The 288,358-nt window shown below is 47.0% G+C and overlaps 1 protein-coding gene and 1 pseudogene across 2 annotated transcripts; both read right to left on the bottom strand.

The window, feature by feature from the left end:
* Positions 1 to 76,983: 76,983 nt before the first annotated feature.
* Positions 76,984 to 233,869, bottom strand: NECTIN1 (nectin cell adhesion molecule 1). 2 transcript variants are annotated; one of them, XM_061592785.1, is made up of 7 exons: positions 233,788 to 233,869; positions 118,279 to 118,629; positions 115,236 to 115,538; positions 114,551 to 114,668; positions 104,258 to 104,287; positions 101,211 to 101,362; positions 76,984 to 84,750 (listed from the first exon to the last, which is right to left on the bottom strand). In XM_061592785.1, exons 1-7 carry the CDS (start codon positions 233,867 to 233,869, stop codon positions 84,215 to 84,217), a joined length of 1,572 nt encoding a protein of 523 aa, XP_061448769.1. In that variant the 3' UTR covers positions 76,984 to 84,214. The 2 variants fall into 2 exon arrangements, with proteins under 2 accessions (XP_061448769.1, XP_061448770.1); XM_061592786.1 differs by lacking the exon at positions 104,258 to 104,287.
* Positions 233,870 to 267,512: 33,643 nt separating this feature from the next.
* On the bottom strand, positions 267,513 to 267,631 carry LOC133368904 (5S ribosomal RNA; annotated as a pseudogene).
* Between the last annotated feature and the right edge of the window lie 20,727 nt (positions 267,632 to 288,358).

The following is a 288,358-nucleotide window of genomic DNA, read 5'->3' as shown; positions in this document are numbered from 1 at the left end:
CTGATGGACAGCTCCCACACCAGCATTTGTATTTTATTCAGTTAATTCAGGCTGGTGCTGATGGACAGCTCTTCATAACCTACTGTTGTCCTGCTGGAAAGAGGCACCAATCCCACCAAACTGATACAAATCTGGCAAAGATTTTTTTCATTTGGTTCTATAGCTAGAGGATTCAATAAGGTGAGTCTTACTAGCTGGTCTAAAGGGTTGCTGTTATGGTACTTTTAGGACACTATGGGGTGATCTGGAGGCAAACTTGGAACAGGCTAGAGGTCAGGCCCAGGAAATCAACTAAGTCAGGAGTGACTCACCAGAGGGCCAGAGAGGGCCTCACCATTCTAGTTTATAACTAGGGGCCACAACCAGAGAGACAACCAAGGACATTAGCGGAGTAGGAAGGAGGCACAGAGACAGCCCAAAAAACAAAAGTTGGGCATGCTTATTGCAGAAAGTGTAGGTGGATGGAATATAGTTGGTTTGGATTGACAGGCACTAAATTGATAGATTAGAAACTTCTATGTAGAACTCAGAGGGATTCTAGTCACACAGACTAGACTGACGGGGCAGGCTGACATGCAGACAGAAATGGCTCAAACTCTCGTTGCACCTTTCTCCATCCTCCCACTTGCAATATGTATAATGAAGAAATGAGGCTAGGACAGAGGTATTAAGTGAAGAACATAGGAGTCCAGATGAACGCAATGGAAGCCAAAGCAATTTGGGCAGTAAACACTGACAAAGCATCTCAGGGTTCTATTGACAAAGTGGGAGAATACATGAGATACTATTAAGGCATCCCGGGCAGCAAGACATTTCTTTTTGCCTATGAAGCAAACAGTGGCAGCATTAGCAAAGTCTCAAATTGGATCTGTCTGGGTTTCTATAGCTCAAGACTCTCTTCTTCTTCTCTCTCATTGGTGACTAATGTATTCCTATTTAAATCAATACAATCTTTGTTCCCCTTGAAAATATATCAGTTAGTCATGTCAGTCAAGTAGCTTCCAGCTGTTAGAGCTCCTATCACTCTTAAAGTTCCCATGGACAAGGTGGGATACAAAAAGGGAGGGAAAATGTTCTTGGAGCCAAACTGTGGTCCTCCAAACCTTGTTCGATTATGACACCCAGCATCCCAGACCATTAGCCACTCTGGTTGGAACTGATGGGAGATGGCCATCCAGCAACATCTCCATCCCGGGTTTACCCAACCATTATGGATGGTTGCTGAGCTGGGTTTGGGAGCAGACACTGGTAGAGTGTTCTTCCAATGGGAAAATATGTTTTCCTAAGCTCTGTGTAGGTCCGTGTTCTGAAGTCGCATAATGCTTTTTCTCAGCCATCTAGGGATATGCAGAATGCCTAGGATGAAATCTACCCAGTGCTTGATTTATGGGAGACCCTTCACCACTATTTTTAGAAGGCTTTCTGGAAGGTGTGATTTGGCTTAATGTTTTAGACAGGATGGGGTTATGGGTTTCATTAAGGGCTCCACTACCCATCCCAAAGCACTGGATTGTCCAAGGGAAAATCCATCTCTTCTTTCAGATTTTCAGTTGCTTCCATTGGTGCGGTGATACTTCCTACAATGGTGTCCTAAGGAGATGGTGTCCTTGAGGTCTGGAGGTGCCCAGGAAGCATGTGAGGACCTCCCCTTCATTGCCCCTTTGGTTCTGCAGTGGTGAGGGTGGTTAACATTTTCTCCCTTGAAAAGTGCATAGAGCTGAAGGAGGAAGTCATAAAAGTGATGCCCTCTTTTCAACACTTAGATGAATTGTACTGGACCCAGCATTTATCCCAAGCCCTTGGAAGAGCAAAGTGTGTGTTTGTGTGTGGGCTTTCTCTCTTTCTGTGTCTCTAGGGTGCGGAGGCTGATCTACAGGGGTGGGGGAGGGAAGTTCTGGGGGAGGGTGCCCATGACACACTCAAAAATCCAAATGTGACCATAGGTCTAAAAAGGTTGTCAACCCCTGTCCTATATATTTCCTGTGTTAGCAGTTCCGCAGTTACAGATCATTAAAGGTTCCATGCATGGAAATCATGCCCACAGATGCATTGCAGGATGGTTTTTGTAGTTTTTAGCATCACCAGAATAGACCATCCTTGTTATCATCTTGCAAGCACTTTTTAAAACAACAGAGTATTTCCTGAGTAAAAGTACTGAAAAAAAATAGGGATTTTGGTAAGTTTCTGTAGTTCTGGAACCCAATTACATATGAATAAAAATCTGAATTCCACTGTGGCCCTAAATCTAGTGAAGTTGCAAGCAGAGAGAAATGTCTGAGCTGTTATTCCCCTTGGCATGGCACTTTTGATCAATCCAAGACTTTCAGTTCCTGGGACTGACAGTTTAGCACTAAGTTAACTCCGAATGAATGAATTGAATTAGCCAGTCCTTTTGTGAAAAGATGGAGGATTCTCAAGGCATTGCTTCCTGGGGCAGTGGGGGAAAAAAACAGCTCATAAACCAGTGAGAAGCTTCATGGTAGTGAACACAACAAAGCACAGAGAGCAGGCTTTTGCCAGTAGCTGCTTTGCAACAAAGACAAATATGTCAAGATTTTTAGCCTTCTGTCATTCCGCCAACAAATTAAAGCTAATTGAATGATCCCCACCATTCATGAAAGGTCCATGATTGTTCCTCCAAGTGCCAGTTCCCACAAAGATGCTTTTGTCATCATTAATATAAAACCACACTGCTTACGCTCTTCCTTGCAAAAATAAAGAGGAGAGAGAGAGAGACAGAGAGAGAGAGAAGACACCATTTGTTATCAGGTTTAGAGAAGATGCAATTGGAAAGATGATTATAATATCATCAGCTGGATTTCAGCTGTCCCTGCTCATTCAGACAGGCAGGCTGAAATATGAAGTGACAAAAAAACACAAAACCCCGCGTTCTTGTTTGCACACAAACACTTCCATAACTAGCAATTTTGTGGAAAGCGGCTCAGAGGAGGGGGTGGGGATAAATGGAAAGAGGGTGGAATAGATATTAGACTCAATAGGGCAGTTTAACTGTTACTTTAACAGCATGGTGGCTTTGCATGAAAACAGCAAATTTTAGAAGAGGCCCAAAGGGGTTAAAATGGTGCATTCTTTTGTTCTCATTGTCGTTCACAGGTGCTTTTTTTGGTATTTGTTCCCCCTAATACAGCCATAACATTACATTAATTCAGCTAACGCACGCAATGCCACCAAGTCACTCTCTCTTTTTTAATTATTGTGATCAAAATATGCCTTCAAATGGAAGGCAGCTGCATTTGTTTCCGTCGGATATCATAATTGCCACCGTAAATTGGGAAACGGAACATTTCCTGGTACTGCTGTGAGTAATGGGACCACAATCATTATGGATGGAGAGACATAAATAAACTGGGGCAGATCTATAAAACTAAGCAAAAGCAAGTTAAAATGATAATTACTGAAGCAAACAGGAGTAGCAGCAATGCAGAACAAGGTGATATGTCATCACACAGTCAAAATATGCTTTTAATTGGGGGAGTGGGGAATCTCAGGCCCAGAGGTTGAATGTTATTGTTTATTTCTACCCCGCCTTTTGGCCAAAAGGCCTTCAAGGCGGCTTACAAAAAAAATAAACACAAATATAAAAATACGTCAATAAAAACAATACAATTTACAAAAAGCAGCAGTTACAACATCCAATAAAATACATTAACAAACCACAAGGCAAAAATTTACTCCTCTCTCTTCTTGGCCCTTCAGTCCTCTCAGTCTGGCCCTCAGGACTCTTCTGAGGCCACACACCCTCTCCCAAGGCCACACACTTTATGAGACCTGCATGGAGTGCATTCTCGAACTGTGATCATTCGTTCATTCATAAAAGTACTTATATACCACCATCTCACAAAATGGTGCTCAGCAACATAAAAACTTCAAAAAGCAATACAAAAGAATTATTAAAATGACTAGCTATGATGCCCCTTCCTTACCTGAATGGACAATGGTAGAAATCTCTGGCTTTTGCATAGCTGGAAGGAACCCTATTGTCAATCCAGTATTGCTACTCTGATTGGCAGTGGCTATCTGGGATCTTAAAGAAAGGTCTCTCCCATCACCTCATACCTGTTCCTTTCAGCTGCAGATTCAGGGTCCTTCTGCATTCAAAGCAAGTGCTGATCTACCACTACTCTGTATTGGCATAGGTATTCAGGAGAAAGTCAAAAGCACTCTGCACATGTTCACAGGGTCTCAGACAGAGGTATTTCACATCACCTGCCACTTCACCCTTCTAACTGTAGATGCTGGGGACTGACCCTGAGGCCATCTGCATGCAAAGCAGATGTTCTGCTACTAAGCTGCTGATCCTCTTGCCTTTGAGGAACAATCATCCTGCAAGACCTGAAATGGAAATGGACTGCCTTTAAGTCGATCCCGACTTATGGCAACCCTATGAATAGGGATTTCATGGTAAGTGGTATTCAGAGGGGGTTTCCCATGGCCTCCCTCTGAGGCTAGTCCTCCCCAGCTGGCTAGGGCCTGATCAGCTTGCCACAGCTGCACAAGCCAGACCCTTCCTTGTCTGCCACTGCCAGCTGGGGGTCAACTGGGCTCCCTGGGACTATGCAGCTTGCCTACGGCTGCACAGATGGCAGGGCACGTAGCCCCCAAGCCACTCACTGTGGGGTGATCTTTAGCTGGCCCTTGACACCCAGGAGACACGAGCAGGGATTTGAACTCACAGACTCTGGACTCCCAGCCAGGCTCTCTTCCCCACTGTGCTATACCAGCTGCAAGACCTAGGAAAGACAAAAATGTAAGCTCTTTGGGATGTGAAAGGAATGAGCCAAGATCGCTGAAAATATTGATGGGAAAACAAGGAATGGAAATTAACAAAAGCTTGACAATGATTTCTTTCTGTAGTTTGTTTTGTTTTTCAGTCTCCAGAACTGGATAATAGCCAGTGCAGCAGCAGGAGTCATCGCTGGGCTTGGAAAGATAACAAGCAATTAGAGCACTGTCAGATTGAGAACATCAGTACGTTTGGGAGGAATATCAGACACCCTTTGGTAAGATTCAGTCAACAGGGTGTCCAAAAGGCAAAATGTGATTGTGTGGGCCAGGGAGGGGAGAGGCGCAGTATGAATGTCTTTGACTTAGCGACTGCATCACAGAACTGGGGGTGACATTTGAAAGGAAGCTGGAGGGAGGAAAGGCTGCAAAGTAGCTCTTAGGGGCACGCTCTGTTGGGCATTTGTAATCTCTTCAGAAAGACAGTGCAGAAAGCTTGTTTGCTCTCTCATCAGCTGTGGTTCCAGCTGTGGCTCCCCACCAGGGCCACCAATGGGATTCTGTCAGTGGGAGGAGACACTATTGCTCCTTTCCCCCTTGTAACGTTGCCTAAACGCAGGGCTTCAAAGCCTGCCTTCCAGTAGCATTGCATGTGTTTCCTTTTCCAGGCCAGATGGAAGCCTGCAGTGTGCCAAACAGGCCTGGAGGACAACTGACACTGAGCAGGAGGTGTCAAACAATGGAAGCAAGCTCCTGGTAGCAGGAGCAGAACGTTGTTTTCAGAAGGCCTTGGGACCCATGAAGCAAGGCTTCACATGGCCCAGGGATGCTGCTAGTTGTGCTTGGCTTTTCTTTGCATACAGGGCCGGCCCTCCCATTAGGCACAGTGAACTGGCCACCTCAGGCAGCAGATGATGAGAGGTGGCAGCTGTCCGCTTCCTGCCCCAGCCATTCTTCCTGAGTTCCCTCAAGATGGAAACATCAGACTGTGCAAGTCATTCATCATGGGTAAATGCAGCAAAAAAGGGGGGTGATGCATGCACAAATCCAGAGCTTGGAAAAGTTACTTTTTTGAACTACAACTCCCATCAGCCCAATCTAGTGGCAATACTGGCTGGGGCTGATGGGAGTTGTAGTTCAAAAAAGTAACTTTTCCAAGCTCTGCGACAAATCCACAGGCTACATTGTGCTTTGGGCTCACCTCAGTTCTTTGGGTTTGGAGGGAGGGGAATGTCTTTGGAATATGAGGCAGACAGCATAGCAGTGTAGACTATGAGTGGTATTCAGAGTTAGTCTTACTAGAGTAGACCCATTAAAGTTATAGATGTGACAAGCAGGTTCATTAATTTCAATGAGTCTGCTGTGATAGGACTTAGTTGGATAAGTCTGGTCTACTTACAGATCAGAAAGAAAATGACCCTTTAAAAGCAGGGATGGGGAACCCGTGGCCCTGTGGTTGAACTCTAGCTCTCATCAGCTCTCATCAGCCCCAGCCAGCATAGCTAATGGGCAGGGATGGTGGGAACTGTAGTGCAGCAACACCAGGAGGGGCACAGGTTCCGCACCCCTGCTTTAAAGCCAATTCTGTGCATGGTCAGGGATACTATGCACTCTGACTGTGGGCAGGCATCATTTGCTGCTCTGTCTCAGGCCGGAAAATGTTTTAGGCTGACCCTGCTTGTATGTGCACAAGACTTAAGACTACAAAGCCCATAATGCAGTGTAACCAAAAGCAAACCACAGATGTGTAAAAATATCCAGGGCCTTTTCTCAAACTGACAACAGGTTTATATTGAATGAATTGAGGTGGAGAACCACCACATTTGCAAACTGGCATATAGATATTCTGTGGAAACCCATTGTTCATGTTCAAGAATTTAAACTGCAAAATGGAATTGCTCCACTGCTTGTATGCATTCTGAATGAAATGCACCTTACATGTGGTAAAAGGACTACTTAGTATTTAGCCCCCTAATGAATGAGTCCTGTTCCCATTAGCTTTAGAATCACAAAGAGGCAGGCTCTCTAAGATGAGGAGATCAAAAGGGATGTGGAAACAGGCTGGGCGCCTGCCTACATTTTCAGACTCGCAGTACTTCAGACATGTCTACATGACAAGGTCTGGAGTGCAAAAGCCATGAGAGGTGATGCCACTCAATGCTAAAGAGACCTCTTGTCATCTCAGGTCTCCACAATTCATAGCTGGAGACCGCTTATGTGCAAGTGTTGCCATCCGCTCAATCTTACATGGGACTCTAATGGCTTCTGGCCTCCTGTTTATCATCATTCAGTTCAACCCCTTAATGACTGTAATTAGGAAGGCTGTCAAAGTCTGGGCGGTGCCAAGGTGGCTTCGTGAGCGGCAAATGGATTCTTCCCAATAGCAGAATACATCAGATGGTCACCAGCACAGCTATGGTCCCTGTCGGCACTGCATGTGAGATGCCTGAAACAACTTTACCACTTGATTCCATTGAGTGCAAATACTGGTCCTCAGAATCAGGATGGTCAGGCAAGATGGGTCTGTTTGGCATGTTCAGATGACGATCCAGGCTCCCACTGCCTAACTTTGAATTCCTGTCAATGAGTTGAAGATTAGGCTTCAGGTCTTCCCTTGGTGGAAGTGCTTCTCCAAAGCTCAGGATCAGAAGAATGCCTGTGCACCCTTAATGACCCTCTCCCATGGTAGAATTAATCCCTCCCTCTCCCAGTGTCCCAGTGAAGGAGCTAGCACCATTTTCGATTTGAGTTAATGAACTAAACATTCCACCTTAGTGTTCCACTGTGGAGAATAATTAATATAATTAGCACTGATATGAAAATTATATTCCTGGAGTCAACATTATGAGGAAGGGTGTATTTGTGCATGAGGCTGATTCACCGTAAGCTTAGGTTATGTATGGTCTATGTTTTGAAATATTTGAAATTCAGTTTTAGTAGACCATGGAAACTGTCCAGATATTGTTGGACTTCAGCTCACATGAACCCTGGTCAGCCAGGGATGATGAGGGATGATGAGAGGGATGATGAGAGTCGTAGTCCAACAATACGGGCACCAGGTTTTCCAACAATGTATCACCTCACATGTGAGGAATCTTTGGCCCTCTCGATGTTGTCCCATCAGCCCCAACAAGCATAGCACAGGTATGACGGGAGTTGTAGTCCAATAATATTTATTTATTTTATCTATTTATTTATTATTTGATTTATATCCTGCCCTTCCTCCCATCAGGAGCCCAGGGCGGCAATAATATTTGGAGGGCACCAGGCTCTCCACCAATGTAGCATATGATAATAAAGCAAATATGAAGGGAGGATTAGGCCAATGGACTCTTTGGTCCTGCATCTCATTTCAGATGGATGATATTGTCTAACTTCAGCCGGTGTGACTTTTGCATATTTTTGCCAATAGTTCTGTTTCAGTATTAATCTGCAAGCAGTGTGGTGATACAGTATGTTTAAATTGCTAGGAACTGTGTTGCAATATTCAGAGATGTGCAGAGCACATCAAGCATCACGAGTTCTGTTAGGTTAGGTTAAGCTCATTGAAATTATGAATCACTTCCTGAAGAAGTCCTGAAACGATTTACCAAAAAACAACAACAACACAGTAATGAAAATACATAAACATATTAAAAACATAGGGTAAAAACATTCAACTATGTTGGGTGCCAAATGTCCAGGAAAACAAAAATATCTCTGCCTGGTTTCCAAACGATGATGATGTTGGTACCAGGTGGACCCAACTGGGGAGAGCATTCCATAGATCAGGGAGCTCCTACAGAAAAGGGCTGTTCTCTGGGCAACACTTTTTGGACCTCCCTTGGAGGTGGCAGGCAGAGAAGGGCCTCAGATGACAATCTAATCCTGGTCCAGAATGTTTGGATCAAGATGTTTTAGATAGTAAGTCACAAAGGTGTAATTCCTCAAGCATCCCTAATTCTGTTTTCAACACTGATACTGTCCATCCAAAGATTTCCAGAAGACCCGCAAGCAGAACATGGAGGTGACAGCCCTTCCTTGTACTTTGGTTCCCGGTAACTGGTGTTTAGAGAAAAACTGCCTTTGAACATGAAGGTTCTGGACAGCTATCATGGCAAATAATAGAGCTGTCTTCCATAGACTAATTTAAAATCAGTGGTGTGGAACCTCCAGTCCATGGGCCTACTTAGGCTGCCAGGCCACCGCATTTGCCCTGTTTCAGCCATCCCCTGCCCACTTGCCCTACATCTGACATCATCTATGATTCCAGGTGTTTTGAGCAGGTAATGACATGGGTAGGCTGAAAAGGGTTTTGCAAGCCCTGACAATCAGCTGGTCAGTGGTGCAAGTTGCAAACCTTGTGACTTTGGCTGTGTGCTGTAATTTCAAACTGTGCAGAGAAAAAATAGCCCACCTGACATTGTTGTGATATCATGTGATTGACAGGTGGGTGGCATTACTCCCTGTCAAATTTAGCCTGCGGGGGTGGGGGTGGGATAAGCATCTGGCCCACTGGATGGATCCAGTTCCCCACTCCCAATTTAAATCTAAGACAGGTGTGGGGATTATTTGGCCCTCCAGAAGTTGTTGAACTCCAGCTCCCATCATCCATGGCCATTGGCCATGCATGCTGGGGCTGATGGGAGTTATAGTTCAGCAACATCTGGAGATGTTGATTTTTAAAAAAATATTAAGTGCTTTTAAATAAAAGCACATGCGCTACTGGAGATTCTGGGGACCAACTCTGGAAACTTCTGCATGCAAAGCATGAGCTTTTCTGATCAGCTGTGCCCCTCCTCAAGTTAGGCAAACATTGGGAACAATCTAGAAAATTAGGGCCATGCCAAAAAAAAGTTTTGGGAGCTCCACTTTAATCCAGCCATCTCCTTCCTCTCACATTCTTCCTTTTATTTGGGTCCTCTTTTCTTGCCTCATATGAGGAGATTAATTTTTTTATTTCCAGATCAAAAGATTCCTCCAAAGCCCGCTGGCAGCATCTACAAAAAATATCTCTAAAACAGATGACCTAGTAGGAGCTGGCATGAGCCATGACAGGGGTTAATCATCAAACTTGCCGAAAAGAGATGTGAAGGCATAGGCTTGGAAATGCACCTTACTGGCTGCTGACTCCAATTCCAGCTCTGATGGTTAAGGGGAAGGGGGAGGAGAGAGGCAGAAACACACAAAGAAGAGGAACAATTGGGCCCCTTTGTTCAAGCAGTCATCTCCAAACCCAGGACCCTCCCACTGCTAGAAAGCACCAAGTCTGAAAGCCGGTGTGATAAAACCTCTTTTCACTGGGGTTTCATAACTCAGACAATCAAGATCTCGTAAAAGAATGGCAAGGGTCACCGCAAATGGCTCAGTTGCATCGTTTGTCTTCAGATGGGTTTTCTTTCTTTCTTTCTTTCTTTCTTTCTTTCTTTCTTTCTTTCTTTCTTTCTTCCTTCCTTCCTTCCTTCCTTCCTTCCTTCCTTCCTTCCTTCCTTCCTTCCTTCCTTCCTTCCTTTCTTTCTTTCTTTCTTTCTTTCTTTCTTTCTTTCTTTCTTTCTTTCTTTCTTTCTTTCTTTCTTTCTTTCTTTCCTTCCTTCCTTCCTTCCTTCCTTCCTTCCTTCGTTTGCAGGCAGATGCCAGACATCTGACTCCCAAGTATGTGCCCAAATGCAGGATTGTTGTTCATGCGGCCTGTTGATGTATAAGTAACTTAGGGGATTCACAGCCACAAGATGAGGAAAGGTCACCATCTCAGCCTTTTTTGTTTAGCGAAGTGTACAAAATTATGTATCATGTGGGGAAACTGGATAAAGTTTTTTCTTTTTCTCTTATAATGCGAGAACTCGGGGACATCCAGGTGTGTCTTCTGGCGGGATGTACTTTTTCTGCAGGAGGCCCCCCTCCCAGCCCTCTCTGATCCACCATCCCCCCACCATGGAGAAGGAGGAGGCAGGAGAAGAGACCCCCGCACGACTGAACAATACAGCAGTGGCCTCTGCAACAGCCTCCCTGGGCAGGGCCCAGACGGTGGCGGAGGAACACGAGATAGGCTGCAGGGTGGGGCAGCTAAAAAATCTGCTTAATTCTGACCATGGGAGGCAGAATTAAGCAGTCACCAGTCCCAGCCTGCAGCCTGTCTCTTGCTCTTTGGAGTGGCACCTGCTCTTTCTCCTCTGCAGTCTGGTGCTGCTGGGGGGGGGGGGCTGTTGCCGCTGCCTCCATTCTGCCCCCTTCTCCATAGGAGTGGGGGTGGTGGGGTGGCAGATCGGTGGCACCAATGAATCCGAGCTGTGTGTGTGGGGCTGTGATGGGTGTAGTTGCCCGAGGGGGTGTGGCATGAAGGGACCCCACACTTCTAAATTTGCCACTGCACCACTGGGGACCATCCACTGAAGCTGAATATTGTAAGAAAGAAAGTACTTCTTCAGGCAGCACTATAGGATTCCTTCCCACAGAAGGTTGCAATGGACACCAACTTGGATGGCTTTCAAAGAGGGTTAGACAAATTCAGGACGTTGGTGGCTACTAGCCATTTTGGCTATGTTCTCCTCCCACTGTCAGAGGCAGTTATGCCTTTGAATATCAGCCGCTGGGAATCGCAAGTGGGGAGAGTGCTTCTGCGCTCAGGTCCTGCTTGCAGGCTTCCTATAGGCATCTGGCTGGCCTCTGTGAGGACAGAGTGCTGGATTAGATGGGCCCCATTTGGCCTGATTGAACAGCCAGGCTCTTCTGATGTTCTGATGTGGGGGCGGCCACTAGTGTAGCTGGCTTTGAAGAAGGATCAGACAGATCCATGGAGAGCCTCGGGATGGCTCTCAGATCTATCATTCGCTACTAGCCATAATCGGTAATGGAGCCTCCATGTATAGATGGCAGTGTACCAGATGCTGAGCCCAAAAAGTGGGAGAGGGCTTGATCTTCCATGCCGTGATCTTCCACAATTCTTGGATACGTTGTTCCAAACTTGAGATGCCTTTTCTTCTTCAGGGCTTTCTCTATCACTGGGCAGCCATCCTCTTGCCATTTAACACCCCCTCCCTCCCTCTTGGAGATCTCTCATTCACAGAGTTAGTGGCACGAGCAGAAAATGTTCTAATTATGTATTGACTGAGGTTGGCTCAGTGGTGAATCTACGTTCGGAAACTGGGCTAATTTTGTTGCTACTACTGAGCTGAGATCTCAAGAAAATGTAAACTAACCTGAAATGTATGCTATGTGTCCTTTTCACTCTTCACAATGTCTGTGTTAAATTGCCTAGAGATCCCCATTCAGAGGTGGGGAACGTCAGGCCTGGGGGCCAATGCAGCCCTTGAAGCCTCTCATTCTGGCCCTTGGGACTCTCCCAGGCCACCCCCCCACCAGACCAGTTTGTACCCTCCCTTTTATGTTTTTGCCTGACCGGAAAAGGCCCTTGAACACTGACAGTGTCTCTTGCTTGCCCAGCTAGAGGACAGAGAGGGGTAGAAATTAGCCCACTGTAGAAAGGGGGGGATAAAATTACATGGGTTGCTCTGCCCACTTTTGCTTCTGGCTCTGCCCACCATTGGCATGTGCCCTCCAGATGGTTGCCCAGAACAGAATGTGGCCCTCAGGCTAAAATGATTCCCCAATTTTGTCCTAGTTCTTAAGACCTTACTGCGAGGCCTGGACAGCTCCACTGGGTGGTCTGATTCCCACCATTTCCTTCCACCCTTGTGGCTGAAGAACAGACACTTCGTTCGGCTTGGCTGTTTGGAGCTATCTCTGCATCACTACTACTACTTAGGGTTGCCAGGCTCAGGGTCTGAGGATGATTGTGTGTCTTTAAGAGAAGTCAAAATTCAGCCAAGGGCAGGTTTTCTTGCAACACTATAATGGGAAAAACCACAAGGTGAAATTCTCCCTTCCCCTGCACAACTTTTAAAGATACAGAAGACCCCTTGGTTGCCAGGCCTGGCCTCCTTTGCCTGAAAAGGTTCAATCCCCGCTATCTTCAAGTAGGCCTGGGAAAGCTTCCCTGCCTGAAACCCTGGAGAGCTGCTGCCAGTCAGTGTAGACAATACTGAGCTAGATGGGCCAGTGGTCTGACTCAGTATGAGGAGAGTGCTTTTGCACTCAGATCTTTCTTGCAGGCTTCCCCAAGGTCTCTGGTTAGCTATTGTGAAACCTGGATGCTAGACTAGGGCCTTTGGTGTCATCCAGCAGGGCTGGGCTCCTGATGTGAATGCCTTCTTTCATTACCCTCTTCTTTCTCTCCTCCTTTCTTTTCCTTCTGTCCTATGCTGCTGCTCCTTGCCATCACACCCTCTTTCTGTTTCCCATTTTAGCCCCTTCGGTGACATCAAAATGTCTTTCCCAGAAGCCCCTTTTAATGTTCATATACAGCTGCTGCTGTTCCTCTCTTGCCCTTGATTAATCGTGGGATGTTTTTGCATAAACTAGTTTTGGCCACAGCTCAGAGCGGTGCCAGGAGATGTTTGATCACCGCTGGTACCACCGGCAAGAGGAGTCAGTGGTCCGCCACAGTGATTCATGGGCATTAGTGGAGCATGTAATTAAATGGGAACTGTCTCTCTTCCCTGCACTATTGATGGAGGAAGCCAATGCTTTCACAACTCACCCCCCATCCCTCCTCGATGATTTCCACGCAGCATGTCAGCCCCAGACAAGGCCTGTCAAACATCACCTTGAAGCAAAGATGTGTGCAACACGCTCATCAATCCAAACATCTAACACTACAGGAAACCGGCTCTCTCTCTTGTTCTTGCTTTCTCGCTCCTGCTCACACATTAACTCCTTGCAGGATGTTAGTGTAAGCCAGGAGGCAGCAGGAGCTGCAATGGAGTGTCAAGAACTGGTTTACACATCCATGAACATCACTTGATTTCTTATCACTCAGTCGCTCCGCACATAAGCCGGATTCACACATGCATGGGCATCATTTGCATTCTGTAAACTTGATTGCTCTCTACACTAGTGACTGGTTCACACGTGATTCATAAATGCACGTTCACCACTTGATATCCTCCATGTCATGTGGATGGCTGATTGGAGAAATAAGAGTCCAGGAAGGGCTTTCATGGAATCTCCCTCCCCCATTTTTTCATGGGGCAAGTCCACACATTCATTTGCTACTCCATCAGCTGGATCATCTGTTGAGCAATCAAACACGCATGTGCTTTGATGATTGCCAGTGACGTGTGGAAACCAACTCCATCAAAATGTAACGTGGTTGAAGATGTGCAAGGTGATGGTGACAATTCTGTCTCTGGGGTTTAATGGCTGGTTCACAAGAGCATGTCACCACTTGATAGCGCATACATCTGAACCAGTCCTATGAGGCACTGTAGATCTTACATCATTTTTATTTCAGCATGGTAGGCAGTCCTTTTCTTTATAGCCGCCCTGTCATCACCATTGCCAATAACATTATGTACCTAGCAGGGGAGGGAAATGGCTTTGGCTCTCACATGAGGCAAGACACAAGAATAAAACAGTGGATTTACCAGCTTGTGTCAGAGTGTCTTCAAAACTTTCCCTATCTACTTGCCTCATTCTGCAGTAAGGCCAGGGAACCTGTGGTTTTCTAGATCATGTTCGGCTACGCCTGCAGTTCCCATAATCTCTGACCATTAGCTATGATGGCTGAGGCTGATGGCAGCTGGAATCTAGGAACATCTAGTGGGACACAGATCCGCTATCCCTTTTCACAGTCTGAGTCCCAGTATCTTCGCCAACATCTTCCCTCTCTCACATACACCCACACCTAATCCTGAGGTTGCTATTCCACCTACATTGCTTGTCCCTGGAGTTTGAGTTTGAAATCCACTTTAGAGAATTTCTGTTGGTGTTGCTATAATGCCTGGAAGTCCCATAATAGTTCTGTGATCCTACGGTAAGTATCAGAGGTCAAGATAGCCAGTGACGGAACACTGGCTAATTTTTGAAAAAGCAAAACTTTGCACAGAGTGGGGAACTTGATGTTGACCTGGTAATTGACTTTTACTTTTGCAAACTCAAAATACCACGACCAGCCAATTTTGTAGAAACTCTGTGTTTCAGAGCACTTGAGTTGTCAAAATGTCTTCTGTGCAAGAGGATATTGTCAGTACTGTTCACAAGCGTAGCCCTGCTGATGAATATTCTCCACAGAAAGGTCCTCAGGTTCATTCAAGTGGGCCTGCCTGGAATGGTGACAGTCCGTCACACCCTTGTTTGCACAGATTAAGCTCTAGTATGGAGACATGCCCCTGAGTCATTAAGGATCCTTAAGTCTGATGGGCTGTGAGTGTTGCCAAACTTGCCTCCTGAGAGTCTTTGAATTTACTCTGCAGCCATTGGCTGACCTGCTCTGACATCCCAGTTACAATGTGTTACTCTTGCAAGGGAGCCAGCAGCTGGCCATCAGGCTTGTACAGCCTCTGTGACATCAGTGGCTTCTCTGCCTGCCATTGGCCCAGCTGCCACATCCTCACAGGGGGCATGGCAAGCCTCATGCCAGACAACTAACTACGTTGGAGCAATGTGAAAAATCTCTCATCCTGAATGATGCTTTGGAAGCTTGCTGACGGAAGCTAATGGAGTCTTAGGGAGATCTTTCTGACCAACAGAGTTTAAGGGGTCAGTGGATCCAACTTGAGGAATCTGATAGCAAGGCCCAGGCATGTTACTCTGCACCACCAGAAAAGCTCATGGGTGGAGGAAATGGCTGGTCTCAGGGTTGCTGCACCACAGCGCCACCTTGTGGGTGGCAAGGAGAAAAACTGCAGCTGGTCAGCTGGTATCAGATGACTTGGGGAACCAATAGGGGTTCTGCTGGTCTTATGCAGGAGCTTAGCTTCCCCACAGAACCAACCTGTTGCTCAGAGTAACTACACAAACATCTGTTGCCTTGCCTCAGCTGTTTTGCCTTCTAGGACCTGGGCCTCTAGCTTTATTGGATCACAGTCATCTGTCTCTGGCACCTCTGATCTTTTCCTCCCTGCACCAGAATTATTAGTATTTCATTATTTATTAATTTACATACTGCTTAGTGCCAAAGAACCCAGTATGGTGTAGTTACACGTCTACATCTTGGAGCAAAGAAATGAATGAAGCCAGACACATATTACCAAACAAGATGTCTAGAATGACTTAATTCAGCTGGGATTTAATTTTGGACCACATATTTAAAGTGCTAACATTTTCATACCCCCCCAAAGGAATATTCCACACCATGGCCAGTGTAGGCCGTACTAATGACAATAAATATTACCACAACTTTGGATGAGGAAGTGCGTCACTCCCGTTTCTTTGCTCTCTAGAGGGTCTTGGGAGGCAGGGGGAAGCCAACAGCACAATTTGTCCTGATATTAACATTTCCTCAGACGGCTCATCCTCCTCTTGCTTCTGACAGGAAATGACATCACAGCTCCAGGCAACTGTGTTTTTAGGTGGAAGTAGGCAGAGGCTACATGTTGAGGAGTTGTGCCGCCATCTTGCTTTTGGTCTCATCACCGTTGGCTTCTCCTTTGTTTTTAAGCTTGTTTTGTTTTTAAGCTTGTAGGAAATGGCTGAGGTAGTGTGAACAAAGCTTAGCTCTTGTGTAAATGGAGGGGTGGTAAAGCTAAGCTTCAGGATGTGGGACGGAGACTTAGGGGAAAGGTAAAATCCAAAGTGAGGACCTAAAGTGCACGAAAACACACAACGACTCAAAGTGCATCTAGCAATGTTAGCCTTCTCCAACAAAAGGTACAAAAATAAACATTGGCCTAGCAAGGTTGTGACAGCCGGCATTGCATTGTCCCCCTCCCCTTGCAGATCTTCTCTATGTCATGAGACACTTTGAAGGTGAGAGCAGGAGTATGGCTTATAAGGGCAAATGATCACTTAGGGAGGAATGCCATTTAATCTGACATCCATGTAGGTCATTGGCAGAAGGGCAATGATGTAAAGCTCACCCCAGAAGCAGGATGCGAAGATCATCCCAACTATCGACACATCGGTTTGCATGGATTTCTATTTTCTTGGGTGATATCTCAGGTACATTGTAACTTATCTTCAAGACCTCCCCCTCTTCATCCTCCACTCTGCTTCCCCAACCCCCCTTGACTTCACACAGTCCTGTTGCCCATGGACAAAGAGGTGAGCTGGAGAGGGGTGTCCTGATCTAAAACATTTGGAGGATGTGGGGAATGGACACATCCTGTTTCAGGCCCATCCACACTCCAAATATGTGTGTGTATGTAGGAGAGAGAGAGAGAGAGAGAGATGTACAGCCCAAACCGTAGGTCATTATTAACAAAACTGAGAGAGGAGAAAAAGGAAAACAAAACAAAAAGCTTCAATGGCCTAATTCTGCATTGGCTTTTATCCTTCAATAAGAGCAAGGAGGTTACCTGAAATTATCATTCATCTCCACCTGCCTGAGTTGATTTGAGAATTCCAATCAAAAGTGTGCATAGCAAAACTGAGTTGTTGATCTTTTTTTTTCCTGAATGAAAATTAATTTTTTTAAACACATATATATGTATTTTTCCCCTTCCTAATTCAAGGCTTTTCCTTTTGGCCTCCGGTGAAAGGACTGGGTTGCTTTGAACCCATTTGCACAACTGCCAACATTTTCCTTCCACAGCCTCTGGATCGACTACCCTCTGGGTTAAAACAAAACAAAAATGCCACAGGAGGGCTATGGAACAGGAGTCCTTTCTTTAGCATGGAGATCTGATGGAGATTTCTTTGCAACGATCTTTGTCTGAAGCAGAACTCACATGTTGAGCCTTGTTGTGCTTCCCTGAACAAGACCCACCTTTCCAGGAATAAATGGGAAGGGTGCAGACAGGGGTTCTTAAGTTGGAAGTTTCTTTAAGGTGTGCAAGAGGTTGCATTTGGAAGGAAGAAGAGTCCCAGACTTCAAGTCATGTGTTAGCAAGGGTGTGGGTGAATTTGAAGTTTAACCATAGTGCAAATTGTGTAAATGCAAAACAGATGGTGGACATTTGAGGAAGTCTGGCACATTCTATCCAGCAGAGGGCAGCGGTGTAAACACACAGATGCACAAACACGCAAACAAAAGGCCCAAAATGAGATGGGGTGGGGAACAGGTGGGAGATACAGGTGGCTTGTCACAGGGGTCAAAAGAAGGGTGTTCCTTAAGAAACAAGGCAGAGGCTTAGAGATCAATCCAGTGCATTGCTGACTCAGAAGCACATCCCTCTCTTTCTGATGGGGCTTACTCCCTTTTAATTGTGTTTGAGACCACCACCTTAATCTAACGACGGAAAGTACAAATCCATCAACACTTTTCAACAAAATTAGTACAAATAAGAAACAGAGGGTGGTGGCGGTTATGGGGAGAAGCCTTCACACACACACACACGCATGCACGCACGCACGCACACACACTTCCAATGACTGGAGGGTGCAGGTGGATGGGTCAAAAGGCCGTAGCTGATGTGTGATAGCTGAAGATGGGTGAAGATCTCCCCCCCCTCATTTTCTTCTCCTTTGCTTGATATTCTGTGAGGCTTTTTTAAATGTAGTGTTCCTTGGGACAGATGTACGGGGCTCTGGAACTGGGAGGTGGGCAGCAAAAGGTAGCCTCAGAATGAGGGGATGAGTAGGCGTCTTCTGGGAGATATGACAAGGAACTATAGACATATGGACTATTTGCCAGATACTTGTTTTCAAGTGAGTAACAGCCGGTTAGGTAATCACCCGCATCTGGTATCTCTGTGTGACGCTTTCCAAAGTTCTGTGATGGGGGAGACAGAAAAGTGCAAGACTGAAAAAGCCACAGAGAGTAAAACCAAAAGTTTCAACATCATCACAATACTGTTCCCTTACATGGGAAGGGCACCCAAGCTGTTGCAAAACTCATTTTGCCCAGAGTAAGACAAGGATGGTCTAAAGCCATCGTTGGGAGTTGTCGTCCAAAACAGCTGAAGGGCACCGAGTTGGTGAAGGCTGGCATAAAGAGCAGCCTTATCATAGCCATGTTTGTTGAGCAGTTACAGCTTTTTCATTTATTTCATTTAAAAAAGAATTCATGAGTATTTGTATTTCCACCCTTCCACTGAAACAACAACAAGCCGATGCTCAGAGTGGCTCAGATCATGCTAAAAATAACCAAATGGGCATCTGAATGTGGAGATGTACATTCAGCATCTTCTGCTTTTGCAGAATGCATTAACAGTGGCATCTTAACATACTGAATCGAGCAGATGGCCATGCACAGAGGGAATAGCCAGATTGGTGGGTACAAGAGAGAGGGCATTCTCAGTGGCGGCCCCCACTCTTTGGAACTACCTCCCACAAGATCTCCGGCATGCCTCTTCCCTAAATGTATTTCGGAAAGCCTTAAAGACCTGGCTTTTTCAGCAGGCCTTCGGGGTATCCGGGGAGGGTTAATCGATATAATTGTAATGCCTCCTACCCAGTTTTAATATTGTTGTTGTAGATCTATTGTTTTTATTGTATTACTGTATTTTATTAATTGTATTTTAATAATTTTGTAAGTCACCTAGAGTGGCCATTGGCCAGATAGGCGACGAAGAAATTAAATTTATTATTATTATTATTATTAATAATAAAGACACAGAAAACAAATGAGTTTCAGTAATAAATTTGAGTGGAAAGTAGTAAAGCGGTAGATGACAGATCAGCTTTCAAGCTCATCAAATGCAGACTCTACGTCCGTCTTTCCCACCCCTTCCTCTATAAGCTGCCGTTAGGGATGGAGGAATCTGTCGATTTTGACAGACGGATATTGATGGATGAATCTGTCTATTTCAGTTTCTTTCTCTTTCTCATTTTTCCAGTCATAAACTCTGTTCACCAGCTTGACACATAAGTTTACTAATTTTCTAAGTCCCCATGAAAATTCATAAGCATTTTCATGCACTTTTCTCCTAATAAACACACTTTTACATGCGCTTTTCCCTGATGCATTTTTGTAAATTGCTTTCACTAATATATGCATTCTTGTGCACACGTTCCCCTAGTACATGTCTTTTGGTTGGAGAACTGCATTGCAACATTTGGAGAAGTGCATTTTGGTCCACTTTTGGTAAAAATATTGTTATTGTTATTATCCTGCCCTTCACCAATAGGTCCCAGGGTGGTTTGCAAAATCTAGAATACAATATTTAAAAGCATTAGAACACATTTTGATCACAAGAAGAAGGTGGGGCAATTGAATGATGAGGCCTCAGCTTTGATCTCCAGTACTTTGAAGTCCATCTGTCATTTTAGAGTTGCTGGATGGATCGAATGGACACAACCTGATTGAGACAACTCCATGTACAGTCTTTGTGTTACCTGATTTCTACCCAGATTGCAATCAAGAAGTCCAGCATTTCTGTGGTCAGGTAAACAACTAATGCCCACATAATGTGCAGCCACACAACTGAATGCTTATAATGTTTAAACCATTTCAAAGGCTTCAGTTTCCTGAATCAGACACCATGATCCAGAGAGTATAAAAAGAAGAAAAAGCTTTGTAGTACACAATGTTGCAAAACAATTCCCCACCAAAAAAAATTCTGCCAAAAAATTGGGTCACTCATCCCAAGCTATTTTGTAGCTTCTCAATGGCAGGCGAGTGTATTGAACTCACCCCCTTCCAAATGAGGGCATGCTCCAAATGTAGGTCCTGAAAAATGGATAATTTCATATAACATCTCATTTGCAGCAACCCTTCTGTTATCCACCTTTATAAATTGTTCCCAGACCTATCAAGTGATTTGGAGGCCAGGCAGTGAGAGAACTGTATAATTTAGCAGACAGTTCCATGTGTCACCTTTTATACTATGCAGAGGTTGGCTACAAAATTGAACATACTTCATGGCATCCATTGAAAGTGCTTTCACAAGAGATAGTGCTACTATCTAGGCCAAGCAGAAGACAATGACCAGGCACATCTGTACCAACAGAGCATGCATGCTTGACACATGCAAACATCATGCTCTCTCCCAACTCCTATTTTACTCCCCACAACTCAGGCTAATGAAATCAACAGAAACTGGGATAAGATAACAAGATGCATAGGAAAGGAACATTCTCTATGTGCTATCAGTCATGGAGGTTTCCCCCTTGTCTTTGGAAGCCAAGTTCAGGAGAAAATGCATCCCCCCCACAAGACAGAAGAAAGAAACATGCCTGCAGAGTCTTGCACTTCAGGGCTTTCAGGCTCCTTCTGCCATATGGAAAGTCCATTCAATGCATAATCCATGTAACTCATGCTGCTGCTTCCCCATTGATGCCGATCAGTCCCCAGCTAACAGGATCACATTAGGTAGACAGAGGTGCTAGGAGCAGCTCCACTTTGAAGGAGGCGCAGGAGCAGGGGAGTCTCATAGAGTTGACACTAAGCAGAGTCACATTGGCAGAGAGCCACTGAACAAGCTGGCAGTGGCAACTCCTCCTCTTCACCTCTGTTGGTGGGGTTTGAATGTCTGCCCTATCAGCTTTTCATTGTACTCTCTGTGCCTACCATGGTGACCACACGTAACAGGGAATCAGGGTTCAACTCTGGAGAGGGAGCCTGAGAAAAGACTATCACATCCAAGGAAGGTAGCAGGTGCAGAGATTATCCATTCCTGAGTCCTGACCCAGTGAGGTAGTGACAAAAAATAACAATACAGGACTCTTCTGAAGCCCTGTAAAGTCGCGATGTGCTTTGGCACAGAGGAAACTGAAGAGGGAAGGGATTCCTGACTCTAAAGATGATTCAAAATGTGCTGCTAAGTTTGGGTTTATTTATGGTTTTATTGCATTGAATTGCATTTTGTTTACTATGGCAATGCATTGTCTTACATTGTAGTTTCTTAGTTTCATTGTTTGTTATATATTTATATTGTTATTTGTTATTTTGCAAACCATTTAGAGGCTATCTTAAGCGGTACATAAATGGATGAAATCAATCATGAATAAATATTGTCTGGAGCAGTGTGAGAGACGGGTGAACAAGCAGGTTGCAATGGGGAAGAGGAGGAGGAGCAGGTTAAGGGAGTGAGGCCCCTGCTAGAGTATAGGGCATTGGCAGAAGCCCAGGCATGCCATCCCTTGGTGCTGGCCCTGCACAGTAGATTTGGGAGTTCCTGCTAGAACAAAACATCCAAGGCATTTTAAAAGAAGCTGTATATCTCCGTGGCGCAGAGTGGTAAGCAGCAGTAACGCACCCAAAGCTCTGCTTACGGCCGGAGTTCGATTCCAATGGAAGGAGGAAGTCGAATGTCCGGTAAAAGGGGTCGAGATCCACTCAGCCTTCCATCCATCTGTGGTCGGTAAAATGAGTACCTGGCATATGCTGAGTGGTTAAGAAAGGCTGGGGAAGGAACTGGCAATCCCATCCCATATATACGGTCTGCCTAGTAAACGTCACAAGACGTCACCCTAAGAGTCGGAAATGACTCGCACTATAAGTGCGGGGACACCTTTGCCTTTTTTTATATATCTACATCTACAGTTACTTGATAAAACTAGCAAAATGTCTCTGGAGGGCTGCTGTGTTAAAGTCAAGGTGTTAAAGTCAAGTTGTGGTGTTCGTGTCATATGTGACTCACCAGCTTTGGATGTCCTACCACAGGTGTGGGGAACTTTTGGCCTGCCAGATGTTGGCAAACTACAACTCCCAACAGCCCCAGCAAGCACGACCAATGGCCAGGGATGATGAGAGTTGTAGATCAGTAACATCTGGAAGGCCAAAGGTTCCCCACACCTGTCCTATCAGGTGTTGGGCAAAGTTAAGAAGGCTCTAAGGCTAGAGGAGTCCCAAGTGCATTTTTGTCTTAAGTGAAATGTCAAGGCTGATTTGGTGGTTCCTGCAAAATTCCCAGCAAAATGTCGAGGCTATTTTGGAGGTGGACACACCTGAGGGATTTTGCAGGGAGTCAAAAAGAAGAAGAAAGGATTCTGGGGAAGTCTTGATGAAATTTCTCACAGGGCTTGTTTGTGCTTCCTTAGGCAGATAACTGGGGAACAGAAGCAGAATCAAGGTGGACGACTTCTTGTGCAGAGAGGATGGTGGAGGGAGGCTCTTGGGTTGCTGGGAAAAAATAATGCTATGCTACTTGTTACATTAGGTGTGCAGGGGAAGAGAGAGGGATCAGACCAAATCCATGTTATAATAAATTGACTACTACTACTACTACTACTAAGTGTGTCATGGAGGAGAGACAGTCAGTGTGGTGTGGTTGTTAGAGTGTCAGGATAGGACCTGGGAGACCCATGTTCAAATCCCCACTCAACTGTGAAGTCCACTGGGAGATCATGGGCCAGTCATTATCTCAGTCTAGCCTACCACTCAGGGTTGTTGTGAGGATAAAAATGTAGAAGGGGGGGAGTATTTATGCTTCTTGGTGGAAGCTCTTTGGAGGAAAGGTGGGATAGAAATGTAATGTAATGAACAAACAAATAAAAACCTCTCCAAGTAGAACTGCACACACAACATTCTTTTCAATGCAAGAGATCTGACCCAGCAAAGTAGTCTTTTGGGAGAAGGTTGCTTCCATGTGTGGATCAGCCTTTGGCTTGGCTGGCTTGCTATCATCTTTCCTAACATGGTTCCCAAGATCCGCATCCCACTTTCTGCCTCTGTTCCTCTCACCTTCTCCCTAACCTCCTTTTCTGCTGGCAAAAGAGGAAAGAAAAAGAATTAATTTGTTTTCTTGTTTTCATATCTAAGATAGGGAGTATTTCCTGTATGTTTCTGAGCTCAATTCAATGTGCTGGTTTTAACCTGTAAAGCCTTACATGCCTTAGGACCACAATACCTGTTGGAACACCTCTCCTGACACAAACCCACCCGTACACTGTGCTCAACATCCAAGGCCCTCCTCCAGGTGCCTACTCCAAGGGAAGCTCAGAGGATGGCAACAAGGGAGAGGGCCTTCTCAGTGGTGGCCCCCAAATTATGGAATGATCTTCCTGACGAGGTAAACCTGGCGCCAACACTGTTGTCTTTTCAGCGCCAGGTCAAGACTTTCCTCTTCTCCCAGGCATTCTAGCATGTGCTTTTAGATAGCTTTTTAAAAATGTGTTTTTAAATTTGTATATTTGTTTTTAATGTTTTTAATTGTTGTAAACTGCCCAGAGAGCTTCGGCTATGGGGCGGCATACAAATGCAATAAATCAATGAATAATAAATATTCAAAAATGACATCACACACCTGCTATTCCCAGTCCTACCTGGAGACGCTGAGGACTGAACCTGGGGCCTTCAGTGCGCAAAGCAGGCAGGTGCTCTGCCACTGAGTTACAGCCCTTCCTGAAGGCAGAGATGCAAACAGACTCTGCTTGTTCAGAGGTCTGCCAGCCGGTGCCCCCTGCAGCTCCTGTCAGTCCCTCCATGAAACTCCCCGAGCCTCATTTACCTTTAGCAAAGTTTGAAATTAAATTAAGGGTAATGAGCTAATTATATTTAACAGGCACCAGTGTCTCTTCTCATCCCTGTTCCTTTTCCCTCCCCTCCCGTCCTTCCTCTCTAATGTTATTCCTATATAAGGCTCAATTATCTCTTTTTCTCTTATTACTTTAAATGGAACGTCAAAAGATTCGGGCATTTTCTAACAGCCTGGTGGATTCCAGTGTAAAAGGTCTTCATCTGACGGCTTGGAAAGGCTGCTTGGGTTGCTAAGATTTCTTCTCCGCCCCATGCTCCTATGCCTCAAACTGCTGTGTAAAAGGTAAAGGTGTCCTCGCGCTTATAGTGCGAGTTGTTTCCGACTCTTAGGGTGACATCTTGCGATGTTTGCTAGGCAGACTGTATATATGGGGTGGGATTGCCAGTTCCTTCCCCGGCCTTTCTTTACCCCCCAGCATATGCCGGGTCCTCATTTTACCGACCACAGATGGATGGAAGGCTGAGTGGACCTCGACCCCTTTTACTGGAGATTCCTCCTTCCATTGGAATCGAACTCCTGCCATGAGCAGAGCTTCGGCTGCGTTACCACCGCTTACCGCTCTGCGCCACGGAGGGTAAGAATTGTGTAGGAAGCCACAATTCATCAGGGGAAGCTTTTCCCAATGTATAGTGTTGGGAGGGAACTCACCTGTTGTATTTCTGCTTTCCATGGACTTATTAAAGGCACAAAAGCCATGCCAGGGGACCAAAAAACAAGGGTTGGCAACATGACTTTTCACTTACATTCATCTGAAGCAAAGCTTCAGGGTTAGTTTGGAGATTCTTGCTTGGGCTGTACATAAAACAACCCCCCCCATCTGCTCAGTGATCTCTAAAAATGCCCTTCCTTCTACTTCCACATTTCCTTCCACTTAGGAAATGTCTAAAATCCAGGGACTCCAACAAAATATATAACAGGCAATAGCTGTTGATTGGCTCTCTGGTGGTCACCTGATTCTCTGGCCCGGGAGGATTCTGGGCTATGGTTGTAAGTATCTTAGATAAAACTGCCTGCAGTTCCCACCTTTGACCAAAGGGCAGGAAGCAGGGAATTAGTACATGCTCTACAGACTCTTGCATAGAGTCTTGGTCGGGCAGTGGAGAAGGAAATGTCCCTTTCTCCTGATTTCATCTTCCCTGAATCCTTGACAAATTGAGCATTCATGTTCTGGTGTCTTAGAATTTTCTGACCTGCGAGGACAGGAAACTCTCAAAGGAAGCGATGGAACAAAAAGCCCTAAAATAAGCTTTGAAAGAAGAATAATTTGTCTTCCTCCCCTTTTTTTTGCAAAATGTGCCTCAGCTGGGAAATTTGCCTGCAAGGAGATTACATTTTCAAAGTGCCACATGACTAGCTTTAGTTCTGACTTCAGAGGAACTGGGAGGGCTCCCAAATGTGGATTTTGCAGGATTACTGTCCTTTTGCTGACAATAAAAACCATCCACCTCTAGAATTAAAAAAAAGGTGAAACCTCCCAAGATGGATTGGGAGGGGGGGAATGTTTGCCTCATCTGTTTCATGAGGAGCAAATTCCCAGCTCAGAGGGCCAAGAATGGGTGACAGGGCAAGGGAAGAGGAGAGCCACTTCCAGACCATTCTTGCAGTTCTTGATTGTAAATATAACAGTTGGGGGAAATGTTGGTCAGGAACCAAGAAATCAAGACTGTTTGGTGGGGGGGCTAGGTCTGGAACAGAATATCCAGATAGAGTTCTTTCCAACTAATAAACATGAGGCAACACCTAGGGGTAAAATTTCCTGCACAAGCCTCACTGAAATGTCCTCCAGAACTGGACCCCATGCAGTGGAAACTGGTGGCTCCAGTTTCAGTGGAGCAGTGAATCCACTTCAGGTTTTAGTCTGAACTTTCAAGGAGTTGTCCAAGGTGACTTCTTGGATCAGACCTATTGACCTCCTCCTGTGCCCACGCCAATGCTTAGGTGCCCCTCGGCAAGCAAGCAAACGCATCTGCACATACATACATAGGTGAGGATTTAGTACTGGTGGATGTGCTGTACACTTAAAAAAACAGAAGCCCACTGGTCTGTCACATTGCCAGGAAAGAATATTTGGAGGGGCACCCACAATGCCCCAGACATTATGTTAGACGAATGCATTGCTGGGGGGGGGATGGCAGCCACTAGTGGCCACCATTTTGTTTTTCCCACATAGGGGCAGGGCTGTAGATCTGTGGGAAAACCTTGCATGAAGAAAGTCCCAGGTTCCGTCTCTGCCCTCGCATCTCCTGTTAGGGCTTGGAGAGAACCCTGCCTGAAACCTTGGAGAGGCGCTGACAGTCAGTGTAGTCCATACTGAGCTAGATGGACCAATGGTCTGACTCCATATAAAGCCGCTTCCAATGTCTCTGTGTCCCAGAGTGACAGAGTCCAGGACATTGTGAGAGTAAGAAAATGACAGATGCCAAGAGCCTGCTGACCAGAGTTGCTTTACCACCCTCGACGGTTCAAAAGAAAAGAATCTTGCTGTTCCGCTGTGATGCCAGGTAAGACTACTGGGAGAGGGAACCCACATAGGAGGGGTGACACCGGATGAAATTTTGCAGAGGGACCCCCTCACCCTGTAGCCGGGCCCGCCTTCCCACCTTTGATCAACTTCTTAGTTGTTGCTCATTATACGTAAAACATTGTACGTGCCCCTGTAAAACTGCAATGTACATGCATGGCCAACCTACGCCTGCCCATCTTGTGTGCCATGCAGGTACAATCGTCTTCCAGCTTGTTATTCACAAGAGGTGTCAGTGAACCCTATGGCTGATGAGATGCATCAGTCCTAGGAGTGTGAAACAAATCAAGATTTTCAATGTTCTGGTCCAGTGAAAGGGAATTCAGGGCAGCTTTGGGGAGGGACAGGAAATGCCACTGTGGAGGCCTAAAGCCCTGCCTAAACCTCCATGGGGGAGAGGAAAATGTAAGTGCTGATGTCGCGTCGAGGGCAATAATCCTGAACGGTGGGCCGTGAAAGAGCAGCAAACATGCCAGGAGAAATGAGCTCATTCAGCAGTTAAAGGTGGTCCGGAGCCCAAAGCACCAAGCCAGAGAGGAGGGTGCTTGTTGTGCCTCTGGGCAATGTTATGCTCTGGGGCTGCCTACCTCCCAATCAACCTCTGCTGAGGGGGCAAACAATTCCATGAAACATATTACGATCAGATCATTAGCTGCTCCGGCTTCCCTGCTTTTGTGCTCTCTGCATCAGGCATGTGCCCTAGGCTTGCTTCAGAAATGGTCCCAAGAGGCCAAATTTCATCCTCCCCATCAAGCATGGCTACACATATCAGAAAGAAAGCTTGGGAAATCACTCTTTAGGTGATATGACCATGTACAACGATGCCACCAGCCTGCCTTGAAGTGGAGGCGTTGAGGCAGGCTCTTTCACAGGGCCAGCGACATAGAATGGTACTCACCTAAGCTCTACTCAGTGTAGACCCACTGGAATGAATGAACCTTAGTTAGTTATGTCCATTAACTTTAGTGGGTCAACTCTGAACAGGACTAGCATGGAGTGCAACCCAGAAAGGATACTATGTTCCACTTTCGATTGGGAAAAAGCAGGCCTGAGCCCAGCCTGGTTTGAGCCTGTCGGCAATGACTTTTGTTCTGGACGGGTCACAGGAAATATTTCCAAATGCATGATTAACGAGTGGAAGTCACTGCCACTAGATGTAGAATGGTCACTGGCCTAGGAGGCTCTAAAAGGGGATTAGTCATTTTCATGGGCGATGGACCTATTAGCATCTGTTTGCTTATTTATGGCACAGATATATACCACCACCCTTCTGCAAAGACACCTAAGCCATTGGCTGTGATAGCTAAACGGAACCTTCATCTTCAGAGGCAGTTTTTGCCACTGAACAAAATACTACCCTGTGGCCTTTGTTCTCTGCTTGCGGGCATTGCAGATGCATCTGTTGGACCATTATGAAGAAGGAGAATGCCAGGCTAGATGGGCCTTTGGTCTGATTCAGCAGGGCTCTACTCAGGATCAGCCAAGCCCTAGAATGGCAGACTTCTTCAACCTGGTACCCTCCAGATGTGGTTAGATTCCAACTCCAATCAGCCCTGTGGTTAAAGGTCAGGGATGATGCAAATTAAGTAGGTTTGCATTAAAGAGGGGGGAGTGGATCTGGCTGATGGGCTAGATCATTTCTCTCACCCACAGGCCAAATTTGGCAGGTGGGTGGGGCCACCCACTTAACAATCACCGGATGTCACCGTTATGCCAGGTGACCCTTTTTCGCTTACATGCTTTGAGCAAATGTACAGCCCTGCAAAGCACCTTTCAAAGTGCTCTGCAAGACCCGACAATATTCGTATTAGAAGAATTATTTTCTCCAAATCTCCTTTGGGGCAGCAGCTGCATATACATAATCGCCATTGAGCAAGGAGCTTACCCCTCGCTCCTCACAGATAAACTACTGGACCAGGTATCACAATGCCCATCATCCAGTGCTTTTAAATCCCACCTCACTTACACGTCGCTCACTTCAGTGTCTTGGTTCCCAGCCCCACTCAGTACTACTTGAAAGTTGCAGCTATCCTCTTTGGCAAATTGGTGCCTGGTGCCTGGCACAGTGGATGCAATTACAGCATGGATGCAAAGTGCACAGCTGCGGTGAGCCGATGCAAAGAGCTTTACAGCTCTGCAACGAAACCCTTCAGTGCCTGTTGTTGTATGGGCTGATTTCCTGAGTAATTGCTTCTGCTTGTCTCACAGTATTTCATTCTGGCCTTGGCTCGCTGTTGCACTGCAAAGCCGGACACCTTTGGGCCAAGCTTGAGGTATGTGGACTGCCTGTTTATTTACACTTGTGTTCAGGGCTGGCTGCAGGTTAGAGGGAGTCCTGGTTAAAGTACCTGATGGTGGCTCCTGCTTACTTGGCAGACCCAGATGTCTGGGTCTAGCCACCATTTTGATTTCCCAGAATGCCTGCAATGGGCTGCTCTTCTACGGTATAATAGGAAATTAAAATGGCAGCTAGACCCAGCCACAAACAGCTCCAGGCCAGAAAAAGAAATCTCTTAAGGGGGGTTATTATTTATTTATTAAATTTATATCCTGCCCTTCCTCCCAGAAGGAGCCCAGGGCAGCAAACAAAAACACTAAAGGCACTTTAAAAACATCCTAAAAACAAAAGACTTTAAAACATATGAAAACAAAACGTCCTAAAAACATCTTTAAAAAGCAACTTTAAAAGAGCAATTCAGTTCAAACATTGGTAGTGGGAGCCCCTGCTGAGGTGATGGAGCCCTGGCCGCTTCCCAAGGACGTCAGGGGCTGGTGCTAGCCTTGTATATTTCCAATTCAGATACAAGGGGCAGAATACTTTTTATAGTCCACAAAAGGGTGCAAGGGAAGGGAGCTGAATCCCCCTTTATTTGGCCTTCACTCCCCACATTCCATCACCATATTCCACTGGGTTTTCAACATAAGTGGTACCAGACTTTTCAACTCCTCTCACCCTTGACAGGGTTCCTGTGTCTGTAGGAGCTGCCTGACTGGCAGAAATGCAACAGGGGAAAGGTATTTTCTATGTGGACACTATGTCCTTATCTGTAGTCGCCATGAGGAGGCAACAGCCCAAATGAGATGGCAGAAACAGGTTAAAAACCACCCAAGCTGGCTTTGTGGTGTAGCAAATCCAGGATCCTGGATAGGACCCATGGTGTTGGCTCAGAGTTCAAGTGTAATTGCTTCAGAACCATGGACAACAACCCTGTAGCTGGCTGCAGGCAGGAATCAAATCAAATCAGTTTATTTTGCGGTCATTGACCCGTCTTGCTGCAGGCAGGAACAAGTTGCCTCAGCACTGGCCTGTTGCAACTGCCAGAGCTTTATAGCCTGGTCTGGAGGATTCAGACTGACCCTGTCTTCTGGTTGCAGCAGACTGCTTGTTAAAGGGCCAGTGTCTTTGGGACAACCATTGTCTCCTTCTAGGTGGCAGAACTTCGAGCAGTAGAGCCCTGGTCTGGTCTGTGAATATACTGCAGGGCTTTCTTGATCTTCAGAAGAATCAGCTCTCCATTCCTCAAAGTTGGCCTGTGGTCAGCGAACCTGTGGTCCTCCAAATGCTGTTCAACTGCAACTCCCATCCTTCCTGACAATTGGCCATGATGACCGGCACTGATGGAAGGTGGAGTCTAATAACATCTGGAGTGCCGCTAGTTAGCCACCCTTGCCTTAGGCAAAGGTATGTCCTTAGGGTTCATGGAGGGGGGCCAGTTTTGGAATCTGGTGTGGGTGGTTCACTCAGAATTGGCTGTGGAATGGGTCCATCTTCTCCTTGGAATGCAAGTCAAGGAATCTGAGCCCAAGGACTCAGGGTCCAGGGCCCTGAAACAGGCGACAGCTCACTTTTCAACACTGTGAGCCTCACCAGAAGCTGTTCCAGTGAACTCCTGGGCTGGACTATTAGGGCAGGTCCTGAAGTAGTGGTGACTTTTATCTACATGCACCTTTCCCCTTTTTGTTTGGTCTTGCAACTTTTTGGCTCTCCAGCTAACTTACGTAATTGTACAGCGTGAAACCCCAAACCTCAGAAGCTTCTCTTGCTTCCTTTGGTGTAGCTCTTTGCTCTCATGATCTGGATTCCCTCTGACCATTCTTTCTCAAGTATCCTCTTGCTCTGTTCAGATCCCAAAGCCAGCAGAGGGAGCCAAGGGCAGGAGGTGGGGAATGCTGTTGGATATGTTCTCTTGTGATCTCCCCGGCACCAAGTTCTCTTTTTCTCTTCATCTCACCATCAACTACACCCTGGGCTACCACCAGACTGGTTTTAAGTAGCAAGCCAACCTTCTTCTTCTTTGCCTCACCTGTCCCCTCAGAAGGCTTCAGAGCTCTTATCTCGCTTTCCTTGAAAGGGAGAGAAAGACCCTCTCTCCAAAGCAAGCCTCCTGCCCACCCTCCTCTCCTCTCCTCTGCTGTACAAAGCAAAAAAAAAAAAAAAAGGAGGCAGGTCATGCTGCTATGAGCCACATGCACCAAGCACAAGGCAAAGCTAGAGTCAGCTCCTGATCTCTTTGACCAGGCACCACTGAAGGAGAAACCATCCATTACAAGGACCAAGCGAACCCATGGCAGGAAGACCAAGGGAGAGGAACATCAATATGCAAAGGGAACGGCCATTCTGCAAAATGGGGAGGGGGGAGGGAAGAGGCAGACACGAAGCCGGACTTTCATCAAGAGAGGAAGGACTGAAAAAGGTGCTTTGCTTTTGTGTACCTTGAGGCCAGAATCTGAGGGGGGAAAGGCCTAGAGTGTCATGCGCTAGCAAAGGTTAGCCTGGATGGTTGCGTACTCGACAAGGTCTCCGCCAGCATGGATCGAGGTCCGGGGGCTGGGTGACGTCGCCAGAGCGGAGGTGTCCAACTCTGCATATTGGACATAGGAGTCCTTGCTGTTGCCAGAGTTCTGGAGACGAGAGAGCAGCGAGGCATGGAAAGGGGGGGTGGCAATGGCAGTGGCGGAGGGGAAGGGGACAAGGTGGTGAGATGGGAAGGTGTGTTGGGTCAGGGGACACAAAGGTGCAGAGGTGTGGCAGAGAGGGAGGCAGACACACAAGCACACACCGAGAGAACAGCCAACCAATGGGATTGTGCCAAGAAAGAAGAGAGAAACAGAGGTGGGGGGGTCATGAGGTGGGGGTGGGAGACAAAGTGAGGAAGAAAATAAAGGATGACAGTGGGGAAGAGAGAAAAAAGGTTTAAAATGAACAGTAAAAACAGGCATCGCATGTCACATTGAGGATCTGAATCTTTACCTGTTACACATGATCAATTATATAGCACCTTGCTAGTTTGGAAAGGGCTTTGCGTCTTTACTGGTTCCTCTCACAACAACAGCCCTGAAGCAAAACCACCATGAGGCAGATCATAAGGAAGATTCCATGTATCGGATTTCTAGTGGGGAGGGAAATCACATTTAAATGCTCCACCATATATCTGTGCCAATACGTGGTGGCCACAGCTATGTTTCCACCGTTGTCCCCTTGGGTGCCCACAAAAGGTCTTTCCCTGCCCTTTTAAGTGTGTGTTATGCCACACACCTCCTGGCAACCGTTTTGTGACTGGCCCCACCCACAGCACTTTTCCTCGAAAATCCAAATGGGCCTGCTGGCCCCAAAAGGTGGGCCTGTGCTCATTTTATATGCTTGAAGAGGTTTATCTGTCTGTCTATCAGGAATCATTCAAATATATGATCCACTACAACCAGGTGATTTTCCTGACTGTGTGTTTCAACTGTTATTTAATGCTTTCCAGGTGGGAATCACTGAGTCTTCTGTCTCCACCATGGCCATAGAGTGAGTCTGTGGCAGAGTTAAAGAGCAAATCTGCACTAAAAATATAGTGGTGTTTATATTTGTTACACTCCCCCCTCCCAAGAATCCTGAGATGGGTGGCCACTTATGCATCATTAATGAAGAAGAAATGCAAAAAAAGAGAGGGCAAACGAGGCCACCGATTTGCATTAAATTTGCAAAATTTGCAAAATTTGCAAAATGGTAATTTATGCCTCTCTATGCAAATTTAGAAATAATAACTATCACTTAAATTGTTCAAATCCCCGCTTGTGTCTCCTGGGTGTCAAGGGCCAGCTAAAGATCACCCCCACAGGGAGTGGCTCAGGGGTTACGTGCCCTTGTGGGCAAGCTGCATAGGAGCCCGGTTGCCCCCTAGCTGGCAGTTGCAGACAAGGAAGGGGCTGGCTTGTGCAGCTGTGGCAAGCTGAGCAGGCCCTCGCCAGCTGGGGAGGACTAGCCTCAGAGGGAGGCAATGGTAACCCCCCTCTGAATACTGCTTACCATGAAAACCCTATTCATAGGGTCGCCATAAGTCAGGATCAACTTGAAGGCAGTCCATTTCCATTTTTTCAAATAGAAATAGAACACATCTCATCAGAGAGGGGAGGACTGGGACAAGCTTAGTTTGCTGTCCAGGGCTGTAGCTCAGTGGTAGAGCATGTGGCGGTGCTGTCCAGGAGCTTCAGGCTCTTGGTGGGTAACTTCAAGACCCCTATTTGCCCTTCTTATGGGTCTTTAAACCAGATCTGGACGACATAGCCCTTCAAATAGAGGGCTCCTTCAAATAACGGTTTGTCTCTCCCAGCCCTTCAAACAGCAGACTGCCCTCTGCAGAGCAGGACACCATCCTCCCCACTCTGGTGAGACGGATGCCATTTCTATCTAAATTATAGTCATTCTTTCTAAATTTGCATACAGATGCATCTAATCCTTGAAATTGTGGGTGGGGTTTTTCTTCCCCTTGCAGAGAAGAGCCACAGCTCCCAGAATTCCCTGGGAGACTGCTGAGGACTATGAAACTGGCTGAAGCCTATGCTATAGAGCAGCCTTTCCCAACCTTTGGGTCCCCAGATGCTGTTGCACCACAACTCCCATCAGCCTCAGCCAGCACAGCCAGCGATCAGGAATTTTAAGGACTGTAGTCTAGTAACATGCTAAGCAGGGCTGAGTCTGGCCAGGGTCTGGATGGGAGATCTCTTTGGGACTGCATGCATACATACACCTTGGGTTCAAGTGCGGAGGCAGCAGGACCCCAGATATGACATCAGCTTTCTTTGTATGGAATGAGCTGCCTCTCTTAGAAAACCTCATGACTGCCAAGCTCTCCTCCCCAGGCCTCAAATTACTTCTGAACCCTTCTCCAACATTTGGGTCACTGAGTCTCTGCCTTGCTGCAGAGATTATGCAAAAGGTGCTCCATTCCAAAGCACACGCCCCTTCTCAAATGGTTCACAGCCATTTACCAGCTGTGGAGAAGCCACTCAGAGAGGTTTATGGCTCCATAACAAGCACTTTAGAGCCTGTTGTTACAAGGGCTGATTTCCTGAGTAATTGCCTCTGACGGCCTCAGAGTACCATATCCTGGACTTGGCTCTCTGTTAACATGGCAAAACCAAAAGCCTTTGCTGATGAGAGATTAAATGGCGTAGCAATGCCCAGGTTCCCATTGTTTGGTCACCATATATTTCTTGATGCCTGATGGGGAGAAATCCAACAGGGGACGATTTCCCCTGTGTAGATGTGCAGCAGGGGTGCAAAACTGTGCCTATTGCTTTTGGGCATGTCAGAAAGCTGTTTTTAAGGCACATGCGGGCTGAACAAGGGAAAAGGCATCAGGGTTTAATGAGGCCTCCTTTGACAGGTACTGAGCGAGGCAACCCATTTCTGCCAGGACTTCTGTGTAGGGCTGTAGTAAACTCTGAATATGAGGTGGTGGCAAATTCTCAGTCGCTGGATTGTGTTGCCTGGGCCCACTTTGGATTACACTGTTTCTCATCCAGGGTCCATCTCCATCTAAAAAGAGGCCTGTTTATGATCAGCCCTTGGAGTGGCATCCCCCAGAGACCCACTTCATGCAATTTACTAGAGATGAAAGGAGCAGTAACGAGGCTTGCAGAGGATGCTGAGGCAGGGTCTAGGGGCTTTAGCACTACTTAATACCTGACTAGATTTGAGTGGGTCAGCCCAGCCCTACTCCTGCCCCTTTGGGAGTAGAGATGCAGCAGGTCAAGTTCTAGGGCTATCTTTGGCCTGAGATGGGAGAACTGGAGTGCTTGGTCTTAGAGAAGAGCATTGATATAGTGAGCATAACCGAGACCTGGTGGAATGGAGAAAACCAGTGGGATACGGTTATCCCTGGATATAAACTATATCGGAAGGACAGGGAAGGACGTATTGGTGGCGGAGTCGCTCTATACGTGAAAGAAGGCATTGAATCCAGCAAGCTCGAAACCCCAAAAGAGGCAGACTCCTCCACAGAATCGTTGTGGGTGGTGATACCGTGCCCCAGGAGGGACTTAATACTGGGAACGATCTATCGTCCCCCTGATCAAAATGCTCAGGGAGACCTTGAGATGAGATATGAAATTGAGGAAGCATCCAAACTAGGAAATGTGGTAGTAATGGGTGACTTCAACTACCCGGACATAGACTGGCTGCATATGTGTTCCAGTCATGACAAGGAAGCAAAGTTTCTAGATATTCTAAATGACTATTCCCTAGACCAGTTGGTCATGGAACCGACCAGAGGGACGGCAACCCTGGACTTAATCCTCAGTGGGGACTGGGACCTGGTGCGAGATGTAAGTGTTGTTGAACCGATTGGGAGCAGTGACCACAGTGCTATTAAATTAAACATACATGTAACTGGCCAATTGCCAAGAAAATCCAACACGGTCACATTTGACTTCAAAAGAGGAAACTTCACAAAAATGAGGGGATTGGTAAAAAGAAAGCTGAAAAACAAAGTCCAGAGGGTCACATCACTCGAAAATGCTTGGAAGTTGTTTAAAAACACTATATTAGAAGCTCAACTGGAGTGCATACCGCAGATCAGAAAAGGTCTTCCTTCAGAAAATGGAAGTCTTGTCCGAATGAAGAAAATAAAAAAGAACACAAACTCTGGCAAAAGAAATGCAAGAAGACAATAAGGGATGCTAAAAAAGAATTTGAGGAGCACATTGCTAAGAACATAAAAACCAACAACAAAAAATTCTATAAATACATTCAAAGCAGGAGACCATCTAGGGAGACAATTGGACCCTTGGATGATAAGGGAGTCAAAGGTGTCCTAAAGAACGATAAGGAGATTGCAGAGAAGCTAAATGAATTCTTTGCATCTGTCTTCACAGTGGAAGATATAGGGCAGATCCCTGAACCTGAACTAACATTTGCAGGAAGGGATTCTGAGGAACTAAGACAAATAGTGGTAACGAGAGAGGAAGTTCTAAGCTTAATGGACAATATAAAAACTGACAAATCACCGGGCCCGGATGGCATCCACCCGAGAGTTCTCAAAGAACTCAAATGTGAAATTGCTGATCTGCTAACTAAAATATGTAACTTGTCCCTCGGGTCCTCCTCCGTGCCTGAGGACTGGAAAGTGGCCAATGTAACGCCAATCTTCAAAAAGGGATCCAGAGGGGATCCTGGAAATTACAGGCCAGTTAGCTTAACTTCTGTCCCTGGTAAACTGGTAGAAAGTATTATTAAAGCTAGATTAACTAAGCACATAGAAGAACAAGCCTTGCTGAAGCAGAGCCAGCATGGCTTCTGCAAGGGAAAGTCCTGTCTCAGTAACCTATTAGAATTCTTTGAGAGTGTCAACAAGCATATAGATAGAGGTGATCCAGTGGACATAGTGTACTTAGACTTTCAAAAAGCGTTTGACAAGGTACCTCACCAAAGGCTTCTGAGGAAGCTTAGCAGTCATGGAATAAGAGGAGAGGTCCTCTTGTGGATAAGGAATTGGTTAAGAAGCAGAAAGCAGAGAGTAGGAATAAACGGACAGTTCTCCCAATGGAGGGCTGTAGAAAGTGGAGTCCCTCAAGGATCGGTATTGGGACCTGTACTTTTCAACTTGTTCATTAATGACCTAGAGTTAGGAGTGAGCAGTGAAGTGGCCAAGTTTGCTGACGACACTAACTTGTTCAGGGTTGTTAAAACAAAAAGGGATTGCGAAGAGCTCCAAAAAGACCTCTCCAAACGAGTGAATGGGCGGAAAAATGGCAAATGCAATTCAATATAAAGAAGTGTAAAATTATGCATATTGGAGTAAAAAATCTGAATTTCACATATACGCTCATGGGGTCTGAACTGGCAGTGACCGACCAGGAGAGAGACCTCGGGGTTGTAGTGGACAGCACGATGAAAATGTCGACCCAGTGTGCGGCAGCTGTGAAAAAGGCAAATTCCATGCTAGCAATAATTAGGAAAGGTATTGAAAATAAAACAGCCGATATCATAATGCCGTTGTATAAATCTATGGTGCGGCCGCATTTGGAATACTGTGTACAGTTCTGGTCGCCTCATCTCAAAAAGGGTATGATAGAGTTGGAAAAGGTTCAGAAGAGGGCAACCAGAATGATCAAGGGGATGGAGCGACTCCCTTATGAGGAAAGGTTGCAGCATTTGGGGCTTTTTAGTTTAGAGAAAAGGCGGGTCAGAGGAGACATGACAGAAGTGTATAAAATTATGCATGGCATTGAGAAAGTGGATAGAGAAAAGTTTTTCTCCCTCTCTCATAATACTAGAACTCGTGGACATTCAAAGAAGCTGAATGTTGGAAGATTCAGGACAGACAAAAGGAAGTACTTCTTTACTCAGCACATAGTTAAACTATGGAATTTGCTCCCACAAGATGCAGTAATGGCCACCAGCTTGGATGGCTTTAAAAGAAGATTAGACAAATTCATGGAGGACAGGGCTATCAATGGCTACTAGCCATGATGGCTGTGCTGTGCCACCCTAGTCAGAGGCAGCATGCTTCTGAAAACCAGTTGCCGGAAGCCTCAGGAGGGGAGAGTGTTCTTGCACCCGGGTCGTGCTTGCGGGCTTCACCCAGGCACCTGGTTGGCCACTGTGAGAACAGGATGCTGGACTAGATGGGCCACTGGCCTGATCCAGCAGGCTTTTCTTATGTTCTTATGATTTGGAAGCTCCACCTGTTGCAGAATGTGGTGGCTAGATTGCTGATGGGGGCACATGGTTGACAACATGTGTCACCACTCTTAAAACATCTGCCCTGGCTGCCCATCCACTACCAAGCCAGGTTCAACGTCCTTGTATTAATTTACAAAGCCCTGAACAACTTAGGTCCAGGCAGAGTCTGGAAAAGTTACTTTTTTTGAACTACAACTCCCATCAGCCCCAGCCAGCATGGCCACTGGATGGGCTGATGGGAGTTGTAGTTCAAAAAAGAAACTTTTCCGAGCTCTGGCCAGGTACCTCAGAGACCGCCTGAACCCTTATATATCCCAGCTTCATCAATGAGATCATCTGCAGGAGCGGCTTTGGTCGTCCCCCAAGTTGGCAAAGCTCATTTAACATCGACACACAATCGAGCCTTCAGTGTCATCGGCCCAGCTCTCTGCAAAGCTCTGCCAGCAGAGATTCAGCAGGTGCCTTCTCTTTTAACTTTTAAGGCCTAGTGAAAACCTTTCTGTTCTGCCAGGCTTATGCAGACAATCAAGAAGATGCATTTTTCACAACATTTGTTCTTTGTTTTTATTGTATTTTTAACATTTTTATTCTATGGTGGTGGATGTTGTTTTTAACGTGTTGTAAGCCGCTTTGATGTTTTTACCGAAACAGCGGTATACAAATATATTTATAAATAAATAAATAAACAGGTGACTCGAAGAAGTAAGCCAAGCTGCATGGAACAAAGGAGTGAAAGAAGCTCAGGTTAAAGCCGGATATAATATGGCATAAACCAACTTAGATCATAGTGAATCCCTACAAAGTGTGTATGTGGAAGGGGGGGGGGAAGAAAGAAAATTAAAGTCCAGAAGTTGCAAGACTAATTCCTTGACCCCAGTTTTTTCACTTTTAAAAAAATAGTAATTCACCCCCTTCCAATCTCCCAGTAGGCATTACTTCCGATTTTGGAACAACACAGGGAGAAAAACAGCTTAAAAAAAAAAAGGTTTGGGGATAGCACAGGCAAGAAAAAGAAGTAGCAACTCCCCCCCCCCAATGAATACTGTCCTTTAAACCTCTGCTTTGTAGGGTTTCAACAGCAGTTCAGCCAGGACACACGTAAGTGCCATGGTTACATCTAGCTCGGCTCTGTGAGATTACAAAAAATCACACGTCTTCAGCTACATTTTCTTTGGGCTGCCTGCAGTTCTTAAGTATACAAGACAAAAAGACATCATACATTGATATCAGTCCACGAGGAGAAAAAAGGAACCTTGCCCAGGTATGAGGGAAACAAGCACAGCCCATAATAACCTGCCACCCTGAAGCAACTATCCAGCTCAGAAAGGAGCAAAAATATATAGCTGAGTATGCCCAGGGTCTGATGACTGACTTTCAAGGACCTGTGTCTCTGCAAGAGAAACCGATTCATCATCCACCTTCTTTCTCTAAACAGAATGAAAGAGTCTAGGGGGAGGGAAGTGGAAGGCTGGGGGCTCTGGAATGACACATAAGAATTGCAGCCACCCTGTCAATTTTGGTTTCTTTCAATTTCCCATTTCCCTGGTCTTAAATGTAGCTCTTCCCATTGCCACAGTAGTTTGTGAATGTATCTTTAACAGTTCTCATGGAAATTTGTATCCATTTCTGTGCTCATTTCACCCAATATATGCAGTTTTGAATGCGGATTTGCCTAATATATCCCTTTTTCTGCAAGCAGTTTCCCCAAATATACTAAAATACAGTATAATTTTCACTAATATAACCTGGTTGAACTACATCACAAAATTTGGAGAAGAGATAATAGCAAAGGGTAGCTGAGTTTCATACTGAGTTTGGAAGTGCAAATTAGGTCGATCCACATTAAAAGGCTAACCAAACACATTCCTCCCCCATCCCTACAGAATGTCATCTTATCCTCTTCCCAGCAGAATATATCAATTTCTCTGTTCATTATAATTTCCCTCCCCATAATCAGAGTTTTATGATCAGATTGTCATTTGATTCTACCACAGAGGCTCCTCTTGTTCCCTCCCTCCATTTCCCAAATTCTTCTCCCTCTGATATTTGTTTTCATTCTCCTGTCTCTACCTCTTTCCCTTCCTATATTGTTCCTCTCCCTCCAGACCCTGAAAGTTAACTAGTTTCCAGCTGTGTGAAACCATCAGCCTAAATAACAGGTGTGCATTCATACCTTCTTTGACTAAATCTCATTTCAGTGAGGAGTCACTGCGCAATTCATTTTGGAAAATAAAAGCGTGCCCTTTCCTTAGCATGTATATCACACAGTTTCCCCCCAGTGAAATTCATGTAGAAACAGCAATCTCCACAATAACCTTGCAAAGTAGGCCAACATTATCATCCTCCAAGACACTATGAATGTGCAGTCCTCTTTGATCCCTTCCCTTTTTTTCTTTCGCCCAGTCAATCTCACCCACACTCCCCAAGTGACATCATTTCCATAAACTTCTCCATCAGTTTGTTGCACTCTGAACATGTCTGTTCTGCTGACAGCTCTGGGGTGGAGCTTTAAATTGGCTGCATTGCAATATGATATAGCAAAGCAGTATCTAGGGTTGCATTGGATTATGGTGGGATTTCATTGGGCTGTTGTGTTCTTTTGAGGCTGCAAAAGAGCAGAATTCTCTTAGAAGGGGATGTGTCTTTCATGGCAAACTCATGATCTATCCCCCATTGCTAAGTCATTGTGGTGTGGCTCACTGCCTTTAAAGGGACAGATGCTACTTGAATCAAAATGTGTTCCTGGCCACATGTGTCTTTCCCTGCCCCAAGAACACTGAAATGATGGGCCTGTTTCATGGAGCAGGCATGGGGAACATTTGGCCCTCCAGACGTTGCTGAACTACAACTCCCATCTGCCCCAGCAGGCATGGACAATGACCAGGGATTATGGGAAATGTAGTTCATCAACATCTGGAGGGCCAGAGGTTCCCCCCCACTTGTCATGGAGGATAACTTGGCGTTAGTAATGTCTTGAAATGGCAAGGGGACGCTCTAGGCAGCCAAATGCCATCAGGGAAGGACAGTAGCTTTGTGAAGCATGTGCTTTGCATGCACAAGAACATAAGAACAGCCCTGCACAGTCATCCTATCTACTTCAGTGTCCTGCTCCCCACAATGGCCAGCCAGATAATGATAACAGGCAGGTGCCTTTATTGTACTGTTTTCAACATCTGCTAAAAAGATTTTTCTCTAGGCAAGCCTACCAGACATGCACATCTATTACGTCTTCTTTGTTTTTAAAACTTGCGTATTTCTATCCATATTTTGATAATTTTTTCATGAGCAGTGTTACAAAGGTCTGCTCTTATTGCTGAGTGTTAATAAACATTTTATGCCATTTGATGTCAACCGGTTAGAGATGTTTTTTATTATTATTATGTGGTATTTAAATCTTCCTAAATTAATAAAAATATATAAATCTCCAAAACAGGAAAGACTGTTGTTCAGTGGCTGACCGCATGCTTTGCATGCATAAGATCCCAGCTTCAATCTCACATGCTGCCACCTTGAGGATCTCTGGTGACAGGACTAGGAAATACCTTTTCCTGAGACCTGGAGTTACAGTTAGACAACAGAGGGTTAAGCAGACCAAGGGTCTGATCTGGTCAAAGACCGGCTTTCTGTGTTGGTGGAGGTGCCATGCACCTTCATTCAGTTTGGAAAGGGTGATCACAACCCTTTGTCCTAGGAGAAAAGGGAAGAGGTGCACGTTGCGTCTTCACATAATGCATGTGCACCTGTTCCCTCCATGCATTGCTCTGTGTTTGAAAGGCCACCCTCTCATTTCAGTCTGGCTTGTTAAGATGGTGTTCAGCACTTCATGATATTGCACATGGGGAGCACCCCATAGCTCAGTGCTGAAGCCCCTGCTCTGGATACAAAAGGCCCCAGCTTGGACACCCAGCATCTCCAGGTAAAAGGAATTGGTTAACAGGTCATGGCAAAGGCCTTTCATTCTTGTCCTGAGACCCTGGAGTGCTACTACCAGGTGGAGCAGACCAGCCTTTCCCAACCTGGTGCCCTCCAGATGTTTTGGAGTACAACTCCCATCAGCCCCCGGCCCGCAAAACATCTGGAGGGTGCCAATTTCAGGAATGGCTGGAGAAGACAATACTTCCCCCCCCACCCCCGTTGTGACTTTTAGATTGTAAGCACACAGGCAGGGAGTGTCTTGTTTGCTTGTTTTAATATTTTGTAAGCCACTCTGGGAGCCTTTTTGGCTGAAGAGTGGGGTAAAAAATGGCTTTAAATAAATACAAATAAACAAATAATGCTGCCAGCGTGCTTTACCTGCTTTTCTCAGGCTCTGCAACCGCCGCCACCCCAGCAAGGTGGGGAGCCATGTGACTGTACGATTGTCCTGCCACCTCAAAGGACCTGGTGACTCCTAAAAGTGGGAAAGGAGCCAGCTGGCAACTTGACTGTGCTAACAAAGAGCCAGTGGCATTAGTAGCCAGGCTCATCACCCAGCCCCGAGCAGGGCAGACAGAAGTTGCAGAAGTGAATCCAGTTTCAGAATCTGAGGGAAGGCGGCCTCAGAATCTCAGAAAGATGACGTACCTCTAGAAGAAGGGGTAGCCAATGTGGCACCCTTCAGTCACAGATTGTTGTTATTATTTATTAGACACTTGTTACCCGAAGGTCTCCAAGCGGCTTACCACAATGTTACAAACAAAACCAAAAATATACTATGAAATAAAACAACACCACACCCACAGGAAGCTTTGGCAGTGTACTAATAACAAAGAGCTTCATCGCAGTCTGTCATATGCCTGGGGAAAAAGGCAAGTCTTTGCCAGGTGCCAAAAAGATATCAATGAAGGTGCCAGGTGGACCTCACTGGGAAGCACCTTCCACAGATGGGGAGCCACAGCTAAAAATGCCCTCTCCCTTGTCACCACCCTCTGAGCCTCCCTCAGGATCCTTTGATGTATTACAACTTCCAACAGTCTCTGCTTACATTCCTGGGGGTGATGGGAGTTGAAATCCAGCAACATCGGAGGGCACCTCATTGTCTACCCCTGCATTTAGAGAATAATGTTGTTACACAAACTGCTAGATTTAGAGTAACACGTGCAGTTCTGGCCATCCTTTCTCAATACAGCAGGGGGTGGCAAACCTCAGACCTGGGGGCTGAACCTAACCCTTCTTCCTGGGCATGTCTATCTGATCTTCAGGACACTCCCCAGGCTGCACCGCTCCCCGGCCCTGCTCTGCACCCTCTTTTGCGTAGCCGCAATGTGATAAGAACATAAGAACATAAGAAGAGCCTGCTGGATCAGGCCAGTGGCCCATCTAGTCCAGCATCCTGTTCTCACAGTGGCCAACCAGGTGCCTGGGGGAAGCCCGCAAGCAGGACCCGAGTGCAAGAACACTCTCCCCTCCTGAGGCTTCCGGCAACTGGTTTTCAGAAGCATGCTGCCTCTGACTAGGGTGGCAGAGCACAGCCATCATGGCTAGTAGCCATTGATAGCCCTGTCCTCCATGAATTTGTCTAATCTTCTTTTAAAGCCATCCAAGCTGGTGGCCATTACTGCATCTTGTGGGAGCAAATTCCATAGTTTAACTACGCGCTGAGTAAAGAAGTACTTCCTTTTGTCTGTCCTGAATCTTCCAACATTCAGCTTCTTTGAATGTCCACGAGTTCTAGTATTATGAGAGAGGGAGAAAAACTTTTCTCTATCCACTTTCTCAATGCCATGCATAATTTTATACACTTCTGTCATGTCTCCTCTGACCCGCCTTTTCTCTAAACTAAAAAGCCCCAAATGCTGCAACCTTTCCTCATAAGGGAGTCGCTCCATCCCCTTGATCATTCTGGTTGCCCTCTTCTGAACCTTTTCCAACTCTATAATATCCTTTTTGAGATGAGGCGACCAGAACTGTACACAGTATTCCAAATGCGGCCGCACCATAGATTTATACAACGGCATTATGATATCGGCTGTTTTATTTTCAATACCTTTCCTAATTATCGCTAGCATGGAATTTGCCTTTTTCACAGCTGCCGCACACTGGGTTGACATTTTCATCGTGCTGTCCACTACAACCCCGAGGTCTCTCTCCTGGTTGGTCACCGCCAGTTCAGACCCCATGAGCGTATATTTGAAATGAAGATTTTTTGCTCCAATATGCATAATTTTACACTTGTTTATATTGAATTGCATTTGCCATTTTTCCGCCCATTCACTCGTTTGGAGAGGTCTTTTTGGAGCTCTTGCAATCCCTTTTTGTTTTAACAACCCTGAACAATTTAGTATCGTCAGCAAACTTGGCCACTTCACTGCTCACTCCTAACTCTAGGTCATTAATGAACAAGTTGAAAAGTACAGGTCCCAATACCAATCCTTGAGGGACTCCACTTTCTACAGCCCTCCATTGGGAGAACTGTCCGTTTATTCCTACTCTCTGCTTTCTGCTTCTTAACCAATTCCTTATCCACAAGAGGACCTCTCCTCTTATTCCATGATTGCTAAGCTTCCTCAGAAGCCTTTGGTGAGGTACCTTGTCAAACGCTTTTTGAAAGTCTAAGTACACTATGTCCACTGGATCACCTCTATCTATATGCTTGTTGACACTCTCAAATAATTCTAATAGGTTACTGAGACAATACCTCTTAGTTGCCAGGGTGGAGAGAGGCAGGTATGGGGGGTTGTATGTGTGTGTATCAGTGGCGGCTGGTGCTTCATGTCAATGGGGCATTGAAAGCCACTCTGGGTTTTAGTCAGCAGTTTTAAGGAGAGCCAGTGTGGCATAGTGGTTAAGGTGCTGCACTACAACCTGGGAGACCAGGTTTCGAATCCCCACACAGCCATGAAGCCCACTGGGTGACCTTGGGCCAGTCACTGCCTCTCAGCCTCAGAGGAAGGCAATGGTCAGGTCGATCCCGACTTATGGCGACCCTATGAATAGGGATTTCCTGGTAAGCGGTATTCAGAGGGGGTTTCCCATGGCCTCCCTCTGAGGCTAGTCCTCCCCAGTTGGCGAGGGTCTGCTCAGCTTGCCACAGCTGTGCAAGCCAGCCCCTTCCTTGTCTGCAACTGCCAGCTGGGGGGCAACTGGGCTCCTTGGGACTATGCAGCTTGCCCACAGCTGCACAGGTGGCAGAGCACGTAACCCCTGAGCCACTCACCATGGGGGTGATCTTTAGCTGGCCCTTGACGCCCAGGAGACACGAGTGGGGATTTGAACTCACAGACTCTGGACTCCCAGCCAGGCTCTCCTCCCCACTGTGCTATACCAGTTGGGTCACCATAAGTCGGGATCAACTTGAAGGCAGTCCATTTTCAAGGAGCTGTCCAAGGTGCTGGAGCTGTCATGGTGCCACCATCTGCCACTGGTGTGTGTGGAAACTTCTGACTTTTTCAGATGTTAGAGACACATCTATTGCCTGACCCTCTTTTGTCTCTGGTGCTTCCCACCACTGGCATGTGGTCTCCTGAAAGTTCCCCATATGGGAATTTGACCCTTTGACGGAAAATGGTTCCCAACTTCTGCAGTAAAGGAGATCATCATAGCAGAAAAGGTGCAGGAAAGGAGAGGTGGGCAAGGCAGATTGGAGCACTTTCCCTGCAAGAGTTACAGCACATGGCTTCCCCCAAAGAATCCTGGGAACTGTAGTTTGGTAAGGGAGGTGGGAACTGTAGCTCTGTGAAGGGCAAGCTATAGTTCCCAGGATTCTTTGGGGGAAACCATGTTCTACAAATGTGCTTGAAATGTATGGTGGGGCTGTGACTCTTGTAGGAAAAGCGCTCCCGTTAAAGTGGCATAAACTTGCTTTCAATGTATGGTGTCGATGTGACCTAGAAAAGGTGTTCAGGGCTTTTAAATTTAAAAAAGAGATGAGTTAAGGGAAGACATGATGGAGATTGATAAAACTGTGATCAGTATGAAGAGGGAGGATTGGGATAAAACTGGTCATAACACTAGAACTCAGGGTCATCTGATGAAGCTGACTGGCTGCAGGTTTGGGGTTGACAAAATGAAAGTTGGGTGTGAAAATCACACAGAATTGTGATAGAATGCTGGCTGTGAGCTTCACACAAGATCACAAAAATTTGTGGAGCAGCAGTGTATTGTCAAAAGCTAGTACCCATAATGGCTATATGGAACCTCCATGGTCCAAAGCAGTGTACCAGCAAATGAAACAGTTGGGGAGAAACAAGAAGGAACAATCATCAGCTTCATGCTCTGCTTCCTAGTGGTATCTGGTTGGCCACTGGACCAAACAGTTTGCTGGACTAGACGGACCTTTGCTCTGAATCAGCAGGGCTCTCCCTATGTTCTTTAACGTCCAGTGCTTTGCTATCCTCATATACCCAGTTGCATGACAATCTGTGCACTGTATGTTGTTCTTTAAGGTGGTGTGTGAATGGGTGCCCCCCTCGTGCACCATCTGATGCTAGAGCAGAGGTTGCCAATGTGGTGCCCTCCAGCTGTTTTGGACTACAGCTCCCATCAGCCCCAGCCAGCATGTCTAACGGTCAGGGATGATGGAAGTTGCAGGGCACCACATTGGCTACCCCCAGTCTAGGACATTTTGTTACCTGGGGAAATGCCCTGCTCTTTACAATCAGCCACAATGACACCGTTCTGAGTTTCTACAGTGCTTGTGGTGGACTTCACATCCACCGCCTGCTGCTCTCAGGGTCTGAACGTACAGATTTAGCATCGAGGTGCTCTCACCTGCAGATCAGTCTGCTGAACCCATCTTGGAGCAGGAAAAGCAGCCGCCTTCCCTCACCTGTTCTGTATTCATTTCCTTCCTCTCGCCTGCCCCTCTGCTCAACTCGCCTCTGCTTTTGCTGATCCCCCCCTCTAAATCTCCTGCTGTTGCTCCTGCCTTACATTACCATCTTCCTTTCGGGAGCTGAAAGAGATTCGTACAAAACAAGGGCTTTCAAAAGACGCTGTCCTCATTTAGCAGTCAAGCGCCAGCATGCTCCGCTTGGCAGATCACCCATCTGCCAAGGCGTCCTCTCCCTCCTTCCCTCCCTCCCCCCTTGACATTCTGCATGGATATCTTCCCAGCCTAGGGCATGCTCGCTGGCTGGCAGGCAACCCTCTGCTTTCTTGCCCCCACCCACAGCAAAACTCTCCCTTGGGGCCCTGCACAGAGGCTGCTCCCATCATTGTGGCTTTCAAGCTGGCCTCTCCAACTGCCCTAGGTTTCTCTTGCCCTCACAAAAAGCAGCGAGATGCAGCCAGAGCCAACAGGGCAGGGAGAAGCTGCCACCAGCTTTGAGCCAAGATCTGCCTTGAATCATAGAATCATAGAATAGTAGAGTTGGAAGGGGCCTATAAGGCCATCAAGTCCAACCCCCTGCTCAATGCAGGAATCCAAATCCCCTCCCCTTCTCACCTGCTCTGCCCCAGCATAGCCCGCCGTCCTGTGCCGCTGCTCTCCTTTACACTTGCATCACCATTACCATTGGGGAAGGGCCAGAGCATGGTGGAAGAACATCTGGTTTGCATACAGAAGGTCCCAGCTTCAGTCCCCGGCACCACCAGATAAGGCTGGGCAAAGATCCATGCCTGAGGCCCTGGAGAGCCACTGCCAGTCAGTGTAGTCAATACTGAGCAAGATGGACCAATGGCCTGACTCAGTATAAGGCAACTTCTTATGTTGCACCATTTCTTCCCAAGCGGAGGCTCCATCCACCCAGACCCTGAAATTCTTTGCAATTCCCATCTCACCTAGGTGGGGAAGGGCTCACAATGGTCATTGCTATCGGTGGTGGCTGGTGCCCCTTGGGACTGGTGGGGTGGACGGCACGGAGCCCATTGACAGGCAGAGCCAACTCCTCCTGGCTTTCTCCCCATCTTTCTCCCTGCTGAGTTCTTCCAGGGCAACCCTGAGACAAAAGGGGAGGAGGAAGCTGACAGCCAGGGCCACCCCCTACACTGGTCGTAAGTCAGGAGTGAAACAGGTGGGGGCTGGCTGAGGGCAGACTGAGCGTGGTGGGGCAGTGGCATGCTTGCCCTAATGGATCAGCCTCCACTGATTGCTATCAGCACTCAGAAGATGATGCAAAGCTGAGGTGTCTATAGCATTTTTCTCCTCAAGAAAGGATGGATCAGGTATTCAGATGCAGCAAATGGTTCTTGATGGGAAGTTTGGGGGCGGACCTAAACAGGTGATTGCCAAGGGGGTCAAACCCTGCTTAGTTTCCATGTCAGAAATAGGGCACTTGCAGCCCTCCAGATGTTGTTGGGCTCCAGCTCTGACCAGCCCCAGCCAGCATGGCCAACGGATCAGGTATGATGGAGTCCTGGACACCTGAGGGCCACTTAGAGCAGTCTCTGATTTAAGAAACAGCATTCCCCAGTGCATGGAAGAGATGGAAGAATGCCTCTATTGAGAAGAGGCATTACCTCCTGAGAGTAGGGGATGCCTCCTCTTACATCAGGGATGGGGGCTCCTGTGGCCCTTCAAATGTTGCTGGACTCCAACTCCCATCAGCCCCAGACAGTATGATCAAGGGACAGAGGGTGGCAGGAGGTGAAGTCCAGAGACATCTGGAGGGCCACAGGTTCCCCATCCCTGTAAAGGTCCTGGTTGAGGGCAGGAAATGGCCTCTGTCCTTACCATCTTGTCGGAGTGAGAGGTTGGCTCAGTGGCAGCCATGTCGTAGTAGGGAGGCTGCGGTGGCAACTTCTGGATCTCTTCCTCTTGCTCCTTCGTGTTGTCCAGGTGCACAACCTGTGGTTGGTGGGCCAGGTAAAGTTCAAGACGGCACATCAGCGAATCTTCATACAGACATGGGAAGCTGCCTTATATTTATTTAGACAGCTGGGCTGAAAAGGTTTCCTACCCCTGAACTAGTGAAACGGTGAAGCACTTTTGAACATCATGAAGTGCTCTACAAATGCTAAGCATTGCCCATACTTCAAATGTTGTACATTCCCAATTAGGGGAAGAGACACGGCACCGTAGTAGAGTCACTGCTTTGCATGCAGAAGATCCCAGGTTCCATCCCCAGCATCTCCAGGCAGGACTAGGATAGACCCTTGTCTGAAACCCAGGAGGTCCACTGCCAGCCAGGGAAGTACAATAACCCTGTCAAGAAGGTCCGATTACCATCTCCAGATTGGTGACTTAGGGAGAACTGAGGCTGAGAGGAATGTGGCTTGCCAAGATGGTAACAGGAGGAGTTGCAGCTAAGGTAAGATCTTCAGAGTGGGGTTCCCAGCTTATTCTCTAAGCTACTCCGCTGCCCTTAGGGGAGAATCTGAGAGCTGCCGTGCATCAAACAAAGATGGTTTAAGGGAGCTGGGTGATTGATGAGGGATAGGACAGGTGAGTCTAGACTGTTCTTGAGGGATAGACTTCACTGAAGACGAAGCTTTTGTGGAGGGGGAGTGTCTCTCTGGAGAAAAAGGGGAGGCAACTGTTGGCATTATTCCCCAGGTACAGAGGAGGGACTATACCTATCAGTAGCAGACCACATGCTTTGCATGCAGAAGATCCCAGGTCAGACCCCCAAATCTCCAGTGGGCCATAGCTCTACTCGGCAGCAGAGCACATGCACATTTTCAATCCTTGGCATCTCCAGCTACCAAGAGGTCAGGTAGCTGTCTGCCTGAGACCCTGAAGAGACACTGCCAGTCAGAGTTGACAGTCCTAGGACAGATGGACAAACAAAGTGACCTGCTCTAACAGGGATGAGGAATCTGTGGTCCTCCAGATGTTGGGCTCAAACTCCCATCAGCCCCAGCCAGTGTAGCCAGTGGTCAGGGATGATGGGAGCTGCAGTCTAGCAATATCTGTAGGGCCAGAGGTTCCCCATCCCTGTGCTTTAAGGTATCTCCCTTTGCTCCTGTAAAGAGTAATACTGGAGAAAGCGTTGAAATGGCTGTTGGAGATGATGCACATTATTTCCCCCAGATTCCATGCTAGTTTGGTCCCATTTCTTCATCCATGCTTCTACAAACTATGCAGCAAATGATGGGGTATGTTTGCAGCTTCCATAGTTTCTTCAGGGTTGCTCACTCTTTTGGGTCAGAATAATTGGTTAGGATAAATAGTCAGTTGCCTGCTTTGGATGGGGTCATACTCTCTCTGAAAGAGCAGGTCCGTAGTCTGGGGTGCTCCTGGATCCATCTTTGTCACTAGAGGCCCAGGTGACCTCAGTGGCTAGGAGTGCCTTTTACCAGCTTCGGCTGGTAAGAGAGCTGTGGCAATTTCTGGACTAGGAAAGCCCGACCACTGTTGTCCATGCACTGGTAACCTCAAGGCTAGATTACTGTAATGCACTCTATGTGGGGCTACCCTTGAGGTTGGTCTGGAAGCTGCAGCTGGTGCAAAATGCGGCCACAAGACTGCTCACTGGGGCAGGGTATCGCCAACATGTTACCCCACTGTTGAAAGAATTGCACTGGCTACCCATTAGCTATTGGGCTAAGTTCAAGGTTCTAGTTTTGTTGTACAAAGTCCTATATAGTTTGGGACCAGGATACCTGAAAGACCTTTTTATAGTTGATCATTGGGCTCTGCAGTGAGGGCCCCCTGCAGATGCTATCTTATCGGGAGATCTATTCCACACAACATAGGAAATGGACCTTTAGTGTAGTGGCACCTGCCCTTTGGAATCCCTCCCCTTAAATATTGGACAGGAGCCATGTTTTTTATCTTTTCGGTGCCTACTAAAGACCTTCCTCTTTCAACAAGGCATTTAAGTAGAGACCTTATACCAGTCTGCGTCTCTGTGGGAATTGCTTTTTAATATGTTTTTAAACCTTTTCTTTCTTTTTTTAAAGATGCTTTTAAAGCTTTAAAAAATGTTTTAAAAGATGTTTTGTTTTAATATCTTTTAAAGTCTGTTTTTATGATGTTTTAAAGTGTTTTTAGTGCTTTCGTTTGCCACCCTGAGCTCCTACTGGGAGGAAGGGTGGGATATAAACAAAGAAACCAACAAATAAAACTTTGGCCATGTTCTGAAAAAGAGCTACTGAGAATCTACAGCAGGGATAGCCAACACAGAGCCCTCTGGATGTTGTTCAACTACACCTCCCATTAGCTCCAGGCAGCATGCCCAAATGTCGGAGATGATGCGGGTTGCAGTCCAAACCATTATTTATTATTATTTAATAAATTTATATCCTGCCCTTCCTCCCAAAGGAGCCCAGGGTGGCAAACATGTCAACAAAGAAAAAGAAAATCATTCTGAAAGTAGTTAAAAACATGCTAAAGCACAGTTACAGTTAAAAACATCCTTTCATCAGTGATCTTTAGGTTGCCAGGAACAGTCCCCTTCAGCCATCAAATGCCTGGGTAAAAAGGAATGTTTTCAAAGTCCTCCTGAAAATCAATAGTGATAGTGACAGACATGCCTCGATGGGGAAGGCACCTGGTTTGGGGAGGGTGGTCTACACATAGATGCACTGGCATTCCACACCCTCCAGAAAACACTCATTGGATGTACTATATTGCTAAGAGTGCATTAGGCACTCTACACCTCTGTTGGCCCTGGGCACCCCTGAAGAAACTTCAGAAACTGCAAAAGTACCCCCCTCCTACCTCAATACATTCCTCCTATCACATCTTCCTCCCCCCCCCACCGAATCCACAAGCTTTCCCAAATAAGGCAGCCAGAGCAACCCTGGCAAACGGCTAGCAGAATCCATGGTTGTTTCTGCCTCAGGTGTGGATGCTCCGCGATAGGGTACCTGGATGTCCTCTGCTGTCAGGCGGCTCTTCATCTCTGGCTTCTGCTTGGGAGGCGGGGGAGCGGGTTTGTGGGAGGGGGGAAGGTCAATCCTGCAGGAAGAAAAATGGTCAGCTGGATAGACTGTAGGGCACAGGAACATCCGGATGATCCATCCCATGAGACCCCTTGGTCTTACAGCAGGGCAGAGCTCGGAAAAGTTACTTTTTTGAACTACAACTCCCATCAGCCCAATCCAGTGGCCATGGTGGCTGGGGCTGATGGGAGTTGTAGTTCAAAAAAGTAACTTTTCCAAGCTCTGCAGCAGGGGTTGCTAACCTGGTTCCCGTGAGTTCCAATGTGCCCACCAGTACCTGGTATGGCACAAGACCTCAGTAAATATCCCCTCAAAAATCCACAGTGTTTGCTCTTCTTGCCCACTTCCTGCTTGTGCTAGCTCAGCCTCTCCCACATTGAACATCTCCCCTTACAAATGGCCACATTTCATTTGATGCTCTGTTCTGAACAGAGGGAAGGTGTAAAGAGCTTCTCTCTGTGACGGACAGCAGTGCCGGCTGATGCAGGCACGCCCACACCTGTTACGTTCCTGACCATTTTGGCAGCCATTTTGTGTTATCCCGTGCTCGCACAGTAACCATGTTTTGGCTGGCTCTCACAGCACTCCCTAAAACTTCCAGATGTCCTCACTGGTCCCCAAAGGCTGGCAACTTCTGTCTTACAGTCTCCTTCCATTTACCAAAATTAAAACCATTGGGTTGAGAAATGCATCTCAGCTTTCTGTGGCTGGAGACGGTCGATAGCAAAGAGATGAAGAAGAACCTGGAGTTGTGATTCTTCCAGGGAGAGTGGTGGATGGCCAAGCCCTTGTAGGTGCCTGCAGGGTAGTCTCTCAGACACTTCCCTCCTCCACCTCCGTTTTACTTTCTCTATGCTAAGCTGGCTCAAGTTGATGGAAAAAAGAGAGAGGAAGGTGGGCATTTCATCCAAACACACGAACAACTCTCTCGTGTGGATACTTCTTTGCTTCTGCCTTTCCATTCCTCCAACCCTGCAGGAAAGAGTGGATGGACAAGAGAAAAAATATGGCAACTAGGGGGCTAGTAGTCCTCACCTTGCAGGAAGCTGGATTTGGCACAGGCAAATCAACTTGAAGGCACATAACAACAACTGCCAGTTGCCGACTGTTTTGGGGGGAACCTCCAGGGTTTACTGAAGAGCCTTTCACCAGGTTTGTCAAATGCTTTCATATTCTAAAAACACTGCACTGTGTTTGTTTCAGGAATGAGGCATGTTCACACAGAACATCTGGTTCACACAGTCCATGTGCTCCAGGGGCTTAGATTTCATCCATTAGTCCCCATACCTGCTGTCACTGTTGGCATTGTTACATTTATATCCCTTTTCCTCTAAGGAGCTCAAGGTAGCCTACGTGGTTCTCCCCTTCACTGTTTTATCTTCACAACAACCCTGCAAGGCAGGTTAGGCTGAGAGACTGGCTCAACATCACCCAAGGAGCTTCATGGCTGAGTGAGGATTTGAACCCAGATCTCCCAGGTCCTAGTCCAACACCTAACCACTAGTCCACACTAGTTCTTGGACTAAGGGCAGCAGGCAGGATTGTGGTGGCCAAACTGCCTGTCCATGGTGAATAATTGGTTTTGAACCAAATTCTTCTGAAGTTAATCCATGTCCAACAGGCAGATCCATGTTGCTGTCTAATGCAAGCAGGGACTGAGTCAAGGGCACAGGGGGCTTTGCAGATGGTCAGCTGTTTTCTTTTCCTATCCTGCTTTTTTTCAAAATAAACATAAGAACATAAGAAGAGCCTGCTGGATCAGGCCAGTGGCCCATCTAGTCCAGCATCCTGTTCTCACAGTGGCCAACCAGGATGACACCCCCCCCAGAGTATGATTAAGCATTCTCAGAGTTTCCACAATAAAACTGGCTCTGCGCATAGACAGTGAGTCGAGGCCCATGTGCCAGTGGTGTATGAATAGCAGATGGGAAGGGCTCAAGTGGGGAGTGAGATGCATTTGCAAAAAGCAGACAGGTCATGCAACCTCCTGGCACAGTGATTTTGCCCCTCCTCCCAAACCCGCTGCATCTCCAGGGATGCTTTGAGAAGCTGGGGGAAGGCAAAGGAGAGAGGGAGAGGTTCAAATTCCCTCTGGAGAAATAACTTTTTTTTTAGTGCTATTAATGGGCTGCATGGCCCGGTTAAAAGGAGGGGGGTTGAGAAATGAGATAAAGGCTTGCAAGCCTGGCACAGGAAGATGCAAAAACAATTGCCTGTTGGAGATGAAAACAGACAGGCAGAAAGGAAGGGGTAGAGAGGGCAAAGGTGAATCATCTACAGTCGATCTCCATTGGGTGTATTCAGTCTCAATGTATCGCACTGTAGGGGTGCCCAGGTTGCTCTTGAGCTGGGTCATGGGAGACCAGCACAACAAGGAGCTCTTTCTTAATCAGCACATATTAGGGGTGCTCAGCAGGGTTGCTCAATCCAGGGAACACCCACACAGTTGCAGTTTGCGCTATCAGTGCCCTTTGTCACCCCATGGAGCCTCACAACAGATCCTCCTCCCCTCCTTGGGAGACAGGCCCAGTGGAGGGTGCAGTACTCACAGATCATTGTCGGTGTCTGAGCGGCTCTTGTGCTGTCTCCTGTAGACGACGAAGACCGTAATAGCCACACCAATAATGAGGGCAGCAGCAATGACAACGCCCAGGATTCCAAAAATGCCCCCGGGGACCCCTTGGGGCAATGGCTTATCTGTAATGAACAGGAAGAAGGTTTCTTTCTTTCAAAAAAAAAAGTGTGAAGAAGTCTCAGGCGCATCCCTGCGCTAAGATGAGGTAAACATTCTGCTGCTTCTCGTTTGCAAAACTGGTTCAATCTCCAAAGCACAGTGCAAAAGCAAAATGCAAAGTATACAGTGTTTCTCTTTACAGCAACTCTGCATGGTAGGTCCTTATTGCCCCCATCCCACCTATCCCCTCCCCCCGGTATCTGAGGGAAGGGGTATAGCTCAGAGGCAGAACATTTGTTCTGAACGATCATGCCCCTCATCTCCAGGTAAGGCTGGAAATGTTCCGTACCTGAAACCCTGGAGACAACACTAAGGGGGAGGGTCTGACTCAGGATAAGGCAGCTTTCTATGTCTTAAAAGAAGGGCCCTGGCTCAGTGGCAGAGCATCTGCTTTGCATGCAGAAGGACCATAGTTCTGTCCTCGGCATCTCCAGGTAGGACTGCAAATGTCCCTTGCCTAAAACCCTGAAGAGCTCCTGCCAGTCAGTGCAGAGAATATTGAGCTAGATGGACCAATTGTCTAATCTGGTATAAGCAGCTTCCTATGACTCCTTTCTGAAATGAAGGCAGCAGTGGTAAAGGAGATTTGCAGGGGAGAAACAACATAACTCCCTCCCCACCTACCTCTTTACTCCTCTTAACCCTCCCCTGAATCATTCCCCCCCACCTCACATAGCAGGCACACATCTGGGAAGGACCCCAAAAGATCTTTCCAAGCCCTGTTGGGTGCTCCAAATATCTCCTCAATACTCAGAGGTGTTTACCCAGGCCTATCAGGATGGTTGAGAAGGTTATCCATCCTGTTCAGTTGTTGACTTGCTGTTCCAAAACGATAGATTTTAGATGTATTTATTGTATTGTATTCATTGTACCATGATTTTATATATTCTGTAAACCACAGGGATGATGATAGTGATGATTGTCAAAAAGGTAAAGCACTATGTAAAATTTCCAAATATCTATCTATCTATCTATCTATCTATCTATCTATCTATCTATCTATCTATCTATCTAATTTGTTTATTTATTTATTTATTTATTTATTACTTGATTTCTATCCCGCCCTTCCTCCCGGCAGAAGCCCAGGGTGGCAAACAAAAGTGCTAAAAACGCTTTGAATCATCATAAAAACAGACATTAAAATACATTAAAACAAAACATTTTTAAAAGCTTTGAAGACATTTTTTTAAAAAGGTTAAAAACATATTGTTTAAAAAGGTTTAATAATAATAACAATAATAATAAATAAATAAATAAATAAATAAATAAATAAGGGCAGAAAGTGGCTTGGAATGGGGAAAAACTGAAGCGCTGACTGAGGGCTTCACCTCCTGCAAAATACACCCCCCTCCCCATCTCTCTGCAGCAGAGCAGCTGTGCTGGTGGAGGGTCCCCGCTCTGTTTCTGCTGCACAATCTGCAACCTGGTCCACACAGTGAGCCCATTGATATCTGCTCAGGAAAGGCAGATGAGCTGGTGGGGCTTTGTCCCCAACAAGCATACACACACACACACACAGAGAGAGAGAGAGAGAGAGAGAGAGAGACTCTACCCTCCCGTAGCTAACCCAGCCAGCTGTACATCTTCATCTTGCCAGGCTGTCATCTTTGCTGTGTTTGCTTGTCTTTCTTGAGTTGTTTTATTCTCCTGGCCCTGATATACTCTCATGTCTTTCCAAAAAAATAATGCTGCCTGCCTGGTGATAAATGGATCCTTCCAGGCCTCCATCATACAACGACAGGTTCCTTCTGAGCTGCAGCAGTTGCTGGGTCCGTTGGGGAAATACCTTGATGGTGAGGACGAGTGGGTAGCTGTCTCTCTGTAGAAGGGAATGTGCTGATGGGTGGACAGAAAACCGAGGACCAGCTGGTTCTTTCAACACCCATGTACAGGTCAGTTTGCACAGAAGGGGTTTATCTCCTGATGATGGCAGCATCAAGTGTGGCCTTGCATGGATGAACGAGATTACAGGCTACTGACAGAATATTTGTGTCATTTTGCTTCACCCATTTGTTTCAGTAGAACCTGTTCACACATTCAGGCTACTGCTACACATGCAGAAGACTGCAGTAGTATTATTAATATTGCACAACTTCATGCTGAAAGTGGGAGTGATTATATTGCATAGGAGGGACGGAGGGAGGGACGGAGGGAGGGAGAGAGAGAGAGAGAGAGAAAGGAAGGAAGGAAGGAAGGAAGGAAGGAAGGAAGGAAGAAAAGGATAGAGAAGAATGGAAAGTAGAAAACTAGCAGTCCAGGAAAAAAGGTTGTAGCCCAGCCTTTCCCATTTTGTCCTCTTCTTCTTCCAGAGAGTCTATAGCTCTATCTGCACTATTTGTTTAAAGGCATATCATCCCACTTTCAACAGTCATGGCTTCCCCCAAAGAAGCCTGGGAGCTGCAGCTTGGGAAAGATGCTGTGAGGAGGCTCCTATTCCCCTCTCAGAGCTACAATTCCCAGAGTGGTTGAGCAACTAATCCCTCTTCCCTGGGAACTCTGGGAATTGTAGCTCTGGGAGGAGAACAGCGGTTTCCTAACAAATCTCACCACTGCCTTCTTACTTATTACCAGCCCAAGGAATCTTGGCTCTAGTTTTTTCTGGAAAAGCAGAAAGAACATAAGCCAATGGGTGGAAATGGCATGGACATGGATTTCAGCTGAACACTAGGAGAGACTTCCTAGCAGTGAGAACTATCTGACAGTGGGACAGACCAGCCTCAGGAGATGGTTATGGGCTGTCCTGCCCTGGAAGTATTTAATCAGCCACCTGTCAGGGATGCTGTAGTTGCATCTTGCATTGCAGAGCCATCTTGCATTGGGCAGAGGGTTGGAATAGATGACCACTAGCTGTCCCCTTGCCACTCAATGATTCTAAGATTTAAATCTTCTTATAAACAGAAATAAACCTGAAAGCAAAGGGTTGCATCCCATATGAAATGGAAATGGACTGCCTTCAAGTCGATCCCGACTTATGGCGACCCCATGAATAGGGTATCCAAGGTAAGCAGTATTCAGAGGGGGTTTCCCATTGCCTTCCTCTGAGGCTGAGAGGCAGTGACTGGCCCAAGGTCACTCAGGGAGCTTCATGGCTGTGTGGGGATTTGAACCCTGGTCTCCCAAGTCATAATCCAACACTCTAACCACTAGGCCACACTGGCTCTCATCCCATACAGTGCTATGTTAAAGTCACTTAGCTGTAGACTTGTTCCACTGGTGAAATGTTGTGCAAAAGCATGTATAAGCAGGTTGCTGGTCACTTTGTCTCCCCAAAGAGGTTCGTATGGCGCCGACATTGTTGTACATTCGGCGCCAGGTTAAGACCTTCCTCTTTGCTATGGCGTTTTAATATGTAACTTGTTTTAGTTTTAAATTTTGTTGTAATTGTTTCTGATTTCTTGTTTTTACATATGTTTATGCTGTATTTTATTATGAGATTTTGAGATGTTTTTGTATTTTTATATTTTGTTGTACACCGCCCAGAGAGCTAATGCTAGTCGGGCGGTATAAAAATCTAAATAAATAAATAAAATTTGTTGCAGAATAGACTGCACAATCTGTTGTGTAACAAGTTTCCACTAGCATAACTGTTGCGTTGGATTCCTCTGTTGTGCAACCTGCTGCGCTTTCCCAGCTGCTAGAGCAAAAGCCTTTGCGCCAGTGGACAAAGAACATTAGATACTTCCTGAAGGCTCAGAATCCAGTTTAAATTCTGGAGCAGCCCAAATTCTGGGAGTCTTTCCACTTAAACCACAATTCACATTTCCCCAACTATGGCAACAGCAGCAGCAGCCTTTTATTGCAGTCAACCAACCATTAAAAAGTACATAACTGGATAAATACGTCATCATAAAATCAGAAGAGCAAAGGTGAGGATTTAAGAGCTAACAAACTGAATGTGTAAGAGATATTACTACATTCAGAAATACTGCTGCCTATTCAGTAATGAACGCTCAAGAAAAATGCTCAGAAGAATCTCTAAGGATTGACCAGGAAACTGTCTCATAAAGAGGTAGATTATGTGTTCTCTGACCCCTTGATAAAATCTACATTGAAAAACATATGGGAAACTGTTTCAAGTTCCAGTCGATTACACACACAGCGCCTATCCTTAATAGGAACTTCAGCAAATCTGCCCTCTAACACCTTTGAGGGTAAAATGTTAAAACATGCCAGCAGAACAGGTCTTCTATACTGAGGTATTGTTTAAAAGTTTGAATATGGCATACATTGATTAGAGGCAGACCAAGTCAGGCCCAGTGAGCACGGTAAATAAAGCCCATTGGCTAAGGCATGTAGCTCTTGGCCATCCAATCCATGTCTTTTTTTATTCTCTGTTCAACAATGAATTTAGCTTGCATCGGGACCAAGGACAACTATTCACATTCAGATGATACAAAGATGGGCACAGCCCAAAGCCTTCGGTGTGCTATTGAGTGTCCCTCGTATCCTGTCTTGTCGGTAAGATTTTACACAATGCAGAATGTTTCTTGTCCTTTCAGACAATTTGAGAGAGCTCACCCATTTCATCCTGGCAGCAAGTGCTAACTCGGTCAGGAGGGACACAATGGAAGGGGTACCTGAGTATCAGTCAGCCTCTTCTTTTCCATGAAGCTGGAAAGTCCCAATCCTAGCTTAGTGGTGGGATAGAGAGGCAGAGGTTGACCCCAGAGTGTGAAGATGACCTTCTGTTCAAAGCCAAGCAATTCTGGGGATAAGGACTGGAGCAGGGCGGTGGCGGAGGGGGGGGGGGAGGCTCGATGGGAAAGGGCTTTGAAACATATGATAAAAGGATTTAATTTGCTCTACCTTCCAAGCTAATTAAAGTTGAAAACCAGCTAATTGGTACTTTATACTTCCAGCTCCAGTGGTGATGAAAGGGAAAGATAATTGGAGGAGAGGGGGAAAAATTAAAATGGGGGGGGAAGAAGGGGGAGGAGAGGGCAAAATGATCAGATCACCTGCAAATAATGGGAGGGGAGTCGAACATGTAGCTAGCAACAAAGCACATTCAACCCTGACGTCTTCAGGGGAGGGAAAAAGCTACAGAGATTATCCCGCTCCTAACATTTGCTGACATAATGGAGGCATGCAAGTGTTACATTATGTGAAGCAGAATTTTGTGTCACGGCAATGTGAGCAAGCCAAATAAGCTCACAATTTTCATGGGGTCTGGCAGTTCTTTCCTCCCGTCCTTGAAGGGAGCAAATTTTCACACCCATGTTAGAGGTCCTTACGCTAGATTTCGATTGCAAATGCAACAGTCTTGTTCCCACTTGCAACTGGTATGCAGACGAGGACATTTTGAGAAGTGCTGCATATACGGGTCTTTTCCACTCTGAAAGGTACAATGCTGTCCTCCCTGGCAGATGATCACTCTAACCTGGGGATGGGGATATTTGTGGCCCTCCAGGTATTGTTGGACTTCGACGCCCATGAGCCCCAGCCAGCATGGCCAATGGTCAGGGACGATGCAGCTGTAGTCCAGCAACATCTGGAGGACCACAGATGTGGCTAACACATCCGACCCAGGCAGCCTGTGGCCTCCCATCATCCCTAACTGTTGGCCATGCTGGCTGGGGCTGATGGGAGCTGGAATCTAATGACATCCGGAGGACCACATGTTCACCCTTCCCGATCTCTAACCTGTTGGTTTCCCCTGCACTAATAGCATTACTATAAACAGTATTAGGAAGTTACATACAAATGACAGAAGACAATGACAAATTTGCTGTTCAAACACACTGCTTCCACAAAATGTCACTTTCAACAAATCTGAGAAGCAGGGGTGTAGTCATCTGGGGTCTCGGGGGGTCTTAGACTCTTTTTTGGAAGCAGGGTCCTGGTGTCTCCAGCAATGTAAAAGCCAATCAGCTTGAAAGGGGAGTGTGTTAGCCACTGAGAAGAGTCTTCTCACATGCTCCTTGCCCTTTCCTGCTGGTTGGAGCCAATCAGAGCGAAATAAGGTGAGTCCGTTCTGGCTAATACTCCTCTTTCATACTTATTGGCTCCTAGGGACATCTGTTGTTGTGGAAGAAGGCATCTCATTATCAACACTGCAGCAAAAAGGGGGGGAGGGGTGTGGCTGTGACTAACATGAAGGGATCTTGCACTTCTGAGTTTGCCCTACACTACTGTTGAGAAGGGAGCCTTATTGAGTCTTGGTTCAACCTGCAATATCTGGGCACCTCCAGCAGACCATGAAGGCAATGGTCTTGTCCTGCTCTTTGGCCTCATTGTCTAGTAGTCAAAGATATACTGCAGCTGTACATAGCGGTTCCATTTAACTACAATGGCTACTAGCCACTGATTGACCAATAACCTCCCCCACCCCCAAATTTATGAAGTATTTTAAATGGCCGTCTAGGTCTGTGACCCTCTCCACATCTTGTGGCAATGAATTCTGTGCATTAATTATGCTTTGTGTGAAGACGTACTTCCTTTGTGTTAGGGATGAGTGAATCTGTCCATTTCAGTTTCTCACAGTTTCATTTTCGCAATCTTAAGTTCGCTGCTCCACAGCTCTGCATCAGTTTGCAATTAAAAAAAGAGTCCTCAAGAAAATTCATCAGCATTTTAGTGTGAATTGCTCCCAATATACACGCTTTTCTACGCAATGTTGCCCAACACATGCATTTTTGCAAAGCAATTTCCCCAATACAATGCATTTTTGCTTGTTATTTTCACTGAGGCATTCATTTCCATGCACACTTTCCCCTTGTATCTTCATTTTGATAGACACTACTTGGCTGGAGATCTGCAGTGCAAAATTCAGAGAAGTGCAAATTTCAAAATGGTTTGCAAAACTGTTTCGGAAACCGTGGATTAGGTAGGCTTGCCTTTGAATGTGATCTGCTCTAATCTCCCATCTCCATCCCTCCTTCATGCAGATCAAGAACGAGACATCAATCAATCAGTGCCTTGGGCATTGGGATCCTAGAAGTACGAGATAGGAAGATGCTCTCCTTTCCCCATCTTTTGCATACATCTTGTGCACACACCCACACACACCTTCCTCTTCTCTCACAAAGGCATTGCCCCCCCCCCCACTGAGGCCTCCCCCAGCCTGCGTCCCACACTGGCCTTCTTGAAGCCCCTTCATCACACCCGACGAGCTTGAGTGTCACCAAGATGAATTGGAGCTGCTGACAGTTATCACAATACAAGGCCAATCTTCTCCCTTCTGTTCCCCCCCCCACTCCCCTGGCTGTGTCACTCTCTTTCTCTCCCTAAACTACATTATCCCGTAAATAATATTTCTGCATCGAGACAGCTCACTTAACTGCCAGGCCTAAGCAGACAGCCAGAGTGATGCGATATGATCCCTTTGACTACATTAGAGATTGTGACAGGGAAGGAGCTGGCAACAAACTAAGGAGGGAGGTATTGCTTTAGCTGGGGGGGGGTCGGTAATGGATTGGCCCCTAATGGCCCTCCCGATAGCAGGTAGCAAGGGTGGGGTGGGGTGGAATGCCTTCAGCTCCTCTGCTAAGGCTGTAAATCTAATCAGGTACTTTGATTAGAAAGGTCTTGACGAGATGGGAACAAGATACCAAAATCAATGCGAACTTTTGCTACAAGTCAGGGCAAGGGGTGTATGTTGGCAAAGATGGAAGGGGACATATGAACTTGAGAAGGAAGATGGAGGGAAGAGGAGGAGAAGGAAGGGCTGTTGGGATGGCCATTGGCTTAGGTGGTGGTTCAAACAACAAGGACAAGACATGATCTTATTTAAATATCTCTATTCTGCCTTTCCAAGATTCTCCAGGTAATTTATAATACAGTTGTTTAAAAAAACATTTACATCTAGACAGGCAGTTCCCAAACTTTCTTCCCCACAGGGACTACTTGAAAATTGCTAAGGGTCTTGGAGGACCACTTCATGACGTTTCTGCCTTCTGTAGCAATTGCAATGCGCTGGGCTAGATGCGATGTGATTTTTAATTATATTTTTACAGACACACTGAATGAAGCCCACAGACCATGGGTGGTCCATGGATCACAGTTTGGGAACCTCTGATTTAGAGGCTGTACGTCAGGAACGGAGAACTTGTGGTCCTCCAGATGTTGTTGAAATACAACCCCCGTCACCCCTGACCATTGGTCATGCTGGTTGGGGCTGAGGGGAGCTCAACATCTGGAGGGCCATGGATTCCCCATCCCTTAGGTACATGTTTATTCAAAAAATGCAAATGCCTCTTTTCACTCCCTCAGTTCAATGTCCAAACCTGTCTTAGCTTCCATGGGGGGCAGACATCTCTGTGTCATCCTTAGCATGCTCTCTTTTTTTTTAGTGCATGCATGTTTCCAAACATACAGTTAAGGCAGATGGGAAGCAAGTCTACAGGCACATAGGAACACAGCACAAAGCCCTAAAGCAGCAGCATCCCTCCAAAAAGGCACCCCCAAACAGCCTGTTAGGTGAATCTCCACCCTGTAGCATTTCGAGATCCAGGAGGGAGGAATGTTGGAAGAATAACACTGTAAGAAAGCAAAGAAGTGTACAAACAAACAATGGGAGAACGATCCCCCCTCCATAACTGAAATGTTTCCAATAAATTCTAGCAGGATGGAATCTCCCCCAGTCAGATAAGGCGGGCTTAGGTGCCTGCCTCTCTCCCACGCATCCCTGGCTCCTTCTCTCAGTCACAATCCCCCCCCATATAAACATTAGTCATAGATAAAGACTTTCATTTGCCTATTTTGGGGTGTCCTGTTTTTGTGCCTTAGGGCAGCTTTCCCTTTAGATGTCAGCAGAGGAAGTATCTCACAGCATGGAGATAAAAACAGAATCCCTTGCTAAAGTCTGCAGGCCAATCCTCTGTTGAAAGCAGAGCTACAGTGGCTGGCAAAAAAGGTGCCTGGCAACCATACATGGGTAACAGTGCAGAAAGAAGTTGTAGTGCCATAAAACCAGGAGACCATTGTACTTTGGGGAGGCTTAGGTTGGCGCACCACACTTGCTCCTTTCATGCCTAGAGATCTTTTCTGGGCCAGAAGGCATACATTTGGCTAATGCCTACCTATAATACTTATTATTTTGTGGCATATTCTCTGACTGGTTGTATTGCCATGGAAGTGATATATATAATGTTCCCTATAGCATGAGTAGTTTATAGTGTATCCAGGAGCTTGAACCCATGCTTATTAGAAGCCATTACATGAGACCTATATTGCTAACCAAAGCTAGTAACTAGAATGCCTCTGTTAAGGAGCTAAATCAGGTTTCTTGGAGTTCCCAGCCCAGCACTGCTGGGCTGTGAACTGCAGGCTCACCACTCAGTGTCAGAATTTGTGCTGGGTAGCAGATGTTGTTATGACTATAGCAGTTTGAGAACTGGGAGAGTAACGTAAGCAACCAACCAACATCTCCTTTTGATGTAGATCACTTGACTGTTTCACAGAGGTGAGCTCATTGTCTCGTGCTCTGAAACATGAAATTACAATTAGGGAATTACAATTGGGGAAACTCAGTTAGTCAGCTACAGATATCAACCACTTCCCATGAGTTATCTGTCCCGGATGTCTATTAAGTGTTGTCTAATCCTTGCAGAAAACATAAACATGGTCACAATAATCTAAAAACAGCAGGCATGGCTCATTAGCATCTAAGAGTATACAAAGCCCTGCAAAACTGTCTGATATTGGGACTCATCATAGACCCAAGATCCTAAGATGGTGTGCTGTGTACTAAAGCTCTGACAGATCTGTTTGTTGTCATTCTGAAGGGTTCCCCAACAACAGAAGGAACATAAGATTGACTTCTTTGCTTTCTGTATCTCTATACCTTCCTTAACAGTTAATAAATCTGTTACTTTTTACAGCATCTGTGTTGTTGTTGTATCCAAATTTGCAAAGAACTTTGCCACTGGGCATTACAACTTTGCCTGGGCAATAGAGAGTTTAAGGCCATCAGAGGATCCCTGCTGGATCGGCGCAAAGGTCCATCTCATCCATAAGAACACCAAGACAATCCTGTTGGATCAGACCAAAGGCCCATTTATTCTAGCATCCTGTTTCTCACAGTGGCCAACCAGATGCCCATGGCAGCCTTTGTCAATCAGATGCCCTCTAGCTGTGCTGGTTGGGGTTGATGGGAGCTGTAGTCCAAAACATCTGGAGGACACCAGGCTGGCCAAGGCTGGCCTATGAGAAGCCCACAAGCTGGACATGAGCTCAATAGAACCCTCACACTCATGCCCCCAAGTGACTGGGATTCAGAGACATGCTCCTTCTGATCCTGGGGGTTGTGTACAAACATCAGGGCTAGTAGCCTGCAAATGCTTTAGCTTTTACTCAAAGGGGCTACCTTATGGGTTGTTTGTGAGTGCCTGGTGCATGGCAATCGCTCCCCCCCCGACAACACGCACACAGTTCCATGTATCTGTCTTCAGCAATCACCATGCTATATAATCTGTGGTTTATTTAACCCAGTGGCTTGCTGAGACTTTAACAGATCACGCAGTCATTACACAGAAGCCATCAAAATGGATGAGTTGTCATGTCAGGGCGGAGCACTCTCTCTCTCTCTCCCCCCCCCTCCACACTCTGCTGTAGTTTGCTAGCTATTAAATTCTCCTGTAGAAAGGCTGCTGCAGGGTTGATGTTTCCATTTACAGCTACAGAGATCTGGATCAGATTTACTGTCCTGTCCAATGAAACAGCACTGGCAGCATCATTTCTGGTGTGGTGGAAAACAGAGTTATTCAAGTGCCCAGTACCCAGGGAGTGAAAAGGAAAGAAAAAAAGATGGTGGAATCTAAGGTGGCCAGTTTCAAAGGAAGAAAAGATTAAAAAAGAAACAGTTGCAAAAATTACAGCAGGGAGAGTCAAACAAATGCAAAATCCTGCACATGCGTACTCAGAAATAGTTTTGCATTCTTTTTCGTCTGTGCACATTGCAGCATTGATTTGCATAGAGCCCTGCAGAGTTCTACATAGGTGACATAGACAAGTCTTTGCTCCCAAAAAGAGCATTCCATTCTGTGTGAGTAAGAAGAAGGACATCTCTCTCTCGTCACATATACACACACTAGGGGTGTGCAGTGGCTTCAGATGAATCCCAAATTCTGAACTGAAGTGGGGTGCTTTGGTGAGATTCTGGGCTTGATGAGGTGAAGTGAGATCTGTCCAAAGCCCTCTGAGTTGAAGCAGGGATCCTTCGAAGTGCCTCATGGAGCCTCAGCAACTCGGATGCCCCCCCCCCAGCACTGCAGACAAGCATCTGCTAAAAGCAAAACAAATGTCTCTAACCTTCCATATGAAGAAAATGTGATGGGGCTGAGGGGAAGATACAGCAAGTACCAGGGTGGGGAGAAGAAGGATTGCTCTGTTGTGACTGACAAGTCAAGTTTGTAATCGGAGAGAATGATTTCACCTGGACTCCCCAATCCCAGTGCTTGGGGCGGGGGTGGGGGAAGAGAGTGACTCTCTTTGAGTTGTCTCCTTCCAAGTCAACTTTAAAAGATACCCAGCACAGAAACTATTAGACTAATTCACCAGAACTTTCACAGGTTTATTGTGTAGGGGCACCTTTCTCATATCTGCTGTTTTCAGACCAATTGCCATGAAATATTAGCGGAGATTAAGTCATTCCTTTTTTAATCTACCCCCAAATTGTAAAGACTACCCTTGTGAGGAAACCTGTGCAGCTAATCTTCTGAAATTTGGCAGGATTCATCAGAAGAGGCTACCATGCATACATTTCTGCCAAAAAACAAAAACCACACAAACTAAAGACTTGTCCTTGTTGTTGTTGTTCATGATGATGTAAAGGTGCTCAGCACAAAACCCCTGGACCCATTTGACAAGCTTAACCTACCATAGAGAGACTACCATAACAGCAAATTTCATAAACTTTGTCAAAAGGAAACCAAGTTATAGCCCTTTTTAAATTTACCAGTAGTGAAGGGGGGGGCAAAGAGAAAGCCCCCCTTCTCTTCCATCCACAGCCTTACACAAGGAAAATATTGGATCTTCACTACTCTCAATTTTAAGTTGAAAGTTCTCTTAACAGAACTCTTCAGAGAACTTTCAACTTTGACCTTGCCTGGTCAACAGAGCAGGAAAAAGTTCCAGGTTCCAGCAACAGCTGATTTTAGGAACCCTGTGTTTATGACCCCTTATATTTATTTATTTATTTATTAGATTTATTAGTCGCCCATCTGGCTGGTTGTCCAGCCACTCTGGGAGACGTACAGAATAAAAACATACAAATACATTAAAACATTAAAATCTCAACAATATAAAAAACCTAACCCACCCCAAAAGCCTTATAGTCCAGATCAGGAGTGGGGAATATTTGGCCCTCCAGATGTTGCTAAATTACAACTCCCATCAGCCTCAGCAAACATGATCAATGGCCAGGGATGATGGAAGTTGTAGTTCAGTAACACCTGGAGGGCCATAGTTTCCCCAACCCTGCGGTAGATTACAGTATGTCCCCTTGGCTGGTTCTGAGATCTAAGACATCTTTCACACTCTCTCCTCCCTTTGGGATTGATGTCAAAGAAGCAGTTAAAGAATCCTTGGAAACTGTAGGCAGAGCAATTATTTCCTCTGTGCAAGTGAGGTGCTTCAAGGTGGGGAAGTACGGGAGGCATTGCCTATTCTGCCATTCAGGTAACACTTTCAAAGACAGACCCTTGCTGAAGTTTTTAGATCTGAGATAATTTGGAACCCATCACGTAATGCTATAAAATATCCACTAATGCACTGGAACTATCCGGTTAAATGCCAATTACAAAACCCCGTAAGCTTTCTGGCTACAGCATATTAATAACACAATTAAACATATATTGCTTAATGTAAATGCAAAAAAACCACCACCCAATAATGAAGCTAACCGGATGCCCGTGAAACCCCAGGAAGCTACCATTTAGCAAATGAATGTCTATTTAATTAACGCCCCGTCCTCAGTAAGAATCTAAAACATGCCATTCTTTTTCTTTTCTTTTCTTGGAACTCGACTGTAATGTTACTTTAAGGGATTCCATCTCAGTTTCCCCACCTTGGCAGTGGCTCAAGCTCTTGAACAGCTGTTGGGATTAAATTTCCTGAATGGTCCTTGGCATGCTCCCTTTTCTTTGCATTGTCCAGCTGAGAACAGCTGGATGGAACCCAGATTCCCACCACCAGCTTCTTCATTGGTATTTGATGTGGGTACCCTCTACCATAGCCCTTTCAGACTGGTGGATTCTGGTACACTACTATGGAATAATGCCTGCACTGATACATGATTGTCACCTCCCCACTGGTAGGACGCTGGTTTTCAGATGGATTCTGTGTAGAAACACACTCACTGTCCTGCTGGTTCCAGTTCATCTCCACCTCTCTTTTCTGAAAATGGGGCACATGACGCTAGTCAAACCCCCCTCTTTTTGCTGTCAAACCTGGTGGGAGCAGCTTGTGTTTTTTTCTTTTTTTCGGAAAAAAATGCTTCTAAGAGATTTCACAACTGATTGGCAGATCTACCCGTTCCCCCTCCAGGTGTGGCTAATGGAAACACTTTGGTTTAGTGACTAGTGTGCTTCAGCCTCTGAGTCAAAGTGCCAATTTAGAAGTATATGGTGAATCTCCCAGAACTGTTCCATTTCACTATGAAGATAATGGGGTTGCATTTTTAGTTTCTCTTTATATGAAAACCCTCTATTCATGGAATGGTAGCATGTCAGAACACAGGGTGTCTAGCTTTCTCCAGCAAGCACTAGTTTTATACGTGCAAGGATGAGCAGGGTGAACTGATGGGAGGCTCTGGATTCTTCACCTGCATTCTGAAGTGGGATCATCCTAGGAGAGGTAAAATACTTTAAAAACAAACAAAAAAACTATTTGATTCAAGAGTTGGTGCAGTGTACAGGATAGAATTTTGGCAGAACCAACCCTCCCATGATGCAGGCACCAAAAAGGTTTAGGACATGTCTAAAGGCTCAGTCTGGACTAAGGAGGTGTGGGTTTTTCAAATTCACCCCTGGCTATGAACTTCACTACTTGGCTATACCATCTCTCAGGGCTAAGGGGAAGTGTCAAAGTAATCCATGATTTGATGTCTTGACGTTCTCAAAAAGTTTGAATCGGCAGTCAAGGAGAGCCCTCCAGTTTTGATCGGACTGCTGGAACTGGGGAGAGGAGGTCTTTTCACCCCCCCAAAAAAACTGCTTTTAAGAACACAGGAATCTGCCTTACACTGAGTCAGACCAATGGTCCATCTAGCTCCGCTCTCCAGAGTTTCAGACAGGAGTATCTCAGCCTTACCTGCAAATGGCAGAAGTTAAATCTGAGACCTTCTGCATGCACAGCAGACGCTCTGCCATTGAGTTACAGGCCTGGGTGTTGCAGCTCTGATTGGAAGCTAGTCCCCTGAGGCTGCTTCAAGGTATTTTGTATGGTTTTTTTAAAAAAACAACCACCACCAAAATGTCAGGAGATCCAGTTATGGATCAGGTATGTTCTGGCCCTGATCCTGCAGGGTTGCTGTGAAAGTAAAATGGGATAATCACACAGATGGCATCTAAAGATCCATGAAAGAAGAACAGGGCACAAATGTGTTGCTGGGTAATATCTCTCAACAGCATGGTCCAAGGCATTTGGATGACTAGCAAGTATAATTATACATGACTAAATAATAGAAAACGTGTTGGTTTAAGAAGGATACTATCACCACTTGAATGACCCCCTCATCCTGCTTATTAGTTGCATCAGCCCCAGCAGTGGCTGGTACATGAGGTCAAAGGGTCTGCCCTCAGCCACACTCCATCTACCTGCCTTTTTACTTGCAACCGGTCCAGAGGATATCACCGGCTGTCAGCTTCCTCTTCCTTACAGTATTGCTGTCCTTGCAGAATTCAGCAGGGAGGAGGAGGATGGGAGCCAAACTGGGATTATTTGGCTCTGCCTGTCATTGGCTCTGGCTCCACCCACTGTTGGCCTCCTTGATTTCCACCCCACCAGTCCCAATGGGCATCAGCCACCACTGATCAGCCCCTTTTCTGATAGTGACAGCTCTGCATGATAGCTGGAGGAGCCCATATACTGTACCTGGGAATCAGCACGCCTGGCTTTAACAGAACCAACACTTTAAGAGCATTAAGAGGAGTCTTGCTGTATCAGACCAAAGGCCCATCTAGTCTAGCATCCTGTTCTCATAGTGGCCAACCAGATTCCCATCATGGGAAACCCATAAGCAGGACCAGAGTCCCAACTTGTGATTCCAGGTATGGTTTTTAGAGACATATTGCCCCCAACAGTGGAGGTGGTGCATAGTCATCATGCCTAGTAGCCACTGACAGCCTCTTCTCCATGAGGACTTTTCGGAATGAGGGATGACTTGTCCCCCCAAACAAAAAGAAAAAGAAAACCCTCCCCTCTGTATTGATGTAATACTGGCCTTTCTGCAGCTACCAGAGGCCATATTCAGACGTCACATCTGATCAAGGAATGTAAATGCAAGTAGGGGGTGAACACTACCACTGCTCCCAGCAACTCTGTGGGCACCAGCCCCAGCATGATGCATATGAAAAGGACTGAAGAGCACTTCTTCACACGCTCATCTGGATACACTGATTGTGTGACAACTTCTAAGCAAGTTCACCCAAATGTTCTTAGAAGCCCCTTGCAGACCCTCCCACTCACCATGGGAAAATTGGGGGTGGAGCGCACAGGGGCCAGCGCACCTTGGGGCCTGCATGTATGCCCTTATGTCACCTATCTCCCATTTGGACATAACACCTGAACAGGGCTACAAGCACCACCTAAGAATGATCATGTGAACTGAACCATATAAGATTACTAAGTATCCATGTTGCTGGTCAGCACTTAACACTCAAAATGTTTTGCGAAAACAGATCAGCTCATTGTGGGCCAGTTGATGATCGGAGCATGTGGTGAACCACTGAGACGAATGGTTTTAACATGCAGGAACGCCAGCTTAAGGCTGATTGAAGCCACATTCAGCCATGTCCAAATGGTCATGCACATCAATCCGCATAAATGGGGAACAGCACATGTTCCAGCTCCTCGGGGAGAGGCAGCAATCTTCCCTGCAGAAAGCACAAAGCCAGCGAGGTCAGGACCGGCTGGAGTCTCTCTGTGACGGGTGATCAGTTCAGCCTGACAGGTGTGAAGTTGGCAATTTTCTTTCCAAACAGGGCCAGATAAACAGGCTGGCAGCAGTCAGGAGAGATGGAGAGGGACGGGAAGATAAGGGGGGAATGGAAACATAAAAGATGAACAGCTGGAGATGATCACTCAGCCAGCATTGTCACAGACCAGAGGCAGAGAAAAGGATTAACCCTGTACTGACTGGCCCACCCACCACAAGCAGCAACTTTGAGGTGAGATGGAAAAGGAATAGATTGGCAGTACTGATAAGTTCTGAAAGGATTCACTAGGTTCTTAAAGCCACATGCCCATGACACAAATGGACATACACTAATTTATATGTATAGAAATACGCTATATAGAAATCTATGTACAGAAATCATATGTATAGAAATATACTGCGATAATTAAGATAGGAGAGAGCCGGCATCTGGCCAGTACTGTGTTACGCAGCGCACTCAGCCACAGTAGTGTTGGGTTGAGTGGCGGTGCTTACTTGACTCCTGTCACTAGTGTCATCTGGTGGCTCCATCTTAGTGGGCAGGGCAATCCACTCTGGATTTTAGTCTGAACTTTAGCATCAGGACCTTGGACAGCTCCTTGAGGAAGCGGAGGCAGGAGGAAAGTCTGCATGGTGCAAACGCTCCTGCAGGAGCACCTGATTGCCTCCACCAGTGCAACTGCACCTCACCAACTTCGTCATTAGAGATGTGAAGACCCGGACAAAAACTGAAAAAATGGGGGGGTGGCTTTTTCCCCCTAAAGCCTTTTTAATTTTTTTTCTGAAAAATTAGAAAAAATGGAATCCCGCATCCCCCCCCCAAAAAAAATGTCCAGTTTTTTCCAGGCCACCACTTTGCCCCTCTTCTTTCCGGGAAGCCACAGTCGCACCAGTGATGCGGGTCAAGTCACTGCCACTGCCCTACTGTCTGTTAGTGCTCAGACACCCTGTGAGCAGTTTTAAAAAACCAAAAATCTTTTAGTTTTTAAAAAAGGGAGGGGTAAGGGATGTGTGGGGCTTGGCACAAAAGACCTGGAGGGTGTGGGTCCCTGGGCCACCCCCGATTATGCCCCTGCATCCCATCAGTGCAAAGAGAAGCCTTGTGTTTTCGTGACACAGAGGAGGCCCAACAGACCTGATCTGAGCAGATGCAGGTCTGCTCCAAAGGGTCATGGCTTTCAGTTCCCATAGCAGAATGTTTATTATTCAAAGGGGTAAATCTCTTTTGCCGATAGATAAGGGGTGGGGAACCTTAGTCCAGGGACTGAATGTGGCCCTCTAGGCCTCTCTTTCTGCCCCTCAGAACTCTCCCAAAGCCACACGCTCTCCCTAGGCCAACCCCCTCACTGTCCCTGTTTTGCACCGCAAGTGGTTTTGCCTTGGACTCGGATAATGCTGAGTGAATGGACTGTAATTAAAGAAGTAGGGAATAAAATCATGTTCCAAATTTTTTATTTTTTTTAATTAATTAATTTATATCCCACCCTTCCTCCCAGCAGGAGTTAACACTGAACGTTTTACCTGGTTTTAGCTGATGCACTATAGTTCAGCCTTCCCCAGCCTGGTGACCTCTAGATGTTGTCAGACGACAACCCCAGCATCCCTGATGATTGGCCGTGCTGCCTGGGGTGATGGGAGCTGGAGTCCAAATCATCTGGAGGGCACCCGGTTGGCGGAGTCTTGTCCATACTGACTCCTCAGGCCTCCATGGCTTCATCCTGCGACAGGCGTAGACCAGGCCTGAAGCACTCTCTCAGACTTCACTTTTTACCAAGAAATACTAGCGACTGCATGGCTGTGAGGATAAACACTACGGCTGTGTTGTGTGTGCGTGTTTTAAAAAACCTAAAGATTAGCCCCACCCCTGAATAAATTTGGGACCAGATCCAGGGTAGACCGGTGGTCCCCAGGTTGGCCTGGGGGGGGGGGTTCAGCCTGATCTGGGGGCTCTGGATCGAGGCAGTTGTGCATAGCCCTAGCAAATTCAAGAAAGATGGTACAACTACCAGTGGCTAAATTACATTTGCAAGAAGAGAGCACATTTCAGAGGCCTTTGCTAAAAAACCACAAAGGGCACAAACAGATACAGAGCTCCCAGCTCCATTGTATTCAGGTCACACATCGCCTCTCCTTCCCAGCTGCTGTCTCGATACTGGACAGGCTCCCTGCCTGGCCAGCCATCGAGGGCAGTGGCTGCGGAGAGAAGCCTTCCTGGAAATTTCAAGTGGAGGGTGATGTGGAGGGGGCTTAACCTACCAAAACGAGAAAGTGAGAAGGCTGGTGGGGCCAGGGAGAGACTGCCTTTCAGAGCAGGGAGGGGCGCCTTGCAAATGGGGCGCCAAGGGGCAAGCAGTTGTTGCAAACAGAGTAGAGGTGCACAGCTGGAATCTGGGACCAGGCAAAGGGAACAGATGAGCTGTGAACGTCTCTCAGGGGCAGAGAGAGCATCCAGGAGACCATGAAAAATGCCGAGCAGCCTCCGTCCCTCTCTTGGAAGAGCCTCTAGCCTTGGGGTTGCCAACCTTTTGGGGCCAGTGGATGCATCTGGAATATAGAGAAAGAGCTGAGGGCACCAGTCACAAAATGGCTGCCACGGAGGAAGTGGCATACCGCAAACTGGCCGTCATATCTATAAAAACAGAAAGAGACAGGGTGACAAAATGGTAAAGGTGTGCCCCCATTATGACCCCCCTCCAGTGGAGGGGGGAAAAAGGCACCCACATCAGGGCACCCATGCTCACTCAGAGAGAAGCTTTTTGCTCCTCTTCTCTGTTTAGAATGGAAGGGAGGGTGTCTAATGCGGGCCATCAACGAAAGGTGGGCACGTTTGAGAGGATGTGGAGTCGCTGGAGTCCAACAAGTTCAGGAAGGCTGTGGATTCTCCCTGTCCCTGATCTAGCTGGTGCCCCAATTGGCCTAACACTTGAGGAAAAGAAAAGATCAGCCTCTTCATTCTGTTACTTTTCAGTTACCTATTTATATGATGATGACTACATTATTAGAATTCCTGGCTTGTATCCAATGTAGCATTAAGCAACTTCTTTAGCTAAGACAAGGATTTATGAGTGAGCAATGGAACTCCCTCCTCCTGGGCGCCCCCTAAATCTGTTCTGGGGGTTCCTTCAGGAGCAGATTTGGGGAGGACATGGTGTGCACATGGGTGGAGGAGTTCCGTCGCACGAGCACAAATCCTTTTAATAGCAGAGCACGGCCCTATGATTCTGTGCCTAAAGTTCAGTCTGCTGTGAGTCTCTGGCAATATTGTCCATGAGCTGTGGGGGAAATGGAGAAACACTCCCCCCACACACAAATGCTTTCCTCTGTGGGAATTCTGGACTCACACCTGTTTCTTGTTTGTTCCGAGAAAAAAATAGAACTTGGAGGGCAGCCGCTCCAGGCTCCCTGCAACTCTGATGGAGCAGGAGAGACCCCCGTGTTATGTTTTCATCCCTTCAGCGCTCAGCTGCATGAGGGACAGGCCTGGGAAAAGAAATGCAGAAATTCCCTCTGGGTTGTCATTGCCATGCCATGTGCCCAGTTGCAGCCAGGCTCTCCCTCCCCCTCCCTTTCGTTTCCAGTTCAGAGCCCAAACTGTGCGCCTTTGTTCTCTTCTCTGCACTTGGCTAGCTGCATTGAACCAGCTGTTAGGAATCAAGATTTCTACATACTAGGGATTTATGGTGCCTCTTCTGTAGCCTCAAGAAGTTGCACCAGGCTTATCAAAGCTCACTTTCCCCAAAATTCCTCAGGCGTTTCCCCAGAGCAGGAACCACAACTTTCCTCTTGAACTACTGTATAACATATGGAGAAAGCCAGTAGAAACACTAGTTCCAGGTCTTATACCTCAACGGGGAAACTGTAACCCTCCAGATGTTGTTGGACTCAAACTCCCATCATCCTTCACATTTGGCCATGCTGGCCAAGGCTGATAGGAGTTGGATTCCACAACATCTGGAGGACCACAGGTTTCCCAACCAAGTCCAATACCATCTTTGGCCACTGAATGAAGAGTTTCTTCACCATCTGCAGCCTCCCAACAGGACCTCCAGAACTGGTGAGATGCCCACAGAACAGCTTGATTAATAACCTCTGGCCGGGGTTACCAACATAGTGCCTTCTTACATCCAAAACCTTTGACCATGGGCCATGCTGGCTGAGGATGATGGTAAAGTCCAACATCTGGAAGGCACCATGTTGGCAATAACTGATCTGTGGCAAAGTTTTCTCTGGGCTTCCATTAAGGGTGTGTAAAGGCACTGCACCACTTCCTAAAATTATTGCCAGTCTTATCAAAACTCTGCAGTTTCTTACAAATTCCTTAGGTCATCTAACCAAGGAGCAACCTCAAATTTGCTTCAACTTTTTGTGGCAACTCTTATCAACATGAGCAGCTAATTTCTTCACCAATGCTTGGCTCTCAACAGGGCACTTGGATGCCAATGAGAGGCAAAGGATAATGTCCACAGCTTAGCCAACCATGTTCATCAATGTTTTCTAAAGTTCGTTCCCTAAGACGGCGATGGACGTGCAGAACCTTTATTAAAATTCCACTAAATTTACTGGGACTTTTTTTGTGTGCTTCCATATCAAATTCTGCAGACATGTCTCCAAATTTGTCCTGCAATTTCCCACTAGGCAAAAATCCAAGGGCAAGTTAAAAACACATTCCTAACACCCATCTGCTAACAGTGAAGGGAGTCTCTGCTGGAGCTCTAAGCCTGACAGATGGTAGCAGAAGCATTGGTCGTAGACCAAATGCTACTCTGATCAAGAAGGGCAATTGGACAATGGAAAGACAAGATGGCTACCAGCCCTAAGGATGTGTCATAGCCTTTCCCTTCTAGAGCAAATCCTGAAAGGAGACTTGAAGCGAAATCCATCTATCCAGACAGTTCCCCTTTGTTGCTATCCAACTACTCCCCTCCCCCCAAAAGCAATCAGAAATGAGAGGACCCCAGCTGGCATGTGGAAGGATGCAGCACAGCTTCTCCTGCATGCTGGGGACCTAGTGACATACCCCTGTGATCCATGGTGACTGCTGTGGCAGAGAGAAACCAAAGTCACATCCCAGTTGAAGATCATAGTCGAGCGATTTCTCATTCTTTAACCTTTTCTAAGCCAGCTGTAGTGAAAAGGATACCACCCACAGCTCTCTATTTCCACTCACACACCCACAATCCCTAGGGGTTACCTGAAGAAGAGATTTGGGGTGATGGTTGGTGCTCAGAAGCCAGGCATGTGGGAACTGGATGAATGTGAGTGGTTACTACAGGGGCAGGGAAGTGGTGGCCCACCAAATGCTGTTGGACTCCAACCTCCACCATCCCTGACCCTTGGTCATGCTGGCTGATGCGACCTGAAGCCCAACAATATCAGGAGGGCCACAAGTTCTCCACCCCTGGTTACTGAATTGGCCCTAAAATGAAATTTTAAGACAGGCTTAGAGGTTGCTGCTTGGGTAAAATTACTGTGTAATTCCAAGGGAAGGGGGAGGGGAGACTATACAACTAATTTATTGGGTGATGGAATTTTTGTGCATCCCTAAGATTCTGCTGAGACTTTATAATGAAAATTGGAGATTCCAAGTCAGGTAAAGAAAATATCTGATGAGTTTCAGCAGCAGAAAAAGACAACCACAAACAAATAACTTCAATAAAGTTAGCAAAAGTTCTCAAAAATGGTTTGCACATCCAAGAGGCGGCAGGGGAAGTTGAGAGGACCAGAACACACACACACACAGACACCCCCCCCAAATGGTGGCCGCCTATAACTTCAACCATGTGGCTACATCCATGTGGGGAACCAGACATCTGGGAAACTGGCCAAGTGGTGACCCCAGCCTCCTTGTTCCCCTCTTGGCTTTAGACAAATTCATGGAGGATAAGGCTATTAACAGCTCCTAGCCACAATGGCTGTATTCTATCTTTGCTTTTGGAGGGCATATCCCTCTGAATACCAGCTGCTGGGAATCACAAGTGGGGAAAGTTGCTGTTGCACTTGGGCTCTGCTCATGGGCTTTCTGATGAGGCATCTGGTTGTCCACTGTGAGAACAGGATGCTGGACTGAATGGCCCTTTTGGCCTGATCCAGAAGGGCTCTTTTATGCTATCTTCTACCTGTGTGTGTTTGTATATGGGGACTGTCCTTGCCCCAGTGGAGAAACCAGGAGAGGGGTGAGATGCTCATGGGAAGCTGACATCTCTGCCACTATCATGTGCACAGAGAAAGGGATGGGTGGGAGACAGCCTTGTTGCAAAGGTGATGGGGATGTCTGGAGGGATATGGGCAACGGACATAGGAAGCTGTCCACTCTGACTGGCAGAAGCTCTCCAGGGTTTCAGACAAGGGTCTCACTCAGTCCTACCTGGAGATTGAACCTGGGACCTTCTGCATGCAAAGCAGATTGTCCACTACTGAGCCATGGATGCAGCTGGGCAATGCTCTAAAAGGCAGAGGAAAGAGAGGCATAGGAAGATCCCCTTGCCATTCTATCATGAACCACTCAGACGTCAAGGAGAAAGGCAAAGGGTGTGTGAGTGCCAACCAGCTTCCCTCAAAGATGGCTTCCACGCACCACATTGACCAAGGACTGGTCCAGCTACTACAAGCAGACTGATTTCTGGGGTATCAGAAGGCAGAGGAAGCCTGAGAGCAATACACATTTCTGCCAGTTTCCCTCCACCCTGGCCCTCACATTCTCCGAGTTGTATATAACTTCTGATGATGGTCCAGAGGAATGTGCAGAGTAGGACCTGCTGTTGGGAGCTTATTGTAGGCTTCCAAACGAGAAAGAGATCCAGCCATTTCAGCTTCCTTATTTTAAAATTCTTTATTTATAAAAAGTACATTTCTTTCCACAGTTGAACCACTATTTCTCTCTGTTTTAAAATTTTATACAAGGAAAAGAGGGTGAAGCAATCGCTCCCTCCAAATGAAAACCCCCCAGTTCTCCCCAAACAAACACAAAAGAAAGTTATTACAATGAATGGGAAAAATAAAAATAAAAAATCATAAAAACAATTTCAGTCCATTATTCATTATATTCTTTTATCTCTCTCTCTTTACAAAAAGCACAACACAGATTACCAAAAAAAACGTAGATTTTTTGAATGTTGTATTTATTTATCTTATGTCACAATGATCATTATAGCAGGGTGGTGGGAGGGAGAAGGGAGACAGGGTGTGGATACAGTCACTGGAGTGGACGAAAACACTTTGAATAATTAAAAAAATAAAAAGGAAAATAAATCCAGGCTTTCATCTGGTGTGCAATCAATCCCCACTGATATCTATTTACACCGGTTTGAGTATCTTACCCTAGAGAGCCATTCCATTTGCTTTCAAGACAAGGACCCATGGAATGTTCTAGCAAACAGAATATCCCCCTCCCCATTTAGCACCATGTACACAAAATTCACACCCTTGTACTTTTGGCTAATGAATCCACCGTAAGTAACACATCTGGATTCCAGTAGGGGACACGGACAGCAGGGTTTAAACCAGGATCTGAAGCTGCAGCGTTTCCTACGGGGCTATCTTGGGATCGGGTACGCTCAGGCCTCAGAGCCCTCTTCAGATGGGCAAAGAAACCAGGGCACGCAACATGGCTCCCAGTGACTGGCAAGCAGTCTGAAGCATCAGGATGACGAGCCCTGGTTCAAATCAATACCAGGAGCTTAGCCTTTTCTGTTTTTGCAAGGTCAGCAGTGATATGTTTGGCTTGCTGTGCTCCACTGTTCAGTTAAAGCCACTGAGCTCAGCTGGAAGGTTCGATATTTGGGTACGGCTGCCCACCGGGCTAGCCTGGCTGTTCCAATTGCAATCACCAACGTGGATTTAGAATCCCAGCTGTTTTCCTGGCACAATTCACAGCACAGCCCCATTGCCTCCCCACATGTTCTAGCAGACAATCTTTTGCTCAATCATTCTTTTCTTTTTAATGATTTACAAAATCCCTTTGCTAAGTCTCCAGGCAATTCTACCCAAACAATGAACATCACCCCATCTCTCCCCCCTTAAAAACCTTAATGGCTTCCTCATTCCCGGTGTGCGTCTTGCTTTGCAATCAATCCTTCCCCAACATTTGTGTCTGTTTTCCTACAGGAAACCTTTTGTGTTTTTCTTTCTCTTAAACTGGTTGAATAAAAATGATTCAAAAGGAGGAAAGAAAATCGGTCCCATAATTAAATAAGGGAAATCAAATCACCACGATAAATTGTGATGGGTGATCCCAGACATAAATCCCGCCAGGAAAGCACCTGCCCCATTTTGTTTCAATTGGATTCCATTTGGTCTACAATATAGACCCTTTTCTGATTGCTGGGTGCCCAGAAAGAGAGGTGGTGGGGATGAACTTGTGCCCAGAAATTTCTCTCCCCCGCCCCCAATCTTTGAGACTGATTTCACATTCATCAAGTTGGGCAAGCACCATTTACCTTCTTGGAAAAGGAAAGGGGTCAAGAAAATGTGGAGGTTGGCTGTAGCAATAGCTGTTAGCCAAAAAAGGTATATGAACCCTTCATGTCAAGAGGCAGTCTACTCCTGAGAACCACAAGTTGGAGATAGACAACAGGAGAGGGCTCTTGCATTCATACAATGCCTGTGCACTTTCTGGTGCCATACGACTATTCTGTGTTGGAGACAGGATGTTGGTCTCCAGCAATCTGGTGCCCTCTGGATGTTTCAGGACTACAACTCCCATCTTCCCTGACCACTGGGCATGCTGGCAGTTGGAGTCCAACATAATCTAGAGGGCACTAGGTTGGGGAAGGCTGGTCAGGATGCACAGAGCCAGATGCTGCATCTCTGGTTAAAAAGGTTTTGGAGGTTGCTGAAGCACAAGAAAGCCCTGCAAAGCTATTTGATTGGCAGTTACTCTCGAAAAGTGGGTGCAAATTGTGAGCCATGGGGCCTCTACCGCATCACCTTCAAGTCTCTGGAAGAAACAGCAACTAGTCTGTCGTCATCCTAGAAGGTGTGTCCAAGTCGTGCCACAGTCTGTAGGTGCCCCCATCTCATCCCAAATGGCACCTCAACATCTAAAGTCTGGAGAGCCCGATACAGCATGCAGCACCCTGAGGAGTACAACAGGAGTGAGGAACTGCCAGCCTACGGGCCGGATGTGGCCCCTGGGGCCTCCCTACCTAGCCTGTAGGGTCGTCCCATCTGGTAAGCAGCCTCAGAACCAGCTGGTCGATGAAGTGGAAGCCAAAGGGGCAGGTGGGCAGAGAACAGAGAGTGGGAGAAGCACTAGACAGGGACATTGGGGGGAGGGTCAGAATGGGCTTGGAGAGACTTATAAACAAGGACAGAATCTGGCCCATGCCTGACATGGGAGCACTTATAGCGGAGCCACAGGCAACCAATACATTGGGTGGGTGGATGGATATATGCTGGAACCTAGAAGAAGAATCTAACTATAGCTGAACTGATGGGTTTGAATTAATGGGCAGGGGCAGGAACATTTTCCCAAATTGCCACAGCCCTTTCCTTTTGTCGCTGCCATTTATTTTGCTGTAGATACAGCACTGATTCCCATATGTATGTTAAGAGTGAGGTAAGGAAACATTGCCCTTACTTTGAACTGGCTTCAGAGCTATGATATATGGGCATCATTCCGAAGCCAGAGTGAGGGTAAACCTTCCTTCCTCACTCTAAAGGGGCTTCTGGGAGAGTAAAAATGATGACTGCCATGCTTTCATTTCCTTTTTGCCCACTTTCATGTCTCCACTGAGAATAGGCACTTTTGTGCCGCATGAATGGGTGGCCAAAACTAATAGGGCCTTTTTGGCTCAGTCCTACCATTTTTGGTAGCCTCACCAGAAAAAGCAGTGGCACCCAATCAGCCCATGTTCTAAGGGTGATTCCTGACAAAGGCAGAAAGAGGTGAGTCAAGAGCTGAAAAAGTATTTTCTTCTCTCTCATCCTCTTGCTTTTTTAATTTATATAATTATTCAAATTGCCACCAAACTTTGAAAAATGTGAAATTTGCACAGGTTTGGCGTGTGTATCCTGTTCAGATAAAACATCCACAGAAATGATCAAATGTAGCCTAAAGCGGTTTCAGAAGGATTGCTGAATATTTCTCAGATGGAGGTGCTAACGAATCTTGCCTAAAGCAAAATTCAAAGTCAGCAAGGAGGCCTGGACACATGCACAATGGCTGAGGGAATTTCAAAGGACACAAGCATTCCTAAGACTAGTCGTGGTTCTTTTTTGGGGGGGGGCAGGAAGCAGAAATCCTGTATCTCTACAAAACCATCTTGTATCCCTCTGCGGGTCTACTGCAGTCCTTCTCAACCTTTGTGTCCCTAGACGTCGTTGCACTACAACCCCCATAATCTCCAGCCAGCATAGCCAATGGTCTGGAGTGATGGGAAATGGAGTCCAAAGTTGGGGAAGGCCGTGGGTTCTGCGCATGAAGAACAGGAGTCTCCTGACACGGATCTGAAACCTACAGCAACAGCAAAGACGGATGCTTCTATCACATCAGAGGCCTGCACAGACAAAAGCCTTGATCCATATTTTTTTTGCAAGCATCTTATTTCACGCTATAGATTAACTGTGAACCATTTAGCCTTGCTAATTAGGGTCCCGCAAGGGTCTCACATCCAATTCAGGGCTGCTTAATTCAAGTTGAGTTTCCTACACAGATTATCAATGCTGTGTAAGTAGCTATGTTGCACATGCCCTGTTATGTGTGCTGAATGCACGTGCGTCTCTTCCGCCTTCCAAACACAGCAGGGAGGCTCCAGTTGGGTGTCACTGTATGTGGAGTTTTCTCTATGGAAGTGATATCTATTGCGACCTGGGAGACCTGCTCCTTTCAGCAGGCAGGGGTAGGAAAGGCAGTGTGTGTGAAAGGAATGGGGTGGGGGAGATCAGGCAGAAGAAGACTTCACTGCTTTGTCTCCCAGTTCCACGGCAGATTGAAAAGAACAAGGAAATCTCTGGGTTAAGACTTGCCAGCCCTGCAGAAGTCTATACAAGAAATTTGTCATGGGTTTTGTACTCCAAATTGACTTATTGCACTGGCAATTGCTCATATGGAGAGAGGCTACTCTTCCCTTGTCATAGGGAGGATGGATGCTCACATGGAGAGAGGCTACTCTTCCCTTGTCATAGGGAGGATAGAGCTATCAATGGTTTTAGTCATAATGGGTATATGGAACTTCCAGGTTCAGAAACAGTACATCTTAGTCCCGCTTAACTACCATAGCTTCATCCCAGAGTATCCTGGGAACTGTAGTTTCAACTGTGTTGAACATTCTCTAGTTTTCCTTGTTGAACTACATTTCCCAGGGTTCTCTGGGGAGAGGGGATGAGTGTTGAAGCCTGTGAAGTAGACACCTCCAAGAGAAATCCAGCAAATGCAGCCTTTCCCTTTGCTACAGCCTTTGGCAAACTGTTCCCAGAAGTTATATTTAGATCATGACTTGGGTTTTGTGCTTGAAACCTTTCTCATTTTCTCTTGCAAGATGCCAGCTGTTTAGGTGATCTTTCTGTGCATCCTACATGGCCACAGCAGAAAATCTGAACTGCGTGGAGGAACATTTAGGATCTTGGATGTATCACATGTCATTAAAAGAAAACACTGCAGAATGCACACCGAATGTGCAGACTGGGGTGTGTGCAAGCTTCACCTCTGATCTATGCATATTCAGTATCCATGGATATTGAATGCTGGAGAAAGGCTCATGTTCCCAGATCTCATTGTTGCCTGCAAAAATGTCTCCCTGTCTTGCCTCTATTCCTCACCCCATCCTTGCAAAAACAAATGATGCCCCCCCCCCAGCTCCAAATCCAAATTACTTGAAAGCTTGTCTCCCAGAAGTAGGAGAAAATGATGCAAATCCAGGCGTATCAATGCAAGCAGGTGTGTCATTTATTTGGGTTGCAGAACTTTGGCTTCCCAAACACAACTTTGGCATCCATTTTCCCTGCAGCACACATGTCCTGCTTCCGCTTTCCCTACTTCCTCCAGATGTGCTGGGGCAGGAGGGCATCTTTCGTCCCCATCCTGCCCTGAAAGATGTTGCATGCAAGAAGTCCCCTGCGTTTGGTCCGAGCTGCCTCCAAATATCAAAGGGAACATAGAGGGAGTGATGTGCAGAGAAATTCTTGCAAGGGCAGCTGCAAAATGTTACCTCCCCCTCAGCAAGGTCATTCGTGGCAAGGGCTGCTGGCTGTAGTCAACCTGGTCCCCCCAATTTAAAGGTATACCATCAGCACGGCCACTTCCATTTTCCCCTGGCGACGATGAGTATGCATGCAGGGCCATCCGGGGAAGTCATGGAATCATAGAATAGTAGAGTTGGAAGGGGCCTACAAGGCCATCTAGTCCAACCCCCTGCTCAATGCCGGAATCCAAATCAAAGTCAACGGATCTTGCCGAGGAGGTAACATCTTGTACCATCCGGCCCTTGGGACATTTTCTTGGTCTCTTGCAGAGCTGCCCTTGAGTAAGCCAGAACAGCACAGGACCTTAGAAAGCTGCCTTATACGGAAGCAGACCACCGGCAGAGAGTTTCAGGAAGGGGTCTCTCTCAGTCCCACCTGGAGATGCTGGAGGTTGGACTGGGGGTCTTCTATGTGCAAAGCACGTGCTCTGCCACTCTGCTACGGCCCATCGCCTGCAGTCTTCAAATAATGAACAGTGAGCATGTTGGAAACGAATCCCCCCCCAAAAACTTCTTCGCTGATATACAAACATTGGGAGGAGCCGGAGGTTGGCAGGAAGTAACAGACAGAGTCACGGGGTATGTTGGGGCCAGGAGGAAATTTGGCCCTGCAAGGGCGGCCTTGTTGAACCCTTCCTCATTTATACATGTGGAGGGGGTAAGCAAACTTTGACAACACGCAACTATTATTATTATTATTGTTTTGCATACGTACCGAAAGCTTCATGAGGCATGCTCACCATGGTGGAACATAAGGAAGCCAAGTCAGACCACAGGTGCATCTACCTCAGCACTGTTGACACTGACTGGCAGGGGCTCTCAGGGGTTTCAGGCAGGGCTCTCCCCCAGCATGACCTGGAGATGCCACTGGGGATTCAACCTGGGGCCTTCTGCATGCAGAACAGTTGCTCAGCCACTGAGCTATGGTCCTCTGATGTTACCCCCTCTGATTTAAAATCATAATGAATTTAAAAAAAATAACCCAAAGCACAACGCAGGAGGAAGATTGCTAAGTTTGCCCTCCCGGATAGCATGCATTTTCTTGGTTTTTTACTTTCATCGTTGTTCTTTTGATGATAAAGTCATTTATTATGTTGAAATAAAATAAAAAAAGGAAGGTGGACGTTGCCTTCCCACCACAAGTGCATCATGGGAAATGGCAAGAGAAGCTCAAAGGAATATACAGAGATGCAGGCCTGGTGGAGGGTGGCAATGCCTTCACCACCTAGCCGTGCTTTTGTGCTTTCTGTCTCTGTGCCCCCCCCACCTCCAAAGTTTGTTGGTGTGCGTTTTTGGTCCCCTCCCTGGCACAACGTTAAGACAACATACAAATTCTAGTGTGTGTGTGTGTGTTTGTTTTTTTGAGGGATGGGGCAAGTGAGCTTTGGGAAGGAAAACCCAAAGATTGACAAAGAGACATCTTAAGACTACAAACAGAGGGTTTTTTTTTTTTGCTATACTCTACGAGGGAGGGGGCAGTAGTCATTAAAAGGAAAGGAATATTAACACCAAAGCCACTTATCAATACAAACAACACTTGAGGGAACAGAAATCAGTTGGAGAACTTCAGGGAGGGGGGCGGGGAAGGAGAAACATTCCCCCTCCCTGCTCCTCCCGGCAACAAAAGCAAAAATTGGTAAGCCAAATCCCCCCCCCACTCGCCTGTCCTGGTTCCCTCTGGACCAGTAGCAGTTCTTCCATTCTTTTTTTTGAAACAAGAACAACAAAAAGTCTCTGTCACGCTGTGCCCCCCCTCCCAGGCCTATATGTGCGTGTGTTTGCATGGGCGCGTGTGTGGGAGAACACGCGGGGCTGTGCATGGCAGGCAGTCGCAGCCCTGGGGCTCGGAGGCAGCACGTGGCGAGTGCGAGGAGGCAAGTACAAGGGGGTGGGGTGGGTGCAGCAAGCTAAACATACCACTCTTTTTTGGAAATAAAAGACCCGTCATTCTGAGAGACCATGTTATCTGCTATGTCCAGTTGCTCGGGGTCGTATTGGAAGCCGAGTGTCCTTTCATCGTAGGCCTCAGTGTGGGCCTCGCCCTCGTCCACCGTGAAGTAAGGCCTCTTGGAGTCGTCTTCGTACTTGCCCCCTCCCAGCTTGCGCTCCCCTCCGGTGCCATCGTCCTCTTCGTCCTCGTAGCCGCGGCCCCCCATCGGGCTGGGCTTCTTCTCGTCGTCCGAGTCGTCCGGGTACTGGAGGTTCTGTGCCATGGGCGGGTGGTGCTGGGGGATGCCGGCCTTGCTGTACCCATTGCCGTAGACATGCTTCTTGGTGCTGTAGTCGCCCTTGAAGGTGTGGCGCCGATGACGGAGCACGACAAAAAGGACCACAGCCACCACCACGACCAACGAGACGCCGCCCACCACGCCCCCAATCACGGCAGTAGGGATGGTCGACTGCGCCACGGATGTGCCCGGTGGAGACGGGGTGTAGGGGAATTCTGGGTAGGAAAAGACAGATGGAAGGGGGAACAAGCGTCAGTCTGTGAGGAACTGCCACATCATGCTTTAAGAATTAAAAAATTGGGGAGGGGGAAATGAGGAGGAGGGAAAAGTCAGGGGAGGGGAAGTGACTATCTGCAGAAGCCTCGACACAGCGCGTCAGATAAGGCGCGCCATTGCGCACAGTCCGCTGCCATGAGCCCCCAACCAGCACAAGCAAACTGGCATCATGCATCAGCCCAGGACACCCCATTTCTGTGGTTCTCTCTCAGCACCACAGGCCTGGGATGCTGAGTGCATGCATCTCTCCCCCGACATCTCCAGGTACTGGGGACTAGCCCTGAAGCAAATTCACTCCTCAGACTTCCCTTCATTTCCCTCCTCTCCCTGCAAATGTTCCTACCCGATTTCCCCCCAGTCATTCCCTGACACATTTGCTGATCTGAAAGATCTGATGGGTGGGTGATATTCGGCTTCAACGGCGGTTGACATGTGACAGTGTTTGATAGGTGGTGCGGGGCTGGGGTTTCATTTTTGAGATTTTAAGATTCGATGCCTGCCAAAACCGAGGCAAGTGAAGAAAAGCCGAGGAGCCTTAAAGTGCTGGAAGGTTTGAGGAGGGGCGTCCCACTTGCAACGCAAACTGGCATTTTGAGTTTGACATTTTGCAGCCAATAGCAGCTATCGGCAAAACGGGAAATTCTGACAAACGTTGCAAATTTGGTTTGGGGGGCATTCCGGCCTGTGACTATTTGCTTCGGCTTTATTGACACCCATCTGGGAATCGGCTTTGGCCTCTATAATTTGCCTGGAAGAAATCCACATGGGCGATTTGTGAGTTTCCCCAGGAATACACAGCAAGCACACCTGGAAAGGTGAAACAGAGACCCCTCCACGCAACTTTTTCACAGGCAGATAACATTACATGGGGCTCGGCACACAGATGTTCAAATCATGCCACTCTTCCCCTTCACAAACGGAGGAGAGGGGGAATGGACGAGAAGTCGTGTGAATCAGCCTCTGCAAGGACTGCCTGCGTGGCATCACCTGTGCGATGGAGAGGAAGGCTGTTGGCCTTCTCCTCTCCTAAGACGCTCCGTCACCACCCCAAGAATGCACCCCGGTTGGTAATGACGTAATCCATTACATCAGTTCTAAGGTACTTAAAGGAAGTTCTGTCAAGGTGCCCACAGTATTTAGGAGGTCTGTGTGTGCTTAAAAAAATGAAACACAAAACAAAAACACAACCCTGCAACTCTGTTATCCAAACTAAACACATTTGCATGTAACGCCTTATTTTTTTTTTTGCAACAGCTGGCCCTTAGAGGTGGATTGCTTCTGTACATGGAAGCTCGATTCTTTGCTCTCATGGCTACTAGTTGTGGACCCCTCTTTCCCCTCCCACTCTTGGCAGGGAGTGTCTGGGGCCCCTTTTAAAGCCCTCAGAGCTGAGCCAGTAGTCAACCCCCCTACACACACACATCTGGGGGAAGCAAATCCCCCAAATTAATCAAAGGAATAAGGGTTTCCTTCTTTGCCTGTCCACAGTCTGCTGCCCACCAGTTTCACTGGGTTGACACCGAGTTCTAGTATTATGAGATCATGAGCACAACTTTGCAGACCTCCATGATAAGCCACGCCCCACACCTGTTTCATATAGAAGCAACCAATCCCATCCCATCCACAACAGAGGTCACAGCGAGTCTTGGGTTTGTTGACGTCCACATGAAAAAACGAGCCTCTCTCTCTCACCCCTCCCAAAGGCAATGGGTAGGTTGGCCAAGGTCATGCAGGAACTTGGGACTAGGAGGTGGGGGGTGTCCTGGCATTGGGCCAAAAGTATTACCCTTACCACAAATTAGCCAGAGAGAGAGGGCGCAAAGACAGGAAGAGCGTCTCTTTTTTTGGTGCATCCAAATTCAAGACACATCTCACATCTAACAGCTGCAAAGCACCCCCCCACGCACACACCTGCAACCAAAGAGGGCCCATCCAGTCCAGCATCCTGTTCTCACAGTGGCCAACCAGATGCCCATGGGAAGCCCGTAAGCAGGACCTGAGCGCAAGAGCACTCTCCCTTCTTCGGGGTTCCAGCGACTGGCATTCAGAAACATACTATCTCCAACCACGCATCTGGGGCTGTGATTGCTCGAGGGTGAGGGAAGGGCAAACTGCTCAGAGGCACCCTCTCCTCAACTGCATCACAGGGGAAGGGCCATAGTTCAATGGCAGCGCATGTGCCTTGTATGCGGAATGTCCTAAGTCCAATCCCAGCATCTCCATGCAGGGCTCGGATAGAGCCCTGACTGCAACCCTGGAGGGCTGATGCCAATTAATGTAGACAGTACTAAGGCAGCTTCCTATGTTCTGGGGTTTAGCCCTAGTGTCGAGGAAAGGGTTGGTGCCGCACTCCCAAGAGCCCTAGATAACAGGGATGGTGTTTCTGCACAGACACGTTTCTCCATAGACTAGGAAGATGTTCGCAAAGTAGGAGAGGGGGCAATGAGATCTATTCTCCCAAAGTCGGCACTCCCGGCTAAGGATGGAGCAAGCATTCAGCAACAGTTATAAGAAGGGTATTGGGTGGGGAAGGGTTTTCCTGAGCAAAGGTGCCCGTCTCCGACCAGGGCAGACCTGTGCAACTTGAAAAAGGGCCACAGCCTCACGGGAGAGTGCCTGCTTTGCATGCCGATGGTTCCAGCATCAATCCCCAATGGCATCTCCACGCAGGGTTGGGGGAAAGATCTCTGCTTGACATCCTGGGGAACCGCTGCCGGTCAGAGTAGTCAGTACCGAGCTAGATGGAACAAACGGTCTATTCGCTATAAGGTGACTTCTTATGTGCAGAACTTGTGACCTACGGGCTGAACAAAACCCGAGGGGGAGGGGAGATTTCAAAGTTGCGTGTCCCCCCTGGCCCCGTCTCTGTTCCAGCTCAGCAGTTCTGAGGGAGATTGCAAGTCTGCGCTCAGACTCTGGTTTCCCCCCCTCCCCGTACTTCCCATTATTAACAATTCAGTAGCAAAATAGCAAGATGCCGTTTGTTTTCACACAATCCCTCAACACTTGTGTACCCGCCCCTGTGACACCCGGTTGCCATGACACCTCCACAGATCTCTCCTTCCCCAACGCTGCCTGCAAGGGAGATGTGATTGGGGGGGGGCAGAGAATGATAGGTCCAGGCATTTGCATCCAGTCAGTCTCTTTCTCTCTCTCAAATACACACACACACACACACAGAGTCAACTGATCCTTTGACTCTATGTTTTTCTACTGGGTTTAAAATAGCAGAAATATAGCAGGTGAAACCTTTCCCTATTGCCACTCAGAAATGCTAATGGTTAAGTGGGATATAAGTGTCACAAACAAACAAACACACACAGGAAAAGCTTTGCCTGCTGATTTTCTGACCAAAACAGTGGCAACAGCAGCAGCAGCAACAGGCAGGCAGTTGTTGTTAGGGGCAGAGGAGCAGCAGCCAGTTAAGAAGTTTGGCAGCCTTGCACGGCTCACTGTTCATTGGTTCGAAAGTAGGATACTAGGAAAATGGGTTCCAACAGGGAATGCCTCCTGGTCAGACTGGGGAGAAGGAGGAAGAGCACGGAAAAGTGGAAGAGAGGGATTTTCAAGGGAAAGAAACAGAACAGCAGATGTTGGGAGGGGGTGTCAATAAAAGCGAACATTCTCAACACCACCACTTGGTGGCGGGAGAGACCAGCTCTGTATTCCTGATTCTTGATGGGGAGGAGACCTCACAGCATGCTGAGATTCCTTGCAGCCTGCTGGCCCTCTACGACATCCTTTGCAAACATAGCCTGCTTCCCCTTTTTATCAAAGATCCCCTACGAACAGCTTCCCAAACGGCTGGGTTTCCCTTTAAAGGTGTACTCAAACGCCACCCCTCCCTCTTCTGAGCCAGCCTCACTAGGAGGTTGCACAGAGATCTCCAGGAACCCCAATCAGATACCAGATGGCAACTGGCAAGGAAAGCATGTGGGACTGGCAATGATCTATGCTGGGGGTTTGGATGCGCTGCTCCACCCCCCACAAGGCAGGGGTGGGGAACCGTTTTTTCAGCCTGAGGCTTCCTTTATGGGCAAACGTCTGGAGGCTGCATGCTAGCGGTTGGTCGGTCGAGGGAGAGGCAAAAGTAGGCAGAGTAATGGGCATGACTCTTAACTTCAGGAGTAGGCTACACTTTCAGCCGTGCCAAACCCAGAAGTCTGTATCAGTTCCTGCCCGCACACACACAACGGACATCTGTCCATCCTCCGCTCAGGCAAGCAAAAGAGACTGTCACAATTCAAGGGCGCATTCCAGCCAGGCAAAAGCACTGGGGGGCGGGTGGGCATGGCTAGTGAGGGGGTGTGGTCTGGGGAGACTCTCAAGGGCCAGGCAAAGAGGCCTAGAGGGCCCCCTTCAGACCTCTGGCCCGAGGCTCCCCAGAGACGGGTACTTTCCCCTGAGAAGCACCCTCAGGCAAGCAGCAGGAAGTCTCCTACTTCCATCGCCCATCCTGTGGTGATCTTGAGGTCTCCCTCAGCAGGGGGGCAACAGTGAATGGCTCCTTCATTTGAACTCCAAAGCAATCGCCCTTGGATTTTCCACTAATTTGCTTATTCTCCACCACTGCTCTCACAGTGGCCAACCCGACGTCCTAATGGAGAAGCCCAAAAGGAGGACCTGAGTCCTGCAGCGCTCTCTGAACTTGTGACGTGTACATAGGGACCCGATAGTGTTGACTGACCAGTAGTCCACTGAGCCTGTCCTATGGAATAATTCACTTCCTGGTGGATTGGGCCCCATGTCAATAAATGGGTGTTTTGTGAATGAGAACCAGAGCTACTACAATGTCCCATCTCTGGCACCAAAGCGCCTTGTGCCGGACCCTGCAAAAGGCTCGTCGTAGCGCCGTTGGAAACGCTGGGGATCTGAAAAGCTGTGCTGGGGAAGGTGTGCATGAGAAACCCATTCGGAAGAAAACAATCTGGAGGGGGTTAACACACTGCTGTAACATGGAAAGGGACGGAGGAGCAGGGGAGATGGGGGGGGAGCGGTTTAAAGAGAACCCGTCACGCTTTTTTCCTTTGGCACATAAAAAAGCTCTTTTGTCCCCCATCCCAATACAAAAACAGGGAGCACAGGCATGGAAAGCAGCAACCTCGCATCCCCCCTCCCCAATTCTGCTCCAACAGCTGTCGCATTCAGGCCAAGATTCCTGTCCCGCTGCCAGTGGCTTGGGTCTCCTGGGAAGCAGCTGGAAGCTGGAAGAATAGAGGGGTCACTTTGGATTTCGCTCTGGAAGGCAGCCGAGGCGGCAGCGTTCCTTTGATCCCGCCAAAGGGAAAGACAACGGGGACTTATTAACAAGGAGTGATGAGTGCAAACTGGGGCATGCACAGGAGCTTAGAGGGAGGCGTGTCTCCTCTTCTGGGCAAGGAGGTTTCTAGGAACCTTTCCAGAAAACGTTGGCACGGAGCGGGTCCCACCTGTTGCTGACAGACAGCTGGAGAGGCCATGCCAGCGAGAGAATGTTTCCTCCTCTTCCCACATAGCTGGAAATGAGCATGCCACAGCGTCAAATGAGTAACTCTTGTGTCGATTACCTGGAGGGGCATGGCTTGCCATCGTCTCCAGCGCGCAACAGAGGTTTGGGGACACCTCCCATCCATCAGGTTTCTAGGTCTCAAGATTGCCATTCCTGCCACGGAATCCCAAGCATCCCGGAGGCTGCTTCTCATGTTAGAACTTCATAAAGTCATACTTGTGAAAAGCCACACATCTTTTGCCTCAGGAAGGAACGGCCACACCAGAATCTTTCTTGTAAACCAAATCCCTGCTCGTAAAGCCGATCTGCTTTCAGACACGTGGGCCAACCTCCCTCCACCTACAAAGATATTGTGCATGTTTATTCAGCAATATGCCTCATGGGCCTTACACCTATGCAAGCATGAATGAAATCAAAGCCTTGGACAAAGTGCAGGTGCCTTCATACACAACTGTGGATCCCCATGTGAACTATAAATGGGAGAGAATAGCTAATAATGAAGCTTCACTTTGTCCTTCAGTGTAAGTAGATTTCTAGTCCCCATTAGTTTTAGGCAAACATTTAAAGAAGTGAAAAGGCTAAAACCCAACAGAGGAAGGGGGCTGGGTGGGGATATTATGATTTGAGCGAGGTGACAGAGGAGGTGATTCATGCTTAGGCCCAATCAGTTGTCCTTGTGACTCTTAATCCTGACATTCCACAAGGCCAGGTGCAAAAGAGCGCAGGGCTTTTGCACCCTTACTAGTTACCTAGAAGAGGACATTTCACCACTTCTACCCAACCATTAAGGGTGCAGCAGCCCTGTGCCAAACTAAATTCCACATGGCACCATTCCTTTAAAAGGGAGGGATCGGGTCTCAAACCTAGCCAAAAGGCATCTGTCCTCACCTGCCCTTACAGTTCACAGGATGAGAGGGCTGTCAGCTGTGAAATAATGGAGCGTTGCACATGCTCCAGCAAAGTCATTATGAATTTAAGGCTGACCCCTGGCACCTAAAACAGATTCCCTTCATTGTGATAAGCAGCCAAATTGCCTTTATGATTACCCTGTGCAGCTCAAATCATGCCTTTATCTCAGTGATATTCTTAAACCTCCCTTTAAGTACTTGCGCCTGCTCTGCCTGGGCTTTCAAATGGTAAAAGATGGCCTCTCCCCCCCCCCATTCTTCCTCCCTCCCTTCTTTCTACTGTATCATGTGTGAATGCCCAGGTTCCTTTCTGGCTGTCTGCTACACCAGCCTTCCCCAACCTGGTGCCCTCCAGATGTTGTTGGCCTCCAATTCCCATCACCTTCAGCCAGCGTGGTCAATGGTCAGGGACGATGAGAACGGGAGTCCAGCAACATCTGGAGGGCGACAGGTTGAGGAAGGCTGCACTACCCAACCTCAGTGCTATCACTTCTTCCTGCAGCAGGTTGCAAAGCCTGGAGTGGAGTTTTGAGGGAATAATAGGCAAAGCGTGCCTTCTTTCTCCTCTTTGATGCTCATCAGGATATGGCAAGAGTCAGTGAAACCCTGGCCTGGGTTTGTGGTGACCCAGCCCAGAGGAACACAGGACACTGCCTTATACTGAGTCAGTATAGCTCACACTGACTGGCAGCGGCTCTCAAGGGTTTCAGCCCTACCTGGAAATGCCTGGGACTGAACCTGGAGCCCAGGTCAGATGCTTTAGCTGCAGCCCCTTCCCAAACCCTCCTTGGCCTACACCGGTGGACAGAAGGAAACTGCTTTCTCTGTGCTGGGGAGGGAAAGAGAGAAACGGGGGGGTTGTGTGCCTTGTCTTTGTCTGAAACCCCTGGAAACTCACCCAGAGGTTCAGCAGCTGCTGTCGGCATTTCAAGCCCCTGCAATGGGCTTTGGGACAGATGCCAAATGGGTCTTAGGCCTTAATCTCTTCTGCTGGGTCACCTATTGCTTGTCAATCAAGCACTTCCTGGAGGGGGTGGGGGGCCCTGCATTCTGCCCCTTGTCCTGCAGACCAGGAGACTAGGTTCACATGGGCTGGGCCGTCTGGGAAACAATCCGTTTCAAAGCTGTCAAGTTTTGCTCCTGAACTGGGGGGTGTCTGCACTGGGGCAAAAGTTGCTGCTCTGGTACTGTGTGATTTACTTCTCCGTTTATGTACTTGAGATGTGTTGCTTTGCTTCAAACTGAACCTGACGGGACAGGTAACAAGAGGTTTCAAAATGGCATCTCCTCCCAAATACTCATACCTCCCCCCCCTACTCCCATCTCCACCCTCCCAGCTATTGTCCCTGGATCAAGAAGACAGTCTCTTCATTGCCGGAAGGCTCTTTCTCAGTTTATTATTATTATTATTATTATTATTATTATTGGCTTGCTTGACTTGTCACCAACAAGCATTGTCTACCACACTTCCTACTTAAAGTTGTCAGCTGATTAAAGATTCATCTTTGGTTGATTTCATCAAGGGCCTTTTAACTAAAGAATCAATTTCATTCACTGATTACACTGAAAACAATTGTGAATGTCGCTGAAAGTGTGAATGTGACGGGTGGGAGTCTGAGAAAACCTTACAGCAGCCTCCCCTAACCTGACGCCCCCTCCAGATGCTTTGGACTACAACGCCCATCAGCCCCAGCGAACACAGCCATGCTGGCTGGGGCTGATGGGCGTTGTCATCTGGAAACATCTGGAAGAGGCACCAGGTTAGGGGAGGCCACTTTACGTTTTCAGAAGCAAAATCTACCACTAGAAGGAAACGGCATCATCTTCCACAGTTTTGTTCTAACTTCCTCCTCGCCCAATTAGCGAGAACCAAAAGCATCTCAAAGAAAACTGGATGGCCAAATTGGTGTGTGTGAGGCTTTAAATATCAGCTTCAATGATGAAAATTGGCTTCCCTTGATCACTCCCCCCTTAAGCTTTTGTCGTTCACAGTGCAATCTGATGCATGTTTGCTCAGAAGCAAGTCTCACTGAGTTCAGTGCTGTTTACCCCCAAGGAAGAGTCCGCAGGAGTGAAACCTCAACCTCCCAGCGAAACCAATTCATTACATAATATATATTATATATACACATAACCACATATACACACATTTAGGTATATATGTGCATATGTATAAATGTGTGCTTGTGTGTGTATACGCGTGTATTGAATGCATGACAAATGTTCGCATGCCTTTATTTAATGGTATTATGGGTGGTATTCAGCTAAATTCTACTCAGAGTACCCATTGACATTAATGGACCCAAGTTAGTCATGTTTAGTAATTTCAATGGTTTTACTCTTAGTTGAATACCACCCCATGATTTTAAATACATTGCAAGTCGATTGGAGACCTCTGAGTGACAAGGGACTAATAAGTCATCATCATCATCATCATACAAAAAGACTTGCAGCTGTAGAATATGCACCTGGGGGCAACTGTACAGGGTTGTGAGGAAACGTAACAACTGAGCATGGGTCTCTGCAGTTGCCAAAGATCCTGCCTTGCTCTAGACTGCAGAGCTCTGCCTGACTCTGTATCTCTGTGACCGTGGATGAAGCTGTCCTGTGCATGCATGAGCCTGTGGATGCTTGAAGGAGCATGTTCCCATGCAGGGCAACATGCGCATCCTTAGGAGGGCCCTCAAAAACACATGTGAGCACCAGTGAGCCTCTCAGAGTCTCCTTATTAAGTCCTCCTCCTCCACACGTAAGCCAGCCGTGACAAAGTTGCACGTCTTGCTGCATGGATTCACCTCAGCTGACAAATGTCCTGCAATGCCAGGAAAGCTATTACATGAACAGATTGTGGGAATAAAATATTAAAGTTCCACTTATCCATCTTTTTAATGTGCTGAAACTCTTAATGCCAGCTTTCACCTCTGCTGCAGCAAATCATCATAGGGGGAGACTGAGTCACCCAGGCATGTTCCCTCCTTGCAAAGCAGAGTGATCTTCTGTGGGGTGGAACAGTTCTGTGGAAAGCGTTTGTATACACAAAACTTCAAGGAGGGTAAGAGGGTCTTCTCAGAGTGCTCTCTGAACTAGGTCCACCTGTGGCTGTGTAAAAATGATCATTTGTGAGAAATGTAAGGCAGTATGCAACAACTACCGCCCGGTTGTAAATATCCCCTTCTTAGGGAAGGTGATTGAGAGGGTTGTGGCTCAGCAACTGCAAGTACTCCTGGATGAAACAGATTATCTTGACCCATTCCAGTCTGGGTTCAGGCCTGGTTATGTGACTGAATCGGCCTTGGTTGCCTTGATGGATGACCTTTATCAGGAGAAGGACAAGGGGAGTGCGACCCTGTTATTCTTACTTGATCTCTCAGTGGCCTTTGATACCATTGACCATGGTATCCTTCTGGGCCAACTTGGTGAGATGGGTATTGGAGGCACTGTTTTACAGTGGTTCCAATCCTATATCAAGAGTCATTTTCAGAGAATAGCATTGGGTGACTGTCTTTCGGCCCTCTGGCAGTTGTGCTGTGGGGAGCCACAGGGTACCATCTTGTCCCCCATGCTGTTTAACATCTATATGAAGCCCTTGGGAGCGGTCATCAGGAGATTTGGGATGAGGTGTCAGCAGTATGCTGACGATACCCAGCTCTATTTCTCTGTAACATCTGAATCAGGAGAGGCTTTGCAATCCCTGGACCACTGCTTGGACTCAGTGGTGAGCTGGATGAGGGCCAATAAACTGAGTCTGAATCCTAGCAGGACGGAGGTGCTGTGGTTTGGTGGTTCTTGGGTTCGGATAACTGGTCAGTTGCCTGCTTTGGATGGGGTTGTATTCCCTCTGAAAGAGCAGGTCCGTAGTCTGGGGTGCTCCTGGATCCATCTTTGTCACTAGAGGCCCAGGTGACCTCAGTGGCTAGGAGTGCCTTTTACCAGCTTCGGCTGGTAAGAGAGCTGCGGCCATTTCTGGACCAGGATAGCCTGACCTCTGTTGTCCATGCACTGGTAACCTCCAGGCTGGATTACTGTAATGTGCTCTATGTGGGGCTACCCTTGAGGTTGATCTGGAAGCTGCAGCTGGTGCAAAATGCGGTGGCAAGACTGCTCACTGGAGCAGGGTATCACCAGCATGTCACTCTGCTGCTGAAATAATAGCACTGGTTACCTATGAGCTACCGGGCTAAATTCAAGGTTCTAGTTTTGGTGTACAAAGCCTTATACAGCTCGGGACCAGGATACCTGAAAGACCGTCTTACCCCTTATATACCCAGTCGATCACTGCACTCTGCAGGTGAGGGTCTCCTGCAGATACCATCTTATCAGGAGGTCTGTTCTGCACAACACAGGAAACGGACCTTTAGTGTAGTGACACCTACCTTTTGGAATTCCCTCCCCTGAAATATTAGACAGGCGTCATTTCTGTTATCTATTCAGCGCCTACTGAAGACTTTCCTCTTTCAACAAGGCTTTTAAGTAGAGACTTTATCCCAGTGTGTGTCTGTGTTGGAATTGCTTTTTAATGTTTTTAAATCTTTTTTTTTTTAATGTTTTTAAAGCTTTTTAAAAAAAATGTTTTTAAAGATGTTTTGTTTTAATATATTTTAAAGTCTGTTTTTATGACTTTTTAAAGTGTTTTTAGTGCTTTTGTTTGCTGCCCCGGGCTCCTACTGGGAGGAAGGGTGGGAAATAAATCTAACAAATAAATAAATAAGGTAAGATAAATGCCATTGTTGTCTGTGGGGCGCATGTTAGAGATGTCTACAATTATCCATAGCTTTTAGTTCTCAATGTGAAAACCACGTATTTGCTGCTACTATCAGGTGTCCCAAAGAGGCAGCAGGTTTCAGAACATCACGACTGGGTCTGAGTTAATAAACAGCACAAAGACTTGATGTGCAAACTTTTGCACCATTGAGTCAATTGCCCCACAGCAAATTGCAACATTCTGGGAGCAGCCTTCTCCAACCTGACACCCTCTAGACAGTTTGGACAATTCCCATCAGCCTTGGCCCAACCCAGGTGTATGTTGCTGGGGCTGAAGGGAGCACAGCCATGCTGACTGGGGCAGAGGAGAGTGGCTATCCAAAACATTTGGTGGGCACGGGGTTGGGGAAGGCTGGCTTAAAGAGACAAAGGAAATAGTAGAAAATAATAAAAAATATCCTGTGGCACCATCATGAGCGAGCACAAGAGGCTGCACTTTCTCGGAGGTGACGCAGAAGGTTTGGGATTCCCCGCCCCCCAGACCAAAGATCCATTTGGCTCCCTTTTTGTGGGTTTTCAGACAGAAATTTCAAACAGGCTTTTAATATCAGGTAGAGCAATCCTAAGTGTGGTGGGGAGTGAAGTGGTGGGTGGTCTGACACTTCCAAAGCCCTGTCGGCTCATGCTGGCTAGGGCAGGAGATGGGGGGGGGGCGTGGATTGAACTATGCCAGTTCCAGGTTGACACAGATGATGGGCCAAATCTTGGAGCCTCTCAGGGGCTTTGGGTTGAGTGGATCCATGGCCACCTCCAACCCATCCTGGAAACGCCCTGTTTCAGGACTGCCTGCTATAAATATGTGCTTGGGCAGTTTTCTATGGGCATGCTAGGGTCCTCTGCACTGGGCATGGGAACCACCCACCCCCGAATTCAGAGCAGCACTGCTGTCCCACCCAAGCCCCCACCCGCCAGCGGATCTGCAGGCCAGGGTTGCACTGCAATTCTGCAAGTAATGATATTAGTTGCTGCCTTTTTAGGTCCTTCTTTTTGAACTCTGTGGTTTTAACTGTTGTAGGCTTATTCTTTAATAAATAAAGCCACTGTTTTTCTTTTCTTATAGAATCTGCTCTGGCTACTTTTTGGTAAAAAAACCAGGATGATGATGATGATGGTGAGTGACTCAGACCTGCCTTGCAAAAAATCAATGCTGGTAGACGAGTGTTTCAGAGGAAGGATACCAATGTGTGCCAAAATACCTGAGGGAATAAAAGAGCGGTACACATTCCTCGTGCACGCCTGCCCCCCTCCACCATTTACTCTTACAATCTCTGATCAAACAGCTTGCACAGGTTTTGGAGCGCTTCAAAAACCTATGTAACCTGTTTGACCGGAACACAACGAAAACGATTAGTGAAGTAGAACCACGAGCAACGACGTCTCCCTCCTATCGCTTTGTGAGTGTCTAAGAAACAATTTACCTGTACGTCGGGCCTGCCAGCTTGTCTGGCCGCTTGGTGGTTTAAGCTGAATTTGCTGCAAGTAGTTCTTAGGGGAGATGTTGTGCTCTGCCAACGATGCCTAAACTGTCTGCAAGCCTCAAACAAATCCACCTGTAATAGCTCAGAGAGGCCGTCTGAGCCTGCTCCAACGCTAGCCTAATCGGCCCTTGGGGAGTGCCAGATAAACATATTCCGAGGCCATGAATGATTAACAAGGATTTTACTTTATTTATGTATCCTGGTCTAATGAGGCAGTTGCTAATCCCCTCAAATGTAGCAGCCCCTGGTGGGGGGCACCTGACCAACAGCCTCCTCTTCCACCTGGGCTTCTCCCCCATGAGAGGCGTCAAAACCCATACTTGGGGGCGGGGTGTGTGTATTTATGTATTGCATGTTTCATTTCATTTTGCTCAGTTCCTTACCAACAATTATTCCGATTAAAACTGTCCACTGCTTAAGAGAGACGTTAATTGATTAATCATCGCATCTTTTCAACTGATGCATCCATTAACTAACCGATTAAACTGTAAAGCAGATTTGCACACAGCCCCAAACCTCGCCGTCACTAGATAGCTCTGCAATCGAAGAAGCAAAGCTGTTCCTGCCACTGCTTGCTGCAGTGCATAAAGGCCACACTTAAAAGATATGTTTTTCTCGTCCTCTGTAACGATGGAAGCATCAGTACTAAAACAGGCCTTTTTAAATCGATCAATCGATCGATCAATCAATCGATCGATAAATAAGGAGAGTCCATGAATTAAAACTTGCCATCACCAATTAGTTTACCAATTAAAGCAATTAAGTGCAGGGACGCACTCCTGGAAAAGGCCAAGTGGCCCACCTGGGTAATGACAGATTTCCCCAATGATAGGCCAATCCTCCTTGACTTTTGTCTAATTCTCTTTAGTGGCCTGGTCTGTGAGGCTAAGTGACTGAGGAGGGAATTGAGGAGTAAGATTCTTGAAGGGACTGTGCCACTTTGGACTGCAGACGTGATGCCACATTTAGGAATTCTCTCCTATATTAAAAACAAAAAAAACCCCAAACACCTTGCAGCTTGAAACTGAGCACTACAGGAAGAAGGCTGAGCCTGGAACGTCCTTTGGGACTTGCTACGTTTTTTGTTTTTTTGCAGAGAGAACTGGAGAATGGCACCCCCCCAACAAACCTAGCATCTGAAAAATGGTATAGTCTATGCTACCACCTCAGGATGCTACCCCCTAATTTGACTGCATGTCTGGAACAGACCTCAGGCAATGGCCTAACACTATTCCACGCATCAGCGCATTCTACACATTTAATGACACGGTGAGCAAAGTACTGTCTTTGGCTGTCTTGAAGTTCATTATTATGTTGCATCTTTCCTCCAAGAGCTCAGGACAGTGGACATGCTTCTCACACCCGTCCCCTTCCATCCTCACAACAACCCGGTGAGGTAGGTTAGGCTGAGAATGTGTGGCCGGCCCAGGGTCACCCAGTGAGCTTCATGGCCGAATGGGGATTTGAAACTGGGCCTCCCAGGCCCTACAGTAACACTCAAACCACTATAGGGGGCAGTGTGATGTAGTGGTCAGAGTGTCAGACTAGGGCCTGTGGGTTGTATTCAACTAAATCCTACTCAGAGCAGACCCAATTAAATGAATGAATCTGCTATTATTTATTTATTAGATTTATATCCCATCCTTCCTCCCAGTAGGAGCCCAAGGCGGCAAACAAAAGCACTAAAAACATTCTAAAACATCATAAAAACAGATTAGTCATGTCTATCAACTTCAGTGGGTCTACCCTCAGTAGTGCTAGCACTGAATTCCACCCTGGGAGACCAGGGTTCCAATCCCCACTGCGACCTGGGTGCCCTTCGGCCGCACATTCATTGGGAGGATAAAATGGGGAGGGGGAAAGCTGTGCATACTATCCTTGAGATCCTTGAAAGTGGGCTATAAATGTAATGCATAAATAATAATTAAAAAGTCACCACTGGCTCAGTGCGCTTTGAGTCAGCATTTTGAATTTAGAGTAGAGACCCAGTGAGCTTCATAGCTGAGCGGGGACTTGAACCTAAGCCTCCCAAGTCTGAGTCCGGCACTCGTGCAACCACACCACACAGACACACCTACTGCTCACCTCCTTCCCTGGATGACTGTAAATTCTGGTAATTATGAGCAAGGCAAAATAATTCCCTCTGCCCCAGCAAATTATTCCGCAAATTATAAACCTGCATCAAATCCTCCCTGGGCTGCCTTTTGTCCTCTACCAGCCTTCCCCATTTGTTGTTGGACTCCAACTTCCATCAGCCCTAGCCAGCATGGCCAATGGTCAGGGATGATGGGAATTGCAGTCCAACAGCTGGAGGGCGTCAGGATGGCAAAAGCAGGTCAAAGCGAAAAACAGCACCCCCAGAGTCTACTCAACCTCGGTGAGGTCACGTTGAAGGATTTGTCAAAGGATTTAGGAAGCAGACCTCAGATGCCCGGGAACCCAGTACAACTTGCATCCTCCCCCCATCCTGCATTTCCTTCCTCCTGATTTGTCCTTTCTTCCACACAAGCCCTGGAGGACTCATCAAGATGGCACAAAGCTTCATTAACTATCAGCGTGAGAGGTTCGCTTCACATTGTCAAGCTAGCTGTGCATCATTTGTACTGGGAAGAAAGCATCGTTCTCTCTCCACACCCACCTCACCCCCATCCCACGTAAGCCCCACGGGTCTGGCTCCCCCCATAAGCTATGCATCAAAGGAGAGCTCCCCACGGCGCATGAGAAACAGCCTCTGCAGAACGATCACATCTCACTTGAATGGATGTCAAACTGGGGGCTTTGCGTTGGATGGGGTTCTCTTTGCCCTTGTCGCAGAGCTTAGGCTCCAGCTGGACTACAGATTCAAAGCAGTATCATCCCACTTTAAACAGTCATGGCTTCCCCCAAAGAATCCTGGGAACTGTTAAGGGTGCCGAGATTTGTTATGAGACCTCTATTTCCCTCCCAGAACTACAATTTCCAGAGTGGTTTAACAATCAATCTCTCTCCCTAGGGAATTCTGGGAGTCGCAGGTCTGGGAGGGGAAATAGGGGTCTCCTAATAACTCTCAGCACCTTTAACAAACGACAGTTCCCAAGATTCTTTGGGAGAAGCCATGGCTGTTGAAAGTGGTATCCTAGTACAGTACAGTGTACAGTGCAGCTGGGACCTTAAAGGAAGTGGTTTGACCAATAGTCCTAAAAACCGTATAGGTAAGCAGTGAAGTAGGAAATGGGGGGGGGCACTTGCTCAGAACTAACCATTTTAAACACACGCACACCAGTAACCCCAAACCAACCCTACCAAGAAACAAAACCAAGGAATGTCCATAACCAGTGATCTCGGTGCCTTACTCCTTTGCAAACAATGGCAACTCTTTTTGCCTTACCCTTGTACCAAACCCTTTTGACATCTCTCGCGCTCTTGCAAGCACAACGGCTGGCTTTGAGACTCCTGTTGCTTACTTTGAGCCACACGTGGAAAGGAAAGCCAGGGGAACAAAGCATCGGGAATCAGAAGGCAGAAAAGCTCAAAGGGCGGAAATGAAAGAAGCAACTCCAGCAAGCCAGAGCTCTTTTGGGACCCCCCCCCCCGCTTTGAGTGAGGTGAGATGTGTTGGGGATTCCCCACTGGAGTGGTTCCGCCCTGAGAGGAAGGGGGAAGGCCTGGCAAGCAACAGCGGGGCGGCAAAAGGTGGTGTGCAACTTCATTAAAGTTCCCTCCAGCAATGCAGGCCCTGAACCACACAAGTTGCCTTCTTTTGGGGGGAGGGGGTGGAGTCCTACCTGTCACATTAACTTCCACCTGGCCGGATCGTGTGCCGATGGTGTTGGTGGCCTCGCAGACATACGTCCCCGCCAGGCTGTAGGTGACCGGCCCCTTGAAGAACAACGTGCTGTTTTGAACCTCTACGTTGTCAGGAAGTGATCCGTTCAGTCTGTCACGAGAGAAAGGCTCAGTGGTTAGCGTGAAGATTCTTTCCTGTAGCCAGTAAATCCTGCCTAATTCCTTTCAGCTACCTTGGCACATTTCTGTAGAGGAGATTCAAGCCCATCTGCTAGGGACCCCCTACGTCTTGTATAAACCTTCATCTCCTACATCCAATAGACTCTCTATGTTACGGCATCCAAAGCTGACCTTAAGAAAGGCCAATTGCAAAGGGCACCCCTTGCATGAGGGGAGAAAAGAGCTTTGATGTGATGGCAGCAGATTCATGTGGTATAGTACTTAGAGTATTGGACTAAAACCAGGGAAATCTGGTTTGAATCCTGACCCAGCCACAAAGCTCACAGAGTACCCTTGGGCTATGCATTATCTCTCAGCCTAACCTACCTACCAGGGTTGTTGCGAGGATAAAGTTAGTGAGAGTAATCCATATACACCACCACGAGCTCCTTGAAGGGTGGGATAAAAATGAAATGCTAATTTAAAATTGGAATCTGTACCCCCGCCCTTAGATTCATGCTGAAATTGAGGGACAGGTCTGATTTCAAGAACAAAAAGGGGCACAGGGATGAGGACCTGTGGCTTGCCTCCCTCCAGTTTCCCTTAAAACAGGGATAGGGCACCTCCCCAGATCTTATTGGCCTACAGCTCAAATCAGCCCTGACCATTGGCCATGCTGGCTGGGGCTGATGGGAGTCAGAGTCCAACAACACCCAGAGGCCCACAGGTTTCCAGAAAGTATTCTAGTATTTAGAATACCCCCACCTAGATATCTTGTAGGTTCATTAGACGGGACCCTCCTCTGCTTCCTCTTTTCTATGTAATGAAGCAGACCCACGTTTAGCACACACCTCTAACGCCATCAGTCTAGCTTGGGAGTGAAACCAGAGCTCCATCCTGCAGTGTGTGGTCTCCTCTGACGGGCAGAGCTTCTCCGAGTTCTGCAACGACTGTAGCTCAGGGGCAGAGCATCTGCTCTGCATACAGAAGGACCCAAGTTCTATACCCAGCATCTCCAGTTAAGGCTGGGAGAGGCCTGAAACCCTTAGAGAGCTCCTGTCAGTCAGTGTAGACCACACTCAGCTAAATGGACCAATGGTCTGACTTGGTATAAGCCAGCTTCCCATGTTTCCCCAGCAGAGAGAGAGAGAGAGGGAGAAAGAGAGAGAGAGGGGTCTCTGACAATTCTGCCACTCAGTTCTTTCAAGGGATGCTGTGCTTTGTTTCCAATATAATTGATGTCAAAGCACGGTGGATAATTTAATATGATAGATTTATGATCCGCCTGTTTTTTCTTCTATGTAATTTTGCAGTGATCTTTTCTTTTAAGCAAATAATTGCAATGAACCAAGTTCTTTAACTGGAAGTGCTGTGGGGATCAAACACAGGACATTCTTCATGAAAATAAAAAAATGTTTTGCCACCGGAGTATTCCTCCCACCCGCCACTTTTTCTCAAGCAATGGACCGTTACTGACATCTCAGAAGAGGATGGGCGGGTGAGATCTCAGTGAGAATTCTGCCCGTTGAAAGACCAAATTATGCAACATAAATAAATTATACAGACTATAACTGTGCCATTGCATAATTTATTCTGCTTTTGCCAGACTAGCCAAAGAGCTAAGTGGGGCATTAACACCCTGTCACTTGGAAACTGAAGCCTTGTCCCTTAATTACTGGAAATCCTGCCCATGCTCTTTTTATATCATAGTAGAGTTGGAAGGGGCCTATAAGGCCATTGAGTCCAACCCCTGGCTCAATGCAGAAAATATCTAACTTCAAAGTCTTTGGGTCTAGAAACTTGGAATTATCAAAAGAAATCTACAGGATTCTACAGCAATCTACAGGATGCTAAATTTGGCAACCAGTGGCAATTTCTTAGCCCAGGAATGAGACTTTTAAATCTGCCTTACTTCCGTAGAATGCATTTGCTAACAACAGCAGTTGCTAGCACCGACCTCATTGTTAATGGATCTTTTCCAACTTCCTAAGGACTAAAACTTTAGCCTCAAAATGTTACCCTGGTATGAGAGGGGAGTAACTCAGCGATGAATCAGTCCCTAAATACTTTGGAAAGTCATGGAGCAAGCAAACATAAACAGTCCTGTATACACACAGGAATATAATTATGCAGCTTGGTCATTTTTAATTACCAATACAAGGTAAAGTAATTACTTTAGCTAGAGCAACTGGATAGCCCAGAGCTCGCTGGCGGAATGCATGCTCTGCATGTCGAAGGACTCAGGCTCAGGCCTAGAAAGATCCTAAGTTGCAGATGATGGCAGGGACCTCTCTCTATGCAAGACCAGGGAGAACCACAACCAGTCAGAGTAGACTATCATGGCCTATATCAGGGACAGGAAACCTTTGGTCCTCCAGATGGCATTGGATTCCTGTTCCCATCAGCCCTAGCCAGCATGGCCAATGGTTAGGGGTGATGGGAGCTGATGTCCAGCATCATCTGGAGCACCACAGGTTCCCCAGCCCTCAGCTAGATGAACCAACACTGTGATTGAGAGGAAGACAGCTACCTAAGGACAAGACAGGGAATACTTCTACTTCCAAAAAGCACCAGCTGTAATCCACTAGCAGTAAATAAACAGAAAGAATTAGAATTCTTGCTGCAAGTATGTTAACATGCACAAAAATAAGAATCTATATAGGCAAAGACCCAGAGAGAACAGAGGTATTTATCACCCAAGCCAAGCCATGCCAATGTTATCTATCCAGGGAATGCACAACTCAGAAGGACAAGGGCACACTTCTGTGCAGAGTGCAAGGGAGGCTCATATTTTTTTTGAATGACTAAAGGGCAGAACATGACCAGCATCAGTTTGCAGATAAGCCCACAAGTTACTAGTCCACAAGAAACGTTATAGCCTGCTCACCTATTCATACCTACTTTAGTCTTTGGGACCCTGAAAGAAAAAAGGAACACTTTGGTGAAGCTTTTTTTAAAATTATTGTGTGCCGGACAAATTAGAAAAGAGGGACATAGTTCGTCCCTCCTCTCTTGACCACGAGAGCTCCCTTTCCCCCCACCGAATTTGACTTGTCCTTTCCGCCCTCCAACTGCCATTTTTAACATCTCTGCATTGGGATGGTACCTGCCCTGGATTATCTACAGCAGCCGTTTTTAACCAAGCATGCACTATCATCCATGAGCAGGATGCAATAGGAATTCTGCTCTTGGGATCACCCCTGCAGATACGACACAGCTAGTCACATCTGTGCCGTGTCCCATCCACCCCACATGGACCTGCAGCAAAGAGATAAGAGCTTCCTCCCATCCCACCTATATATTTTTTGCTATCCAGGCCTGTCTTGACCCTCTGTGCTGCTCACAGACCTTTAATCTCTCTTTCTCTTGCTTCTTTTCCTATGCCGGAGTCACCTCCCTCCCTCCCTTACCATTCAATAATGTCGTAAGGCAGCCTTCATCAATCTGGTCTCCTCCAGACATTTTGGACTACAAATCCCATCAGCCCTGACCATTAGCCATGCTGGCTGCGTGCCCTGGAGTTGTAGGGCCCCTCCAGACATCCTTGTTTTTGAGCATTCATCATGATTTGTGCTCATGATGTTGCTGGGATGGTTATACACACGATCACACTTTCAATACCATTGGCCCTGCAAAAACGTTGGGGCGGTCGTACTCCTTGGTTTGCAACAGGTGCACGTCCCATGATTTCTTGCTGAAATCCTGTCACTTTTAATACCACAAATGTTCTGGATTTGGTTTTGCTTTTGTTTGTCCCACTTTTATTCTGCTATAGTGCACAAGAGCCTCTCCAGACAGCAATAATGCGTTAACATTGGGGAAGTACAGCAGAACAACTAATAAAGCGGAATGGTGTGTGGATGGTCCAGTACAAATCCACCACTAACGCACTATTATTGCTCTAATGACATGTTGCAGAATACACCCGCAAAACATCTGGAGGGCATCTGGTTGGCAAAGGCCATTCCAAGCAACGACCTTAATTCACCTTCAAATCCTGCAGGGAGAGAAAGCCATGGGCAGGGGACCGCCCTTTGTGGTCCACGGCAGCAACCTTTTTTTCGGCTTCCAGAACCAGTGGTGTAGTGGCTAAAGAATCAGATTGGGACCTGGGAGACCAGGGTTCAAATCCTCCCTTGACCATGAAGCTCACTGGGCCAGTCACTGCCTCTCAGCCTACCCTACCTCACACGGTGGTTGTGAGGATAAAATTGGGAGGGTAATCATCATCATCATCATCATCATCATCCAGCCACAGTGCTTTCCTTCCCTTTCAATGACTTAGAGCTGCCTGACGGCCACTGAGTAGCTCAGAGAGTGAGATTCTGTAAGGAAGATATGTGTGTGTGGGAGGGGGAATGTAAATCTCACCACTTGAACTGAAAATAAATCTACAGTCCAGGCTAAAGCGCCAACAGAAGCCTGGCAGAAACAGGGTGCCATGCCTCACCCAGCCGCTCTACACCGCTATCCACTGTGGCTGAATTTGTTCTCAACTAAGCTCATCGCGCAGGACTGCAGGTCAAAGGCTGCGCTCAGAAACATGCAGTAAGCACGGCACACAAATTCATGGAGGATAAGGCTACCAATGGCTACTGACGGCTATGCTCTACCCCCACTGTCGGAGACAGTATGCTTCTGCATGCCAGTGGCTGGGAATTGCAAGGGAGGTGAGCGCTCTTGTGCCCAGTCTTGCTTAAGGCCTTTCAAGGCATCTGGATGCCCACTGTGAGAACAGGATGTTGAACTAGATGGGCCTTTGGCCTGATCCAGCAGGACTCTTATGAGATTCAGAGAGGCCATACGATGCCAACTATGCTCAAAAGTACAGATGGAACGATTTCTGGTCTATGAGATGCTGATCAGCAACCTGGTGGTGGAATGTAGGGTTTCCGTCTAAAAGAGGGGGACTCACTCTGCCCTTTCCCTCTGTTGACCACTTTTGCCCAAGCCCATGGGGCTCTTAGTAGCCACAGCATGTTAAAGGAGAATTTCCAGCACTTTGTGCATACTCAGAGATCCTTTTGTTGTGCTTTAAGGATGGGACCCAACACTAAAAATGAGCTTGTCAGCTCAGTGGAAACTTGGCCTTTCACAATGCAGCCAAATTAACAAGAGCCAGAGGAATCACCTTTCTCCATGCTTGGAGATCGCTTGCTGTGACCACCACCACCACCTCGCCCCACACACTCTTGGTACACTTACAAAGTCCTTCTGCACAGCTTGATTGCTAGGGGAAAGAAACCCTGAATGGTGGAGATTAATGCGTCTCATTGCCCAAGTGAGGGACTCAAAGTACTTCCACACAGAATGGAAAGCTGATGCTTAGTACCCATTTAGCCCTACATCCGGCTAACTCAAAAAGTTTGAAAAGTTTGAAACAGAGGGACCTTTGTACAATGACCACCATATTTCTCAGCGGAGCGAAGTGCCTACTTGAAAAAGAGAAGTTAAGGACAGGGAAACACCTAGATAATTACGCTCAGCATGGCTCTGTAGCTTCGTTGGCATAATGGTGCAATTTAGCCTGAAGTCTAAACTGGAACACATTCTGCCTGCTCAATAAAATGCACATCTCAAATCCATCTTGCACTTTCTTTCCTTTCAGCCAAGGTAGAAATGGAGCATTCTGAACTGTGTATGGCATTGTCAGCAGCAGAAAAAACACCAGGAGTGATGCAGGGTAGTGTCACCTTTTGTCTTGCAAACCAGAGAGCCAGGATGGGGAACCTCAGGCCCACGGGCTCATTACAACGCCCCCAGTTTCTCTGCCTGGCCCTCGGGATTCTTCCCACACCACACCTTCTCTCAGCCACACCCCTTTGCACCCTCCTTGAGTATTTTTGCCTGGCAAGAATATGCCCTTGAGCTCTGATCATGCCTCTTGCCTGCCTGGATGGACGACAGAGAAGGGGGTAAGAGTGTGTGTAGAAACTAGCCTAGGGTAAAAAGGAAGAACAGACATTTCTTGCTCTACCCACTTATTTATTTAATATTACTATTTAGTATTATATTCTGCTTTTCCTACCAAAGGGAGAACAGGGAGGCAAACAAAAAGTAATAAAACATTAAAAAAAAACTTTTTTTAAAAAAAATCCTAAAAACAAAACATCTTTAAAATGAAACATCATTAGGCCCGCCCACCACTGGAATGTGGCCCCTGGAAGGTTGCCTAGACAGGAAAGCGACCCTAAGAATGAAAAAGATTCCCCATCCCTGCCAAACAGATTTGATCAGGGGGATGGACACAAGATAGTCTTAAGAGCATAAGAACATAAAAACAGCTTGCTGGATCAGGCCAATGGGCCATCTAATCCAGTATCCTGTTCTCACAGTGGCCAAACAGTTGTCCATGGGAACCTCGCAAGCAGGACCTGATTAGGCCTACTTTCCCACTGGCAAAAGCATGGGTGAATAAAATGTTATCTGATTACGGTTTTCTTTTTTTTTATTAACCGTGTCAGTTTTTATCCATCCATCCATCCATCCATCCATCCATCCATCCATCCATCCATCCATCCATCCATCCATCCATCCATCCATCCATCCATCCATCCATCTGTGGCAGCCAGTAGCCTCATGTCAGCAGGGCAGTGGAAACCACTCCAGGTTTTAGTGTGAACTTTCAAGGACAGCTCCATGAAAGTTCAGATGAAACCCAGAGATCGATCTATCAAAATCTATAAATGAATGAGCCCTGGGTTCTCTCTGCTGTGGCTCTGGACTGTGCCTTGATCTTTTATGCTGAAACCCTGAAAGAGGGTGAATCCATTCCACTGAATAATGGAAACTGACAGGGAGAGTAGAAGCAGTAGCACCGTCTTCTAGTCAGGGGAGTGGTTCTTACACTGTCTGGGTATCAAACGGTTGCTGTCTCTCTCTCTCTCTTTTTGTAAAGGTAGTCCACGATACCAGGGTGAACACAGAATGATGAAGAATTCTTCCGGAGCAAAGAGTAACGTATGCTAACTGTGTGGCTGGGTAGGAATCAACATCTTCTGTACTCCAATCCACCTGTACTTAACACACAGGTGAAAAATATTTGTAGGTCTGGACCAAAGCTCTTGCCGTCAAAACAGCTGCAACGCAGGCATATGTGAAAACTGCAAAATAGGAAGCATTTCAGGGTGTGTTTTTTTCTTTTTGGAGAAGGGAGTGTTCTTTTGGAGGGTGGGGGAACTCACTGGAATCCCCTTGCAGCTCTAATTGGTCAGTGGTTACAATCTTTCCCCTTTGAATGTCCCTTGGGCATTATCAGGGTGGAGAAGGAGATGGCAACTGCTAGCCAATCTGGGCTATACAGATGTTCCAGTGAATTTCAGCTCCTGTGCAATAGAAGATGGTCAACCTGTGCGTAGGCCAGGCGTGAGCAGGCTTGTGGTATCCATTTTGGTTTTTTAATAAAACTCCAAGGTCCACCACTAGTGCCAAGTGCAAAACAGTGCTCAGGCAGGTGAGAAAAGGCTCAGAGAAGGACCAAGGTGCCTCTGGGCAGATGCTCAGTACCAGAACCAAGTTCACAAGTCCTTCCAAACACAAATCCACTCCTGGTTTTCTCCTGATCATTTTTTCCACCAGCTGGCTAATTGAACATGGCGGTGGAAATGGTTTTTAGTTACTGAACTTGTTAGACAACTGGGAAACAGTTGTAAGATAACTGGGAGTCAGAAACCCTTGCTGATCTATTGTAAATCACCCAAATCACCCAGAGATCTACCAGTAGATCTCAATATAATTTCTGCCAGTGCCTGGCCTAGACTGTACCCACTCTGTGTGAGCTCACTAGACTGTATCTGCCTTTAAACAAACAAACTTCTCTGCACATAGACAAGTGGTATGTAAGGAGGAGACTAAGCTATAACCTTTCTCCCCTGAAATGCTAGTTTTTTATCTGCATTTTTTTAAAAAATGGAGGAGCATTCAGTCCCGTAAGCTGCAAGTTACAGCTTGAATTTGTACAGTCCAGACACAAGATTACCACCTCCTACTCCGCCGTTTGTGAGAACTAGGTCATCTACTCGCCTGCCTGGCTCCATCCGGGTCATCCCAGGTGATCAGGCTTGTGAGTCACCAGCTGCTGATCAAATCTGTCTGCCTGTTAAAAACACACATACACTCTCTCTCTCACACACAGTCACTCACTCATTCACTTACTCTCCCACCTCTCCTCTTCACATGCCCAGTCAGGTATACTCATCTGGGTGGAAACTGATGTCCTCAACACAGACTCAGTTTCAAAATAAGGATGAAGGAGCATTATATAAAAAGGAGACAGCAAGGGGGGAAAAAGCCGTTGAGGATGGCATATATGTCAGGCAGCATGGACAGACTTGGAGAATTTACCTCATTTTTATAGATATATATGCATTTTACTAGAACCTTGGGGCCCATCAACCAAAGGCAGGTACAAATCAGTGGCTGAGAGTGGAGACAATTACTTCCTGCACCCCATGAACCCCCTACTAGGATGATTTGCTTGTGCAAATACAAATCTAAATCTGAACTACTGCAGCTTGAAGGTTCTCACAACCTTTTTTGGAGGGGGGGCGTTCTCATTGCTGTTGTCGGGTGGAGTCCCAGGTGAGAGCCAGGAAGTTGAGAGATGTTGACTGGGGAAGTGCAAAGGAATGTTCTCGGTATTTATGAGTTAACTGGTATTATGCATGTATTATTCATATTATTATTTGTATTTCATATATTTTGATAACGTGTTGTTGCTGTTTTACTCTTTTGTGCACAGCTTAAGAGATATTTTTTCTATACCATTAAGTGGTATAGAAATAGCCTACATAAACAAGTATGAGTGCAGAATATTTTATTAATGTCCCGCAAATAATCTGGGGCTTTAACAGTAGATCCTGATCTACTTTCTGTACACACATGGTATATGCAGTTGTTGCTTTGAAATGCGGAGTGAATCGAGGTGGATTTCCCTGTGACCAAAGGTTTAGTTTTGTATTTCTTTTCTGAAGGGGTGACTCAGCATAGGTCTGTCATCATTGCCCCTTAGAACTGGGCTCAGTTCTCTCTGAGGTGTTTGGGCTGTACTCATTCATAACAGGCATGACGACTTACATGATGGAATATGAATGAATGAATGAATGTATGAATCCCTACACATGCTACACCAGCACACCGGGGATACGACTTGGTTAGAAATGCCAGCTCCCTGATAGGCTAGCTTTCTATGTGCAAGGCATTCAGGGGTCATAGCAGACATGGGGAATATGAATGAATTAATGTATAAAAAACATCCTCACACACAGCAAAGTAGCACATCAGGGAGAAGGCCAGGTTAGACCATCACCTTCCTGACATGCTAGCTTTCTGTGTGCAGGGCAGTTGAGATATAACAGACATGGGGACTCACACGATGGAATATAATGAATGAATAAAAATCCTTACACAGCGTACAGTAGCACATCAAGGAGAAGGCCAGGCTAGACTGCCACCTCCTTGACATGCTAGCTTTCTATGCGCAGGGCAGTTGAGGTATAATAATAATAATAATAATAAATTTTATTTTTCAGCCGCCTATCTCTCCGGGTTAGGGACACTCTAGGCGACGAACAACAAGAATAAAAACAATACATATACATCAACATAATCAAATTTTAAGCTAAACAACCATTCATTAATTCAATTATAACATAAGTTAATCTGTCCCAATCTTGTAGGCCTGCCTGAACAGCCAGGTCTTCAAGGCTCGGCGATAGCTGGACAGGGAGGGAGCCTGTCTGAGATCGAAAGGGAGAGAGTTCCAGAGGGTGGGGGCCACAACAGAGAATGCCCTCTCTCTGGTCCGTACCAGCCTGGCTGTTCTCACTCGTGGGACCGAGAGAAGGTCTTGCGAGGCTGATCTCGTCAGGTGGCACAATTGGTGATTCTGGAGGCGTTCCTTCAGATATACTGGGCCGAAACCGTATAGGGTTTTAAAGGTCAACACCAACACCTTGAATTGGGCCCGGTAGACAACTGGTAGCCAGTGAAGATCTAATAACACTGGGGTGATATGATCCCAGCGACGGCTATGCGTAATCAAGCGTGCCGCCGTGTTCTGTACCAGCTGTAATTTCCGGACCGTTTTTAAGGGTAACCCCACGTAGAGCGCATTGCAGTAGTCTAAGTGAGAGGAGACCAGGGCATGTATCACCTGAGGGAGCAGGTGAAAAGGAAGATAGGGACGCAGTCTCCGTATCAGATGTAATTGATACCAAGCTGCCCGGCTCACTGCTGTAATCTGAGCCTCCATGGACAGCTGGGTGTATGACCCCAAGACTGCGGACCTGGTCCTTCAGGGGTAAACTTACCCTATCAAGCATCAGGTCAGTAATTCCTAACCTCCTTTTATCTCCCACAAGTAATACCTCAGGCTTGTCGGGGTTCAGCTTCAGCCTATTCTCTCCCATCCATCCACTTACGGATTCTAGGCACTTGGACATGGTATTCACAGCCAACTCCGGTGAGGACTTAAAGGAGAGATAGAGCTGAGTGTCATCTGCGTACTGATGGCACTGCAACCCAAAACTCCTGATGATTGCTCCCAGCGGTTTCACATAGATGTTGAATAGCATGGGAGAGAGGATAGAACCCTGTGGCACTCCACAATGAAGAGGCCAAGGGTCTGAAACCTCATCTCCCAATGCCACCCGTTGCTGCCTATCCGAGAGATAGGAACAGAACCACTGCAAGACAGTGCCTCCTATTCCTAATCCCTCTAGGCGGTTTAAAAGGATACCGTGGTCAACGGTATTGAAAGCCGCTGAGAGGTCCAGGAGGACAAGGAAGGTGTATTCACCCCTATCCAATGCCCTCCGCATATCATCTACCAGAGCGACCAAGGCTGTTTCCGTACCATGACCAGTCCTAAAACCCGATTGGTATGGATCTAAATAATCCATTTCCTCCAAGTGTGTCTGTAATTGCGCAGCCACCACCCTCTCAATCACCTTGCCCAAGAATGGTAAATTAGAGACTGGGCGAAAGTTGTTTAACTCTTGGGGATCCAAGGACAGTTTTTTAAAGATGGGCTTTATTACCGCTTCCTTGAGGGCTGATGGCATTGCACCCTCTTGCAAGGATGCATTCACCATCGCCTTGATCCCTTCGCCCAGTCTCTCTTTACAGCTCATGATGAGCCATGATGGGCAAGGATCAACCAGACAGGTGGTCAGCTTCACAGTACAGAGCACCTTGTCCACTTCCTCAGAGAGAAGAGGCTGAAACCGATCCCAACAGACTGGAATGCAACTGGCCAACTCTGGCCCACTTCCTGTCTCCACGGCGAGCGGAAGCGTGCTCTGCAGACGTTCGATTTTATCGGCAAAGTGTTTAGCAAAAGTATCACAGGAGATTTTAGAATGTTCCATGGGTTCCTGAGCAACTGGACCGACCAGGCTTCGGACCACTTGGAACAATCTCCTGGGACAACACTCTGCTGACGCAATAGAGGCAGCAAAGAAATTTTTCTTTGCTGCCTTTGTTGCCACCTGGTAGGCCGCTATTGCTGCTCTAACCCGTGTCCGATCGTCTTCAGTGCAAGATTTCCGCCACTGGTGCTCAAGTCGTCTCACCTCCTGTCTCAGACCCCGCAACCGTGGTGTGTACCAGGGTGCTGTCTGAGTTCTATTCAGGGGGAGAGGACGTTTCGGAGCCACCCGGTCCACCGCCCTGGCGATCTCCTTATTCCACTCCATCACCAGGGATCCGACTGGGCGACCTTCAGTCAGCTCCATATCCCCCAGCGCATTCAGGAATCCTTTGGGCTCCATCAGGCGTCTGGGGCGGACCATTCTAATAGGTCCTTGTCCCCTGCGGAGGGCGTGCGGCATCGAGAGATCTATATTCACCAGATAGTGATCTGACCATGACACGGGGTTAGAAGAATTTACCCCCATTTTCAGAGCACTATCCTCCCCTCCCGAGACAAACACAAGGTCGAGAGCATGACCGGCTGCATGGGTAGATGCTATATTACTAAGGTGCAGATCCCAAGAAGTCATGGTTTCCATGAAATCCCGAGGGGCTCCTGTGAGGACAGCCTCGGCATGTACGTTGAAATCCCCCATCACCACAAGATTGGGGGAGAGCAATCGCACAGCCGAGATCACCTCGAGCACCTCAGTCAGAGATTCTGCTGCACAGCGGGGTGGGCGGTACACAAGCAGAATCCCTAAACTGCCCTTTGGGCCCAACCTCCAGTACATGCAATCAACAAACTTGGTCTCGTGGAGAGGGGGTCTGGCGAAACACAAAGACTCCCGGTAGATAACTGCCACTCCCCCTCCCCGCCTCCCAATCCTCGGCTGCTGTGCATATCGGAAACCGGCTGGACACATGGCCTCAAGTATAGGAGCTGAGGCCTCATCCAGCCACGTCTCCGTAATACACACCAGGTCTGCGTCCTCATCCAGAATCATATCCTGGATGAGTGATGTTTTCTGTATCACAGACCTGGCGTTACACAACAGCAATCGAAGATTGGATGGAGTTCTGCTTCCCCCAGTTATCTGGTGGTAAACAGGCCCGGAACAAGGGATGGATATTAAGCATCTATCCCTAGTTCCCTGATGCCGGCTTGGCCTGCTACCCACGCCCCTACAGAATCTGCCGCCTAGCCTTTCAATATTGTGCCCCCCCCACCCCCACACTAACCCCCTCTGATCTACACATAGCTTCCTCCGGTACGCCGACAGGCAGGCCTTCTCCTTCGGTAACAGTAAATAAAGATAAAAGTAAAATAAAATAAAATAATAAAAATAAAGTAAAAATAAAAATAAAATAAAAATACATTCAAACTTCATTCATATAACAGACACAGGGACTCACATGATGGAATATAAATGAATGAATGAATAAAAATCCTTACACAGTGTACAGTAGCATACCAGGGAGAAGGCCAGGCTAGACCGCCACCTCCCTGATATGCTAGCTTTCTGTATGCAGGGCATTTGGGCTATATAGATGATAATGTGATTCCCCATCTGCAAGACCTGGGATGGTACTGCCCAGTTCCATGTTTACCATCTCAGCAAGACCTAAGTTCCACCATTTACATGGGAATTGGGAGCAACAGTTCAACACTTTCAGCAGAGAGAAGTCTCTCTGTCCAATCAAGGGTTACTCTGCATTTGGAGTTACAGGTAACCCCAATGAAAGGAAACCTTGTGCAGATACTTACAGTTTCCACTGGTATGAGGCAGCAGGAGGGTTGGCGTCCGATATACATGTCAGCTTCACATCTTTCCGGTTGAGGTACCAGTTGCCATCAAAACCATCAATCCTCACTTCAGGCTCGTCTGCAAGAGGAACCAGGAAGGCAGAGAGGTGCAAAGGGGGGGCGGTGAGAGAGGGGAGAGGAGTAGCGAGGGCCGTGGAGAGGACGGAAAGGGAAGAGAAGGATATGGGGGTGGGGGGGAGGAAGGAAAGGTGGCAATGGAAAAGGCATTGAACAAAAGAGAATAAAGGAGAGAAGGGTGGAGAGAGAAGGAAGGTACAAAGACAGGAAAGGAAAAATGTGGATGAGGGAGGAGAACAAAAGCTCATGAATATTAACTCCAGATCACAGTTAATCTCTATAAAGAGAGGTGCTGGAACACTAGCACTCATCTTAGGTTTGTAAGAGACGGTGACCCAGTGTGGTGAGAGGAAGGCCTTCTTTACACGCTCAGGGATGCTCTTACTTCTTCATTTGTTCTTAGAGGGGAGCCCTGACCTTACAAACACGTACTGTGGGTGATCTCCCACCGTCAAATCAAGTCCTGCCTTTGCCCAGGGAAGGACAAAAGTCTCCGGCTCTCCGAGACGTGGGCTAGGCAGCTGGCGACTACCGCCGGCTCCCTGCCCTCCCCGCCCCTCCCACTTACACAGCACGTTGAGGGTCATGCTGTCGGTGAAACGGTCCAGCTGGTAGTTGACCACACATACGAGCTGCTGCCGATGGGCCTGCCGGCTCGGCAGGAGGCGGTACCGGCTGATCACCGTGAAGGTGCCGTTGGCGTTGCGGATCTCTTGGTACTCCGCCTCCCCTTTCAGCTGGGTGTCCCAGGTGACGGTGCTGGGGGGCTTCCCATTGGAGGACGTGCAGGTGGCGACCACAATCTTCTCGGTCATGCCAGCCCTGGCAATCAGCAGGCTTGTGGTGGCCTCCATCCGGTTGGTTGGTTTGGCTAAGGAAAAGGTAAGAGGCACGAAGGTTAAAAAAGGAGGAGGTGCTATGAGGTTATGAGCAAATGCCGGGAGCTGTCTGGCAAACATCAGCCTGGTGGCCCTCGTGCCTAATTCCCCACTGACCCACAAGCGGTCCAAATGTTAACATTTCAGTTTCACCTGACTCTCACCAACATATGCAGGGGTTGCTACCTGTATTCAGTCCCTGGAATCTCTAGGTAAGGGTGGGGATGTTCCCTGCCTGAAAACCTGCAGAACCGCTGCTAGTCCGTGTCCAAGTAAGAACATAAGAAGAGGCTGCTGGATCAGGCCAAAGGGGGCCCATCGGGTGCCATGTCCTGCTCTCACAATGGCAAACCAGCTGCCCATGGGAAGCCCGCAAGCAGGACCTGCGTGCAACAGCTTTTTCCCCGCCTGTGATCTCCAGCAACTGGTATTCAAGGGGCACAGTGCCTCTGACAATGGAGGGCACAGCCATCATGGCCGGCAGCCATTGATAGCCTTATCTGCCATGTATTGACTGGATCCTCTTTCAGAGGCATCCAAGGTGATGGCTGCCACTGCCTCCTGTAGGGGCAAATTCCGTAGCTGAAACTATGCACAGTGTAGAGAAGTACTTTCTTTTATCTGTCCTGAACCTTCCAATGTTCACTTTCATTGCATGCCCACAAGTTCTAGCATTATGAGAGAAGGAGAAAAACATTCTGTAAACTTGCAACATTCTGTAAACACTGAGCACAAGGGATGGGCTCCGTTGCAGAGTTTGTATTAATCAGAATTCCACCTTTCATTATTTTTTTTAAAAACACACACACACATACAAGTTTCTAGCCCTTATTGATTTGGAGATAAATTTGGCAATGTGCAAACAAAGTAACAAAGATCTCCATTGTGATGGAGGCAGGTGGTCTCTGCCACATATTGCACTCTCGTGGCCTCCAATGAGGGTCCTTTCCTCTAATGACCCAATTACCCCTGTGCCAGTCCTTCAGCCATCATATTCTGCAACTGGCAGTGACAGGCTTCAATTCAGACCCAGATCCTCCCGAAAACCTAAGACTCAGAGGAAGCCAAACTGATGTTTCATTACTTCTTTCTGAAATTTATTTTGGGGCCTCAAAGGGAAAGTCTCCAAAATAAGCATCATTTCCAAAGCTTTGCCACACCCTTGGGAAACAGGTCACCACACCAGTCCTTAGAAAGATAACACAAGTAGCAAAAGTGAAGCAGCAACCTGTCTACGTTTCCTCTGTAACTCTGCAAGGCATCATACGCACACTGAATCAGCATCACAATGACAATCGTTGCCAGGAAGATTTCCATGTGACATTTTGCATCTGGACACAGATTCCTCCCTGTACATGCCTTGCATCAGTCCAGAATTCAATTCTGTTATTTGTTCTCAACGTTTCAGGGATGCTTTTCCAGTGGGAAGGGCTCAAGGCAGTTTGCAACAGAGTTAAAGGGAAAAGATTTAAGGAAGTTGGAGAAGGCTTCCATGTTGGATGTGCTGCTGGGAATAATGTGAGGGGCCCCCTCTTCATTTCAAAGGTACTTAACGCCGGTGCACTCAGGAGGGTGCATGCAGGAGGGAGAGGCTGCCTTAGCTTTTGGCCATAGGACTGCTGGTGTTGATGAAGAAAATGTAAACCTGTGGCCCTCCAAATGCTGTTGGAGTCCACAGTACCAGGCCAGCGTGGCCAATGGCCAGGATTGATAGGAGTTGTAGTCCAGCAACAATTGGAGGGCCACAGTTTCCTCAGTTCAGCTTTAACTGAAAGCAAACGAGGACTCTGGCTAAGTGTAAAATGTGATACTGAGAACAGTCCATGATTAGGATGGAGACAGTATCACATTTTTACGGTGAACATTTTTAGTGTAAAAAAGAGAGTTCCAGAAGTCTCAAATAATAATAACAACAACAAATTCCTCACAGTTCATGCTTTGGCAGAAGAAGGTTCTTCTTGCTGGACACATGATTAAGCTAATCAGGGACATTATAGACAGTGTGGTGACATCAGGGCAGCACCTAGCCAATCAGAAGTGGCTATATGATGACATCATGAGAGGTCCTTCTCAGTGGTGGCCCCCAAATTATGGAATGCTCTGTCTGACAAGGTGTGCCTGGCGCCAACACTGTTATCTTTTCGGCGCCAGGTCAAGACTTTCCTCTTCTCCCAGGCATTTTAGCATGTGTTTTTAAATTGTTTTTATATTGTTTTAAATTTTAAAATTGTGTTTTAAATTGTATATTTGTTTTAATGTTTTTGATTGCTGTAAACCGTCCAGAGAGCTTTGGCTATGGGGCGGTATACAAGTGCAATAAATAAATAAATAGAAGCCAGAACAGAGTGAGATCTCTTGCCCTAGCTCTGAATTGGGGAATGGTTCTGCTCCATTTTGCAGGCCCTCAACTTCTCGCCAAAAGGAGGTGAGAGGCGAGTTTCATAGAGGGCAAATGTAGGCGAAACCTGCCTCCTCAGTTTGCCTCAATCCAGTTCAGCAGATCAGGGAGGTGAACAAGCATTTCCTGAAGAACTGGGTTGCAATTTCTGCAGAGTGGGGTTTGGGAGTTCAGTGCACTGGTAAGTCCTCTCTGCTTCCTCTGCAATGGCAGCCAAATGTTGAGGGCCACCCCTCCGATGAAGGGAGAGAGTGGAGAGGTGGGAGGAGTTGGTGAAGGGGTGAAGAGCCTTTGGTTGCTTGGCCCTTGGTGGAAACCATGCATGGAAGACTTACCCAACACGGTGAGGTTGAGCTGGTTCTCCCGATTGCCACTGGGGAACGTTGCAAACTCGCAGATGTAAACACCTTCGTCCTCCAGCTCAAGGCGGGACAGCTGGATGGTGCCATCCTTCGTGGAGGGGTCTCGGAAGACCACCCGCTCCTTGTACGGGGGCAGGATGGAGACGCCCATGTTGGGGTTGGAGATTGCCACGTTCTGCTTGGAGCCGTTGGTGGCCTTCTGCCAGGTGACCTGTGTGATCTTCACACTGGGCAAGGAGTTGGTCAAGCTGCAGTGCAGGATCACGTCAGTCCCAATGTACCCTGAGACAGTGTCATTGACAACCACTGTCTGAGCCCACAGGCCTGCAATGAGAGTGGAAGGGGAAGGGAGGAAAAGGGAGGAGTCATTAAGTCAGCGATAGGAAGCGGTCCTTGTTGCAGGGATTCCAGCACACCGTATGTCCCAATTAATTCTCTCTGCTTGGGAGCAGAGCAGGTTTTCACAAGCCCTTCTAAATATGGCACACAGCTCCACAGATAAATTGGAGGAAGAGAGAGAGAGAAAGAGAATCACTACAGGAGATAATTTCCCCTTCCCAATAGTTTTTAAAAAAGTGCATTTTAGTTTCCCTAGCTGGAGGAGAGAAAAGTCGTGCCAACATGTTCCTAGATTTTCATTAGCACGCCTGATGATATATAGCTGTGCTATTTGCTTACGCCTAAATATGGGAGGGGGAATGGGAGGCAGGAAGCTCCTGTAAAATTTCCCTTGCCTGGAGGAGATACTTAGTGCCACTGAGTGACTCTACCACAGGGGTGGGGAATCTTTTTCAGCTCAAAAGCCACATTCCCTTCTGGGCAGACTTCCAGAGGCCACATGCCAGTGGTGGGCAGAGCAAAAATGTGAATTTTACCTTCATACAGCAGGCTAGCTTCTACACATACTCACACACCCCTCTCTGTCCCCCATCCAGAGAAGCAAGAGGTATGATCAGGGTTCAAGGACACATGATTCCAGGCAGGCAACAACACTGAAGGAGGGATGCGGAGCACAGCCAGTGAGGGGGTGGTGTGGGGGAGTGTCTCGAGGGCCAGAGAGGGAGGCCTAGAGGGCCACATTTGGCCTCCAGGCCTGAGGTTCCCCACCCCTGCTCTATCAGATGAGCAACTCAACCAGCCAACATCTCTATATACTTATAGGTTAGTTCACACACGCATGCTCGGAGTGCGTTGACTGCAGCACGAAATGGTGTCTCGCATGTGGGAATGAGCCACCACAGATCTAACACTGCTGGCGGGATTTCTGTGTCACCTTGTCTCAAGCCCAGGATTTTTCAGTTGCATCAGTGCAAGCTTCAGGAGTCAGGCACTGAACGTCGAGAAATAGTGATGAGAAAACCGGTGAGGGGTATGCGCATGTTAACCAGGCTCCAGTAGATTGCATAATCAAGTGGTAAGAAATCATGACAAGCATGCATGTGTGAAGTGATATGCATGTGTCTGCACATATGTTGGGTTTTATGGGTAATGCATGCCATCTTCAACTTCCCAAATTCTCAGCTTTGCTTCTTTCTTCTTTTCAGGTTCGAGCTTTTATGGCTGCAAGGATAAATTCGAAAGTGTATGTGCAGGGCTCAGGAGGTTGGAGATTCAGCCCCTTCTGCAGCTCTGTGCAACTCCCTGTGACTAACAGGGCAGCATAGAACGAACGATGCAAAGTAGTAAAAATTGTAGAATAAATCATGCAAAATATGGAGAGAAATCATGCAAATATGCTTGATTTGCATGATTTATGCAGTGTGAAGAATATCTGTCTATGTCTCTGCAGACACAAATGTAGATACAGAAGTAGGCTGTCACCCACTGGGAAAAAAAAGTTCAATCCAGTGTGTGCTGATTCAGAAGAAAGTCCCACTGAATTCAATGGGGTTTACTTTCTAGTCTTTAAGACTGCAACTTAAGTTGACTATAAAGACTGCCATGTCTCCTGTTATTTCTCCTCTCCTTCTGCGTGTTTCACTTAAGGCACAAGCGGGGAACCTATGGCCCTCCTGATGCTGCAGAACTATAACTCCCATCAGACCTAGCAAGCATGGCCAATGAGCAGCATCTGGAGGGCCAAAGGTTCCCCAGAGATCTGGGTAACAGCTGCTGATCAGGTTTTCAAAAATGGGGAGCCAAATGGGGAGAAAAATGTCCCAGAATCCTAGGTATATAGCCTGATGATCTGCAGCACCTAGCAGCGACCTAGGGTAGGGACACGCTGTCCTGCTAGTTCCAGTGTGTCTCCACCTCTCTTTCCTAAGAATGGGGGCACACAACAGTAATCATACCTAGCCCCTTTTTACTGTAAAACCTGGTGGGATCAGCTGGAGTGCGTGTTTTTTAAAATTCAGCTTCAAACAGATTTCGCAACTGATCGGCAGATCAACCCATTGCCCCTCCAAGTGTGGCCAATGGAAACACTTTGCTGTAGGCAACTGGGTGTGCTCACAGCCCTAGATCCACACCATCCATTTGAAGCACATCCAATGCATATTTAAATCACACGACTTCCCCAAAAGAATCCTGGGAACTGTGGCTTCCCCCTCACAGAGCTACAAACACCCAGGAAACTTAACAAACTACAGCTGCCATTATTCTTTGGGGGAAATCATGTGCTTTAAATGTTTAAATGCTTGCAAACTCCACCTTGGGACGGAGTCTACAAGCTGACCTCATGGCTACAACACCCAGCCTAATTTTTTGTACTTTCTTTTTGCTTGTTTTTCCTTATTCCCTGGACTTCCTTTGCATAACAGCAGGAGCAGGAAACTTGCGACCTTCCAAACGTTGCTGCACTATAATTCCCATCATCCCTCATTTTGTGCCATATTGGTGAGGCAGGGCTGATGGGAGTTGGAATCCAACAACATCTGGAGGGCACCAGGTTTCTTCAAGCTTGGTGTAACATGTTGGCTGATGAAGATTTCTGGAGAACCCAGAAGTCTGCCACTACTTTGTGGTGTTTTGCTGGGTCCTAATAAAAGTAAGTTGTTTTAATTAATTAAATTTATATCCTGCCCTTCCTCCCGGTAGGAGCCGACAGCCAAACAAAAACACGGAAAACATTCTAAAAAATGTAAATGTACTGCCTTCAAGTCGATTCCAACTTATGGCGACCCGATGAATAGGGTTTTCATGAGGCTGAGAGGCAGTGACTGACCCAAGGTCACCCAGTGAGCTTCATGGCTATGTGGGGATTCAAACCTTGGTCTCCCAGGTCACAGTCCAACACCTTAACCACTACACCACACTGGCTCTCATTCTAAACATCTTCAAAACAGACTTTAAAATATATTAAAACAAAACATCTTTAAAAACATATTAAAACAAACGTCTTTACAAACAGTGCCTGTCTAATATTTTAAGGGGAGGGAATTCCAAAAGGTGGCTGTCACTACACTAAAGGTCCACTTCCTATGTTGTGCAGAGCAGACCTCTTGATAAGATGGTATCTGTGGAAGACCCTCACCTGCAGAGTGCAGCGATCGACTGGGTATATAAGGGATAGGACGGTCTTTCAGGTATCCTGGTCCCAAGCGGTATAGGGCTTTGTACACCAAAGCTAGAACCTTGAACTTGACCCGGCAGCTAATAGGTAGCCAGTGCAGTTCTTTCAGCAGTGGGGTGACATGTTGGCGATACCCTGCCCCAGTGACCAGTCTCGCCACAGCATTTTGCACCAGCTGCAACTTCTGGACCAACCTCAAGGGCAGCCGCACATACAGCACATTACATCAACCCAGCGTGGAGGTTACCAGTGCATGGACAACAGTGCCCAGGCTATTCCGGTCCAGAAACGGCCGCAGCTGTCTTACCAGCCAAAGCTGGGTGAAGTTGCCCAAGGGTGGATTTGGGTGTGGTTCTCTGCCCTGACGATGCCATGGCTATCTTTGCTTTTTAAATCATAGTCATTAATCCATCTCAGGTAATGCCTTTCCCCTCGATGGAGGGAGACAGAAGTCTCTCAAATGACAATCAACATCTAAATCCACCTTTCCCACCCCCACCCTAAATTGCTGCTGCTTCTGCATCTCTTCCTAATCTGTGTGCTTAGAGATAATACTCCAATAATTATATAGCCGGTATTTATATTGAAAACAGAAAAAGGTGGTGGTGGTGGTGATGGCAGGGAGGAGGATAGTGACAGTGCAGCAGAAAACAGGAGAGACGGGTCCTTCGAGAAAGGAGAAGGCTGGGATGATGAGACCAAGGAAGGGAGGTGCAAAACAAGACACAGAACTCAGAGCTATCGGCACACAGGAAGCTGCTTTATACACCGAGCCGGACCCTTGTCTACACAGTGACGTCTACATTGACCGGCAGTGGCTCTCCAGGTTTTCAGGCAAGGGGCATTCCCAGCCCTGCTTGGAGATGCCACGGGGGATTGAAGCTGAGAACTTCCGCAGGGAAAGGAGGTACAGCTCTTCCCGACAAGTAAAGGAAGATTCTAGTCCTCATAGTTCTGAACAAAATTGGGGGCAAACAGGGAATGCCGCTCCCCTAGTTGCTGGTGCAGGCCACCAACAGATTCAGATGATGCTGTTTGTTATTAGGATGCCTGTGGCTGCATGGCATTGTGGTTGTTTATTGTTTTGTTCTCATAGCATGATCTATTTGTTTTGTCTGGCAGATATAGGTTCCTTCTTTAACCCACATAAAAGCTTCTGTCTAACAAAGGGATGGACAGCCTGTGGCCCACGGTCTGCGTGTGGATAATGTGGCCCCAAGCCTAATTTCTAAAGTGAGTGGCAAGGGGGGGAATGGGGGAGAGAGACAGAGGGGGAAAGAGAAAAGAAAGGGGGGTGGCATGGGGGGGAGAGAGTGAGAGAAGGGGTGGCGGGGAGGAGAGAGAAATAGTCTTATCTGTTGGATCTGGGATGGCCCGTTCATACATGCCAGTTGTCACTTGAGGCTTCAGTCATCCAGAGATGTGACTTATTATCAGGAGGTTTCTAATTTGTCTTCTCATTCAAGAGGTGACTCAGAGAGTGTCAACACTCCGTGGGAAGGCCAAGAAGTCGCCACTCAGAATTCTGGGATCAGGACGCATGTATAGAGGAGAACCGGAATTGCCTTCCTGGCTGAGGATGCCTATTCCCCTCCCAGAGCGGCAATCCCCAGAGTTTCCTGGGAAGAGGGACTGATTGTTAAACCACTCTGGAAACTGTAGCTCTGTGAGGGGTCTCCTAACAACTTTCAGCACCCTTAATAAACTACAGTTCTCAGGATTTTCTGAGAGAAGCCATGACTGTTTAAAGTGGCACGATGCTGCTGGAAATGTCTAGTGCAGATGCAGTCTACGATCTGAATAGAACAGCCTCACCCCTACTTTCTTTTCTCTCAATTTTAGCAAATATAATCGATCTTACCCCAGCCCTGTGAGGTTGGCCAGCACTGACCCCCTTACATTACAGCCTTGGAATACATCAGGGCGCACACTTGTCCTTCCCAATGGCCAGAAGAATGCACGGGGATATGCTGGGTTTCGAAAAATTGCCTGTGGGCTTTGGTGACTTCCAGGTCAAACCAACCGAGTTTCTGAATGGCTGCTGCAATGCATTAGCAGAGGTTGGAGGAACTGCCTTGTATGCAGAAGGTTCAATCCCTGGCATCTCCAGGAAGGGCTGGGAGGGATTCCCGTCTGACACCTGGGAGAGCCACTGCCAGATGGTGTAGACAGTATGAGCTAGATGGACCAATGGTCTGGCTTGGTGGAAGGCAGCGCCCGATGTTCCTATGTCCTACATTCCTGCCCCCAAACCTGTCACTACCATACTCATTGGCACATAAAAACCCACAGGAATAATTGCCATGGCTTGTGTGACTCTGCCCGCCACTCAACAAAAAGCTTGCCGTTCAGAATGGCTGTTGAAATGCCGGGGGTTAGGGTGGAGGAAATGAGCCTTGGTTATATTCATCCATTGCTCCTCTGAATGTTACTCCTAAGGAGATAAGAAGAGCCCTGCTAGATCATCTAGTCCAGCATCCTGTTCTCCCAGTGGCCAACCAGATTATTATTTATTTATTACATTTATACCTCGCCTTTCTTTTCATGTTCCCAGGCAGTCTCCCATCCAGGCACTGACCAGACCCAACCCTGCTTAGCTTCAGCAGGGCACTGGCCTCATGTGCCTTCAGACCACAGCGTGGGACGCTCATGCTGGTGGGAAGCCTGCAAGCAAAACCCAAGCACAACGTCCCTCTCCACAGTTGTGATTCCCAGCAACTCTGGGGCTCTGCCCCACGCCACACGCACTACTACTAAATCCTGGGGAGCTGCTGCCAGTCAGTGTTGACCAGCCTCCATAACAACAGAGGAAGAGCCTTGCTGGATCAGGCCAGTGGCCCATCTGGTCCAATGTCCTGTTCTCACAGTGGCCAACCAGATGCCTGTGAGAAGTTTGCAATCAGAACCTCTCCCCCACGTGCAATTCTCAGCAGCTGGTATTACAGATACATGCGGCTTCCGCAGGGGAGGCAGAGCGCAGCCATCACATCCAGCAGCCATTGATAGCCTTGTCCTCTGTGAATTTGCCTAAACCTCTTTTAAAGCCGTGCAGGTTGGTGGCCATCACTGGCTCTTGTGGGAGCATATCCCACCTTTTAACTATGTTTAACTATGCATTGCAATACTTTGTAATAGGGTGAGCTGCTGGCACACTGGCCCCCAAAGACCCAGAGATACTAACAACCCCACCCTTCCCCAACACTCCTGTCGACATGCATGCCCCCTACATGCACAGTAATGCACACACATCTCCAAGCAAGTACATTTTACACTCCATCGTCAGCAAGCCCTTCGCGTCATTTTCCGAGGTTCCATTGGTAGTCATCCCCTCCGCCACCCTGCACCTCTGCATGACTGATCTCAGATGGAAACCTTTACAGTGTGCGGATGCCATCTGGTGCCCATGACACTGTGACAATTTAGCCAGAACACCTGACCACACCACTGAGCCTGCTGGTAGCCCCTGGTCCACTCCACCCATCCCTGCAGCTATACCAGCGAAAGCAGGGCATGAGGATGTAGACATGATGGAAATGCTGTCCCATTGCTAAAGACGTGAAGGGGGAGGGACATGGGATGCGGTGGCACCAGCTGAACTCTGCATTCTTGAGCTGGGCATAAATGATGGATATAGCAGCCCAAATCCATCTTCCTGGGAAAACAAGCATCCACTTCTGTCTAGTCATTTCAATTCCTCCCTGATTCTGATTGATGATTCTTGCTCTTGGTGGGAGGGCAGACTAAGAGTCCTTCACAGTTCCTTAGCCCTTCTCTGGAAGCCAAAGCAGAATAAGCTATTTCTTTCTTTCTTTCATAGAATCATAGAACAGTAGAGTTGGAAGGGGCCTATAAGGCCATCGAGTCCAACCCCCTGCTCAACGCAGGAATCCAAATCAAAGCATCCCCGACAGGTGGCTGTCCAGCTGCCGCTTGAATGCCTCCAGTGTCGGAGAGCCCACTACCTCTCTAGGTCATTGGTTCTGTTGTCGTATGGCACTAACAGTTATTACATTTATACCCTGCCTTTCTTTTCATGCTAGAAACCCAAGGCGGCTTACATAAGATTCCCAGGCAGTCTCCCATCCAGGCACAGACCAGACCTGACCCTGCTTAGCTTCAGTGCTGGCCTCATGTGCCTTCGGACCAAAGCCTGGGACCTATGCAAAAAGAGCTATGAGCTATAAGCAATGCAAAAAGAAGTGTGTGTGTGTGTGTTAGCCAATAAAGAGAAATCATCCAAACACGCCCAGTTTGCATAATTCACAATAGATTTGGCTTCTCTGGATGCACTATTTTGGATTGCCTGGGGATGGGAATGGAATATTTCCCCCCTTTTTGCTTAGTAAATAAGCTCTGGTAAGAGAGCCCAGGGCCTTCCGCCAATGAGCAGATCCCCTGGAACAGAGTATCACTGAAAGGCTGCTGGGAGAGCACAGGCAGCAAATGCCTCCAGCGTGCAGCTCTTCCAGTGCTTCTGCCCTCCCAGGGAAGCAAAATGCTTTTGACTCCCGAACGGCCCGCACCTGGGAAAGGTGACTGAGGCGCTGCCAAGCAGCCCAGCTCTGAAGTGTTTACAGCTCCCTTGAGCATGTGGCAGCTTGCAGGCTGGCAGGAGCCGTCATGTAGCTGAGGTCCTGGGAACAGCCTCCCCTGGGCTGAGCTGTTCCTCACTCTCCCAGGCGCTGGGGAGATGGCGCCCAGCCGTGCTGGTTCCCCGCCCGTTTCTTAAAGCCCAGACAGGAAGGCAAGTTGTCTCAGCCATGTGTCAACATGGCATCACCAAGAGGCTCAGGAAAGGGTCCCCAGTCGGGTCCATTTCCCCCTAAAGGAGCTTTGCAAATGCATCCCACAAAATTTCCTGACCTGCAATTGTTGTTATTATTTTAACAGACCACCTGCCCACACGCGGCCTTCCTGTAAAGCATCTACCTGGGCCACTCTCACATCCACATCACACATGTAAAGCCCACGGCTTCCCCCAAAGAACGGCAGTTTTGTTAAGGGTGCTGGGAACTGTAGCTCTGTGAGGGATAAACAACAGTTCCCAGGATTCTCTGGGGGATCCCATGTGCTTCAAATGTGCTTTTAAACATATGGTGTGACTATGACTGTGAGAAACATTAGGCTGGGCTAAGTGAGCCCTTTTGCACTGATCTAACAGAGCTCGCCTGATGTTCTTACAGCCATCCTAGCTAAATGGAACCTCCCAGTTCAGGGGCAGTCTACCACAGGATGCCAGCTGCTGCGTTGTGAGGCTGGGGCTGTCTTATACTGAGTCTGATCATCGGCCCGCCCAGCCCAGGATTTTCTCAATACCAGCTTCCTCCAACCTGGTGCCCTCCAGATATTTTGCCCTACAGATCCCATCTGCCCCAGCCAACATGGTCGGGGAAGGCTGGTCTACACTGATTGGCAGCGGCTCTCCAGGGTTTCAGGCAGGAGTCTTTCCATACCCCACCAGGAGATGCCAGGGATCAAACCTGGGTCCTTCTGCAAGAAAAGCAGATCCTCTGCCACTGAGCTACAGCCCTTGTTCCTGGGAAATAGTACATCGGTGCAAAACAGCACAAGCCTATCAAAACTAGCCAAATCATTACTGAATTTATGAAACAATACTAATTGTATCATTTTTGTGGGTTTTTTTGTAAATCGTTCAAGTACATGGCAATTATCCTCTAACTGGACAGAACTCTGGAACAGGCTGACTTGTAGCTGAACAATTTGGTAGGTAGCTGAACAAGCTGCCTGAATATTTTCTGCACCAACCTTTGCATCTCCTTAAATCAGTTCTCACCGAGCTGGTGCCCTCTGGGTGTTTTGGGCCACATAAAAAAATATAAGAAGAGCCCTGCTGGATCAGGCCAGTAGCCCATCTAGTCCAGCACTCTGTTCTCACAGTGGGCTAACCAGTTGCCCTTGGGAAGCCCAAAAGCAGGATCCAGGTGCAACAGCACTCTCCCCTCTTGCAGTTTCCAGCAACTGATACTCAGAAGCACACTGCCTCTGACAGTGAAGGTAGAAAGTAGCCATCAGAGTTGGTGGCCCTGACTACAGCCTCTAGCAGCCTAAGCCAGCATGTTCAAAAGTCAGGGATGATGGGAGCCGTAATCCAAAATTTCTGGAAGACGCCAAGATGTGGAAGGCTGACTTTAATAAAAGAGACACAGACATGTTTGTAAGCAAAAGCTGAAAATTCAGGTAGGGGACTTGGGGCGTTCCTGAGAAGGTACGCACCTGAAGTCCTCAGCATCACCGCAAGGTGATGACCCTGCGTAAGCAGCCAGGCTCCCTGGAGATATTTTGCTTGCAGCTGGTACAGGGAAGCCTCACCTCTCCAAGGCTGCCAATGCAAACGATGTGCCAACTGAGGAATGGACCCTGAAAAACAGCCCGTCCCTGCCAGGCTGGCTCGCAACAGGCAACATCAAGCTCTTGCATGCCTCTGCTCTCAAAACAACACATTCCATAGTTTGAGTCTGCAGGGGAAAGGATGAAGAACGAGAACACAGCCTCCACTCCGGAAATCAAACTTCTCAAACTGGGAAGAATGGACAGCCACTGCCCTGGCCTGAAGGATATAGGGTCCAGGAGGGCATGGGGGGGGGAGAGGGAAGAATTTATCCCCAAACCATAATGTCAATCCCCTTCCCCAAAAGCCACAGGAGCAACTGCAACACCAGTTGAAAGGGACCCAGATCTCTGCTCTGAACTCAACTCTTTTGAAGATATTTTGTGCTTAAGATGCTTTTATTTATTGATTTGATTTGATTTATATCCCGCCCTTCCTCCCAGTAGCAGCCAATAATACTTGTTGTTTGCCATCCTGGGCTCCTTTTGGAAGGACGAGCAATATAATGATGATGATGATAAAAAATACAAGGGCTTAGCACATACTGATCCAATGTGGTACAGTGGTAAGAGTGTCACACTACAATCTGTGAGAACTAGGTTTACAAATCTAACTGGGTGATCTTGGGCCCGTCACTCTCTCTCAATCTATCCTACTTTACAGAGTTGTTGTGAGGGCAAAGGAAGTTTGTGCCATATGCACCACTTTGAGCTTCTTGGAGGAAAGGTGGAATATAAATGTATAAACTAGGTGCCTAAGAACCAGAATATGGCTATTTTGGGAGGACAATGGCTCCATTCACTCATGCCTTTACACCCTATAAAGTCTCTGCACTTCCTTACTGCATACCTTAGCTGGTTCACTCATGCGAGTGCAATACTTGATTTTTCTGTGTAGGATAACAGGCAGCTGGTTAGGGGATTATGGGAAGTCCCATTGGTAGGGCTATAATCCCATTCACATATGAAAGCGGCTAGCTCTGGTGGTTGTAGCCCCTGAATGGTAAACATGCTTAAGCGAACCAGCTTTTAATGACTGACACAGGGTTCTTTCTCAGCCCCTTGGCCAATTGTTCATTCAATGAGTCACAAGAACAAACCCAGAAATTGCGGCAGGGAATAGGAAAAGAGAAGGTGTGTGCAACGTCCTAAATCTACCTCTAGAAAGAATTACCCAGTGACAGACACAATAAAGAGTCTTGCAGCATCTTAAAGACTAACACATTTGTTATGGCATAAGGGTAAGTTTTCGCTTGACTTCTTCAGATGGATGAAGTGGACAGTTGCAGGTATGCAAGCACACTAGGAGTAGTGAGATTGCAAGCAGTGAGGTCAAAGGGAAATGCAATGCAAAGGCAGATAGTATAACAATTCAATTAGAGCCGACATAGATGCAAAATAAGCACAGTGACCCTTTATGACAGCAGTGATAGGCGATCCAAAAATAAACCTTGTAATGTTGTGTTGATTAACCCAGTGTATCTTACTCAGAAGTAGGACTCAGGAGAGCTCTTCGTGCCTTTATGACATACTGTACAGAAGAGGAGCTTACAATAAACGATCAGAAGACCAAAATCTTGGTCTTTTCCAAAAGATATAAAAAGCATAGATGGAGGGTTAATGGGCACAATATCGAACAGGTCAAGGTATACAAATATCTGGGCATAGTTTTTCAGACAACTGGCCTGCAGAGACCCCAAATTGCACATCTTTCTGAGAATGCCCAAAGAACTATTTCTGCTATTCTTAGATTTTTCTTTTCGAAAGGGGGTTCCCATATTCCCTCTGTCATCAACGTTTTCCAGGCCAAGGGGTTGGCCCAATTACTCTACGGTTCTCAGATATGCACGTATAAAGATTTTTGCTCCCTGGAGGCAATATAGTCCAAATTTCTATGTTCCTTTTTTGGTGCCCCACGTGGCATTCCCAATGCCCTACTCAGACTGGAATCTGGCCTGGTTTCTTTTGAAGGACAAGCATGGTTAAACGTGTTAAGCTTTTGGCTCAAGGTAAATTTTAGACCTCAAGGACTAGCCCCCCCCCCCAATTTTAACAAACAATCTGATCTCTGGTTGGGCAAGTATGGTTGAGAAAAAATTACATCTTTATGGATTTTCTCCCTTAGCTCTGGTTCAGCTGGGACATATAAAGGCCAAAGAAACTATTAAGAACCGGATTAGGGATGTTCCTTTACGGGCCTCGCGTTACCCATTTCCGGTGAATTACAATAAGAATTTTGCACCTGAAGCCTATCTTTGTGACCTAGAGATTCCGAACTATCATAGAGCCTTTACATTGGCTCCTTTTAATTCTTTACCATCAGCTTTGTTGGAGGGGAGATACTTGCGTTTTCCTTATTCCCAACGCATCTGCCCATGTCAATCGGGTGAGGTTGAATCAGTCACCCATGTCCTGTTACACTGTACATATTATAAGGACATTCATTCCTTTTATATTGCTCCAATTTTTTTAAAAAATACCAGGTAGATCTGACACATTTTATTCCTCCTTTCTTCTCTCAGATTTGAGAAATGAAATAACTTTTAAAGTGGCAAACTTTTGTGTCTTAGCATGTACTATGAAACAGATGGTTAATGCATCTTAACTTTAGTATACTAGATTTTATTTTATTTTTTAAGTTTGTTTATATATAAGCTGTATAATTCAATCTGTTTATTTGTTTATATGCAATTCTTCTGCCTTTCTGCATTTAAATACTTGTATTTGTATGGCTGGTCATTAACCGTAAACAATAAAATAAAATAAAGTAAGTAAATAAGTAAGATTAACTCAGTGGGATAGGAACCCTTTGTCATGATTCAGACCCAAATGACAAAAAACGAACTTCTTCATGAATTGTGATTCAGCAGTTTCACACCAGAGCCTCCCTTTGAAATCCCTTTGTTTAAGGATGGTCATCCTCAGATCATTCAAACTGAAATCTCCTCCTACAGCTTTCTCAGTGTTGCCATTTCTGATGTCAGATTTGCGTCCATTGATTCTTTTTGCTATTGATCTGACGGTTTCAGAGGGAGGCTCCAACATGAAAACCACTGATTACAATTTATCAGTTCTATTCACTGGGGTCTGAATAGAGATAAGGGTTTCCTATGAGACTACAGACGTTAATTAACTCAGCATTACCATCAGATAGTTGATTTTTACCAGCTGTCACTGATGTAACAGGTTACTTGCACTTACCTTGCATATATTCAAGCTCTAATTGAATTGTCACTATCTGTACGTACTTCTTGTATTTCATTTCCCTCTGACCTCACTGCTAACATCCACTCCCACGTGTAGATACCACTGTAACTAAGTATTATCCTTCATGCCTCTGATAAATTGGACTCTACTTCACAAAAGCTTATGATGTTATAAAGTTCTTAACTTTACGGTGCAAAACTGTTTTTGCTGTAACACATACTAGCAACACTCAGGAACATAGGAAACTACCTTATAACGATTAAGTCCCATCTGCACTACACATGTAAAGCACTCTGACACCACTTTAAACAGTCCTAGCTCCCCCCAAAGAATCCTGGGAACTGTAGTTTGTAAAGGCTGCTATTTCCCCTCACAGAACTACAATTCCCAGAATTCCCTGGGCAGAGGGATTGTTTGTTAAACCATTGTGGGAACTGCAGCTCTGTGAGGGGAACAGTGGTCTAACAACCTCCAGGATTTTTTTTTTTTTGGGGGGGGGGACCAGGACTGTTTAAAGTGGTATAAGAGGGCCTTAAACGTATAGTGCAGATGGGGCTTAAGTATACTGGTTCAGTATTCAGTATTGTGCAGTATTGTCAACACTAACCAGCAATGGGTATCCAGGATTTCAGTCGGAATCTCTCCCAGCTAGCGGAGGCTGGTCTATTAAGAGCTAGTCTGCCCCACCAATCAATTCCCTCCCCTTAAATATTAGACTGTTGCAACCTCTGTTAGCTGTTCAGCGCCTTTGATGACCTTCCTCTTTCAACAAGCCTTTTAAGTACAGACCTTACCCCAGTCTGCGTCTGTGCTGGAACGGCTTTTCAAGATGTTTTTAACGTTGCTTTTTAAAAGATATTTTCAAGATGTTTTGTTTTCACATGTTTTTAAAGATGTTTTGGTTTAATATGTTTCTGAGGATGTTTTGTTTTAATCTATTTTAAAGTTTGCTTTTATGACGTTTTAGAGTGTTTTTAGTGCTTTTGTTTGCTCCCCAGGGCTCCTACTGCGAGGAAGGGAGGGATATAAACCTAATAAAACAACAGCAGCAGCAACAACAACAACAACCTGATCTCAGCCAGCCCGCATCTGCCTGCCTTCTTACTTATAACCGGACTGGGTGTAGCCCTGGCTGTCAACCTCCTCCTCCTCCTCAGTTCTCAGGGCTTTCCCTTGTGGAACTCAGAAGGGAGGAGGATGGAGACAAAACTGGAACTAATTTGCTCCGGCTCTGCCTGTCACTGGCTCTGGCCCCACCTGCTGTTGGGCTCCCTGCCTCCTGCCCCATCAGTCCCTATGGGCATCAGCCACCACCACTCCCAGCCCTACCGAGGATGCACCAGGGACTGAACCGGAGGTCTTCTGCATGCAAAACAGACTGACATGCCTGACACCCCAGCCCCCACCCTGCAAATGGTTAGCCGGCTCTGCCTGTACATTTGAAGCCAAAGCACCTAAAACGCAAATCGGGATGTGACCCCACACTGAACTCAGAGGGACTTACTGCTGGGTAAGCACACACAGGATTGCGTTACGCGGGGCTGACAGTGCAATCCTATGCGTGCATAATTGTCAGTATGTCCCACTTTGTTCAACGGGGTTTGCTCCCAGATAAGTGTGCATACGATTGGAGCCCAAAAGAAGCAGAGGGCAGACTGGTTGCTGCCTTTCCTGCCCCCCTCAAGGGGGGCAACCAGTCAGCAGAGCGCACCATGTGAAGGGCTGAGCTCCGCTCCCTCTCTCATACTCGGGGCCAAAAAGCAGCTGAGTGCTAGAGACACTCTGGTGCCAACCCTTCATTAGCAGAGACCTTGGCTCTTCCTCCTCTGCTGTTGTATTTGAAGTGGTTTGTGGGGCACGCCTGAGCCAGAGAGACCGGCTGGCTCTTGCAACCATACCTTCTCTTAAGTACTTTTGGAAGAATGGGGGTCACCTTCCCGCTGGGCTGGGTGTCTGTTCTAGGAAGGGGGTGGTGGTGGAGGATGGGGACGTAAGGGAAAGCTTTTGGAACATGAGCACAGAGCACCAGAAGAGCCTGGCTGCTGGATCAGGCCAAAGGCCCATCTAGCCTGGCAGCCTTTTCTCACAGTGGCCAACCAGATATCCCAATGGGATGCCCACAAGCACGGCTTAAGTGCAGTTGTCCTCTCCCCACTTGTGATTCCCAGCAGCTGGGAACTTGGGAGTTGCATGCCACTGAATCCATCTCAGAGCAGATCCACTGTAATACATGAACCTAAGTGAGTCATGCCCATGTCAATTGGTCTACTCCAAGGAGGCCTAGCATAGGTAAAAGTAGGCAAGCCTAGTCAGCTGGAGGACCCTAACTCTATCTTCCTTATGGAATATGAAGAAAGACCCCAAACAGGAGTTGCTCTTGCCCCACTTCCAACAAAGGCCATGTGCCAACAGTGGGTGGGGCTGAAGCCAGTGATGGTCGGGGCCACAGTCAAAACTGGGCAGAGATTTCACATTTTTTCTCTGCCTTCCCTTTTGCCTTTTTGATTTTTTAAAAAATATTATTTTCTGTTACAATACTCTATAACAACTTGCACAAACTTTGGTGGTCCTCTCGCATCAGCCAACCTGATCAACTTGGGAGACTTTCTCCAGAATCTTGTAATAAGTGGGTTTTATTTCTTTGCAAAGTATTTCACCGAGATAAGTATTCAAGCATTCTTCTCTCCCCTCTACTGCAAAAGAATAAGAATAATTAAGTCCCCTTCCCCCACAAATACCCTCAAAACTCTTGCAGAAAGGGTGAAAACATAAAACTAAAATTACCCCTGGAAACGAAAATGTGTTGTTAAATGATTGGCAATTATCCCTTTGCTTTTTAAAAAAAAAAAAAATTATTTGTCATATTTTTATGCTGCTGTTGCTCACAAAGCTCAGATTGGTTTATTTAACTTACGAGTCGCAGCTGGTCTGCTATTCATTTAGGCACAGCTTAAGTCCAGATTTTAGCAGCTGAACTGCTCCATGTTCCTTTAGCCCATTTTGGAGCTCCAGAAATTCCCTGGGCGCTCTCTCTCTCTCTCTCTCTCTCTCTCTCTCTCTCTCTCTCTCTCTCTCTCTCTCTCTCTCTCTCTCTCTCTCTCTCTCTCACACACACACACACACACACACACACACACACACACACATTAAAAACAAAATAGAAACTCTTCTATTCTATCCAATCAGCTGGACAGAGTTACAAATACCACTTACTTTTGTCCAAGCATCAGTATTTGGGGCGGAATGCCCTGTAACGTGTTAGGCTGCAAGCCCAAGGCCAACGAGAAGCTTCAACTTTGCCAGACTGCCTGGCCCACTGCCCTGACTAAGCCTCTGAGGAACCCAACATCTAACTTTTCATCTACCATTTTGAAAACACAGTCATGCTGGTACCAAGTGAAGTCCTTATTATTTCCCCAGGCTTTTAACTCTTACCGAGCAGTTTGATTTATAATTTTGCACTGTTTTGGAGATCTGTTGCTTTCAGTTATTTATGTGTCAATTTCACCACTGCACTTCTATTAATTTTATAGTAAGCTACCCTATATACATGAAGGGTGAGGTATAAAACAAGCCTACCTAAATATTCCATTGTGATGAACTGCCTTCAAGTCGATTCCGACTTATGGTGACCCTATGAATAGGGTTTTCATGATAAGTGGTATTCAGAGGTGGTTTACCATTGCCTTCCTCTGAAGCTGAGAGGCAGTGACTGGCCCAAGGTCACCCAGGGAGCTTCAGGGCTTTGTGGAGATTCGAACCCTGGTCTCCCAGGTTGTAGTCTAACACCTTAACCACTACACCACACTGGCTCTCATATTCCATTACACGACTGAATTTTGCTGTATTACATTACCATGGCCATGAAGCCTATTTTGCATGTCTCTAGGACAGGACCCTTTATCTCCTCCTGCCCCCTTATCCCACCACTGCTGCTTCACATCTTTAGTGGCTTGGATTGAACAGCTCTGTTTATTACACCTGGCAAGCGCAGGAGATGCAAATCGCTCCCTTCGCCTGAACTTGGAAGCAGCAGCGCTCAAACAGGTGCCACAACTACTTGAGCTGAAAGAGATGGCCTCTCTGGCACTCCACTATCAGGAACTAAGTGCTCAAGAGTCTCACTTCCTAAGCTTGGTAGATGATCTCCAATCACTAGAAAGAGGAGATTTATGTTCCCGGCTGCGACAGCCGAACATCAAATCAATGACTCTTTGTTAGGAAGGACCACGTGGACTCGACACTGCTTTGCACAACTTCCCACAGGCTCACCTTGCTGCTGCGCTCTCTCTCTCTCCTTCCCAGATAACTCATCCTGCCTGCCAACCCCCTAAGGCACTGGATATGGTGCTGGAACATTTCCACGGTGCGAGATGTGGCAAGAGAACATCTTGCTAATAGACGTGTCATGGGGTTTATGGACAAGAAAAGGTGGCAATGCTTGTGACTCAGCTTTGAGCAAAAAAAGAGATGGAAACAGCCTGCTAGGAGAAAACTCCATGCCCCCTCCGCAGCACCAGAATGTCACTAAAGGATCACTCCTCCCCTCCCTGTGCACACCTGGGAAAGAAGGAAATGCTCTCATCCCTACTGCACACAAAGGGAGTCAGGATATTGAGCGATGACTTCATGGGCAGCGGGGCAGGGAAGGGATTTCCAATTCGCTGTTTTTCCAGGGATCAAACAGGTTAAAACTGCTGCTCTGTCTTGTGGTGCAATCGTATACCCCAAAGGTCAGAATGCAATGTGCTCCTTCACACAGGACATAGTTCAGGGAAGGTGAACCTCAGGTCTGGGGTCCAAATGCGGCCCTCTTGGCCTCTCCACCTGCCCCTCGGCACTCTCCCCAGGCCATACCCCCTCACTGGCCCTGCTTTGCTGCCTCCTTGTGTGGTTTTGCTTGGCAGGAATGCGGCCTTGAGCTCTGAACATGCCTCTTGCTTGGCTGGATGGGGAACAGAGGGGTGTCTGAGAGAGTGCCTAGAAACTACTGTACAAAGGTAACCTACACATTTATTACTCTGCCCACTCTTGCCTCCTGCACCGCCCGCCACTGGCATATGCCCCCCAGATAGTTGCCCAGAAGGGAATACGGCCCTTGGGCTGTAAAAAACCTTCCCCATCCATGGCAAAGTTAAACTACGGAACTCCTTGCCACAAGAGTACAGAATGCGGCGGCTCGTCTGATTAAAGGCAGCCGCCGGCAAGATCACATCACTCCAGTGCTGAAGGAGTTGCACTGGCTACCGGTTGTTTACCAGGCCCAATTCAAGGTGTTGGTTTTGACCTTTAAAACCCTACACGGTTTTAGCCCAGTCTATCTGAAGGAGCGCCTCCAGCATTGTCAGGGATGCCGCTCAACAAGATCAGCCTCAGAAGACCTTCTCTCGATCCCACCGGTTAAAACAGCTAGACTGGTGAGGACTAGAGAGAGGGCTTTTTCAATAGTGGCCCCCACCCTGTGGAACTCTCTCCCAAATGATCTGCGCCATGCCCCTTCTATGATGAGCTTCCGCCGGGCCTTGAAGACCTGGCTCTTCAGGCAGGCTTTTGGGGTGGGTTAGGTTTTTACTGTTATGGTTTTAAATTTTAACGTTTTAATGTATTGTTTTTTATCTTGTACGTCGCCCAGAGTGGCTGGACAACCAGCCAGATGGGCGACTAATAAATTTAATAAATAAATAAAGATGTGGTGATTGCCACCAGCTTAGACGGCTTTAAAAGGAGATTAGGATTTCCATCAGCCAGCAATGAAAAGGCAACTGTTGTTTAGGTAGGACACCAAATTAATGGGCCTTTAGGAGCAGTCAGGTGCATTGTCCCAGAGTGGGTGGGTGGGAAAGGATGAACTCTGAATTCAAGTGAAACTGCCGGGGAAATTTAAGACTTGGGGTGTGATTGCCAGAGCTATGGGGTCTGGCCAACACCCTTCTGTTGTATGCAGGGAAATGTGCCAGGAGGTTATAGATTCCTTCCTGAAGAGCTGAAAAAGAAGAAAAAAGCCAGCCTTGTTTCCTACATCCCTGCTGAAAGAGGACACCTCACCACACCTGTGCTTAGTCAGTGGTTGGATGCTCACCAAAGAAAGTGCCGGTTCTTGAATGAATCAATGGCATTCAGCAGGGTTGCCTCATCATTCAAATCCTGCTCCTTGCTCAAACCCTGCTTAGCCAGCAAACTTAGATATTGATACTCGGTCACTGAAGCAAACAGTTGAATTAGAAATAAGGGGTGCAGGGAGAGAAAGACCTTGCCTCAGTTACCTGTACGCTAATAGGGACATCCAGAGTAGACTACCGCAATGCGCTCTATGTGGGGCTGCCTTTGGAGATGACTTGGAATCTTCAACTGGTGCAGAATGCGGCAAATCCGCTGTTTGTTGGGACTGGATGTCCAGATCGCATTACCCCAATCACCAAAACTGTACCAGTTGTACTGGTTGCCAGTGGGTTCCTGGGCTCAAGTCAAAGTGCTGGTTCTGACTTTTAAATCCTTCAAAGGTCTGTAGCCAGTTATCTGAAGGACTGTCTTCACCCATATCATCCTGCCTGTGCCTGAGGTTCAGTTACGGAGGCCCTGCTTGTTTGCTGCCATTAAGTTCAGCTAAGTTGGTGGGGAGGCGAGAAAGAGTCTTCTTGGTGTGGCTCCTCGCATATAGAACTCCCTCCCTAAGGACATGTGTTTGGCTCCATCAGTGCCAGCCGCCAAAAAAGGCTTGAAGACCCACTTGTTCCGCTTGGCTTTTAGGTTAGATGATTTCCCCATCACCGCTGTTGTAGAATATTAGTTTTAATCTGCTGGCTTTCTAGGTTGCTTGGTTATTTTATCCTGGGCTGTGGTCATTTCTCTCCCCCTCCAAAATCTGCATCTGTTTCATTTTATATGTGAAATTTTAATTTTGGAAGCTATCTTATAGGGCAACCTGAAAATATTTGAAATAAAATAAAGTCGGTGCCATAGAAAGGCTCCGTGTTTTACACAGCAATCTCGTGTACCACTGTGCTCCTGGGATCCTTTCAAAATTTTACTCATCCATTCATGTAAAAAGAATCTTGGCCCAGTCTGTGGTAAAACATCTGTTTTGCATGCCAAAGGTCCCAGGTTCAACCCAAGCAGGGCTGCAAAAGACACTTTTGTGAATCCCTGAAGAGCCGCTGACAGTCGCTGCAGACAGGAACGAGCTAGGTTTACTTTTATTTATTTATTAGTCACTTTTCTTCATAAAAATGAACCCAAAATGACATACTGTATAATAAAAGGTGAAAACCAATATAAAACTAACACAAATAAAAAGTTTTTTAGAAAATACATGTATAAGGTGGTAGAACAACCCACCCCCTAAGAGACGCAACAACGTCGAAAGCCCTCCAAAAATTAAGAGCCAAATGCCTGGGAGAAGAGGAATGTTTTTGCTAGGCACCTAAAGATAAGATAATGATGGTGCCAGGTGTGCCGCTCTGGGGAGATCATTCCATAAGCGGGGGGCCACCACCGAGAAGGCCTGTTCTCATGTCGCCATCCTCTGCACCTCCCTTGGAGGAGGCACACAAAGGAGGGTCTCAGATGCTGAACGCAGGTTCTGGGTTTGTTCGTATGGGGAGAGGTGGTCCTTGAGCCATTGGGGTCCTGAGCTATATAGATGGGTCTGCTTCCTATGTTCTATGTTCCTGTAACCTATGTATGTACAAACATGTCAAGACTTCATGGAGAGGGTATCAATCATATAAGAATAATGGGGAGGTTTGCAGGATAGAGTTTAAAAACCAACAACTAGGGCTTGGAGACCCATCTTTCCAAAACAAGTGTGAAAATGTCAGTGAGATGGGGGATAGACTGAAGGACCAGGGTGCCTCTGAGCACACGTTCAGCCCAGGGTTTTATTTTCAGTCCCAAAACTGACCTCACAATCCTGTCACATAAAAAACCACTCCTGGTTTCCCCCCACTCTCATGCTTTCTTCCTCTCCCAGGAGTCTAACTGAGATGGGGTGGGGTGGCGAAAAAGCCCATGAGTTGTTGCTCTTCTTAAAAAATTGGCAGTCTGCATCTTTGCTGAGTTATTCCCAATCACTCCGGAGATCAACCAGTAGATCCCAATTTACCTTCTGCCCGCCTCCAGCACACCAGCACACTGGTGAGGCAGGAGAGGAGAAACTATGCAGCTGCGTGGAATCTGTGGCACCCTGCATGAGTTTCAAGGCTGGAATCAGTCTCAGCAAACCTCTTCCGTAAACCAGAATTCAAGAGGAGCACAATGCACTCCTGGGCTAACCCCCAGAAGGACAGAGAATGGGGGAAATCTGTTCATCCCCACTCAATATGCCAGCGTTGTTGTGCTTGCTATGTCCTCTAGCAAACAGGACAAGTTTCATGGTGGCCCACAGAAGGGTGCCATGAAGATCCCCTCTGCAGGGCCCTGAGTTCAGTCCTCCCACAGGCCTGCCCACTTTATTATTATTATTATTATTATTATTATTATTATTATCATCATTATTATCATCATCATCATCATCATCATCATCATCATCATCATCCCGCTCTTCCTCCCAGCAGCAGCCCAGGGCGGCAAATGCAAGGACTATGGGAAGAGACGTGTGCGCGATACAAAGTGCCCAGTTCTGGCTGAATCGGCCCTCAAGGAAGAGGAAGTTGCGAGCGCTCTGCTTGAAGTGCTGACGCCGTCCCGGGATAGGCTGCCCTGTTGTAATACAGCAAAACCTAAAGCTCAGCATTGGAACAGACGGTTCCCTTGGGAGCTGGATTCCCAGGGTTTGAGCCCCACCCCCTCCTGTGAACAAATCCTGCAGCAATGCCTTTCTCTAGTTGCCAAACACCTTGGCAGGTGCCGACATAGGAAGCTGCCTTAGACCAGGTCAGACTTATTTGCCCATCTAGTCTGTTGTCTACTCTGACTGGCATAAGGCTCCCTCAAGTCCTCCGGCAAAGATCTTTCCCACCCTCGGTTGCCAAATCTTTTTAATCGGAGGTGCCGGGGATTGAACCCGGGACCTTCTGCATGCAAAGCAGATGCTCTGCCGCTGAGCTATTTATTTGTTTTGTCATTCATTTATATCCTGCCCTTCCTCCAAGGAGCTCAAGGTGGCACACGCACAGTTCTGCTCCTCCCTGTTTTTATCCTGACAACTACCCTGCAAGGTAGGTTAGGCCGAGAGACAGTGACTGGCCCAAGATCACCCATGAGCTTTATGGCTGACTGGGGATTTGAACCTCGTGCTATTCCCAGCACCGCGCCTTGTGTCTGCCTAAACCAACTGGACTGCCACTGGACAACCACCCCATTGTTTTCACCAGGGTCGCATTTTCCCTGCCCACTTTGTCTGACCACTGAGTCCATCCTCACTTTTTTTTGGTCCTTTTGCCCATCTTTTGAACCTTCTCCTTCACTTTTCAGCCTGCTGACAGGGAACCTGCGGCCCTCTGGATGTGGCTGGACAATAGTCCACTTCATCTATGGCCACTGGCTATGGTTGCTGGAGCTGGAGTTTGGAGGGCCACTGATTTCCCCATTCTGGTACCATACAGGGTGTCCCAAAGACACAGACCTTTCAGCAAAGGAGGAACAGCCTTCTTCCAATGCCTTTAGGACAGGCGTGGCCAACCTGTGGCCCACCGGACACTGTCGGACTACAGCTCCCATCACCCCTGACTATTGGCCATGCTGATTGGGGCTGATGGGAGTTGGATGGAAACCAACAACAGCAGGAGGGCCACAGATTAGCCTTCCCCTGCTTTAGGCCTTTGGAGGAATCCAGGCTGCAACGCTGGCCCCAGTGAAACCATTTTGCAAACATTTAGAATGCTCATGGCCCGGGCCAGCTCAGCATTTAAAAGATGCTGTTTCCCATAGGAAGCTCACATAGGAAACTGCCTTCTGCTGAGTCAGATTCTTGGTTCATCTAGCTCAGTATTGTCTGCAGTGACTGGCAGCAGCTCTCCAGAGGTTCAGCCCTACCTGGAAATGCCAGGGTTTGTACCTGGAGGCTTCTGCATGCAAAGCAGAATGCTCTGCCTTACAGCTTCCTTGTTCCTCACTCCCTGATGCAACCATCCCCGTCGCCAACCCCCACATCTGAATGCAAGCGTCTGACTCACTGGCCCACTCTCCCGATAAGACACCTCTTCTTGGGGCTCAAAAGGTTGAGCAACACTTTTTTCCTGCTAATCACTGCACTCCGACCCTCCCTGCTGCTGGCAACAATGGCAAACAGAGCAGAGGAGGAGGGCTGGGTGAGGGGCAGGCGGGACTTCGACATCCCTTGGACCATTTTGTTCCCGCAACAAAAGGAATCAGAGCCCTAAACGTTTCCATTGAGGTGGAGGTGAAGGGGAATAGACCCAGTAGAGAACCAAAAAACCCTGAGCTGGCAGATTTGAGAGAGAGAGAGAGAGAGAGAGAGAGGCGGAAGCCAGGGTCTGACACCACTTGGCTGCTTGAGATGATGAGTCACCTGGCAGAACAATGAGGCATGGCAAAAGCTGAAACTGTGCTGACTCAACTTTGAAGCCGAGTGGCAATGGGGGCAGGGCAGAGCAGCTGCAAAAGAACATAAGAAGAGCCTGGCTGCTGCCGGATCGGGCCAAAGGGCCCATTTAGGCCACCATCCTGTTCTCACAGTGGCCAACCGGATGCCCCAGTGGAACGCCTGCAAGCAAGACCCGAGCCCAACAGCTCTCTCACGATTCCCAGCATCAAAGGCATGCTGCCTCCAAAGTGGGGACAGAACCCAGCCATCGTGGCTAGTAGCCACTGGCAACCTTATTGATCCTTCTCATTGTTCCTTCCCAGCCCTGTCTTGGCTGTGCAGTCTTCACAAGTCAATCTTCTTTGAAATGAGAATGTTGCCCATCTTGGCTAAGTGAGATCACCCCAGCCACCTCATCACCTGCTAACTACTCCTTCGACCTGGAAATGTCAGGGATTGAACCTGGGACCTTCTGCATGCAAAGCAGGTGCTCTGCTGCTGAGCCCTCCCTCCCTGCCTCCCTCCCACTCTCCTCTACACCCCTGCATAGAATATACTGGTATTTGTACTTTGCGACACCAGTTAGCTTTCAACTAGCAAAGACGATTTCAGATGGTCAAGAGCTGAGACTGGAGGAAGTGGGCTTGTTTGGCTTACAGCAGAGGTAGGAAACCTTTTTTTCAGTCCAAGGGCCAACTTCCTTCATGAGCAAGCTTCCAGGGGCCACACGGCAGTGCCGGGCAAGGCCAGAGGCAAAAGTGGACAGGGCAATGGATGTGACTCTTCCCTTTGTACAAAAGGCGACATTTCAGCCATGCAAAAGTCAACGGTTTCTACAAACAGGCAAGCGACAGGCATCATCACAGCTCAAGGGCACAATCTAGCCAGGAAAAGCACACGAGGACACACAGCACAGGGTGCACACCAAGCATGAGTGTGGCTTGTGGAAAAGTCCCGTGGGCCACTTAGAGGGGCCATATTCAGTCCCGTTACTCACTCTTGACTTATAGAAATTAAGATTATGGGGATGGGTAATGCCATAGCTGAAACTGTCTGATCGAGCCATGACAACGACAGGAAGGAATGCATGCAATTTAGGGAGCTTAAATCCCACGGAAATTGTGTTCACTTGAAATCCAGCTCCTTCCCATTGATACCACAGTGACTTAAGTGCGCAGCTCAAGCACGTAAAGCACAATTGATTTCAGTGGGACTTAAGCATTTAACATTTTCTTGGATTGCATCCCATGAGTTTAAGTCGTAGCGACATGAGATTTAGAGGCAATAGGAAGGAAAGCTTCGCTCCTGGACTGTATGAACTGTTAAGCAATGGAAAGATGTTGGCCAAGGAGGTTGCAGAATCATCTTCTTCCCTGAACATTAGTCACCTTTCTGGTTTCACAACTGGAATTTATGACTGACTGACCCATGGGAACAAGTCTGTTCTCCCTGAAATACACTGAAGGATCAAAATTAGCAGAACTGATATTTTGCTTCTCCACGCCTAGAGCTGCAGTGTTTAATCAACTCATTGGGTGAATTGAACATGCAGACATTGGTCTGTGTGTGGCTGTAGGCTACTAGGCAAATATCAACTTGTGAACTACAGGTCATCACCACAGAGGCATCACCACCACACAGGGTGCTCCACACAGCATCATCCCAATCTGTCACCAAAGTTCAAGCACCCACACAGGGTTAGAGAACAGGGTTGCACTCTGATGCTACTCTAAACCATGGTTTGGATGACTGGACAAGAGCTCTGTGCTCCCACACTCTATGGTTTGGAAGCACATCTGTATGTAGCCTGCGTCTTTACCCATCACAGAATTCTACAAGTGGGTTGCTTTGACTTGACAACAGATTTGTTGGCTTAAAGCAGAGGTGGCTCACCTGTGGCCCTCTAGATGTTTCTCAACTACAGCTTCCATCATCCCTGATCACTGGCTATGCTGGCTAGGGGGCTGATGGGAGTTGAAGCTGAATATCTGGAGGGCAACAGGTGAGCGACCCCTTTCTTAAAGGAACAATAGGTGCCATTATTCTGATTGTAATCTTACCTTACTCTCCTCTCTCTCTCTCTCTCTCTCCCTTGCCTGCCTTTCCTATTGGTCTGAATAGACCAGATTAGCTGCTATTTCAACATCTCCCCAAGCTGTCCCGTGCAAAGTGGGATCTATCTTAAACCATTCTTCTAGAGATCAGTATGACAAATGGCAAACAACTTTCCCCCATCTGATGGACTCCTCTACTTCTTTGCATAGAGAAAGACTCCAGTTTCTGCCTGTCGTATTGTGGCCCCGCCCAGAAGAATAACACACCCTGTTTACAGAAGGCTTTGCATCTTCAAAAGACTCCCCCTCCCCTGCTAAAAAGTGAACTGAATTCTTCCACCCAGCATCCTAAAGTGGCAAAGAAGTGCTATTATCCTGGTTTAACGGACACAGAAACCTATACCAGGGAGATGAACCCTCACTCCCCAAGGCCATCCAAGGAGGTAGCCAAGACTGAAAGTCCAATATGGCAACCCTGTCGGCTGCCTCCCCTTCCATGACTTGCTGGATAGGGCTGAATTAATGACTGTCCCAAGAGATCAGGCAGGGCAATACCTGTTCCTAGGTGTTCCGGGGTTCTTTGACAGCTTACCAGAGGTTTCCCCCCATGGTAGCAATCAGGAAAGCAGTCAAGCTCCCCCAAACACATGACACCTTATTCAGCCCCCTTCTGCCACCTGAACTTTCACTACCTTTCAAACATTCCTCTATGAGGTCTAGAAAACTGTCTCCCCCATTCCTAGACCAACACTCTATCACCACAACAGGGCACAGAAGGAAAAAAAATGGTTCAGAATGCAGAATTTAGAATGTGGAAAGTCCTGGAAGGGAGCCCTCCTTCCCAGTCCCAGGATGCCTTGCCTTTTAAGCACAAAATCAGGTGTGCTCCCCACCATCAGCAGAGACCACAGGGATATGTAGGAGAGAGAACATTCATCCTGCAAAGCACTGGAAGTATTTCCAAACCCAAATCAAAATAGCAATTCAGTGCATATGACGGATTCTCCTTCCTCTTTTAAAAATCCATATGACTTGAAGCCTAGCTATGCTGACGCACAGCCCTGCCATATCTTCATCTGGAACAAAGCAAAAGAATGGCTCAGCATGTCAAGACAAGAAAATATTTCCTGTTCCAAGGCTCTCCGTCATCTGAAAGCTCAGTAAAATGAAGGTTTCCCCCCCTAACAGAAAAGGTGATCTGGATCCAACAGCATTCTTAAGGGATTGGCCAGTTTTTATTCTCTTCTAATGAGGTCCAACCTGAGGGACAGGTAGGCTGGCACTAACCTGGCAGCCATAGGTGACCAGGAATTGCTTGCAGGCAAGCATGAAATTCCAAGCAGGCTGGCAGAGGAGAGATGGAGCACTCTTGTACCTGCTTTGTGTCCAGTGAAGAAACTGCAGAGTGTATCTAACTAGGTTCTACTCAAAGAAGACCCATTGACATTAATGAACCTAAGTTAATCATGTCCACTAACTTTAACGGGTCTACTCTGGGTAGGACTAGCCTTGGATACAACCCAAAGATATAAAAAATGGGATCCACCTTAGGTCAGGCCTGTGCCTCACAAGTTGAACGTTTAACTAGAGACGTCAAGGTAGGCTTCTGGTACCTTAGGAAACTCTGGCACTGAAACAGGTTTTGTGACCAAGCTGAGACTTCATTTAAGGCCTTATGTTTAGCTATGATCCCAACTGCATTGTGCCTTAGGATCCTCACCTGAAAGGTTGCCTTCTCAAGTCCCTTCCTCCTGTCCGAGGGAGGGGTGGGGGAGAAACTCAGTTTGGATTTTAATACAAAGCTAATTAATTTGCACTTTCTGAAACAAGATGCAAGTCGAAACACAGCTGTCCTTCGAAATGCACACTTTTGCTAATTTTGAGATGCAGCCCTCCAACCAAATGTGTACAAAAATGCACATATTAGGGGAAAGCGTGCATAAAAAGGGCATCTATTACGCACAATCATATATATATGAAAATGTACTGGATCAGGGGAAATTGCTTTGCAAAAAACGTGGATATCAGATAACAGTGCATACAAAAGAGTGTGTATTGGGAGAAATTTGCATTAAAATCCTGATAAATTTTTACGAGGAGTACTGATACAGAAATGTGGAGAATTGAACTTAAGTCTGGGAAACCCAAATCGGCAGATTGCTCCATCTCTGCTCCTAGCCTCCTAGGGGGCTCCAACCCCAACCCCTCTAGGCGCATCTACACCTTCCTTGCCTCTCATGATCCTTGGTAGGATCAGAGGAAGTCATCTGAAGGCAGCCCAAGATCCCTGCCTGCTCCAAGCCCTCTCTGACAGGCCAGCTCGGCTTATCACTGCCAGAGGCCCCAGTAGGTGAGTGGGTGGGATAATTTTATAATAGGGTATAAATGAGTCCGTGAGAAAGGAAGACGAATAAAAAAGGAGCCTCATTCTTTCCCCACCAGCTCAGTGATTTTCAAACTTGTCTTCTGGGGTACCCTGAGTTTCCACTGAAGCTAGTCAAGAGTGGTGTTACTCTCAGGACCGGCTTGTGGGCTTCCCATGGGCATCTGGTTGGCCACTGTGAGAACAGGACGTTGGACTACATGGGCCATTGGCCTCATCCAGCAAGGCTCTTCCTCTGTTCTTATGAAGGCTGGTCAACACTGACTGGCAGCAGCTCTAAAGGATTTAGTAGTAGCGCGTGTGGAGTGGGGCAGAGCCCCAGAGTTGCTAGGAATCTCAAGTGCGGAGAGGGACGTTGTGCTCGAGTGCTGCTTCCAGGTTTCCCAGAGGCATTTGGTTGGCCACTGTGAGAACAGGATGCTGGACTAGATGGGCCTTTGGCCTGATGCAGCAGCCAGGCTCTTGGGTTCTTTGGAATAAAAGTAAGGGAGGGCTGTTGCCTTCCTGCCTTGCCTGTGAGTTTCCTGGAGCCATCTGATTGGCCACTGTGGGAAAGAGAATGGTGGACTAGATGGGCCATTGGCCTGAACCAGCAACCAAGCTCTTTTTATGTTCTTATGTTCTAAGCGTTCCTGAGTGAGAAGATAAATAATGATGGAAAAGTTTCCCACAGGGCTGTGCTGTTCTTGGTGTACTCTCAGCTTAAACAAAGTAAGAGTGAAGCCCATCTGGTCTAACTCCTGTGCCTAGATCATGTCCCAAAATCCTTTGCACTATGATGGGGTTCTGGGGCAGTTGGATTGATCTGAAAGTCTCTCCTTGAAGACAGAAAGATGCCTAGAAAAGTCACGCGCTCGCTCCAAACTCTACATCAACCCTGGTGGCATCTGTGGGACTTATTCAACCAAACTGTTGCTCAGGAAAGATGCTATGAAAAGTACTCTTCTCTCCCCACACGCACTCCATAAAATGTGATTTGCCAGACAATCTTCCCAGGCTCCTGGCCCAGTCAGCTAATTGTTCCTGATCCCCAGACGCCTGCGGAGGGCACAATCCATCATTTGGAAGAGAGGAAAATTGGTAAATGGTGGTAATTTGGGGTTTGCCTAATGGGATTTTGCATGCCAAGGGTCTGAGCCAGCGGCAGCTAGTAATGGGAAGGCAGTAAAACACAGAGGACGATGGGCCAAGATCAGAGCCGTCCCTGCCACACTGTGATGCCCCATTATTCCCCCAAGAGACAGCTGTCTTTGGTCTCCCAGGCGGCTCAGAGCCCCAAGAGATCAACGGTGAGAACAGCGAGCTGCAGGTGGACCAGACAGAGCTGGAATTACAGGTTGTGCCGAGTGACTTAACAAGAGCATTAGCACCTGTGTAAGGCACCGTACCAGTGTGTGTGTACATATGCACACAAAAGAAAGCACAACAGAAGAATGCCTGCTAAGCGCACATCACGCACACACTTACACACAGGGGGAAGATATGCAGAAGCCAGTTGTATCTAAAAATTCTCTGGATTTGTGATTTGCTAGAAATGTACCATTGGTAGTGGGGCTGTCTCTGACAACGTACAGCAGCTAGCACAGACAGCCAAAGAGATTTTAGGAACAAAGGAAGGTGCCTTACACCAATTCAGACCATTGGTCTACCTAGCTCAGTATTGCCTACACTGACTAGCAGCAGCTCTCCAGGGTTTCAGACAGGAACCCTGCTTAGAGATGCTTGCTGGGATTGAAGCTGGGACCTTCTGCATGTAAGGTGGATGCTCTGCCACTGAGCTACGGCCCTTCAGCCCATTTTGGTGCCAGAGGCTGAAAAACGATTCACTTGCATTCTTTCGTGGCAGCAAGACACGAGTTATTTCTTTTGGTGGCTCTTAGAGGCCACAAAAATAACTGGCTATGAGGAGGTGCGTGATCTGGTCAGAGTTCTTTGTATACAGTTCGGCAAAAGACCTTTGTCAGCAAGTCAAGGCTTGAACATGAGGGAAGTAGGTGATCTGAGGCTATATTGACTCCTGAGAACACAGGCGAAAACATAGGCAGGAAGAAGTTGTCGAGAAAGCATGTTATATATAAAAAGAAGTCTGGGTGCTTCTTATAAATTGGGAAACTGAACCTAATATTGCTGGCAGGGCACAATCCATTCTGCACATGGGACATTTTGCCAAAGGTGGGGACCTTTTGCTAAAACTTGCTGATGTTTGAGGTATTTGGGGTATTTGCTGGCACTGATAATATATTGCCAAAATTGCTAGTTCTCCCATGAAAACACCATTTTGCTTTGCTGGCTTTGTACTACATCTTTGCTGAGCTTGCACTACTCACATGATGAACTCATCAGAATAGGGCAAAATAGGGAATGACTTGCTTATGGTAGCCACGCTGGCTAGATGGATCCTCCATATTCAAAGGAAGCATACCACAACAGACAACAGCTGTCTGTTGATTTCTCAGAGGCCTCTGTTTAGATATCATGGGATTCAGGATGCTACACTAGATGGACCTTTGGATCAATCCCACACACACTCTTCTTGTGTTCTCAAAGAAGCTTGCAAATCTAAAACGCATCAATAATACATAACCTTTCCCCGTCCCCAATGACACAAATTTAAAACCACTAAATACAAACTATCAACCACCTAAAATGAAATGGCCGCTCTTACAAGAGTAGCAGCAAAATCAATACTGAACTAAGTCACAGTCAATTTGCTGCCTGGACATGCACCCTAAATAACACATATTCTTTCCCCATTTATACTTGCCTCCACTATTGTCTTCCTTGCACTGAACTTTAGATTGTAAGCTCTTCAGGGCAGAGACCTATCTTCTTGTCCAAAAGCCATGCAAGATGACTGGAGTCCTATTCTGGCATTTGTTCCTCCACGTTATGTTAATCACATGGACAGACCACTAGCCCATCTTACTCAGTACTATCTACACTGACTGGCAGCGGCTCTTCAGGGTTTCAAGCAGGAGCCTCTCCCAGTCCTACCTGGAGATGCCAAGGGCTGAACGTGGGACCTTCTGCATGCAAGGCAGATGCTCTGCAACGGAGCGAGGGCCCTTCCCCTTCGTGTGCACGCTATTCTATGTGTGCAAACTGCGGGTATGGTTTGAAGGCACATGAGGCCATCACCTCACTGAAGCTAAGCAGGTCCGGGTCTGGTCAGCGCTTGGATGGGAGATCACCTGGGAACCACATAGACACCTCTCTAGGTTTGATGATGGAAGAAAGGCAGGATACAAATGTAAGGTAAACAAAATAAATATAAATCAGCTCCTTGTGTGTTTCAGACCTCTGGAAAGTGTTCCAAAACTGAGGAGAGCCTTTGTAAGCAGAGTAGCATCCAGGCTACAAACAGACACCCTCCAACTCATGGAGGACAATGTGGCAGAAGGGGAAGGGCAAGTGCGCTCAGGCCCAATCCTGGCAAGCTCAACAAGTCCTACTCCCAAGTAAGGATGCAATGGACTAACTTCTTAAGCAGTTTAACTGGCAAATTAATGAGCCGGAGCTTCTGACATAGGTGGGCCCAGTTTTAATCCCTTGGGATGTTTGACCTTTGGCTCTGGTGTGTTTTGAAATAGAGATTGTTTAAAAAAATAAAAATATTAAAGTTGGCCTTTCCGTTTCCCAGTGAGCGGTCATTTCTGCTTATGAAACTCTCTCTCTCTCTCTCTCTCTCTCTCTCTCTCTCTCTCTCTCATATCCTTAAAACAGCATTTACATTGAGTTCTTTTGTAGCAGCAAGTAGTGGTGTCTGTATGTTTTCTTGACTCCTTTCTGGCTCAACCTGGCCAGAAGAATTGTTTTGTAAAAAAAGCTCCTATGTGACTGATCTGAGTAGCTGTGGGTAACCAGTCTTGCAGTCACTGCAGTTACCAGCTGGGATGCACAATCACAGGGTTTACAGATTTTCCAACAGCACAAATTCCCCATCAGATACTCCCCCCCTCACACACGCACAAAGGGGGACAAACACAAAACATGCTTTGGTCCTTCCTTATACTCTGCACCAGCAGCAGTTTCTCCATAGGAGTAACTAGTTCCTATGTAAGATGCAGCAATGATTCATTTATGAATCTGCCTTAATAACTAACAGGCACGAAAAAGGGAGTACTTTATTTACAAAGATGCAATGAAGCATTACCTGCCCGAAGATGAAGGTGAAGGACAGGAGGTGCTGGCCAAAAAAAAGAGAAGGCATTTTTATGTGGCTTGGGCAGTTTGTCTTCAGCATGGAAACCAAGTGCGTTCTACCCTTATATAACTTGTGCACATGCTAAGCCTGGCATTGCCTGGCATTTAAGTGCTTAATACACACATACACATAATGTGTCTAATCCCTCCCCCCACATTTTTCAAACTGCACATTGTCAGCTTTCCAACTGTACAATCCCCCCCATTTCACATTTTCTGTCGAAATGCACACTTCCCAAACACCTGCCACAATCAACCAGGGCCGGCCCATTAGGCAGAGTAAAACTATCACCAGATTTTGGGAACAGCCCTCCCCATCTCTTCCCCTCTGTTGGAGATCAGAGCTATATGTCCCACAAGCCTGTCCTGCACCCTCAAGACTGGCCTCAGGTGCACTGGAGGATGCTATCCAGCGGCCAGTGCTGAAGGAAGATTCAGCTGCCAGTCCAACCAGATTCTGTACAATGAAGGCTGGGGGAGGGGGGGATATCTTGTCCTGTGTCTCAAGGAGAAAAGTGCCTTGGGATGGCCCTGGAATAAGCAGCCTCCTCTGCTGGACTCCACCACTTCAGAATGCAGCTGGGGGACTGCAGGCAAGCTTGATCCACCTGCTTTGCTATAAAGAATTCCGGGCACATAGAAAACTAGCATATCGGGAAGTCAGTTAGGCTAGCATTTGTCTCCCTGACATGCTCGTTTTGCATGCACAGAGTGAGCTTTTTGTATGTCAGTGTATAAACTGAATTTGCTCTCAATTGCTTCATTGCTGAAGCAACCACGACAAAGCTCCATCCTTCCTGACTTGGGGAAATGGACAGGCAGGGGAAACAGAAATAAGGAATCAGCCTCTGCCTCCCAAATATCACTCCATCCTTTGGCTGGCTCTGCCCCATCCCCTATGCTTCTGCCTTTTCCCTCCCCCCATTTCATTTTTTAGGAGGCATGGCAATTTGGATACAATTCTTCCAGCAAGCTCTGAGTTTTTCATTGTGAACTTAACCCCTCCCTTCCTCCCCACATGTCAAATAGCTCTCTAGGCAGAAGGAAAATGAGTTAGGAGAAGCTTTCATTTGTGGGTGGGTAATTCCCCCCCAGGACTATTGTTTGTTTGTTTGCTTTGCTTTTGAAAAGGATGACTTGGCAAAGTGGGAATAACAACAACACACACACACACCACACAGCCACAGAAAACCGCAGCAGCACAATAATATAAGCAACATCATCTCAGTCCATCAAATGCCTGGGGAAAAAGATTAAGTCTTTACCTGGCAACAAAAAGATGTCAAGGAAGGTGCCAGGCACACCTCACTGGGGAGCACATTCCACAGACAAGGATCTGTTGACAAAGATCACTCAGCCCCGCCCTCTTATAAAGCCACACCCACATGAGGCTGTGCTGCTTTTCAGTCTTCCCCTCTGAAACAGCAACCACATGACAACCAGTCCCTTACTCGGCCTTCTCACTGGTAGAAACATCACAATGGACAATCCCCAAAGTGACTCACAGTTGCCACCTCCAAATTATTTCTGGTTCATGACCGACGTCAGAAATATGTGCTGTGGCCTTTGCATGAGCACCGGAGGGGCTACAAAGTATATTGGATGAGGGAGGAGGGGATGGATCTTGAGTAAGGATATATCAGTGGGTTATGGAAGGTTGAATGGGGGAAGCTGGCTTGTCCAAAAGAGGTGTGCATTCAACATTTGTTCTCTTTCTTTTACCAGAAGCCATGCTTAAAGTCACGTGTCTCTCGCCAACTAGGTGATGTAAAGGTGTTTCAATTACTCCACCAGGAAAGGACTGAAGAACACAAACAGAATAGTCATCACACTTTTTAGCAGACTTGAAAGGTCCATACTGAAAGGAATCCTTTCAGTTGGGACTTTCCAATGAGCCTGGAGGATATCCAGACAACAGAGAACTGCTGAGCCAGCCAATACAAACATTCGGGTCAACAACAGTTCATAGAACCAGAATCATGGAGTTGGAAAGTGCTTATAAGGCCACTGAGTCCAACCCCCTGTTCAGTGCTGGAATCCAAATTAAAGCATACCCAATAGGTGGCTGTCCAGCTGCCTCTTGAAGGCCTCCAGGGTTGGAGAGCCCACCACCTCCCTAGGTCATTGGTTCCATTGTCATAACAGTTAGGAAGTTTTTTCTGATGTTCAGTCGAAATCTGTTTTGCTGTAACTTGAGCCCATTATTCTGTGTCCTGCACTCTGGGATGATCAAGAAGAGATCCTCATCCTCCTCTGGGTGACAACCTTTCAAGTACTTGAAGAGTGCTATCGTAAGAGTGCTATCGTATCTCCCCTCAGTCTTCTCTTCTCAGGGCTAAAGATGCCCAGTTCTTTCAGTCTCTTCTCAGAGGACATATTGTGTAGGAACTCCTACTGCAGCAAACTCTGCTAACCCCATGACCAAGTCCAAGGGTTGGACCCAACATAGTGATTCAATGAATACACCTCTAGGTGCTGTTCCCCCCTCACGTATTTTTCCCCAGCACCTCCCCCAACTGGGATCTGGCCATATGTTACCCCCTCAACAATACAAATCAATTGGTAAGAACCACAGCGTTCTCCTCAGCGAGACAGAAAGTAGCCGGCCCATCCATCTCTATGCATCTATCTACTCATAATTCTGTCTAATCACAACGAAAACATTTTATCAGAGAATAAATGTTTTCCAAAAAATATTTACAGGCATTGATTTGGCAGCTGAGTTAATTGGTCCCAAGAGGGATTCTCTGCCAGTATTAATTCCACTGCTCAGAATTCAGAAACGCACCTGGCATGGTCTTGACAGGTGCTTCCAAACCATTTCAACAAATCTTGGTTACCGCTCGCAGTTTGCTTGGAGGAAAGAAACCATGCGGGCCAGTTTGGACAACACGACAAGCCAGACTCTGGCTTGCATTATTCATAGCAAGGGAGGAGCACCCAGAAACATTTCAAGCAGCAGACATCAGCATGCTCACTCACAGTAAACCTTAGTTTGTTTTAAAGTATGGTTTGATGTGATGTGTGAACCAGGCCACTGAATATGTGCTGGGGAATGTAAGAAGAGATCTTCTGGATCAGGCCAGTGGCCCACCCAGTCCAGCATCCTATTCTCCCAGTGGTCAACCAGATGCCCATGATGTCGCCCCAGCATGCAGCAGTTGCAAAAAGGTGAATTCCATGTTAGGGATCATTAGGAAAGGGATTGAAAACAAAACTGCCAATATCATGATGCCATTATATACAGCAAATCTATAAGGCGATCACACATTGAATACTGTATATAGTCCTGGCTGCCATACCTCAAAAAGGATATTGTAGAGTCAAAAAGGGTGCAGAACAGGGCAGCCAAAATTATCACAGGGTGGAAAATCTCCCCTATGAGGAAAAGTTACAACATTTTGGCCTTTTTTTTGGGGGGGGAGGGGAAGTTGAGTAAGGGTGAGGGACATGACAGAAGTGTATAAAATCATGCATGGTGTGGAGAAAGTGGATAGAGAGAAGCTTTCCTCCTTGTTTCCTAACACTAGAACCTGAACTCGGGGTCATCCAATGAAGCTGAACATTGGAAGGTTCAGGACAGAAAAATGAAAGTATTTCTTCACGCAGTTAAACTATGGAACTCACTGCCAAAAGATGTAGTGACGGCCAGCAATCACAAGTGGGGGGGGTGCTGTTGCGCTCATGCCCTGCTTGTGGGCCCACCATAGACATCTGGGATAGACATGTCACATCTCCTTTACCTGCCCCAGGTAAGCTGGGAGGGCATTTTAGCAAGGGAAAGGCCAACCCTCACGTGCCTGCAAATGTTTTGCACACACTTGTTGCAGAAGCGGAAAAAAAGAGAGAGATCTATTCCTTGTGCACCCTCACTTGCAGCACGTGCAAAATATCAATCCCTTTCCTCCACCCTCTACTGAAGACCTCATACCATCTGAGCTGAAACCTTTACTGCTACGTAACGCCATCATTTCTGTGTTGAACGTGATGATCCGTGAGGCGGTTTGCAGGACAGGATGGTTCCTCAGAACACAGTGGAGGGGGACATACAAGCTTGTTAGAGGAAAAGGAGAGTCTAACCAGAAAAACTACAGGAAGAGCTGGATAGCGCTGCAAAACATTGCAATTCTGACATATTGTGCCACAAGATTTTGGCAGTGAAATTGGACTGTCACACCGCAGAGACCTGAAATGGGACTCTGCTGCTTGTAGGCTGTCTAATGCCCCAATCCCGAAATGTGCGGTGCAGTCAGTGAAGGTTTTCTGCTGTCAAAATTCTCAGCTTGCAATGCTGGGAGAGGCACACCCACCCACTGGAAAAGTTTGTTCCTCTCACTCTCTCTCTCTCCCTCCCCAGGGAAACAGCCTCTCGGCAAGGAACAACACCCATGAAGGGAAAATGTGCACCCCCCCATTCGCCAACCCTCATTCAGACAATAGTAACCCCAAAGGCAGGGGATTGTCTCCCCAAACCAGTTTGCAGCCTTCGAGTCATGATGCGATCAAGCTGGGTTTGGCTCTGTTGCTTTCCAAAAAGGCTGAAGGAAGCGGATCGAGGGAATCAACAGCAGATACCCCCGCTGGAGTTTCCATTTGCCGCTCGCACGGCAAATACTTTGCCTAATTGGTCCCTTCAACTAGGGAATGCCAGGGAGAACACTCAGGATAAATTCAACGCAATTGCACAAATGGATGTTTGCAGGGTGGCACTGAGGGAGGAGGGAAATGAGAGTAGGATAGGTGGCAAAAGCCCGGAGCCTCACTACAGTCAGCTGGAAAAAGGGGATGACTAAGACCCAGGGTCAGCTGCTCTGCTTCCTTACCTCTTGCTGGGGGGCAAGACCACATGGCTGCATATATCAAAAAGGTTTGAAGAGCTGCTCGAGGAAAAGAGAGGCAGGTTCTGGAGACAAAGGGAAATTTCGGAGGAAATGGAATTTTTTTAGGCAGCAATACACAGTTAAGGAATTTACTTATGGAAGAAAGTGACAGTCGATTTTCGTGCACGAGACTTCCAAACGCAGGAACATAGGAAACTGCCACATACTGGCCCATCTAGCCCAGTATTGTCGACGCTGATTGGCAGCAACTCTCCAGATTTCAGACAGGGGGCACTCCCAGCCTTACCTGGAGATACTGGGGACTGAACCAGGGTCCTTCTGGATGCAAAGGACATGCTTCGTCACTGAGGTACAGCCCTTCACCAATTGAGGCTGACCCCCACCCACCCACAACCCACACACACAACCACAGTACATTGTTTTCCTCTTCCCACCCACCCACCCCACCCCCATTCAAGAGGCAGAATTAGAGACCTCACAGATGATGCCATCTGTCCTCCATCTAGGCAACCAAGAAGCACGATCAAAGTCCCAGGGCACATTCCAGCCAGGCAAACACCCGGGCGAGGGATATGGCTCAGGAAGGGGTGTGTCATGGGGAGAGTTCTGAGGGCCAGAAAGAGAGGCCTGGAGGGCTGCATTCGGCACCTGGTCCTGAAGTTCCCCATCCCAGCATTGTGTCTTTGTTGGTTTTGGTGCAACAGACAAGCCACTAGCACAGTTTCTATTCCAGAAGATACAAGCCAGTTCAACAGACAACACTCTCTTTTCTGTGTCTCCCCCCCCCACACACACACACACAACCAGCAAAGATGATCAGAGGGTTTTGTGGCTGTGACACCATCCTGTAGAACTCCACTGGAGGAAGCCCACCTGGCAACTACTTGGATAGTTGGTATGTGCCAGGTGAAGACCATGAGGACTAGTATGTCGTCATCATTATCATTCCAAGCTGGTCCAAGTCTTCACTGCCTTTGGAAAGTCTATTTCCTGCTTTGTGTGTGTGTGTTTAACTACTGTTTTACACTGGCTGTTGGCTTGTTGCATTTCATCGGTTTTAATATACTATATACACAGCCCTGGAACCAACAATAAAGAGTGTTACAGCAAGTTTAAAAATAAATGAAGGAATAAATGTCCGTGCAGCATATTCTGCATTTCTTGTGCCCAAAGTGAGTTCCAATAACGGTAGCGTGCCCATTCCCATCGCCGGCTGGATTATCTGGTCAACAGACTTGACCCTTTTCCTGGAATCCAGCTTCTTTCTATCTCTCTCTCTTCCCCCCCCCCGCATTTTCCACACAGTCTCCTTTGAAATCAAGGCATTTTAATCTCCTCTCCTCTCCCCCCCGCCCCCAAATTCCTCGCCATGTAAGGCAAATTGCTGCTTTGCCCCCACCTCTGTCCTCCGATCTCTTGAATTATAAGGTCTTTCTCCCGCTAACCCCCCCCCCCCCGCTTTCCATGAGCTAAAGGTCTCCTGCTTAGCGAGTTGAGGCGCCTGGAGACAACTGTTTGGCTTATAGGGTTGTTAAGCCATTTTAATTACCTAGGATCAGTGGAAAAGCAGGCAGTGTATGAAGCAAGCCCAGCGCCCCCAAAGGGGCCAGGGATATCTCACTAAGAGCTGCTTGTTGATGTTCTGTTTGATTAAATTTTGACATGAGGAGGAGGGAGGCTCCAGCTTACAGCAGGGAGGACTAATCTAACAGAACCTTCCAGAGGCAAAGTGTGTGAGAGCGAGGCCTCACTGCTGATCCCAGAGCAAGCAAAAACCTGTTTGGGGTGGTAGGGGGAGAAGCCATCCTATTCAGGCCAGGAGACAAATCCCCCGTTTACAAAACTCCAAGCTACTGTTTGGAATTGGAACGGAAGGGATTTGGCTAGGCCAGCGAGAGTTCCAACGACGTTGTGAAAATTCCGTGCTTTGGAAATATTATACATACACACACGCGGACATTTTTGCACGGAGGAAATCTAAGGCTTAACGCCACACACATAGGCACAGAAAAAGCTGGATTCTGCGACATGTTATCCATTTTGGAAGTATTTAGCAGATTTGCATATATTTGTCTTGCATAATTCACCTTGCTAATCGCAAGCAAGGAGAGCTGTCAGAGGAGGAGCCAAGAGCTCCAAGGCGAAGCAAATGCTTTCTGTATAGGTAAAACCCCACAGGTTCAATCCCCGACGTCTCAGGGGGCAAGTGATGGGATCATGGGGAAGAGCTTTCTCACCTGAGAGACGCTGCCAGTCAGAGTAGGCAATCCTGGGCCTGATGCGCCAATGCATTTGATTTAATATAAGACAGCTTCCTATGTGCACATGATAAACTCCCAACTCCACATTTAACTTCTCTAGTCTTTGGTTCCGTTCCCTGGTAAAGGCATCCCTGGGATCCTTATTTTGCCTTTTGAGGAGATGCTGGGGTACCAACAATTCTCAAGAAGTTGCATCCTCACTTTCATGCCAATGCAAGTCAGCACATGTGAATGGACACGAAACGTCAGTGCACAACTCCTCGTTCATTAACTACCGAACCAACAAGACAGGTTGTCAACTGCAGTTGCAGGGCAGTATATTGGAGCAAGGAAATACAAGACAACTGCAGGGGCTCCCAAACGGTGGTCGGAAGTGTACTGGTGGTCTGTGAGCTTCATTCAGGTGGTCCACAATTCCATGGCATGCCTGTGGACTTGTGGCTGAAGACGGGAGGCGGCACATCCATCGCATTACCTATTAATATTGATTTTCAACTGTATTATAATTGCTTCCTTTGCTTCTTATATTGTATGCTATTGTGTTGCAGTTTGAATTCCATGGAATGCAAATTGGAATACAATAAAATACAGTATGTAAGAAATGAGAAGCAATTATCATACAATTGAAAATCCTGCAGCGTCTCACACAGCACATTGCAGTTGTTCCAACAGGCAGAAAAATCATTAAGTGGTTTGCCAAGACCCTCAGCAGTTTTCAAGTGGTCCATGGGGGGGGGAAATTAGGGAACCACTGGCCGGTTGCAATTTGTGTGCATGTGTGAGCACTAACTCACACACATGCACACGTGTAAAATGTTCAGGAGTGGTCCTTGGTGTGAAAAGGAAGCATTGCCAGTACACAAACCTGCCCCTATTTTCCTCTGTGAAATGCTGCAGTGGATTAGTGTTGTAGTCCTTACAACAGTCCTGCAAAGTAGGCTAGTCTCATTACGTCCATACCACAGATTGGGCACACCAGTTAGCCTGAGACCATCGCTCAAGTCAGACTTCAGCCTCCTGGTTCACAGCTTGCCCTTTTACCTGCTACAACAGCTTTCAGGTCCTAAACAACGGTTCCCTAAATGGTTTTTTTGGGGGGGGAGTACTGTAAGCTGCAGTTTTACTTCACGGATTACACCTTTTCACAAGGGTCATTTTATCAAATAAATGTTGAGGGAGGAAAATCGCTGTGAAGCAATGTTTCCACTGTATACGCAGTTGAGTAAATCAGATTTCAATGCTTCCTGGAGGGAAGCCTAGAGATTTACAACAGCACGATCGACAAGAAAACTCTTTGGCGGGTGCCAGCCATAATAAAAATCTAATTTTTAAAAATCTAAAATTTCAATCTGCAATCAAATGAATTAAAGAAGTGCATCAAGCCAATCACTTAATGCTTTTGAGGCTAACACAGATCCATTATCTGAAGCTTGGTATCAAGCCATAAGCCAACACATCACAATGGAAATCTCACTCATGATCAGCCAAACTCCTAATTGCCTCAGCATTCCCAAAACCATTCAGATAAATGAAGCCATATAAGAACAGCTACCATGATGTGGAACATGTGACAATCCCAAGGACCAACAGCTAGTACCCCACAGGACTCTTTGCTCTCTGGATGTTCCAAAGTCACTAACTCATAATTCATCATCAAAACACTATCTGCCGCTTCGTATTAGACTCTCCAGATGTTTCAGAACATCAAAGACATCCTATGCTGTGGCTTCCTTTCCCAAAGTTCCAAGACTCGTCTAGTGCCGACAAGTAAACAAAAGGATTCATTTAAGCATCTGTCCTTGCACAGTCTAAGCCCTGCGTAAGCTCGCCTCTGCGTGCAAGTGCACACACAAATACCACACGCACTCACATGCGCAAATACACAAGGGGCCTTAGCATTGCCCAATAAGCAAATGTTTCTGGTTCAGTTTACAAAATGCGCTTATGCAGTGGATTTCCAATTCCTTTCTGATTCAGTTCTGAATTCTCTTGATGTATCAGACCCAATCTGTGAGCCCACATTCAATCATTTTCTATGTGCTCAAAATCAATTTATTTATTTATTTTATTTATTAGATTTTTATACCGCCCGACTAGCATAGCTCTCTGGGCGGTGTACAACAGAAAATACAAATACATCTCATAAAATCCCATGTTAAATACAACAAAAACATGTAAAATCTGAGCTGACTCTGCCACACTGTTGAACTGGTTGCGCAGTCGTTTTGACATGGCTTTCCATAAAAAGACCCCACATTTGTAAGTGCTTCTATAGTTCATTCCAAACACTTTGCGTCCCCATGGGCACAGCACTCTTCATCACAGCCCTGCAAAGTAGGCTAGAGGCTGAGCAGGACTGGGTAGCTCAGGAGACAAGTCTCATGCTAACCTTAGGAACATATCCTACCTTTGTCACATACAAGTTATGGGTAAAAGAAGGGAGGTCAGTAAGAGAAAACAACTGTTCACGCTTCTAGATGAAGGCCAACCTCATTTCTCATTTGCATTCATTTTGGTGCAATGACGTTCACCCTCAACAATGGCTCAATGAGAGCCGGTGCCATGCAGAGTATCTACTACTCTGATGAGTAGCAAATACTTGGTTTATATCTCAGCTTGGCTGACACAAAATCCGTGACCCTTTTAGGCAAGCCACAGCCTCTCAAGCTCTTTGCCCTCTCCACTTGTACAATGGGAAGAACACTGGCCTACCATACAGGGTTGTTGTAAGGATTTCTGAGTCAACAAAGTGCTGTGAGCAGTTTTTCACGGGGGGAGGGTATGGTGGGAGTGGTCCATGCGGAAGTCTAAGCGTCATGCCATCATTAGGGGAAGGGCTATAGCTCAGTGGCATAGCACATGTTTTGAATGCAAAAGGTCCCGGGTTCAATCCCTGCCATTTTATGGGTAAGGCTATAAATGGCTGCTAGCCACAATGGCTCAGTTCTGCCTCCACCGTCAGAGGCAGTATGCTCAGAATGACAAGCGTGGAGTGCACTGTCATGATCAGGTTCTGCTTGCAGGCTTCCAATAGGGGCATCTTGTTGGCCGCTGTGAGAACAAGATGCTGGACCTGATGGGTCTTTGGCTTGAAAGACCCATGCCTGGGACAGTGGTCTGATTCAGAATGACGTGGCTTCCTATAACAAGATGAGGTTCCTCCCTTTCCACCTCCCCCAAAAGGCAGGCCTTTGCTGTACAGCGTGGGACACTCCCCGCTTGCCGCCCCCCCCTCCGTGCCTATGGAATCCCATCTTCCCTCTCTCTCCACCCCTGCCCCCCCTCCAGGCATTAGGAGAGGTGCAGTTTCGATCTCACGGGAGCTGGGGTCTCTTGCTGTAACTTCGTGTCCTCCGCTCCCCCAAATCTAGGTGCTCCTGTGGGAAGCCACACCCTGCCCAGTTCCAGCTGCAACTTGCAGCCTTTCAAGCCCTTGCTGCACATGCCGGGACCTGCTACAGCCTGCCACCTCCTCCTCCTCCTTTCTTTGAACAGGAGCATAAACTGGCGAGGCACATCGAAAGCAGCTGCAAACACACACACGCGCGCGCACACACACCCCCCACAGCCACACACCCACCTGCCACTTCGGCTTCCCACCAGAGGCCTGGAAAACCCACTTCCTCTCCCAGGACACGCACTCCAACTCACTGCCTGCAGATGAGCTGTACGGGGAATGCCAGGGTTGGGAGAGTTCTTCTGGCAAGTCTCTGGGTGATTTGCAATAAATTGGTAAGGTTTCTGACTCCCAGTTGTTCAACAAGAGCAAAAGACAGCATTACTTTTTCAATTAGACTTCAGATGTAAAAGAAAGCTAATCAGGAGTGGACTTTTGCGTGTGAAAGGACTGTGGGTTCAGGTCACTTCTGGTACTGGAAACTAATTTCTGGCTCAGAGTGTGCTCAAAAGCACCCTGTTCTTTAATTCTAACTATGGCCGCACACACCCCAGACATTTAAGAATCCAGGGAATGGTAGTTTACCCCTCACAGAACTACCATTCCCAGCACTCTTAACAAACGGCAGAACCCAGGATTCTTTGGGGAAAGTCATATGTTTTAAATAGGCTTTAGACCTATGGTGTGTACGCAGCCAGAAGTGTCTTTTGGTAGATCTTGGGGTTCTAGTTCAGTATGAAGTAGATCCAACAAGCCTGACACTTTGCCCATTCCTGCCTTAATGCACTTTATAAACCTTTTTGTATGCAGACTAGTGAAAGAACACAGTTCGATTCTCAGCATCTCCAGTTTTTGTTTTAAAGTAGTATCAGGTAGCAGGTGACGGTCACGACTCTTCTCTGCGTGAAATGCCTAGGATTGCTACTGCCAGTCAAAGCAGACAACAGCAGGTCAGATGGACCAATACCAGGTTCCTGGGTATTTTTAAAAAGGCGTCACTGAAAAAACTTGCCATAACTTATTTCTGGCTATGAACCAATTTTTTATTTTTTAAAAAAAAATAAAGTTCACTGTAATCCTTGAAAAGGTGCTAAAAATGTGGCATGAAAAAAGCTTGATAAGCTTGACAGATTGTACTCAATAACCAGAAATGTGAAAATTGTTGGCCAGTTTCCAAGATGGTGGCCAAAACTTACACATATCTTTTTTGGGGGGAGGGAGGGACAGCCGATATGTTTTGATTGAGCATGGAATTGATTTCATTCAGAAACACTCATGTGCACCAAATTCCTCACTTGTGGGGGGCATGGAGCAGGGTCAGTGAAGGGTGTGGCCTGGGAGAGTCGCAAGGACTGTTAAAGAAGCCTAGAGAGCCGCATTCAGCACCTGGCTCTGAGGTTCCCCATCCCTGCATAGAGAAAAAAACCCACTGGTTTAAGTCGGGCTTGCTTCCAAGTATGCTTAAGCCAGTACTGAAGCCTTAGAAGATCTCTGGAAAATTATCTCATGGGCTTCCATATGTCAAAAAGTTCCAGAATGGAGCATATTCTCTCCCCTTCACTAGCAAATTAGTTTCGTAGTTTCGGGCATGACTTTGGGCAAGATGGAAGTACATACCCAGTTCCTCAACACCAGCCAGAAATATATATATCCCATGCTTCCTCATATGCTGAGCTCCTACCTGTCACTAGGGATGGGGAGAAATTTAATTCAGTTCGCATTTAAAACCAAATCTATCAAATTCGCACTTTTCGAAACAATACGGGAACCGAAACTCAGCCATTCTTCAGGATTCACACTTATCTGAATTTTGCCATGAAGTTCTCCAACTAGCCAATGTTTACAAAAATATATATAATAGGGGAAAGTGCATATAAAAATAAATATATTTGTGAACAACACACAAAAATGGATTACATTAGGAGAAAATGCTTGCAAAAATGTGCTTCTTAGTCAAATATGCATACAAACATGTATTTATTGGAAGAATGTCTCACTAAAATACTGAAGAATTTTCATGAGGATTTTTTAAAAAAAATAAAAGCTAATTACTGAAGAACTGAATAAAAGATTGGAAAACTGAGAAACCAAAGCGAAACTGACAGATCCTTCCGTTCCCAACTGGTCACCCAATGTTATTTGTGCCTGTGTATCTGTTTGGGTCTTCTAGATGCTGTGGAGGCATTGTGTGCAATTAAGTCAGTAAGTTAAGCTTGGATTCAGATTGATTAAATTAAATGGTTTAAATTAAAAGTACCTTTCTCCTGCCTTCACTACACCTGGCTGGTTCCTGTTGGTCCAAACTGGGCTTTCAAATGTTTCCATGTTAAGCCTGGATGGTAAAACTTTGGTAAGGTTCCTATCAATGCTGGATCATATCTGGCATGGGCAGAATTTCTTGATGCTGGATAGAAATCAAGCACATGCAAGCACACACACACAGAGATGTATTCTGGAAATGGCTTGGTCTGTTTGAGTCCCACTGCATCAGAAAATCAAAAATGCCTTCTAAGAAACATCTCCTGGGCTGAATAGAACTGTTCCTAAAGGGAAGTCTATGCGACAAACTTAAATCAGTTTCAACCCTGTTCAACTGCCATGGGTCTCAACTAAAGAGAACAGGGGACTGACAGTTGATGAAGGGGTCAAAGTTCTCTAACAAAGGATCCTGCATGCCCGTGAAACCAGCATAGTGCTGTGTGTACACACCATACATTTGAAGCACGTGGGTCCCCAACCAAGAATCCTAGCAATCGTCATTTACCCCCTCACAGAGCTGCACTTCCTAGCACCCCTAACAAACTAGTTACCAGGATTCTTTCAGAGGACTCTTGTGCTTTGAACAAGCTCTAAATGTGTGGTGTGTACGCCAACTAGATGTGCCATATTGTAGTGACACTTTTCGTGTTGCAATTTATGTCTGCCAAAAACAAGCCAGGCCAGAACCCACCAGGAGCTGATTATGGTTGGGGTATTGCCTCAATAAGTGCATGAAATTGCCAAAAAAAAGATTGGAGAAGGACCAGGAGTAGGGTTGCCAGATTCATGGCCTGAGACTGACCCTGTATCTTTAGGAGAAGAAAAAAGCAGCCAAGTGCAGGTGTTCTTGCAACAGTGTAATGGGAAAAACCACAAGGTGGAATTCTCCCTCCCCCCTGCACAACTTTTAAAGATACGGAAGACCTCTTGGTTGCCAGGCCCGGCCTCTTCTATATCTTTAAAAGTTGTGCAGGGGGAAGGGAGAATTCCACCTTGTGGCTTTTCCCGTTACAGTGTTGCAAGAACACCTGCACTTGGCTGCCTTTTTCTTCTCCTAAAGATACAGGTTCAGGCCCTGAACCTGGCAACCCTAACCAGGAGGGATGCGGCCCTTTATTTCCCCTCTCCCTGCAACTGTAACCAAAGTAATTGCATTTTGCAGGAAGGACATAAGAAGGACATTGATGGGAAAGGACAGGGAAAGGAGAGAGGAGGGACAGCTATAATGGAAACAGCAGGAGCACAGTCTCCGGTCTTTAGCAGGTAAAAATAGGCACACTTGCTTTCCACCAAGTGGAGGAATTGCTCCTTGTGGGTACCAAGTGAGGAAGACACAAGCTGCTCCCCAGGATCTTGAGGTCAGCAAACGCTCTTTTAAAAACTAAAAATATTTTGGAAAATCGATATTCTCTCTCTAACCCATAAAACGCATCATTGTATATTTTGATACAATATATATATATATATATATATATATATATATATATATATATATATATATATATATATTAGCAAAATGTAAAATGATGTGTTTTATGGGTTAAAGGGAAAATATTGATTTTCCAAAGCAATTATTCCCTCTAATAGCGAGCACGGGTGGAAAGTATCAACGGAAATGGCCCACTGAGAAGCAAAACAGAGGTACCAGAGGCCTCCAAAGTGTAAAGAAGCACACACACAAAAAAAACTTTTCCCCAAAAGTGAGGACTGCACATGCTCAGTAGCCACACAATTTAAGCACCAGTTTGCAAAAAAAAAAAAAGAGGAAAGGAAAATGGTGGCTGGGGAATGGACTCTCCTGGAGGAAGGCTTAGGTAACTGGGCTTTTAGCTGGTTGGATCACTAAACTGGAGCACTCTTGTTCAAATGGGAAGATACGCTGCAACATTTTGTTGCAGGTTCCACTTCTGATTCTTAGGCTGCAATCCCCTTCCCACTTACCTGGAAGTAAGCCCCACTGAACTCTACAGGGCCTAATTCTGACATTAACAGAACTGTACATTAATTTTCAGAATTTCTAAACATTATGCACTAGCTCAGGGTCAGGGGAACTATGACTCTGCAGATGTTAAGACTCCAGCTTGTAGGGCCCATAGTCAGGGATGGCGAGAGTTGGGAGTCCAGCAACGCATGAAGAGCCGCCATAGCTTCCGCACTGCTGTGCTGGTTAAATGGGCTGGACTCCGAAAAGGGAGGAGGAAAAAGGTATTCAGGCAGCACAGCGGGAGCATTTGCTGTCTTGTTTTGCCTGTCTCTTGTCAACAGAAAAGCGACTGAAACCCTTCATGAATACAGTTTAGGAGACTGTCTTTCTAATATTTGACGTTTTTCAAATCCTGTGTCCTTCAGTAATCGGAGCACACACAATGAAAAAGCAGACACTGTATTTGTTTCAGAGGTGCAGCAGGAAATAAAGTTATCCTTACGTTTTTTTGTTTGGAACAGGAAAAAAAAGGAGGGGAAAGGAGTGGGGGAAATACACCCAGAGGACCAGGGCAAGAACTGTAGGGAAATTTGGGGGTAGAGGGCAAAGAGGAGAAGGGGGGAGGGGGGAGAGAGAGAGAGAGAATGTGATTTTTAAGCATTCAAGTAAGACAAAGGAGATGATCCACGAACAAAAACTGCCATTCGCCTGGCCACTTTTGTCTCTGTGCTCTGCTGGCAAAGGGAATGACAAAGAGGTGGTGTTGGCCTTAGCAGCACCTACAAGAACAGGAGCCCAATGAAACTTCTGAAGAAACAGAAGGTGGCTTTTGAGCAAGAGGCAGCAGGGGAGGGAGGGGGGGAGGAGGGAGAGAGAGGGAGGGAGAGAGAGAGAGAGAGAGAGAGAGAGAGAGAGAGAGAGAGAGAGAGAGAGAGAGAGAGAGAATGAATTAGCAGGAAGACGAGGAAGAGGCCAGATGTCTGGCACAACCCTGTACCCGAGGATGCACCGGGCAAGGGGTCCAAGAGTATGGGGATCTGGCTGGTAACCTAGCAACCCAAGAAGGCCCATGATTGGGCAAGGGTCTTCCTCTCCCACCCTCCCACTCCATTTTTAATTTTCTTCAACAGATTGGATGGATTTTGCCCGTTGATTATCCTTTGCCTCCCAATGATGCGGTCCAAAGCAACAAGAGCTGGAGGGGCTAGGGAGGGGGGGATTCCATGGCCTCAGTTCCTCTCCCCCCCACACACACACACCATGCGCACACATTGCCTGTGGGTGGCCTCACCAAAGCGGCTTAATTTGCCGCAGAAGAAAGGGCGTGATGGGGTGAGCTGTGCTGTCAGCTGGTAAAGCTGCAAGTACTAAGGTGGGTGGGCGGGGATGGGAAGAGAGAAGCATCAGTTCCTCCCCTACCCAAAGCACCTCCATATTTGAGGTGAAGAAGGCAAAAGAGGGAAGGTCCAATCCCCAGATCTTGCAGTCACTCAACAATGCTCCCTTAAGCCAGGGATAGCCATCCTGGTGCCTGCCAGGTGTCACTAGCCTCCAACCCCCATCAGTCCCAGACCACATGGCCAAGAGTCAAGGATCAAGGGGGTTCTAGTCCACCACCATTTCTACAGGGTGACAGAGCTGGTCATCCCCTGCCCCAGAGAGTCACAAGAATCCAACGGCAAGTCTGATTTTGGAAGAGTTTTGCTGCCGAGGAGATGAGATGAGGGAAGTGGAAAAGTTGGATGCCATGAAAGGACACCACAATTTAAACAAGCGAGTCGAACATCATCCAAAGGATTCAGCCTAACGTGGGGGCAAGGGCTCATGTTTGCCTGGAGTCCATGGCCTTTGATCTGGAATTAATCCCAGACCTGCAGAAGGGAGCTGTGTTGTCTTTGTGGAAAGGGGGAGGGCAACGCCGTATGCCACACATGTTCAAAGTGCCCTCATTTCTTATTTTTATTTTGTTATTACTTTGCCAATGCCTTGGCCTTTTCAATAGGTGTTGGTGCCAAACCCGGACTTAAAAATTAAGCCCTTGCCTTTTCCCTTTCCATTTTCAAACCGAGGAGGTTTCAAAAAGTTCAGGGCTCTAGGGCGGTTTCGGCAGGTTTGAACGCATCCCTCCATTCCCAGGCCAGGAGACTCACCTTCCTCCCCCACCAAGACTGGCAGCAAAAAGAGAACTGGGGGGGGGGGACGACGACCGCACCCTCTCTCTCTAGAACAGGAATCAAGGTTGCCCAACCTGAAAATGAGGTCTCTTGCTCCAACTTGTCCAGCTGAGAAGAGAGCCACAATCAGTGCACTGTCAGGGCAGAGGAAAAGAGGCCAAGGAATGCAAATCCTTCTCTTGTGGTGGAGGATCGGGGCCTGTCCTAGGTAAACAAGGAAGGGGTTGGGCACTAAGAGGGGACTGCCTTGGCTTGCAGAGGAATGTGCCAGTTACTCTCTGCCTTGAACAATAAGATGGAATTCGGATGTTGCTGTTTGAGCTGGAATCCACAGCATCCCTGCGCCTGCACTCCCAAAGACCTCTAGCATGGCGATGATTGAAAGCAACACAATAGGACATGTGCCACCGGCCTGAGAAAGTGGTTCTTATCAAACTCCTTTGGAGCTTCCTTCAGAATTCCTCAAGCAGGAATACACTACGGCTGCCTCTCAGACCTTGCCTTTGGACACCCTTCCCCAAACTGGTGCCTTCCAGATGTTTTGGGGGCAACTCCCACCAGCCCAGGCCAGCAGCTGCAAGCAGGAAACTGAAAGCCCTTCTCATCCCTGAGAAATCACACCATTGGTCAAACTCTCATAGCTTCTCCATTTGCTCCCACAAGAGGCAGTGATGACAGAGACTGGACAGTTGCCTATTGGGGATGGTCTAGCTCTAGAATCCTGCATGGAGAAGGGCCATAGCTCAGTGGCAGAGCAGCTGCTTTGCACGGAGAAAGTCCCAGGTTCAGTGACCTGCATCTCCAGGTGGGGCTAGGAAAGACTCCCATCTGAAACCCTAGAGAGCCTCTGCCAGTCAGTGTAGACAATACATAGCTAGATGGAGCAATGGCCTGGCTCAATATAAGTTGCACTAGATCGGGGTAGTCAAAGCGGTAAACCCTGCCTATTAGCCATGCTGGTTGGGTCTGATGGGAGTTGTAGTCCAACAACCTGTGGAGGGCACCTCGGCAGCTTCCTTTGTACTAGATGGCCTACAAGGCCCCATCCCAACTCTAAGATTATATTGGCCGCTGCCAAAATTTGGTGGCCACTCTTAAATCAGTTGCAGGGTGTGGTCTCAAAGCCGATGATGCAGACCTGGGTGTGGTCTGTGACACTCTCTGTAGGAGACTGGCTGGGAATACCATGTACGTATTTATTATTGGGAAGGAAAATATATATTAAACTCTTTATATCTGGAAACATTATAAAAAGTTTTATAAAAAGCAAAACATGTATGATAGTAGCAACATACAAAAAATATAAAATGCCGTTGTACTCTTTCACAACACTGACAGTAGTTATTACTGGGATCACCCTACATTGAAGGCGCTGACACAGTCTATTTAAGCCTGTGGCAATGGTAGTGTGATCCAGAAGTGGTGTGGCCAGTCCATGCCGGCAGCGTGTGTGTTGCCTGGGGGGGGGGCTCTCGGTCCATGACCTGTGCCAGCATTGTGTCCGCCCAGCCCCTGCAGCAGGGGCCCCTTCTCAGCTTCAGGGCCCCTCAGCCAGTGCCTCTGTATTTAATGTGCACTTTTTAAAAAATGCAAGTAGCAGCTCCTGCTGCTGCTGTGTTGTGACTATATATGTGTATGTTAATTACTGGTATAGCAGCAGGTGGGGGGAGTTTAACTTGTTTGTCTCTGCTTCAATTCTGATTAAAGCAATTCCTCTGAAACTGCTCTTTGATCCCAATGGGGGATTTTGTCCCAATCCAAACAGCAATGTTAGAGGAACTATTTTCCATGGCAGAGGGGCGCCCTTCTCTGTCTGCTGTGATCCTGAAAATTTTCTCTCACCCACCGAGAGTGCTGCTATTTGCATTTGTTGTGTGTGTCTGTGTGTTTTTTTAAACATGTGCAATAAATACAATTGATCTTTTAATATCAGTTTCACTTTGGTCTTATTTTCTCTCTCCTCTCTCTCTTTCTAAAGCAAGTTCCTAGTCCCTCAGAACTCTTGGAGACTAAAGAAGCCAAACTGGGAAGGGAGCAGGGAATCCAAAGAGGATGTTCAGGGGCTTCACGGGACAAGTGTTCTGTATAGTACAGGGGAGAGGAGCCTCAGGCCCAGGAGCCAAATGTGGCCCTCCAGGCCTCTGAATGTGGCCCTGGAGAAACTCTACCCAGGCCACACCCTTCACTGACTCTGCTGCACACTTTGAGTGTTTTTGCCTGGCTGGAATCGTGTCCCTTAAACTCGAGCAATGCCTCTTGCTTGCCTAGATGGAGGATAGAGAGTGAGTGTAGAAACCAGCCTATTGTACAAAGATAAATTCTACATTCATTGATCTGGCCCCTTTTGCCTCTGGCTCCACCCACTATTGGCATCTGGCCCTTGGAAGGTTGCCCAGAATGGAAATGCGGCCCTCGGTCTGTAGGAAGTTCTCCAGCCCTGGTACGGTTTCTTGGCTGGTAGAAGAACAATGCACTACACCGCATAAGCAAACCAGTGTGCATTATTTAACTTGCATAATGCATGCTGATGCATTTGGTCGTTCTCGACACAGGATTTGGATTTTTAAAGAACGGGATATTTTTTAAAAAAGCATACAGAGCAGCAGATAGAATCTCTTCCAATACCTGGGAGCCCACGAGACATCTTTCATCAAGGGTGCTGTGCAAAAAGAAAGGGCAGGTTCCACCTTGCTTTGCCTGTCAGAAGAGCCGCTTGAACCGCTGGGCTTTCTCTGCCCCCCTCCATTATTCCTCCCTGCCCCCTCGCTCTGAGCTGCTTGGCCCAGGGCTATATCCCTCTCTGACTGCACAAGCAAATATTTGCCCTCTTCCCTTCCTAGTACAATGCAAGCTTGGCTTCCTACAGCCTGGCTGTCAAGTCACCCAATTTTAACTCATTTGCACGGCCGATAAGTGGGGAATTAAATCATGGCTCTAGCCTGGGAAGAGAGGAATTAAGAGCTCTGAGAGACACACGGGGAGCGAGAGGGTTTTTAAAAGGGGGAAGGGGTTGGAAAGGCTCTCAGATGGGACAGGAGGGTGAAAGAGAGCTCTCAAGCCAAGGGGGACAGGATGAGGGGGGAAAGAGGCAGGCGGGGAAGAATTGCATCTCTGCAGAACAGAGGAAGGGCCAGGCTCCAACTGCGCCTCGTGCAAGCGGATCCGAAATAAATACAGGCGGTGAGTCAAAGCCAGCGGCCACGACCCACTGGGCACTTTCTAGGGGGAAAGTCCCATTGAACCCAGCAGAGCTTAGGGTGAAATAGTACGTAGTTGGGTTTTTTGGCTAGCCTTTTTGCTTTGCGGTTTATTTGACTCCAAGTGCTACTGCTGCAAATATTTATTTATTTATTTATTTATTGCACTTGTATACCGCCCCACAGCCGAAGCTCTCTGGGCGGTTTACAGCAATCAAAAACATTAAAACAAATACACAATTTAAAAACATATTTTGAAAACAATTTAAAACACAATTTTAAAATTCAAAACAATATAAAAGCAATTTAAAAACACACGCTAAAATGCCTGGGAGAAGAGGAAAGTCTTGACCTGGCGCCGAAAAGATAACAGTGTTGGCGCCAGGCGCACCTCATATTTTATTGTTTATGAAAACCACCCAGAGAACTTGACTGAGTGCAGCGCATCCATGCGGTGGTGGCTGGTGCCTATTGGGACTGGTGGGGCGGAAGGGCAGGGAGCCCAACAGTAGGTGGATCCAGAGCCAATGGCAGGCAGAGGCAACTAATTCCAGTTCTGTCCCCATCTCCTCCTCCCTGCTGAGTTCTCCAAGACCAACCCTGAGATGTAGGAGGAGGAAGCTGACTGCAAAGCCAACCCCTGGACTGGTTGCAGGTAAGAAGGCAGGGCAGGTGGGGGGATGACTCAGGTTGGTGGGGCAGTGTACCATTAGCCCTACTGGGCAAGCCTCCCCTGCACACATGTAAACAAACAAATAAATAAGTTAGGATGTGGGATAGTGGACTTGGACCAGGGCGATTTGGGTTTGTATTCCTGTTAGGGCTGCAAAGCCACTGGCTGAGTTTGGGTCAGCCACTTTCTCTCAAGCCTAACTGACCTCACAGGATTGTTGTGAGGATAATAAGGCAAACCACCCTGATCTCCTTGAAAAAGGGTAGGATACATCTGTGAGGAATAATTATTGTCATTATTATTTCATCAACACTCCACTTTCCCCCTCATAAACTCAAAAGGCATTGTATAAGAGGTTCATAGGCAGTCTCTCATCCAGGTACTGACCACAGCCAGGACTACATAGCTTCAGCAAATTTGACTATGGAATTCAAATTCCATACTGGTGTTAACTGGTTTAATTACATGGGTTTAAATAATTCCCTGGTAGGGCCCTTAACACTGGCCTGCTGCAGGGCTTCTCCTAGTAAAATGGGACCCTCGAGGCTGCATTGCATTTAACGGGATGGTGCATAGCAGTGACGTGGGTTTTCTGGAAAACTTCTGAATTAGACTATTTTCTTGGAAAACATATGGTGAAAAATTCCCATGTAAATTACGGTAACGAGCATAGGAAAATGTTCAACTCACACTGGAACATTTCCTGGTGCCCCAGAGCAGGAGTGAGGAACCTTTGGTCCTCCAGCTTCTACTGAACTACAACTCTCATCCGCCCTAGCAAGCATGGCCAATGGCCAAGGATGATGTGAGTTGAAGTTCTGCAACATCTGGAGGGCCAAAGGTTTCCCACATACGCCCTAAAGAGCAGTGGTGGCTGGTGGCACCTTGGGCACCTCCTTGAAAGTTCGGACTACAACCCAGAGTGGATTCCATGGCCCCACTGACATGGAGACACCAGCCTCTACTGCTAACGAGTGATCTCAGTTAGCATGTTTCTTTTACCTGTATTTAGCAAACAAAGCGAAAACCAAGATTGCCTAATATTTATTTTCAGCTGGCATCCATTTATTACCAACAAAATTATGAAATGGAAAATTTGCTGCAGAAAAAATATACAGTCCTGAAAAATATTCCATCCCACATCGCTGGCACATCCCCTTCCTTCCCAAGAGTCAAAGACTGAACCCGGGACCTCCTCGGTGCACAGGAGATGTTCCGCCACTGAGCTACATGCACAAAGTTGTTAGCCATGTAGGGTTGACACCATTTATGTCCTCAGAAGTAAATCCATGCAGTAAATCCATGCAAGCAACAAAATAGGCTTCTGCTGCCTCAGCCAAAATTATAATTAATTTTTACAGTGCTATCATGTATTTGTGTTAATATGAAGCTGTTCTCAATTAACTTCTGCATGGATGTTATGGAGATTATGTTGCTGGGTTTTTGTTGGGGTCAAACAATGCTGTGAACCTAGGTGTGGGGAACCTATGGCCCTCCAGATGTTCCTCAACTACAACTCCCATCATTCCTAGTCACTGGGCATGCTGGCTGAGGCTGATGGGAGTTGCCGTTCAGCAACATCTGTTGTTGTTTCCCACACCTGGTCCAACACTGACTGGCAGCATCTCTCCAGGATGTCAAACAGGGGCATTCCAAACCCTACCTGGAGAAGCTGGGGATTGCACCTGGGACCTTCTGCATGCAAAGCAGATGCCTGACTGCTCAGCTATGGCTGGGTGATAGGCAGGCCATTTGAGTTCATAGTTGCCTTATGTGGATGGAGAACATCTCCAAGAAGACAGCTAGCATTGCCCTGTGGCTACACATCGAAGGGGAACATCCACAGCGCTAAGCAAAAAGCTTATGTTGGAGGGAAAACCAGTCTGCCATTCCACATCTTTTCACTGAGGAGAGCATCTAAAGAAGGGATGGAGAAAGTGGACCACCAAATGCTGTTGGACTCCAACTCCCATCAGCCCCAGCCAGCATGGCCAGAGATCAGAGGTAATGAGAGATGTAGTCTAGCAATCAGGATCCCCCAGAACATAGTTTGAAAACTACTGGAATGAGGTGGGGAGAATTCCAGAGGGCCAGGGTAGCAAGCAGCGGAGACTGGTGGCTCCAATGTCAGTGGGGCAGCGAATTCATGCCAGGTTTTTGTCCAAACTTTCAAGGAGCTGTTCAACATGCTGAAGCACCTCCTTGAAAGTTCATACTAAAACCTGGAGCAGATTTACTGCCCCACTTACATTGGAGCGGCCGGTCTCCACAGGTAGCCAGGGAAGCTGCAAATGAATTGAATTATTTATTCCGTTCATTTATTTATCCCAATATCTACATCTTGCCTTTCAGGGCAAAGGCCTCCCAAGGGGGTTCGTATGGATAAAACATGAAACAATTCTGTAGAAACTGTATAAAAGCACTATCCAAATTATCCAAATGGAAACCAAGCAGCAGCGGATTAAAGCAATATGCAGACTCTGATTCTTCTTTGTCATAAAGATCACAGGAAAAGTGAAGAGCGGGAGGGTCCACAGGTCACTGACTGGGCCCAAGCATTGCATGGCATTCCTGGCTCAATCCCAGCATCTGCATTTAAAAAAGATCAGGTGGCAAGTGATGAAAAAGCCCTTTGCCTGAGACTTGGTGAACCACTGCCAGTCAGAGTAGACAACAGTGAACTAGAATGACCCTGGTCTGAGACAGCATAAATCAGTGCCAGATGTTCACCAGCTCTTAGGCTGCCAACCTTTCAAGCAACCACTGTAGCTATGCTTTTAAATGTAGCTTAGCATGCAGACATGAGCAAGCAAACAGATTTATTTCCATGCCAGAAAGGCTTCATGAGATTAGAGAAACTCAGAGAGGAGAAAACTATCAATGGCTGCTAATCATGATGGCTATATGTAATCTCTAGTGCCAGTGGCACCATGTCTCTGAAGACCCGTTGCTCAGAAATACACGTGGAGAGAGCATTGCTGCTGCGCCCATGGCCTACCTGAGGGCTTCCCATTGGGGCACCTGGTTGGCTACTGTGAGAACAGGATGTTGGACTAGAAGGGCCACTGGCCTCATCCAGCAGGGCTGTTCGTAGGCTGTTAACGGCACAAATACCAGCTTGAACAAATTAGGGCAGGGATCAGCGGGCAATCTTGTCATGCTGTAGATTTGACTCATGGCCATCGGTGTTTGTTTTTTTAATGTCCTGAACGGCAACATTACACTAATAATTGACTTTTAATTTCTGTAGGAACCTCTTCCAGCCTCCAAAGAAAACCCTAAATGGGTCAGGGCAAAAAGAATTGCATCAGAATTCAAAAATAGCGTTCTTCAATCAGACTTCTGCGGCAAGTGAAACCTTCTCGCCATTTCTAATGCAATCAGAACTAGGAAGATGGTCCCGCCTGCCATTGATTTCATTGGAAACACCTGCCACACTCCCAAAGGACACAGCTACCCTCTTGGGTCTAATCTTGCAACTGGCCAAGCTGATCTCAGCAGGAGACTAATTCGATCAAGCACAACAGGGCTGGGCTCACCTTTCCGAGCACTTGTTTGGGTTCTGTCATTCCTGATGCAGCAAACCGCGATAAAAGATGGATTGTGGTGCTGTTGTTTAAAGAGACCCACACCTGAATCATGTCTCATCAAAGCCTATGCAAAAATTAAGTGGCAGGGAAGGGAGGAGAGGGAATAAGAGCACAGAGGTGTGTATGGGGGGGATTGGGTATGGCTGGCTTATTATTGTAATTATGGCTGGGGCTTCTTATCTCTCCATGAAAGTTGTCATGAGATGCTCTGCAAGTGAGGCTGGGGAGTGTTTCCACAAATGACAGCACCAGAGGCAGACCAGGTGCTGGGAGCCAGAGACAAACTCACACTCCTGGCTCTGGTCCCAACGTGCCCCTCCATAATCACTCCTCGATGTGAGGAATCCTGAACACCCTGGTGCATGGAAGGGATGATTGTGAGTACCTGGGTGCCTGTTCCAGATGTGAAGACGGATCACACATTTTTTTAAAAAAAGGATGGCTCAGGAGAGAGGGAAGTCTACCAGGAGAACTGCTTTGATAAGAAAAGCTGTGCTAGGCAGAGCTCTCCTTTCTGTGCAAATGTTAGGTCAGGGGCGGGGAGTCTATACCCTCCAGATGTTGTTGGACTTCAACCCTCAAAAACTCCAGCCAGTATGGCTAATGGTTGGGGGATGATGGGAGTTGGAAGTCTAGCAACATCTGGCTCCCCACCCCAGGGTTAAGTGGAGAGATAGTCCTAGGCCACCCAATGAACTGCAGGGCAGAGAAGGGATTTGAACCCACGTCTCCCTAGTCCAGGTGCAACACTCTAACTGCCACACTGGCTCTCAGCAGAGCCACAGCTGGAAGAACCAGCTGGTAACTCTATAGTGAGCAAGTGAGTACAATTCAGTTTTGGAAGGTTTCCCTTGCAACTGTCAGCTGCCTAATTGGGGGTCCTGGGAAATGTGGAGACCATGAGAATCCCTCACCCCCACCACCACCCACATACACACCTTGCTACAGATTAGGTACAACCATATCTCAGATTAAATGAAAGGAATTCTAAAGTGGAACAGGCTGGTGCACTCCCTTGTTTTTAAACAAGGCTTGAACAAAGATGCAAGTGTCTCCGAGCACAGATTTCCACTCTGTTGCCACAGATAGTTATGACTCCATTAGCCACTCTCCAGGCTGAGGCTGCAATTCTGTGCATGGTGACCTGGGAGTAAGCTCTGCTGAATACAGTAGGATTTATTTCTGAGGAAGCATGCATAAAGTTGCACTTGAAGGCTCATTTTCAAAATGGAGGACTGTTGCCATCCGACACACCAAGGGAGTCTTGAACACGGTTCTTTTAAAACCTCAGCATTCTCATTACCTGCAATTCTTTTGGGATGGGTGAGATAAAATCTGCATGCACATAAAAGTAGTGGTGACATTGCTGAGTTCAATATTGACATTAATCCAGGTTGGATTATTGGCTGTCACAAAATCCCATGGCGAGGAGTTCCGCAGTTTGGTCACATGCTATGTCAGAGCAGCTGCTGTTTTTCAGTTGTTTAGATCCTCCATCCCTTGTTACCGTTTCATGTACCAAGAGGTTGAGGTGGCAACATGACCCAGAGATGCAAAGAGATAAACAGGGGCATGGAGTGGGGATGCTCCCCAAACAAATAAACAAACAAACACGTTTTCTGCCAGAGGTTGACCCACCAAGCCACAACTTGTTTTGAGAGATTGGCCCAGGCTTGCAATTTCAAAAGAATCAGAGGCCTAGTCTAGACATGCAGAAGGAGGAGGCAATAGAGTCCCAAAAGGGTAGAGAAGACCATATCACTTCAGGCTACAGATGGGAGGGGCTACATAAAAAAATTCCCTGACAGTAATGTATGTACGCGTATGCTTATTAGCAACTATTTGAGAATGCTTTTGTTGTTTTTGTTAAATTGTTTTGCTTGCTGCCCTGGGCGCCTTTGGGGGGTTGGAAACTGAATAAACAAACCAATAAATAACATATTACTACAGGAGAAAGAACGACGTGAGCCCAGTCCACTCCTCCTTGCCATGTTTGTTTGCTACTTTCAAGGGGTGTTTGTTGTCACTGCAGCAAGTCTAGTTAGGATTGAGAAGGCAAGATGCTTTTGCTAGCCCTGACATGCTAAACAGTTCTTACCTAGAGTCTTGCATGCAGGCTTTGTGTGGCCTGAGCAAGTCCAGCAGCTCAGGGTTAACAAAGTAACTTAACCCCTAAGCAAGAGATTTCAACGGAACTTCCAGCTATACTCTGGCGTCTAGCGCTGCAGTCCTATGCATGTTTACTCCAAACTGTGTCCAGTGAGGCTCAGCCTCTAGTCCGGGTACTTAGGTCTTGCAGCCTAAGGCTACAATGCTATGTCCACTTCTCTGGGAGCATTGAACTCAGCGGAACTTACTGCCGAGCAAATATGCACACAAGTGTCCTGCGAAACATTTCACTTTCAGTTCCCTCCATGTGTAATTGGAGACCTTTTCACACTGACTTCTGGTTCACAATTCTTCCCCTCCACCATCACCCCACCTCTTGCTAATGAAAAAAAAAGAAGGGTATGTTAATTTTACTGATGGTTTAGTTTACTTTAAAACTTTGATCCTGCCTTTGTTGTCAGGGATCTATTCTTCTGGTTTCTGAGATCTTACGTGAAACTAGAAGAGTGCGCTGAAGGAGGGGTGAGGATCTCAGGCTTAGGAGACATATGCGGCCCTCCAGGCCTCTCTAACTGGCCCTCGGAGCTGTCCCCAGGCCTCCCCCCTTCTCCTGAGACCACACACCCCTCACTGGCCTTGCTTCACACCCCAAGTGTTTCTACCTGGCTAGAATGTGTCCTTGACTTCTGATGATGCCGTTTACTTGCCTGGATGGAGGAAAGGCAGGGTGTGTGTGAGGGCATGCAGAAACCCGCCTACCATACACAGGAAAATAAAGGGTGGTACCCAATGCTAGTCTGATTCAGAGTAGACCCGTTGAAGTTAATGGGCATGACTAATGTAGGCTCATTTTTTCCAACGGGTTCTACTCTGAGTCAGATACAACCTTTACATTTGTTGCCCTGCCCACTTTTGCTTCAGGCCCTACCCACCACTGGCATGTGGCCCCCGGAAGGTTACCCAGAAGGGAATGCGGCCCTTGGAATTAAAAAAGCAGTTCCCCGCTGCTAGGCTAAAGAATTATGCCTTCTTTTTTTACAAAAAGAGAAACAAAGATGCATTGGCATCCAAATACCTTCCAAACTGAATGGAACATTCACAGATTTTTTTAAAAAAAGATTTCCAGGCTTTGAAGTTGTCACCACCCTGCTGAAGGTGACGCCAAGCGCACCCCACAGTGCTCAGCATAACCAAAGAGAGAAAGAGCTCCCAGCTGTGTCCACCTCTGCTGTGTCGTGGGGCAACGGGGGGCATCTCTATATGATTCTCACAGATTGTGTTGATTCATGGGGAACCAGGCAAGGAGATTAATGTCCACAAGTTGGCTATTAGTTCTGACACATTAATGATATTGATTAAAAACACCTTCCGTTATTCTCTGCATCCAACTCCCGCTCCTTGGTCACTCTCTGCACAACACAGTGTATGAAGAGGACAAGTTCGGGAACACGGACACAGACAGACAGACAGACACAGAGAGAGACTTGGGCACTTCCCAGAGGCCAACGATATTGCAAAGCAGCCACTCCGTGTTGTCACCACATCTGGAGGCAGAACCTTCAAAGCAAAAGGCCAGGGTAGCCAATGTGGTGCCCTCCAGATGTTGCTGGACTCCAACTCCCCTCACTCTTGGCCATTCTGACCGGGGTTAATGGGAGCTGCAGACCAACAACATCTGGAGGGCACCAGGTTCCACATTCCTTCTGCATAAGTATGACCGGTGCTGACACTACAGTCCTTGCAGCATCAGACTAAAACCTTTCTATTTGCCCAGGCATGTTGGTTATGCTGTCGGACTGCTCTGGTGTTTGAACTCAGGGATGGGGAACCTTTGGCCTTCCAGATGTTGCTCGATTTCATCACCCTCAACTATTGGCCACGCTGGCTGGGGCTCATGGGAGCTGGAGTCCAACAACATCTGGAGGGCCACAGGTTCCTCTTCTCAGCAGGGAAATAGTACTGCAGCCTTCCCTAACCTGGTGCCCTCCAGACACTGTTGGACCCCAACTCCCATCATCCTTGGCCATTGGCCATGCTGGCTGGGGCTGATGGGAGCTGAAGTGCAACCAGATCTGGGAGAGACCATGTTGGCTACCCTGGTTTACCTAACCCAGCCAGATTGCTTTGGGGAAGCTCAGGGTCTCAGGGCACAAGGCATAGAGCACACTGAAGAATATGAGATGACACCCCTGGCTGGATCAGGCCAAACGCCCAGCTAGATGTCTCTGGGAAACCCACAAGTAGGACATAAGTACAACAGCAGTTTCCCACTCATGTTTCCCAGCAACTTCAGAGGCACACTGGCTCTAGTAGCAAAGGGAATATATAGCCATCATGACTAAAAGGCTTGTCCAAAGCCATCCCAGCAATATTGTCTCATAATTGGGTGTCAGAACAAATTAAACCAGAACTGTCACTAGAAGCTAAAATGATGAAACTGAGGTTATCATACTTTGGACACATCATGAGAAGACATGATTTACTAGAAAAGACAATAATGCTGGGAAAAACGGAAGGGAGTAGAAAATGAGGAAGGCCAAACAAGAGATGGATTGATTCCATAAAGGAAGCCACAGACCTGAATGTGCAAGATCTGAACAGGGCGGTTCACGACAGATGCTATTGGAGGATGCTGATTCATAGGGTCGCCATAAGTCATGATCGACTTGAAGGAAAATAGCAACAACAATCTTCACAACAACAACCTTGCAAGGTACATCAATACCGTTATACTCATGTTGCAGGTGAGAAAGAGGAGGGCAAGAGAACAAGAGTGGTTTCCTTCAGGCTACCTAGTAAAGCCAAGCTGGAAGTCCAGCATGTTCCTTTTATTTTGCAATGCAGCCATAGGGCAGGAGTAAATTGGATCCAGACCGCAGTCATTTGCTCTGCTGGGGAAATGTATGGTCAGTTGTCCCCAATAAGCAAGCAGTAACTTCAGGGTTATTACTTTTTGAGAAAACAGTACAGGGGAAGAGGGTTAAACAACCAACCAACCAACCAACCAACCAACCAACCACACACACACACTTTAGACCTCTTTTTCAAAAAGTAGCTCAGAACAACATACATGGTCCTCCTCCTGCCCACTGTATTCTCAGAACAACCCTGTGAGGCAGGCTAGGCTGAGAAACAGCAACCAGCCCAGAGTCACCCACCTGAGTTCCTGGGCTAAACAAGGGATTCAAAACTCCCCAGTCCCTGTCTTAATGCTCTAACCACTCTGTCACACTGCCTCTTCTTGCTTCACAGCTCCATCTCTTGGCCACTGTATTATACTAGATGGGATCCTGGGCTCCCCATCCCTACCCAGAGTCCCTGGTACTGTCTCATTTACGGGCCTTTTCTCTGCCTTTCCTTTGCATTCTTTCTCTCTTCATGACAAATGCTGCTCCCCCCCCATGGGACAAGACCCCCCTGTGTAAGGCTTCATCCTTCTCCCTGTCCCCCTTTCAGAAAAAAAAAGATTTATACGGCCTCAGCCCTCCCCGCACGCCCCAGAGACGCATGGACGTTGCACCTCCCTCCACATCTCAAGCTGTGTTTATATGTGGGAAAGGATTAGCGACGGTCTCAACCCTAATCGGAGGCACCAGAAACACGCTGCGGGTTGGGTTGGCAGAGGGGCGGGGAAAGAACCGTGTTTCCCTGATCCTAGATTTGAAGAGAGTAATAGTTGGTGGTTTTTTGGAGGGGGGCCGGGCAGAGAAGCCTCCTACACTGGGATCCAGCAGCCCTCACTAGAACGGCCGTGGGGATTAGAAGGATGAAAGGGGGAAAAGCTGGGGGATTTAGAGGCAGTGGCAAGGAAGGACTAACCCCAGGGGATCCGGAGACAAGAGGAAGCTTTGCTGCAAATGTCTATAATAGTCTCTGCTTTCGTCTCCGGCGACGTGCACAATGCTCTGGAATACGAAAAAGGTGGCACCATTACCCATTGATCCGGCAAGGCTTTCTGAATGCACCAGAAGCAAGAGATGTTGAAGAACAAAGCCAGGCACCCTCCTGGGGCACCAGCCACCCACTGAGCCTGATCCCTCCATACAGGTGGCCGTCACTAATGCTTCCTTGCCCTGGTTGCCCAGGCATCAGGAAGATAAAAGGATTCCAGCTCCTTTGCCCAGCCCGCCCCCACCAAAGTCCAGCCCATCACTCAAATTGGAGACTACCGTAAGCCTTAAGGAAAAGATGGGTGGCCCCAGAGCTCTTCATGGCCTAGCCGGGGATTGGCGGTTGAACAAAAGCAAGAGGGGGCAGCGGACAAACTGGAACGGGTTCAGAGGAGGGCAACGAGGATGATCAGGGGACTGGAAACAAAGCCCTATGAGGAGAGACTGAAAGAACTGGGCATGTTTATCCTGGAGAAGAGAAGACTGAGGGGAGATATGAAAGCACTCTTCAAGTACTTGAAAGGCTGTCACACAGAGGAGGGCCGGGATCTCTTCTCGATCATCCCAGAGTGCAGGACATGGAATAATTGTCTCAGTTTACAGGAAGCCAGATTTCAGCTGAACTTCAGAAAAAACTTCCCAACTGTTATAGTGGTACGACAATGGAACCAATGACCTAGGGAGGTGGTGGGCTCTCTAACACTGGAGGCATTGAAGAGGCAGCTGGACAGCCACCTGTCAGGTATGCTTTCATTTGGATTCCTGCATTTAGCAGGGGGTTGGACTCGATGGCCTTATAGGCCCCTTCCAACTCTACAGTTCTATGACAGGGTTAAATCCATGCAGTGGATTTCAAAAGCTTAAGGGTGATTTCTATTGGTTGGGACGTCAGAGTAGGATTTGGGGGCAGAGGTCCGAGGTTCCACTCAGCAAATGAGCAGGAGAGTCCCAAATGTGGCAGGGCTGGCTTTACCACATTTTGAAGGAAGTGAAATGAAAGCATTACCATCTAAAGTGGGGTGGGAGATAAGACTATTGCGCCCAGAGTCTAAAATTACTTAACTGCGCCACTGATTTTCATACCAAGAAAGCATAGTCAAAACATATTTTATTTTCTGAACTGAAACTGAAGGCTCTCTTCTCCCGTATACTTTGAAAGATATTTAGAGTGATTTAAGAAGTGGCCACCATCAGCAGAGCCAATTACCTGAGTTTCCTGTATGAGACACCTTTCGGGGCATGAAAGGAAACAAGTCCAGAGGAAGCGGTAGGGTGATCTCAGGCTTGGAGCTCAGCTCAACCAACCAGACTATTTTCCTCAATGTGAGGTTTATTCGGAGACCAGTTGGACCCCTTGATGTTCCCAATGATATCTGTTGGGAGCACTGGGAATATTGCACTTCCCAGTGACCCCGGTACCGGGCTCACAGCTGGAGCAGTGTACCAGGCAACAGAGAGAGAAAGAGTCCTCTCTCTATTCCACCACCACCAGAGCAGCAAGAAAGAGAAGATTATTGGAAGAGAGGAAGGAGGTGGTTTGGAGGGAAGATGGGCAGGGCAAAAGACAAATTCTTCTCCAGCTTTGATTTTAAATTTAATTGTAATCTGAGCTGAAGAAGAATTTTTGGGACTGCATTGTCCATTTCAGATTTGAGGTAGGCATCATGAGTAACCGAGATTCATATTTCCAAGCTGGAAAGTATAGAATTTGGCAACATCAATTTTCTAAAGTGGTGATTCATACAGAGAGGCAACAGGCACCCTCCTTTGACTGTGGGTAATTCTGCTGCACTTCTTATGCATTGGGAATAATTGAATGTTCCAATGAGACCTGATGCGGCATTACCCATACACAGCAGAGGCTGATTGCAAGGAGGCAAGGCCAGACCAATGAGGCTGTAGGGACACAGTGGGAGACCTCCTGTCATCGGTTACTCTGAGCTCAGAGGAGTCGTTAATTATACCGCTAATTTATTTCTCACAACAGACTAGACGTTCTTTTTGGCAGAAAGCTAGTGTGCCTAGGCACATAGCTGAGGAATTATTTCTGTGGCCCTTATATAGCTTTCCCCAGCCTAGCCAGATGAAACCTCACTTCAGAGGCTGTAAGTCACAGCAGAAGTCAAGGAATAAGGCATTTTTTATTGTTGCCAAATGATGATGCCCCCGTTTGCTCCTGGGAATGATTATTAATCGGCTTGCTTTTTTCCTAACAGCGAGATGCGACAGTCACCCCTTTGGAGAGACGGGGAAAGACCGGGGGGGGGGAGAATAGAACAGCTGTTGAGATTTGGAAACAGCATAATAAAGTTTGATCGCAATATTTTGCAATGCTAATTCCTTAATGTTCTGTTTTGCAATGTCGTCAGGCATCAGAGAACAAAGGATCTTTTGCTGGAGATTCTCAAGAGGAAGAGGACATGAGGTCAGATTTTGCACAGGGTCCCGAAGGCTCTGCAAAGAGTTATTTTACCAAAGTGTTTATTTTATTTTCCTATTCTATAACATACTACATTGCTTTGCACTAATGACACAGAGTGTGTCAGACTAGAATCAGGGAGACCTGAATTCAAATCCTGACTGGCCCTCAGTTATTATCTCTCAGCCTAACCTACCTCATAAGTTTGTTGTGAGGGGGGAGCAATAGGATAGCTCCCATTCTGTTGCACCATAGTGGCTACGGGTTGCATCCAGTGCTAGCACAACTCAGAATAGACCCATTCAAATATATAGACTTAAGTTACTCATGCCTATTTATTTCAATGGGTCTGCTCTGAGTAGGGCAGCACTGGATACAACTCTATATTTGCATTTTCAAATGCTAGAAGGTATGTGAATCCCCAATCCTCCATGAAAAAAGCTGTTTCTAAGCCTGCACATATATCATGTTTTACAGCAAGGAAAAACTCCTAGGTGGAAGATTTTGTTACTAAGCAGGATAATTGGGGTGGGGGAGGAACTTGGGTGAAATCAGACAAAAATTGGGATCCTTTAGCACAGTCATAATCTGAGGGTCCTCATCCTTGCCTCTTAAGCCCCGCTCTCTGGATAACACTAACACATCCATACACCTCTTTCCCAGAGAGCTGCAGTCACTCTCATCAAACCCTCTGCATGCCAGACTGCGCTCAGTTTGCAAATGCTGGCCAGTACTTTAAACTTTCTTCCTCCAGCTGGGATCATGGCAGCCACTGATCCCTCATCCTCAATATGGCCAACAGCATATAAGCAGCAAAGATCTCTGCAAAGCAGACCAGGTTGTGAAGCTTGACATTCCATGTTCTCACGTTGGTTAAGCAAACCACAGCAAGGCAACCTTAGGCAGTGACTCAGTAACATAAGCCCTTCCGAGTTTGGAAAGAGGAACTGATACGATCCCAAAACAGAAGGATGTTGAAAATTTTGCTGCCCTGGGCTCCTATCAGGAGGAAAGGCAGGATATAATAAATAAATAAATAAAAGTAGTAGTAGAATGGACATATTGCAAGTTGGGATGGGCAAATCTGTCAGTTTCAGTACCTCTTCATTTCCCATTTTCCCACTCTTCAGTTCTCCATATTTCCACATCAATTTATGATTTTTTTAAAAAAAGTCCTCATGAAAACTTATCAGCATTTTTGTACAAGTTTCTTTTGATATGCACTTTTCCCCCAAAGCAATGTCCCCCCATTATAATGCATTTTTGTATGTTAGTTTCATCAACATATGCATGCTTTACCCTAGTCGATGAATTTTTGTACACATGACTTGGCTGGAGAACGGCATTGCAAAATTCAGAGAAGTGCAAATTTTGAAGCATGGCTTGTGTTTTCAGTTTGCCTATTGCTTCACAAAGTGTGGCTTAGGCAAGTGTGCCTTTAAATGCGAGACGAACCTAATTTCTCTCCATTCCCAGCTGCAGGCAGACCCTACCTTCATCTGCAAAGAGTTAGAGCGTACCCTCTGCAAGCTGTGGGGAGGCACCAGACCTCAGTGATAAGAGCACACGCTTTGCATGCATAAGGTCCAAGGTTCAATCCCAAGCACCTCCAGTTACAAGGATCCCAGGTGGCAGGTGGTGGGGAAGGTCCCCTGCCTGAAACAAGGAAGAGGGATTTACAAGAGGGAAATGGTCTAGGCTAGATGGAACAACAATCTCACCTGGGATAAGGCAGCTTCCTATGATCTGCCTAGCTCAGTCTTTATCCTCAGTTCCCCAGAAGTTGTTGGACTACAACTCCTAACATTCTCCAGCCAACGGTCGGGGATGATGGAAGTTGTAGTTCAACAATGTTCTATTTTTAAATTATCCTTATTATTCTATTATTAACTCTTTTATTCTTAAACTTAAACATAAGCTCCCATCACCCCCAGCCAGCTTAGCTAGTGACCAGAGATTATGGGAGTTGCAGTTCGGCAACATCTGGGGATGCGAAGAGGAAGAACACTGACAGCCAAATGAGGTCTACTATGACTTGTTGAAGCTCTAAAAGCCTTCAAGCAGAGAAGGTTCCCCCCCCCCTTGGCCCTGCCATCTCAACCCTTTTAACTGCTGGGAATCAAAGCTGAGGCTTTCTGCGGGCAAAGCACACGCTCCATCACGGAGCTCTGTCCGTTTGCCTCTCTTCCATAGCTGTTTAATCATTAATACGGGAGCCGTTTGATTTATTGGTGTCCAGATGGAAAGGGAAGAGAAGACTATTGCCAACAGTTACAGATGGAACTCAAACACTTCCAGCTCTGTCCATGACCGAGGGCCAAGCACTGCCCGGTATGGTGTACGTGGTCAACAACGTGCTGGAGTAATCTAAGAGCAAACGGGGACACTGCTCCTATGGTCAGAAATGGGGTGCTACAAGGAAAAAATGCCTGGATATCTTCACCATGTGGAAGCAGCACACCAACATCCCAGGACTGGTTTTGTTTTGTTGAGATTCCACCTGAATCGATTCTCTCCAGGCAAATTAAAAAAAAACTTATTTTCATGCAGAGGTCACAAGCTGCATCCCCTCTGGATAACTTAGCACAGGGTTCCTTTGGCTGTCTTTGCGAATGACTCACTCTCTTAAGCAGTGTTGGGGAATCTGTGGCCCTCCAGGTGTGGTTCAACTCACAGCAGTCCCAGCCCAGGGTGAGGGATGATGGGAACTGTCATCCAACAACATCAAGAGGGCCACAGGTGTTCCATTCCTGGTCTCAAAGTTCATAGAGCCCAACTGGGTGAATGAGAAGATGTCATTAAAGCTCAGCCAGGAGTCTGTATACTCCAGTCTAGGGTTCTTGAGAATCAGTTGTTGGAACCAGGTTTCAGGAGGCAAAAGGTACTGCTCCATGGACCATGAAAGGGCAGGAAGCCAGCATCCAATGTTTATCTGGCTTGGCCAATCCAAAATCTTCATACTGCCTGCCAATCACAGGGTCCAATGTGGTAAATCCTTATTTCTTTTTGTGTCTGAAGGAGGGTCTGAATCTTCAACACACAATCCCAGGTGGCTCATGAGGGCTAGGCCCCAAATACATGAGTTTCTTCGCTCAAGGCCCAGAGCCTCCTGGTGACTTGGGCATTCTGCACATGCTTGGAGGTACTTTAATTAGAGATGGCATGCTGGTCACCTATTTGTCCACAATCAAATATTGCCAAGAAGAATGCAGTAAGAGCAGAAGAATATGTAATAAAATAAATAACTTATTCATAGTATTTTAAAATAGTTGACATTAATTCTGGAGTCAATGCCACTGTTTTATAATCAGTGCTATTCCATTTGATGCTATACCTGTTGGTTAGGTTTGATGATCTCACAACAGTCACGTTTAAAACATAATTGGCTACCCAGTCAAATGTCCACCCTTAACTCCGTTTTCCACCCAGCCCAATTCCACTTAAAAGATGGCACAGATGCATGAAAAGGAGGATAGGTTGCATTGCCCCAGCATGGTACAATGCGGTTATTAGGGTTTCCGAAACTGATGTCAGGGCCCAATTAAAAACAGGTAGCCACAAAAAAAAAAAGGGTGGGGGGAGGAAATTGCTCTGGATGGAGCAGAGTATTTATCTGAAGGCAATCTCAGATGATTTGAAAGCCCAGTCCTAGCTTGAACAGGGAAAAAAGAAATTGGGTAGAGGGGGGGAAAGAAAAGGAAGAGAGGAGTTTCAACCACCCAGCCAAGCCGGTTTCAGAAACCTTATGAAATATTTACAGCTCAGCAGAGATCAGATGAAAAGGCAGCCACTTTTCATCGATTCAAGCGAGGCTCACCGTGACCCCTCTCGCTTAACAACCTTGGCACCTGCATGTCTCTGAATGCAGACTAGGCTCAGAAGCCGGCAAAGGGTTAATCATGCATGCATCCCCCCTCTACCGCCACGCTCCCCCCCCACACACACACACACTTGCTGTGATCAGAAAAGAAAGGGAACTATGTCACAACATTGGAATAAATTATGCAAATATGTCTCAGCCAGCTTTAATTTGGCCTATTCTATTCTGGTTGCAAAATTAGAGTATCTGAGGGGTATGTGTGTGCGTGAACAGGCACACACATGCCCATATATGTTTTCCTCGTATGAGAACAAGCTGGCCCAACACATGAGGTTGTCCAACCAAAAAGGCATGATCCTTTGCAGAGGCCCCTCGGATGTTGTTCTCGAGTTCCTGCCCAGCATTCTCTGCACCACTTGTGCCTATGCGGCCTCCTCCAGCCTTGGAAATGGACAGGACACATGATCTGGATGTGAAAAAACAGGTGTAGAGTAGAGCTGCGTTGAAAGATGTGCGAGGGATCCAAGTAAATAGATCCACTAGTGAATTTGAAAACATTCCTTATTTGATGACTAAAAGGGACTGTTCTCGGCAACCCAAAGATCACTGATGAAAGAATTGTTTTAACTGCAACTGTGTTTTAGCATGTTTTAAACTGCAATTGTGCTTTAGAATGTTTTATACTGTTTTTGGAATGCATGTGTTTCTTTTTTTGTTAAATTGTTTGATCGTTACATATGCCGCCCTGGGCTCCTTCGGGAAGAAAGGTGGCATATAGATATAACAATCATAAGAGCGCAAGGATTTCTGCTTCCACAGTGGAATTTCTTCTTCCTCTTCTCTTCTCGTGTGCCCCCTGCCCCTCCTGCTCTGGAGGGTTGGGGGAAACCCCAAAACAGATTTAAGGGATGAGCAGAGAGAGAAGAGCGGGGAGACATTCCATTGCCCACACCAAAATCCTTGCGCCACTGGATCTGTTTAGTTGGATCATTCCCCGTGTACAGGAGGGCACTTTCCATGAACATTTTGGCCATGGCAAAAGGCAACGGCATTGTATGGAACGAGCGAGAACAAAAGTGTTAAGCCTGTTCAGAGTAAAGACAATTAGTGATTCCTCTGGCTGTGTGAATCACTGTGGGAAGCAACCGCAAGGAGCTGAGAACAGGGTACCTGGGGTTATCCCATCTCACGGCAGAGAAAAGGTCAAACAATGGCTCTAAGCCATGACAGCTAAAGAGAACCTCCATGTACAGAAGCAGGTACCAGATGCTGAGGACAGGGAAGGGACATGTATGCTTTCCAGGCACATCTGGCTAGCTGCTATTGGAAACCAAATGTTAACTAGAGGGACTTTTGGCCTGATCCAGCAAGACATTCCTTGTGTTCTCAACCGCAGGAACAACCCTGTGAGGTAGGCTAAGGCTGTAACATTGTGATACCAAAGGCAAGCCGCTGAGCTTCTTCGCTAAGCAAGGATATGAATCCAGACCTACAAGGCATGGGTCCAGGGTTACCTGAATATACCTGAGCCCCTGATTGCTGGTTATACTGTCTGGGGCTGAAGGGCACTGCAGTTCAGAACAGCGGAAGATATCAGGTTGGGGGAGGCTGGCTGAAGAGTGTCTTAGGTTAGTATTTGGGAACCTCTGGGTTCATATTCCCACTTAGCCACAAAGTTTACTGAGTGACCTTGGGCAACCTGCTATCTCCCAGGGTTGTTACGAGGAAAAAAAATAAGGAAGGTTATCTAGGCATGTACAGCAGCTTGAACTCCTTAGGAGAAAAGGAGAGATGCAAATGCAATGAATAACTGGTTCTTATTTGTTATTTTTTTTAATTGACTGTTTTTTTGTATTTTTAATGTAGCAACCTGCCCAGAGGACTGGGCTAATGAAAGGTACATATATGTAATTAACATCAACAACAACTCAGCTTGGCCCTATTGACTATCGCCCACAGAGCCTCTGAACGTGCAGCATCTATTCTTAAGGGCAGGAGAAGGACAGGGTGGGGAATCTCAGGCGGCCCTCGAGGCTGCTGTATCTGGCCCTTGGAAGCCTCTCAGGGCCATGACCCCTCTGCACAAGCCGTACCCCTCACCCACCTTTCGCCTAGTTGGAATGTGTCCTTGAACTGTGATCCTTGCCTGGATGGAGGGTGGAAAGGTATGCAGAAACCACTTTGGCGCTGGCTCCTGGAAGCTTCCCCATGATGGTCTACAGCCCTCAAGCTGAAAAAAGGGTTCCCCACTCCTGAAGTAGGATGATGATGATGATTACTATTACTACTACATTTACATCCCACATTTCCTCCACGAAGCTCAAGGTGGTATACGCGGTTCTACTCCCTCTCCATTTTATCCTCACAATAACCCTGTGAGGTAGGTTAGGCTGCAAGATTGTGACTGGCCCACTCTAACCACTGTACCATCAAAGGATGAGATAGCTAATGGCCACAATGGCTATGCTCTGCCTCCACGGTCAGAGGCAGTATGCTTTTGAATACCATTTGTGGGAAACTGCAGGAAGGGAGAGTGCGCTTGCACTCAGGTCCTGCTTTTGTGCTTACCTGTAACAGGCGTCTGGTTGGCCACTGTGAGAACAGGACGCTGGACTAGATGGGCCATTGGCCTGATCCAGCTACATGGCTCTCCTTATGTTCGTCAGTGCAGCCTACCAGCCATCAACCTCTCTTGTCTCTTTGAGCAGACCCATGATTTCAAATAGGCCTACTCACCTTCTGTCAACAACAACAGAGATAGTGTTTTCCTCCTTAAGAACATAAGAACATAAGAAGAGCCTGCTGGATCAGGCCAGTGGCCCATCAAGTCCAGCATCCTGTTCTCACAGTGGCCAACCAGGTGCCTGGGGGAAGCCCGCAAGCAGGACCCGAGTGCAAGAACACTCTCCCCTCCTGAAGCTTCCGGCAACTGGTTTTCAGAAGCATGCTGCCTCTGACTAGGGTGGCAGAGCACAGCCATCATGGCTAGTAGCCATTGATAGCCCTGTCCTCCAAGAATTTGTCTAATCTTCTTTTAAAGCCGTCCAAGCTGGTAGCCATTACTGCATCTTGTGGGAGCAAATTCCATAGTTTAACTATGCGCTGAGTAAAGAAGTACTTCCTTTTGTCTGTCCTGAATCTTCCAACATTCAGCTTCTTTGAATGTCCACGAGTTCTAGTATTATGAGAGAGGCAGAAGAACTTTTCTCTATCCACTTTCTCAATGCCATGCATAATTTTATACACTTCTATCATGTCTCCTCTGACCCGCCTTTTCTCTAAACTAAAAAGCCCCAAATGCTGCAACCTTTCCTCGTAAGGGAGTCGCTCCATCCCCTTGATCATTCTGGTTGCCCTCTTCTGAACCTTTTCCAACTCTAGAATATCCTTTTTGAGATGAGGCGACCAGAACTGTACACAGTATTCCAAATGCGGTCGCACCATAGATTTATACAACGGCATTATGATATCGGCTGTTTTATTTTCAATACCTTTCCTAATTATCGCTAGCATGGAATTTGCCTTTTTCACAGCTGCCGCACACTGGGTCGACATTTTCATCGTGCTGTCCACTACAACCCAGAGGTCTCTCTCCTGGTCGGTCACCGCCAGTTCAGACCCCATGAGCGTATATGTGAAATTCAGATTTTTTGCTCCAATATCCATAATTTTACACTTGTTTATATTGAATTGCATTTGCCATTTTTCTGCCCATTCACTCAGTTTGGAGAGGTCTTTTTGGAGCTCTTCGCAATCCCTTTTTGTTTTAACAACCCTGAACAATTTAGTGTCATCAGCAAACTTGCCCACTTCACTGCTCACTCCTAATTCTAGGTCATTAATGAACAAGTTGAAAAGTACAGGTCCCAATACCGATCCTTGAGGGACTCCACTTTCTACAGCCCTCCATTGGGAGAACTGTCCGTTTATTCCTACTCTCTGCTTTCTGCTTCTTAACCAATTTCTTATCCACAAGAGGACCTCTCCTCTTATTCCATGACTGCTAAGCTTCCTCAGAAGCCTTTGGTGAGGTACCTTGTCAAACGCTTTTTGAAAGTCTAAGTACGCTATGTCCACTGGATCACCTCTATCTATATGCTTGTTGACACTCTCAAAGAATTCTAATAGGTTACTGAGACAGGACTTTCCCTTGCAGAAGCCATGCTGGCTCTGCTTCAGCAAGGCTTGTTCTTCTATGTGCTTAGTTAATCTAGCTTTAATAATACTTTCTACCAGTTTTCCAGGGACAGAAGTTAAGCTAACTAGCCTGTAATTTCCGGGATCCCCTCTGGATCCCTTTTTGAAGATTGGCGTTACATTTGCCACTTTCCAGTCCTCAGGCACGGAGGAGGACCCAAGGGACAAGTTACATATTTTAGTTAGCAGATCAGCAATTTCACATTTGAGTTCTTTGAGAACTCTCGGGTGGATGCCATCTGGGCCCGGTGATTTGTCAGTTTTTATATTGTCCATTAAGCTTAGAACTTCCTCTCTCGTTACCACTATTTGTCTCAGTTCCTCAGAATCCCTTCCTGCAAATGTTAGTTCAGGTTCAGGGATCTGCCCTATATCTTCCACTGTGAAGACAGATGCAAAGAATTCATTTAGCTTCTCTGCAATCTCCTTATCGTTCTTTAGGACACCTTTGACTCCCTTCTCATCCAAGGGTCCAATCGTCTCCCTAGATGGTCTCCTGCTTTGAATGTATTTATAGAATTTTTTGTTGTTGGTTTTTATGTTCTTAGCAATGTGCTCCTCAAATTCTTTTTTAGCATCCCTTATTGTCTTCTTGCATTTCTTTTGCCAGAGTTTGTGTTCTTTTTTATTTTCTTCATTCGGACAAGACTTCCATTTTTTGAAGGAAGACTTTTTGCCTCTAAGAGCTTCCTTGACTTTGCTCGTTAACCATGCTGGCATCTTCTTGGCCCTGGCGGTACCTTTTCTGATCTGCAGTATGCACTCCAGTTGAGCTTCTAATATAGTGTTTTTAAACAACTTCCAAGCATTTTCGAGTGATGTGACCCTCTGGACTTTGTTTTTCAGCTTTCTTTTTACCAATCCCCTCATTTTTGTGAAGTTTCCTCTTTTGAAGTCAAATGTGACCGTGTTGGATTTTCTTGGCAATTGGCCAGTTACATGTATGTTTAATTTAATAGCACTGTGGTCACTGCTCCCAATCGGTTCAACAACACTTACATCTTGCACCAGGTCCCGGTCCCCACTGAGGATTAAGTCCAGGGTTGCCGTCCCTCTGGTCGGTTCCATGACCAACTGGTCTAGGGAATAGTCATTTAGAATATCTAGAAACTTTGCTTCTTTGTCATGACTGGAACACATATGCAGCCAGTCTATGTCCGGGTAGTTGAAGTCACCCATTACTACCACATTTCCTAGTTTGGATGCTTCCTCAATTTCATATCTCATCTCAAGGTCTCCCTGAGCATTTTGATCAGGGGGACGATAGATCGTTCCCAGTATTAAGTCCCTCCTGTGGCATGGTATCACCACCCACAACAATTCTGTGGAGGAGTCTGCCTCTTTTGGGGTTTCCAGCTTGCTGGATTCAATGCCTTCTTTCACGTATAGAGCGACTCCGCCACCAATACGTCCTTCCCTGTCCTTCCGATATAGTTTATATCCAGGGATAACTGTATCCCACTGGTTTTCTCCATTCCACCAGGTCTCCGTTATGCTCACTATATCAATGCTCTCCTCTAAGACCAAGCACTCCAGTTCTCCCATCTTGGTTCGCAGGCTCCTAGCATTAGCGTACAGGCACTTGTAAGCAGTGTCTCTCTTCAAGTGTCTTTGGCACTTGTGGTTAGGCCTGTGGTAATTTTGCTCTTCTGAATTTATATCCTGTGCCCCTGCTCTCACAATGCCTACTTCTAGGCCTACCCCTTTTAAAATTTCATCATTTCTTTGGTTTTTATCCCAGGGGGGAGGTTTATTCCGAACCGGACCGTTCTCAGCTCCTGTCGGGTTTCCCCCCTCAGTCAGTTTAAAAGCTGCTCTGCCACCTTTTTAATTTTAAGTGCCAGCAGTCTGGTTCCATTCTGGTTCAAGTGGAGCCCGTCCCTTTTGTACAGGCCCGGCTTGTCCCAAAATGTTCCCCAGTGCCTAACAAATCCAAACCCTTCCACCCGACACCATTGTCTCATCCACGCATTGAGACTGCGAAGCTGGGCCTGTCTGGCTGGTCCTGCGCGTGGAACCGGTAGCATTTCAGAGAAAGCCACCTTGGAGGTCCTGGCTTTCAGCATCCTACCTAGCAACCTAAATTTTGCTTCCAGGACCTCACGGCTGCATTTCCCCATGTCGTTGGTGCCAACGTGCACCACGACCACTGACTCCTTCCCAGCACTGTCTACCAAACTATCTAAACGACGGGCGATATCCGCAACCTTCGCACCAGGCAGGCAAAACACCTTGCGGTCTACACGCCCATCACACACCCCACTGTCTATGTTCCTAATGATCGAATCACCCACTACAAGGATCCTTCCACCCCCTGGAGATATATCCTCGGCACGAGAGGATAGCTGCTCATCCCCCAAGGAATGGGTCACTTCTAAGGGATCGTTTCCCTCTTCCTCAGCTGGATGCTCTCCTTCCCCGAGACCATCGTTCTCCATGATAGCAGGAGAGCTATCATCGTTGGAGAGGGACACAGCTATAACGTCCCTGAAGGCCTCCTCCACACACCTCTCTGCCTGTCTCAGCTTTTCCAGGTCCGCCACCTTGGCCTCAAGGAAATGAAGTCATTCCCGGAGAGCCAGGAGCTCATTGCACCGAGAGCATACCCACGACTTCTGTCCAACCGGCAGATAGTCGTACATGCTGCAGGCGGTGCAAAACACTGGAAAGCCCCCACACCCCTGCTGGCTTCTTACCTGCATAGTTTTGTTTAAGATTTATTACGTCAATGGGTTGGAGACTGCGGTTTAGTTGAGGTCAGGGAACAGACGGGCAGAGTGGGGGGCCCTGGCCTCCTCGCCCTGCTGCCTAACTCGCCTTGACGCTTTGTCAGCTGGGGCCTTGACGCTTTGTCAGCTGGGGCCTTGACGCTTCGTCAGCTGGGGCTCCCTCTAGCTCCACCAAGGTTTGTTCTAGTCAAGCCAATTTACCAAACCACACTACTGAAGAGCAAAGAAAGAAAGAAAGAAAGAAAGAAAGAAAGAAAGAAAGAAAGAAAGAAAGAAAGAAAGAAAGAAAGAAAGAAAGAAAGAAAGACACACCTGGAGAAGGGAGGAGGGAATCTGCAATCCAAACATCAAGGCGTGAAAAACACTTTGTACTTTTCTGAACATAAGCAAACGCGCATGCACAAGGCCTGCCATGGCTTACTGCCACCTGTTCCAAGATGCCACTTGCACCGGGCGCAAAGTGTCACAGCATCCTTGTTGGCTTGATATTTTCTCTGTAAGCTCCACCCAGGTCTTCTTGAAGCTTCATTCAAAGCCCCGGAACAAAGAGACAAAACCTGATTGTTCCTGGTCTTGTTTCTAATTATTATTGGGAGTAATAATAATGGGGGGTTGGGCCAGTGGGGGCAGGGGGGGAGATATATGTATATATAGAGAGAGAGAGAGCAGATGTTTCTCTGGCCGGGCTCAGAGCCAATGCCCAGCCCTCCCCACCTGAATTCTGAACACAGATGGGGAAGTTTCCTGCCACACAGAGATCAAATAACTCATCACTCAAAGGCAAGATATTATCCTCTGTTACTATTCAATACAGACTCCAAACAAGCGCTCAGCTTCTCAGATTAAAAGCCAATTAACGAACTTTGCTTTTCAAGGGGAAGAAGAGCCAAAGACCCCTTCTGTTGCTGCTGCTTTTTTGGCCACGGAGGAATTTGCCTCATTGAAGTGCTTGCTGACGAACTCCTTAAAAAAAGAAATCAATTCCATGTAAAAAATAAAATAAAATTGAGCGGCCTTACATTTTAGGGCTTCCTGTTTGCTTTGAGGAAATGCAAAAGAAGGGCAGGGGGTGGAGGGGAGCAGAACTCTTTCTGGAAGCGCAGTTACAGACTGACCCAACTTTGTAAAAGACTTCTGCACCAAAACTTGCACATGAAGGGGAAAACACACTAGGATTTAAAAGCTCTGAATGTGCGGATGGATCAAGGCCAGTTAAGATGTTACCTAAGTCTTCTGTATTATCCAATGAGCCAGGTCACTGGATCATCTGGCAGCTCAGTGGGGAACAGGCACTTGCAACCAAGCTCAGCAGGATTTAACCCCCTGTTCATCAGCTGTTGAAGAGAGGTGAAATCCTGCAGCAGGGAACAGGCACCTCGAGCCAATGTGGAATGGAACCCCACCCTCCTGTCCATCAGCTGGCATCACAAGTGATGTCAGCTGATGGACAGGTGGGTACTGTTTGAAGAAAATGGCCTACATGGGCCAAACTGGGCCCTCTGGTAGGCCAAGACTGGCCTGCAGGCTGGAGGTTCCCCACCCTTGATCTCGCCCAATATTGTTTCCCCTGAGATGCGATTCTCTAGCATCTCAAGCAGAGAGAAGCTATCCCATCACCTGCCAACCTGATCCTTTCTTTTTTAAAACAAACAAACAAACAGCTGAGATTGAGCCTGGGTCCCTCTCCATGAAAAGCATGTGACCTTCCACTGCCCTATGGCCCCTCCCCAACATTTTGGACCCTCTTTTCCCCTTCACAAGGGATCGCCTGGTATGTCCCCTTCCCCATCACCATGCGTTCTGCGCATCACCAGCCTTGCATCCTCCAGATGCTCTGGATGCCAAAGCCCATCCAGCGCTAGCCAACAGGGCCAATGCTCATGGGTTATGGGAGGTGCAGTCCTTCTGAGGGGCTACAGATGGCTCATGCGTGGCCAAACCGGGTGCAAGCGTGGCTGTCCTCAAAGCTCAGCCAGGAGTCTGTATACTCCAGTCCAGGGTACTTAAGAACCAGTTGCTGGAGCCAGGTTGTGGCAGACACAGGGTGCTGCTCTGTGGTCCACGCAAGGGCAGGAAGCGGCTGCATCACATCATTTGCACAGCAGAGGAGGGGGTGGCCGCTCTTCCACCATGCAAAGGGCCCAGCTATCAAATGAATTAGGGTAGAGAGACTCAGTGTGGAATCACGGAACTGAAAGGAACCAAACTGCAGGCCTTCTGGTCTAACCTGTCGTTGCAAGGAAGGCTCGTCCAGCCACTCTAGAGAAGTGAGGCAAGAGCAGGATACAGTAGAAGAGAAAGTGCATTGCACAATTCCACTCCTAGAGCCAAATGCTCTGTGTGACCCAAGTGAGTCAAGCCACACCCTAGATGAAGCACCACAACAAGATTTCAAGGTGAGCAAAGGGAGCAGGCATGGTAGAGATTTGTAAAATGACGCATAGCATGGAAAAAGTGAACAGGGGCCCAGGACGCTGCTTTATACCAATTTAGACCATTTGTTCATCTAACTTAGTATTGTCTGCCCTGACTGGCAGCAGCTCTCTAGTATTTCAGGCAGCCTTGTCGAGAGATGGCAGAGATTGAAAATGGGACCTTCTGCAGAAAAGCAGATGCTCCACCACTGTGCGAGGGCCCTTCATTCTTCTCCACTTTCACAATGGAGTCATCCATTGAAGCTGAACGTGGGGCGATTCAGGACAGACCAAAGGAAGCACTTTTTCACACTGCACATAGCTAAAACTGTGGAATTCACGCTCATGAGATGAGATGTGGTGATGGCCACCAACCTGGATGGCTTTCAACGAGAAATACACACATTCACAGAGGATAAGGCTGTCGTTGGCTCCTAGTTATCACCGTAGTCCCCATGTGCTACCTCCAGGATCAGAGGCACCAGTGCCAGCTGATCTACAGGGAAGTGGAATTCGCTCTTGGTTTTAGTCCAAAACACCCTGGACAGCTCCTTGCAAGTTTGGACTAAAACCCAGAGCGGATTGCATTGCTCCAATGCAATGAAACCACCAGCCACCACTGCATCTGGTCTGATCCAGCAGGGCTCTCTATTGGTAGCAAATGATCTATAATAATGCCGCTCATTGACTGCCTTCTTGGCTGAACCGCGTTGGAAGGCAGGAGGCAGTAATGTAAGAAAGCTGGAAAATAGGGTGTTTGGAAAGCCTGAAAATGGTACAGAATTAGACGCCCACAACTGGCGCCACTTCCCTACTGAACTGCATGCGGAAGCAACTCCACTTTCCCATTCCCCAGGGCTGAATCAATGCAGCCACTACACCCATCTCCAGCTTCAACTTAAACCTATTTGCATGTCCAGCAATCAACATGCCTCACACAAGACCATGCTTTCCAGGCCTAAAAGCCAAGTGTCATAAACAAACATGAGCCTACAGAAGGAAACAACCAGTATAGCTGCCTTGCGAACGTTCCACCCCTGCCCCTCACGGCCTTTGGCAGGCATTTAGTTAGTAGTAAAGAATTATATCATATATTTCCGTTTTCATGGTAAAAGCTAACAGGGTTTCTAGCCCTTATGGTTGAAGAGGGGGGCCTGGAGGTATTCTGGCAGGACAATGGATACCTATGATCTGTTGCACTGGACAGGCAGGAAGACAAAATGGTCAAGTGGTATCTTTTATTGAGCCAATTTCTTTTGGTGACAAAGCGTACAAACTCCAGAGTTGTACAGAGCTCTTCATCAAGTAGATGAGAAAACAGCTAATTCTCATCTGTGTAGCAAACAAGGCAACTGATCGATGCAAATCTGGAACTAGCACTAGAGATTACTCTGCTGCGCTTATTTTCATTTCCACCTTCTCCTGAGCTTGCATAAATCCACCACATCTAAACCTAGAAGGCTGTAGGCAAACATACATTTTTCTCTTGTTCCTCCAGCTAGGTTGCTCTCCCGGCAATGTTTCGCCAAAAAGAAGAAGAAAGGGCGGGCTCTTCCCCCCCCCCCGTTTGCTGGTCTCTGGCAGACTTTGTTACAAGCTCCTTTTGAAGAAAAACTAAATTTGAGGCCTAATCTGGCCTGACAAATGACTCTTTCAATGAAAACAAACAGAGAACAGAGAATGAGAAAACCAGACGAATTCTGATTTGGAATAGAGCGAGGCAACTGTAGGGAAAAATCTTTAAGTCTTAACACACAACAATGCAGGACAGTGGAATTTTGGCACGGCTGTGGGTAGGAGCACTGGGGCAAGAGAGTGGGAACTGAAATGGTGCAAAGAGGAATGCCAGTACTAGGATTTGGGGGTGCCTTGTGCAAAGCTTCTTTGCCGGCCCCCGCTTAAGGCGAAGGGTGCCAACTGAACATGATCTCAGTGTTCCACATCACCTGCAGTGCTGTAGAGATGAGGGACCTTTTGACAGTTTCAGGGTCCCGGCAAAGAAGTCAGCTATGACAGAGGTAATTACCGGGGCAGCTAGACTTTCGTTTCTTGACATACTGTATTTTAATCATCTAAGAGGAAAACATTTGAATGTCTCCTGAAGAGCATAAGAAGGTGCCTTATCCTGAGTCACGCTATTGGTTCATCTAGATCAGTCAAGGGTCACCAGCCTTTTGGGGCCCGTGGGCACATCTGCAAACCAAAGAAACTGTTGTGGGCATCATGTGCACACCGCAACCTGTTCTATTAGCTACAACTGAATGCATCTTTCAAGCCGAATGTCAGCTGAAGGAGGGGCAGGAACAATGCAGGTGCTAGGGAGGCTTCTGCAGGCACATGAGCCCACGGGCACCATGTTGGCGCCCCTTGGTTCTACACTGATTGGCAGCAGCTCTCCAAAGTTCCAGATTGGGATCTTTCCCAGCCCTACAAGGAGATGATGCTAAGGACTTAAGTTTAGGCATGCAAAGCATGTGCTCTACCACTGGGATAGAGCCCTTCCCAAAATTACATCATAGGAAGCTGAGACAGACCATTGGTGCATCTAACTCAGTCTTGTCTACACACGCTGGCAGCAGCTCAGCTATCCAGGGTTTCAGACAGTCTTTTCCAGCCCTACCTGGAGGTGCTGGCAATTGAACCTGGGACCTTCTGAATGCAAAGCATGTACTCTTTCCACTTAATCAAAAATAAAGTAAGATCCTAGTCCTCATGGTTCTGAGCAAAATGCTGAATTAAATAGGAATATAGGAAGCTGCCTTATACCCAGTCAGACCACTGGCTTTTCTTTCTTTCTTTCTTTCTTTCTTTCTTTCTTTCTTTCTTTCTTTCTTATTTATTTATTAAATTTATATCCCGCTCTTCCTCCCAGAAGGAGCCCATCTAGAACAACACTGTCAACACTAGCATTGTCTATGAGAAGCCTACAAGTGGGACCAGAGTGCAAGAGAACTCTTCCTCCCCTGTGGTTTCCAGCAACTGGTATTCAGAAGCATGCTGCCTCTGACCATGGAGGCAGAGCAAGGTCACCAGGGCTGGTAGCCATTGATAGCCTTATCCTCCATCACTGCCTCCTGTGGGAGGAGTTCCATACTTTGATTATGCACCATGTGAAGAAGGACTTTCTTTTGTCTGTCCTGAATATTTCAACATTCAGCTTCGCTGGATGTCCATGAGTTCTAGTGTTGTGAGAGAGGGAGGAAAACATTTTTTTAAAAAGATGTTTAAGCAAAGATGGATGGCCACCTCCTGCAGGCATCTATCAGGATGCCATAGCAGTAGATTTCCTGCATTGGCAGTAGTTGGACTAGATGACCTCTGCGCTCCTTCCAGCCCTGTGACTCTATGAAAAAGAAAAAATATGGATAAAGCAGAGGCACATTTACCAGGTGACAGAAAAAAGCATCTGTCACTGGGAAATAGGGAGCAGTGACCCATAAACGGTCACCTATCCTGTAGCATGCTGGGATACTCAAACTCCAGCAGATATCATTTTACCCATGCCTCCGTCAAACATTCACAACTGAACTCATGAACAGTCTCTTGAAAAGGAGCTTGATTTTCAGGTGTCAGGAAACATGAAAGCTCAACCCGCAACGTTTGATCTGTGATGATCAAGCTACACTACAAAGTACAAATTCAAAAATATGGAAAACTTGTGAGAAAAGAAGGTGGGTAAAAGCTGAAAGTCCAGGTGTGTGCACAGAGAACAACCTTTGCAGGTCCAGTAAAAACCGACAGCTTACTTTCCCCATCTAGTATGCAAAGAAGTCCTTTGCTCACTATACCTCTGTCTCCAGCCACTCTGTCGCTGTGGCAGCAGCAGATAAAACGATCTCGCTGAGCCAAATTCTGCATAAATGGGTGAGAGAGAGACAGAGGTTCAGGCCTACTTGTAGTGGACACATCCCTCGTCCAGGTATTCTGGGCCCAACCACTGAGGCTCCTGGTCCAGGTACACTCTGAAACAACAAGGCCTTGGAATCTTCTAGAAGCAAAGGCTTAGCTCAGGAGTGGCTAACCTGTGGCCCTCCAAATGTTGCTGGCGTACAACTCCCACCATTTGGCCACGCTGGCGAGGACTGTTTGGAGTTGGGGGTCCATCTGGAGGGTCGCAGGTTTCCCACTCCCTGGCCTAGAGAGCAGAGGAAGGCCCAAGCACAAAACTGTTACTCTTGCTTTCCGACCACACCATTTGCAAAACTGGGAATCATAGATTTTTTATGGAACCCAAGCTTACTTACAGGAGAAGATCGTGCTATTTTAGGAAACTAAAACAGTGATATCTGCAATCAGATCCTATGCGTGTTTACTCAGAAGTAAGTCTCACTGGACAACACTTATCCCAAGTAAGTGTGCATAAAGGGTACCTGTTGGGGATGCTTTAAGTCGGATTCCTGCGTTGAACAGGGGGTTGGACTTGATGGCCTTAGAGGCCCCTTCCAACTCTAGTATTCTATGATTCTATAATTCTATAAAGTGGCAGCCTTGGTGCAAGAATTAGGACTGGGTTACATGTAGGCAACAGAGTCTCTGTTTTCTTCTGTGAAGCGCTGAAGGATATGGATAAGCAGTTGATCTTTCCCCGCAAATGGCTTTATCTCAGCTTAGCTTTTAAAACAAGCTGCTTCCAAGTTTCCCAAGGTTGTGACAGAAAGCATGTATAACAAGTCATCCAGACGATGAAAGCAGAAGCGAGTGTGTGTTTGTGTGTGTGGCAGAGTTGTGGCTTCTGTTTGTGTAACTAGTGTACAGAACTAGTGTGTTCTGCTAGTGTAGCACGTCAGCTGGAAGACCCGGCTATGAATGAGGAAGTCTCGCCTCTGCCATGAACTCAGTAGGCGGCCTCCTCTACGCTTCTCTCTCAGATTCACCTTGCCCATCTACAATATGGAGATCATGAGACTGACCTACTTTCCAGGATTGCTGTAAGGATGACAAGATCATGTACACAAAATGCTTTCAACACTCTAACGACAGACAAAATGCAAGGTACAGAAGTGCCACGTACTTTAATGGCAATATGTAAGACAGCCTTCTCCAACTGAGTGCCCACCAGATGTTTTGGACTACCATTATCCTTGAACACTGGTCATACTGGCTGGAGTTGACAGCAGAAGCCTTGCCTCCTCTCCAAACCAATGGACTATCCACACACATTTGAGAGGGTGTAGTGGCTAGCATGTTGGCCTAGGACCAGAGAGATCTGGGTTCAAATCCCTACTCAGCTAATGATAAGGCCCTAACTATGAACATAGCAATCTGCCTTATAATGAGTCAGACCATTGGTCCATCTAGCTCAGTATTGTCTACACTGACTGGCAGCAGCTCCCCAGGGTTTCACACAGGGGGCATTCCCAGATCTACCTGGAGATGCCAGGAACTGAACCTGGATATTCCACATGCAAGGCAAATGCTCTACCACTGAACTTCACCCCATCCTTAAATGCAACTACACCTTACTTTAAATACGCCAATGGTTTTTCCAAAATTAATATTGGGCAGGGGTGCAACTTTCATCAGGACTGCAGTGTGCAGTGACAGGAGGCTTAAATCTTCCCTCCCCAGCCACAGACTCCACAGGAGAGAAATCGCCCTTAGCCTAAAGCAGCTTTTTTCCAACCTGGTGCCCTCCAGACATTTTGGACTATAACTCCCACCAGCCCAAGCAACATATGACTGTAGTGGGATGGGGCTGATGGGAGTTATGGTCCAAAACGTCTGGAGGGCACCAGGATGGACTAGGGTTGACCTGAGGCACATGGAAGACGGGCGGGATTTAAAAACACCTTAATTATGGATGTTTATATTTTAATGGGATTGTTTTATTGGGTATTTTAATTATGGCTGTTTATATTTAAATGCCTGTGTAAGTGGTTTTAATGCTTTATAAACTGTTCTGAAGCTTATTTTGGCATTAAGCGCTGTATCACTTCATTGATTAATAGCACAGAGAAGGTCTTCATGCTACCTGCTAAAAGTTCCTTCAAGCTGTTGAACTTGCATATTATGGCTAACTATGGGGGGATTAGCCTACTTCTACTTCAGCAGCACCAGTAGGGCTGGACTTTGGGGCAGCAGTCCAGGGTCCCAATGAGCAGAAGAGCAGCAAGACCCCCCCATAGCACAGCAGAGCTCACTCACCACATTTTGAAGCAAGTAAAGCAATTCACATTCAGAAAGAACCTCCCATTCAGCAATTCACAAAGAACCTCCCATTCAGCAATTCACAAAGAACCTCCCATTCAGCAATTCACAAAGAACCTCCCATACCCACATACACACACATTAAGTCCAGAGTCTAAAATGCAACCCTGTTTCAGCGCAGTCTCCCTTTCTGCAGGATGCAAAATAGCTCCAGCAAAGAGTAGTGGCTGCCCTTGGGAGACCCCAGGCAGCCCTTCTGCTCCCCACTGATTCTTCCATCTCAGACAAGGCCCAATTCTAACTACTGCCATGCCGTCTTCCCACCCATCTTCCTGAGCAGAACAATGCCCCACACCAACTACAGGTCGAATGACATCTGTGCGAGGGAGAAACACATGTACTTCACTCCAGCAGCTTCTTCAGAATGGATGCAGGAAACACAGACGATAAAACCAGGTCGCCAATCTCTGGTTAGGTGACCTGCTCGCTCGCTCTGTCCACGTGGGGTCCTCTGTGCAGGCAGAGCCAGAGCTGGCATGTCGCTATCACAAAGGAATTCTCTCCCAAGAAATCCCAAGGGGCGTGCCGGGACATAGGGAACTCCTTTATGCCGAGTTAGGAAAGTGGTCGAGTTCAGTAGTGTCTACACTGGCTGGCAGCAGCTCTCCAGGGTTTCAGACAGGGGACTTTCCCAGCCCTAGATGGAGATGCTAGGAATTGAACCTGGATCTTCCGCATGAGAGGCAGATGCTCTGCCACTGAGCTATGGCCCTTCCCTGGGGAAAAGGACATATTAATGATTAATATATTAATGATGCTGTTAAGATCAGAGTTGTAGGAGAGAAAGACACCCCCACCAAGTCAGCCCCGGGAATTATTCTTGGGGGGGGGGTCCTTTAGGTAAAGCACCTCTACCATGCTGCTCCCTTGACATGGAAGAGGTGTGCATGCAGACTGGGACTTCTTTCCAGACACACGGCAAAGAATAAAACAAAACAATACAGGCTCCCACTGCCTTCAATCCTTCGTATTACCCTATAAGCATTTTGATGATGGTCTCTTTGCACAGCTGACAGTACCCAAAACACAGGCAGTTCAATCCGACAGACCTGTGTGTATTTTTTACAACAGCTGCACAGCAGACACACGAAATATCTCATCAAGCTGCACAAACAGTGTCAAGCCCCCTGATTTTACAGATTATTCCTAGTTAGTACTACCAAGAGAACTCTGCAGCTCTGGCTTACACTCGACTCACATGTCAAAGTCCTAGCAGAATTTGACATCAAGACAGGTTTCTCCACGGGGGGGGGGGTCTGCGTGCGCGCACACGGGTGGTATTATTTGGGGAAGGGGAGGGGAAGGACATTAGAAATCTTGCATCTCTTCCAAAACCAGAATTTAGAGTTAACCCAATGAAACTGATTGGCAGAGGAGCCAAAAGGTACCACTTCATCACACAACATGTACTTCATTTATGGAACTCACTGCCACAGGGTGTAGCAATGGTGAGTAGCTTAGGCTGCAACCCTAACCTCCTTGCCTGGGAGTAAGCCCCACTGAATCCAACAGCACTTACTTCTGAGAAGACTTGGTTAGGATTGCAACTTCAGATTGCTTTAAAAGGACTATCAGCAGTTACTAGCCATGACGGCTAAGAGGAACCTCTCCCTCCGAGTGCCAATTCCAAAGGAGCAGGAGTGGAGAGAGGGCTATTGACTCCCAACTCCACTTGTTCACTTCCCATTGAGGCATCTGATTGGCCATTGCAGGAGACAAGGTGCTAGACCATATGGACCTTGTTTTGGTCTGATCTAGCTCAACTGGGGGGGGGGGTTGTTTTTAAAGAAACACTGCAACTCTCCATTCTGGTCTCCTGGATATATATTTGAAGAGGCATTCCTCACACCTCAGAACTCCATCAGAACTCCAAATTCTGGAACCATTTTGATCCCCTCTTTCAGATCAAAGTGCTTATGGGAATTTGCCTTTTTTGGGTGGCAGGAAGGGGCATAAGTTGTCCAACCACCCATTTCGTGCTTCAAAATTCAAGGCTGCCCAGCAAAAGCAGGTAATGCCACTCTAAGGACACCTTTCATTTCCAACTGCCCATCACATGTACAGCACTGCAATGCTGAGAAGGGCTGGCCAGCACCTGCCTGGGCATGCCACAACCCCCCACTACTCCCATCACTTCTGAGACCCACACGGCATATTTACTGCTCTCACTCCAGAGCAAGAGTGGCTAATCTGTGGTCCTCCAGATCTTGCTGGGCTCCAACTCCCATCAGCTCTGGCCAGCATGGCCAACGCTCATGGATGATGGGAATTGTAGTCCAGCAACATCTGGAGGGCTGCAGGAACATACGTATTTTAGAGCCAGTCATGGTTGGTGGCTCCATGTCAGCGGGGCGGTGGGATCCACTCTGGGTTTTAGTCCAAACTTGAAAGGAGTTGTCCAAGTTCAGCACCTTGGACAGCTCCTTGAAAGTTGAGACTAAAACCTGGAGCAGATTCCACTGTCTCACTGCTATGGAGCCCCCAGCCATTACTGCTTAGACCACTGGTCCATCTCGCTCAGCACTATCCACTTCTACACGGACTGGCAGGGACTCTCCAGGATTTCAGGCAGGCACCTTTGCCCGGCCCCACCTGGAGACGCCGGGGATTGAAGCTGGGACTTTCTGCACGCAAAGTGGATGCTCTACCTCTGAGCAACGGCTCTTCCCACATTTGCTGTCCCTGCTATAGAGGAAGATGGGAGCAGCAGCAAAAGACGCCCCCCTCCTCCCCAGTCTCCACAATCACCACAATCCTTGGATGGCTCCCACCCCCTCCTTGGCCTCCGTTCTGTATGTGATGGATTGCATTCATAACTCTTCCCGCCCCTCCTCTCCATTTGTCCTCGGAAGGAGGAAGAAGCCATCTTACACGCTCTCCGCCCAAGTCTCCAGCTCGCAAGGTCAGCCAACTCCTACGGTTCTTATCGAGGCCGGAGCACACGACGGCCCTGGAGAGAGCTAATGGGAGCAGGCAACCTTGCCAACTCTGGCCAAGGATCAATCCATCATGGGCCAGGGTCCTCCTCCCTCCAACCCACTGATAAGACAGATCCTCCTCCGGCCGTTTCTTCCACCTCAGCTGTCGCTGGCAGATCCAGCAGCCTTGCTCAGAACTCCTCAAGGGACTCTCTAAGCAAGAGAAGCAATGAACCCAAACTGCAGAAGCGAATAGCTTTCGCTTCCTTGCCATCTCCATGATGTGTGTGTGTGTGTGTGTTAGAGAGAGAGAGAGAGAGAGAGAGAGAGAGAGAGAGAGAGAGAGAGAGAGAGAGAGAGAGAGAGAGAACCAGCACTTTTTCCTCGAGTGTTGGTACTCCTTCTGCCCTCGGATCAAGCTGTATTTCCTATCCATCTATGCCTTCACCCCCCACACCATTAATAAGAAGAAGAAGAAGAAGAAGAAGAAGAAGAAGAAGAAAAAGAAGAAGAAAAAGAAGAAGAAAAAGAAGAAGAAAAAGAAGAAGAGTACAGATTCCTTATAGAGCACAGAGAGAATCTATCACAGCAGCAGGGAACCTCAGGCCTGGAGGAGGAATGCGGCCCTCTAGGCCTTTCTATCCGGTCCTTGGAACTCGCCCCAGGCCACACCCTTCCCTGGTCCTACTGTGCACCCTCTTTGAGTGTTTCTGCCTGGCTCAAGGTCTCCTTGAACTCGGACAATGCTTCTTGCTCGTCTCAGTGGAGGATAGGGAGGAGCACGTGAAGTCAGGTAGAAACTGGCTTACTGTATACCTCTATTGCTCCGCCCACTTGTGCTTTGGGCTCCACCCACCACTGCTATGTAGCCCTGAGAAGGTTGCTCAGAAGGGAAAGTGGCCCTCAACCTGACAAAGATTCTCCACCCCTACTGGAATGCAGAACACTAACAAAAATGGACATTCAAAAAAGCTGACAACGTCCAAGGCAGCCCAGTCACACCCGGCATGGATCTCCCTGAGCCCCCCCCCCCACACACACAGAGGCACTGACTCAAAGCTTCCTCACATGACTAGAGGGGCCTCTGGCTTGATCCAGCACAGCTCATGTTCTTACAGGGTAACTAACCTATGCCCTTCCAGATGTGTTTGTCCAACTCCCATCCACCCCAGCCAGAGTGTCCAATGGCCAGGGAGGGTGGGAGATGGAGTCCCAACAACCGCATCGGCTACGCCTGGTGTAGACCATGCTGAATGGTCAGACCAGTGGTCTGACCTGGTACAAGGCTGCGTCCTTGGTTCCTGGAACTGACAGGTCAAGCCAGTGCATGCTTCTTTCCCCAGGCACTGTTCCTTACATCTTTCCAAGATGGTCCTGATGGGCTCCAGTGAGACCACCCAAGCCATCCTGCACCTCCAGAACCACGAAGAAACACGGCAGCCAAGAGTAGGGTTACTGGCAGCTATAGGGCATGGGAGTAGAGGAGATGAAGCCAGAATCCCCTTTCGCAGGGGTGATCTACTAGTATAAGATAATGCCTAGGGGTCTCAAATGAAATTGACCCATGTTGGCCTACCAAGCGATCCCTAATTGCCCACACAGCTCCCCACCCCCGCTCTCAACCTCTCTACCTCTGTTCTCTGGCTGGTCTGTGACCGAAATAAATTTTATTCATTCATTCATACCTCTGTTCTGAGTTCAAAAGCTCCCTCCTCTTCACCCCTTTTATAAGCATGGTTAAGATGAGGAAATATTCAGCAGATCCTTATGAATCAGAGCATTTATTGTGTATTTCAGAGTAACCATACATTTAAACAATACAATCTAAACGCTCATTTGAGCTCAACTCTTATTATGAATCTGCACAAAACCATCTCTGTTTCTGCAGTTCACAACTTCAATGTTCCAGGGTGGGTTTTTACAATGACCAGATCTGAGTCAGTTCTGGCGGGGGGAGGCACAGAACAAAATCCATCCCTGGTTTTCCTGAAAACTGTAGATTATGTTAAAAGAACTGGTCGAAGTTGAATTAGGATATAGAGGGAAGGAAATGGATTGCTCATAAACCACAGACCTAGTGCATCCTCCCCCCTTGACCTTTCCAGTTGACACCGAAAAAGTGTTTTAAGATGAGAAGATGGACCAATTCACAGAGTGGAATGATACAAACTTAAAAACTTTCCTACAACGTTCTAACCGAGAACTCCACAGGGATCACTGTCCTCGCAACCACCCTGTGCAATGAGTCAGAAGTGTTCCCATGTTGGGAACACTGAAAAGTTGCAATTTGGCCAACGTGATTTTACGGCTGAGCAGAGATTGGAACACAGGTCTGCCAGGGTCAAATCGAAAACGCATGTGCCCCAAGATTGGTTCTAGCACGTGGTGTGCTAAAGACCTTAAGAGAGAAGAGTGTGTGTGTGTATGCACGCACGTGTGTGTAAGAGGTCCTTGCACCAACAAACAATACAGAGCAAGCAGACAGGATTCACCTAGCAGCAAAATAAATGTGTTCTGCTGGGACAGCTGGTCTAGCACAGTGGGGAGGACAGCCTGGCTGGGAGTCCAGAGTCTGTGAGTTCAAATCCCCTCTCGTGTCTCCTGGGCGTCAAGGGCCAGCTAAAGATCATCCCCACAGTGAGTGGCTCAGGGGTTACGTGCCCTGCCGCCTGTGCAGCCGTGGGCAAGCGGCATAGTCCCAAGGAGCCCAGTTGCCCCCCAGCTGGCAGTGGCAGACAAGGAAGGGGCTGGCTTGTGCAGCTGTGGCAAGCTGAGCAGGCCTTAGCCAGCTAGGGAGGACTAGCCTCAGAGGGTGGCAATGGTAAACCCCCTCTGAATACCACTTACCATGAAATCCCTATTCATAGGGTTGCCATAAGTCGGGATCGACTCGAAGGCAGTCCATTTCCATGTTTATGTTTTGCTGAGACAATGATTGATGACAATGTTTTAGGTTAGCAAATGAACCAGTGGGAAAAGGCTGTAGCTGGGTGGTAAAGTATCTGCTTTGTATACAAAAGGTCCCAAGTTCAATCCCTGGAGTCTCCAGACCAGGCTGGAAAAGACTCCTTCCTGACACCCTGGACAGCTGCTGCCAGACACTGTAGGCAATACTGAGCCAGTAGGACCAGTGGTCTGACTCAGAATAAGGTGGCTTCCTATGTTATGTCATGGGTCTCAAAACCACTTGTGAGTCAATGAGCTGTAATGGGTAGCGTGTTGGGTTTAGACCAGGGAGATCTGGATTCAAATTCCAGATGAAATGATGCTCATCGGGCATCCTCCTCTCTCTCTCTCTCTCTCTGACTCACCTCTTAAATCACAGGAATGGTGAGAGGATAAATTGGAGAAGCCCTCTTTAGATTGCCCTGAGCAACTAGAGGGTGGGTGGTGTTTAAATGACCACTGACCGTGCATAGGGTTCCTGTGGCCCTCCAGATGTTGTTGGACTCCAATCCCCATCAGCCCCAGCCAGCATGGCCAATGGTCAGGGACAATGGCAGCTGTAGTCCAGCAATGTCTGCAGGACTGCAGATCTCTCCCCCCCCCCAATACAGAAGCAAAACCAATGCTCTGTCCAGGACCTAGACTTTGACCTAATCACAGGCATGCCTTTGATGGTACTCAAACCAAAAGTTGTTATCAATCACTCCAGGGTATAAACAAGGCCTCTATGTACACAGCTGCTGACTGTCTGAGCTCCATTGCATTAGAGGCTCTCCCTATATAAAGGGGGATTGATCTCTCTGTCAGGCTGCAGCCACAGGACCTCTGTTAACAGGAACTGCAAGAAGCAGGCTGTGGCCCTCCTGCTGTCTCTCTGGCACACACCATCATGGCATCAATACAACAAAACAAAACCTCACCCGTAGTCTCTTTGCCGTGGAGAGCAAAGGCACAGAGGTGCAGGGAGCTTGGATTCCGGCAGCCAGCAAGATTTTCAAAGAGGGAGGCAAGCCTCTCTAAAGCAGGAGCGGGGAACCTTTTCCAGGCCAAGGGCCACATTCCTTCCTGGACAACCTTCCAAGGGCCACGTGCCAGTGGTGGGTGGGGCCAGAAGCAAAAGCGGGCAGAGCAATGGATGTACGTTTTTACCTTTGCCCAACACACACGTTTCCAAACACACTCGCATATTCCTCTCTGTCCTCCATGCAGACAGACAAAGGGCATTTTCAGAGCTCAAGGACTCATTCCAGCCAAGCAAAACCACTTGGGGTGCGAGCAACTTGTAAGCTGGAGAACACACACGCATTCTCCGGTCCAGGCTTGAGTACAAGCACTCATGGTGGGACACGCGTTGTGGTGGGGCTGGTGACATCCAACCGCCAAGATTTACCCATCCGTCCCTGACTCAGGCAGCCCCCGACACGTCAGAACAGGGATGGAGAACCTGTGGCCCTCTAGATGTTGCTGGGCTCCAAGAATCCCCATGGTCAATAGCTGGGGTGACTATTGCAATCCCATCTCTTGTAAACCACTTAAGAAACTTCTTGCAATCAACATGGAAATGGACTGCCTTCAAGTCAATCCCGACTTATGGCGACCCTATGAAGAGGGTTTTCATGGTAAGTGGTATTCAGAGGGGGTTTACCATTGCCTTCCTCTGAGGCTGAGAGGCAGTGACTGGCCCAAGGTCACCCAGTGAGCTTCATGGCTGTGTGGGGATTCGAGCCCTGGTCTCCCAGGTCGTAGTCCAACACCTTAACCACTACACCAATCAAGCAGCATGTAAATTTTGTTGATGAAAATACAGATAAAACTAAAACTCCAGGAACATCTCGAGAGGCACCTGTTCCCCCACGCTGCATTAGGGAAGGGGTGTGGAACCTCAGGCCCAAGGGCCACTTGTGGCCCTCATGGCCTCTCTGTCTGGCCCTTGGGACTGTTCCCAGGCCACATACCCTCTCCAACCACATAATCTCTCCTCAGGCCATACACCACTCCAGCCCTGCTGAGTGTTTTTGCCTGATTGGGATGTGTCTTTGGACTCTGATGATGTCTCATTGCTTTGGATGGAGGACAGAGAGGGGTGACTGAGTGTGTGTAGAAATATCCCTAGGGTACAAAGGTTATATTTACATCCATTGCTCCACTCACTTTTGCCTGCAGCCCCCTCCCCGGCATGTGGCCCCTGGAAGATTCCCAGAAAAGAATGCGGCCCTTGAACTGGAAAAAAGCATTAGAGGAGGCAAGCAGCAAGTGTAAGCCAGTCCTAACAGCTTTGCCAGACTCATGGAACCCACAAGAGGAGAGGCCAGAAGCCTGAACCACCATCCTGCTAACAGTGCAGCTGCCGGCCTTTATTCGGGTGATGCACCATGAACAAGAGATCCAGCGCCTTGCCTGTGATTTGTTGGTCAAGATCAAGCAGAGGCAGAGTTACTGTCAAGGCTGAGTTACTGTGTTGGGTAACAGAGCAGCATCCTGGGACCACTTGCCTCCCTGGAGACTGGCTATAAAAATATAAATAAATAAAAACCTTTAAATAATTAGAATGCCTGGACGGAGACGCTGCTTTTAATTATCCGGAGGCCCTTGCAAATAAAAGGAATAAATTCTTGAGAGGTGCCAGGCTGGATGGGGGAGAGGAAGGTTCATTTTCCACATCACTTGAAAGCAGCAATTATAAATCTTGCAGAAAGATGCATCTCCCCAGGCTAGCAATATTTTTTAAACTCCGGGAAAGAAGGCATAATGGCAGGGGGAACCATAAACATTTTTTTTAAAGTGTATTTATATTGGAGACTCAAATTTTTATTTAAAAACACAGATAAATTTGCACATAAAAGCTGTACCCCACTGCGCTTAACATCAGAGAACAGAAACAAACAGCAGAAGGGACCCTGTGGGTCATCCATCCCAGCCCTATGGAAAAGCAGGATGTGTGGCTACCACGGGTAGCACAGGAAGACCCACATTTCCTATGGCTCTCTTCTGGGAATATGCCTTGACTGCACTTATAGGGAGGGACCAGGACTATAGTTCAATGTAGAGCACATGCAGAAGGTCTCAAATTCAATCTCTGCCATCGCCTGTTTAAAAACTCAGGGTGATTTGAAAGACCTCTTTCTGAGACCCTAGAGCAGCTTCGCCCAACCTTGAGCCCCCATTGTTCATTACCCCTAGCCTGTTTGGTCAATGGCCAAGGATGATGGGAGATATGATCCAGCAACATCTGGACATCAAAGGCTAAGAAGACTGCCCTAGTGAGACCTCCTGCCAATCAGGGCACATAATATTGAGCTAGATCCAGAGTAGCCAGTGTGCTGCACAGAGATGGTGCTGGACTACAACTCTCATCAGTCCCAGCCAACCGAAGAGCAGATGTGATCTTCCTGTATCTGGAGGGCACCATGCTGGCTATTTGTAGGCTAGATGGATAAACGATCCAATGTGGCACAAGGCAGCTTTCTACACTGCTGTACACTGGTCAAAAATAGGTGACTATATTGGTTCACCAGATCAAAAACCACAAGATCAGTAAAACGCCGCTGCAACTGGGCTCATCCCAACGCTCATAAAGCAGAATGGAAGGTTTCCAGTTGCTTATAGCCCTTCCTTTTGAGGAAAAGCTCTGTGTAGCTTAAAAGCTTGCATCCAGCTTTGCAAGCCCTGCCCAGTCCAAGAATTGTTTACCGAACCTGCACCTCTGCCATCTCTGCAGTGTTGATAGGATATAAAGTGGGGCCAGCCCACTAGGTTTTACTCCCCAACACAAATGCTTTGGTGCCTGAAAGCAGTGATTTTCACACTGGGTTGTCAGTTTCCCAACACTCACCGATCTCTCCCCCAAAACATTTTCAGTCACCGGTGAGTTTTAGGTGTGTGAACCAAATACGCGCCACAGAACAAGCTTACAAAGGAGCCACTGAATTAACTAACATGGAAATGTTGTAAATTCTGTATATTGTGATGCTGGAAATCCATGACTGTGCAAATGAGCCACAGCCTCACCATTACAGCCGCCATAATTCCCTCCTTTCCATACTTAAGTAATGATTGCACTAGGCAGATAATGTATAGGTTACCAGCTACTGGAATAATCAATAATTGTGCAGTCCCAGATTAACAAATGGTGAATTGCAAGGGACGGACTGAGCCACCTGCTTGAAATTAATCCACGTTTGGCCGACTCCTTCAAAGCTGGATCAAAAGGCGCGTTGGTGAAAGGAAACAACTAATGGAGGAAAGAAATCAGTAACAGGTGCGGAATTGAGCAAGCTGCGAATCTCCACTTTCACACGCACACAAGAGCTTCTAATCCTTAAATTTTGCTTCATGTATTTGGGAAGTCTCATCATCCCTCCGCATTGGTCCTGTCCTTCAGCTTGAGAGAAGCAAAAAGAACCAAAACTCTGAATTATTGTTGATGCAGGTGATTGTGTTTTAATGCTGTGGGTTCTTGGGGGCTGATCAACTATGAAGCATGCAGATAAAAATAATTTTTCATTTTAAAAAATCTGAAATAAAAAATTTAACTGAAGCCCCACTCCTTGACAGTTAACCTCTCCCTGCCTTCTGAGGTTTCATGAGGTAATTGCCCAGACATGTTCCAGCCGATCTTTCTTCAAAACCTCAAGGGCTAGAAACTTGGCCATGGTGTGTTGTTGCTTCTATAAATCGAAAAGCCACATTTTGTGAGGATGGTGAATTCTGTGCCCAGCAGAAATTTCTCTGCTTGGCAGAGCAGTGACAAATGCATGCAGCCTGTTTTTAAAGAAAAGATAATCCCAACCATTATGGGCACTGCATTTCATTACTGAACTTGAATTTGCAAGTTTCCCCTTAGGTTTATCCTCAATTGGCCTTCTTGCAGGTTAAATCCACGTTCTCTCTATGTTGCTCTCAATGGATGCAGCCAATGGTCGTTTTTCTTCTTCCATTCAATCTGCTTTTAAATATCCGAATACTTACTGTGAGACAATGAAGTATGGTGGTTAAGAGAACAAGCCATAAGCTACGAAACCCTTCATTTCCAGTGTTAATATCCTATTTAACCTCTAAAGCCAGTGCAGTGCAATGGTTAATTGAACTAGGACCTGGGAAATCTGGGTTCAAATCCTCACTCCGGCATGGGTGACCTTGAGCCAGTCACAATCTCACACCCTAACCTACTTCACAGGGTTGTTGTAAGGATAAAATGGAGAGGGAAGAGAACCATGTATACCACCTTGAGCTCTTTGGAGGAACTGTGGGATATAAACGTATTAGTAATAATATTAATAATTATAACAACATTTTTACCCTAAGCATGACCTCAGGCAAGCCATTCAACTCCCCCTGTTCCCTTGGTATTATGAAGATAATCTTACAAGTCTACTTTGCAAAGTTATTGTAAGGGGTACTCAGAAAATATATGTGAAGCAATTTGAAGCCTTAGGAACTGTGCTACATAACTAGCAAGAATTATTACCCCAAACCACACCAAAGTATTAATATGAACTATATTTATTTATATTTAAGTATTACTTTTATATCCCACCTTTCTTCCAAGGACTTCAAGATGGAATACATAATTCTCTCTCTTCCCCTCCCCTCCATTTTATCCTCACGGCAATCCTGTGAGGCAGGTAAGGCTGAGAGACTGATCCAAGGTCACCCAGTGAGCTTCATGCACCAGTGGGGACTTGAATTCAGGTCTCCCAGGTTCTAGTCTGACACTGTAACCACTACACCACACTGGCTCTATAAACTCTTTAAACGGGTACTGTAAACCTCCAAGAAATGTAAGAACTACTGATGAAGTTCCACATTCCATTTCAAGTTTGGTCTCTGAGGGAGCCAGGTAGTTCTCCACAAAAACTAGGGTCTTCTCAGTGGTTGCCCTGGAACTTTGGAACTCTCTGCTGCAAGCTGTTCATTTGGTTCCCTTGTGGCATCCAAGGAGCCGATGGAGACAATCCTATTTCATTCCGCTCTCAGAAATTATTCCTGCTGCAGTTTCACTGGGCTTTTCTTTCATTTCAGTTTACGTGGATGCCCGAGATTAAGTGGTTTAGAAATAACGTCCATCATGACGACGGGCGAGTTGTGGGTGGAGAGTTTGCATGCTGTAAGGACCCCTGGGGTCCTCTGTACATAGAGGTGCATTATGCACAAACAACCCAAAGGTGCCAGGGCTAGAGGAGATTCCTGTTGGCCTCAAAACGCATTGCAATCCTCCGCTTGTATGAGAAAACTAGGGCTCCACCCCATTCACCAATCCCGCCTACTGTCACTAACACACGCACACACCACGGGTTGCCAGCGCTCCCCCTCCTCCATGGGTCACCAGCCCTCCCTGCTCCCCCCCCCCACGGGTCTCCCCACCCACCCACCAAGGGCCAGGCCAGGCCCAGCCACTGCCGCCCCACTTGTTCTCGCACCCGCTCACCACAGGCATCTTTGCTGCCGCCGCTGGGCACCTCAAGCAAGCGACAGCACCACCACCGCTCTGCCTCGCCACGTCACGCTACGTGTGAACGCTTCTGCACAGGCTTGCACCTACGCAGAAGTGTGGTAGTGTGATGCGTAACAAAGATATTATATAGGAAGAAATCCAGGGACCTCAAAGCTCAGCTGTAGACAGCAGCTGAGAGGGAACCTATGATCAGCACTGAGAGGTCAAGTCTAGAGTTTGAAAGACAATCATTGCCCAGGCAAAGTCCCAGCTGGAACAGTAACCGCCTTGATGGTCATTCCTGTTAAGGAGAGTCAATGGCCAGCCCGGGTGGGCACAACCACTCCCATACCTGGAAGCTTTCAGCTCCTTGGACAGCTCTTTGAAAGTTTAGACAAAAACTCGGAGTGAATTCATTGCCCCACTGACACTGGAGCTACCAGCCTCCACTGCCCAGAAGCTCATCACTGCCCAGGGAGATGCTCTAGCCATGATGTTACTGATGTGGTCCCCTCCAGAGGTAGGTGAACTACAACTCCCATCTACCCCTGCCAGCATGGCCCATGGTTAGGAATGATGGGAGGTGCAGCCCATCATCATGTGAAGGGCGCTAGAGGGCTACCCCTGCGGAAGGCTGTAGTGCTTGATGGCTCTCCTTAACAGGAAAGCACAGCCATACATTGCCCAGTTCTGGGTTCAGCATGTTCCTGACAAGGGACCTCTGCACTCAGCCGACTCCACCTGCCTGCTCCTCTGACGCTGGAAGGGTGCTGTGGAATGTGAAGAACTGGATTTACGGAGATACGGACTTCAGTTCTCTCCCAGGCCTTTCTGTTCAGCATCTCCCTTTGTACCATCGTTCACGGCATAAAAAACAACAGACTCCTGGCATCCCTGGGAGACTTTGGCTCTCAAGCAACACAAACAACACTCCAAATGCCAGGAAAATCAATCCCCCCCAAGATCCCTCTGTGCTGCGATCTTCCACTCTGGAAGGGGACCAAGATAAAACTTGCCCTGTGACTCAGATCGTCATCTTTGGAACCGAACTGAAGCCACGCAGGCTTGCCAGCCACAGATGCACAGCTAGCGGGCACTGAAGGCCTCGCCGTGGCAGTCTGAAGCTCATCTCTCCACTTCCCACTTCTCTGGACCGGACCCTGCCAGCACGATGCTACTCCACGCTGCACGTGCAGTACGGCTAGCGCTCTGCCCTTGCCCGCAGTCCTGTCACATCTTCGTCTGAAGAGGATGGGCCGCACCTGGCACAGCAGAGGAAGAAAACATACAGATGTCCAAAAATGACTGCATTTTCGGCTTTGGCTATAAATAACACCCAGCAGGGCAGCTGCAAGTCCAGCACCAACCGAACGACACACGGCCGGCTTTGGGAGGGCAAAGCAAACATCTGTGTGATGCAATGAGGACAACGCAATGGGAGGGGAAGATAAAAAGGGGAAGGGCAGAGGTGGCTTGAGAAGAGCTAAGCCCAACGCCAGCCACAGAGGGGAAAAAAAGAGAAAGATGTAAAGCTGGTGCCTGCAGACTCAGAAACAAACACAGCTAGAAATGGTCCAATTGTACTTGCGTGTCAGCACATCAGAGCTCCCAGAATGCATCTGGCCCAGAGACTAACTCCAAAACAACCAGCAGTAGATGCCTGGCAAGTTTTCATCTCTTGCCTCAGTGATGGCTTCCAGGGATCAGCATGGATTCAATACACATACATCATATTGTCCGTGGAAGGATTAGAAACAGCCACATGCAAAATCAGGGCTGGCCCAAAACATTCTGCGGTCTGAGGCAAAGGAAAAGATGGCACACACACCCTGGCTCCTTCCATCTACAAAAGCCACCTGGCCTGGCGGCTGAATCTTATTTCAACACTGGTGACAGAGTACCATCCTCCTCCACACCTGGAGGCAGCTGGCTACTTAAAGGAGAGCAGGGCAGGGCATGTGGGACACCCAGCTCTGCCCTCACTGCCGCCCTCAGCATTTGCCACCTGAGGCAGCCGCCTCACTCTGCCTAACGGGAGGGCAGGCTCTGCCAGAGATGCAGCATCAACGGGAAGGGAGACCCAGGAGCTAACCTTGCGTATTAAGCATAGGCAAGGTCCAACGCTTGGCGAATATTGACCTTTGCATGCAAAGAAGGATAAGACAGGACAAATCGAATGCCTGTCCAAATGAGAGAGCTATAGGGATAGAGCCATACTCACCATCAGAGCACTTGCTTTCCACACAGAAAGTCCCGGGTTCAACCCCTACCATCCGGATAAAAGATTCTTGCCAGAGACACTGGAAAGCTGCTCCCTGTCTGAAAGCTGCTGCCAGTCAGTGTAGAGAATACTGAGCTAGATAGGCTCACTATAAGGCAGCTTCCTGTGTCCTTACGTTACCAGTCAGAGTAGATAGTACTGGGATGGAAAGACCTACGGTCAGACTTGGCAGAGGAGAGTTGCGTCTCTATGAGCAGATCACCCGGTTAAAACTAATTCAACCCACACATCGACTGTCAGAGGACCATTGGAAGCTGATCCTGAATTGACAGGCAGTGCCTTATATGGTATAACATGGAAAGTGAAACTACTGCCTTTGTACTAGCCCCTTCTACCAACCAGGAACGACATGGTATTTGGGTGGCTAATGGAGAAGGGACAGCACCACCACTGAGAAGAAACCAGGCAGAGCTTGGCAAAGTTACTTTTTTGAACTACAACTCCCATCAGCCCCAGCCAGCATGGCCACTGGATTGGGCTGATGGGAGTTGTAGTTCAAAAAAGTAACTTTCCAAGCTCTGAAACCAGGACAGCTTTGTTTGGGAGTTATGGGGCCATGGCATGTCTCAGTATATTCCACATTTGGTGGGATCTATGGAGTTTGAGCTACCAACAATAAAAGTAACCTTTAAAACTTTTAGAGAAATACATTTTTATTTATGTGCCAGAACATTTCAAGTTATTTTTGCTGTTAGGATTATGTTTTGGTATCCTATTGTTGAAGCTTATTATGAATTGTAAGGGTATTGTTTCAATTTATTATATATTTCTTAATGAGATGTTTTCTTTAACTTACTGTCTGACTATTTGAATTTTGTTTTGCAACTGATTGAATTATGTAACTTTTTTTTTCATGGTGTCAGCTGCCTTGAGCATAGATTCTTATGGAAAGGTGGCATACAAATAAACCATGATAATGATGATTCTTTCAGCACAAAGGTTTGGGTGTGGCAACAGTGCAAATAGCTCCAGCATAACTTGTGTACTCCTCATTTTGGAAGCAGGAGGCTGGCTCGCTTGGCTTTGCTCAATGACACCAACCAGCAGGCCTTTTTTGCTGCCTGTTATTGTTCCATGCTGAGATTATGTATCTCGCTGGGAGCTCAGGGCCACGGGAAAGGTGCTGCCAAAACTGAGAGGAGATGCTGGAGGTGGGCGGAGGGAGATAAATAGGGTTGCAAAGGGAGAAGGATTGCCAAATGACCAGAAAAGAAAAATGACATGGTCATGGCTTCCCACTTCCAGGCCAATGGACAAGCTAGGCTTTTTTTTCCCACTCTCAGCCATTAATTTTAGCTCTATGCTTTCTCAGCCCCACCTCTCGAGCCAGAGGGCTCTGCCCCCAAGCCCCAGATTTTTAAATTTTTCTTTAAAGAATTGGCAGCTCTAAAGTGGAGAGAGTCCCTTACAGGTCACCTTCTTGCCATCTCTGCCACCATGGCTGCTTGTTCATGGGAACTTGGACCAGTTTTTTGTTTCCCAGATAGGTGAATGTGCCAAATGGTGATCTTCCTCTCTCTCTGAGACAGCTTTAGGGGAATTGGATAAATGAATGGAGCATATCAAACCATCCAATATCAGAGGCGGCACACGTCTGTCCACCAGTTGCTGGGATCATGAGCGGAGAGCGCTATTGCACTCATGTCCGGGCTGTGAACTTCCCAGTGACATCTCGCTGGCCCCTGTGCAAACAGAGTGCTAGACTAGGTGGGGCTTTGGTCTCATACAGCACCCAGGCTCTTTTAATGTCCACAGAGCAAAGGAAGACTGTTCAGAATCTGGGTTTGGGGAGCCACTTATCTCTGATAGCAACTCTTATTCCCCACTGAATATGTTGGAGAGAGAGAGAAAAAAAGAAACAGAGGGTGCAGGGAAATCATTAGACCCAAACATTTTACTTACCAATCTTGCATCTCAACTTGGGGTTCAAAAACAGATTAAAGAAAAGGAGAGAGACCCACGGAGGCTTCAACTGGAGACCCAACCCAAACCTGCCCGCCCCCACATCTGGTGATGTAATAAGCACTAAAGCCTTGACTGGGGAAAGCAGGCTATTTATGACTCTGTGTGGCCATTAAGAGCTTTCCTTCAGCCCCTGAATTTCACACCCAAACAGACTTCCTATTGTATTCGGAGACACTGTTGGCTGTTTTGGAGAACGACTGCTGGGTGACATCCACCAGCTGTGGAATCCGAGGCCTGCTTCTCAAGGATTTCACCCAAGACAACCAGCTGGTATCAGAACGTACAGAACAGCAAGAGACAGGAGACACCTGGGCTATCGGCTCCTGCAAAAATGACAGGAGCACTGAAAGGGCCTACTTCACACAATACACACAATGTGCTGAGCAAAGAAGGGAGGGCTTTGCCGGAGACTCCCAGAAGATGGGGTCCTGTGCCGTACATCACTACACCAATGCGCTGTTTCCTCTGCAAACTAAGTAGACCAGAGTTCTTCAGTCTTGTTGGACTGCAGCTCCCATCAGTCCTGCCCACTGGCTGGGGCTGATGGTAGTTGAAGTCCAACAATATCTGGGGTCCCAAAGTTGAAGAACTCTGCAACAGGCTGGCCTGCATGCTTCAAGGCTGCCATCTTGCCTAGAGAAGCAGCCTGCTAGAACACTCAGTCCGCTGACTCCAAGGCCCAATCTCAGTCAAGCAGGTCCAATAAAACCTCAGCCCCAGTGCTTCCTCCTGGAAGTTTGTCTTGTGTGGAAGGACTCTGCTGAAATTCCTGCTTCCTTGGATCTTGTCTGGCTTTGATCATACATTTGCCCTCGCCCCCCCTGATCTTCCATCGCAGCCTCTCTTATACCTTAACCTCACCTGTTCTGGAGCATGCACCTGTGTCTGGATCAAGTGAACTGACAACCATCTCCCAGGTTCAACTGTCTGCAGCCTGCTCCTTGACAATGCTGATACCCAACACGCAGCAACTGGTCACCTAATATACATGTAACAAGGAGACTTAGCCAATCCCACTTCTCTGCTAATTTTATGACCCATAAGTTCTCCAGCTCTTTTCTGAGCTATTTTCAAAAAATAATAGGTGTACATCTGGGAGGGGAGTAGCATGTGAGCTAGGGATGGGCAAATCTATCATTTTCATTTTCTCTCACTTCCTAGGCTTAAGTTTAACTTGCTCCTTTCCTACCTCAGTTTGCCAGTCTAATTGTAAAAAAATCTGCACAAAAACTCATATGCATTTATGCGTGCACTCCTCTTAGGATAATGCATTTATGTTTTTATGTTTTTATTTATTTATTTATTTAATTTAATTTATATACCGCCCTAAGCCCAAGGGCTCTCTGGGCGGTGTACATAAAATAAAACAGTCGGGAATATATAAATACAATAATACAATAAAATCAAGCCAACAAAGGTAAACAAAAATAATCAAGCAACAGCAAAATACAACAATACATATAATAAAACGCATTAAAATGCCTGGGAATATAAAAAGGTTTTCACCTGGCGCCGAAAAGATAGCAGCGTCGGCGCCAGGCGCACCTCATCAGGGAGACCATTCCACAGTTCGGGAGCCACAACCGAAAAGGCCCTATTTCTAGTCACCACCCTCCGAGCTTCTCGATGGGATGGTACTCGGAGGAGGGCCTTAGATGTTGAGCGCAGTGTACGGGTAGTTTCATATTGGGAGAGGCGCTCCACCAGGTATTGCGGTCCCATGCCGTGTAAGGCTTTATAGGTCAAAACCAGCACTTTGAATTTAGCCTGGAAACAAATAGGAAGCCAGTGCAGACGAGCCAGAACGGGTGTAATATGAGCGGACCTTCTTGTCCGCGTCAACAATCTGGCCGCTGCATTCTGGACTAACTGTAGTTTCCGAACTGTCTTCAAGGGCAGCCCAACGTAGAGCGCATTACATGTTCACAATGTTGGCTTGGTACACACATTTTTTGCAAGCAATCCCTGTAATATAATGCATTTCTGCACATTATTTTCACTAATATAGTCCTCTGGGGGCACACTTCTCCCCTGACGTAAGTTTGAAAATTGCACATATTTTGTTGTTAGAGAACTGCACCGCAAAATTTGGAGAACTGGGAATTCGGAAAGCGAGCTGCATTTCGGTTGGCTCGTTTGCTACGGAGCTGCAAATTAGGGAATTTTGTATTAAGAAGTGAAGCAAACAACTTTCTGCCCCCATCTCTAGGTGCGAGGAGGCCCTTCGACAGCTGGCCGTACTCTGGATTTTTACCTGAAGAAGGAAATAGAGGCACTTGGCACCGTTCCCACAAAATGCAAACCCCATACCAATGCTACTGCCTGGGTGGTACCGCAGCAGAGATATATTCATGAGCTCGGCAAATTTCAGCTAATGCAGTTGAGTAAGTGAGCAGTTTCCCCTCCTCTATTATTTAATTAGAAAGTAGCACGTCTCTTGCTGTGTTTCCGCCATTCCCCCTCGCTCTAATGGGTCTTGTTTTGCCTCATGCAGAATGGCAAACAGATGTAAAAATATACACGCGCACAGCCCCATAAACAAACATTGCTAAGGGATGGGGGCTGCCAGCCGTAATGCCAGGTGCTAACTGTCTACAATACAGGAAACTGGATCAGGAAGGGGCGCTGCTACCTGTCAACCCATCCCGTCTGCTGCTGCATATCCCAAGCCAACTAGAGGCCCATTCACGAATGTGCATCTAGAGGCAACACTGTGGCTCACGTCCTCGTCTCCAACCAAAATAAGCCCTGAGAACATGCAACCGCATTGACTCGCATTCATCCCTCGTTCCCCTTTCTTCTCCTCTGCTGCGGTTTCAGACACTTGCTGTTCAGGCTGAAAGCTCCTGGGGGCAGGGAGCTGCCTTTTTGCATGTTGTAAACCGACATGTACATGAATGGTTTGGTATCAATAAAAGAAAGCGATTAAGGGTAAACACGAAGGCAGCAAGAATCTCGTTCTCAAATCTGCTAAATTCTGCCACACACAAAGATCACTGAAAGTGACCAGCTCAGAGGAAATGTGGCCATTGCATGAGGGTGCTGCAAGACACTCCTGGCCCTTGGGGATCCTGAGCTGGAAGGAGGAGGTAAGAATCAGGATCGACTACAGATCTCAGCAGCTGAGCACAGGTCTCATGTTCATTTCCCATCACCTCCAGGTAGGGCTGGGAAACCCCCGTTCAACAGAGAGGTGCTGCCTATCAGTGTAGACCAGGGATAGCCAAAGTGGTGTCCTGCAGATGACACCTCCTGAAGCAGGGATGTCTGAAACCCCCGTGAGAAACGTCTCACAAGTCTTAGTGGAGCTGTCTTGGTTTCCCTCAACAATTCCTCAAAATCCTTTTGCCCAGGGGCAACCTGGTTCCTCTCCCAAACGTGCTGTAGGCAAAACTTCAGTCACAACTCTACAACGGACCACGTGGAAGGTGTACAGTCCCAAGGCTTGGCCCCCTCCTCTGCTCCTAACAGAAGGGCTGTAGCTCAGTGGTTAGAGCATTTGGTTTGCGTGAAGAAGGTCCCTGGTTCATTCCCCAATGACATCTCCAGGTAGGGCTGGGAATGAACGAGACTTTCCTTTGCGGGAATGTCCCTTGTCGGAAACCCTGGAGAGCAGCTGCCGGTCATTGTATAGACAATACTGAGCTAGATGAGCCGATGGCGTGGGGAAGGGCATAGCTCTGTAGCAGAGCATTTGCTTTGCATGAAGAAGGCCTCAGGTTCAATCCCCAATGACATCTCCAGGTAGGGCCAAGAATGCCTCTTATCCATAGCTCTGGAGAGCTGCTGTATAGACAATACTTAAGTGGATGGAGCAATAGTCTGACTCAGTATAAAAGTTCCTTCCCTGCATTCTCTGCCTTCCATCAGGTCTCACTTTGTTTGGCCCCCTTCGTCCTGGGCCTAACCTCCCCACCCACCAGCGGCACACCCATGCAGGGCAGAATATCTTGATGACACAGCATGGTGGAGCTGAGTCTCTTTTTGCCCTCGGCTACAGCTGTTTCACTGAAGCAGAGCCAATGTCTCTTCCCTCCTGGTCTCCTCTGAAACCTCTCCCCACTTATCTGCTCTCGCTATCTAGGTTTGTAAGGCACACCCCATGGGGTGCTATCTGACTTGCTACACAGGCCCTGTTGATCACGGCAGAGAGAGCGGCAGGCAGAGAGAGACGGGGTGCCACTGGCTAGAGCAGGCCTGGGAAAGCAGGTCACTTTCGAGCTGGTTCTTCTGGTTCCTCCTCTGACTCAGCTCGGGTGCAAGAAGTTGCCCGCGGGAGCCTTCGGAGGTGATTAATGGCAGTGCCAAAATATAATAATCACATAGCAAACTCTTTGGGTTCACCAGGAAGAACAAAGCTGAAGGCAGAGCTTCCAGACTCCGCCAAGGTCACCGACGCTCTTACCCGATGGTCGTGAGCCAAGGAACGGCGTTCCAAGAATGGCTGACCACATGCCCCATCATGCCCACTGCAACCTTTTTTTCTTAATTACTCCCTACTCATGCTTCAAAAAGCAGCCCAACCCTGTCGCCTTGTAAGTGGGTTCTTAGACCAAAGAGAGAGAGAGAGAGAGAAAATAACTCTTTTGGGGGAGTGGCAGGGATGGTGCATTTTTCTGAGGAGATTCAGTGGGTGGGATTTGCACAGGATCTGACAGACTTATCTGGGTCACATTCTGCCTCTCTCCCCGGCTTTGATCCAGGATGTGGATGGAGTTGCTGCATCTCCTGAAGTGCTTGGCCGGGGTGAACTAGTGAGGACAAAGGTCCTCTCCACACAGGGTAAAGTACCAAACCCAGCCTTGTCAATGAGTGATGGTTGAGCAGAGACCAATCTCGGAGTTGAACCAGTGACCTACCAGTGGTTTACCAGTGGTTGCTAGCCACGATGGCTATGCTCCACCACCATAGTCTGAAGCAGTAGGCTTCTGAAAGCCAGTCACTGCAGGAGGGGAGAGTGCTCTTGCACTCAGGTCCTGCTTATAGGCTTCCCATGGGCATCTGGTTGGCCACTGTGAACAGGACGCTGGACTAGATGGGCCACTGGCCTGACCCAGCAGGCTCTTCTTATGTTCTGTCTCAGTATAAGGCAGCTTTCTATGTTCCTATTTTCAGTCGGAGAGAACATGCTTGGCATGCAGAATGCCGCAGGTTTAATCCCTGGTATCTCCAGGTATGGCTACAAGAGACACCTGTCTTAGAACCTGGAGAGGAGCTGCCAGTCAGTGTAGGTGATGCTAACCTAGATGGACAGGTGATCCGACCCTGCCTAAGGCATCTTCCAAGTCCCATTGGGGCTATTGAGATAGAGGGGACAGAATGGTGGCAGGCTCTCTACTTGACATTTCCTGAATTAGGGATGTATGAAACCCCTGCAAGAGATGTCTCACAAGTACCTGTATTGTACACATGTTTCAAAATACACATTTGGCTCCTTTTCACATCACTTTTTTTTTTTTTGGTGCACACTTAAACAGATTTTCTTATTTACAAGAAACCCAAACGTTTCTGTGCTTGTCCACCTCCTCAGTTTACTTCCCCATCAGCTAGGACAGAGCAACAACTAGGCAAGTTGAGGCAAGACCACTTAGGTTTGTTCTGCTTCCAGCCAGGCTGCTCAGACCATACTGGCTCTTGCTCCCGCTCAAGCCTAGACATTTGCCCCAGGCGAAACCTGGGTTGGTGAGTTCCAGCACAACTGACATGCTGACATGAGAAGCAAAACATACACATTCAGTGATGTCCCATAAACAATGACATTTGGTTGTTGCTTTCCCAGAGTGTGCAAGGGCAAAAAACCACAACTGCCGTATGAACAGATTTTTTTTCTACATGTAGGGAACCCTTCCCAGATCCACCAAAACCTCGAGGTTCACCAGAGCACAGTTCAAAAACTACTGCCCAACTCAGAAGCAAAGCGACTGAGCATGCCATACCCCTCCATGAACACATGAGCGCATGATAGCATTTTACACAGAGCCAGGGCAGTGACCCATCAAGCCCAGTTTAGATACTCCATCCTTCCAGATGTTGTTGGACTCTCAACTCTGATCAGCCCTATCCAATGCAGCCAATGCACAGGGATGAAAGGAGGTGTAGTCCAACAACATATAGAGGGCACCAGGTAGGGGAAGGCTGGCCAACTCTGATGTGGGTCGCAGCAGGCAAAGATCTTGCCCAGGTCTGTTACCCAAGCACATGGGAAGCTAACTTGTACTGAAGCCAGACCATTGGTCCTTTGAGCTCAGTACTGTCTACACCAGCCTTTCCCAACCGGTGTGCCTCCAGATGTTATTGGACCACAACTCCCATCAGCCTCAGCCATTGGCAATGACGGCTGAGGCTGATGGGAGTTGTGGTCCAACAACATCTGCAGGCACACCGGTTGGGAAAGGCTGGTCTACACTGATTTGCAGCAGCTCTCCAGGGCTACAGACAGGGGTCTCTCCCAGCCCTACCTGGAGATGCTGGGAATTGAAGCTGGGACTTTCTGCATGCACAGAAGATGCTCTCCCACTGAACTGCAGCCCTTCTGGCAATGCCACAAACTGAACCAGACTTTCTGCATGCAAATCATGTGTCCTTACCAATAAGCTAAAGCCGCTCTCTCTGTTTCTCTCTTGTTTACCAATAAGCTAAAGCCGCTCTCTCTGTTTTGGGCGGGGGCAATCCTCCATTGGCTCCTTTTGCTATCTCTTCCTGCTCTGATTCAATAGCCTTTGCCCATTCCATTCCTCAAGCCAAACCCCAGCCTTCCTCCAGACTTGTCCCCTCCACCGTCTCCGCCACACACCTTTGCTGGACTGACACGGCTGCACCGACAGGAGCAAGAAGCTGCTGCTTTATACTGAGTCAGACCATTGGTCCACCTTGCCCAGCACTTGACAGAGGCTCTGCAGGGTTTCGGGCAGGGGACATTCCCAGCCCTGCCTGGAGATGCCGGGGATTGAACCTGGGACCTTCTGCATGCAAAGCGGATGCTCAGCCACTGAGCTACGGCCCTCCTCCTCATTCCATGCATTGCATGAGCAGCTCATCCTCCCTCACTGCTGCTTCCTGCACCTGCTGTTCTTTGATGCTCCCTTCACCTCTGTCCTCGCCACCATAAACCAAGGAGTCTTCAAGGGAGGGCCAGCATATCCTGCAATTCAGATGGACTGCAGGTAGTATTTGACAGCACGTGCGCTGCTTGCCAAGCCACAGTATGCGTGCACCCTCTGTGCTCCTCTTCTGCCCCTGTTGTCATCTCCTCCATCAAAATTCCGATTGTAAACTCGTTGGGGCAGGGACCTGCCTTCTGCTTATGCCATTCTATAGAAAGGTGCAACACCAACATGACATAAATAAGCATAATCTTCCAAGTGAGATCAGTGCTGAAAGCTCCCAGCAACTCCCTGACAGGAACACACCTCACTGCTGTCATCGTCACACTTGGCGTTATTTTGACCTTTGCATCATATTAATCGGGGATTAATCTGAGATGAGATCAGCCCTTGAACCTGTTTTACCTTCCTCAGCTCTGCCCTGGTACATGGGAAATAATGACAGGATGTGCCCTGAGCATGTGCAAAGTGCCTTTCCGCATACCAATCAGTAAGCAAAGCTAGTCCTTACACTAAAAATTAAGGGCCATCACTTCCAGGCAGGGTTGAGTCTCCATTAACCACTGATTATAATTCGTTACGGTTTGTCCGCTGACTTAAAAGAGTGTGTTTATTAAGATTCATAGCCCAGCCTTTTCCCAAGGCTCAGAAGAGGTGACCCTTTTCCTTGTGTCATTTAAAACAGCAGCACCACAGCAAACAATAACCTTCTTCTACAAGGCCTCTAATTTCTCCCACAATGACCCTGGGGGGAACTGAGGTGGAGTCACTTCGCCCCCCCCCCAAGTTCTTGGAGGAGCTGGAGTTAAACTCAAAAGCGCCCAGGATTAAGGCTAACTGTTGCAATGGATCAGCTGGGGCCCCAACTGTGCACATGCAATGTGGCAAGCCCATTTCCCTTACTTAGCACATCCCACACAAAGGCCCCATCACAGCGAGGAGCATCTGATTGTGTTGGAAGGACGTATGAACCTAACTTCAAAAAAGGGGATGGAAGCAAATAAATGCCGTTATCGACTGGGGTGGCATGCAAGAGGCTCACCCACATAGGGCAGATCCCAGCTAGGAGAGAGTTCTTCTGGCTCAAGACGGCACCTCAGGCAGCAACTCTGATCTAGTCTTTTCAGATCCACAGTCTGCTTGCTGGTGGCCGCTCGGCCATTTTACGGCTTTTGATGATTACATTTCCTGCTTTGTATTTTATTTTCTATTTTCCCTTTTTGGACGCTTATGTTTTTCTGTCTATTTTACAATTAGGCGGACAGACGTAAGGTTATTTGTTATGATTTTAAAGCATTTGTTAATTGCATCGTTTCCCTGGTTTGCAAGATGCTTTTGCAGACCGTCAAGTGAGAAAGGGGCATGCAAACGCTTAAAACAAATTCAGTCCTTAGGTTTGGTAAGTGAAACCATGGGCCACTTCATATTCCTTTTTTTATGCATACAGGAATTCAACATATGTATGGAACACGTAAGTATACTACACAAGGTGTAACAAAAGGCCCTAGTCATTAGAAATGTGTGCTAAGAGTAGCTGTGCTACTAGTTGCTCACATCTGTAGGCCCACATTCATTCTTGACACTTATGAGTCTCTTGCTTGCCATCTTTTGTCTCTTCCTTTAGTGTGAGTTGTGAAGGTTGCCAGACATGCAAATAGGGCTGAAATTAGGGTGGGGATCAATGTGATGCCTGCTGATGTCACATATGGCTTCCTAATGCATGGGAATACAATTGCCTCATTTGCATGTAACATTAAGCTATAGTTAACGGTAACCATAGTTTATAAACCATGGTTAAAGCCGAGGTATCTCACAGGCAATCACTTAAACCATGGCTTATGACATCACAGCATAGTTTCTCACAATTTCGACCCATTCTTCACTTGAGGCACTGTAGCTTTGGGATGGTGATGGCTCCCTAACTATAGTAAGGAGAAGGGCCAGGTTTTCACATAACATTAAGCTATGGTTAACCTTAACCAAGATTTATAAACTTAACAACAAACCTTGGTTCATAAGAGTGTTCCAGCCATGATGTATAGGCCATAGTTAAGCTGTGGGGCTCGGTTTGGACAATCAACTAATTATGGTTAACTAAACCATAGTTTACAAACCATGGCTTAGTGTTGTATGTGAACCAGGCCAAGGATTTCCCTCTGTGCAATTAATGAAGGGTGGGGAAGGGGCATTTGGAGAGAGGATTCCCTGAAGTGAAAGGCTACAGGCTCCTCCCAACACAGCCTATTGCTTCCTTCTCTATCACAACTTTCAGAGAGTACCCTTCTCACCCATGCCGGCAAAGGGGTTCAGGAAGAGAATGTGAACAGATGTGGAACACTATTATAAATATATAAACTGAGATTGGGCATGAACTCTCGCGACACACACACGGTAAGAAGATGTACACCTCTGCAGAATGCCTTTTCATCTCTACAAACAAAAGTACCTTTTGGGGTTTTGCAGGCTCATTCTTAAATTCCTAGTACACTGCCTATACTGATATTGTCACAGGTATGGACAGGTGGGGACATGCAGCAGCCAACAACCTAGTGGTCTTCAGAGCCACCATGCACTCTTAGCTTGACCTTTAGTCTGCTCCGAGTGCTTATGAACAGTGCCGTCCCCCGCACCCATTTCCATGGCAAGCAAATAACAGACCTGCTCATCTTTTAAAAGGCAATTCAGCATCACTCCCAACAGCCTTGAGCTGCTTGCCATCTCCCCCTTCCCACCCTGCCCCGCCCCAGGATGTTCATAGTATTAAATAGTCTCACTTGCGTCTCGAGTCATCCAAACATGCCACAGCCTGCGATAAACTCCGCTAGGGAAAGTACGCAGGTTGCATCATAGATTGCAGGAAGCATATCCATTATGCGTTCTCGAGCCAATCATACTAAAGGCAAATTTGTGGAACAGGATGTTGCTTTAAAGAGGGGGGGGGACCTTTTACCACTTTTATGGCATACATACCCCTTCTATTTGCATGAAAAGAAAAAGCAAACATTGTAATAAGGAGAGGCAGGCAAAACTGATGAGAGAGTGCGATAAAAGCATATACATATCCGCATCAAAGTGACATACATCAACGGCATTAAGAGGGAATGCAAAGGAAAGCTCAAAGGCAGCCTGTTGGCTCCATCGCAGCTTGCCTGGCAACTGAGGAAAGTTCCACTCTGCCCAGGACACCAGGCCAGGGAGGGAGGCAAAGGGGGGGAGGGAGAAGAAAGAATGTGTTTCTGACCTGGGGGAAACTGACCAATATAAAAATTCATTCTGAAATCTCTTCCCCCTTCCTTTTTCCCCCCAAGCCTGATGTGCAATATTTCCACGCTACAAAATTCACCATGTGCATACAAGCTAGCCCTACACACAACTAATTGCCACTCTTTTATTGTTGGAAATCCCTGCTGCAGGAACTTGCTGAAGCAAAGGCCTCTTTCTCCTGAGTTGCTACCAATGCCTTTCTTGATATGAGTTTGGGGTCCCCCCCACACATACATACACACCCCGGAAGCAGCAATGGAAGCTGCTGGAGGACACCCTAACAACACCACAAAACACGTTTTGAATTTGTACAAGAGGCCCAAGAAATATTGATATTGAACACTTTATTCTGCTCCTGTGACCAGATGTGGTCTTAACCGCCCATCTGAGCTGTCATGCCATAGGGGATGCCATCAACGTCCATTGCATTCTGAAACATACATCGGAATGTTTGAACTAGGACATTGTGGACTAGCATGATGTTGTGGCACAGCTGCACGAGGCCTGCAGCATCACCCCTCAGTCCTCATCCACAACTGAAACAAAGCCTAAGGAAGTGTGATTTATTTTATTATAAGAAGGTATGCACCGCCTTCCTATGTGTTCTCTTCCTCACACATGTAAGACAGGGGTGTGTTTTATTACCCTATTTGTGTAATCTATATGCAGAACATATCATATGGAAAACAAGATTGGACCAAGATGGAGATGTGAAAATTGGAGGGAGAAATATCAACAGTTTAAGATATGCAGACAATACCATACTACTAACAGAAACCAGTAATGATATAAAACGAATGCTAAAGAGGGAAGCACAGAAGCAGGACTACAGCTGAATGTTAAGAAGACTAAAGTAATGACCACAAAAGATTTATGTAACTTTAAAGTTGACAACGAGGACATTGAACTTGTCAAGGATTATCAAGACCTTGGCACAGTCATTAACCAAAATGGAGACAACAGTCAAGAAATCAGAAAATGCAAAGATGTATCACTGAACACTAAAGTCAGGATCATTCAGACCATGGTATTCCCGATCTTTATGTATGGATGTGAAAGCTGGACAGTGAAAAAAGGGGATAAGAGAAAAATCAACTCATTTGAAATGTGGTGTTGGAGGAGAGCTTTGCGGATACCATGGACCACAAAAAAGACAAATATTTAAACCAGAAGTATCATTAGAAGCTAAAATGATGAAATTGAGGTTATCATACTTTGGCTACAAAATGAGAAGACATGATTCACTAGAAAAGGCAATAATGCTGGGAAAAACAGAAGGGAGTAGAAAAAGAGGAAGGCCAAACAAGAGTTGGATTGATTCCATAAAGGAAGCCACAGACCTGAACTTACAAGATCTGAACAGGGTGATTTACAGCTGATGCTATTGGAGGTCGCTGATTCATAGGGTCGCCATAAGTCGAAATCGATTTGAAGGCACATGACACACATAGTCATTCTCTATCACCTTTGCCTCTCCCAGCTTCCCTGTCCCTCATCAATGTTTAGATTGTAGGATCTTTGAGCCAAGGAGCTTTTTCTTATATAAAGCTTACAGCACCATGTATGCTGATGGTGTTGAATAAATACAAAACAGCAGCAGGACATTTTTTTTGGGGGGGGGGAGGAACACACAATATAAGCATCATGTCCAGCATTAAATATGGGTGGATGCATTTTGCTTCATTGCTCCCATCAAATTCTCAGAATGCACATCTGCAAGTAGAAACTCCCACATATCAACATTCTGCAAATAATTGTGTTCTTGCACTCGGGTCCTGCTTGCGGGCTTCCCCCAGGCACCTGGTTGGCCACTGTGAGAACAGGATGCTGGACTAGATGGGCCACTGGCCTGATCCAGCAGGCTCTTCTCATGTTCTTATGAATTTGATATACGCACTTTAAATTCCAAATGACATCCTGGTCCCGGTTCATGTCAGTATTCAGTGACTTTCTTGAGACTCAGAAGGAGCAGCTAAAAGCTTTTTGGAACAAAAATATCACATTTTCCCCTTGCTCATAAACACATAATATTCCCAGAAAGCATGATTGCATAATATTAATTCTTTTCCCCTGGCAAGGAAGGCAGAGATGGAGAAAAAGACACACAGAGAAAAATCTCAATAACTGTGTGCATTTGTCAACTATTTTATTAATCTACCTAGTAAAAATACACATTTGGAAGCTAAAAGCCCACTCAGATTATTTCAGTGAGTAGATTTCATCCACTGAAGTTTGCAGAAGAAATTTCAAGTTTTGGGAAGCCTGGAGTTCCAGTTCCCCAATTCTGGCAACAGCAGTGTTTCATCTGCTGGCCATTAGGCCTCCAATTCTGAGGCTCAAGACTCTCCAAAATTCCTGAATTCATGCACTTGACTCCTGAAAAATAACATTCAGTTAAGAAATCCATCATATTTCTAACCTTCCCTTTAGATTTTTGGATTTTTAATTTAACGTGTTAATCCCCCCCCAAAAAAAATCTGGGGTTGGTTCACAAAAAAAACCTCTCAGATCAGCTTCTCTTCCAATGCAATGCGTCCCAAGGAACACCAGGGACTAGCAGCAGTGTCCTGATTAAACTCCTCCATGGAAGCAGTTCCAAGGCAAAGCCTTCTTTTCAATCATTAGCATAGCTCATTCCAGGGCCCCTACTATGAAATACTCTTATGCCTGCCATCACCAGTTGGCTAGCCCCAGGTGAGAAAGCATGGGTAACTACCACCCATTAATCTCTATCTGCTGCTTCCTCTTCACTCATGCCCCTTTTGAATTCCAGTTCCTACCCTTCCCCTTCCCCTAGCTTCCGTCCATGCATCTCGCAGTCCCTCTAGTCCCAGTTCAGCCTGCCCCCTGCCGTACCAGCAGTGGCAGCACAGAACGCCACACCAAGAGATCTCTTTGCCAACTGCCACTCCAATGGGCACCCAAAAAGCCAGCAAAGATCAAGGGAGGCTCCCACAAGACCCCTCCCCCATTGCCCCAGCTGCTTGGTGAAGGTGCCCCCCTTGAAGCTCCCAAGCTGCTGCTGCCAACCTTGTGGGACGCTGCACTCTGGAAATCCAGCTCTCTGCCATGGCTGGACCCCCAAGCTGTCAGCAGCAGCTGCATCCTCCCAGGGCATCCACTTTTTTTTCTTTTTTTGAGGTTTTTTTTTTACCCGCTGCAGTTCCCTCTCCAAAAGTCAACCCCTCCCATTGCAGTACACACAGAGCCTTCCTATCCCTGCAAGGCAAGCTGGCAGAGCAAAGCAGGGGGCAGCAACAGACACACAACATGCCCCTTGCCTGCACATACAAATGCCAGGGTGGACTCTGGCATCCACAGCCCAAAGGGGCAAATCTCCCACCGAGAGCCTCCCAAAAACCACACTTGGATTTCCGCCTGGAATAAACATTTTCCATTAACACCAAATGCTTGAGCTGCCCTGTCTCCAAGCCTTTGTCTGTGGCCACCCCACAAATCACCCAACTGCTTCAGCCAGCTCCAACCGAAAGGCAGCCGCCTTGTGTCTTCTTGGGATCTGTGTCCCTCACTCCCGCATCTGAATTAACCCACTGTGTGCGGAGCAGGCAACAAACAGCACAAAGGATTTTTCACTCCGGAAGAGCTGGCAAGGAGGGTCAGCTACCCAGCTGGGTGCAGGGGAAAAACTGGACGTGGGGAACTCGCTCTTACCAAAGGACAGCCCCCCTTCCACTCCCTGCCAGGGGTCAGGCAGGGTGGGCGAGGGGCGGATGAGTGGGCTTCTCTACCCAACACTTTCGACCTGAGGAACACACCTAGGGCGCTGGAAGGCACAGCGTTGGAGCAAGCTAGCCTCGCTAACTCCTGCGCTCTGGCAAAACTGGCAATCCCAGTACACCAGCATCCGTGCCATCTCAACTCAACTGACAAGGGAAGCAGGTAAGTAGCTCAGGTGGCCAAGCCTGATTAAAACACAAAACAAACCAGGAGCTGGCTGGCAAGAGCCTGGCACCCACTGGCTGCAGCTGGTGAGTCCAATGACCAGGATCCTCGCCAGCATCTAGAATCCCGGTTCTTCCCCAACACCATCAGGACAGCTGTTGCCTTTCCCCATACAGGTGGCCCCATCACCTGCTCCAGCAAAAACGAGGCAAACATCTCCTCCAGGTGCCCAGCTTAACTTTCGCAGCTCCTCAGCCCCACCCCATACAGAAATCCCCACACACAGAGACCGAGTATCCAAACGTGGCCCCGCCAGGGACTAGCATCTTAGGAGGGGCTTAGCAAAGAGAAGAGTCTTGTTCAAAGGATCGCTCACCTGGGACGTAGGAAAGCGCCGTCAAGCAAACTCCAGTAGTCCACCAGCCCCCAAACCAGCCCTTTTGCAGTTTCCCGGCCATCGGAGAGAGTTCCTGACGTTGTCTGGATGGGGAGGGGGGGTAATTATTCAAACAAAGACGAAGCAACGCCGAAGGTGCGGATCGATAAGCGGAGAACCCCCCGCTAGCAGCATCAATTGGATCCAATACAAAAAGGACCCTTTAAAAAAAAATACGGGTCCCGGAAACCGAAGGGGCTCAAATGAAAAGTATGTGTGTGCTGGGGGGGGGCAGAATATCCACCAGAGGAAATCAAATCACACACGCCCCCTGAGTCGGTTGCAGAGCGCGCGCGCCGAAACCTCTCTTTACCTTGGGGGAGGCAAAGCGAGTGGATGGGGGGCGAGGGCAGGTCAAGGGGCGGTCCTTGACGGCCCAGCTGCTCGCCAATCGCTCCCTGCGCTCCGCGTCCGCTCTCCCAGGCCAACCCGGCCGTCTCCTCCGGGATCGGGGGCAAAGCGGCACCGCCGAGCGGCGAGGAGACCCGCACCGAGAGAAGAGGAGACCGCCTCCTCCGCGGCTGCTTAGACCGGATCCTGGCGACCAGTCATCTGGCGCGGGAGCTGCGCTCCGGACCCCCTCGGGTGGCGAGACCGCCGGCTGGGCTTGCTCCTCCGTAAACGGGTCAAGGGGAGACTCGGCGCGCGTCTGTCCCGCTCGCTCTTCTTCTCTCCTCTCCCTCAGTCCCTTCTGCTCTCGCCGGCCCCGATCCAGATCCCCTGAGGCTTTGGACTTTTCTTTGGCAAGAGAGAGAAAGAGAGCGACTGGATCCTCCAAGCACGTTGCTGCCGGCGCTGCTGGTGGTGCCGCCGCCAGGCGATCAGAGGCCGCCGGCTCGGCGCAAACTGCTCCCAACAAGCTCCATATCTCGGTCCCAGCTTTCGGCGGGCGGGAGGGCGAGGAGGAGGAGGAGGCAGCAGCGGATCCCCGCGAGAGGGGCCGGCAAGAGCGCTCCGAGGCGGCTGGAGCTGCGAGGAGGAGGGCGGAGGAGAGCAGCGGCTCTTCGCTGCAACATCAGCACCGGCGAGAGGCGCCTCCTTTTCCCTGGCCAGCCTCGGCTTGTTCTGAGCTGGAACAGTGTGGCCAGCCAGAGAGCGAGAGAAAGAGGGAGCGAGCCGAGGCGGGCGCGGGGGCGCGTGCACACACTTGCCGCCTCTCGCAAGCGGGAACGCGCACGAGCCGCGAAAGCGCGCGTAAGCAAATACACACGGAGTGCTAGATCCCCACCCCCTCCCCCTTCCCCTCCCCGCGCGGCTGTGATGTCAGAGCATGCAAAACAGCAGGCGGGGCGGGGCGTTAACTCTCCCGCACGCCCGGAGGAACGCGTGCGCAATGCTGCGAGCTCGGGCAAAGTCCCTCTGGTTCGGCCGTAGGGACGAGACGCGGAGCTCGACTGGGCGTCTCAGTGTTAGCTTTCCTGTTCTTCCCGTTGGTGTTTTCTGCCTCGTTTCTGTGTCCCTTCCTTCCGCCCTTTCCCTCTTATAACTATAGGAAGCTGTTAAAAGGATCCATCTAGCCCAGTGTTGTCGAAACTGACTGGCAGCGGCTCTCCAGAGCTCAGGCCTGTGTCTTTCCCAGCCCCGCCTGGAGACAAGGATGGGGAACCTGTGGCTCTCCAGGTGTTGCTTGACGCATCACTCCAGGCCCATGGCCGTACTGGCTGGGGCTGAATGGGCACAGGGCCACAAGATCTCCATTTCTCTTTGGAAACGTTGGGGATCGAACTCGGGACCTTGTGCATGCAAAGCAAATGTGCTCTACCAATGAGCTACAGCCTTTCTTATTGGCTGCTTTATCGCCTTCTTCCTTCCCGTCTTCATGCCCTCCCCCCTTGTTTGTTTCTGGATCCTTTTTCTCTTGCTTTTCTTCTTTCTCTGGGCCTGTTTAAAGTTAAGCACATTTGGCTTAAGCCGTTCTGATTTTATTATTATTATTTCGTTTGTTAGTCGCCTCATACCCAACAGTCTCTAGGAGACTTGCAACAGGTTTAAAAACACACAATATAAAAACAGATTTAAAAAATGTACAATGCAACAACTTAAAACTCAAACCAAAAGGAATATACGTGTGGCAGCACACGTCAAGGGCCAAAGGGCTGCGTGAACAGCTTTACTGGGGGGTTCAAGGAGGCTTTATCAGATCTGCAGACCCCTGGCACCTGATAGCCCCTTTCTGATCTCTTTCCATTCCATCTTACAATGCAAAGATGGGGAACATGCAGCCTTCCAGATGTTATTAGACTACAACCAGTGGTGGCTGGTGGCTTCATGTCAGTGGGGCACTGGGATTTGCTTTGGGTTTTAGTCCGAACTGAAGGACCTGCACAGCTCCTTGAAAGTTTAGACTAAAACCCAGAGCAGATCCCACTGCCTCACTGACATGGAGCCACCAGCCTTCAGTGACTACGACTCCCATCATCCGTTGGCAGTGCTGGCTAGGGCTGATGGAAGTTGGACTCTTAACAAAATATGGAGCTTCACAGAGTCCCCATCCCTGTCATAAAGGGCAGCTTCCCAATTAGGAAAGTGGTTCCTGAATGGTTGGAAGGGGGAATTGGGTGTGTGTGTTTTGCAAATACAAATGCAAAGAAAGGTGTATAATTTGTTCTTTCCCAAGAAAGCCTCAGTCTCTGATTTGTATCAACTTGGGCAGTGACACTGAGGCACAAAGAGGTAAAGAACAGGTAAAGAACAGCTGACATCACCAGGCCGGCTAGAAAGTCATGTTGATTTCAAGCACCTTTAGAAACAGCCCAGGAAGAAATCAATGGCTGGCAAACAAGATGAGAGAGAATCAGGTGGGGAGGATGTGGCACACTGTAGGAAATGGAGGAGGTGGGAGAGGAGGGAAAAGGCTATAAAAAGATGCCTTCCAGTGTCCTTGCAAGCTTTTGCTATGTTTATCTTGCCAGTGGTCCATTTCCACACACGCAAAGGAAGCTTGTGGCTGAAATGACAGTGGATTATGCCAGGGCTGTCTACTCGGGCAGCAAAACGATGCAGTAAAATCCTGAAGAAGCAGGGTTCACTGCACCAGTTCAGGTTGCAGGTGGGAGCTACGATTTTTTTGAATTGTTTCTTTGAGGAGGAATAATGTTTTCTGCCTAAACTCCATGCAAGTAGAAAGCTAGCGCATCAGGGGCGATCGTCCACTTCTGTCCTTGCTTCCTCCTCCTTAGTGTCAGCCTTGGCCTACAGCAGGGGGATAGATGGGGATGACCTAGAATGAGTTGCCTCTGCTTGTCACTGGTTTTGGCTCTACCTGCTGTTGGCCTCTCTGCCTTCCACCCCACAAGTCCCAAATATGGACACTAGCCACCACTGCCATAACCAACACAAACTCCACTAGGTCAGTGATCTTCCTTCCATATTTCCAGCAATTCCACATAAACATTAATTGTTTGTGGGAGTTAGGAATTGTGTAGGAAGGATGCATATGTGTACTTAAAAAAAAGATCTGTGATTGCACAGATTTGAACTATAACGAGAAATTATATAGTATTTATGGTTCTGACACAATTTGTAGTGGTGGTTTATTCCAGAGTACTTGGCAGAGAGAGAGAGAGAGAGGGAGAGAGAGGGGAGAGAGAGAGAGAGGGAGAGAGAGGGAGAGAGAGAGAGAGAGAGAGAGAGAGAGAGAGAGAGAGAGAGGAGAGAGAGAGTGTGTGTGTGTGTGTGTGTGTGTGTGTGTGTGTGTGTGTGTGTGTGTGTGTGTGTGTGTGTGTGTGTGTGTGTGTGTAAATCAAGAACCTTTTTATGCTATTTGGAGTAAAAATGGCTGTCTATGGGATGATACCCCTATTTTATTTTATTGACGATCAGGCTGTTACCATTTGCAACTGTGAGTCTAATTAATCGTCAGGGCACCCGGAACAGGTTTATCTCTCTCTCTCTCTCTCTCTCTCTCTCTCTCTCTCTCTCTCTCTCTCTCTCTCTCTCTCTCTCTCTCTCTCTCTCTCTCTCTCTCTCTCTCTCTCTCTCTCTCTCTCTCTCTCTCTCTCTCTCTCTCTCTCTCTCTCTCTCTCTCGAAAGGGCGTCTCTTATTGTTCATCCAAATAAATAAATAATGAGCCTTGTTCCTCCAGAACACAGAATGCTGGCTTAATTGTTACGCTGCACTGCCGAATGCCTATGCAGCTACAAGCTGAATTGATGGCAGCTGAAGACTTGTCGGAGTGGGGGTAAGGGGGGCAGGGGAATTCAAGCCCCTGCCCCTCAACAGTTTGAAACCATCTCTGCAAAGCCAAGCTAAGGCGCGGGGGGGGGGCAATCTTGGTGTGGCGGTTCCCCAAGGCAAATGCCAAGTGTGTGCTGCAAGAAAGGAATGAATGAAATAAGGAAGAGCTCTGGTAAGACTGAAGAGACCATTCATAGAGGAGGCTCCATGTCAGGTATCTCCATGAGTTCCTGCTCTAAGCTTGACTCCTGATCTCAGGAACATTAGGAGAGCTGCCTTACACTGAGCCAGACCATTGGTCCATGCAGCTCAGTATTGTCCACACGGACTGGCAGTGGCTGTCCAAGATATCAGACCGGGTTCTCGATTTATGTGATTATATTATTATATTTATTTCTTGTCCTTCCTCCCAAAAGGAGCCCAGTTCTGTCTGGAGATGCTGGGCACGGAACGTAGCACCTTTTGCATGCAAGGCAGATGCTGCTGCACTGAGCTGCCATCCTTTCCCACTTCGCCTCCTGGCCTTCACCGCTGCTGGTGGGGAAGTAACTCTGGGCCTCTGGATCGGACCTGACTGGATCCTTCTTTTACTCCGCCTACAGGGATGCAGCAGCGGCATCCATGCCCAGAAGAAGTTCCCCACTGTGTATCTGAGTCCCGAGCTTGCTTCCTTCCAATTAGACAAATCAATTTCTGCATCGGGTGTAAATGGATCATTCAGTGACTCCCAGTTCAGAAGCAGTGGAATTCTCCAGCATTGGAGAAGGCTTCTGTGTGAGTTCTTATCCTATTCTATTGTTATGTATTACATTTTTATCCTCCTCTTCATCCAGGGATCTCAGGGTGGTATATATGCTTCTCCCATCACCAGATGCTGTGCTCACAACAACCCTTTGTGGTAGGTTAGGTCAAGAGATTCTAGCTGATCCAAGATCACCCAGGGAGTGTTGTGGCTAAAGGGGGGGGATTGGAACCTGGATCACTCTAGTCCTAGTCTGACTCTAACCACTACACCACACTGCTTGGTCTTGTCTACTTCCAACCAGCCTTTGCTTGTGTATTATCATTTCATTTTATAGATATAGATTATCAGGGCTTTTTTTTTTGTAACAGTATTCACCGGTACAGATTACCATCAACTCTTTCTTTGCTGCTCATAGCAACCATTTTGTGGTGGCACCCACAGCTCTTTTATCAAGGTCATTTTTTTTTTACCAAAAAGCACATAATCAGAATCATCATCATTTATCAACTGGTATAAAACTGATCAAAGTTTGCAATGTCAATACGCCATCACTATATAAAACTCATCTTATACTCTTAAGCAGTTAGCCGGTGGATGTTGACCAGTTCCCAGCGAGCAAGACTTTTAAGTTGAGGTCATCAAGGAAGGGCTGTAGATCAGTGGTAGAACATCTGCCTTGCATGCAGAAGGTCCCAGGTTCAGTCCCTGGCATCTCCAGGTAGGGTTGGGAGAGACTCCCTGTCTGAAACCCTGGAGAGCTGCTGCCAGTCAGTGTAGACAATACTGAGCTAGGTAGACCAATGGTCTGACTCAGTATAAGGCAGCCTTCCTACGTTCCTCACATTACATGGCAACTAGCGAGAGAGCCAAAACTCACTGTGAGACGCAGAACCATGAACCCCACTGAAAAATCCGTCTGAGGCACGGACACTAGCTGTATTGTAGTAAGTAAATTGGCCATCTCTTATAGGCTCGGTCATGCTCATGAGATTCTTGAAATTGCAATTAAAGCATGTAACAACATGGAGTCTGGGGAGAGATGAAGAACATGCCAGCCCTGCCTAACTGATGTGTCACATTTCATGTGCCAAACGTACACGACGCTGAGATAGCCTGATGGCTTCTCGATGAGCTGTAGGTAGGGACGGGTGAATGCGTCCATTTTGGTTTCTCTCCATTCCTCATTTTTCCACTCTTAAATTCAGTTCTCCCCATTTCCACATCAGTTTCTGACTTCATTAAAAAAAAAAAGAAAATCCTCATGAAAATTCACCAGCACTTTAGTGTGCATTTCTCCTGCTATGCACATTTTTGCAAAGCAATTCCTCCCATGTAATTCAATTTATGTTATTTTCACTGATATGTGCATTTCTGTGTACACTTCACCTGAGTATACATTGCTTGGCAGAGAACTGCATTGCAAACATGGGAGGGAATGTGAATTTCACAGGATGGCTATGTTTTTGCGTATTGTTTCAGGAAATGCAAGTCAGGTGAGTTTGCCTTTAAATGCAAACTACATTTAATTTCTCCCACATTCCTACCTCTAGCATGGGGACAAATGCTCATGCCATTTCATGGTCTACCATGAATTCTTTGCACAAGATGGTCCGGAATTCTCTCTACATAGGTCTCCCACCTACTCAAACCAGCAAGAAACCTCAGCTTGGAAACTTCCATGGAGGTAACTGAGTAACTTCTAACCCACTCTGGCCTACTGATGGGAGAAGGCCTTCACCGCTAGTTCCGTGCAGTTTCCTTCCATTGGTTGGTGACACACCTGACCAGGGAGTTGTCGACACCCAAGGGCCTTTTCCAGAATCCAGCTTGTGGGCATCTGAAAAGCTGGTTCTTGACAATTATTATTATTTTCTTACATAATAATTATGTGCTTTCTTAATAATAAAATTATTAATACTTTCTTTTACCTTGCTTCCTTCATGGATCCCAAGGTGCCCTGCACATTGTTCTCAGGAGGCCTCTCATCCAGGCATTGACCAGACCCAGGCTTACTCAGCCTCATCACTCAGAAGGCGATGGCTTCATGTGCCTTCAGACCTGGGAAAAAGAAAAGAAAACAAAACAAAGAGCATCGCACCTGCTTTCCGCTCTGCCCACAGAGATCTCCTCTTTAACTTTTTTTTTCTTTTAGCCTTCCTCAGTACACTGGAAGCAATTTGCATTTAAGAAATGGCTTTATTAGGGACTGCCCAAGACATAGTGCTGCCTGTGGAGAAGGACAAGATGGTACCCATTTTCCATCTTGGAATTCCAAAGATGATTGGTAGTTGAATTTTGCGTCAGTGCTGATGACCAGACAACATCTTCCACCACACTTGGGATGTGGGGCAGGGCAGGTCTGTGCAGCACACACAGTTCTCTGTCCTCCAACACCCCCCCCATCACACTACCTTTGCCCACCCAGTTTTCCCATGGCTCCTGATATCAGAAAGGAAGGAAAATGAATGGATGGGTGGGAGGCGGGTTAGAGGCTGGGAACAAAAGAGCCCTTGCTTTCTTTTTTGGCTCAGGCATATGGGTTCAATGGACAGCCGGAGCTTTGCTGCACTGTAACAGCCTGCAGTAATAATAAATGATGCTGTCGCTGAGCCAGGATTTTCTGGCCCAGTCAACATTTTGCCATCTTGGCCAGTTAGCAGAAATGGAAGCCAGAAAACATTTCAGTGGAGCCATTTTCCCTTTTAGCATATATGCATGCCCTATCATAATACATGCCGCTGCACTAAGGCATCAGATGGGAGTTAGGGCTCCTACACGGTGAGTTTTGTATTTTCTGGCCTAGAAAGATGAATGTTGGTGACTTATAATGCTCACCTCAAGCAGACGACAAGTGTTACCGCCCTGACTAGCTGAAGTCAATGGCAGTGGAGAAACTACAGCTCCTGGGACTCCTGGCCCCTGGCTCCCAGCCATACATGCGTGTCAGGCACTGGAGGGGGCTGGAAGAGAGAGAGAGAACGCTCCTTCCCTTCTTCGCTGCTGCCAGGGCAGTAGGCTAAGTAAGCAGCAAGTGAGTGTTGGGGGAGAGCAAGGGCTAGAGAGGCAAGGGGTTAGAAGGTCACCGAGGGGGCCAGAGGTGGGATCCAATCTCATCATGCTCCCAATGATATCCAAGTGTGTAAATATGAGTTCCAAGTAAGCAAACATGTGTGTCAGCCACACTAACTGGATCTTCACTGCTAACAAGATCCTACTTTCTTACATAAGGTATTGTTATGAGATTGGGGGGTTGGTTTGCATGACCTCTGTGAGCACCTTCTAACTCAGTAGTTCTTGATTCAAGACAGAGGGTTAATGGCTGGAACGTGCCCAGCAGGTTTGGTCCCAGGAACATCCTTTCTTGGCCAGGCTCGTTCTGATGTTGACATGTCAACTAAGGTGATAAGTTGCCCAAGACCCTCCCCTCCATAAAGGAGATTATTTTTTTTGAAAGGCTAAGGAAACAGCCAAGGACTCCTTCCAGAAGGAGGCATGTCTTCCTTTCCCCACCTTCTCTCCACTCCCATCCCTGCTCCCTTGTCTGGAGATGAGATCCCACAGCTCTGTCTATGAAAAGGCAATCAGCCTGTTGTTTGAGACAGGCAGGCTGAGTCAAAGAGTTAAGTTGGAACTCTGAGATGGTTTGGGGGGTGTCTGTTGGAATCTTAAGCTGTGAACCTTCACCTGTGACCAAGCTGTATTTTTGTAAATAAAAGCAAATGTTACAAAACACTCCTGTGCCCTCCTCCCAAAGGAAACCAAGCCCAGGCATGTGCTGGAACCCCTGAAACTGGGGTGCGTGTCACAATATCATCCACGTCCCACCTCATCTCTACCTTCTCAGGTTCAAGATTCCCACTTTGTTTATTTCGAATCCATCCAGTGCAGGAGTCATTTGTGTGCATTCAGTGAGTTTTCTGCAGGCATTGCATTAGCAGAACAAACCATAGGGGTGGAAAAAGCTCTGTGGAAATGGATGACATTATTATTATTATTACTAATATTAGCATGGAGGCTGAAAGGGGAAGAAATTGCTCTCCGGCGCAACCCTCCTCCCTGGGGCTTGGCGGTTGCTTTTGTTCCAAGGGCAACCTTGTCGCTCTATGCGGGAGAAAATATTTGACACTCTTGTCACCACTGAGTACCTGCCGTGCTTATTTCCTGCCGCACTTGATTACATTACCTTTTGGTGTTTATAAACATTCTGAATCAGCGCAGAGTGCCGTGTCAAACAGAATCTGAACACCACCATCAGCTTTATTTTTGCTTCATCATCTATAAACACACCTAATGCATCCACAGATCACAGAACGGTGAACAAGCAGAGCTACTTCAGCCCCTACCAGGGTGACAGTCATGGGCTAGTAGTTTCTTCCCTGGGGATTGAATGGATTATCTCCGGATAAAATCTGGGGCAACAGATTTCCACTCAGGCTAGCCCACCTTGCAGGGTTGCTGCGAGGAGAGAGCATCATCAACAACATGCCATTTCTATGGTGCTTTATAGTCTTCAAAGCACTTCACACATATTATCTTAGGTGTCAAAATGTGACACCATTGTTAAAACATCTGCACTGGCTGCCTGTCCACTACTGAGCCAGGATTGAGGTCCTTGAATCAGAGATTTCACAACTGATCAGCAGATCAAGCCATTCCCCCTCCAGGTGTGGCTAACAGAAGCACTTTGATCTGTCAACTAGTGTGTTTACAGCCCATACTGTGTGAAGCAGATGTCATCCAACACTTCCCAGTGCATTTCTCCATCGCTCTCCTTACCACAAAAAGTCCATTTTGGGAGGGAAGCAGGTTTGTTGCACAAGAGCACCAAGTCAACTTTAGTTGAACAACCTGAATTTGACGTTATGTGATTGAATCCCACCTGAAAATACAGACAGCCTGGAAGCACCTTCTGTTCACCTTTGTCGACGTGGCTGGTCCAAGACATTTTGCTGCCTGAGTCAAAGGACAGGATGGTGGTCCCTGCCAGCCTATGTGTACAGAAGGTGACCAGACTGGCAGCTGAACTGTACTTCAACACTGGTGATGGAATGGCATCTTCTGAGAACAGCAAGCTAGCTCAGGGGAAGTAGGCTAGCCTGCTTGGCTCCAGTGCCTGGAAATTTTGCCTTAAAAAGGAATTAGTTCCAGCTCACGTTTGCCCTCTCCAAAAAGGAACTCTGATCCAGTCCAATTCATTCATGTTGTCCTTGGCATTCTCTTCCCCTGCCTTTTCAAACTGCTAAAGTATAAAACATTCTTATGAAGACTAAGACAACCCAAACACGGGTAATACGAACAATTGTTTAATTCCCCACCCCACCCCAGCAATTATGATCTTTCAGCTTAAACAACAACATCACTTTTCAGAATGGTAAAAATTGTGAATGTAATGCCACAATCAAACACAGAGTTAAATGTGATTAACTTTTCTTTTGGCAACTATTTTGTGCTGGCACTTTTATCAAAGTATGAGCACCAGAGCCTCATTTTGTTTTAACCAAGAAAAGCACTCTCTCTCTCTCTCTCTCTCTCTCTCTCTCTCCAGTAGTTAGAGTGTTGGACTATGACCTGGGAGACCAGGGTTCGAATCCCCACACAGCCATGAAGCTCACTGGGTGACCTTGGGCCAATCACTGCCTCTTAGCCTCAGAGGAAGGCAATAGTAAAACCACCTCTGAATACCACTTACCATGAAAACCCTATTCATAGGGTCATCATAAGTCGGGATCGACTTGAAGGCAGTCCATTTCCATTTCCATTTCCATCTATCTATCTATCTATCTATCTATCTATCTATCTATCTATCTATCTATCTATCTATCTATCTATCTATCTATCTATCTATCTATCTATCTATCTATCTGATTTAAAATCAAACCTGAATTGAATTAAAAATCATCCAGAATTCCACCACAAAAGGAACTTAATTCACATTCAGTTCACACACTAAAATTCTAGGAACTACTTTCAGAGATTTTTGAATTAATTAAGTGAATTAGCTGGTCTGAATTAGTTCATTCCAAGCACTGCATGGCAGGCTCACACAGCTCTGCCTTTTCATATCTTGCCACCACTTCCCACCCCTCAGCATTCGCCAGCAGAGGTAGCCGCCTCACTATGCCTAACAGCAAGTCCAGCTCTGTTTCTCCATGTGAGGCTTCAAAGATGCTTTGGGAAGCCAAGTATGTCTCCAAGATGGTTCCCTCCGCCCCTTCCTCTGTGTGATCAGCAGGAGAAGACCCCCAGGAGGACTCCGCCAGCTGCCTGAATGCTTATAATATCTTTGAGAATCATTCTTAATCAATTAAAAAGGTAAAGGTGTCCCCGCACTTATAGTGCGAGTCGTTTCCGACTCTTAGGGTGACATCTTGCAATGTTTACTAGGCAGACCGTATATATGGGGTGGGATTGCCAGTTCCTTCCCTGGCCTTTCTTTACCCCCCAGCGTATGGCGGGTACTCATTTTACTGACCACGGATGGATGGAGTGGACCTCGGCCCCTTTTACCAGAGATTCGACTTCCTCCTTCCGTTGGAATCAAACTCCGGCTGTGAGCAGAGCTTCGGCTGCGTTACCGCCGCTTACCCCTCTGCGCCACGGAGGGTCAATTTTCAATCAATTAGTTCTGTTCTTTTCGCAGTACTGTCTGTGTAAAGTGTTAATAAGGCATCCTCATGCCTACTTCATTTATTACATTTGTTTGATAATTCTAATTCCACACTGTACAATTTTAAGCACACTTATGACAGAGCCTGATGGAGCTTATTGGGACATGTTTGAGTTAGCAGGTTTTGGATTGCACTGCACAGCTAAGACTGCAGTTCTAAAGGATGGGAGGGGTGATGATGACTGAAGGTGTTTGATCCACTTTATCCAATATCCTGCGTGGCTCTATCCCACAGGGAGGAGGGGCACCATCCTTTTTCCTTTCCTTTTTCTGGCCATTATTGGCGGTGGGGAAGGAACTATTTATCTTCCATTGGAAACAACAGGTTATATCCAATGACAGTCAGAATAGACGCATCGAAGCTACTGGTCATGATTCGGTGGGTTTACTGTGGGTAGAACGTACTTAGATACAACTAGATGGGAAAGAAATAAATGAGGTTGAGCTACAGCAGCCCCTGAGTTGGCCTAGTTTAATATAGGGTTGCCAGGTTCAGGGCCTGAGACTGATCCTGTATCTTTAGGAGAGGAGAAAGTCAGCCTAGTGCAGGTGTTCTTGCAACACTGTAATGAGAAAAACCACAAGGTGGAATTCTCCCTTCTCCCTGCACAACTTTTAAAGATACAGAAGACCTCTTGGTTGCCCGGCCCAGCCTCTTCTATATCTTTAAAATTTGTGCAGCGGGGAGGGAGAATTCCACCTGTGGTCTTTCCCATTACAGTGTTGTAAGAACACCTGCACTTGGCTGACTTTCTCTTCTCCTAAAGATACAAGATCAGGATCAGGCCCTGAACCTAGCAACGCTAGTTTAATCCAAGGGTGTGGAACTTCGGCCGCAGGGGCTGAAGGCGGCCCTCAAGGTCTCTCTATCCAGTCGTCAGGACTTCCCCAGGCCATATCCCTTCCCAGTCCTGCCTCGTGCCCTCCTTTGAGTGTTTGTGCCTGCTTGGAATGTGTCTTTGAACTCTGATCATGCCTCTTGCCTGTGTGCATGGAGGATAGAGAGAGGCTGCCTTCACTGTATTCTCTCCTTGTTGCCTAAGGTTTCTAGAATCACGCACTTCAAAAATGTACATGCTGCATACAAAAACAATGAAATAAAAATCCATACTCTGCTGTGTTAAATGCACATGGGAATCTGTTCTAAATCCTGTGGGGCAGGGTTCTGAATCTGCAAAGACTTAGCATTGCCTCCTCCCCTATCTTTATAAGAACATAAGGGTGGTAGCATAATTTGTAGCACCATCTAGTGTCTGAAGAGTAGCGTCTTAAATTGCTGGTTTCATCTCAGATGTCCAGCATCAGCCTGGACCGTAGAGGATTCATCTTACCTTTATCCTGGATATGGATGCCCAAAAAATACATATGAGGATTGGGAAGGAATTTTAAATCCCTTTAATGTGCCCTCTGACCTTGATTCCAGCCACCCTCCAGTCCTTGCAACTTGACCCATTATGAAAATATAACTGAGAAAACCAGAGAAAATTATTTAATGTTTATTTATATTCAAGTGGATAATATTCCTAAATACATGCTAAGAAAATGTTTAAATGCTTAACACAGCATATATTTAAGTTTCCAGCAGTTACAGAAGAGTGTATTGACGCCTATTCCTTTGGTTAGAAAGTTCTAATCAAAACACATGCTTTGTTTGCTGATAAAGCTGAGTTCTTCAAAGGATTTGCTTGCATGGCAGGTTTAGCAAAGGTGTATATTTTTTACATGAACTGAGGTCTTGCAAGGAGTTCTGCTTTTAGAAAATCTAGATCTGTGGAATCAAAATACAAGGTGTTCCACCAAGGAAGGACTATAGCTCAATGGTATAGCACATGCCTCACATACAGGAAGTCCTAGGTTCAGTCCTTGGCATCTCCACACAGGGCTGGGATAGATTCTGCCTGAAAACCTGGAGAGCCTCTTCCAGTCACTATGTAGACCATACTGAGCGAGATGGTCCAATGGTCTAATTCCGTATAAGGCAGCTATGCTCCTAAGAAATCAGTGTTCCTAAGGAAAGACATGAGAGAGATGTATACTGCTCCGAGCTCCTTTGGAGAAGAGAGATGCAAAAGTGATAACCAATCAACCTAATCTAAAATTTGCAGGATAAGGCTGATGGTGTTGGTCTCCTTAGGTGTGTTTCTTACAGGCTCTACATATGTTTGCCAGTCTAACTTCTCGAAACAGATTCATCCGCCTGTGAAGGGCCACAGGTCAACGGTAGAGCGTCTGATTTGCATGCGGACATTTCCAGGTTCCATCTCCAGAATCTCCAGGTATGGCTGGAATGTTCCCTGCCTGACACTTTGGAGACCTGCTGCCAGCCAGTGTAGTCACTACTGAGCAAGATGACTTGGTAAAAGGCAGCTTCTTACGTTCTTAGGTGATCCACCGAGTTTTGGTGGTCACCTGTATCTAAAGCTGCCGCACATTTGCTTCTCGATTGGCAGATTGTCTGCCAGGTATACGGAAGCTGTTTCTGTCCCCCCCCCCACAAAAAAAGACAAAATTTGGTCAAGAACGGATGGGGTCATTAATGGTGAGTGATGATGATGATGGAAGAAGAGGAGGAGGTTAAAGCCAAAAGAAAAAACAACACACAAGAAAAAGCAGACCAAACGCCCAGGTACAATGGGTACTTAACAATGTCTAAGTACACAAATAATGTCTAATGTCTAAGTACACAAATAAAGGAAGCCACAGACCTGAATGTACAAGATCTGAACAGGGTGGTTCATGACAGATGCTCTTGGAGGTAACTGATTCATAGGGTCGCCATACGTCGTAGTCGACTTGGAAGCACAAAACAACAACAACAACAAAGTACGCAAAGGCAAGAGAAAACCCAAAGCCTGCTGCAGGCAGAGAGCTATCTAACCAACCTCTGTGAAGGCTCAGGGGACAGCGAGAGAAACCATATAAGAACATAAGAACATAAGAAGAGCCTGCTGGATCAGGCCAGTGGCCCATCTAGTCCAGCATCCTGTTCTCACAGCGGCCAACCAGGTGCCTGGGGGAAGCCCGCAAGCAGGACCCGAGTGCAAGAACACTCTCCCCTCCTGAGGCTTCCGGCAACTGGTTTTCAGAAGCATGCTGCCTCTGACTAGGGTGGCAGAGCACAGCCATCATGGCTAGTAGCCATTGATAGCCCTGTCCTCCATGAATTTGTCTAATCTTCTTTTAAAGCCATCCAAGCTGGTGGCCATTACTGCATCTTGTGGGAGCAAATTCCATAGTTTAACTATGCGCTGAGTAAAGAAGTACTTCCTTTTGTCTGTCCTGAATCTTCCAACATTCAGCTTCTTTGAATGTCCACGAGTTCTAGTATTATGAGAGAGGGAGAAGAACTTTTCTCTATCCACTTTCTCAATGCCATGCATAATTTTATACACTTCTATCATGTCTCCTCTGACCCGCCTTTTCTCTAAACTAAAAAGCCCCAAATGCTGCAACCTTTCCTCGTAAGGGAGTCGCTCCATCCCCTTGATCATTCTGGTTGCCCTCTTCTGAACCTTTTCCAACTCTATAATATCCTTTTTGACATGAGGCGACCAGAACTGTACACAGTATTCCAATTGCGGCCGCACCATAGATTTATACAACAGCATGATGATATCGGCTGTTTTATTTTCAATACCTTTCCTAATTTTTGCTAGCATGGAATTTGCCTTTTTCACAGCTGCCGCACACTGGGTCGACATTTTCATCGTGCTGTCCACTACAACCCTGAGGTCTCTCTCCTGGTCGGTCACCGCCAGTTCAGACCCCATGAGCGTATATGTGAAATTAAGATTTTTTGCTCCAATATGCATAATTTTACACTTGTTTATATTGAATTGCATTTGCCATTTTTCCGCCCATTCACTCAGTTTGGAGAGGTCTTTTTGGAGCTCTTCGCAATCCCTTTTTGTTTTAACAACCCCGAACAATTTAGTGTCATCAGCAAACTTGGCCACCTCACTGCTCACTCCTAATTCTAGGTCATTAATGAACAAGTTGAAAAGTACAGGTCCCAATACCGATCCTTGAGGGACTCCACTTTCTACAGCCCTCCATTGGGAGAACTGTCCGTTTATTCCTACTCTCTGCTTTCTGCTTCTTAACCAATTCCTTATCCACAAGAGGACCTCTCCTCTTATTCCATGACTGCTAAGCTTCCTCAGAAGCCTTTGGTGAGGTACCTTGTCAAACGCTTTTTGAAAGTCTAAGTACACTATGTCCACTGGATCACCCCTATCTATATGCTTGTCGACACTCTCAAAGAATTCTAATAGGTTACTGAGACAGGACTTTCCCTTGCAGAAGCCATGCTGGCTCTGCTTCAGCAAGACTTGTTCTTCTATGTGCTTAGTTAATCTAGCTTTAATAATACTTTCTACCAGTTTTCCAGGGACAGAAGTTAAGCTAACTGGCCTGTAATTTCCGGGATCCCCTCTGGATCCCTTTTTGAAGATTGGCGTTACATTTGCCACTTTCCAGTCCTCAGGCACGGAGGAGGACCCGAGGGACAAGTTACATATTTTAGTTAGCAGATCAGCAATTTCACCTTTGAGTTCTTTGAGAACTCTCAGGTGGATGCCATCTGGGCCCGGTGATTTGTCAGTTTTTATATTGTCCATTAAGCTTAGAACTTCCTCTCTCGTTACCACTATTTGTCTTAGTTCCTCAGAATCCCTTCCTGCAAATGTTAGTTCAGGTTCAGGGATCTGCCCTATATCTTCCACTGTGAAGACAGATGCAAAGAATTCATTTAGCTTCTCTGCAATCTCCTTATCGTTCTTTAGTACACCTTTGACTCCCTTATCATCCAAGGGTCCAATCGTCTCCCTAGATGGTCTCCTGCTTTGAATGTATTTATAGAATTTTTTGTTGTTGGTTTTTATGTTCTTAGCAATGTGCTCCTCAAATTCTTTTTTAGCATCCCTTATTGTCTTCTTGCATTTCTTTTGCCAGAGTTTGTGTTCTTTTTTATTTTCTTCATTCGGACAAGACTTCCATTTTCTGAAGGAAGACTTTTTGCCTCTAAGAGCTTCCTTGACTTTGCTCGTTAACCATGCTGGCATCTTCTTGGCCCTGGCGGTACCTTTTCTGATCTGCGGTATGCACTCCAGTTGAGCTTCTAATAGAGTGTTTTTAAACAACTTCCAAGCATTTTCGAGTGATGTGACCCTCTGGACTTTGTTTTTCAGCTTTCTTTTTACCAATCCCCTCATTTTTGTGAAGTTTCCTCTTTTGAAGTCAAATGTGACCGTGTTGGATTTTCTTGGCAATTGGCCAGTTAAGGATAAAACGGAACAAGGATTCTCCGAGCCTTAAAGACCTGGCTATTCAGGCGGGCCTACAAGATTGGGGTGGATTAGTTTTATAATGTTTTAACTGAAGGCTGGTTTTAAATTGATTATGATTGTTGTTTTGATATGTATATTATGTTTTATATTGTTGTATGTCGCCTAGAGTGTCCGTTAACCCGGACAGATAGGCGACTCCAAAAATAAAATTTATTATTATTATATTATTATTCTCTTCACATCTCAAAATATATCGGAACCTGATGCAGCTGGAAAGGCAGCAAGTTACCTCTCACCTCCCCTTCAGCTAGAGCAGCCTTCTCCAACCTGGTGCCCTCCAGATGTTTTGGACTACAACTCCCACCATCCCTGACTATTGGCTATGTCAACTGGGGCTGATGCAAGCTGCAGTCCAAAGCAACTGGAGGGTGCCAGGTTGGGGAAGGTTGGGGCAGAGCTAGAAATCAGTCTAATCTCCCAATTTCCCCTCTGCAAATTTCAGTGTGAAATATTCTGCAAATATTTGCCAGATGTTTGATATCATTGATGTAATTTAGTTTGATTTTATGTCCTTCTGTGCTATAAACTTTTGGTGTTTGATGAGTTGATAATTGCGCTTGGCAGTTGATGTCATTTGATTGTTTGACATCCAGTGATGTCTCATACTTGACAGCAATTGATTTGTTTGGTAGTCGACAGACATGCAGTGGTCTAGAGCACTTGATTGTATGCAATAGTTGACATTCAGTGGTGTTTAGTAGTTGACAGCGAACAACTCTAGAGATTTTATGTTTGTTACCTGCCAAAATCAAAATGCATCAAGTGAAGTCAACAAGTCTCAAGCACTCCAATATTGGGAGTAAAACCTCACATTCAGAATGCAATTTCAAAATCTGAAATGTCTCCATACTCCGAGACTGGGGCACACAAAATACCTTAGCCTTTTCAGGTACTCAACTGATGTCATGTGTGGCTGAGACAGTGCAGATGGGGGTATCAGGCTAACACCCAGAATAATTCCTTTGCCCTTTTCCTAGGACTCTGGCTGTTCACGCGGGTATGAGTTTCAGATATTTTGTATTCTTGCAATAGTATTTGGAAATTGTTCCATGTTGAGTATTTTAAGAGCCCAGGTTCAGTGGGAAAAGCCTCTTGTTTTCCATGCAGAAGGTCCCAGGTTCAATCTCCAGTTAAAGGACCCCAGACATTGAGAGCTAGGAAAGACCTTGCTCTGACGGTGATCTTGGAGAGTCATTTTCAGTCAGAGCAGACACCACTGGGCTAGATGGACACAGGAACATAGGTAGGTGCCTTAGATTGAGTCAGATCCTTGGTCATTCTAGCTCAGTAATACTACATTAATTGACTGGCTGTGGCTCTCTGGGGAGGCAGGCGGGGTTCTCCCATCCCTACCCAGAGATGCCAAGGACCAAACTTGGGACCTTCTGCATGCAAAGTGGATGCTCTATCACTGAGCTATGGCTCAGGAGCGGGGACCTCAGACCCAGGCTTCCCTATTTGGCCTCCTTTCCTCTCCTTTCCTTGTATCTCCAGCAGAGGAGGAAGCAGACACATCATGCACATAAATGCACATAAATGCACATAAATGCACACATGTGGCTCCATGGAGAGCATCTCACATATTGCAGCAGATGATGCCTCCAGAGCAAAGATCAAACAGCTTCTCGGCTTTTAAATCAATGGAAATGGAAATGGCCTGCCTTCAAGTTGATCCTGACTTATGGCAACCCTATGAATAAGGTGTTCATGGTTAAGCGGTATTCAGAGGGGGGTTACCATTGCCTCCCTCTGAGGCTAGTCCTCCCCAGCTGACTAGGGCCTGATCAGCTTGCCACAGCTGCACAAGCCAGCCCCTTCCTTGTCTGCAACTTCCAGCTGGGGGGCAACTGGGCTCCTTGGGACTATGCAGCTTGCCCACAGCTGCACAGGTGGCAGGGCATGTAACCCCTGAGCCACTCTCTGTGGGGGTGATCTTTAGCTGGCCCTTGACACCCAGGAGACACGAGTGGGGATTTGAACTCACAGACTCTGGCCTCCCAGCCAGGCTGTCCTCCCCACTGTGCTAGACCAGCTGTATTTAAATCAATGGAGTGGGGGACTATTGCAGAATATAAGAATGGAGCATGCAGAAGGCAGAGTAGAGTCTTCAGCAATTATGGGATGGGGACTCAGGAAGAGATCCTTGGTAGGAGTGTTGCAGTGGTGTACCTCTTGAGCACCAAGGAACAAAGAATGGTTGGTGCATGTGTGCGTGTGTAGTCACTGTGTCAGGTGTTCCCAGGGAACTTCAGTTCTGCCATTGTTGGGAGACAGAATGATGTAGGAGGTGGACCCTTCTTGTGACAAAGGCACAGCAATCCTTGTATCAGTCTTCCCCTTTATTTTTATACTGACTTTTAAAAACTCACAATTGCTTTCTCCTCCTTCCTGCCAAATGCTTTTCCATTATCTCATAACAGCTCTGCCCTTTTGGCGAGGACTGCTCTCTCACTCATCCCCTCTGCTCTGGTGGATTCCACACAATGTGGATTGATGATGCGAGAAATGGAATGTCTGAAAAATCCCCAACCCTTTGGCCATAAAACATCATTCTGCCCAGCTCAAAGCAAAATGCACCAGGTGGGCTGACCACAAACATCAACATTTCCAAGAAGAGGTGGAGCCTTTCAGAGGAAGGCCCACAGCTAAGTGGTAGAGCACCTGCTTTGCATGTAAAAGGCTGTAGGTTCAATCCTCAGCATCTCCAGGTACTGGGAATGTCCCCCGTCTGAAACCCTGGAGAGCCCCCATCAGTCACAGTGGAGCTAGATAGACCAATGGCTGGCTCAGAATAAAATAACATTCTATGTCCCCATGCCCAATCTTCCTTTGCTGGCAGGGAGTCTTCGCTCAGATTTATCTCACTTCTACTTGCATTTTACACACACGTGCGCGCACACACACACATGCACAGCAGAGGAGATCTGTGAACCTCCCCACACCCCCTTAGCAACATTGCCTGTAGCTAAATGCCCCTTGGGCCTTTAAACATCTGCTTGTGGTGCAGGAATGAGCCAGCAATGATTTTCAGAGCACAGGCAGAAACAGTAGCTGCATATCAAACTCCTCTTAGAGACTACCCTAAGGTGCAAAGGTGGTAACCCTACCCTGATGGGGCAGGGGGGAGCAGGTGAGAGGGAATGGAGAAAGATCTGGATCTTCACAAGGCTGAGGCCTTTCCAGTGAGAGGGTCAAGCCAATGTGCCTGAGTGCATCTGAGGTCAGAGACGGTAACGGAATTCAGTTCAGTTTAAAAAGGCAGCTGGAGCAGAGAGAGTAACATAGGAAGCCGCCTCATAGCAAGTCAGAGGATTGGTCCATCTAGGTCGGTATTGTCCACATTGGCTGGAAGCAGCTTTCCAGGATTTCCGACAGGGAGTCTCTCCCAGCCCTGCCTGGAGACACCAGGGACTGAACCTGGGACATTCTGCACACCAGGCAGATGCTCTGACACTGAGCGACAACCTTTCCCTGGATAAAGAAGAACTAGCAGGTCCCAGAAATCAGAGGAGGACTTCCCAGGTCAGCAAATGAGGCAGGAGCAGGCAGGGTGTGAGTGAAGAGCAGAGATCCTGCTGCTGCCGGGCAGAGCTGGAGGCAGCCATCTCAGATGAGCCAGGAACCAGAAGCCAAGTGTTGCTCCAGGAGAACTTATGCCAGTCAGACTAGCTGCCTGGCACTCTCCAGATGTTTCTGTACTACAACCCCCATCATGCCTGGCTATTGGACATGCTGGCTGGGGCCAATGGGAGTTGTAGTCCAACTGCTCCTGGAAGGCACCACATTGGGGAAAGCTGATCTGAAGACTGTACTGAATAAGATGCAGTGAACTGATCTGGTATAAGCCAAGTCCTTTCATAGAATCATAGAATCGTAGAATAGCAGAGTTGGAAGGGGCCTATAAGGCCATCGAGTCTAACCCCCTGCTTAATGCAGGAATCCAAATCAAAGCATCCCCGACAGGTGGCTGTCCAGCTGCCTCTTGAAGGCCTCCAGTGTTGGAGAGCCCACCACCTCCCTAGGCTATTGGTTCCATTGTCATACAGGTCTAACATTTAGAACGTTTTTCCTTATGTTCAGTCCAAATCTGGCTTCTTGCAACTTGAGCCCATTATTCCGTGTCCTGCACTCTGGGATGATTGAGAAGAGATCCCGGCCCTCCTCTGTGTGGCAACCATTCAATTACTTGGAGAGTGCTATTATATCTCCCCTCAGTCTTCTCTTCTTCTCAAGGCTAAACATGTCCAGTTCTCTTGTTCCAATATATCTTCCATATGAGGGATAAAGTTAGATATCAGGAATGGAAAGCAAGTCAGGACTGAAGATACACCAAAGCACAGAAAGGCCTTGTTGGGCAAAAATCAGGTGCAACAGGAAGCCCTTTTTGCACTGAGTTTGAATCTCAGCAGCTCCTGACAGTTACCTATAATAGGTACTTTATTATGTAGACAGGTGTGAGGAACCTGTGGCCCTCCAGATTTTGTTAGACTCTGACTCCTGTCAGCATCAGCCAGCAGGACCAATGGTTAGGGATGCTGGGAGCTGAATCCCAGCAACATCCGGAGGGCAATAGTGTTCCTCACACCTCACATAGACAAAACTGGCTAACAGGAAGTGGACATTTTTAAAAAAATGTTGGGATAGATAGGAAAGGACAGTCAGCAAATCACTGGGCTCCTCCAGACGACCTGTTTATTCAGCATCCATCCTGATTTTCTTGCACAAAGCTTATGGTTAGACTTTATTCAGTCTTTATTAAGCATTCATCTGATTTGCTTCAGGGGTGTTTATACATCTTCCCATTCATTCTTGGTTCATTCGGTACTAATATATGCATTTTCATGCCCACTTTACCATAATACAGGGGTTCCCAAACTGTGGCCCGTGAGCTTCATTCAGGTGCTCAATGACGTGTCTGTGGATATGTGGTTGAAGATGGGAGATGGCACATCTATTATATGAAATGTTCATATTATTTTTAGTGGCATTTTTACTGCTTCTTTGATTTCTTATATTGCATTTTACTGCATTGCAATTTGAATTCTATGACTATAGAATTATAAGAATATATAAGAAACCAAAGAAGCAATAAAAACATAATTACAGTGTACAGCATCTAGCACAGTGCATTCCAATTGCTACAACAGGCAGACAAATCATGAAGTGGATGCCTAGACCTTCAGCCATTTTCAGGTGGTCCTGGTGGGGGGGGGAGAGAGTTGGGGAACCACTGTTCTAATACAGCACATACCTTTTTTATATCCATTACTTGGCTAGACAACTACATCGCAAAATTCATAGCAGTGCTAATTTTGAAGGGTGGCCACATTTTCAATTGTGTATTGTTTCAAGAAGTGCAAATGTGATAGATTCATCTTTAAATGCAAACTGGATTGAATTTATCCCCCATCCCTAGCCAAAGCTCACCCCTCCCAATGTTTCCTTTGCCCCCCTCTGTGCACCTCCATCTATTTTTTTCCTTGTTGCAGACTCTGCTGCACTAGCCTATTTTGAATTACTTCCAAAGAAAAGCCTGCTTGCAGATAAACTCTAAGAGGTTCCCCTTTCATGTAGAATTAATGTGTTGACTGTTTAATAGAATGTTGAATTTCACCATGGATCACATTATATTTAGAGAATAGGTGCAGCTGCAATATGCCAGCAACAGTGATTATCTGGATGGACAGTTGTGGGGGATGGAAGGAAAGTTATTGTACTGCCATATGCATCTGCTTGCACTGGGGAAAAATGTTTCTGAAAGGCAACCTCAAAATCCCTTTCTCCTCCCCCCAAAATAAGCAAAATCAGAATAATGGTTTACAAAGGTCATGGACCAGAACACAGGATCAAGGGGATGGAGCGACTCCCTTACGAGGAAAGGTTGCAGCATTTGGGGCTTTTTCGTTTAGAGAAAAGGCGGGTCAGAGGAGACAGAAGTGTATAAAATTATGCATGGCATTGAGAAAGTAGATAGAGAAAAGTTCTTCTCCCTCTCTCATAATACTAGAACTCGTGGACATTCAAAGAAGCTGAATGTTGGAAGATTCAGGACAGACAAACGGAAGTACTTCTTTACTCAGCGCATAGTTAAACTATGGAATTTGCTCCCACAAGATGCAGTAATGGCCACCAGCTTGGATGGCTTTAAAAGAAGATTAGACAAATTCCTGGAGAACAGGGCTGTCAATGGCTACTAGCCATGATGGCTGTGCTCTGCCACCCTAGTCAGAGGCAGCATGCTTCTGAAAACCAGTTGCTGGAAGCCTCAGGAGGGGAGAATGCTCTTGCACTCAGGTCCTGCTTGCAGGCTTCCCATGGGCATCTGCTTGGCCACTGTGAGAACAGGATGCTGGACTAGATGGGCCACTGGCCTGATCCAGCAGGCTCTTCTTATGTTCTTATCTCTGGGGGAAAAGGGAGAGTTGGAACCTGCATACACATGCTTCTGTTACAGGGGATCCTGCTGAATCTGTGCACGCATGCACGCTGCAAACACTGCTTTGAAAAAGTCCCCTGTGTGACAGTCGCAGCAGTGGCTCACAGGGGTGGGGGAGAAATTTCATTCAGTTCACATTTAAAGGCAAACCATCCTAATTCACAGTTTCCAAAACAATACGCATTATATATGGGGAAATTGCTTTGCAAAAATGGGTACATTAGGTGAAATTGCATACAAAGCTGTGTATATTGGGGAAATACGGACTAAAAGGTTGCTGAATTTTCATGATAATCTTTTTTTAAAAAAATATCACAAGCTGATGAGGAAGTGTGGAGAACTAAACTTAAGGATGGAACAATGAGAAACAGCAAGAAACCAAAATGGACAGATTCATTCATCTCTACACAGAAGCAAGCTCCACTGCAGTCAGTGGAGCTTACTCCCAGGAAAGCATGCATAGGATTGAAACCTAACACTCCTTAAATAACAGAACTGATTTGAACGAGCTCTGGTTAAAGGTCTTTAAACTGAATTGGCAATGGAAAAGCACAGGTGGTGTGAGTGTGTGTGTTTGAAACAAGGATTAGTATTGGGACAATGAAGTCTGTGCATGTTCAGATTCACTCTCTTCCACAGTACTGATGCAGTGAAAACAGGACTGGCAACCTGTCTGAGTGTGCGCGCGCATGCACACACGTGCACATCAAGCTGGACTCCTCTGCTTTTAGCACCTGCAAGACAAGCAGAAATTCAGTAGACCAGCAACTTTGGGTTGCCACCTTCTTTGGCTGGCTCTGCTCCTGTGCCTTTAGTATTTTGCAGGGGAGGCTTTTCCTGGTAAGGAGATGAATGGTGAAGAAAAGAGTCTCTGAGCTGGGTTGCTACTAAAAGCCCAGAATGGAGCAGGTTCTTTAGATAATAAAAATATGTCAACCCTAATGGGAGGCCAATTGCGAGGAGGGGGTCCAAAACAAATGTAAAAGACCTAGCTTCAGGTGGAATGGAGCCACAATGGCCCATATGCCACAGCCCCCCATGCTCTGGGGGGAGCAGTAGATGAAATTCATCACTGCACTTTAACGGTGGCATAAAGCAAGTAATGGGAAGCAAAGAGAGTCATTGACGGGCATAAACAGAGGGCGAGTCAAAGGTACTGCTAACCGGAGGGGCTGTGGCATGCCACAACCTTCACGGAAGGACATTCCGTGGGCGTAGAGGAGGCATGGCAGAAGAACATAAAAGGAGGGTGTAGGACAGAGTTAAAAGCAAATAATATGGGGGGGGATATGAGCCCCATGGGCTGAAATGGATTTCTCTCTCCCAGAATTGACTCTCCCTGCTCCTCGGGGCAATGGTGGCTGGTGCTCCTTGAGAGTGGAAGGGCGGAAGGCAGGGAGCCCAACAGTCGGTGGAGGCAGAGCCAATAAGAGGCAGAGGCAGCGCCGCCAAGTTTTGTCCCCATCCTCCTCCCTGATGAGTTCTACAAGGGGCAACGCTGAGACTAAGGGGGATGAAGCTGATAGGCAGAGCCATCCCAGGCAAGGACTGGTTAGATTAAGAAGACAGGCAGGTGGGGGCTGGCAGAGAGCAGCGTGAGGGTGGTGGGGCAGTGCCCAGTTTGCCCTCAGGGAGCAGCCTTCGCTGCCTTGCAGAGCATATCTGAGCCTCTGTACATAGTTCATAGGGGAGTTCAAGGAGAGCCGGCAAATGGACCGTACAAGTGCTGTTCCAAAACATGTCCTTCAATTTCTAGAAAGGTTTCTTCTCCAGCAACACAGGACTTCTATTTTTCTACCTCTTCACAGGACACATTAGAACTTCTTCATAATTTTGCTGAATGGCTGAGCTTACGTTGTTGCAAATTGGCTGAGAGTGGTGTGTGTGTTTTCCCTTTCCATCAAACATTTCTCCAGCACTCTGCACCCTCCCCGGCTGCCGGTAGTTTGTGATCTGAAAAAAGGCCCGTGCGAGGAGCTACCTTATGATGTTAAGAACATAAGAACATAAGAAGAGCCTGCTGGATCAGGCCAGTGGCCCATCTAGTCCAGCATCCTGTTCTCACAGTGGCCAGCCAGGTGCCTGGGGGAAGCCCGCAAGCAGGACCCGAGTGCAAGAACACTCTCCCCTCCTGAGGCTTCCGGCAACTGGTTTTCAGAAGCATGCTGCCTCTGACTAAGGTGGCAGAGCACAGCCATCATGGCTAGTAGCCATTGATAGCCCTGTCCTCCATGAATTTGTCTAATCTTCTTTTAAAGCCATCCAAGCTGGTGGCCATTACTGCATCTTGCGGGAGCAAATTCCATAGTTTAACTATGTGCTGGGTAAAGAAGTACTTCCTTTTGTCTGTCCTGAATCTTCCAACATTCAGCTTCTTTGAATGTCCACGAGTTCTAGTATTATGAGAGAGGGAGAAGAACTTTTCTCTATCCACTTTCTCAATGCCATGCATAATTTTATACACTTCTATCATGTCTCCTCTGACCCGCCTTTTCTCTAAACTAAAAAGCCCCAAATGCTGCAACCTTTCCTTGTAAGGGAGTCGCTCCATCCCCTTGATCATTCTGGTTGCCCTCTTCTGAACCTTTTCCAACTCTAGAATATCCTTTTTGAGATGAGGCGACCAGAACTGTACACAGTATTCCAAATGCGGCCGCACCATAGATTTATACAACAGCATGATGATATCGGCTGTTTTATTTTCAATACCTTTCCTAATTATCGCTAGCATGGAATTTGCCTTTTTCACAGCTGCCGCACACTGGGTCGACATTTTCATTATGCTGTCCACTACAACCCCGAGGTCTCTCTCCTGGTCGGTCACCGCCAGTTCAGACCCCATGAGCATATATGTGACATTAAGATTTTTTGCTTCAATATGCATAATTTTACACATGTTTATATTGAATTGCATTTGCCATTTTTCCGCCCATTCACTCAGTTTGGAGAGGTCTTTTTGGAGCTCTTCGCAATCCCTTTTTGTTTTAACAACCCTGAACAATTTAGTGTCGTCAGCAAACTTGGCCACTTCACTGCTCGCTCCTAACTCTAGGTCATTAATGAACAAGTTGAAAAGTACAGGTCCCAATACCGATCCTTGAGGGACTCCACTTTCTACAGCCCTCCATTGGGAGAACTGTCCGTTTATTCCTACTCTCTGCTTTCTGCTTCTTAACCAATTCCTTATCCACAAGAGGACCTCTCCTCTTATTCCATGACTGCTAAGCTTCCTCAGAAGTCTTTGGTGAGGTACCTTGTCAAAAGCTTTTCGAAAGTCTAAGTACACTATGTCCACTGGATCACCTCTATCTATATGCTTGTCGACACACTCAAATAATTCTAATAGGTTACTGAGACAGGACTTTCCCTTGCAGAAGCCATGCTGGCTCTGCTTCAGCAAGGCTTGTTCTTCTATGTGCTTAATTAATCTAGCTTTAATAATACTTTCTACCAGTTTTCCAGGGACAGAAGTTAAGCTAACTGGTCTGTAATTTCCAGGATCCCCTCTGGATCCCTTTTTGAAGATTGGCGTTACATTTGCCACTTTCCAGTCCTCAGGCACGGAGGAGGACCTGAGGGACAAGTTACATATTTTAGTTAGCAGATCCGCAATTTCATATTTGAGTTCTTTGAGAACTCTCGGGTGGATGCCATCCGGACCCAGTGATTTGTCAGTTTTTATATTGTCTATTAATCTTAGAACTTCCTCTCTCGTTACTGCTATTTGTCTCAGTTCCTCAGAATCCCTTCCTGCAAATGTTAGTTCAGGTTCAGGGATCTGCCCTATATCTTCCACTGTGAAGACAGATGCAAAGAATTCATTTAGCTTCTCTGCAATCTCCTTATCGTTCTTTAGTACACCTTTGACTCCCTTATCATCCAAGGGTCCAATCGTCTCCCTAGATGGTCTCCTGCTTTGAATGTATTTATAGAATTTTTTGTTGTTGGTTTTTATGTTCTTAGCAATGTGCTCCTCAAATTCTTTTTTAGCATCCCTTATTGTCTTCTTGCATTTCTTTTGCCAGAGTTTGTGTTCTTTTTCATTTGCTTCATTCGGACAAGACTTCCATTTTCTGAAGGAAGACTTTTTGCCTCTAAGAGCTTCCTTGACTTTGCTCGTTAACCTGTGGACAACCATGTTGTCCTGTGGACAACGAGAAGATAGGGAGGCTCACTGTCAAGTGCCTGAAATCAGTGCATTCACTGATTTGGGGTTTAAGGGCTGGCCCTGACCAATGAACCCTCAGCGGCATCATGTCAAGAGCCCACTGAAGTCTTTTGCAGGCCCTGCTCAGATGTTTAAGCTGTGGCCCTCCAGATGTTGCTGGACTACAACTCCCATCATCCCTGGCATTGGCCATGCTGGCTGGTATGAGTTCGGGGTCCAACAACATCTGGTGGTCCACATATTTTCATCCCTGGTTTAACCCAAAGTGGTCCCGTTCCAAATGGTTTGAGTTTGGCAAAGTTTTGGTACCACGTTAATGTAAGACTTGTATGTGAAAATACCCAGGAAAGATGTCAGTGCAGAAATAATACTCTCAGTGGAGAACTAGTGCGGGGCAATGGTTAGAGTGTTGGACTATGACCTGGGAGATCAGGGTTTGAATCCCCACTCAGCCATGAAGCTCACTCGGCTACTTTGGGCCAGTCACTTTCTCTCAGCCTAACCCACCTCACAGGGTTGTTCTGAGGATAAAATGGGGAGGGGAGAATCATGTAAACCACTTTGAGCTCCTTAGAGGAAAGGTAGTATGTAAATGTAATAACTAACTAACTAACTAACTAGATAATAAACAGGAAGAATGAAGGAGATTGAAGCATCCTGGGATCAGGATGGGAAAGGCTGGCTTTTTTGTCATTTGAATGACAGGACTGGCTCTCCGGCAGCCACAATCAAGCACAATAACATTTATTTCAATGACCATTATTGTGCCTGTTCATCATGCTCCCCAAGGGCCCTGTGGTCCTTATATGAATCCATCTGTAGCTAAGCGATGGAAAATGAACTCGTTAATGGCTGGGTCCTTTTCAGTCAATATAGGAAATCGATTCTGAGTGATGAAGAGACTTGTGGGAAGGGACATAAATGTGAAAGCCTGTGTGCTGAGCCTTGTGGCAGAGGGGATTAAGAATGTTACATTTTGGAATGTTAAGATGTTTATTCACTGAGAGGCAAAAAACCTTGCGGTTTAAGAACATACTTATAGCCCACAGCTATTCTATCAAACTTTAAAAAGCAGGGAAATTGGGTAGCTATAGTGAATGCACCAGGGGAGCAGGAGACCTGAACTCCTCTCTGAGATATTGTACTGCCCTACAAACTGGTCAAAATGCAAACACCATTTGGGTTGGTCTTTCACAGTCCAATCCACTTCCTGTGTAGCTTGGAAGAATTTGGTAACATGTGCCTTTAAATGCAAACTGATTTGACTGTCTCCCTCATTCCTACTTACCCCTTTCAGCTATCCTCACTTGCCTTCTCTCTCACTTGCCCTCCTTTGCCCTAAGTGATGTCACACCAATGTCATATCTGATGGGCTGTGCAATTTTATTGCTTGATGCCCCGTAATGCAAACAAGTCAGATGTAGCCCCTTGGTGTCATTGCATTCCTTGGCTGGGGAGGTTCACACATAATACACACATAATTCAAGACAAGGAAAAAGAAGCTGGGATGCCGAAATAGCCCCAAAGAAGCATCAGCTGAGGAAATGATGAAAGAAAGAAAAAAGGATGAGAACAGTCTCACAATATAAGCGTGTGGGAGATTTTTCCCAATGAGAAATTTACACAATATCAAAAAAAAAAAAAATCCAAACAGATATTCGACATAACTTTCAGCATTTCCCACAACAGGCTCTATTTTGTTTTTTCTCCTGTTAACAGCAGGCATACAGGTGTGCGAATGGTACATGAGAGCCCATGGATGCAAAGTGATGCGTGGTTTACCTGAGAAGAAACCCAATCAAACATGATGCACACTACAAATGTCAGAAAAAATTGATGAAAACGGGAGCAGAAATTGCTGATTTGCTTATCCATCCCATGTTTGTATCAGTAATTAATCCAGCAGTTATGATGGGTATTTGCCATTGTTGCTTCCACTCTGCAAAATATGTGTCATGGATTATGTTTTTTCACCCATTTGCACTGCATTTCCTTTGCAATGAAAAGAATGAGGTGGAATAATATTAATTACATAAATTATGTAAATTGCATCATTTCACCACAGCAGACAGCAAGACAAATAACAGTTTTGGTGGAAGACAAACTACAGTGGAATGGAAGCAATATGGCATGTGACAAATATAGGCTGGAATGGAAAACGTGTCTTCTTTTATTCCTAGAGGACACAAAACGTATTTCTAAGCAGACACGCCTAGGATAGTGCTGCACAAAACATTTGTAATAGTGCTCATGATGACACTCTATTTGCTAAGATATGGCCTTGCACATCTTAACGTATGCAATTTTACAAATGTTTTGGGAATTCTCTCTCTCCACTTGTCACAGAAATCTGCTTCATTAACACAACATTTTCCAAATTACTTTCTTACGAGCCATGGTGTGACTTGTCCCCCAAGGTTCCATGTTGCAGTTTACTCCAATATCGTTTTTGCTATTGTTCTTAAAGAAGGTAACGAGCTTTTTAGTATTGGTTCACTGAGTCTTTGACTCTAACGAGTTCATCGGTACTGTTGGAAGGGGATGAGGGCAGGGAGTTCCTATTGTTCTCTGAGGTCAGCATTTTGGGGTTGAGGTAGTCTGAGAATGGGCCCTTTCCATGAGCAGTGGACAATGGTCATTAAAGGATGGAAGCCAGGCATGTTAAGAAAAGGACCAATCAATCAATTTTTATCTTCTCCTCCGACAACTAAGTGATCATATGCCCCTGTTTACTTAGCATTGGTTTAATGCATAACCTTCCTGAACTATTACACTGAAAAATCTTGTAAGTGAGCAAAGCATTGCTACAGCTGTTGTGCAAGGATTTCTTTGTTAGGCAGATTATTGGCCAGCAGCCCAGGATAGGCAATTGATGGTTCATCAGTGGGTTAGGAGATGGTCTTCTGATAGCTGGAGATCTCTCTAGAGTATTCAGAACTGGGGTGGAGAAACTGTGGTCCAGAGGACCACATACAACCCTTGGCCTAATTTCATGTGGCCTTCATCATCACCCAATTCTTCAGATGCTGGAGAGGAGCACTCTTGCTTTTTAGAACCTATCCCCAGGGATTGCTTCATAGGAAACATAAGAAACTGCTTCATACTGAATTGGACCCTTGGTCTGTTAAGCTCAATATTGTCTATAATGAAACTAGCAGGAGCTCTTCAGGGTTGCAGATGGAGATGCCGGAGATACCTGGAGATGCCAGAGATTGAACCTGGGACCTTCTGCATGCAAGCAGATGCTCTGTCACTGAGCCACTGCCCTTCCTTTTCCTCTTTGAGAGCATCTATGAGAGGTAGAAAGGTAGAGAGGGGATGGGGTGGCATACAGAGTGAAATCACTATGTGACACTGCAAACTCCACCCACTTTTGGTTCTGGCTCCCCCCATTATTTGCTACGGCCTCTGATTGATTCTTCCCATGGACCAATGGCTGTTCATAGGAACAAGGTTCCCCCCCCCCTCCTGGGCCTGGTTCAAAAGGAGATAGCCACCAAAGCTTGGAGAACTTGACAGCACCAGTTAATAGGAAGGGGCATGTAAAGTAGATAAGGTGCAAGTGTCAATGTATATGTGTGTGGGGTCAATTTGCAGTTTGGGACAAAGTCAGAGGCAGACAGGCTGTGAGTTGGCTGAAGGCAGCTAGGTGCAGTAATCTCTCTGGGGATCTGATGCAGATTTGCTACTTTGTAGGAATGTGCCTTGAGGACTCACAGGGGCTCTTCACAGACCAATGCAGGTGCAACAATGAAAACATTCACCAGCCCTTAGCTTTCAGATGGAGCAGAGGATGCAAGGGAACAGAAGAATGAAAATGGAGAGTGATGAGAAGATGAACGAAGGAGAAATTATAAGGTGAGCAGAGGGCCATGGAAAAGGTGAAAAGGAAGAGAGAAATAATAAAGGAAGAAAGGACAGGAGTGCCATCAGGGAGATGGAGGAAAAGAAAGGCTCCTAAAGTGGTTGACCAAAGGCAACCAGCCTCTGTTTTCAATTGTCATTGCACTGAAGGCACGTGAGGCATCAGGATGCTGGGGAGAAATGCAAGGAGAAATATTGCAGAGAGAGATACCAGTTGATTGCAATGGGTGTGCTCCACAGATCTGATGGAAGGATTTGCTCTGAAATCCTGGAAACCAGAAGCTGGAAGTCCCCAGGAAGAGAATATTGTCTTCTACGCTATGGCTTTCAAGTGGAGATGGCTTTATCTCCACCCTCTGCTGGAATGAGCAAAGGTGGAAGGAGCTAACCACACTGGCCTTGGGCAACCTAGCTAATGACAGGAAAAGAAATGGAACAATGAAAGATTCATAATGCATCCAAGCTGCTTCAGAAACTACTTGGAAGTTCAAAATCCAGGGAAAATTTTGGAAGCCAGTTTGGAAATCCTGTACACATACATCTTGCCCCAAAAGCTTAGTTCCTGAAGGAAACAGCAGACCAGTTGCCCTTACAACTTTCCAAAGAGTTGGCTTCCCTAGTTGCCACCTAGGACCGCCTATGGTTTTTTTGCCTCCTTTCCTAGATTGGCCTTGGGAAGGGGTCCTATGCCCCCCCACACCATGTACTGTTGAATTATGGACAAAGATTCAATGTAGTCATCTGGGTTAAGTGAAATGTTAAATGGGTCATAAGAAGAGACTGATCAAGCTCAGGTAGAGGACTCTGATGATGCGCTTAGGAACTTTGCTAGCAGACCTGGAATGTCAGGGTCTGAATTCTTCCTCCATCCCTTTTTGACTCCTAAGTCAACAGAGGTCTCCTTGGCACACTTTTAATGTAGAATAGTAGCGAAGAGCTGCTGATCCTCTGGTCGCCCATTTAAGGGGGAGAGCAGGAGACATAGTTTCCTAGCTCTCTCCATAGAAGCAGATAATCACACTTCCAGCAAGGTAACTAGCCTTCTGCACTGCATATCCTTTGAATAAAGGAGTGCTCCTTAGTTTTATTCATACAGTGTGTCTTGCATGTTTATTCCAGGGTCTAAGGGTAACTCTTCCTTCACTCTTTATGACAGGGGTGGGGGGACCTTTTTCAGTAAGGGGGCCACCTTCCAGAGGCTACATGCCAGTAGTGGGTGTGTCCTGAGGCAAAAGTGGGCAGAGCAATACGTGCAAATTTTACCTTGATACAGTAGGTTAGTTCCTACACATACTTACACACCCCTCTCTATCCTCCGTCCAAGGAAGAGGCATCATCAGGGTGCAAGGACACATGCCAGCTAGACAAAAACACCCAAGGAGGGCATGAAACAGGATCCGTAAGGTGTGTGGATGGGAAGGAAAGAAGGAGGAGAGTCCCAAGAGGCAGGCAGAGAGGGCTTGGAGGGCTGAATTCGGCCTCGAGGCCCGATGCGTCCTATCCCTGATTGCCCAGAAGAGAGCAAGCTTCAGTGCTTGGCAGTTGGGGATTTATTTATTTATTATTCTCACAAGTAAATAGCAGTCATTAACAATCACAATAATGACTCAAACATCCAGAACTAAGTTTGCTAGGTTCCCAGCAGGCAGATTTCATTTCTTCCAAAAAAATAAATAAATCATGCCCTGAATATGTGCTGTAACGAGCAAATTATTTACTAAATATTGGTTTCTATTTTAACATATTGTCTAGACAGTCATAACAGCAACATTTCTGGCTTCAGAAACAATATTTCTCTGGTCATTTTCCTAATAGCTGCAACTATCAGAGACAGTCAGGGAATTTTGATGCAATGACTATATGGGATGGCAGTGCTAAATTGACAATTTTCCAGCCTGGTACCCTCCAGATGTTTTGGACTATAATTCCCATCATCTATGACTGTTGGCCATGCTGAATGGAGTTGATAGGAGTTGTAGTCCAAAATGTCTGAAGGGCACCAGGTTGGGAAAGGCTGGTTCAAATAATGTTTTGGAATATTTTCTAGACGATGCATAAATTTCTGCTACTTCGAGCAGACTTTACACCTAGGAATGAAGAACGGAATAAAGAATACAACCCAAACTTATGGTTGTTGTTGTTGTTATACACCTTCAAGTCGACTACGACTTAGGGCGACCATATGAATCTTTTTTGGATATATTCATAGGGTTTTCATGGTAAGAGGTATTCAGAGGTGGTTTACCATGGTCTTCCTCTAAGCCTACAGCACCCAGTCTTCCCAGACGGTCTCCAATCCAAGTACTAACCAGGCCTGACCTTGCTTAGCTTCTGAGATCAGACGAGATTGGGCGTATTTAGGGTAGTATGGCCATAGGCAAAGTTATGGTATACTGACATATACCCACCAAACGTCCAGAATTACAGTGAGCATTTTTGCCATTTCTTGTTCATCTGTCTGTGGCTACATCTATTCTGTACCCATCACCAATGGCCCATGGAATGAGGCAAAATGCGCAGAATGCCTCTAGCTCATCCCGTAGTGTGTGTGCCATATTGGTTGCTAGACAAGCATATAGGTCTGAGAAGAAACTGTAATGGAGACTAATGTCACAAAAACACTGATTCCTTCCCCTCCACCCCAAATAAGGATGTATTCTTTCATATTATTTTATTCAGTTCTCAGCTGTCCTCATATGAGGAGTCTCTTCCATTCCCTACAGACTAACACTTTGGCTACATACACACTATACATTTAAAGCACATGGCTTGCCCCAAAGAATCCTGGGGACTGTAGTTTGTTAAGCATGCTGCAAATTGTGGCTTTGTGAGGGATAAACCACAGTCCCCAGGATCCTTTGGGGGAAGCCATGTGCTTCAAATGTATGGTGTGTACACAGCCCTAGTCTTCCCCGCTCTCTCAGCTTCCCAGTGGCACCATGCTTACAGACACCAGCAAAGCCATTCAGGACATGTAAATCCCACCTATAGGAAGATGGGTACGTGAGGCATTGCAGAAGATAAGCCATGACCAATGAGGCTTTCCAGCTTCATGTCTCTGGTTAAAAGCCACTGAGATAAGCAGGGGGGGAGGGTCTCCCCTGTCCCTGACACATCTCCCTCTTGGCCTGTTCTTCCCTACTCCATGTCCCAGACGGCCGGCTTTGCTCGGTTCCCCCCTGATCTAAATCTCCTCCATTGACATCAGTGCCAGTACCTTGCCGGGACTCTTGAGCCCTGTCAAGAAACAGCCAGTTGGAAGCTGAACAGATGAAGGATTTACCACCTGTGAACAAGTGTTCCAATTGAATTAGGCGGCATTAAACATTTTTGGATAATTAGGAACAGATGCCCATTTCAAAAGAGAAACAGGGGAAGAGGGGGCTTTTGAAAAGCGATCCAGGCTCCTTGGCATGCCAGACAGGGTGGGGGCAGATTTCAAAGGTGACTTCTGATGGTTTTCAAATGCTTTGAGTTCATTACATCCCAGGCTCTCTCCATCATCACAAAAGATGCTCGTGAGCTTCGGTCCTCTCTTTTTCTCCTGTCTGCCTCTGTTCTTATTCCTTGTCACTGTCGTCAGGTGTTTTAAGGCATGTGGTTTAAAGGTCTTCCTGACAAAAGGCTCAGACCACAAAGACTCCCACGGAGGGAGGTATCTCCTTGATAGGATCCTCCTTTCTTCTCCAGGCACATGGCAGACCACTGTGCTGAAGGGGAAGGGAACCACTGATCTTTTCTGCAGCCCACCCATAGTATTGCATTTGTTGCTAGCAATGCTGGATCCACTTGAAAAGGATATATCTATATTTAGTGGTGGCTGACTGCTCCATGTCAGTGGGCAAGTTTCAACACCTTGGACAGCTCTTTGAAAGTTCAGCCTAAAACCTGGAATGGATTCCACTGCTCCACTGACATGGAGCCACAAGTTGCCACTCAGTCCAAGTATGCACCTTGGACAGCTCTTTGAATGTTCAAAGTAAATCCTGGAGCACATTCTGCTGCCCCACTGAATGGAGCCACCAGCCACCACTGCTTGGACTCAGTTACCAAACTAATTGAAGTCTGTTGGCTTCCACCTCCCAGTGCAAGATGTGCCTTGCTACTGTCTGGTTAGACAGACAATACCTTCACTGGTTAGCAAGATGATACCTTCAGAGCTTTGTAGCATTTGAGAAATGTCTCTCTGTGTGTGCAGAGCTTAACATCCCTTCTGGAAATAATGGGTCATGAATGCTAATTCAGTTAGGGTGAGATGCTTTTCTAGAGAGCACGAGAATGAAGAGGTATGGAAGAGACCTTGGCTTTCCAGTGGGCATTCAGAGTGTCACTTAATCCAAGGTAGTTGCACTTTTGCTTTATTCCTAGCTGGGTTTTGTTTATAGAGTAAATGCTGTCAAGTGGTGGTTAATTATTCAAAAGATTATTAGACTTAGTGGGTGAGAATGCTTCAATACATTTTTGGATTTTGCCTTAGCCTTAGTCTGTGGAATTCATCTATTTCCCAAGTGAAACATGCTTATGAGAAGATGACTGCTTGTGGAACCTTAAGACTACAAGATCCAAATTGCAATGTGAGCATGAGTGAATGGTGCACAAGCAAAAATATTCATTTTGCTGACCAAGAGCAGCAGATTTCCAGGAGAAAATCCTCTGGGTTCCAGCTGTGCTGCCATTCCTTTAATTTTGTTAGCCTTCAGTTAAAGGCTCTAAATATTTTCGTACATGTGCAGTTCACTCATATTCATAGGGCAACATGGATCATGTAGTATTTTAGGCTTCATAAAGAGCCATACTTGTTAACACTTCTTATGGTTTGGCAAGAAAGATTTGAAATATCACAAGATTGCATGTATTTCTCAGGTGTATTAATGACCTTTGAGGTCATCTAACCCAACTCCCTGCTCTGTTCATGCAAGATGCAGCTGCAGCATCCGTGACCAAGGGCCATCCAGCCTCTGATTAAATACCTCCAGCAAAGGAGAGCCTGCCACCTCCTAAGGCAGGCTGTACCACTGTCAAAAAGCTCTTGCCATTAGGAAGTTTTTCCTAATGTTTACCTGAAATTTATTGATTGATTGATTGATTGATTGATTGATTTATATCCCTCCCTTCCTCCCAGCAGAAGCCCAGGGCGGCAAACAGAAGCACTAAAAACACATCAAAACATCATAAAAACAGACCCCAAAATGCACCAAAACAAAACAACTTTAAAAACATTAAAAAAAAAAAAAAAGCTTTTAAAGCATCTTTTAAAAAGCAATTCCAGCACAGACACAGACTGGGACAGGTCTCAACTTAAAAGGCTTGTTGAAAGAAATGTGCTTCACTGCAATTTCTGTCCATTGTTTCTAGTCCTGCCCTCTGGAGCAACAGAGAATAAGCCTGTTCTCCTTTCAGCCCTTCAGATAACTTGAAGGCCACATGCAGGTTCTTCTTCTGGGCTTCCCACAGGCAGTGCGAGAAGAGGATGCTGGACTAGGTGGGCCATTGGCTTGATCTAGCTGCAGGGCTCTTCTGATGTTGTCACGTCTTGCTTTAATCTTCTGTTCACCAGGCTAAACCTACCCAACTCTTTCACACATACAGAGTTAAACTACAGAATTCCATGAGAGGCAGTGATGGCCACCAATGTGGATGGCTTTAAAAATGGATTTGATGAATTCATTTCATTCATTCATTTAAAGTATTCCTATCCTGCCCTTCTACCCTGCGACAGAGTGCTCAGGGTGGCTCACAATAAAATCATGGAAGATCATGGAAGAAAATGCAGGGAAGAAAAGGTTAAGAGTGGCTGCTGTTAGCATGATGGCTTTGCTCTACCTCTGTGTTGGAGACAGTGCGCTTCTGAAGACCAGTTGGTTGGAATCAGGAGTGGGGAGAGGGCTGTTGCGCTCAGGTCCTGCTTGTGGGCTTCCCAGACCCACACCAACCTGGTCCTCCTTCTCTGGACGTACTCCAGTTTGTCAGTGTCCTCCTTAAAATGCTGCCCAGGGCTCCTGCTGGAAGGGAGGATATAAATTTAATTAAATGATTGATTGATTAATTAAATGATTGATTAAACTATTTATTATTATCATCATCATCATCATCATCATTATTATTATTATTATTATTATTATTATTATTATTATTATTATTATTATTAACAATAACAAAGTGCCCCAAACTGAATACAGTTCCCACAGATTAGCTCAGACTCAGGCTGCATATACACCATACATTTAAAGTATATTTAAACCACACACACCCAAGAATCCTGGGAACTGTAGTTTACCCCCAACAGAGCTACAATTTCCAACATCCTTAACAAACTACAGTGCCCAGGATTCTTTGGTGGTGGCGGCGGGGCAAATCACGTTCTTTAATGCATGGTGCATACACAGCCACCATCACCATCCTTGGCATCATCTTCGATCTTTTTCCTTCTGTAAATCATGATCAGTTTATCCTCTGAGACCTTGAAAGCTGGCACATTGCAGCTCACCTGGCATCTGTTTGGGGGTGCAAGAAACTGGCAGGCTGCAAATGGCTAATCCTCAGCGCATCTCTCACCAGCTCGCTACAAAAATCCACTTGGATGAAACTAAACTGCCATTCATAAGGGTAGCCCCACTGTGGCCAGCTTGGCTTTAATTATAAGCTTTTTTTTTTAATGCAGTGAGGAATAATCAGAACTCTTGTGAGCCAGAGGTTTTTTTTGTTGTTAAAAAAAAAAAGAAGCCAAAATGGAGCAAGGTAGATCTAGAAGAACATAAAAGGGGATGGAGAGCTGAAGTGGGGGAAGGGAGGCAGGCAAAGAAGATCATAATCTCTCCACAAAACTGCATGAGGGAGAGATAGACCCACTCCAGCAGTGCAAATCCACTTTAAAACAAATGGTACCTTCCATCCTGGCAAGCCAGAGGCATGATCAGAGCTCAAGGAGACATTCCAGCCGGACAAAGACTCAAGGGCTGTGAGCACACTAGTTGCCTATAGCAAAGAGTTTCCATTGGCCACACCTGGAGGGGGAATGGGTTGACTGGCCAATCAGTTGCAAAATCTGTTTGAAGCTGAATTTAAAACAAAACAAAACACAAGCATTCAAGCTGCTCCCACCAGGTTTTACTGTAAAAGGAGGTTTTACTGTAAAAAGAGGTGGGATTTGACCAGCATCGTGGGGCCGATTTTCAGAAAAGAGAGGTGGAGATGCACTGGGACTGGCAGAGCCGTGTATATCTACCCAAGAACAATACAAAACAGGGCCAGTGAGGTGTGTGGACTGAGGAAACAGGGTATGGCCTGCAAGGGAGAAGAACCATGAATGGAGAGCGTCCTGAGGGCCAGATAGAGATGTTTAGAGGGCCACATTTGGTCCCTGAAGCTGATGTTCCCCCACTCCTGCATTAGACATTTGTGTGAAAAATGTGTGGCAGGATTAGCGTACATTTTTGCCGGCAATGTTCCCTAACATAATGCATCTTTGCATGTTATTTTCATCAACGTAGGCATTGTTATGCACACTTGTACCTGACAAGACGCATTTTGGCCACATGCTTTGGTTGGAGAATGGCATTTCAAAATTCAGAGAATTGTGGATACCAAAGGATAGGTGTGTTTCAGTTTGCACAATGTTTTGGGAAGTGCAAATTAGGCAGATTTGCATGAAAAGACAAATGCAATGAATTTATCCTCCGTCCCTCCTCTCTCACTCTCTCTCATGCACACACATGCTAACATGCTGAGTCAGAACTCATCTGAGCTCAGTACTACCTCCCTTTTTTTTAAAAGGGGGGAGGCATGGGCAAAAAACCCTCAGTGCCTCCCTAACCGCCATTGTTCCCTGCTGCTGCCGCTCTTCTGCCTCATCACTGCTCTCAGGCAGAGCCAAGGAGCAAACAGGCACCTATCCCTCCTCCTTCTTACCATTGCTGCTCTTTGCTTGCTCACCCTCTCTGGGCCAGACCCAAGAGGTGGGTGAACAAGCAGGCTGCAATGGTGAAGAGGGGGAGCCGGGTCCATGGGTCTCTGGACAGCCCTCCCCCCTCTCCACAGGGGTGTGGACCCTTGGCAGTTGCCCGATCAGGCCAACCCTTGACGCTGAGCCTGTATATCTTCACAACAGCCCTCTCTTTTCTTCCCCGGAAACATCTCTTTGAGCTGGATTGAATCAAAAGACGCACACAGGCTTTTTCTCTTTGCCAATGCGGCCTCGCTTCTCTGGAAATTGCTACCTGAATTGCAGTGTGTGTGCATGCACAGATATAGTTGCTGTTCGTGATCCTTTGTGCGTATGACACACACACAAACACAAAATTATACCGAGCCCTCCCTCCTTCCCATCCCCTGGTGGCTGGTGGCCTATAGAGCTTCAGCACTCTCCTGCCAGCGTCAAAGCAACAGGGGCTGGGTTTGTGATAAATGGCAAAGGACCTACACAGGGCCCCTGTCATTGTGATTTATGTCACAGGGTATCATTAGCCAAGTGAAGCCAGATGCCTCTCCCTGGATGAGATGAGAAGATGCGAGCTCTTGGAAAGAGCAGAGCAGTGCGAAAGAGGGGTCAAGGGGAAGGGGAGCCTGGCTGAGGGCAGCACAAAGCATTGCTATCGGCTTGAAGAACAGGCCGGGGAGGACAAGTTGAGAGGAGGCCACGGAGAGGGGAAGGGCAGGGAAGAGAGAGGAACGCAGAGCTGAGTCGCACATAGGCAGGGCCACCGGAGACCCAGCTCAAGCCGCTGGGCCTGAGCTCTGCAGAAGATCGCTGGCAGGGTTGGGCCAGCAGGAGGTGAATTGCACTTGGCATCATCATCATCGGCTCAGCTCTTGAAGCTGCAAGAAGGAGCCCCTTCAGAGCAGGTGGTTTTAGCTCATCGCTTCATTGTGGGTGGAGCAAAACTGGGGGATGGGGTTATTATTATTTTATTTATACCCCACCCTTCCTTCCAGCATGAGCCCAGGGCGGCAAACAGAAACACTAAAAACACTTTAAAACATCATAAAAAGACCTTAAAATACATTAAAACAAAACAACATTAAAAACATTAAAAAAAAACTTTAAAAACATCTTTAAAAAAAGGGTTGGTGTGCATGTGGGAGGGGCGGTTGGGGGAGGAGCACAGGAAGGTACTTTATGCCGCGTGAGGCCATTGCTCCATCTGGCTCAGGGGCGGGGAACCTTTTCCAGACACAGGGCCACCTTCTGTTTTGGGCCCCCTCCAGTGATGGGTGGGGCCAGATGCAAAAGCGAGTGGAGCAATGGACACAAACGTTACCTTCGAACACCCCTCTCCATCCTCCCACCCAGATAACGAAGAGGTGTGATCAAAGTTCAAAGATAAATTCCAGTCAGGCAAAAACACCCGAAGAGGGTGTGGATTGGGGAGAGCCCCAAGGGCCAGACAGAGAGGCCTGGAGGGCCACTCTCTGGGACTGAGTTTGCCTCCCCTGATCTAGCTCAGCATTATCTACACCGACCAGCAGAGCTTCAGGCAGAGAGAGTCTTTCCCAGTCCTACCTGGAGATACTGGGGATGCAACCTGAGGCCCTTTAAAAACAAATTGCAAGTTGCTGCAGAAAAGTGGAGAACTGAATTTAAGATTGGAAAAAAACAAGGACAAGAGAGAACCGAATTGACGGGATCTTTCCATCCCAAATGGGTGTGGCTGTGGTTGCCCCTGCAGCCATTAGGGCCATTCCCCTCCATGAACCAGTCTAATCTTTCCTGAAAGCCGCCCAGGAAAGCGGCCATCACCACATCATACTAAATACGGAGTGTGGAACCTTTTTCAGCCCAAGGGCCACATTCCCCTCCAGGCAACCTTCTAGGGACCACTTGCCAGTGGTGGGCTGGGCCAGAGGCAAAAGTGGGAGGAGCAAGGAATTAAAACATTACCTTCATACAGTAGGCTCATTTTACACACACTCGTGCTCCTCTCTCCATCCTCCCTCCAGACGAGCAAGAAGCACAAGCAGAGTTCAAGGACACATTCTAGCCAGGTGAAAACACTTGGAGTGTGAAGCCAGTGAGCGTCGTGGCCTGATGAGAGTCCCAAGGGCCAGATAGAGATGTTTGAAGGGCCGCATCTGCCCCCAAGGTTCCTCAAGCTTGTGCTAGATGAAATAAATGCCTTTGGTATTCGAGGTGGGTTTGCAAACCAAAGGGGCCTTTCTCTCTGTCCTCTGTAGGATTGCATGTGTCCATGCCTGCCCCAGTCACGTTGTCTTCACTCCAGTGGCTGCTCAGGCCTCTCCACACCGATCAACTCCAGGAAGAGAGCGGTGTCAGAAAGAGTTGCTTGTGCTCGGATCTTGTCAGGAAGCATGAGTAAATGCCTCCAAGGGGGTGTCAGAAGCAGTTAGGGCGGCACATGATATTTATAACAAAAGTGTGGGGGAAGGTGTCATATCAGATTAGGCAGATCGCTCGGGCGCTGCAGACTCAGGGATGCACACGGCAGGAAGGTGGGCGACAGAGCCAGCTCAGGGAAATAAAGTAAAATAAAACAATGACTTCTCACCGCAGCTGTATGCAAAACAGCTTGGCTGTTGATAGCACCCCCTTCTGTCACCCGTTCCCCTGCCTCCAAAGGCCTCACTCAGCACAATCATGGTCACCCCACATGGAAATACACCTGCACCCTTGGAGCAGACAGCTCAGGTGGCTCCTTTATTAAAAAAGGAAAAAAGAAAGGATGAGCCAAATTCCCAAGTGGAACCTGCAACAAACGCTGTGTATACACCATATATTTAAAGAGCATCCCTAAGAATCCTGGGAACTCTAATGTGTTGAGGGTGCTGGGAACGGTAGCTCTGTGAGGGGTAAAACCACAGCTCCCAGGGTTCTTTGGGAGAGGGAAGATGTGCCTTAAATGTATGGTGTGTATGCAGTGTGGGATGTTTATGGCTAACTGGATGGACAGCTGGTACACTACCCTTTTCTAGGCCAACACTCTTCAACCTTGGGCCCCTAGATGTTGTTAAGACTACGGCCCAAGGTTGAAGAAGAATGTTCTAGGCAACTCCATTCCATTCCTCCTCCTACCCAGTTTTCCAACGGGAAGTATTCTGTGGGCAGTGAGCATGCTCAGCCCTCACTGGGTTTCTTTCCTTAGTCCTCCTCCTGTTTTGTTTTGGTACTTTGGCAGACCTTGAGATCTCCAAAAACCTGTTGTGCTGGGAGGGGGGTGCCAGTTTGGCCCCATAAACAACGACACACAGAGGCTGAACAGCAAAACCAGAGGGAAGAAGTGGGGCATGCAATAAAATGTTGCAGCATGGGATGCTCCTGTTCAGTCTTGAAGAGAGCAGTGACTGGCACTGATTATAAGTGATAAGGCAGAAGGAAGGGAGGCCAACAGTAGGTGCCCAATGACAGGCAGAGCGTCCCTGTATTTGCGTAGGGATGGACAAATCTGTCCATTTTCATTCTCCAAGTTGCTCATGTTTCTAATCTTAAGTTCAGCTCTCCACAATTCCACAACATTTTGCATTTTCTTTTTGAAAAAAGTCCTCTTGTTTCTTCTTATATATATATATATATATATATCAGAGACGGATAACAAGTGGTTGGTTCATACATACAGCACAGGGCTGTATCCAGTGCTAGTTCTACTCAGAGTAGACCCATTGATGTTAATAGATATGACTAACCTAGATTAATTAACTTCAATGGGTCTACTCTGAATAAAACTCAATTGGAAGCAACCTACGTTGTCGGCACTCCATCCTCCTCCAACCTCAACCCTGTTACTCTCTGGCTTCAATCTACAAGCTATTTGCTCAATCCCTTTCTTCAGTGCTTTCCGTTCCTCCCTCGCAATTTTTCCCACGAAGGGCTTGTAAACAGAATTTTGCAAAATGCACACACAGCAAGTCTGTTTTGAAGATGGAGTTTCATTTATTCAGATTCCAAATTAAACTGAGGGCTCCTGAATACAGGAATGTAGAAGGCTGCCTTATATTGAGTCAGACCGTTGGTCTATCTAGCTCAGTATTGTCTAGATCGGCTGGTTTTAGAGAGGGATATTCCCAGCCCTACCTGGAGATGCCAGGGATTGAACCGGGGACCTTCTGCATGCAAAGCAGATGCTCTACCAGTGAATTATGGCCTTTGCCCTCTATACGCATGCAGAACCCCAAATATGAAAAGAGCACCTAAACAAACATCCTCTTCCAATGGAGATAGCATTAAAAGAGCAGACACACATAATAAACACTGGCTCTGGAAATTGCCAGCATGCACCTGTATGCGCTCCTAGGTGCCTAAGTGTGCCTACATATACTGTGCAGCCTGCCCTCTGCCCTGCCCCCCCCCATGCATAGCCTATGCATATAATCTCGGAACAAACCTGCCAGAACACTTGTCAAGATCCTGCGCTTAATTGCTCAGGACTTAACGTCTGACAGAAGATATTTATACATTATTGAGGAAGTACAGTCATCCACCAAGGAGAGCTTGTGACACCTGGTATGACACTGTGGGTTACAGATGCCAGGGCTGAAATTGTGCTCTCTGTCTCTTGCAGTGGGAAAGAGCGGAGGAGGATGCACGTGAGATACGCAAGGTTTGGCTGCCTTGCAAGCTGATGAGATACACGCGGCAGACTCCAGCTGAAGTGATCTTTGCTCTCCAGGTTTCTAATATGAATGCTCTTTTTATGTTACACAGATCTTGAAATACTCAAGGCCCCAAACTCACAAGAGTTCAGTGGCAACCAAGAGGTCTTCTGTATCTTTAAAAGTTGTGCAGGGGGAAAGGAGAATTCCACCTTGTGGTTTTTCCCGTTACAGAGTTGCAAGAACACCTGCACTTGGCTGACTTTCTCCTCTCCTAAAGATACAAGATCAGTCTCAGGCCCTGAACCTGGCAACCCTAATCTGCATAGCCACACTCCAGGGCAAGCCGCTGCTAAAGCAACCGAGGGCCATACTTAATCAAGACCTTCCTGCCAACCTGTCAATCCCAGAGTAGGAGAAAGGGCTCAAGGGAGGACTTCAAGTTATGGTCACAAGGAGAAGACCTAGATAGCACCTGGCATCTGGTAGGGTGCAGCCTCACCACCACAGCCTGGTTTTGGGAAAGCAGATGCGTGATTAAATTTGAGACAATGAATGCATGAGATCTGTTTGCAATGGAACAGGCTCTCTCTGAAGTCTCATTGCCTTTGCCAATTGCTGCAAAAATGCCGGTGGGGAGATTCAGAGGTTTTTATTTATTTATTTATTATTAAATTTATTAGTCGCCCATCTGGCTGGATATCCAGCCACTCTGGGCGACGTACAAGGTAAAAACAGTACATAAACAATTAAATATTTAAAACAGTAAGAACTTAACCCGCCCCAAAAGCCTGCCTGAAAAGCCAGGTCTTCAGGGTCCGGCGGAAGCTCATCATAGACGGGGCATGGCGTAGATCATTTGGGAGAGAATTCCACAGGGTGGGGGCCACTATTGAGAAGGCCCTCTCTCTAGTCCTCACCAGTCTCGCTGTTTTAACCGGTGGGATCAAGAGAAGGTCTTCTGAGGCTGATGCCAATAAGCTGGTTACCAAGAAAAGTTCTGGACTGGTTTATGCTAGTCAGTCTATTTCTGCTCCCTGTCACATGAGCATGTGTTGGCTCATCAGTTTGTTCATCCCACTATTGTGATCATTCGCAAAAACCATTCCAAAATGTGCATGAAAAGTCACATAGAAATGTGAATCTCTCCATTCACATTTAAATACACATTTTCTCTCCAAATATGCCCTTTTAGACTGGCAACCTCTTTTGAACGTTTGGGAAGTGCAAAAGCTGGCAGAGAATTACATTTTGAGCTGCACATTAGTCTGGGAGCCATGGATCTGGACAGTAATCCACACTGATTAAATACCGCAAGTATCCCTAGTTCACATATGCATGTCTGTCACTGAGGTCCCGCAAGCCAGCAAATACTGAAACAGCACATCTTCACCGTAAAGCACTGCTGGAACCTGAACTGAGGATCTTGGGCTCAGTGGGTAGCTGTGATGGGAACCACTGAACTGTGGGCTGCAGATTCTGTTTAGGCAGTGAAGGTACCCTCAGGCCTGCCTGACTCCCTCTACTCGAGCTGGGACAGAAAGGGCTGTATGTGTCATGCTCCAGGAGACACCATCAGGGGTCAGGGTCTCAGTCCAAGGAGAGTAAAGCCTTCATCCAAAGCACTTACCCAAGAAAGGTAAGGCAAGGTCAAACACAGAGTCTAGGTCCAAAATGTGATCCAAAAATAAGGTCAAGAAACAGTCCAAGGTCACTATCACAGGGAGGTCAACAAGGAGCCAGAGATCTGCTTTGTTTCCAGCAACTGGAAGGCTCAAGAGGGAGGCGTTATGCAGTCTGACCTCCTCCAAACCGTGATTGTTGGGAGTAACGCATTAACACTTGTAACAAGTAAACTGAACCAGTGAGGAGCGGTAGAAAGAAAGGCAACCTATTCTTCCCTCACTGATTCCTTCTTTAGAAACCAGTTGTTTGTTTCTCTCAGGGTTTCCTTCTAGCCAGTTAGCGTGTGAGAGAGTACTAGCCTCATGACTCGTAAGTGGCCACATCCACGTCTGTACTCAGAATGGCTTTATTTCCCAGTACTTATAAACCTTATGTTTCTTTATTCTTTCAGTCACCAGCCTTAGCAGACTATTCATTTTTACACTCCACTGCTAAATAGGGTTACAAGATCTGAGCAGGGTGGTTCATGACAGATGCTCTTGGAGGTCGCTGATTCATAGGGTCGCCATACGTCGTAATCGACTTGAAGGCACATAACAACAACAGCTAAATAGGGTTGCCAGGTTCAGGGCCTGAGACTGATCCTGTATCTTTAGGAGAAGAGAAAGTCAGCCAAATGCCTGTGTTCTTGCAACCCTGTAATGGGAAAGACCACAAGGTGGAGTTCTCCTTTCCCCCTGCACAACTTTTAAAGATACAGAAGACCTCTTGGTTGCCAGGCCCAGCCTCTTCTATATCTTTAAAAGTTGTGCAAGGGGAAGGGAGAATTCCACCTTGTGGTCTTTCCCATTACAGGGTTGCAAGAACACCTGCACTTGGCTGACTTTCTTTTCTCCTAAAGACACTGTATGCAACAGATGCTGGACTAGATGGACTCTGGCCCAGTCCCAAAAGGCACTTCAAAGGTTCTTAATGTTCTTGTTTGGCAAGGAGGGCCTGTCCTAGTAGCTTCACATTAAATGAAATGCTTGCTTGAGAGCCAGTTTAGAGTGTTGGGCAAGGATTGAGAAGACCTGGAGACCCATGCCCACCACCCAGAGCTTGGAAGCAACTAGTTACAAGTAACGAATTACTTGTAATTCATTATTTTTTTGAGTAACGAGTGGGTAATTCCTTTACATTTTGATTGTAATAGAACTAGGAGTAATTTTACTACTTTTGTGGAGTAATTGTAACTTTTCCAGAATTACTTTTGGGCATTACTTGGGGGGGGAGCAGGGGAAGTCTTCTGCTCCTCTGATTTGTGGATGAAAATCATGTGCCTCAAACTGGGCTTCTGTGCAGTGTCGCTCTTTCCTCGTGCTCTGTGGATGGGCAGGAGGCGACGAGGGAGGAGGCGGAGAGTGAGACGGGGTGGAGTGGAGAAAACAATTATTTAAAAAAACAGATAGTGGTGGTGAAGAATGGAGTGGAGGGGAAAAGGATCTGGAGGTCAAGAACATGGATAAAGGAGGATAAGGAGGCAGCAGCAGAATGGAGATAAAGAACTGTGGAGATGAAAGATGACTCTGTGTGTGTGTGTGTGTGTGTGTGCGTGTGCGCGCGCGTGCGCGTGCGCGCGCTGTGTTTGCACTTGGGACACAAAGTGGCCTCCACCACCCTCTCTGACTACTGTGCTGCATTTGCAGTATTTTAACTTTTTTGCATGTCAGGGGAAAATGTTCACTTGAGTGAGTGGCAGGGCAGAGTCTGGGAGGTGCTTAAGTGAGAGAAATTATGCTGGCTGGCTGGGGGGGGGGGTTGCACTTGGTTTGACGTGCAAAGGTCTGAGTAGTGGCCTCAGCCTCCCTCCCCACCACCCTTACCAGCGGAGAGACCACCATTGCTATCTTATGAATAAAAATAATTATTCTACTACCTCTGTATGTGTTTGTTTATTTTTAATGTTGTTTTAGGCTACTTAGATGTGCAGCAGCCAAGGCCAGCACCTTGTAAGCATTTTTTTAAAAAGTAACTGAAATGTAATTGTAGTGGTTACTTTGGAGGAAAAGTAAAGTAATCAGTTACTTTCAGAGCAATTGTAATTGTAACGGTAATTACTACTTTTTTGGGCCATGTAACTGTAACTGTAATTTATTACTTTTTAAAAGTAATCTTCCAAGCTCTGCCACCACCTCTGATCACCTCAGAGGAAAGGATATAACTGTGAAAAAATAAAATAAGTAATTTCTAACTGAAAGTGTCCACATGTGCATCCAGATGCATGTACACACATGCCCATTCTCAAGCCCTGGCTAGACTGGCGTCTAACTTGTACAGGCAAAAGGAATGGTTTTCCATGTGTGCGTGAAGGGCCAGTCATGTGCTTTGATTGTACCATTCAGCTGAAGGAGGATGGAGACCCATTCCATTGCCCTATTTGCAAATTTGCAAATTTATTTTTCAACAAGTCTTTGGTTAGCTGGAGGGCAAAACAAACCCCTCCAAAGAGATTACAGATGGGAAAGAAACTGCATGAATTTTTTGTTTGAAAGCCAGTCTAGAGTGTCAGGCTGGGACTGGAGAGTCCTGGGTTCAAATCCCCACCTGGCCATGAAGCACACTGAGGAACCTTTTTGGGCCTGTCAGCCTCTCCCAGTCTAACCTACCTCACAGGGTTGCTGTGAGGATTAATTGGAGTAGGGTAGAAACCCATGTCCATTGACTTAATCACCTCAGAGGAAGAAAGGGATATTACTATGATAAAATACATTAATGATTTGGAACGTTTGGATCTCCCTCCCATTACATATCAGCAGGCTCCATCCCATCCATCTTTTTGGTGCTGCTAAAAAACTTCCTTTCTCAACAAGCCTTTTAAATGGAGATTTTTATCCTAGTCTGGGCTGGGTTTGAAATTGTTTTGATATGTGAAATTGTCTTCATTGATGTTTTTATTGTTAAATCGCTTTGAGATGTTTTATAGGAAGCGATTCATAAATTGAATAAAATAAAAATGGGCACACAAATATACCTACGTACATGCACATTTCCAAGCCCTTTCTAGACTGGCATCTAACAAGTACAGCTAAAAGAAATGACTTTCCATCTTATAATGTGTGTGTGTGTAAAGGGTCAGTGTTGTGTATTTTAATTGCACCCTTCAACTGGAGAAGTATGGACACCCATATCCACTGCCCTTGAGCACTTCAGAGGAAGGAAGGGATAAAATTGTCCTAAAATAAATTAATCATTTACAATTGAAAGTGTTCAGATGTACACTCAAATGCACATGCACACATGCACACTCTCAAACCCTTGCTAAACTGGCATCTAACCAATACAGGTAAAGTAAGTGAGTTTCAGTCTTGTAATTTGAATCCATAAGTCGGAATTGACTTGAAGGCAGTACATTTACATTTTAATTTGAACTGATGTCTACGTATGTGTGTGAATAGGGGAGCAGGGTCAGTCTTGTGTGTTGCACTCAGAGCCTCCCCCCGCCCCCAGTAAGGGAAGTTGGTGCTGCTGCCAAACAAACTCTTATTTATTTGGCCTTAAGTGCTCAGTGTTCCCAGGACACAGACACACAGACACACACCCCATACGGCGGCCTCAGCTGGTCTCATTCTTGCTGTGTCACATGCTCAAAGAGAGATGTCACATCAGATTAACTACTGTCTCCAGCAGGGCACATGTCACTGGTGCTCTCAGCTTGGCAGCTAAAGAGGAGGGGGGGGGAGAGAATGGCTGTCAAGCCATCCCATGAATGAATGAATGAATGAAACTTTATTTTTACCCCACCCTTTTTCCAAACTGGAACTCAACAACATGGGAATGTGGGGCTGGGCAGTGATAGAAATGTGGGGAAGTTGGACCAAACCCTGTGATACTCCTGGACTGAACCCCCAACCCAGAAAACATTCTGGGGCCTCCTGGGCTGTCCAGGCTGTCCGAAGCAATCATGGCTCATCCACATTCACTCTCCACCCCTTCACTTCCACTGGGATGGGCTGAAGCATAGATGGATGGTGGAGGAGTGAGCCTGAATCTAGAGCATCTGAGGGCAGCATCGCTTCAGGCTGCCTGTGTTCACTTAGAAGCAAATTAGACAAGAAAGCACAAACATTCACGAAGGAGGAGCAACAGTAAAGTATAATGTGTTGGGTTGCATCATCATCTGAGGATTTTTTCCTCCTGTATTAACTGAGGTGCTCAGAAGACTCTTCAGCTCCTTCTTACAAAGGCAGCATTTCCCAGCGTGCACCAGGCTTTTTTATGCATGCTCAGGTGGAGTGGTTAATTTCCTGCAATTCCTGAACAAAATCTGTATTCCTGAGACTCTGAACAAGAAGCAACATTCTGGCCCCCGAGGTGGTTGAAATATCTCTGAAAACATGTGGAAAATCTGCACAGAAAAAAAATCTCCAGGAAAGCTGGGCACAGAGCTGTCTGGATAAATCAGAATTTGGATAGCCCAAATGCTGCACCATGGAAAATCTGGATTCTGCAACTGCCACAAATTTGCATAATTTCTCCTGCCTCTGCTAATCATAATGAAAGATAAGGAGGTTTCCAGGGTCCTGAACCTCTTGCATTGAACATTTTTATCAGCCCCCTCTCCAGACTTCCCTAGGTATTGCCCACTGGTATGCAAGTTTACATTCAGAACCATGAGAACTAGAAGCATGTAATGCTTGTGAATTTGAAAGCACAGTTCTTTTCCAGAGAGCAACGTTCAAGCCCACATCTGGTTTGGGCAAGAATAGGGCAAAGAACATGAACTGTAACACCTCTAAAGTAGAGGAAGGATTTCAGAAAAGGAAGCTAAAGGAAACCAAAGAAAAGCTACAATTACAACTGAACTTGCAGGGAATTCTGAGAGAATATAAATCAAATCAACACCATTTCCAAAGAAAGGAGTTTCACATTGCTAGTTGGCATCAAATTTCACTTAGAGATAAGTGTATTTAAAGATTCCTCATACAGCAAGGCAGCAGTACCAAATTTAAGGAAAGTTACAAGAACTGCACTGAGAGTAACCATATTTCTTAGGGTGGGGGAACAGGGACCTACAAACCTTGATACCAAAGTCATGCAAGTTTTTTTTGTTGGTCCAAAAGCACAGGAGGCCTCCACCTTGCTGAAGCTAAACAGGTTTGGGTCTAGGCAGTGCCCAGATGGGAGATCACATGGGCACTGTCTTGGATTCCATGATAGAAGAAAGGCGAGATATAAGTGTTAGAAAATGCAACAATGAATCAATTACATTTCCAGTTCCTTAATTCATTCTGCCAAGAATTTCCCAGAGCAGCCATCGTCTACACAAAGGAGCTCTAGAATACACACATTATTTGGGCAGCCCAACCCAGCATGAAGGAAATATTGGAAATTGCATGCACATACACCAAACACACCACAGGTCTTTGCAGTCCAGCTTCTCCAGAGACTGTAGGTCTGCTTTAAGGCTGACATCTCATTAGGCACCAGATCTTGTGACTGACTCATAATTCACATTCAAAGTGCCAGCCAGCCACACTGACAAATGCACACACACACACACACGTACATCATTTATGGGCACCACACTGAGCAACTGCACATCTAGAAGACCATGTTTATTATTAGCAAAATGAGTCCTTCCTCCTCTTCATACATTGCCTGACTGTATTGCATTACAATACTAGCCACACCATCCAGGATATCAGAGATCTTTATCTTTATGTACCCTTGGCTAAGCCAGAGCTGCCTATCCCACACAAAAGAAGTATTCTGCCATGGGCATCATAGAAGAGACTGGCCTCAACCCAGTCAAAGTTTGTCGCAAGCAGCTACATTCCCACGATAAGCAATGGGAGTTAAAGGAGGCGGGGCTTAAATTGTCCTGTTGGTTTCCATGGAACTTAGTCACAATTCACTTTAGGAAGACCGAGGCCAAAGAATGTAATCATTTAACATCATATCCTACTGGGGCTGGAGATCTATATTTATCCATTCCTCCTTCCATTTGTTTTTCTTGCCCTCCCTGAATTCCTCCATGGCAATCACAAAAAACAGTGAAAGAGATCACAGCAGAGACCTGGAAAGACCCCCCCCCAAAACACAGCTGAACTTACTGACATTTTATTATGCTACTTAGTAGATCCCTGGAGCCCGTAATAAAGTCTTAAGGAAGTGGAAGCTACACATTTTTTTATTGATCTTTTTTTTGCCTGGGCTGCTATATTAATGGAAGGGCCTATAACAATGAAAAGAGAATTACTTTCCGCCCCTCTCCTTCGCCCTTCTCTGTGTGTAGAATTACTGAAAGTTAGGTTGCCTGAGCTACAGTGATAAGAAGGTGACATGTGGGAGGCAGGAGCCAAGTCTATGTGGGGGAAACAGGCAGGCATTCTTTGGTGCCAGTCAGTAGTCCAGTGGCTAATGGTCCAATGGTTAGGTAGAGTATAGGCCTTAGCTGATACTGAACTACCCATGGATTCATTGGGTAGACTTGGCATGGTCACAATCTCATCTCTGTCATGGTTTCCCACCTTGAGAGAGTGTGTGTGTCAATGTGATTCACCTACTAAATAATAATAACAAACTTTAATTTATAGGCCGCCTATCTAGCCAGTGGCCACTCTAGGCGGCGTACAATAAAACATGATAAAATACAATAAACAATATAGCCAGTACAGTACAATGTAAAAATTACAGCATTTAGTAGATTGTTCATATTACAGTTCTAGAACTAGTTCACCTTGGAAGTCTCAAAGGTCGTAAAGGCCTGATGGAAAAGCCAAGTTTTCAGGCCCCGGCGAAATATATCTAGGGAAGGGGCATGTCGAAGATCCATTGGGAGGGAGTTCCAAATCGTGAAGAGAAGAATGAGGTAAGGGGAGATGGGTGGTCAGATAGTATCAAGGCTCACTGGAATGAGCTCCTGAAATGTCCCTTCTGAGAATGGAAAGGATCAACTAATGCACTACCCTTCAGTCATCCAGATTATGCTAAAAAGGGTGGTGTTCTTCATACATGATTGGCTAATGCAGGGGGAGACCTGTGGCTGGACTTCAGCTCCCATCATCCATGACCATTGCCCATGTTGGTTGTGACTGATGGGAGTCAGTCAAATGGTCTACAGGGGACTACCGGTTCATCATCCCTAAGCAGATGATCCTGCAATTTGTTTTTGCATTGCTGCATTTGGTTTGGGTCACTTTCCCCCCTGGAGCCATTTCTTCCAGTGTCACCTATTTCTGGTGCTTCTATCCTATGATGGTGTTATATTTCAATCTGGATTATTTAAGGTAGTTTGCAGCAGGCAGGGATATTTGTGGGCATATGCTGCTCAAGGTGGCTTTCTGGTGCACCATTTGAGACTTGCAGCATCACAAGACAACTAACCCATGTCCAGAGATGTGGTGAACAAGCCACAGAGGATTCTGATATAATGTAGCCCAGCAAATGACCTTAGTTCTCCAGACAGATTCTAAGAATGAAGAGGCTGGCATAAAGGGAACCTGGTTTTGCAACTAGCATGGGATTTGCTTTCTGGTTCAGCACCATGGTCAGCTCCATTCCCTTTACAGCTTCTCTGCCCACTAGCCTTTTGTGAGGCTACCCTGGAGGGACTGCAGGAAACTATAGAAGTTGGCTATTGTTAGATTAGCTATTATATGTGCATTTGTGCTGAGTTATCACTGTATCCCTTTTCTTGTGTGTGGGCTCCATGCCATCTTCTTCAGACTTTTATAGGTTTTTTTAAAAAACTGTACAACAATGTGTGTGTGTGCGTGTGCGTGTGAGTGCATGCATGCACGCACATTTTCTCTCTGCAAATCATGAGTGCTGTGCTCAGAGTAGAGTGAACTGCAATGTTCCAGTTCTGCCTCTTCCCAGCTGCGGCCCTAGCTCCTCAAAGGAGATATTCTACTTCTTAAGGATACAGAAGTCCCAACAGGCAATCACCTCATTAGCCAAATGGCTCTGTGAAGAGGTAGATGAGGATGTTTCAAGTGGGGAGAACTTTGCCAGGCTGAAGAAGAAAAAACTACATGACTAGCATTCGCATGGAGAGGAAGAAGAATCTTGATGGACCAGGCTGAAGTCCATCTGATCTAGAACCCTGCTTCCTAAAATGGCCAACAGATGCCCCTGGAAAGCCCTCAAACAGAGTGTAAAGACAATAGACCTTTCCTATTGTTGCCCATCCTCAGCAGCTGGTAGCCAGTGGCATGCTGTCTGATGTGCTCTACAGCAATGATACAGTATATGCTAATAGCAAAGGCATCCCCCAAGTGTGGATTCTTAATGTAGCCAAAGGAATACCATCTACATACAAGAGGAATGGAGGACAGGCCTGGGGAAACTGCAAGCTTTGCAAAATAAAAACAAGTAATTAGAAAAGAAACTTTCAAGGGGTTTCTTAAAGGGGGGAATAAATTGGCATGAAATGCTGATTGACTGTTGGAAGGAGGAGAGGAAAACCTGGCTGGTGGTGGAATGCAGTATCCTGTAAAAAGGCATGACCAACTGGCTAACTGGCTGGAACCTTGAAGAGAAGCACTCTGCACTGCAACAGTTTGTTGCAGGTCCAACAAAGATGTAAGTCAATCGCAGAGCATCGGCTTTGCATGTAGAAAGTCCCAGGTTCAATCCCCAGCATCTCTATACTCTGCCAGTCAGAACAGACAATAGTGAGCCTGCTAGACGGACCAGTGGTCTGACTTGGTTTAAGGCAAGTTTTTACGTCATGATTAACAACCATTGACAGACCTCTCCTCCATGAGCCTGGATATGTATAATTGGTGAGGTAGCCTTGGAGGTTTGTAGCTATGACCAAAAGTGTTTAGCCCAGTCTATCAGGTGATGTCTACCAAGATAAATCTACTGCAAGGTCACAGTACTAATTTGCAATGTCCATGGCACAGTTCACGCATCACACTGCAGCAAACCCAGGCCTGAGAAATCATTTGC

This window comes from Rhineura floridana, chromosome 12 (assembly GCF_030035675.1).
Source record: "Rhineura floridana isolate rRhiFlo1 chromosome 12, rRhiFlo1.hap2, whole genome shotgun sequence".
Lineage (NCBI taxonomy): Eukaryota > Metazoa > Chordata > Lepidosauria > Squamata > Rhineuridae > Rhineura > Rhineura floridana.
Note: the sequence above shows the minus strand (reverse complement) of the source record. Positions and strands in the feature narration are given on the sequence as shown.

Excerpts from the sequence above, each read along its gene's own strand:
- NECTIN1 (XM_061592785.1), bottom strand. The coding sequence starts at position 233,869 with ATGGCCGGGAAACTGCAAAAGGGCTGGTTTGGGGGCTGGTGGACTACT. Across the intron at positions 115,539-118,278 it reads GCTCAACCTCACCGTGTTGG|CCAAACCAACCAACCGGATG; the intron begins GTAAGTCTTCCA and ends CCTTTTCCTTAG. Across the intron at positions 101,363-104,257 it reads ACTAAAGTAGGTATGAATAG|ACTGAACGGATCACTTCCTG; the intron begins GTGAGCAGGCTA and ends CTCTCGTGACAG.